This window comes from Carettochelys insculpta, chromosome 6 (genome assembly GCF_033958435.1).
Source record: "Carettochelys insculpta isolate YL-2023 chromosome 6, ASM3395843v1, whole genome shotgun sequence".
NCBI lineage: Eukaryota > Metazoa > Chordata > Testudines > Carettochelyidae > Carettochelys > Carettochelys insculpta.
In genome coordinates, this window is record NC_134142.1 from 59,177,083 (window position 1) to 59,420,875 (window position 243,793).

At 43.2% G+C, this 243,793-nt stretch overlaps 2 protein-coding genes across 2 annotated transcripts; one reads left to right on the plus strand and one right to left on the minus strand.

The window, feature by feature from the left end:
• Window positions 1–51,417: 51,417 nt before the first annotated feature.
• On the plus strand, window positions 51,418–73,140 carry THBS1 (thrombospondin 1). The gene is made up of 22 exons (XM_074996960.1): window positions 51,418–51,700; window positions 51,995–52,087; window positions 53,049–53,626; window positions 54,475–54,550; window positions 54,787–54,983; window positions 55,137–55,262; window positions 56,776–56,869; window positions 58,522–58,695; window positions 59,145–59,321; window positions 59,749–59,922; window positions 60,748–60,875; window positions 61,040–61,192; window positions 62,346–62,564; window positions 63,663–63,770; window positions 64,741–64,900; window positions 65,635–65,753; window positions 67,854–68,088; window positions 68,557–68,784; window positions 68,898–69,169; window positions 69,742–69,839; window positions 69,968–70,107; window positions 70,799–73,140. The coding sequence occupies exons 2-22, from the start codon at window positions 52,021–52,023 to the stop codon at window positions 70,804–70,806; spliced, it is 3,531 nt and encodes a 1,176-aa protein (XP_074853061.1). The 5' UTR covers window positions 51,418–51,700; window positions 51,995–52,020; the 3' UTR covers window positions 70,807–73,140.
• Window positions 73,141–94,993: 21,853 nt separating this feature from the next.
• Window positions 94,994–240,523, minus strand: FSIP1 (fibrous sheath interacting protein 1). The gene is made up of 12 exons (XM_074996964.1): window positions 240,388–240,523; window positions 236,702–236,833; window positions 233,918–234,086; window positions 230,924–231,096; window positions 227,782–227,875; window positions 223,559–223,657; window positions 217,681–217,793; window positions 216,771–216,881; window positions 209,493–209,657; window positions 183,017–183,154; window positions 99,463–100,009; window positions 94,994–95,163 (listed from the first exon to the last, which is right to left on the minus strand). Exons 1-12 carry the CDS (start codon window positions 240,415–240,417, stop codon window positions 95,129–95,131), a joined length of 1,806 nt encoding a protein of 601 aa, XP_074853065.1. The 5' UTR covers window positions 240,418–240,523; the 3' UTR covers window positions 94,994–95,128.
• Window positions 240,524–243,793: the final 3,270 nt, after the last annotated feature.

Below are 243,793 nucleotides of genomic sequence, written 5' to 3' on the forward strand. Positions count from 1 at the left end.
TACCATTTTTTCAAACAGCAAAATCCTGCATCTGAGGTGGTGACCCTCACTCCAACAGACTAGGCCTGTACATGATTTATTTGGTTCTTTGTACCATAGCTTTAATCATAACTATGGTACAAGTTCTGAAAATGGTTCTTGGAGAAAGCTGCTGAGAGCAGAATGGTCTGAACCAATTCCAAAGTTTAAAAGCTACCATTGATGTTCATGATTGAATCAGTTGTGCTCAAGTTACTACAGCAAAAACTGTTAATAAAAACCGTGTAATTCAACTGACAAAAATTGCTTCTATAGGTAACATTCAGCTGTACAGGAAGAGAGCCAAGGGAAGTACATTGCTTGTGGAATGAGAAATGTATACTTGCCCAGCTTCCAGTTCCCTCCCTGACTACACAGATTAGCCACAATGCCCACCTGCAACTGAAATAGCCTGCTGCTGTCACTGTCACCATTTTCTTCCAGTGTCCTACCATCCTCTCCCCTCTACCTATACAAGTTCTTCTCTCTCTCTCTCTCTCTCTCTCTCTCACGACAGCATGACAAGTCCCAAGAGCTGAGTGTTCATTAGGGGCCTATTGTGGCTTATTATCTCTAACTTTCAGATGCAGGACTGGGTAGTGCTCTGCTTCCCACACTGCCCACAAGTGTCAGGCAGGACAGAGAGTGGTGATACGAGAATTAATAGAGGAACAACACCAAGCCAGCAGCTTGTTAGTATGCAGAGGACTTACATCATGCCAGAGGGACTGGACCCCGTGAGTGAGTAAGTAGAAAGAAAGAAAGAAGTGGCAGGAAACACAAAGGAAAACAAAGCCTGTTTTCATAGGTCTGTGGTGTGGGATGATACACCCAAAGACATGAAAAACCAGAAGATCCATGGAAGCCAAACACCAGGCATCTGTAAAGGATGAGCCATCTTGGAAAGTATGCGAAGCAGAAAGCAGAGAATGCTCCAGCAGTGTGGCAAGTGTCTCACAAGCTGCACATGTGCACACCAGCCACATGAAAGAGGCTTGGGGCTCTCTGCAGGCCAAAATATAAATGTGAAGCAAACCCAGGACAAGCATGAGCAAGTCAGTGGCAATGAACACAAATTACAGATATGTGGGCGGCACGCAAATTTTGCAATTATGCAATACAAGTGGAAACTCAGTGCCAATGCAGAGGAGAACTGACTCCTAATACTGGTTGCATGCTACCCTGACCCAGAAGTGGCAAATGGTCACCTTCCTCTCCCAGGGGACCCTTACCATTTTCCCTGTGGAGGCGACAGATGACCCTCTTAGCATTTGCAGGAGCTAAGAACATTTGAATGGTAACCCAGGGCCTCCATGTCTTTCCCTTTGTCTGCATCTTTCCCTCCACAGCACAGCTTCCTCAGGAAGTACAATGCTGAGAGCCCCTTCCAGCAACTGCACTGAAACCTTCCTCTTAATCAGGGGACTGAAGCCATGCAAGAAAAACCACTGCTGATCAAGTCAGTAGAGCTTAGTATTTTCCTGCCAAAATTTGCTCCCCTGTCACTGCACTGCATTATTTTTTCTTTTCCTGTGTATACTCAGATAGATAGATAGATCTGTATTTCACCGTTACAATGCTAACTGAACAGTCCTTCATGTAGTGAGCTATCAGTAAACATTTTCTCCTGCCCTCAACAATAAAGTGAGAGACTATGCAGTGAAGAGATATCTAAAATGTTTTAGAACCATATTGACAGTTGAATTTAAAAAAAGATATTTTAACACTAAAAGCCACCTATCTTGGGTCCCAGTTGAGCCCCATATTTCTAGAGGTGCACAATTGAAGTCCATGGGACTACTCACATGATTCAGTATCTTCTGAAATGGAGCTACAGTGAAGGAGAAAGAACTTTTACATGGTTCACCTGGCATTGTAGGTCCAAATTATATCTTTTAACAAATCCCTTGTAAATAATTTTTCTTCCTAAACAGCTATTGAGTAAATTTAAGTGTTTAGTAGTTTTTCTGGTCTGGGATTCTCCTACTGCAAATACTGCCTATTAAAGAACTAAATATGGAAAGAATGGGCCAAATACAGACATTATGCCATACAGACTGTGTCTTAAGGCAGCCGTATGATTTCACTCTCCCCAACATGTCCTCTAATACAGCATATCATTTATTAGAGAAGATACACAGATTATATGCATGTTGATAGAGCTAGGGAGGAATCAAGATTTGTTGATACAGAGTAGCTATACAACTTTGGTCAAATTGCCTATAGCCTGATTTTCAGGAGATATGGAGCATCACACTCATTTAATTCAATTAGAGCTACAGGTGATCAATGCCTTTGTGAAATAGGTCATTTATCTCTATGCACCTCAGTTTTGAACCCAAAACAGGCCTGAGAACTTGAGAAACCATCTCCTTTAGCAACATAGGGCCTTTGGATATGGCTCTTCTGCTGAGTTAACTCAAGCTACTACCCTCACATGTATTCACTTGCTATGCTAGTATTCCCTGAAAAGGAGACATCAACCCACACTTTAGTTACTACATCTATACGAACCCTTGACTGAACCAAGTGAGGTACTGGGACTTGTGGTACTATATCCCTTGGTTCATAGTGCTACACTAATGAGAACTGATCTTTGAGATCTCTGAGTCAGACAACTCATTTTCCACCACTCGTAGTGTGCTTATAGCTTGTATTCCAGAATGAATCCAACTTAGAACAGTTACCTATAAACCAAACGCTGACATCAATGGAACTCTCATTTTGGGAACAGAAGGCAGATACAGTCCACAAGGTACAACATGAGGGAGTCTTTTGGCAGCAGCCTGTCACCCCCTGAAAGTGACAACAATCTTTCCTAAGGAGATCACATAGGCTGCACGAAGACACGGAACAATATGGAAAGCAGATGCAGGTTTTCATGGCTATGGAATCTGTCTATGCTGAGTGGTACGTGTGTCACAGCCACAAGAACAGAGTCACTGGGCTGCATTGTCATGTAGATCTGGGATGACTAGCAGCAGATGCAAAATTTCCTCACGGGAAATTCCTGGATCAGTGAGAGAACCTTGTCCCGGCCCTTTAATGCCAGCATACAAAATGAGACTGGCCATGCCAGTCCAGAAGAAGTTGTTATTGCCATCTGAGAGCTGACCACACCACCCTGCTAAACTTCAGTACCTAGTCAATTAGGTGTTGGAAAAGCAGCACTCAGTTCTGGGGTGATGGGGATTTGTATGGCATTCCTAAGTTCACTCATGGTAGTTCAGGTTGGAAATGTTCCTGTAATAACAGCAGACCTTGAATGAACAGGTTCCCTGCACTGCACCAGGCCCATTGATGGCAAACATGTGCCATAGGCTGCCCCTGACTCCCACGATGCATATGGTTGTGTGAAAAGAAAAAATACTAACCTCATGTTTTGATGGCCTTGGTCAACCACAGAGGATGATTAACAACCAGTTTTGTGAGCTGCACCAGGAGGGCACATGATCTTATGGTATGTCAGAGATCCAGAGACTTGTTTGCTTTTTTTTAACTTGGACAAGCTAAGTCATTATTCCTACTTGATTTTATGAATATCAGTGGCAAGTTTGTCCCAACTGTTATTATTTTGGGGAGGGAGGTGGGAGCTAGACTATCCTTCGATACCCTAGCTCATGAAGCTTTATCCATTATAGTTTTAAAAAGGAACAAGTTAGCTAGGGAAACTGTGGAATCTCTGTCATTTTCTAACATATGCTTAAAACTTCAGATATCTGTCAAGAAGAGTCTGGATTGATACTTAATCCTGCTTCAGTGCAGAGAACAGGACAAGATGACCTACCGAGGTCCCTTCCAGGACTAGAATTCTTTGATTCAGATAACTAACCACTCATTTGTAAATGCCTTAAGCATCATAATCTTTAACAAGATTAGACTACGTGCTACAACACACAAACATCTGGGGAATGAGCACCATCACCTAGACAGTCTCTCTTTTTCCCTACATCTGAAGCAGAAAGGAAATAATAGAAGTCCATTTTACTAGGATTCCTTGTTAAACCCCATCCAACTTTTACCTTGTCAAACTGTGGAAAAATTGAATGGACTTGAAAGTCCTTAGGTATCAAATCCCAAATTCTAGAAAGCAGTCCAATTCAGGTCAACACTTAAGCATATGTTATATCCTAGTATAGGAAACCAAGCATAGATCAGGCTCTGGCCCACTGTGAGATTTAAAATTATTACAGCGTACATTGGTCTTTTCAGCTAAAAAAGGCAGCAATGAAGAGGTTGTTTATTATAAGCTTCTGTAGATAAGAAAAAAGAAATGAGTCAGTGTGATACAACAGGATGGAATTTAATCCAGCTGTGCATGTTTCATCTGGCAACACCAGATAAGTAATATTGAGAAAGTGAGTTGGGAAAAACAGACAACACTAAATATCACTATCGTCAATACAAAACCAAACCTGGCAGTCCTTGGCGTACTTTGCCTCCTACCAAAGATCTGACACATGGCCATTATTTCGCAATGTTTGTAAGCATTCCGTTTGCACTTTGAAATGAAAAGTTAGACTAGGAGTGCTTGGTTTCATTGTTCAGTTACTCAAGATGCTATTGTCATGTTTTCCTGTATTTGTTCCCCCACATGAACTTGCGTAACATTTTATGTTTGCAGTTTACCTTAAACTAAACCCCTAAATCTCACGGCAGTCCAGTAGAATTTTCCTCTAAATAGCTCCTAGCATAAGAATTCCGTAGTTGTATAAACAGAAACTGGGCACGCCCACTGTGCAGCCCCATCGGACTGCAAACATTTTCACAAACTTTCCAACTCTGCTCTTCGAACATCAGTCTGAAGAAGAAAATTCACATAAAGATTATGTGCAAAACTGAGGATTATATTTGTTTGATGTGGAGCTAAGGAAAGCAACATATATTTGGGAAAAGAAGGTCACATTTAGTTAAATCAGTACTCAACTTTTAAAAAAATAGTACTCATTGAACATTTTTACAAAGGAAAAAACAAACAGCTTCCCCTAAATTCAGCACTGAAAATGACATTCTCATATGGAAAGAAAGGGATTTAACCCATTTATCTGGCATTGGGCATTGCTTCACTTATGTGATATTTAACCACTCATCATGTTAGCTGCAAGATCTAAAAGTTCAGCATATCTTCCTCTACATTTTTAAGTCTCCACTTCAGAAATATTTGTGTTTCTCACATTAGTAAGCTTAGAAGGAACGTCACCGCAATATAGGGGCTTTTAAGAATGTTCTCCATAGAGGAAATTTCAAAGTTCTCAGCCACTCCAACCATATATATTAATTTTCCCTGGTTGTCAGGTTAACAGGGAGTTTCAGCAAATTAGCTTTAAACTGACATTTCCCTATCCTTTAGATTTAGAGCCATCTGGGGTGCTGTGCAACAAAATACAAAACAAAAACAAGGTTGCATGTGAATAAAGACAATGTCATATTACTTATGCACAATGAGGCATTTTCACAAGCAACCTTTTTTCTGGCATTTCCTTACTTTCAGTGCTTTACTTTGTACCTGTAACACTTAAATAGTTGTTTTAGGTAATAAACATATTAGTGGAGAGAATTTATGGTTATGTCTAACCTGCAGCTGTGAGCTTGCCTCCCAAACCTGTAAGACAGACATGCTAGCTTTGCTTGAGCTAGTACACTAAAAAGATCTGCGTGGACCCTATGGCATATGTTGCAGCTTCAAAGTACAGTGACTTGGCCCCAACAGATCAGGCAGGCTCATATTTGAGCAACCCAGCCTGTGCTGCAGTGTCCACACTGTTACTTTTAGCACATTCCCAGCTGCCATATAGCCATACCTTGTATGTGCCATGACCTGCCATGCCTCCAACCCAGTTTCTCTCTGGAATAAATTCCTGAACAGGAGGACCATACCACAGCAATGAGGAGAGATGGCGGGGTAAGCATAAAAAAAATTCCCCTCATCCCTCCAGCAGCTACCAACATGTGCCCCTTCTGTGATAAGATCTGAGGCTCCAGAATCCGACTGATCAGCCATCCATGGACTCAGAAATAGGAGGGTGACATCAAGACATCCTACACGTTATCAAGTGACCACTGAGGGACAGAATCTCACAAATCAAACATCACAATTTTTCACTGTGTCAGCCACTTTTCAAACTTTGGCTCTCTCAATGTAATGAAAAGAATAAAAACTTTTTTCCAATACCTAAACAAAATTTAGAAGAATGGAACGTTAAATTATCTTACAGTCCCACACCATTCTCAGTCTGCGCATGGAGATTTCAATCAATGAAATAGAGGCAGAAAAGAACAGGTTTTCAAAACCAGATACCTGTTTTCGCAAGATTGAAAACACAGCTGAGCATTCTTTGTTTACAACTTATTTTGAATACAACAAGAAGTCCTTATTTTGAGTCTTTTAAGAACTTTTTTTGAATCTTACTTTTAAAAAGAACATATTTTGAGTCTTACTGAGGTATGCTCCACTTGACTAGCTTTTCTGAGGCACCTACAGAGATTTTGGTGATGTCTATTGTTTTTTAAAGGAGCACAGGCACGGACACAGTGGCTACGTCTACACTTGCCCACATCTTCAAAATGGTCATGCAAATGGCCATTTCAAAGATTACTAATGAGGCGCTGAAATGCATATTCGGCGCCTCATTAGCATGCCACCAGCCGTGGCTCTTCGAAATTGCCACTTTTCACTGCCTTGCAGCTCGTCCAGACAGGGCACTTTTCAAAGGCACCCCGGAAACTTCGAAATTGCCTTATTCCTATCACCAAATAGGAATAAGGGGATTTCAAAGTTGGTGGGGTCCTTTTGAAAAGCACCCCCGTTTAGACGAGCCGTGCGGCACTGAAGAGTGGTAATTTCGAAGAGCCATGGCCGGTGGCATGGTAATGAGGTGCTGAATATGTATTTCAGCGCCTCATTAGTAATCTTCGAAATGGCCATTTGCACGGCCATGTCGAACATTTGGGCTAGCGTAGACATGGCCAGTATCAGATATCTACACAGACACTGCCTTATTTCTTTGCTAAGGCTACGTCAACATTTACCAATAAAGATGTGCAAAATTTAAAATCTAAAAAGGTTCACCAGGTTTAAAATCTTTGATTGCAGATGTTTCATTGCTGAACAGAGTAACATCATCAGTGCCAAGTAAGAGATCTTCAAACTGTTGTTTATATAGTCCTTTCTCATAGATTTTCTCAGTAATTGGTTCTTAATTAGTTACTTGTGTCTTCTATTTAAGACCAATTGCGCCTGAGCATGCCCTCATTAGCAGTCCTTTGATTGTCTAAGTTCAAACACCGGGTCCGAATCAGTAACTAGATCTTTAATTAGTTACTTGTGTCTTCAGTCTGAGACCGGCTGCACACAATCCCACTCCTATTAGCTATTCTTCTATTACCTTTTAATCTCATGGGTTCAGACACCAGATCTAAATCACTATGCCGGTTAATTGCCTCCTTTCCAGAGAACCATGCTTCCAAGAAGTCTCTTCCCTGCCTAGATCTAGCCTGTCCTATTACCTTCACATTACTAAAATCAAACTTGTGGCCGGTCTTATCCTCATGCAATGAAATTAGTGATAAGGGATCATGCCGTTTAACAGCTAACTGGTGTTCATGTATACAGGTAATTAGCTTTCTTCCTGTTTGTCCTATAAAATACTTAGAACAATTTAAACATTGGATCTTCTAAATCACATTGCAAAATCCTTGTCTCTGAGGTCCGCAGTTGACCCCCTCCTCTCACAAGGAGTAAGGAGAAATGATCCTATCAGCCTCCCTCAGTGAGGACAGACTTTACAGTTGACTGTAGATAAGTAGATTCTAGCTACACAATTGCAGTACCTAGAATGGCATATCTCAGTCGACTGTAAGGTCTAGTGTAGACCAAGCCTAAGTTAGATTGCTGCCAGACATGTCAGATAAAACACAAAATGGTCAGTTAGAGCCAGGTCACTTTGGAAAAAGTGAAGTTAGCTGATGCCAGGAAGAAACTGTTCCAGTGTCTTTGAATTTGTATATGCATGGAATAACTCATGAAGGAAACAAAATTATTGAAAGACATTTTCTAAAGAACCAATTCTGCTTATACTTCAAAAATTCTCTGGGGAAGTTTTTCCATTTGTCACTTATTACTGAGATATTGACATGAGAAACAAGAGCTTTATAACTGTTTGCTTCTTTTTCCTCACACCTGAAATCCACCTTCTGCAGAAGTCCAAAGCAAGAAGAGCCACCATGCAAAACCCTTGAAATAGTGTGTAAGTGGATGGGTCTTGTACTGGTCCTAAATGTCTCCCTTCCAGTAAATCCAGGTCAGGATATAAGCACAATATGCTGGGCCAGATCTGCATTTGGCATAAATCAGTTTAGTTCTTTTGAAAGCAGTGGAGCTCTGCTACTTTATATTACAAATAAAAACTCAGTAGAAGGCAATATAGAACATTTATAACAAAGGACTACAACAAATAGTTCCTGTGCAGAAACATTAGCAAATTTTAAGTGAACAAAGACAATTTTCAGCTATTGTACTTCCTGTTATCACACTCAGGCTACGTCTACACATGCATCAAACTTCGAAATGGCCACGCAAATGGCCATTTCGAAGTTTACTAATGAAGCACTGAAACGCATATTCAGCGCTTCATTAGCATGCGGGCGGCCACGACACTTCGAAAATGACGCGCCTTGCCTCCGCGCGTCTCGTCCAGATGAGGCTCCTTTTCAAAAGGACCCCGCCTACTTCGAAGTCCCCTTATTCCCATCAGCTCATGGCAATAAGGGGACTTTGAAGTAGGCGGGGTCCTTTCGAAAAGGAGCCCCGTATGGACGAGCCGCGTGGCAGCAAGGCGCGTCAATTTCGAAGTGCCGCGGCCGCCCGCATGCTAATGAACCGCTGAATATGCATTTCAGTTCTTCATTAGTAAACTTCGAAATGGCCATTTGCGTGGCCATTTCGAAGTTTGGGGCACGTGTAGACATGGCCTCAGATGCAGAATTTTAAATGATCCTACATCACTCTTGTGAATCACACATGTTCTGTATTTGCTTATTTATGATTCTTGCCTTTTTAATTAAGAGTTAGTGTGGTACAGAATCTGTGCCACAAACATTTGGTCTAGACCCATAGCTAGTATAGCTGATCAAAGCCCCAGTGTAGCACATAGCAGAGATCCTCAGGTCTCAAAATTAGTAAGCAGGCAAGTTTTTATGCTTTCCATACATTAATGCTGTTTTTCTGCTATTCCTCTTTGGTTTTTTCTTGACCAGGCTACAACATTGACTTCAATTTACAGCAGCTGATTTCTTGGGTAGGTTACTGCAAATTAACCTCATAGTGGCAGTGTCTACACGTGCCCCAAACTTGAAAATGGCCATGCAAATGGCCATTTTGAAGTTTACTAATGAAGCACTGAAATGCATATTCAGCACTTCATTAGCATGCGGGCGGCCGCAGCACTTCGAAATTGACGCACCTCGCCGCCGCGCGTCTCGTCCAGACAGGGCTCCTTTTCGAAAGGACCCTGCCTACTTTGAAGTCCCCTTATTCCCATGAGCTCATGGCAATAAGGGGACTTCGAAGTAGGCGGCGTCCTTTCAAAAAGGAGCCCCGTGGGGACGAGCCACACGGCGGCGAGGAGCATCAATTTCGAAGTGCTGCAGCCACCCGCATGCTAAGGAAGCGCTGAATATGCATTTCAGTGCTTCATTAGTAAACTTCGAAATGGCCATTTGCGTGGCCATTTCGAAGTTTGGGGCACGTGTAGACGTAGCCAATAAGGGGAAGAGAGCATGAAGCCCTGGGGCTCCTTATAGACTAACAGATATTTTGGAGCATATGCTTTCGTGGACAAAGACCCGCTTCGTCAGATGCAATAAGGGGAAGATGTTCCTTGCAGTAGATGCAGCAGCTGACGGCCTCCTGAATGACCATGAAAGGCAAACTACAACATCCCTTTCAATAGCAGCATTGTACCAGAAGGTTGATGGATTACCCAGTGCTGTTGCTAGGTGACAAATGCATTCCTTAGCATTCTTCAGAGGCTGTTGTCACAGAAGGGGTTGTGACATCCCCTATCTTTATGCAGTGCTCTAGTAGCACATACCACTCTCCATCTGACTGAAAAGCCAAATCTGCACAAGAGCCATTCCTGAAACTTGGAAACTTAAAACAAAAAAAGAATGTTTCTGTTTCCTTAGACAGACATTTACAATTAGCATATTGAGATGCTTAAATCAGACTATTTTGTATGCTTTGGAATACTGTCCCTTTTGAAGGAAGGAAGTCTGGGATTTGGAAGAGGCAGTTTAGTGTGGTAAAGTTCACTGGGTGGAGGAGGTGCTTGCCTCTGTGCTTCCCCAAGCATTTCATGAGATTGCTCATGAATAACCACAAGTGCTTTGCCTTAACATCCATGACATCCTCACTCTTTAGGACGCTCCAAGTAATTGGCACACACCCAGTCACTGAGGTTTCTATGCAGAATGACCATTATAGTGACTTCCTCGTTATGGTGTTCTCACCATTATTTTCCAACTACAGGAAGAACTCTCAAAACTCCAAAAACCCAAAAATATGTAAAAAGAACAAATGCTGCATATTTGCTATATCATCTCTTAAAATCATAACAGCCAAAAAGATCCAGCTCTGAGTTTTCCCAAACACTAAGCGGATTCACATCCACTGTTCTCAGCTCAGTTCTGCTGAGAAAGAGAATAACTTAAACCGAACAGAAGAAAGTGAATGCAATTGACTCCAAATTGCATTACCTGAAATTTATTTCTAAACTCACAACAGATTTTAAGACATACAAAGGCCATTGTATTGTTGTACATGAATCTCTGAAATAAAAAAGGTGCGTTGGTTGAGCTTCAGCTACTATTCACCTACCATCTATTTTCTCACTTCCCCTACTGATCTATATGATCCTCCCCTCTCCACTGTTTTTCCCCATCATAGCTTTGTATTACTGATCTTCTGCTGTGGCTTTCCTGATTCAGCTATGGCTGCTAATGGTGGAACTCTTCCATCCTGTGATCATTGACCTTTCCATGACTCCAACTTTTCAGCAATTGGGAAAAGCATTTATATTTTGCTCCTTTGAGCTTATGAAAATCTGGAAGAAAAAGAGAATGTGCATTGGCTTATTCAGCCTGTTATCCTTAGAGATTCTTGCATCGGGGACTCACACATTTGCAATAATCCTGTGCAGTACAAAATTACAGCTCCTCAGGATAGGCCAAGAGTCCACTTCCAATTTGGGCCTAAGAAGCTTTCTTTAGAATGGAGACAGACTTATTCTGCCTTTTTGAAATCTTGGGAAGTCTCACTGGAAAGTGTCATGCGTAATGAAAGGACTATAAAATTCCTTTATATTAAACACTGCATGTGCTTATTAAGAGATTCCATGTATGAGATGCCCAAAGACTGTGTGGGAGAGAAGTTACTATTGTGGGAGACAGAGACCTGGCATTATAGCTTTCTTGTCTTCATGATTAACAGTATCACAGAAAATTGCTAGGACTGATTACTATATTGTGGGAGGAAAGAGAATGTGTTAGGATGGCTCAAGCAGATGATGATAGAATCTAGAGACTTACAGAATTGCTGGTGAAATGCCACCTATTCTGAAAGCAATTTTTTGTCCCCAGAGATGAATTCCATTCACTAATATTAAGCTCCTGGGGGGAAAAGAAATAAAAAACCACCTCTCATTTCTTGCAGAATTTTAATGATGAAAGACTGTAGATTATAGGGTCCAGACCACTTAAGACAAGCATTCAGTGGTCAGAATTTTTTTTCAGCAACCATTCACAATTCTAAAAACAAAATATTGGTTCCACTATTTTCTTGACCTTGCTGTGTCCTGCACAGCTGAGTTTTACTGACAGGAATAAAATGAAAACAAAGGTTTGGTTGTTCAATTGTTTGCTGAAAGCGTATTTGGACGTATACATCTAATGCCAAGCTGATAAAATCATAATGGATTTGTGACTTACAAGCCATTCAGTCTGGGAACACACGTGTTGTGTGGGTTACATGAGTAATCAATGAATAATCAATGCAGTGCAAATTATGACTATTCACCATGAGTAGAATTCACTCCACCCACATTAAGTCCCCTATAGACAAATCTGTTGAGGGAAGTTACTCTTCATAACATTGACAAGGTAAGCTTGCCCTTGGCTCTCAAGCCTATGGCTAAGGATGACTATATCCTTAACACTGAAGGTGTAGGAACCCAGAAACATACAAACTGGGTCTACACATGAGCACCCTTTCAAAAATGGCAAAAATTGACATTCAGAGTTCGAAATAGTGGCCGTCGAAAGGGAGCGACTGGATGCCATTAGCGGATCGACAGGTAGATCCACCTTTTCGCAGCACTGCCATGGTCTTTCGAAAGGGAGCATCCACAAAGCTCCAAGCTCTCTTTCAAAAGAAGAGAGGCAGGAAACGCCGTGGACAGGGTCCCATGACCGACAAGCCCTTCCGGGGCCACAGTCATCCACTCCCCTAAAGGGCCCCTCCCTCCACCCTTCATGAGCTGAGTGCTGCCCAGCTGTTCCCAGCCTGGCAAAGCCCACTCATACTCCAAGATGGAGGCAGAGCAGCAGCTCCTGCAGGAGGACACCCCCATCCTGGAGACCCTGCTCTCAGTGCTCTGCACTATCGCCACAGCTGCACTGGATCTACTTGCGTGGCTGGGTGGTCCCCCTGGGGCCGTGCCCCCCATTCCCTGCCCAGGGCACCGCCGGGTTCCCCCCTGGGTGCCCTGGTGCCTCTGGACCCATCCCAGCAGCACCAAGTGCTGGGAGCACCTGGTGCTGGGAGAGTGGGATGACAAACAATGGCTCAGGAACTTCTGCATGTCCAGGCAGACCTTCGACGAGATCTGCTACTGGCTCATCCCTGCACTCTGGCACTCCACCACCAGGACACCTGCACATGGCCCGCTCTCACCCTGGAGATATGGGTCGCAGTCACCATCTGGAAACTGGTCACCTCGGACTCTTACCGCTCTGGGCTGCACTTACGGAAGTAAGGTAGGGCGGGGTCACACATCCCCATGGGTGGGGAGGGGCTGGGGTGAGGGGAACCCCCCCACTGTAGGGGGCAGGATGGGAGGGGGCAGGGGTAGGGGCTTGTGGGTAGGGGACCGAACAGGGCTGAGCCAGGGAGTGGGTGGCAGGAGGCAGAAAGGGGCTGAGGTGGGGCAGGGGAGAGACAACCCACCACACCCACACTACAGCACGTGTCGCCCTCTCCCCCATGCAGGTCATCAGAGCCATCAACACGATGCTGCTGCACAGGGTCGTCCACCTGGGGGTTCTGGATACCACCGTCACGGGCTTCCAGGACCTAGGCTTCCCAAACTGTTTCAGCACTTTAGATGGCACGCACATCCCCGTCTGTGCTCCGCCACGCAGTGCCAGCCAGTACGTCAACAGGAAGGGCTACCATTCAGTGGTGCTCCAGGCACTGGCGGATGCTAGGGGCTGGTTCACGGACATCTACGTGGGCTTGGCCAGATGCACCCACGAACTTCCAGAACTCCAGGCTCTGTTGGTGCATGGGAGCATGCACGTTCGTCTCCTAGCAGGAGATCCCAGTCGGGGAGGATGTCACCATGCCACTCTGCATGGTGGCAGACGCGGCATACCCCCTGCAGCCGTGGCTCATGAGGATGTAGACGGGACACCTGGACCCCACCCAGGAGGCATTCAACCAGCGTCTCAACCACACCTGCAACATTGTGGAGCAGGCCTCGGGTGCCTAAATGGGTGGTGGAGGTGCCTCCACATGCAGCTGGAGGTCGGGGTCGTCAATGTGCCCCAAGTGAAGGGCGCCTCTTGTGTCCTCCACAATGTTGTGGAAGGAAAGGGGGATGCCTATGTCCCCAGGGGGGGCCTCCGGGTGGCTCTGGCTATGAGCAGCCAGGCACTGCCCCCATCTGCCAGACACACCAGGGCTACGTCTACACGTGAAGCCTACATCGAAATAGCTTATTTCGATGTAGCAACATCGAAATAGGCTATTTCGATGAATAACATCTACACGTCCTCCAGGGCCGGCAACGTCGATGTTCAACTTCGACGTTGCGCGGCACCACATCGAAATAGGCGCTGCGAGGGAACGTCTACATGCCAAAGTAGCACACATCGAAATAAGGGTGCCAGGCACAGCTGCAGACAAGGTCACAGGGCGGACTCAACAGCAAGCCGCTCCCTTAAAGGGCCCCTCCCAGACACAGTTGCACTAAACAACACAAAATACACAGAGCTGACAACTGGTTGCAGACCCTGTGCCTGCAGCATGGATCCCCAGCTGCCGCAGCAGCAGCCAAAAGCCCTGGGCTAAGGGCTGCTGCCCACGGTGACCATAGAGCCCCGCAGGGGCTCGAGAGAGAGCGTCTCTCAACCCCTCAGCTGATGGTCGCCATGGCGGACCCCGCTATTTCGAAGTTGCGGGACGCGCAACGACTACACGGTCCCTACTTCGACGTTGAACGTCGAAGTAGGGCGCTATTCCTATCCCCTCATGGGGTTAGCAACTTCGACGTCTCGCCGCCTAAAGTCGAAGTTAACTTCGAAATAGCGCCCGGTGCGTGTAGCCGTGACGGGCGCTATTTCAAAGTTAGTGCCGCTACTTCGAAGTAGCGTGCACGTGTAGACACGGCTCAGGACACCCACCGCATTAGGGAGACCCTCAGGCAGGCCTTTGCGGATGGCCACCTGTGACCCATACACACACCCACCCCCCCATGCACATCTGCCACACACCATCCTTGCTGCCACCCCCACCCCAAACAGCACTGCATCCACACACCCACCACCCCTCACTGAGGACCACAGCACAAGGAGGTATATGGTGAATAAACGTTTATCAAGAATCGGTGAGTATGGTGAACTATGTACAGGTGTGAGGATGAGGTGTGGAGGGGGGTTGGGGGCAGCTAACCTGAAGAGGGGGCTCATTCCAGGGGCAGGGTGGTGGGCCACGAGCCCCATCAGCCCCTGGAACCCTTGCCTCCCTGTTTGTGGGGTCCCCAGTGGGGAGGAGAGGATCCGGGGAGCACTGGCAGGTAAGCCCAGGGAGGGGGCTCAGTGGGGACCAGGGGAGGGGGCTTGGATGGGGGGAGCTCCTGGGGGGGGCCAGGAGGCGGGTGACATTGGCCATATGCTCCCGGAGCATCTGGCCAATGCCCTCCGGGGTGTGCAGCAGTCTCTCCCATGCCGCTCTATGCCACTCCATCTTGGCCTCTGCGAGCCACAGGTGCTGCTTGGCCACTTCAGCCTGGCACTGGCTGGCTAGCTGGCTGGCTCCTCCTTGGCCCAGCAGGGTGCCCTCTGGCTGTGGCCCCAATGGCATGTGCTGTGTGATGGTGCCCAGGCGCCTCCAACATCTGCTGGGGGACTCTCAGGGATGAGCAACAGTGCTGGGGTTTCCTGGCCCACGGATGGTGCAGCTATATGGAGAGGGGGACAGTATGTCAGTAATGTGCCACAGCCGGGGGTAGGTCTGGCCACAGCCCACTCCCCCGAGGCCGCCCTATGGGACCCCCACGGGGCACCAACCCCCCTTCCTGGGGCACCAACCCACTCCCCATGGGCTGGGCATCCCATCTAATGGAGATGCATCCAGGGGCCTCTGATGCAGGCAGCCCTTCCCAGCCTGCAGTGTGCAGTCCCCGGGTGCTGTCCAGCACTGACTGGCTGCTGCCCTGTGTGCAGCTTGTGGTGCTGTCCACTGGGGGCGGGTGTTGGGCATCGCTGGTGGGCTACTACGGGTTGCCACATACCTTGGTGGGCTGGTATGTGTGTGGCCTGGGATCATCACTCCTATGTGCAGCTGACTGGCCTGTGTGTCGCCCTCACCCTACGGAGCGGGTGCACGCCCTGCCATGTATGTACCAGAAGGTCCCTTGATGATGTCCAGGGATGCCCGGCTCCCAGTTGCATGGCTGGATGAGCAGGAGGAGATATAGATGGCGAGGTCCCCCTCCTCACTCAACCACTTGGTGGTTCCCTCGCCCTCCTGGGTCCCTGGTCCAGGCTGCTCCTCCGCCTCTGGCTGCAGCTCGTCAGCCAATGTGTCGAGGAGCGCTGGGGGTGGCGAGCTGTCCTGAGGCCCCAGGATGCCTGGAGCTCCCAGAAGTAGGGGCAGGCGGCTGGGTCTGACCTCCAGTGGCTGGCCTGGTCCCTGGCCCAGGCATAGCCCTGCCTCAGCTCCTTCACCTTGGAGCATACCTGTTCTGCGGTGTGCTCCGGGTGGCCTCTGGTGAGGAGGCCCTGAGCCAGGTGGCCAAATGCTGTGGCATTACGCTGCTTAACCCCATCTAATGGAGGACCTCCTCTTACTTCTAGAGACCCAGGAAGTCCCACAGCTCCCTCTCCATCCAGGAGGGGGCCCTTTTTTTTCTCCCCACCAGAACCCTGAGAGCCCTGCAGGGGCTCAGGGGGGCCATGGGGCTCATGGCGGGGGCTGCCCACTGGCCATGGTTGCAGTGCTAGGAGCGTGGGGCTGAAGCAGTTGCAGGAGATGCTTCTAGCACGCTCTCAGCTTCCTGCCATGGGGTTTCATGTGTGTGTGCTGCTTTAAGGTGGATGGATGCAGGGATCATAGATCCCTGCTGCTGCCAGCTGGAGCGGCCCTGTGCTCCAGCTGACTGGCACCACGGCAGACCAGTCTTTTGAAACAGCGAGATGTGGAGCATCTACACCTGTACTCTTTTGATTTAGTTTTTTGAAAGGGGACGATCTTCCAAATACAGGATTGGAGTTCAGATTTCGACATCTACACCCCGTTCCTTCAATTTTCTTTCTAAAGATGGTGTTGCACGTGTAGATGCTCCTCCCATTCTTTCGAAAGACAGCCACTTATTTCAATGTTTTGTGCATGTGTAGACACAGCTACACAGAGGGAAAAGGATGCCAACAAAACTGCAATACATCTTCCCTTCAGAGTGGGGCTCACTGAAAAATGATCCTTGTGAGATCCTAGAAGCTGGCTTAATGCATTTCACTGATAGCGAATATTATATACAGATAATTAGTTCATTTAATTGTTTGTAAATGCCTACGAGACAAATTCTGCCAACTGATGTGTGGCTACACCTGCCAAGTAGGTCAGCAGAAATTCCCTATCATACATACCATCCTGTGATGAAATGCAGTATCTTTAGTATTAATAAATGATGTGACAAAACCTCTGTCTGGTCATCTTTCCATCAGACATGGTTATGGCTAACACAGGTGCATCCCCAGCAAAGATTCACACAATGTATAAATTATTGTTAATCGTAGAACTTTTAGCATCATAATGACTTGAATACACAGGAATGTATTGAGATGGGAAAGTTTAGCATTTATGAAGGGGGGCTAATTACTGTAGGAACTTTCCATAGCTTTGGGTCCCAATTGTTCTTAAAGAAACCTTTATGGTAGTGCTATCCCTTTCTTGGTAACTTAAGCTGACATGCATGTTGGGATTGAAGTTACAAATGCCAGAGATGATCCTGGGAAATATTTGTGTGCCACATTTTTTAATAGCTAACAAATCCAGACCTTGTGACAGAAAAACAAACAGTTACTATGGTAACTGGAACAATCTTAAATGTGGAATTAGATTGTTTTTACCCTCTGCCCCACTGAACTAACAATGCTGTGATCTACCAAGACTGGAAATCAAACCCAGGTTTCCCACATGCTATGACAGGCCTGTAATGTGTTCCAGGCGATGAGACTAGCATAAGCTATACAAACACCCCAGTGACCTTACCATGTAAGGAATGGGATTCGACCCCCCAGATTTCACACACATCGCACTAATGACCAGCTTGTTGTTACATTAAGAACTCTGAGAATTCTGAATCATCCTGTTCTTTGCTTCTCTCCTCTTGCACACAATATCTAGTGTCAAGGGGACCATTTTTCTATGGAAAGCTGGATGAGTTAGGACAGTTTTCCTCCTGAGCCCATATAGCATTGTTAAATTTGCTACTAAATTGGCCAGAGGGCTTGCTTTAGACAGACAAGAGGCTGCGTGTACTGCCAGCCAGGAAGCAGAGTGTGTAATATCATTTCCCCCAACTCCTATAGGGCTAGATCAGCTGCTCACATTTGTTTTTCACTGGATAGCAAATTGTTATAGCACTTTGCAGGTGGAGGAATGTTAAGAAGGTAAATGAACTGATAACTTTCCCTTATTATGCTGTTTGGCCTTCAGGAGAAACCAAAACAAAATAGCCGCCTTTAGTTCCAAACATCTGACTTTTCCAATAGCATTTATGGTGCCAATTTCAGCAACTGTGCGCTAGTTCATTCTAACCTCAGCTCAGATTCTGGAGATGATCATAGCTCTTGGCTGAGTAGCCAGTAAAATGCACTCTCGGCCTTTCGTTTTTCCGAAAGAAATTATGTCAAATTAACTGTATATCTGTACCAGTGACTGACATTTATCTAAGTCCTTAAACGAACACAAAGCATTTTACAAACAAGCTGCTATATGAACTGTACAAGGATTATTTCATTAAACTGTGAAATGCAGTCTGTCATGGACCACCATGCTGTTGAATTGTGCATAGCAACAGCCTTCTCTAAAGTTTAGGTTACAAAGTGAAGAATAATTTATCCAACTGAAGTTCAGAATTTTTTTTCAGTAGGCAGTGCATATAATTAGCCATCATGAGCTTTGGACAGGATATGAGGATTAATAACCCTCTTCTTATGAACTGTAGCACAATTTATTCAATGACCATAAAAGTCTCTTACTACTTTTCTATCATATGGTTTTAACGCAGTCTCTCTACCGAACTACTGCTACATTTTCTGGATGTACCTATAGCTCCAAAGGTAACTTTGGTCATGCCTCTTCTGGTGCTGAAAGTGGTTTGATGATTGTTATAAGTAAGGTAAAACTATTTTCAGTTATTTGCAGCATCCATGATTGAGATCACATGCCACTATTTTGGAGGTGTTGATGGTACCTGTGCACTGTCATCCCCAAGAAGACAGCATGTCAACTTAAGTCTACACGTCATAAGCCAGTTGTTTTGTAAAGTCTGAATCTGTGTTATGAAAGTGACTATAAAGATGTATGACACTTCATTGGTTTTTGAAGCATTGTGTAACTGATTGGAAAACTGCTCCAAGAAGACAGTCATGTCATCCCCAAGAAGACAGCATGTCAACTTAAGTCTACACGTCATAAGCCAGTTGTTTTGTAAAGTCTGAATCTGTGTTATGAAAGTGACTATAAAGATGTATGACACTTCATTGGTTTTTGAAGCATTGTGTAACTGATTGGAAAACTGCTCCTGGAGAGCACTCATCAGTGGTTCACAATCAAGATGGAAGGCTATATCACGTAGGTGTCCTACAGTTCTGGGTCCGGTTCTGTTCAATAACTTCATCAGTGTTTTAGATAATGTTAGAGAGAATACATCTATAAAGTCTGCAGATGATACCAAGCTCAGAGAGGTTGCAAGTGATTTGGAGAATAGAATAAAGATTTAAAATAATCTTGAAAATTGGAGAAGTGACCAGAAGGAAAGAGGATGAAATTTAATCAGACAAATGCAAAGAACTCCGCTTAGCAAGAAACCATCAGCTGCACGCATACAAAATGGTAACTGACTGCATTAGACAGCATATTGTGAAACAGGTCATGGTGGATCACAAGCTAAATATGAATCAACCCTGTTGTCAAAAAAGAGAGGAGGAATCATTCTGGGAAGTATTAGCAGGAACATTGTAAGCAAGACACAAGAAGTAATCCTTCTGCTTTACTTCACACTAATTAGGCCTCAGCTGGAGTATTGCTTCCAGTTCTGGTTGCCACATTTCAGAAAAGATGTGGACAGATTGGAGAAAGTACAAAGGCACAAAAGCAACTAAAGATTTAGAAAACATGACCTATCAATGGAAGATTGAAAAAAATGGGTTTGTTTAGGGTGGAAAATAGAAGACCGAGAAGTGACATGATAATTTTCACATACATCAATGGTTGTTACAAGGAGGTGGAAGGTAAAGTGTTCTGAGTAAGCTCTGAGAATAGGATGAGCATCAATGGGTTTAAATTGTAGCAAGGATAATTTAAGTTGGACATCACAAAAATCTTTGAAATTGTCAGGGTAGTTAAGCACTAGAAAAGATTGCCTAGGAAGGATGTGGAATCTCTGTCACTGGAGATTTTTAAGAACTGGTTTGAGAAACATTTGTCAGGGATAGTCAGCATAGTCCTTCCATGAGCATAGGGAACTGGACTAGATGACTTCTTGAGGTCCCTTCCAGTCCTCTGAGTCTATGATTATAACATTATATGATGTCTCCAAGTAACCATGTGAGAAGGCCATGATTTTAAAAAGTCATGTATTTCATTTTCTGAAAAGTCTTCTAACTTTCACCACATTCATCCAAAATATCTTGAACCAGAAATGTTCCATTTGTTATGCAGCTCAGTGGTTAGAGCATTGGTCATTCAAACCCAGGGTTATGAGCTCAATCCTTTCAAGGGTCTGGGGAAGGTCAGATTAAGAAAAAAGAAATCTGTCACAAATGGCGATAGGTCCTGCGGTGAGTGCAGGGAACTGGGCTCTATGACTTCTTGAGGTCCCTTCCAGTTCTATGTGATATGTACAGTATGTGTATGAATGTTATATTCACTAAGCAATCTGGGAAACTAATCCCTCTCTGGGGGAGATGCAAATTACAGACTGAGAAGTATGCCCTGTGTCTACACGTGCCCCTTCCTTTCGAAAGGGGCATGTTAATGAGAGGGTTTGAAAGATGCTAATGAGGCGCTGCAATGAGTGAGGCTTTTCGAATCGCGCGCCGCCAATGGAGACGGGACCTTCCGAAAAGACCCACACCCGGTTTTCAAAAGCCCTTCTTCCAATCACCGGATAGGAAGAAGGGCTTTCAAAAACTGGGGGGGGGGTCCTTTCGGAAGGTCCCCATCTCCATGGGTGGCGCATGATTCGAAAAGCCACACTTTTGAACAGCCACGGCCGCCATTATGCTAATGAAGTGCTGCATGTTCATTGCAGTGCCTCATTAGCATCTTTCGAACCTGCTCATTAACATGCCCCTTTCGAAAGGAAGGGGCACATGTAGACCCAGCCGTGCAGTTTAGCTAATAAAAACAAAAAGAAAATTAGTTAAACTTTCTGGGAAAGAGCAGCATACGTGTATAATAAAATGATATCTATGCTGTGTTGAGGAGAGGGGTGATTGTCTACTGCCGGTTGGGGGATAAACTCGATGATCTAAGTCTTTACCCTATGTAACTATTATGACTATTTATTGTTGGGAGATTCATGTTTGCTATTTTACTGTCATACATAGGAAATTTAAACAAATAATTCGGGGGCTAAGGACTTGGAACTCTTGCTGAAGTCTTTCAGGAGCCTATTCAGGTCTCTTGCATGGCATGAGAGAAAGAGCTTTCTTCTTTTTAATGCATAAATTAGTGCTAATCAAACAGTACGGTTATGTACAAAGTAGAGCATTACTTATACACAAGAGTTGCACAGATGTCTTGTACTAGTGAAAGCAGTAAGTTTCTCCATTCTCAAATAAAAGATCTTTACTCAACTGATGTATAAATTAAACATTTGAACACAGAACTACAAGTAAAATACATATTTAGCTCATTTCTGCTTCAGATGGCCATTCATTTCAAAATGTTGATTGGCATGCACAGAGAAACCACAGAGCCTTCCAGAGTCTCTGTGATGAACAGCACCCATGCTGGATCCATGCTATGTTAAAAAGGCTAAATAGCTCTCTTGTTGGCTGGTGCTTTGAGTGATGCTGCTTAAAACATAATTCACGCTTGCACAATGAAAGTTATTAATTTCTGTAGGTTTGTCCAAATGGGAGTAATGCTTCTCAGTGGCGAGACATTGGTTCGACAGAAGGACAGAAGGAAAATAATCAAAGTGGGACAATGCAGATGGACTGTTTTCCTTCAAAATCTCTTTCATGTCAAAAGATTCATGGTTTGTGATTCCTGGGAGGTCGTAACTCTGGTATAGATGTATTTATGGGATGATAAGCATTATGCCGTAGGATGAAATAGGACCATTTGTATCGTTGATAGAGCCACTGTTATATAATTGAAGTATATCATAGAAGGTGTCAGTGAATGTTATGATTTTCTAAATAAGGTTGTTTTGTTCAAATCCATTTATCATCACTGTTTCTGAAGCTATGAATATTGGCTATGAACCTAGAGCTCAAATATCAAGGATAACACAGACAGGATAATTTACCTCCAGTCTCTCCAGCCCATTGTGAATGGACTGTTAAGGTTGATAGCAAATTAAGGACACCCTCACTCTCACAATGGAACACAGAAGAAACTCATCCCACCCAGTAAGTCTTCCTGGGGATGCCTCAGCACAGATATGGATCACGGCTGCTTCTGTGAGTCACCAGAGCATGTAAGGATGTGTGGTATACTCATGTGACCCTGGACTCTAATTTAGGCCTGTAACTTTCTACATAGGCTGTGAGCTGTGTCTGAGCCAGTAAATTTCCAGACACATGCTACCAGGTTATAAAAGACCCTGAGACACCTCCATGTTTTCTCTTTCTTGATCTGATTACGTGGACTGTGGATTTAAAACAAAAAGGATCATTCTGATTTATGGACTGTGGATCTTCCAACTTTTAGAAGTTACCAGATAGTACATCTGCTTGTAAAGTCTATTATTATCGCTGCTACAAACCTGATATAAGAACTTTGCAATTATTTGTATGTATGTGATCAATGATCCATTATTAACTTCTTCCTTTCCTAATAAACCTTTGTTTTTAGTGATGAAAGAATGGACAGTACTGTGATTATTGGATAAGATCTGAATGATATATTAACCTATGTGGCTGATCTCTTGGGATTAGAAGGACCCTATGGCATTGTCTACACTGAGCCCTGGTGCTGACAGTTTGATGCAAATAAGCAGTCTCGAAATTGCAAAATGGTAGCTCATTTGCATATTCACATGACTAATATGCATATCTTTGAGGCCAATTTGCACAAGCACAGGAGAAATTGAGCCGTGTAGACATGGTTCTGCTGGCGAAAAAAAAAAAAAACCCTTTGTCGGCAGCCCCTTTTGCCTGGAAAAAGTCAGGCATAAGGGGCTGCTGACAAAGGGATTTTTTGCTGGCAGAACCACATGTACACAGCTTGAGTTTTGCCATGGACATGCAAATTTGCCTCATGAATATGCATATTTTCATGTGAATATGCATTTTCAAGCCTGCTTATTTGTATCAAACTGTCGGCACTTGGGCTCAGTGTAGACACAGCCTATGGTTGATAAAATTGGTTTTCAATATCCACACCAGGGGTGGGCCATAAGCAGCATGTGGGCAAGATGTGGTTGGCCAGCATAAATCCCTGGCAGGCTGCTGGAAATTTTACTTACCTGCACCTCTGCAGGTTCAGCCACTGGCAGCTCCCGTTAACTACAGCTAGCTGCTGGAGATAAAAATGCTAATCCCATGGAGGGTAATGTCAAATAGGAAGATAATTGTACATAAGGTCATGAGAGTATAGGAGATCACTGAATTCAGATATTCTAAGTGTATAATACCAAAAAATTCTTGCTTTCTGACTCTATATGCTGTAACAGTCACTCAGAAAACATGGAGTGTAATCCTATATTTCTTGCAACTCTTTTTGGATTTATCTTACATAAACACATTAGCTGAAACCCATTATTTTGTAGTTGCCAGATACATGAAAGCTCCCAGCATGGAAGCTCATGCTTCCCGCTTCAGTTTGTTTAGCTTTTCACAAATGCTCAAAAACAAGACAGTGCTGGCAAACAAAGCACACTGCAAATGGAACGTGTTCACAAGCTCATGTTGTTAAGTGCTTCTTGTTTTGTGAAAGTGTGATTTTATGTTACTTCAGGAAAAGACCTGCACTCTCATTGCTTTCTAAGCTTCCCCAAAGGGGTAAACAACAGCATTATTACTCCATGTACATTGGCCAAACCAGATATTGTTTGGGACAATGGGCTTGGCCCAAAGCCCAGTTCAGACTACTCCTGAACTTTGGGAAACTTCAGATGTGGATCTGAACTTCATTGTTCAACCCTATTTCCCAAACAAATGGTTCCCTTAAGAATGTGTACACTCCAGCAAATGGATGAATGATTCCCAGCTACATAGCTGTGTTGTACCAGCTGAAACAAATGCTCAGTGCTTTTATCTTCCATCAGATTTGGAAGTAGGGAATCACTTGGGAAACTAACCCTGTGTCTACACAAACCCCTCCCTTTCGGAAGGGGCTTGTTAGTGAGCAGGTTCGAAAGATGCTAATCAGGCGCTGCCATGAATATGCAGCACCTCATTAGCATAATGGCGGTTGCGGCGATTCGAAAGCATGGCTTTCGAATCATGCGCCACCCATGGAGATGGCGACCTTTCAAAAGGACCCTACAGTTTTTGAAAGCCCTTCTTCCTATCCGGTGTTAGGAAGAAGTAGCTTTCGAAAACTGGAGGGTCCTTTCGAAAGGTCCCCACCTCCATGGGCGGTGTGCGATTCCAAATCACTGCAGCTGCCATTATGCTAATAAGGCACTGCATATTCATGTTAGTGCCTCATTAGCATCTTTTGAACCTGCCCAGAAAGGAAGGAGCTCGTGTAGACCCAGCCTAATAGAATAAAGGCCTGATTGAAAGCACATTGAAGTCAATCGGAGTTTTTCTGTTGTGTTCAGTGAACCTTGAATCGGGATGTAGATGAATAAATCCCCATTCTTAAGCAAGGCCTGCAAACATTATTCAAACTGCCATATGATTACTGAGATTCTCTGGAGAAGCCCGGTGTCTCCTGTACTGCTATTATGCTGCCAAACGTTCCAAGAATACCCAGTGCTCTTCCTATTCTTAGTAATAAACTTCTGCTTCTCAGCACTGTTTCTTTTACAGTTTAAGGCCTCTTTAAAACATGTTATTGGGCTTAAAAGATTGTAGAAGTGCAGTCATTTCACACTTGTAGGTTCTCCAGCATGCATACAATAATAAAATACATGCTCAAAGGGGAAAGTGGGACAAAGGGGAAAAACTGGGACAAAGAAATAAAGCCTACCATGCGATGATCACCAGAGTGAGATCACTGTCAACATAATTTTAAAAACAACTTGGTGAGCATTCATCAAATTGATCCTTTTAGCCAAAGCCCACTCACAATAGGAGAGTTTAGACACTTATTACAAACCACCCAAGGGTTTTGTGGCCAAGGTCACATCTACTATCCAGGAAACATTTGCACTGGGACAGATATGGCATATAGAATAGGGCTGACTTTAGTAAAATGTACAGATAAGGATGAAAATTAAGAGCATAAGTGAAACAGGTTTCAGCCTGATCACTGAGGGACTAGGATCACTCCACAGTCTGACAATGATGTGCAGAAATGCAGTGAAGCATTCTTACCTATGATTACCAGTTCAATACTTTAGAAGCAGGTCCTAGTTCTGAATTCAAAGGAATCGGACACTCCATTTCCTCATTATAACTCCCAGGGAAGCAATTTAACATCAGGGACCGAGAGGAGCAATGGAAAGGATCCTGGCCCTTACCTCCATTCCTTTGGCCTGGCTCTAGCAGTGCAAAGGGGATGGAGAACTGCACCATAACAGTCAGTGGCATTCTCCTGCCGCTAGGGGAGAATCCTTGGTGATTTAAATCCCCAGTGACACCCCCGAAGACATAAGGGTGGTAAGCAGGCACAAAGGGAGTAGTTTGCTGTCTCCTGCATAATTAAGAGTGGCACTAGGCTTTTCTAAATTTTGCCAGGATCTCTCCCACCCCTTAAGCAGCTCCAACATGTGGAGAGGTGGCTTAAGGCCTCATTTTCCTTTGCTCTGTGGGTCCTTCACCAAACACTGCCTGGACAGACACAGAAATTAGACCCAATGTCTTTACTTAATGGGGATGATTGATACATCAAATGGGATGTGAGATGGTGACCAAGGGGTGCTCAGGTGTCATCTGTGTTTCTCATTCTAGGTGGGTTCTGTCCATTTGCTCCTTTAGAGAAACAGCCCTCAGTCTGTTTCCCGCTCAGATACCTGCAATAAATGTTTCAACATTGCCTGTCCCTGGCTGTTTGTTTGACCTTTCATGCCAATGACAGAGTTTGGGCCTTCATGACTTGTTGCATGCATGCACCTGTGTTATTTGTTTGTCTTAAATGGGAATTCCACTTAGCAGGGACAAATGGCCACAAACCAGCATGACCACTTGACCAGGTAATCTTGCTGTATTGGTAGAACACTTTGCATTGACTTTCTAGAGAAACATAGGTCCTGGTTTTCAATCTGGTTGAGCTGTATTCAGCACAGACCTCTGATAGGATTAGGGAGATCATGAGTAGTTGAAGACACCATTCTGTATTCCAGTCACATGGCAGGTTGGGAATTAATGTGCCCTCCTGACACAGTCACCAGCTAGTTGCAGTCACCAACCAGTAATGACTCTTGAAGAGCCATGTGCCACGACAGTCAGTCCATGCCACTGACCTCCAAAATATCCGCAGTGCTGGAGAAATCTCAGCTCTCTACCACCCAAAAATTTATCCTCAACTGCTTGGTTCATTCAGCTCTGTGGCCTCTTTGTGCCATTGGAACCGTCCAAAGGGAATGGGACCGGGGTCACTGATCGGGCCTGTGGAATTGGGTCCCTCCTTCCAGCTCTGTATTTAGTGCTTACATCCTCCCAGGAAAGCCCAGAGATTCAATGTTTTATTGTACACTCATCCCTCGATATATGAGCACAATTGGTTCCCAAATTTCTGCTCGTAGGCAAAAACTCTTAAGAGTGACACTAAATTCCCATTAACATACATGTAAAACTCTCCAATTCATTCCAAGGGCTTGTAACTTGACATAAACCAGTTGAGTTTAGGTACTTTTTTGATGTATTTGAATAGTTTGGCACCAGAAATAGGATGTAGTGTACGTATGTAGAGCCAGGATTTCCAACCTATGGGTCAGGACCCAAACACGTGTCCCATTAGATATGTTAAAGGTAACCAGCTGGGCAGTTTCCAGCTGCATGTGGCTATTAAAGAAGCCTTTTGCAGTTTCTTAATACTGCTGCGTCAGGCAGATATCTATCAATGGCGATAGCTGTCACCTCCAGCAGTTATCTTCATCCCTAGAGATAGCAACTACCTTATGCCTAGGTGCTGAAACCTTAACACTTGAGTTAATTGCTGGGAGCAGGAGGGCTGGGGGAGCCACCCAGCCTAGCAGCCCCGGTGAAGAGGCTGCAGGAGGAGGAGGAGGAGTGTCTAAGGCTGGGGTTGTTGAGGGATGCAGGAGGGGTCTAAGAGTGGGGAAAGTTTGAGGCTGCAGGGAGAATCTAATGCTGGGGGTGGTTTGGGGCTGCTGGGTGGGGTGTAAGACTTGGGGCAGTTTGGGGCTGCTGGGCAGGTTTAAGGCTGGAGGAGGTCTGTGGCTGCTGGGGGATCTAAGGCTGAAGGCGTTTGGGACCGTGGGGGGCAGTTAAAACTTGGCCGAGATGAGGTTTGCGGGACGGGTGCGGGGGGTCTACTACAGTAAACCCTGGAGTTACCCAGTGGTTGTTCCTGCAACCTCTGCATAATTGGAATTTCCCTGCAAGGGGAGTGAAGCCAGAAACCACCAGGGCTGGTCAGTTTCCTGGTTCCCAGAGTGGCAGGAGCTAGGAACCAGGGATAGGCTGGTTCCAGTCTCCCCATGGCTTGCGGGGCGGGAAACTGATCATCTCATGGCTGGTCAGTTTCACTTTCCTTCCATTGCAGGGAAGGGAACCAGGCTAAGAGCCTTCTCCCTCTCCTTCCCCAGCCACAGGGCTGTCAGACAGCTGCATGTCTGAGGGAAGGGAGGGAGAAGGCTCCAGCTGCAGATCTCCCCGCCCCCAGCCAGATACCCCATGGCTGCAGCTGAACCAGCTGCAAGTCTCCCCACCTCCCAGCCAGGGACCCTGCTCATATAAGCAGGGGAAGTTCACTTCTATAGTGTATAAAGGTAGGTCTATATGTTCCTTGTTTTAGCAAGTACTCATAAGTAAAGTACTCATTAAATGAGGGATGAGTGTAGCTGGTGGAGGGTTTTGCCAAAACTCTTCAACATGAAAATTGTGTGTCATATGCCACTAAGGAGAAACCAAGCCCAGAAATCTCACCATGATGGCAGAAGAGTGACTAATCTGAAAGCCATATTCATTATGGAAACAGACAAAAACCGACACTGAGGAACTTTAACTTTCTTTGTAAAATGCTGCCCACAAAATCTCTGGCATCAGAACTAGCAAATCCCTCATCAATGCCTGACGTTTTAGGCACTTAATTATTTAACTGGATTTGAGCTAATGAAGAGATCTTGCATCATCGTCATTTTTGTGCCTCACTGGCAAATGCAAAGAAGATAGGACAATTCTTCTTCTGTTTAAGTACGGTTACCTTTAATAGAAATAGCAAAGTTTATCTTCCTGCCAATGGCAGAGTTTGTATCTAGCTTTCAGCTATGCAAAACACAAGCTTCCTAAGGATTCAGCAGTCAGGTAGGATCACAAAGCCAGCTTTTCTAAATTCCCTGGCAGCCAAGAATTAAAACATTCCCCTCATTTTGAGATGGAAGAGGCCCACAGAAGCTCTGCTACAACACAAAGATGTTTCTATGTGTGCAGGTTTATAAATAGACTTTTGCTGCAACCTATTGTGTCCATTGGCACTTAGTGTTTCAGTCAGAGGAAGAAACGGTTCATGACGTTGCTCTTTTATCAGAATTTAAATGGCCGTAAGGAGAATAATAGCAAGGTCCCACATTGTCTTTATCAGGTAAAAGGAATAATTTATAAAGCAAAAACTGTTTACTAAAATAATTTAAATCCTAGAGCTGCCTTTTTTTTTTTTTTTGAGATTTGATTTCAGGATTGTATTTGACAATACTGAAATCTAATGAACAGGAACCTTGATTTGAGGTTACTTTCTGCCACCCTTACTCAGAATGTAAAGTGTCTTCTACCATGAGGACTCCTAGTGGAAGCAACATGACTGCTCATTTATCATAAATTAGCAGAGTCTGGACTTCTGGATAAAGTTTTCAGAAGTGTCTGAGGGCTTGTCTTGAAATTGCTGCTTCAGTGCAGACACTACCTGTGCTGATGGGAGGGGTTCCCCTGTCAGCATAGGTAACCCACTTCCCAAAACAGATATTAGCTAGGTCACCTGAAGAATTCTTCTGTCAGTGTTGGGCTTTCTACATCAGGGATTAGGTTAACTTAACTACGTCATTCAGAAGTGTGGACTTTTCACACCATTAAGCAACGTAACTAGTTTGATTTTTAGTACAGACCAGACCTAATTTTGAGACTGTCCCATTTTCAAAAGTTAAGACACTCAGAACCTGAGGTATCATTGACAGTCAATGACACTTATGGTCAAATTTTCAGCATCTTTAGCATCTTGCCCATTTTTCATTATTATTTTTGCTTTTAAAATGACATTATGACCTAGCTGCAGTCTGAAATGATTTCTTATTTGGGAATAAACTATTTTGAAAATAGAGATCAAAACCCTATCTGTGCAAATGGAACAATGCCCAAATTAATATCAATATAACGTTATGGATCTTGCAGTGTTAGAATGTATGTGGGCCTACCTGTTAAGTCGTTTTATGGGGTGGGGGTACAAGAAGGAAGAGGAAAAGTAGAGGCTATATCTGACCTTCATGAAGATGGTCAGAGATGGTGCACTCTTCAGAATCTAAACTAAACCAAAAAACTGAAGGCAGAACAATATTCTGACCACATGCTGACATATGGGCAAATAGCAACTGTTTGCCCTTCATGCATTGTAGTACATGGTTAACCAGAGCAGAACACTGACCACCTTGGAGGTAAGAATGCTTAATCGCCTAAGGTTGCTGCACTCCTAAGTGCTGGGAGTTCTTTTCATTTCTTCTCCCCTTTTCCTTTTCAGTCCCTAGCTTCAAAATCTTAACACCATGACAACAAAAAAGATGGGAGAGAAGTGTTGACTCTTGCCCTTTCCATCAGTACTATTCTGTGCATTACCAGAGAGAAGGAGAGGGGGAAAATACTCCAGAGCCATGCAGTGAGCTATTTTTCCCCTTCAGTTAAACCAAGCAAGGGCTTGATCCAAAGTGATTCAAGGCAATGGAAAGATTCTTATTGATATCAGTAGACTTTAGATCAGACACCATCCTGTGAAAATCAACAGAAGAGGGAAGACTTAAGTTTGGATCCTAGTAAAACATGTGTTACCTGGCTGGAATTCTTTTTTGCCATATTATATGCTGTTTATATGCTTCACATCCTATCTCAATCTGTGCTCCATTTCACACAAGTCTTTGTAAATTAATGCTCATTCTCATTTTGCTCTTCTGCAGTGCAGCCTCACAGCTCATTTGTAAGGAGAGCATGTGGCTATTCTACGGGATGTATTCTTGTATGAATTATTTCTCGGTTAATCCACTTTCTTTCCCTCACATGACAGGATTAAGATTTTATGGGGCCCCATGTAAAAAATACTAATGCATTATTGTTGCTCAATTACACAGAAATTCAAGTCTCATCTTTTTTCCCTCTCTCCCTTTCCCTTTCCCCCAGACAGTTAATGCTCCCACATGTCCCTCAGTACCTAAATCTTACCCTCCGCTTGTATGCTAGAATGTAGGTTACGGCTGTTCAACAACCTGCCGTGAACTGCAGGCAGATCATGAAGTGGTATAAGAGGAAAAGCAACATTCTGAGGTCGGTCTCGTCAGATAGTGCTTATGGGCTGGCTGACAATGTCTTTTAAATTAATATCTGGTCCAGTGACAATTTAAAGAGCATTTGCAGCTCCTCTGCACTAAAACTCAGTGGAAGTGCTACTTGCGCAACAGCATTCTCAAACAACTCTCAGACCAGGCCTTTGTTTGTAACATGCATGAGGAAGGGTAAGAGGTCTTCAAAATTGTTTTCAAATTACTGGGGTGGGGGGAGAGAACTAATCCACTGATCAGGATTTTCTTTCCACTCTAGGTCTGAGCCAATCTTCAACATGATGTACAGAAAGAGCGAGAGTCACGGTCATTCTAAATAATTTATATTGTGCACATCTACTTGGCTTCACTGAAACCACTTCCTGTGCAGAACTGTCCACCTCATGAGCCATTCCCAGGACACAAGAAGATTTATTTTTTGTCTTCTTCTGTAAAAAAAAAAACTTCCTAATATTTTGACAGTGATCAATGGGCACCTAAAAGCATCCTTGTTTGAGAACTTATCTGAGCATCTTGAGTCCCCAAGTCTCAGGAATTCTGTTTTTAACAGCTGGGTTAGATAAAGCCAGGTATATAAACAGCTCTTGTGCTTCCTATTCTTGGCTACAGTCAAGAGAGGAGACCACACCCACTGGAGTTCCCACGCCAGAAAAGATAAACAGGTTAATTAGCTGTCTCTAACCGCGCCCAAAGTGTAATGATTCATTCACAGCAAACCACAAAATCCTCACTGTGTTTACTTGTGCAATGGGATATGATGGGGGCGGGAGTGGAAGACCAATAGTGCAGTGTCTCTTCCAGACACCCCTAATCATTCCCTGAGGTGGCACTGCAGCACCCATGTTCTCCTGTTCCAGGCCCCGTAACTCCAGAGTCTGACAGCTATGAGACTGAAGTCCCCTTCTGGGACCTTACTATATGAGAGGGGCCCATCCCAAACACAACACACCACCCTCTTCTGCCCAGATTCTAGGCACATCCACCTCTTCTCCCTGAGGGACTGCCTCTTGCTGCCATAGGAGCATATAGGGAAGACTCAAACCCTGCCCCAGCCTCTCTAACTCTTCATTCTGGAGTCAGGATCTCCCAGAGCTGAGCAATAAGCTATAACTAACAATGCCATTTACTTTTCCTGCTGGAGCCAGCCTTCATCCCTGTCGTATGCATCTGTAGCTACTTTTTCAGCTCACCTGCAACTTTCTAAACTTTTCTCCTGCCTGGCACTCTCAGCCTTTATGTGCCCACTCATGCTTCCTTCCCCACAGGCTACATCTTGGGGAACATCTCTGCACAAGAAGTCCAAGAGACCCCTACTTAAACTCAAAGTGTGAGAGGTTAAACTATACAAGCCTACTCCCAGCCCACTTACAGTAATTAGCAGCTAACTTTTCTTTATGTTACATATAGTATGTATCAGTAGAGTGAACCACCTGAGCCAGCAACATTATAGTATCTTTCCCTATTGACCTATTCCTCTCCCTATGGCTTTCCATGCTAAAGGGCTAATATACCATAAGTGATTAAAGCATTTCTACATCCACAGAAGTAGCCTAACTCTCTGGAAAGCTCCTATGTAAAGCCCAAAACTCTAACTACTAAGAAGCTGATTTTATATAGCATTCCCTGGCTCATTTGGGCCTTCATTGCCCCACACTGAACACCTGTGGTAGAGGTGAGGCAGGAGTTAAATCCTTGCTTGTGCTGCTCAGCTGGAACCTCTTTAGAACCTTAAAATTTACAACAATAGCTCAGCTGCAGGTGAGTAAGCTCTTTAGTTCATGGGTTGCTTACTAAAGTGCAATAGCTGAAGCTTTCTAGTACATTCAGTTGCTAGACCACAGCTGTGTACCACCTAATGATATTATTATTATTTTAAATACTTAGCATTCATATAGCCACTTCTATCTGATGTTCTCAATGCACTTTTGCAAGCGTTCAGTATTTTTCACACCAAAACTCAGTGAGATGAGTAGTATTACCCTTGTTAAATAGATGGGTATGCTGAGTCATGGATAGATAGCATATCCCGGGTCACACAGTAAGTCAGTAGCAGCACTGGGACCAGAATCTAGAAACCTAGACTCCCGGTTCTCTGCTCTGATGGCTAGATAATCCCCACTAGAACAGTCCTAGTCTCTCTCATTCCTACTAAAGTTCAAATATTGATTTTACTTCCTAATTGATTAAAAATGCTGCAGGTATTCATTTTACGCATAAGCCTTTGCATTTTTTTGTCTCTGTAAAAGTTTACACTTTAATTACTGTGTGGATAGCATTTCATTCACTACGAAAGTAAAGAAATAATTACAATAGCACACTGCAAACTCTGCAGTGGGAACAGTAATTCAGGAAGGAATTAGATGCTAGTATTTTCTGTGTAACTAACCCCCCTTGCATTATGAAACAACTGCAAGCTGATGTTTTCAAGCATCTTTTACAGACAGAAAGTACTAAAACACCATGACTTAAAAGCAAATCCACTACTGTGAATGAGTCATAATTTCATTTGAAAATGTATCAATGAGTACCTTATAAACACTGTCAAGTTTTCCTTTCGTGGATACCAGTGGCATGCAAATTAAAAAAACCCTCATTCTATAAATACATTTTGCTTAATAATTGCCAGTGCTTAAACACACAGAATTAATTTAATAAAATACTCATGATCTTGTTAACATGTAAATTTATTCAGGACACACACACACATAGGCAGAACTTCATATACTGATCTTCTAGCTAAATAACATCAATCTCTTCCTTTTTCTAGTAACGATGTTTATTAAAAAAAAAAAAGGTTGATTTAGTTGTCTAAGTACTGGACAAAAACTATGCCTGGTCATAACAATTAATGTTGGCTAGTTTACTTCAGGGTCAGTATAGACTCGCATTATAGTAAACCCTCGAGAAATGCAATTTTGATTTGCGCTTAACTCTCATTAACATGAGTTAAAAGTAAATGGAAACTGCCTCCCTCAGTCCACAACTCTCCCAGCTGGGAGAAGTCGGCAGACACGTAGCTGCCCCTCACCCTTCCCCCAGCTCAGGAAGCCCGTAGCTGGAGCCAGTGGCAGCATCGCTTCTCCCAGCCAGGAGAAGGAGGTGGCTGGAACAGCCGTGGAGAGCTGTTGCTCCCCACCTTGCGGGGAGCAGCAGAACTCTGCAGAGGCTCCAGCTGCCTGCTCCCCCAGCCAGGGGAATTCCAGTGATCTCCCCCACCCCCTCCCAAGTTATGTGAAATCTGATTTACGCAGAAGTTGCCCAGGATGCAATCTCCATGTAAATTGAGGTATTACTGTATAACCAAGCCATGGTCACAACAAATACTACAATATCGGATTAACATTATAACCCCATTTAGAGTCTAATTGGATGTGTGTGAGAATAGAAAAATAGATAAATATAGAATTCCATGTCTTCAGTTCAGCTCATACTAAGCTTGTAGTTAAATTCCATCCATTTAGATAGTCGCTTGCTTCCAAAATTTAGAGACACATATTGCTCAGAAAACTTCTGTACAAACATTCAGTTCCTTAAATATACCATGTGATAGTATCTTTCAGGTTAGTGGTCCTTTCCCCTTTGGCTTGCATGGTTTACCTGACCTCAAATAACATTTTCCAATAGAGTCAACAGGAGGAAGGAGGGGAAGGAAAAGAACTTCATTTTCTATGCAGCTCACACATTCCACTGCCCTTTTAATTTCTGTCTTCTGAAGTTTTAGATTAAACATGTTTTCATACTTGTTCTTGAAATGGTTGCTTTGTATAGAACATTCCCTGCTTAGGGATAAACATTTTGTCAGATACAAAGCAATACAGACTGATTTATTCACTGGAATTGTTTCTAGCGTGTGATGAGCTGAAAAAACTACACATTAATTTATTAATCCCAGAAATTAACAGTCTTCTTGAAGTAACATTATTTTTTCTGCTTTTTTTATCTAAAACCATAGTAAATATGCATCATATATATGTTTAAGTGTGCATGGGTGGGCTGGAGGATGTATGCATTGTATCTACAAAGTTACATCACCTTTGGTTTGGGTTATTAAGTTTTAGTAGCTCCAGTTTTATGTAACCTTTTAAAATATTAAGTAATATTTTCTCCTGTGTATGATGAAAGATTATGTGGTAACTGCAAAGGAGAGAGGGTTCCCTATCCTGGCAGAAACTACTTTCTACAAAGGTAGTCGGGAATATGGCATGTAGAATAAGTTATTAGGAAACACCATAAGCAGAAAGCATATACACTTGAAGGGACATTTTGGCTACGTCTACATGAGATGCTTTTCCTGGGCAAAACTGGGCTTTTCTTGTGAAAAACTACAGAGAGTCTACACACAAAATGTGCTTTGTCGACAGTTTGTTAACAAAACCCAGCACATCCACCAGCAGCATTATACCTCTCCCCATTCAGGTATAATGTCTTTGTCAGCAGTTTCATGTACACAAAAAAGCAGCTCCAGGGCCCTTTTGTCAACAGACAGGGCTTCTGGTTCCCCCAGCAGCTCTATTTTCAGAGCTTCCGGTCAGCCTTATTTTCAGGAGAGGGATGAGCAGTCTGGCCACTCTGTCAACAGAGCAGATCACTCTCTCTATCCGCTTTTATATATAGACACATTCTGTCGACAGAAGTTGTGCTGGGAATCCCTCCCAACAGTCACTTCTCTCAACAGATGCTTCTCGTTTAGATGTAGCCTTTGATTATTTTTCAGGAGAAGGAAATTCAGTGGCATGGTGAATAAAAGTAGGATTCAGAAGGCAGGCTTAAGAATAGCCAAAAAGCAGATACCTTAATTCAGTAGGAAGTTTTAAAAAAAGTTTTAGGCACAACAAATCCTGTATCTTGGCAGTGGGTTAGACAAGATGACCCTTCTAACTCTGTGGTTCTGGTGCATCTATTTGAACTTGAGCATCTGAGGAGAGGTATACACATGTGGATACTGGTGCTAGAAGAGTTCATTTGCATTCTGAAGAGCTGGCCAATTCTTTAACACCATGTTGGGCTTGTCTACACTACTCCCTACTTTGAAGGGAGGATAGTAAGTAGGGTGTCCTCAAAATTTTTAAAGTAAACGGACTTCAAAGTTGCCCAGACACTTCAAAGTACTGGCGGGTTAGCCGTGGCTACACTTGAGGTGGCATTTCGAAGTTTAATGCTTCAAAGTTGCCGCGGTGGAGCATTAGCTTAATGAAGTGGTGCATATGCACCGCGGCACTTCATTAATAATCTCCCAACACCTACTTACCATCCTCCCTTCGAAGTAGGGAGGTAGTGTAGGCACAGCCTCTATGTTTTTTGGTGGTCATTTACCTGAAGTTGCTGAAAAGGAAACTACATACTCAAGTAGTTGTGAAAGATGTCAGGCTGTCAGCATTCCATTTTGTAATTCCCTATTTAACCACAGAGTAGGTTCAGGACTGCACATACAAATGCCTGTGTAATTCTGGAGCCAGACTGGAAGTGCCAGGAGATTTGGATTCTATTCTGGACACTGCTATGCTCTTCTTGTGTGAGTGTGGACAGGTTACTTTGCCACAAACTTTCACAGCAGCCTTAAAAATGGAGACTCTGTAAAGCATCCAGTTTTATTACTTGTGTGTAGGCCCTGACTTTTAAAGGCACTGAGCACCTGCAACTCCTACTGAGTTCAATGGATTTGTGAAAGTGCAAAACTTCAGGAAATCAGGCTTCTTGGTAAACATAGATTTAGGAGCTTCACTTACGCCTCCACATTTAAAGACTTTGGTCTTTGTGTCTTAGTTTTTGGAAGTATGAAATTCACAGCATCCAAGTTGGAGGTCATTTTGCAAAATGTAGTCCTCGGTATCTCAGCACTTCAAATTGACCATATCTAAATGTGGACAATAAAGCTTCCCTATTTGAGTTTATTAGTGATGGAAAGGTTTACAGATATTTAAGTGATGAGTGGCCAAACAATGACTATTAATAACAAAATTAAAAATAAATATAAGCTTCCCCACTTTATTTCAAGGGCAGGTAAGCCTTGACTCCAGACCCTTTTACTTTAGCATCATAGAATGAGAAGGGATCTCAAGAGCTCATTGAGTCCAGACCCCTGCACGCACAGTAGGACCTAGCTCCATCTATATCATCCCTCACCAATGTTTATCTCACCTGTCCGTAGGTACTGGAAAGGTGTGATCACTAAATACAGTTGAGGCCCCCAACAGGGATTGGACTCAAAACCCCTTGTTTATAAGGCCAGCACTCTAACCACTGAGCTATTATTTACCAAACCACTTGTTATTTAGCGGTGTAGTTAACTAAAAACTGTTTACATTCACAAATCACATGGATCATAAATGTTTAATAATCAGTGAACCTTAACAGCATGCTGCTCTGTGGGAGACCTAATCTTCCACATGGTTCTGTTTCTGTAGGTGATTAAGTGTTATTTGTTGTGTTCCCAGGAACTTTAACTGTGGCAGCAAAACTGATAAATCCAGTCCTTCCTTTTCCCATAGTACTTCAGAATTAGACCTCCCACAAAGCACTTTACCACATATTGTGGGTGCCATTCTAGAGCTCGTCTGCAGTAGGGAATTTTCACTAAAAATTGCCACCCTAACTTAATTCCCACCCAGAACTATTGGGAGCCCTAATGTAAATCGATTTCTGGCCCTGCCAATACCCCGTTTTCTCATTTTTGCTCCAGAATCCAACTAAGTGAGTCTTACCCATGAAAGTTCATTACCTAATAAATAAAATGTTTAGTCTTTAAGGTGCTACAGCACTGCTTATTTTCAATGGGGTGTGGAGCAGATTTGGGCAAAACTCACACTGAGGTCAACAGGAGGTTTGCCTTATGAAATACTAAATAAAGTTGAAGGCTTTAGTCTCAAGAATCTTACTGGGAGTCATGAGGTGGCACCAACACAGATATCTTAACAAGCTCTGCTTAGCTGAATCCACAGACGGCTAGCCCTCTGAAGAAATGTTCTGTTCTTAGTTGCAATGCAGGGTTCTTTTCTGTCTCCTCTCTTCAACAACTACAGGAAAAATGCACACAACAAGGAAAGCTGTCATTAGCTGTGTCTACACGTGCACGCTACTTCGAAGTAGCGGCACTAACTTCGAAATAGCGCCCGTCACAGCTACACGCGCCGGGCGTTATTTCGAAGTTAACTTCGACGTCAGGCGGCGAGACGTCGAGGTCGTTAACCCCATGAGGAGATAGGAATAGCGCCCTACTTCGACGTTCAACGTCGAAGTAGGGACCGTGTAGTCGTTGCGCGTCCCGCAACTTTGAAATTGCCGGGTCCTCCATGGCGGCCATCAGCTGGGGGGTTGAGAGATGCTCTCTCTCCAGCCCCTGCGGGGCTCTATGGTCACTGTGGGCAGCAGCCCTTAGCCCAGGGCTTCTGGCTGCTGCTGCGGCAGCTGGGGATCCATGCTGCAGGCACAGGGTCTGCAACCAGTTGTCGGCTCTGTGGATCTTGTGTTGTTTAGTGCAACTGTGTCTGGGAGGGGCCCTTTAAGGGAGTGGCTTGCTGTTGAGTCCGCCCTGTGACCCTGTCTGCAGCTGCGCCTGGCACCCTTATTTCGATGTGTGCTACTTTGGTGTGTAGACGTTCCCTCGCAGCGCCTATTTCGATGTGGTGCCGCACAACGTCGAAGTTGAACATCGACGTTGCCAGCCCTGGAGGACGTGTAGACGTTATTCATCGAAATAGCCTATTTCGATGTTGCTACATCGAAATAAGCTATTTCGATGTAGGCATCACGTGTAGACGTAGCCATTCATAGCACTTGTGGACTTAACAAAGGCGTTTGACACAGTTAGTAGATCAGGACTACACTGAGTATTAACCAAGATTGGCTGCCCACAGACCCTACTCAAGCTCATAACATCTTTCACGAAAACATAAAAGCAACAGTGAAAGATGGTGGATCTACATTGGAACCATTTCCAATGAATAATGGAGTCAAACAAGGGTGTGTTGTTGCCCCTACCTTCTTCAGCATATTCTTCTCAGTTCTAGTAAATTGCGCGTTTCAAAACTCATGCAGTGATGTATTTCTCCACACAAGATTAGATGGCTCTCTCTACAACCAGGCAAGACTCAGTGCCAAAACTAAGGTCAAGAAAGTCCTCATTAGGGAACCCCTCTTTGCAGATGATGCAGCTCTTATTGCTCATAGTGATCCTAATTTACATGACTAAGGCAACAGGACTTCAGACATGAGTAAGGAGTACAGCAATGAGTTAAGATTTACAAGATTTGTCAGTGACTTTGTAGTATAGGAAAGACTGATAGTCTGAAGATGGAAAGAATGTGTGTGTTTTTATGTACGCTGTGAATGTGGTGTATGTGTACAATATCTGGCTGCAGGCTTGTGAGTTTCAAGTGGGTACATTTTTCTGTTGTCTCAAGGACTCAGAGACTTCATGGATCATTTGAGGTTCAAAGTAATCTGGCAAAATTTCTTTCTTGCTAGACTCCAAGAAATTGTTTGCAACAAAATCATGAAAATAACTATATGAGGTAATTGTTGTTTCGTCTCATCCCTCAGATTGAAACAAAATTATTTTTCTTTCTTCATAAATTTATCCACATCACTATGTGTGTGCATGTTGTGTAACAACTGCTACATTGAACCACTGCTGGTATCCTGCAGAATTACTAAAAACAACATTCAGGCAATTACTTTTTTGTTTTACAGCCCAGTAGTGCCATTCAATGCCTGATGTTGCCTCTGATCTAAAACAAATTCTTAACACAGGTAAGTTGTAACACAGACTGGTCCATCTACCCCTCAGTAAGAAGAAGTTAGCAAATACATTGTAATTTTCAAGTTCTCCTCCATGAGACACATATAATCACAATGTGCTCTATTAATTACTATGTTCCAACACCATTTTAAACACCAACAACTGAAAATGCAGTACCTGAAAGCCACAGACTTAACAATTTCTAACTCGCCTTTATTCTTTCTTCTCTTAAGTGCATTCTGTTTATTCATTGGTTACGTGGTTATCTTAGATACATATTTTTAAGATATGCAATGACAGCACAGAAATGTCACGTTTTGAGCATATACAGGTTGAACCTCTCTAATCTGCCACTCTCTAATCCAGCAACATCTATAGTTCAGCATAATTTTAGTTAGTCAAATGTCCACTTATCATGGCTGTGGCCAAGTTTCTTGTGGTCCCACAAAGTTATATTTACAGCCACCAGTCCTGGCTCTCAGTGTTCTGTGCTTTTAGGTAGCTCTAATTTAACCCTAAATGTCTTCAAAGAGCCCAGTAAGTAGTGGAAATGTTGCTAATGCTGTTAAACAATATTGACTTCCTGTGATTTGGCAAATTCTTGTTCAGCACCAGTCAGTGAAGTACAACCTGTATATAATCAACCTCCGAACATAGCAGCACCTACCTAGTTCTAGTCATTTCATAGTAATATGTGTGGTATAGATTTGCCTCCCAGTGCTCTTTTCACTGACAGTTAAAATAAAAAATGATGTAATCATATGGGATTTGTTGTTTTGTTTTTTTTCCGTTAAAATGTTATATTGTGGCAATAGTAGTTGCCCTTTTCTTTCTAATTAAACAAAAGTTGGAATGAATAGAAGGCTAGGTCCATATTTGACTATTACATTTTGCAATAAGGGCCACACGTGGTGGTAAATATATTTCTGTGCCTTCTCATTATAACTTAATCTTGACTCAACTGTCCAATATAAAGGAAATTTCCTACTGTATATGTGTCATTGAAAACAGAAAAATATCCTCATCTTCCTGTTGAAAGTGCAACAGAAAAGATTTGGCCAAATTCTGCTTGTGGATACTGATGAGTGTCTCCTATCAACTTCATTAGGACCAAGGGAAGCAAAACACTTAAGTGAATAATTCAGGTCATTCTTATTCAGCAAAGCTTTTAATCACGTGCTTAACATCAACACACATGTAACCCCAGGAGCACCAAGCAACACGTTCTGTGACTTTGTAGGGTTTTTTGTTTGTTTTGAATTTTTTAATCTAATCTTGAAGGGAGAGGATCATTGTGCTAACAGGTCCTTTTGATGTCCAGCTATAAGGCAAGCCACCCGAGAATTCTGAAGTCCAAGAGTCAGTATTTTGGGCTGTTTGTTCCTTCAAAAACAGCAAACTGGGGGGAAACAGCATTAAATGGTTGCTCTGATCATTTTTGTGCTACTGCTGCCAGTAGTTCAGTAGCATGTGCAGTTGACTATAAGCGAGTCATCTCACCACAATATTATTCCTTTAAAGCACATTCCTGGTATGAAACTGAACTGTCCTTTGCCGATACCAAAATCTCACAGTAAACAAACGCATCTGTGCTCATATTGTAATTCAATAAAACTCGGAGAGCTGCAAAGCTTTTCTCTTTAGTGGTTAGAACCCAATTCAATAAAATAACAGTTAAACAGTCACTGCAATTTCCCACAACATTTTTGACATAGGAGTAGGACCATATTTGATGCAAGAAATTCAAAGCCAACATTATCTAAAGTCTGAATTTTGGATGCAGCCAGCATGCAGCTTGGGTTTGAATGAGAAAGTACATACAAAGTATACTGACATGCAGACTACCCCAACACAAAGACATATTCTGGAAGGAGACATTATGCTTTTAAATGGAATTTGCATGGGCTGTCTTTCACTGATGTGCAAGACACGGGCCAATGGCCACATGATCAAGTACCATACACCAAGAGTACTGCCATACACACAAATCCACACTCCCAACACAATTCATCCACTTCCTTTCTACAGCTAACCATCAACTTCCTTTTTAAAAATATTATGTCTAAATAGTGTTCCCACAGCCTGTGTGCAGGGGTACTGGGAAAATGCACTGGGAGACACCAAGATGACAATGACAATGAGGCAGAAGAAGATAATGGCTGACACTCCAAAGAGATCTGAGTGATGCCAGTATGTCTGCAGTATCTCTCAGTCTGCTAATGTATTTCACTGTCTGTGGGATTGCTTATCTGTAGTACACGAAAGAAAGTCGCAAAAGGAAACAAAAAGAAAATTGTGGCTTGTGCACCATCAGAGTTCCTAAAAACGCTGCTAACTTGTCAAACAAAACAATTCCCATAGCTTCCTCAATGCTTACTACAATAGATGGTTGTTACAGTGAACAGGACAGACATTCTACAGCTTCTTTTGAGACTTACGGCAGCCAGTGTATGTTGGCATAGTCTCACTTACTTCAAAAGAGCTATGCCAATTTATAACAGCAGAAGATCTGGCCCACACATGTTACACTAACAACACTTTAGTGTAATTCATTTTGATTATATCCTGTGTACTGCAACTTTAATGCAATCATTCTGCCTTCCTGTGTGGTCAGAAGCAAGCATGCAAGTGAATTCAAGAGGGAAGGTCTTACCACGGAAGCAAGTCCCACTCTTCTTTCTTTTTTTATGGGTGTTTTCTGTTTTTGCTCTTTTCCCTTTAATTGTGCACATATAAAAGTGCCAAGATCAGTGCTGGAAATATAGATACACTTTGTATCTTGAAACCATAATGGACTGCCTTCTCCAAAACCCTATACTTGTGCAGTCATTTACACAGGTGCCAAATGATATGATTATGATCTGATAGTAGTTCATACCCCTTTTGCACTCAGGTTACACATTGCTGTAAGGGATGGCACGGGTGACAATGAATCGTGCCCGCCAAATATTAAGGACGAGCAGCAGAGTTCTGCCAACTTACACTAGCTGCAGATTCAGTTCTGTACTTTTAGTTCCCTGCCCAGGATTTTGGTGCTTAATAGTCTTACCTTTTAGAAACCTCACTGTAAAGAATTGTAGGTATCTTCCCCATGGCATTCTCAATGAGCCAATTAAGTTCATTTGGTAAAGCGACCATATGTAGGGAAGGTCTGTAAATGCTCTGGGATCCTTGGGTGAAAAGTGTTATCGACTGTTATTTAGAGGAACCATCTTTCACTACAGTAATTACAAAAGATGGCCCAAACTCATTCCAGGAACATAACCTCTGAATTGAATGACATTACAATGGAAATGAGTCTGTCCCAACATCTTTAACGATGTCATGAACATACTTATGAGCAACTACAGTAGAGTTATTCCAAGTTTACACAGGTACAGCTGAGATGAACATCTAACACTGTTAATGTAGATATTATTGAAAGCTTTATTGTACATTTCTAACTGCTAAATCCATTTAATGTGTAGTATCAACATATCATCACATTAGCAAACTCAGAGACTGGATTTTTTACTAAATCTGGACACAAACACAAAAAATTGAAAAGCTGAGTCTGAGAATTATATCATGGAAATCAGGAAAAAGATGTGGCCACAGGACTGTTGGACAGAGAGAGTAGAGTGGATACATCATATAAAACAAATGGGAGTCCAAGGTACTGCGAGGAGTGCTGGCTTTTTGATCCTGCTCCTGACTTCAGCACACCTGGAATTACTGAACACCTCTGAACAATTAACAATAAATGACAGTGAGGGTATTATTATTTCATGTGATACGGGTATTTGCATAAAATTAAAAGTAAATCCGCAAACCAATTAGACTTGTCCCATGGGGTAAAGACTATGTTCTAAATTCTGATCTCAGTTACGCTGATCAGAATTTGGTTTTAAGAATATTGGAGGGACTAAAAATAATGAACTAGACTCTGATGTCAATTCCTGCAGCGTATATCTACTGTAATTCTACTGTCTTCACTGGACTTTTTTCTAGCTCTGCACAGGTGTACGAATAGCATTTGATGCAAAGTTAATATCATTCACATTAGAACTCGGGCCAATCTACAAAGCATGGATCTCAATTTGAGTATTTTCCAAAATCTGGGAATATATATATTTTAGTTATTTAAAAGAGAAGAATTTTCAGAGTGATACTTCACAAGTACATGTGACTCCCACAGAAAATTCTGATTAAAAACACACACTTACTTTCTTTGGAGTGAAAGAAAGGACAGTGCTTGGTTTTGGTTTGTTTTCATTTCTAGCTGGATAATTTCACTGAGCTGTTTGTATGACATAAACATGTTTCTGAAGTTATCTCTATCTTTTAAATTGTTCCTCACTCTGACTTATTTCCCCATATATATGTATCAGGAAGAAAAGACAGATTATGCTATCGCTTATGCATAAGTTAGTTTACTCATATGAGTAGATCCTTTGACTACGTACCCAAGTAAACTTAGCAGCATGTCTAAGGGTTTGCAGGATTGGACCCTCTAGAATGTAGAATCTGTCATTAAACAATATCTGAACTGTTTAGGTAGGGTCAGTCAGTCCAGCTCTTTTCTCTCTCAGTCTGTCACTGATTTTCCTGACAGTGATATTTCCCTCTTTTGCCCCTTCTCTCAAGGGCTTTCAAGTTTTTTTCTCTGAGTGATTATATATTTTAAAAATGTTATCTTCAGACTATATATATACACTCTCTGAAATTAAGGGACAAAAGTCATTTTGGTTTTTAATGAATATACTCAACTCTATAGCTATCTCATTTCTTAAGAATTTCCCAAAGTATTTCCTGGCCCTTGCCTGATGTGTTTGACGCAGTTCCATTTAGTTTAGAATTTAATTCAATTTCTGCAGAGAGTTGCTAATCTCATTCCAGTTGCTCCCCATCACACATGCAATAATAATCTTCTCTTTTACTAATGCTCCAGATTTATTACTGAGAAAGTTCAAGTATGAAAAGGCCAAGATATCCAGAATGAATATTTACAAGTATTTCTGAATGTGGGGAAATAATGATTTCAAAGAAATTTTGGATTCACTTGAGCCATTTTTGCATTTGGTCACATGTAGTACATCAATTTAAACAGGAGATAACTTTTTAAAAAAATTCATTCTGGCAAAGTTGCAGTTAAATATAAATATATTATTCATTGCTTTTCCTTCTTAAGGACAGTCTATATTTTAGTACATTTATTGTCATGGGAAGAGACCTCATGTTTTCCCAGCCTATCTTTTTAAACCATTCACCTTTCCACACCACTTAAATATGGGTAATGAGGCAAATCCTTGTCTGATACAATTTGCCATAGCTGTACTGAATTCACTGAAGCTATAACAATTACACCAGTGGATGCTTTTCCCATTTCCATGTCTGTCCCTCTACGCAACCTCCACCAAGGGTCAAAGCTCTCTTAAAATATGTGCAAAAGGCTTGTTTCTCAACTCACATACCAAGAGCAGAGGGAACGTCTTTCTCATTTTTGCTCCTTCCTACAGAGAGTCTGGTTAAAGATTATCTCTCTTATGTAACAGGAAAAGTGCACGTTCACTACGAAATTTGTAATGTTTCTTTCTTGGGGCCAAATTAATCGGTGCTGTATATCAGAACATGTATTGTGGGAGGAGGCAGAAGAGAAATGTATTGTGTTTTTATACTTCAATCATGTAAGACAGCAGAACAAATTGCGCTCTGGCTTAAAAAAAAAACTATCAATATCAGGCTGAGACTAAACACGGGCAATTTCATTCCAAAACAAATTCTGAGGAAGTTCTGAGCAGTCAAAGAAGGGAAAATGTGGAGAGGTTAGAACTGAGGTGAAAAGTAAGACTCTCTATTGTAGCATGCATTGACTGCACACCCTACAGAAACAGTGTTATTATACGTTTTGGTGAATTTCTGTATTTTTGTTTCAAATAAATGGTTATTATAATCAGCACTTTGAGAAACGTATTTTAATCTTTAAAAAAATGGTATTGGCCACGATGGCTAACTTTTTTTTCTGTAAAAAGTTTTCTGCCATTGCTGTATTACTTGATTAGGTCTGGTCTACACTAGGAGATTAATTTAATTTAAGGGTTTAAGGTTGATTTTATAAACCATCAGTCCACACCACAGTGCTCAATAGGTTGAATTAAAGGGGCACTAACACTGACTTTTGTAATACTCAATTCCCCAGGAGTAACTCCTAAAAGTCAATTTTACAATGTTAAATTATCATAGAATAATAGGGCTGGAAGGGACCTCAGGAGGTCATCAAGTCCAGCCCCCTCCTTCAAGCAGGATCAACCCCCACTAAGTCATCCCAGCCAGGACTGTGTCAAGCCGCGACTTAAAATCCTTTAGGATGGAGAATCCACCACCTCTCTAAGCAACACATTCCAATGCTTCACCACCCTGCTAGTGAAGTAGTTTTTCCTAATATCTACCCCACACCTCTCCCTCTTCAACTTCAGACCATTACTTCTTGTTATGTCATCTGACACCACTGAGAATAGTTTCTCACCCTCCTCTTTAGAGCTCCCCTTCAGTAAGTTGAAGGCTGCTATTAAATCACCCCTAAGTCTTCTCTTCTGTAAACTAAACAAGTCTAAATCCCTCAGCCAATCCTCATAGGTCTTGTGCTCCAGACCCTTAATCATTTTTGTTGCCCTCCGCTGAACCTGCTCTAGTACATCCACATCCTTTCTATACTGGGGGGCCCAAAACTGGATACAATATTCCAGATGTGGCCTCACCAGTGCTGAATAGAGGGGAACAATTACTTCTCCAGATCTGCTCAAAATGCTCCTCCTAATGCACCCTAATATGCTGTTAGCCTTCTTGGCTACAAGGGCACACTGTTTACTCATATCCAGCCTTTCATCCACCATAACCCCTTGGTCCATTTCCGTCATACAGATGCTGAACCAGTCAGTCCCCAGCCTATAACAATGATTGGAATTCTTCTGCCCCAGGTGCAGGACTCTACACTTCTCCTTGTTGAACCGCATCAGATTTCTTTTGGCCCAGTCCTCCATTTATCCACGTATCTCTCGATTCTCTCTCTACCCTCCAGCATATCTACCTCTCCCCCTAGTTTTGTGTCATCTGCAAACTTGCTATGGGTGCAATCCAGTGCCTCATCCAGGTCATTAATAAAGATGTTGAACAACACCAGCCCCAGAACCAAGCCTTGTGGCACTCCACTTGAAACAGACCGCCATCCAGATATTGAGCCATTGACCGCTACCCGTTGGGCCCGACTGTCATGCCAGCTTTCTATCCATCTTATAGTCCAAGGATCAAATCCATATTTCCTTAGCTTATGGGCAAGAATGTTGTGGGAGACCATATAAAAAGCTTTGCTGAAATCAAGGTATATCACATCCACTGACTTCCCCATGTCCACAGAGCCTATTATCTCATCATAGAAGCTAATCAGATTGGTCAGGCAGGACTTGCCCCTGGTGAATCCATGTTGGCTACTTTTGACCACTTCCCCTCTTCCAAGTGCTCCAAAATGGATTCCTCGAGGATCCCCTCCATTAATTTCCCAGGGATTGAGATAAGGCTGACCAGTCTATAGTTCCCTGGATTGTCCTTCTTTCCTTTTTTAAAGATGGGCACTATGTTTGCCTTTTACCAGTAATCCAGTATCTCCCCTGATCTCCAAGAGTCTTCAAAGATAATGGCCAAAGGCTCAGCGATGACATCTGACAATTCCCTCAGTACCCATGGGTACATTAAATCCAGACCCATGGATTTGTGTACATCTAGTTTTTCTAGATAGCTCAGAACTTGTTCCTTCCCCACAGATGGCTGCCCTCCACCTCTCCATACTGCATTGTTTAGGACCGTCATGTGGGAGTTGACTTTGTCCGTGGAGACTGAGGCAAAAAAAACATTGCGTACTTCAGCTTTTCCTACATCATCTGTCACTAGGTTACCTCTCTCATCCAGTAACAGCCCCACACCTTCTCTGATAACCCATTTATTGTTCACGTCTGTAGAAACCCTTCCTGTTACTCTTCACTTCCCTTGCCAGCTGCAGTTCCAATTGTGTTTTCGCTTTCCTGATTACTCCCCGGCATTCTCCAGTCATATGTTTATACTCCTCCATAGTCAACTGTTCACGTTTCCATTTCTTGTATGCATCCTTTTGAGTTTAGGCTGACTAAGGATTTCCCTGTTAAGCCAAGCTGGTTGCCTACCCTGTTTGCATTTCTTACTATGCAGCAGGACGGTTTGTTCCTTTGCCTTCAGTAAGACTTCTTTTAAAATACTGCCAGTTTTCTTGAACTCTTTCCCCCTTCATCTTCATTTCCCAAGGGATCCTGCTCATCTGTTCTCTCAGGGAGTTGAAGTCTGCTCTTTTGAAATCAAGGGTCTGTATGTTACTGCTCACCCTTCTTCCTTTTGTCCAGATCCTGAAATCTACGCCCTCATGGGTGCTGGAGCCCAGGTTTCCACCCACTTCTATTTCTCCTACTAGTTCTTCCCTGTTTGTGAGCAGTTGTGCACGGCCCCTGGTCAGTTCCTTCAGCACTTGTACCGAGAAGTTATCCCCAACATTCTCGAAAAACTTCCTGAATTGTCTGTGTGCTGCTGTATTGGTCTCCCAACAAATGCCCGGACAATTAAAGTCTCCCATGAGAACCAGGGCTTGTGAATTGGAAGCTTCATTTAGCTGCCTGAAGAAAGCCTCATCTCCCTGATCTGGCAGTCTGTAGCAGACACCAAGTACAATATCACCCCTATGACTTCCACCTCTAAGCTTAACCCAAACACACTCAACTGGATTTTCTCCCTCCTTTTACTGGAGTGTTGAGCAATCATACTTCTCCCTCACATAGAGTGCAACTCCTCCTCCTTTTCTCCCATCTGTCCTTCTTCCTAAACTGTTTATAACCTTCCATGACCGTGTTCCAGTTATGAAAATCATCCCACCCTGTCTCTCTTATTCCAGTCACCTCACACTTCTTTGACTGTGTCAGGGTCTCTAATTCTTCCCATTTGTTCCCTAGACTTCTGGCATTAGTGTACAAGCATCTTTGAGAAGTAGCTGACTGGCCCAAGAAAGCTGTGTCTACACGTGCATGCTACTTCGAAGTAGCGGCACTAACTTCGAAATAGCGCCCGTCGTGGCTACACGCGTCGGGCGCTATTTCGAAGTTAACTTCGATGTTAGGTGGCGAGACGTCGAAGTCGCTAACATCATGAGGGGATCGGAATAGCGCCCTACTTCGACGTTCAACGTTGAAGTAGGGACCGTGTAGACGATCCGCGTCCCGCAACGTCGAAATTGTGGGGTCCTCCATGGCAGCCATCAGCTGGGGGGTTGAGAGACGCTGTCTCTCCAGCCCGTGCGGGGCTCTATGGTCACCGTGTGCAGCAGCCCTTAGCCCAGGGCTTCTGGCTGCTGCTGCTGCAGCGGGGGATTCATGCTGCATGCACAGGGTCTGCAACTCGTTGTCGGCTCTGTGGATCTTGTGCTGTTTAGTGCAAGTGTGTCTGGGAGGGGCCCTTTAAGGGAGCAGCTGGCTGTTGAGTCCGCCCTGTGACCCTGTCTGCAGCTGTGCCTGGCACCCTTATTTCGATGTGTGCTACTGTGGCGTGTAGACGTTCCCTCGCTGCGCCTATTTCGATGTGGTGCTGCGCAACGTCGACGTTGAACATCGACGTTGCTAGCCCTGGAGGACGTGTAGACGTTATTCATCGAAATAGCCTATTTCGATGTCGCCACTTCGAAATAGGCTACTTTGATGTAGGCTTCACGTGTAGACGTAGCCGAAGTGGCCACAAATTATACAAATACAGATGGCAGCATTATTAAAATTATTATTAGCTACCGAAACTGTTTCAATGCCCCTCGATGTGTCCTTTCTGGTCAAAGCTGTTCTCTGTATGATCCAGAAGTAGGTGACAGGAAGCAGTGGTCATCAGCCTGGAAATTTTGATTAGATTTCCCTTCCTCTCAGGCCAGCAAGGCAAGCAAACATGTGGATCAAATCTCTTCAGCATACCTTCCAGCCTTGAGTTCTCAGGACCACAAAAGAGTCACATGCAAAGGTGCTCTTTTCTAACAAAAAACTGTTTCCAAATGACAGAGGATTTCTGCAGCTGAGCACATGTAATGTATGCTCTGTAATTTCAGTAAACATTTTAAAACAAAATTGCATTTGCCATCTCGTTTTGAGTTTGATCCGAGACTCCACACTACATAGACTGCACTAACACATTTGCACACATACTACATACCTACAATTTGTGTGTAATGAGCAAATGTATATTACCTATTCTTGACTTATCTGAGCCTCATATACTATTCCTATGCACTACCCCACTATCTACTATACTATACTACACTCAGACTCAGTGTTGTTACTCACGTGCTATATATTGGGCACGTGCACATATGTGCTAAAGTCACACCTCTCCTACCCACTCCCACACACTACACTACAGCACATTCGCCCAGAATTTAAATGCTGTGATTAACCTGCTGAGACATGTGTCTGACTTCCTTTCAAGCTTGGGGTGGGGGGAGGCATGGGCACTTGTCCAGAGAAGTTTGGTCACCTGGGTCTCCTAGTAAAAATAACTAGACAGTACAGAAAGATGATGAGCTCATGCTTCTCATCCCACCCACTCCATTGCGTCAAAAGGCTGGGGCTGCTCTGTCTCAGGTCAGAGCCAGCACACATGAATGGGATTCCAGGCAGCTGGAGTAATGCTGGCAAGGGATAGGTTCTGGGTGCGCTGCACAGATAGCCCTGCCACCAGGAGTGTTTTGACAAATTAATCCCCGCTATCCAGGACAAAGATTGGCACAGCTCAGCGCACCCATTAAAGTCCATCTGCTCTAAGTACACAAGGGGAGCTAGAGAAGACAGGACTGAGATGGTCAGGCAGCAGAGAAAATAAAGGCCTGGCAACAGTTTTCCCTCTGGGAAGGAAGAGTGATCAAGGAGGAATTTGGTGGCATAGCCCCACAAGTGAGAGTGGCACATAATGTCCAGCGGGGGAGAGCTGGCTGAGAGGGGCGCGGGGCGGGGGGTCGTTGCCAGATGCAACTTCATTTTCTATAAAAGGGAAAAATGCACTTTCCTCTCTAGGAATGATTAACTTGAGAACCATCTCCTCTCGCGCCGGGGCCCATAAGAGTTCGCAGGGCGCCCCCACGCGGGCTGCTCGGCTTTTAACGCTGCCAACGGGAAAGGGACCTTCAGGCGCTTTGAAAGCGTGCCAGCCGTCCGAGCAATGAACGCATCCAGCCCGAAGCCCCCGAAGGGCCAGGTATATTTCACACCTCCCCAGGTCCGCTGTGCAAACAGGCCAGCAGGGAAATGCAGCAGCAAACACGACCTGTTACCTGCAAAAAGAAAAGTCAGCGGCTTCCTGCCGTGCCCATGAACACGTGTTCTTCCAGCACCCGCTTCTGCAAGAGGGGTGGGGAAACCAGCCCAGGAAAAGCATCGCTCTCCCCCAGGCCGCCCAGTGTCGGACAGTGAGGTCTCAGACCGGGCGTGCTCCCAGGAAGTGCCCGCACCCGCCGCATTGGGGTGGCGCAAATCAGCCCCCTTGGCGGGTCTGTCCCAGTGGCGCGCGCGGGGCCAGGCGCTGCGCGCAGAGACCGCAGGGTGAGAGTGTGCGCGCCGCGCCGCGCCGCCCAGCCCTGCCCTGCCCCCGCCACTTTTTTTTTTCTTTCTTTCTTAAGCGAGGTTTGTTTCTCGCCTGTTGTGAGGTAACTGGATAAACACCAGCCCGCTTCCTGCCCGGCTGCTGCTGCTGATTGGCCCGCGGGACTTTCAGGAATGTGAGCGACCCCTTAAAGGCGAGAGCAGCTCCTCCAGCCACTTCAGTGCACTGGCCAGGGGCTAAGCGCCAAGGGAAACCTGCGGGAGCTGCAAGCAGCTACCGAGCCGCTTCGCCAGCTGGGAGGCGCTGCTACCCTCGGACTGCTCCAAGAACGCTGGACCCAGCTGCAAAGGAACACAGGCGCTGCTGGTCAGGGGCTTTGCTGAGCGCGTGCACAGCGTTAGACGCAGCTACTCACCTCAGAGTCATTAGCAGAATCCAGGAGCTCCGGAAGGATATTGATCGCTCTTTACGCAGGGGCTGCAAAAGACATTTCCTCTCCTGGGTTCTCTCTAGAGTCTCGTCGTCTTTCCCTGTACAGGTAAGTGCTGAAGCAACACTTCTCTTTTCCCCTCCGATTTAAAGTAATTTCTGAGACAAATCAAAGTGGTGGCGGGGGAACAACTGAAATGCCTAGGGAGTGGGGGTTGGATCTGCATGTGTCTATCTACACATGTATTTCTCCATTGACTTCTTTTCCCCAGCAACTTAGCTCTTTCCTTTATGATGCTTTCCATCTTCAGGGCACTTGACAAAGATATCGATTGCCAGTGCCTCCCCAAAATTACTTTTCTGACTGTATGACTATGAGACTTCCTTTTGCTGTTGTTCCAAGGTTTGTCTGCAAGACTGATCTCTGCCATGGAGCTATCAGGAGGACTCTTTCTCCTCCTAATGCTAGGTGTCTACGGAACAAACCAGATCCCAGGTAAGAAAGTTACTTCCTTCTGCATCTGGCAATGATAAAGAAATGTATTAGGTAAATGTTAATGGTCAGAATTCTCTAAAAGGATTCTGGTGACTTTGGTGTTGACCTGGAAGGAATGAAACCTTAAACTGTGATGAAGAGCTGCTTTGATATTTCTAGCCCACAAAAATGTATTAGTCTGGGGAATATTCAGATTAGTGGTTATGAACAGCAAATTACTTCCTCCTGTGCAGAATTTATGTAACCTTCAAACAAGGAAGAATTGAGCACTCAGCAACTTCAAAGCAAGGTTTACCCACCTTTCCACACTATGCAGAGGGAAAATGTGGCTGAGGAGCTAAAAGAAGCAATCTGGCATTGTCTTCTGTTTTGTGCATTATTTCCCAGCCAAGACAATGGGGACCATATAGAGACATTAGATAGGTACTAAGATCTAGTTAAAAAACAAACAAACAAATACAAAGCAGCCCTGTAAAGCTCCGGAGTAACAGGGCTACCACCTCTCTAAGATCTCGGTACGTGACCAGGCAACTCTCACCTTAGATTTTTAAGATGGAATCTGACAAGTATGGGCCCTCTATTCTCCTTCCCTTGTGGTTACTGATACGCTTTCCCTTCTCTATTAGACCTCAAAACTCCACTCACTGTCCTGCTACCTTTGTGCACAAGTCAGGGTGTACCCAACACTCATATGCCTACTGGCATCCCTACAGGAACACACCGTGCCCCTCTGCACAGCAGCCCCCTTAACAGGACTGTACAGGCTTTGCAGCTGACTGCACTTACGCTCTCTCTTCCCCATCAGGTCCCCACCCCACTGGACCAATCTTCAACTCCCATTTAAAGCTTCCACTCTGTCTCCCAATGGGACAGAGCTACTTCCTGATTGTGCCCCACCACCCCAGGGGTACTCAGCCCCTTTCTATCCTTGTTCACAAAGCTTGCTCTGGTCTCTCCACAGAGTCTGGAGGAGATGATAACAGCGTATTTGATCTCTTTGAACTCATTGGCTTCACTCGCAAGGGAGGCGGACGCCGGGCAACAGGAGTCCACTTGGTGAAGGGACCTGAGCCGTCCAGTCCAGCTTACCGCATTGAGGATGCCAGCCGCATCCCTGCCGTGCCTGATGACAAGTTCCAAGATTTGCTGGATGCCATCTATGCTGAGAAGGGCTTCATCTTGCTGGCTACTCTCCGGCAAGCCAAGAAGAGCCGGGGCACACTGCTGGCTGTGGAGCGTAAACATAGCTCAGGCCATATCTTCAACCTGGTGTCTAATGGCAAGGCAGGCACCCTGGACCTGAGCCTGTCCGGTGACGGGAAGCAGCAGGTCGTGTCAGTGGAGGACGCCTTGCTAGCCACTGGGCACTGGAAGAACATCACCCTGTTTGTGCAGGAGGACCGGGCTCAGCTGTATGTAGGGTGTGAGAAAATGGAGAATGCTGAACTGGACATCCCCATCCAAAACATCTTCACCAGGGACTTGGCCAGCAGTGCCAAGCTCCGCATTGCCAAGGGTGGTGTCAATGACAACTTCCAGGTAAGGTTCCTTCTCTCAATTATGGGAGGCCCATAAAGCTGCTAATGAGAGAAACCCTAAAGGCACAAGCCACATCTAGACATGTCATAGACAGAGTAGTAATGAGAACAGGAGGGGTGTAGCTGCTGAGCAGCTTGTGAAGAAAAACTCTTCACGTCCAATATAAATAGTTTCCATAATCTATTTGCATTTTTGCATGTTAATAGTGGGTTTTAGAAAATCCTCTTCAAATCCTAAACTCAGGTAAGCTCTAGACATATTTGGATTTGAGTTAGTGAACTTCCGAAGACTACAAGAAGAACTTAAAGTTTTTGACCAGATAAATATTTGTGGAGCAAATTTAAGCCAACAAAAATAATGCCCAGCGTATAGAGGGGAAAAGGAAGGATACTGCATCTCTGGAGTTGTTAGAACAAGCCCTATGTCTGAATACTCTCTTCTCATCTCTAAGGCTATGTCCACATGGCAAAATTTGTTTTGAAATGCCTTGTTCTGAACTTGGTGCTGTCCAAATGGCCTCAAATTTGAGACTAAGGGGCTCTTCCAAACATTCCGTTACTCCTTGTATGACAAGGGGTACTGGAGCTGGAATAGCATGCCTGAAATAACAGTGCTATTTCAGGTGCTGTGAAAAACTGCAGCATTCCTATTTTGGGGTGTCTTTGTATCCCAAAATATCACCCACTGTGTAGATGTAGCCTAAGTGCTCATCACCAAGTAAAATGGGTAGTGAAGCATTCTGGACTCATGCCTCACCCTATTGCCTTTGAAACTGGCTTTCTGTGAAAGATTATACTCATTTCCCTTGTAGCTGCTAGAAAAAGTTATTGCTTTTCCTCTGCCCACAGGGAGTGCTGCAGAATGTGCGGTTTGTCTTTGGAACAACCTTGGAAGCCATCCTGAGGAATAAAGGTTGCTCCAGCTGTAAGTCTACAACTTTTTCTGAATCCATAGTCCTACTGAACATAGGATTGTTCCACATGCTAGGAAGACAAGTTGAGAGTATTGGAAGTGTGCTGAAATGCAAATAATTATTGTATAAGAAAAGACATGACTTTTTCAGGCTTATAGACAAATGGACTTGGTAATAGCTATGTTAGCTGTGTTATTCACCCTTTGAATGATGACTTTTTCACTTGTAATCTATTCTTTCTTCTTAGCTACTAATGCAATTATTACACTGGACAATGCCATCAATGGCTCTAGCCCAGCTATCCGCACTAATTACATTGGCCACAAAACAAAGGATATCCAGGCAGTCTGCGGCTTCTCCTGTGAAGAACTTACAAATATGTTTGTGGAAATGCAAGGGTTGCGGTCCATGGTTACAACACTTCAAGACAGAGTGCGCAAAGTGGTGAGTGCCAAGAAATCAAAAATAGTTTTTTATTAGTCAGTATTTGACGGTGGAATGTAACTTTCTTCTAATACCTGTAGGTTAATCTATATGTTGAGGCAAAGCTTAGTACAGAAGACACCTGTAATGCTTTTACTTTTCTGTTTCATTAAGACTGAAGAAAATGAATTGATTGCCAGAGTGGTGCAGATCACTCCTGGAGTGTGTATTCACAATGGAATTCTGCACAAAAACAAAGAAGAGTGGACTATCGATAGCTGCACTGAATGTACTTGCCAGGTAAAGACTTCTTACAGTTTTCAACATGCCAACATTGCTATAGGTAAACACATGTATTGGCATTACCAACTGCTGCCTAAATGGTAGTCATTATGTAGAAAAATGAATCCTATGCAAAATTAGGCAAACTTTAACTGTAAACTCTATCATCCTTTGAAAGACCCATGTAGCACCAATGATGTGGTAGATCCTGCTGTAAACACAGCTTTCATATGATGTTACTGAAAGAGCACTGTAGAAGGGAATAGACTAAAATCATGCAATTAATATACTAGCCAGCGTATTTTAGCAATCTGGGGAAAGCCTTTGTTTAGCTTACACAAACCAAAAAGTAAACTAATTCTTTTTTTCCCAACACTCCAATAATTTTATCTTCATACTAGCCAGTGGGCTTCCTCTCTGAAATACTTGGGGTCCAAATTAGGCACTCATTTGCACCTTTTACTGAATTAAATGGATAAGAATGAATTCTTACAGTTCTCCAGATTAACTAAAGCATAGAATTGGGATTCTTTTTTATAATGAAACTGTTCATGCCATTGAGTTTGCAGACATTTTGCAGTCTGGAAGGAAGAACTGGTTCATAAAGTTCATAACTGCCAGCCAAAACGACCACAGACCTGTACAAGGAATTCATTCTTTAATATGTTCTGTTTTCTGTGGAATGCTATAAAATATCCTGAAATACTGAATGTCGTAATCTCTAATTCCACAGCCACCTTTTTATTTAAATTCCTTGTATAGCCTTCCTCAAATCCTAATAGATCTTCTTAGAACACTTATGAATACAGATCTACAAAGCCTAATTCAACTTGGAAACTAAAGGATAAGTGTTAGATACAAATGGAATACTTGTAGTTTTTCATATTCTTTTTAACTAATTATATTTGTGATTTTCTTTTTTTGAATACTGGTAGCTGTCACAATAATTTGCAGCACTATTTTCTAAGACTACAGGAATCAGATGGCTTGTTCTCCTCCTAAAAGAAACAAGTGACCAAAGTATAAACAGCATTTTAGTTCTCATTCAGTCTTCTGGTGGAGTGTATTTTGTTTTGATTTTTTTTTTTTGGCTCAAGGTTCAAAGACACATGTAACTATAAATTATGAATTGCTGGGTTTTGAGCCAGGTCCACTCAACTCTCTATCTAATCGGTTTTTTTTTTTAAAGTCAGATTAACACATGACAAAGCTGGCTTCAATTTCTTTGTTAGCTCCTTCAAAGTTTGACACATTTAGGATATTATGTAGCACAGAGCCTGACGCACAGATTTGGCGGTTTCTCTTGCTTAACTTCTACAAATGCTGAAACACTTCCACCCTTGGTTGAAAAGTAACTAAAAATAACTGAGAACTGCTCTACAAATGATTGGAACCACTACTATTGTGTCACCTCTAAGGACAATAAGGAATCAAGCAGTAAACTTAACACAATCTCTTTATCATTTGACCTCTTTCAGCTAGTTTCATCTTAAACTTCTTTCTACTTAGCTGTGATTCTCCTTCTTTGTAGAATTCTGCCACCATATGCAGGAAAGTGTCTTGCCCTCTCATGCCTTGTTCTAATGCTACTGTTCCCGATGGTGAATGCTGCCCACGATGCTGGCGTAAGTAGTTACATTTTGGGTGGGGGGGGGGCAGGGGGATTTCTGCCATAATCTGCTCTGCTATCTCACTTAGGCTACGTCTACATGTGAAGCCTACATCGAAGTAGCCTATTTCGATGTCGCCACATCGAAATAGGCTATTTCGATGAAAAACGTCTACACGTCCTCCAGGGCTGGCAACGTCGATGTTCAACATCGACGTTGTGCAGCACCACATCGAAATAGGCGCTGCGAGGGAACGTCTACACGCCAAAGTAGCACACATCGAAATAAGGGTGCCAGGCACAGCTGCAGACAGGGTCACAGGGCGGACTCAACAGCAAGCCGCTCCCTTAAAGGGCCCCTCCCAGACAGTTGCACTATACAACACAAGATCCACAGAGCCGACAACTGGTTGCAGACCCTGTGCATGCAGCATGGATCCCCAGCTGCCGCAGCAGCACCACAAGCCCTGGGCGAAGGGCTGCTGCACACGGTGACCATAGAGCCCCGCAGGGGCTGGAGAGAGACCGTCTCTCAACCCCTCAGCTGATGGCCGCCATGGCGGACCCCGCTATTTCGATGTTGCGGGACACGCAACGACTACACGGTCCCTACTTCAACGTTCAACTTCGAAGTAGGGCGCTATTCCATCCCCTCATGGGGTTAGCGGCTTCGACGTCTCGCCGCCTGACGCATGTAGCCATGACGGGCGCTATTTCGAAGTTAGTGCCACTACTTCAAAGTAGCGTGCACATGTAGACATGGCTTTAGTGAAATATACTCTACTAAAATGTATACACACAGGTGGGTATAGGATTAGAAGACCCGAGAACCATTAGCCTTAGTTTGCATAAACTAAATTCTGAGATCACTAAATGATCACGCAGTTCTAGTCTAAATAGACTAGTATACAAATTAGCTACATTAAATTCTAATGCTTCTTCTGAAAGTAATTGCCACTGTGATCCTGGAAATGTGACAATAAATAAGACCGATCAGACATCAACCTCCATGCATCTTTGCAAAGAGGGTTTGGACATGTCAGATATGGTGACGTGCTTTTGAACTTCCTCTTTATGACATTGATCCAAAGAAACATACCTCAAAAGTTTGACTGTCCCTCAAAAACCCACATTAAAAAGTAACTTCGACAAATCTAGTCTGATGCAATCAGTTTTGAAACTGGAATGCTCTAATAGCCATCAAACCTAAATCTTCCTTTTAAATTATCTGAATTTGGAACTTTTCTCCAGGCTTTTAATTCAAAAGGAAGCATTGGCAGAATCAACCTGATTTTGCGAAGCATTTCGATTCTGACGAATTACATTTTCTGACAGAAAATGGTTCTGTTTATGGCCTAATGGTGCCCGACAAGCAACAACAGAACATACATGCAGCCCTTTCCTAACGCTAAGCTGGTCCTCCAAACAGTGAACTGAGCTCTTACAAGAGGAAAGAACAGCACTAAACTAGCTGTATTGCCCTTAACGTCTCTGCTGTCCGTCACTGAATTCAGCACCAAGAGACTTTTAAATTTATGCTGAAATGTTTAAGAGGAAGTCAAATGACATAACTGTAAGCATTGATTTCTTGGTGGGAAATGGATTTAAACATCGTATATAAAATGTGTTTTTATTCACATTTTAAGCAGAAATGTACTTCTTTTGTAGCCAGTGACTATGCAGAGGATGGCTGGTCCCCTTGGTCAGAGTGGACTTCATGCTCTGTGACCTGTGGGAATGGGGTTCAGCAGAGAGGTCGTTCTTGTGACAGTCTCAATAATCGCTGTGAAGGTTCCTCTGTACAGACTCGGACCTGCCACATTCAGGAGTGTGATAAGAGATGTAAGTACTTCATATCCTTGGATAATTCATAAAATGCTACCTGAGCTTCTCCTTGGCTTCTACAGCTGAAAATAAATGTTAATCTAACCAAGTCAGTTATGATTTTAAACCACAGTAAGCTGCCTATAGCTGGCACAAAGCACTGACTTCTATCTCTAGAAGTTCTGAGATTTTTTTGCCTGAAACTCCTATCAAAATTGAAGCATATGCAGTGGAAGCAGACATGATTTGTTTGGTTTTTGCAACTGAGCCTAAACTAAATATAGCAAAAATCTCAGGCCAGCATGTGCTTCTTTTTTTAAATCTCTAGCCAGGGCAGTGGTATAGTAAAACTGTAGTTAAATATTGGCATTCACACAGTGCCCTAAGTCTTCTCAGAGCTATGCAGACATGCCTCAAAGAGGTGACAAATATCAGAGATGGTAACGGGTGCCTTGTCTTTTCTGAAGTCAAACAGGATGGTGGTTGGAGCCACTGGTCACCATGGTCATCATGTTCTGTTACCTGTGGCACTGGTATGATCACTAGAATCCGTCTCTGCAACTCTCCAGTCCCACAGTTGAATGGCAAACCATGTGAGGGTGAAGCAAGGGAAACCAAATCGTGCCAGAAAGACCCTTGCCCAAGTAAGTATGCTGATCAAATAGACTCTTACATTGCTTAGCTTAACAATTTCCAGATTGAGGCTTTTTGTTTATATAATCTCTTCCTGGCAACTGTCTCCTGTTAAATCAACTGCTAGGTGAAATACATTTAACAACTGATGAAGCGAGTCTGTGCTCACGAAAACTCATGTTCAAAACTTTTATTAGTCTATAAGTTGCTGTATTTAAAAACTAGCTTGCTAAAAATAAGACTGAGTGTTATTCAAACTCAGAAATGAAAAATTTAGGGCTGCCATTCTGTCCTTTGTTCTTTTGTGGTATCTAAGTATAGCAATGATCACGACACATTATGTATCAATACTGGGGTAAATGCAGCTAGTAGTATCTTGCTGAATTTACAATGTTTACATGAATGTTTACATCTTTTTCCATGGATTTTTCTCTGTAGTAAATGGAAACTGGGGACCCTGGTCACCATGGGACATATGTACCGTCACCTGTGGCGGAGGCATTCAAAAACATGGACGTCTTTGCAATGACCCTGAGCCTCAGTACGGTGGAAAGGACTGTATAGGTGATGCTACAGGGGTGCGGGTTTGCAACAAGCAGGACTGTCCTATTGGTGAGTAACTCTCTAGTTTTAAAAAAATCTCTTTGCAGCACTTCCATACGCTTACTACTTCTAACATTTGTACAAAAATTACAGCCCATCTGTAGCTCCATTGAACTGACAGAATTTGAAAATTTAGTTTTCCCTACCTTCCATTACAGTGCTACAAATCCAGAGTACCATATATGATTTCAGTGCCACTACTTTGGATTCTGCTTTTATAACTGGAGGCAGATTGTGACCAGAATAGCTGGATAACTTTGTCAAGACAAAACAAAACAGTAGAAATGTAGCACTTTAAAGATTAACAAAATGATTTATTCAGTGAGCTTTCTTGGGACAGAGCCACTTCATCAGGTCCAGGTGGGTCTGTCCCAGGAAAGCTTGTCACAAAATAAATCATTTTGTTAGTCTTTAAAGTGCTACATTTCTGCTGTTGTTTTGTTGGAGTACAGACTAACATGGCTACCGCTGTTACTATTTGTCAAGACAAGACAACAGAACAAGTTTGTGGCAAAGCTGAGATTAGATCTGAAGGAGTTCTTTTGACTACTAGGCCCATGATCAATCCAGGAGACAACACTTGCTTTCTGTAGCTAAAAATGCAACTGAATCAAATTACTTCTTTCTTTGGCATTCTAATGTCCCTGCTCTGTAGAATGTTATCTTTAATAATTTCCCTTGGTTAGCAAAGCTTTTCAAAGTCTAAAGTGCTGCCATACCTCTCTAAATGTATTCCAAAGAGTTTGTTTAAATTCACATGTTGGCCATAGCCAGCACCTTAACAGACTACTAAAATTTATTGGTTTATCATGATCTAATCTCTTTTTGTTTCAGATGGATGTCTGTCTAATCCCTGCTTTGCGGGAACAACATGCACCAGCTCCCCTGATGGTTCCTGGAAGTGTGGTGCCTGCCCTACTGGTTACCAGGGCAATGGTGTTCAGTGCAAAGATATTGATGAGGTCAGAAGGCTTGAGGCTTTTTCTTTTTTTGGCCCCTCCATTCCCCCCCCCCTTTAAAAAAATATATATATAAAATAAGGACAATAACGCTAAACCATGAGTTTAAAAAAATGTTCTAAAAATCCTCTAACTTTTCCCTCCTACCCCAATATTTCTCACTTTAGTGTCAAGAGGTTCCTGATACCTGCTTTGTCCTCGGTGGACTACATAGGTGTGAGAACACTGAACCTGGGTACAATTGCTTGCCTTGCCCACCACGTTTCACTGGAACACAGCCTTTTGGCCGAGGCATTGAGGATGCCACAGCTAACAAACAGGTACTGCCAAGTTGAAAATTTTCCTGGTTTATAATCTCCAACCTGCCTTATGGCTACGTCTACACGTGAAGCCTACATCGAAATAGCTTATTTCGATGTAGCAACATCGAAATAGGCTATTTCAATGAATAACGTCTACACGTTCTCCAGGGCTGGCAACGTCGATGTTCAACTTCGACGTTGCGCGGCACCACATCGAAATAGGCGCTGCGAGAGAATGTCTACATGCCAAAGTAGCACACATCAAAATAAGGGTGCCAGGCACAGCTGCAGACAGGGTCACAGGGCGGACTCAACAGCAAGCTGCTCCCTTAAAGGGCCCCTCCCAGACACAGTTGCACTAAACAACACAAAATACACAGAGCTGACAACTGGTTGCAGACCCTGTGCCTGCAGCATGGATCCCCAGCTGCCGCAGCAGCAGCCAGAAGCCCTGGGCTAAGGGCTGCTGCCCACAGTGACCATAGAGCCCCGCAGGGGCTCGAGAGAGAGCGTCTCTCAACCCCTCAGCTGATGGCTGCCATGGCGGACCCCACTATTTTGAAGTTGCGGGACGCGCAACGACTACACGGTCCCTACTTCGACGTTGAACGTCGAAGTAGGGCGCTATTCCTATCCCCTCATGGGGTTAGCGACTTCGACGTCTCGCCGCCTAACGTCGAAGTAACTTCGAAATAGCGCCCGGCGTGTGTAGCCGTGACAGGCGCTATTTTGAAGTTAGTGCTGCTACTTCGAAGTAGCGTGCACGTGTAGACACGGCTTATATATTCTAAAGCACCTTCAGAAAACATCTGAGTTTTCAGAAAAAGCAAGTTCTTTACTAGCCTTTGTAGTCTTGGAAGTTAAAGATTATTGGGAAAGACACTGCATAGTATAAGCATGTAATCTGGTTCACTAAAATGAGTTTTAGAAGCAGTTGCTTTCTCAGCATTTAAAAGACTGTGTGGGGAAGGTACTTATGCCACTAGTTTGGGGGAATGAACAGTTTTTGAAATGTTGCCAATTCAGAAATGAAGTTCTTATTTAACAGGTAACTTTATACCTGTACATGAACACCAATAAATTCTTCTTGTCTTAATTGTCTGTCCAGGAAGCATGGAGGGTAGACGCTTTTGCAGTGAATTTATTGTCATTTATGTATGTGGTCTCTTAGGTCTGCAAGCCACGTAATCCATGCACAGATGGAACTCACGACTGCAACAAGAATGCCAAGTGCAATTACCTTGGCCATTTCAGTGACCCCATGTACCGCTGTGAGTGTAAACCAGGCTATGCTGGCAATGGTATAATCTGTGGTGAAGATACAGATTTAGATGGATGGCCAAATGAGGACCTTGTCTGTGTTGCCAATGCTACTTACCACTGCAAAAAAGTAAGCAAATTCTCCTGTTCTCCCACTTACTTTTTTAAGGAATTTGCCTTCATATATATCTGTGGAATGTGTTAAGCCTTTAAAATATTGAGCATTAATGAGACAGCCTCTGACAAATCACAGGTATGAAACACCTATAGTGCAAGATAGAACTATAACCCTTCAGACTTGCTATCCAAATCTGAAAAAACAGGTTCTCTGATGTAGTTAAGTCATGCCTACAACATTCATGTGGTATTTTTGTAATTTTTTTTCTTTTTTTGGACCTCCTATTTATAAATGCCAGTCTCCCTTGGAAATGGGATTGATCTATTGATCTGATGACGTGGGTCTGTCCCATGAAATCTCATCACCAAATAAATCATCCTGTTAGTCTTTAAAGTGCTACATTTCTGCTGGTTTGTTTTTGTCCAGAATTCCTGTAAATTCCTGCAATCCTATTTTTGGCCACCCATAAACATTCTCAAATGTTAGAGTAAAGCTTCAGAAAAAGAGAGATTTTTCAGAAGTTCCTAGGTCCCAACTTCAAAACTAACATGCAATTAGGCTTCTCTGGGTATGTTTACACTTCATAGCTTTTAATAAGATGCCTTTGTCGACTCAACCTTGTCGCTAAAAGTCTGGCATTGTGGACAATTTGTGTTTACAACACTTGTGCAGACAACAGTTTTACCCTTGATGAGCAGTGGTGTTTGCTTTGGCACTATTGCACTGTTTACACTTTTTTGTTATTCAGGGATGAGGGTGTATGAAACACCTGTGAATTACAAAAGCTTTGTTGGTCATGCCAGTGTAGACAAAGCCTAAATGACTTTTTTGACAATGTTTATCTGCAACTGTTAATAATTCTGACTGGGTGAACTCAATGGAACTACACCGAGGTAATACCAAAACACAAAAGCAGTCATGTAGCACTTTAAAGACTAACAAAATAAATTTATTAGGTGACAAGCTTTTGTGGGACAGACCCACTTCTTTAGGGCAAATGACATCAGAATTATGCTGCATATCTCTAGCTGTTCACTCGCATTTCAAAAATAAATAAAACATGGTATTTGTACCTAGGATGACAATATTTCTGCACTTTATCCTTCCTAGGATAACTGTCCCAATCTTCCCAATTCTGGCCAAGAAGACTATGATAAGGATGGAATTGGTGATGCCTGTGATAGTGATGATGATAATGATAACATTCCAGATGACAGGGTAAGGCAACACAAAAGGATCATGCCTTTCCTAGTGTTTCTCTTTCTTCACTCCAAACAGTCAATTCCTGGCCTCTGAATTTAACCTGCCCTTCAATTTCCTACAACCTTCTGTTAAGATTTTTCTATTGAAAAAAGATGCCCCACTCTAATTGCATCTTCAGTAGTTGCAGGAATTAGGTACAGTTGGCTGAGTTTCAGAAAGAGATTGACTTAACTTCATGTGTTTAGTCATTCATAGTCTCACGCACACAAAAAGACACTATATGGGTTTTAGCAAGTAAACACTAAAGCTACATCTACCCTGAGTTTTGTAGACAAAACTCAGAGTGTCTACACGCAAAATGCATTTTGTAGACAGAAACTGTTGACAAAAAAGCTGTGTAGATACTCCAGGGGGCCCTTTTGTCAACAGAGCGGATCAAAAGATAGAACTTCAGTAGACAGATCCATCGGAACATCTCTTCTGACAGTAACTTCTGTAGATGGATGCTTCTAGTATAGACATAGCCTAACATTCCAGCATGCAAGTAACTTTCACAAACCAACAATTCTCAGTGTTGCGTTTAATGGCAGCCTAACCAAGGTTCTCAGAATGTCACTATAATCCACTACTGCTGCAAGTGAGACACTTCTGCTATTTTCAGCAGTGGTGAATTTGGATGAGATGTAAAGGGCTTTGAAATACTGACCAACATTCTGCATGGTTGTTTGTTGGTTTGGTTTCAAATTCTAGATTGTAATGGATCCAAAGTGATGTGAGGAAGAAGTAAAATAAAACAGTCTCTGAGTGGTGGTAAATGTAGTTCTGATCTGCCCACTGAATAGGGTTTAACTAACTTGAATTTCCAAGCATTTTCTTACCTTGCATTAAACCTTTCTAAGTGGAATGTCATACATTTGAATTGTGTTAGTAAAGCATCAAAATAGTTTTTTTTGTAATAGTGGTTTGGGATATCTCCTCCTTGCAGGACAACTGCCCATTTATTTACAACCCACAGCAGTATGACTATGATAGGGATGATGTTGGTGACCGCTGTGATAACTGCCCCTATGATCATAACCCTGATCAGACGGACACTGATAACAATGGAGAAGGAGATGCATGTGCTGTGGATATTGATGGAGATGGTAAGGTGTTCTGATGCTATTTGTACCCCCTACACATGTGCAGATAGTTCAGTATTGCTTAGATGTCAGTTATATGTTGCCTCTGTTTGCTATCACTGTCCTGTACTGGACAGAAAGTCAGTTACATGATCAAGTTACTTAGACTGCAAGTCATGCCTGCAGCTCACCGAGGTTATAAGCACTAATGCTATCACAGCCAAAAGAATTTTGGTTTTGGAATTTAAATTGGTGTGTTAACATATCATACTTGTATAGTGTAATTTTACTCTTGGCTTAATTTTCAGCCTTATTTACTTTTTGCAAAGTACAGTAAACCCTCGATATAACGGACTAATGGTGGGGACAGGTGCCTGTTAAAATAGAAAGTCCACTACATCAGAGAGTTTACTCTGAGAGTGGCAGCTTCTCCAGCTCAGAGCGTCCCGTACTCTGCACAGAGCACAGCGGGGCTCGTCCTGGCTCTGAGCCACCTGTGCTCAGGGCAGAGCACGGGGGCTCCTCAGGCTCCAGTCTCAGCTGCGGGGGGTGGTGGGAAGACCTCCCAGCTGCGTCCAGGGATCCCACAGCTGCAGCAATCCTATTTTCTTTGGGGGGATGATAGCGGATGTCTGTTTATTAACAATGTCCAGTAAAACTGGGTCTGCTATATGGACAATTTACTGTATAGTATTTGGATGGTAGAGGTTATGGTTTATTCAAGCCACTTAAATTCATATGTGCTCTATTCCTTTTAGGCATTCTTAATGAACAGGATAATTGTCAATACATCTACAATGTAGACCAGAGAGACACAGATTTGGATGGTGTTGGAGATCAGTGTGACAACTGCCCTATGGCACACAATCCAGACCAGGTAGGTTTTTGTACTCTGATCTCTCCCAGTACCCAATATTCAAATCTATCTTACCATTTAATTTTTACCCTTCTTATACACATTATTCTGACATGACAAATGATGACAAGGTTTTTTTGTCCCCTGGGGAAAAAAATGTTGCCAGGTGCTAGACATTAATGTAGGGTGTATGCTGAATATAACAGTGTACTAGGAACAGATGTAGATCTTAGGCATGGCCAGGCAGAGGCTTAACTAGTGCAGTACATTACAATTTTGTATAGACTCCCATTGCGGTTTGTGTTTTTTTTTTTTTGTTTGTTTTTTTTTTTTGAGGGCAAAGGTTAAAAGAGTACAAAACAACCACATTTCAAAAGACTTCATTGCTCAATACAAGAGTAATTCTGCCTGCTCTGCCCTCTTTATGGGAAAGGCTCAAAGACCTAGTCCAACATTCATAAACATTATGAAAAACAAATCTGTACAAGCTTAAATGGGGGCAAGGGAGTTTCCAGCCCCTCCCACTTAATTTGCTGATTCTGAGACTCTTTGGGAGCAGTGGGTAAAGCATGTACAATCCTGTAAAGTAAAACGTAGTAATATTAATAGCTTCAGGGGCACAACTGGAATGGTTCCAGAAAGCTGTTGCGAATCAGTGGAATCTAGTATAGGACTGTAGATCCCCCCAGGTAGTGTTGAGGCAAGGATTTAAATTATGCTTATAAAATTCGGTAGCTTACATTTGCCCTTTACATTCTAATAGGTGGAGGTGACGTGGGGGAAAGCACAGTGTTTTGTTTAGTTTTGGGTTTTTTCTTTCCCGCCCCCCCGTCCCCACATGACCTTCAATGGAGTGTTCTCATGGTTAGCTGTGTTAAACTAACCCAGAAATTCTCACCTGGAAGTATTCCTGTAGGATAGAATATTTAAGAAGAAAATCATTTAAGTCAAGCACTTGTAGCAATTCAGAAAGTGTAAGTTGAAATGTCAGGGTCATTTTAATAATTCTTCGGTCTGAGGAGTCTCTCCAAGAATACAACACAGGCTAACTTTTGATGGCATCTAGCATATTTTTTAGAGCAATGTGATCATATTACAGAAACCAGAATCTCATTGTCTGCTTAGCCAAAGTATAGGCAAACTGTAGCCCACTACTAAGGGAAGCAACACTCTCCTTACAATACAATTGGTCTTTATGGCTACGTCTACACAACAGCAATATGCCAGCAGAAGTTACTGTCAGAAGATCTTACAGCAACACCTCTGACAGAGCACATAATCACAAAAGTGGATTGAAAGAGCAATCCACTTTGACCAGAGTGGCCAGACTGCCCGGCCACTCTCTTGTTAGAAGGGCCAACCAGAAGCTCAGCAAACAGGGCTACCCACGGAACTGGAAGCCCTATCTGACACAAGGGTCTCTGGAACATCTACAGGGCTATTTTGTTGACGTGGAACTGTCAACAAAGGCGTTATTCCTGAATACAGAGAGGACAATGCTGTCAGCAGATGTGCTGGGTTTTGTCAACAGTCTGTCAACAAAGCGCCTTTTGTGTTTAGATGATCCATGGATTTTTTTTTCCAACAAAACCCTGGTTTTGTCAGGAAAACCCTCTTGTGCAGATGTAGCCTATTTCTGTTAAGAAAATTATAGAGCAGAAGCCATGCAAAAATCTGTCAATCTTCCGATGAGAGTGATCTTACAGTGAGACCCTATAAAACTGATTTTGGTAGGTACCTGGAACAGAAAGATACAAGAGAGGGTGAATTGACACTAGATCTCCATAGATTTTTGTGACGTGAATAGAGACTAGCCTACAGTGGCAGAAACATTACAGCATAACTGTGCACATCCTAGGGAAAATGCTGAAAACTACACTACTCACTGAGACCCAGGAATTCAGATAAAAAGTAAGTCTGAAGCAATTGGTTAGTGAAATTAGCACAGCTGGTCTTATCTGAATTGCAAAATGAGTGTAAGAAATTAATATGGGTCCTTTTTTAAATGAATAGCCATCCTAAATTCTTAGCCTTCAAGGTCTGTATTTGTCTGTCTTCCCAGCATCTACAAGAAGTGGTATGTAAAAGCTTGTTCTTCAAGCTTGTTCTCTTATTCAACAGGAGGATTCTGACTCTGATCGCATAGGTGATGAATGTGACAACAATCAGGACATAGATGAAGACGGCCATCAAAATAACCTAGATAACTGCCCCTATGTGCCCAATGCTAATCAAGCTGACCATGACAAGGATGGTAAAGGTGATGCCTGTGACCATGATGATGACAATGATGGTATCCCTGATGACAAAGATAACTGCAGACTAGTTGCCAACCCAGACCAGACTGACACTGATGGTAAGCAAGATGAACATTATAGTAATTAAACCAGTAATTTCCCCCATAGGCTTTCATGGCATTACAGACTGCTTGTTTAAAAAATCTGTTTATTAAAAAGAAAAAAGTTAGTCATAGGAGACCAAGTGTGTACAATTTGCCTTGGCATTCATTTTTACTGCAGCTCCTATGATGATTCCCAGACTCTTAATGAGTCTGGGAATATGCCAAAATGGAAGAACTAATGGAATAGGGAGAAGGTGTATGAGCATATTAGTTGATCGTATTTATTGGAAATTAATGAATACCTAAGTCAGTGCTTAAAAAACTTCTTGACACCAAGATGCCAGGTGAATATCTGAAGCAAACCTAAGCTTCCTACAAGAATCTGCCTTGTAGTAGTAGGACAGACACACTGCAAGAGATTTGTCTCAGGTATCATGTATGACTTTGAGGCAGCTACAGTAATAGAGCTATATATTTTCATAGGTGATGGACGGGGAGATGCTTGCAAAGATGACTTTGACCACGACAGTGTGCCAGATATTGATGACATCTGTCCTGAGAATGTTGACATCAGCGAGACAGATTTCCGTCGATTTCAGATGGTTCCCCTGGATCCTAAGGGAACATCACAAAATGATCCTAACTGGGTAGTTCGTCACCAGGGCAAAGAGCTGGTTCAAACTGTAAATTGTGATCCTGGACTTGCAGTGGGTGAGTAGAACATTTTGGATCCACTGTCTTCATAGTATCCTAAAGTCTAGAAATTTTAACTTTGGCGTAAGGCAACAGAGGTTTCAAAGTTGGTTTGCGTGTTCTTCATCCAGGATTCGATGAATTCAATGCTGTGGACTTCAGTGGCACATTCTTCATCAATACAGAAAGGGATGATGACTATGCTGGCTTTGTGTTTGGTTATCAGTCTAGCAGCCGTTTCTATGTAGTCATGTGGAAGCAGATCACTCAGTCCTATTGGGACTCAACACCAACCAAAGCTCAGGGATACTCTGGTCTTTCTATCAAAGTTGTGAACTCCACCACAGGTCCTGGAGAGCACCTTCGAAATGCTCTGTGGCACACAGGAAACACTGCTGGGCAGGTAAGAACTTCATTTGAAGCTGTTAATTTTTTTTGCACCTGAAGCCAGGGTTTGTTCTGGGGAGTTGGGGCATCCCATTAGTGTAGGAAGAGGCTCTTAGAAAAACTAATAGCCTTGTAATTTTACTTAGCCATTTATATTGAGTAGAAACTTGTTCAAAGCATATGTTCTGCATAGCTTTCTTTTGGAATTAAGGGATTCTACTACATTTAAAACAAGTAAGGACTCATTACTTCTGGTGGCCTGAAATGTTCAACAGCCAGCATAAGACTGATTTGAATACTTAAATAGAAACCCTTCTAGGAGTAGAGTTACATCAGATGGGTTTCAAAAGATTCCATTCATGTGAGCATGCTCAGTACAAACCAAGTAGGAAATTGGTGAGGGGGAGGGAATGTGACTCCACATGCTGCCTCCCATCACTTCTAATTCAGAGCCTATCTTTTGGATACACAATCCAGCTGTAGGTCCTTAGTTTGAATATAAAAATCTTCTCAGGATGTGATCCTGGTGTCAAAATATTTGATAAATAATTGATTCCTCCGTTATTTATACTGTTAACCTTTTTTTAGGTACGGACCTTGTGGCATGACCCTCGTCACATAGGCTGGAAAGACTTTACTGCCTACAGATGGCGTCTTAGCCACAGACCAAAGACAGGATACATTAGGTAACCATTCCATTATTGTGACATATCTGAAGGGAATTGAGGGCAATGACCTGGTATGGTTAGTCTTATACTACAGACAAATATATACACAACTGGCAAGGATGACTTATTCTTGCTTTTCTTTGCAGAGTTGTGATGTACGAAGGGAAGAAAATTATGGCTGATTCAGGGCCTATCTACGACAAAACCTATGCTGGTGGTCGGTTAGGATTATTTGTCTTCTCTCAAGAAATGGTGTTCTTCTCGGATCTTAAATATGAATGCAGAGGTGAGGATGGTGTCTTGTTGGCATGACCTTTTTACAGGAGTACATAGAAATAAAAATTGCTATTTCAGAGGCAACTTCCTTTAAAACAAATTTATAGATGAAATGTAGAATCTTAAATTGTGCAATTATACAACCCTTAGATATTTTATACTGTTCTTGAACCACATACAGGATTTCCTTTAAAGAGCCATGAGAACTGTGCAGAGATGGGTTGAATAATCCTGTTAATGAATTTTGCAGAGTTGAAAGTTACCATTCGCATAATGTGAAATATATTTAATTCAGGGCATAATGTTTTAAGAGGAATATAAAATATTTGCTTTATAGCTTAAACTATACCTAATGGATTTCTTTAACACCTGGATAGATTGTGTAAATGCATGGGTATAAACTCCAATGTGGGAAAAATCCTTGTTTTCATATGACTGTGCCCATATGCACATGCAAACAACTCTCAATTGGTTTAAATCCATGCAAAATGTATGCCCAGCTCATTGTGCACACACACTTGAAAACCTAGTTGATCCCATCTCCACTCTTCATTTCATTCCGATTATTTCATACACAAGTCTGGCTCAAAAAAAGCTACTAAAGGGGCAAAGAACAACTTTTCAGATTTGTCCTTAACTAGAACTAATACAGCAATTTTAATTCATTTCTTTTTTCTGCCTCCCTCCCTCTTCCTCTACAGATCCATAATCATGAGATTATTGATCCAGAGACTGTTTAAAAATGCTGGTATTGCACCTTCTGAAACATGTAATTTTTCTTTTTACAAACCCTGGGACCACGGTATTCTTCCTTCCTTTCTTCTGCCTGCACAAATGTGTACTCAAAACACATGACCTGCCTCAAGAATGCTTCTGAAAGAATGAAACAAAGTGCTCAACATATGACCTCAACTAAAATGGGAAAGAAACAAATGTATTTTTCATGAATGAGAATTTTTTCATCTAAAAAGCACACATTTACTTCGCTAAGAAGGACATTTTGCTTTGTTCTTTATCACAGTGCAATGTCACTGCCTCTTAATTGGTGGTCCCACCAAGTAGCATTTTTTTGTAATAAGAACATCTTTGGATGTGCTGTGGACTACTTAAAAACTAAAGACATTTCAGTATGTGGGGGGAAGGGGATTGTGGGTGGGAGGGCAAACTTGTAAAAGTTAAACAGAAAATGGCCATGTTTGCCTAAAAGGTGACTATGCTTTGCGGGGTTTATATCCAGGGAACGTGGAGAAACTGTTACACTTTTTGAGTAAATATCTTTCAGGTGATAAAAATATACTCCTGGATTTCATAGTTTAGAGTATCTGTATTAGTGAGTTAATAAAATATAATTTGGAAACTGTAAAACTGATCCGCACTGGGGGCAAAAAATTGACACAGAATTTCATTAGCTTGCTGAGAACTGGGATTCACAATTACAATCCAGTGAGTGCCATTGCCTGATTTAAATAGAGATTTATTCTTTTTCCACATGTAGAAAGTGCACTTGTAGAGAGAACTTTAAAAAGAATGCTGGAAACTATACCATCTCAATTAGCACCTGTACGGGCCTTCCAGGAATAAGAATCTGTGCTTTGCTTTGTTTTATGGTTAAAAAGGCACAACAAATGATAATAGTAACATTCCTTTTTCTACAAATTTCATGGACTCTTTTAACCCCTCGCTTTTGGGAGGAAGAAGAAAGCTGTAGATAAATCTTAATGTAAAATATTTATTTTTTACCTATCCTGGATGTCTTAATGACTGAAGGACAAAATAAAGTGCGTCAAGACTATCCATGTAATCATTGTTACAAGTCTTCAAGACTGTACAATTGTAAATATAGATTATTTATTAATTCTGTTCTATATTGAACGTAGATTCTTAGTTTAGAAAGCTTTTTGTTTGGAGCAGATAGCAGAAATTTATTAATTACAGAACAACAATTTTCCCGTAAAGAATGTGGAGCACAGGGAACAGCAGCAGGATGGGAATGGAATGTTTTTCCCCTCAGTCAGCATTCTGTGTATTGGCTTTTTTTTGTTTTTTAATCTATTTTATGCAAGGGAATTCAGGGCCTGGCAGGCTTCCTTTTTTGCTTTAAGAAACTACAAATCTTACTTAGATGCTGTCAGGTCCTATCTCTTGTACCTTTTACCAGAGACTGGACCACATTTGTTATTAGGTAATCATTTACATAGTGCCGTTTAGTTGTACATGGAGTGTTACCATTGGTCAAAAGTATGCCAGACAAAGAACCGAATCCCTACCCTGACAACTTTGCAAATGGCAATTTGCCTGTATGGCATTGGATTTTAGCCATTTATGAAGTTGCAGGTGGTGCATTGGAATGATGCATGTGCAGTGGTTAAAGTAGTAGCATTTCACAGACCATGGTGGGATTTTAGGAGCTCATGAGAAGGGGAAGAGATAGCAAGATGTATATTAACTGAAGCTGTTCCAGGTGTAAAGGGCAGCATGATTATACTTATAAACCATTCTTTAAAAAAATTAAGGTGAAACTTTTTTATGTACAAATATTACCTCATTGTGTGACTGAGAAAAAATATCTTTGGGTTAAGCAGAGTTTAAATGTCAAACTTTAAAGCTACTGTAGAACTTTAAAAAAATTTAAATGCTGTACATAGTCCAATTCTCTTTGCAGAAAAGTATCTTCCCAATAGGAAAATGGCATTGAAATAATGCCAAATGCTATTTCAAATGTTGTTGTATTATCTTGTATACCATTGCTTGTATTTTTTATAAATTATTTTTCTCATTGCCATTGTAACAGTTAATCTCATAATTGTGTAGATATGCTATTTAAGTAATTTATCAGGAAGTGCTACCTGTAGAGTTAGTATTTCTATTTTTTATAAATGTTTGCACACTGAATTCAAGATTTTTTTCTCTCCTTCCCATGATTTTTGCTATTAGAATAATTTTCTAAGAATGTGCTTTTTTTGTACACCTTTTAAACTGTTTTACATTTTAAAGCTGTAAGATATAAAATAAAATTTCTTACATACAAGGAACAATAAACCAATTACAGACATTTATATTAACATTTTTATCTGGTTTCATTTCTTCTCACTATGATTCTATTGGCCACTCAAATTATGGGTCAGTTTTACATTGACTCGATTGTGAAGGCTCAGCTCAGGCTAGCAAACATACAGTAATCACACATTCAATCTGAAATAAGCATAGGCATGATCTGAAAATGAAGATTTTCCTAGAAACAGTAAACTCTTCCATATCCAGCATCCCCCAGGATTGAGAGGTTGCCAGACATTCAAATATTCTGGATAATAGAGAGGTATGCCTAGGAATGCATAACACTAGAGACAAACAATTAGCTGTTAAGAAACAAAAAGGTATGCAGAGTGATTTAGTTACCAAAAACAATAGTACTGTACTTACTTTCACTATACTGTACTTATGAAAAACATAACTAAAATTTACTTATGTTTAAAATTGCTGGTTATTTGAGAGTTCCAAATGATGGAATGCTGGATATGCAAGAGTTTACTGAATATAGAACAGGCCAGGATTGAAGTCAACAGCTAGCCAAGCCTATCGCTCACATAGTAAGCAGAGGATGAAAGAATGAAGCAGACATGGGTGTGTTCCATACTGAGGGCATGCTCTATGAAGGCATGGCTGTCACTATGCACTAGGGTATGTCAATGATAGCCACTGATCTACTGCTAGAATAACACACTGTGGAGTCTTACTAGCTATAGCTGCCTCCTAGGAGAACTTAAAGCTGTCACCCATTGTCAGGGCAAAAGAAGGGTGAGGGAAAAATTTTTAATTGAACCAATAGAAGTTCTGGATTGTCCCATCCCACCCACACCACTGATGGTGTGAAAGAGGAGCTCTGGAGCCCAATGGCCCACTCCCAGAGTGAAGCTGCATGGCCTACCATCGATGAACATGTGGTACTGGTCTGATAACAGATACTTCACCCTCCTCACTAGTCTAATGTGCAGGGACCAACATGGTTACAACACCACTGCAAACATCTACTGTCAGATCCTTAAAGTAGGGCAGTGGTAAGAAAAACTCCCCACCTCCAAAAGCAGGTGTGGAGACTGGGGCAAGGAAAATAATTCTGCAGAGTGCAGCACCCACAGCAAGATCCAGTTTTCATTCCCCATGCACCAGCTGGGGGTTACCATGACCTTTTCTTTAACAACAGGTATGGGAGCAACTCCAAATAAATGTAGCATACCCATATGTTCTGGATTTAAAGAGTCTGTGCTGTGCCCTGGCCTCTCCCTTTAGTGTGTCAGACTGCCATATGTTCACTCTGTTCCCCAAGGGTAGGCCATGCAGTTTCACTCTAGGAGTGGACCATTGAGTTTGTTTCACATCATCAGTGGCGTGAGTGGAATGGGGCAATGCAGAATGTCATACCAACAAGTTAGGTCTAGTCAACATGGCAATACTGGAAAGACTCCCTGCTGGTCATCACCAGCCCTTCCTCTGAGCTGCCCCATCTGTGTACAGAGCAGGCTGGGAGTGCTATGGCAGCTGGGCTTGCTGCCAACATTCAGCTCCTTTCTCTGCTTTCCCTCCCAGTAGGGAAGGAGCAGCCAGTCTTGCCCCGCAGTCTTATGCACTGGAATGAATCAGCTCTGTGGAGGGAGAGGGCTGGAAGTTCTGCTCCTTTCCCTGCTGGGAGGAGCAGTGGGAAAAGGAGCAGAACTCCCGGTCCTGCTCTCAGCCTCTCCATGGAGCTCCCACCCTCTGGGGAGTAGAGGTAGCAGTTCTGCTCTTTTCTCTGCTGTGGAAAGGAGCAGAACTGTGAGCAACTAGTCTAGCTGCTGTACCATTCCCAGAACCTCCTCGTCCCCCACTCCCAGGTGATGTAGAGTCACGTGGAGCAGGACCATGTGGCACCCAGCAGCTGGTGTGCCCTCCACTCCCATTCCGGCAAGAAATGTTATTTACTTGCATCACTGCACACCATTAACTTACCCCTTTCAGAGATCAATCCATGTCAGTCCATGGCTACGTCTACACGTGCACCCAACTTCGAAATAGCTTATTTCGATGTTGCGACATCGAAATAGGCTATTTCGATGAATAACGTCTACACGTCCTCCAGGGCTGGCAACGTCGATGTTCAACTTCGACGTTGCTCAGCCCAACATCGAAATAGGCACAGCGAGGGAACGTCTACACGCCAAAGTAGCACACATCGAAATAAGGGAGCCAGGCACAGCTGCAGACAGGGTCACGGGGCGGACTCAACAGCAAGTCGCTCCCTTAAAGGGCCCCTCCCAGACACACTTTCATTAAACAGTGCAAGATACACAGAGCCAACAACTAGTTGCAGACCCTGTATATGCAGCACGGACCCCCAGCTGCAGCAGCAGCAGCCAGAAGCCCTGGGCTAAGGGCTGCTGCCCACGGTGACCACAGAGCCCCGCAAGGGCTGGAGAGAGAGTATCTCTCAACCCCCCAGCTGATGGCCGCCATGGAGGACCCCGCTATTTCGATGTTGCGGGACGCGGATCGTCTACACGTCCCTACTTCGATGTTGAACGTCGAAGTAGGGCGCTATTCCCATCCGCTCATGGGGTTAGCGACTTCGACGTCTCGCCGCCTAACGTCGATTTCAACTTCGAAATAGCGCCCAACACGTGTAGACGTGACGGGCGCTATTTCGAAGTTACTGCCGCTACTTCGAAGTAGTGTGCACGTGTAGACGCAGCCCATATGTGGAGCAACACCAGGCAACCTTCTCAAAGCTAGGTTGGTTTCAGCAATCAACTGGGATACAGTGTTTGTGAAGACCTCAGGTTAGTAGAGGGAAGCAAAGGGTGAGACAAATTTCATGGTGGCCAAAGCCAGAGCTCCATCAAACCATGCTGCTGTAGAATCCATCTGGCCTCTCCCTCTCCATCCCAAAGGACCTGCTGTATGCCTGAGAACCCAGTTCTTAACACAGGTCCTGTAACCAGTCATCTTTGTTTTCGCAACATCACCACACTGTGTTTGCATGTTCAATTACTTTTGCAGCTTGGTATTGCTCTTTGAGGTTTCCATTGTCCCTATGGAGCCTTTCCATTCAAATATATGTACTATAACCATTGCCATTTCATTCCCTCCCCTGCCTCCCAAGACAGATATGCAACTTATCTTACAGCTTGTCTCTTCTAGGAGAAATATCTGAACCTTACTGTACCCACTGGATAGCAGTATCAAGCCAAATGGATCCATCAATATGCATATTCATAAAAATACTACAGAAATTTCCCACTTCCAGCACAGCAGATACTTCAGACAAACTGTCAACAGCATACTCACGGCTGAAAAGTAATGAGGCCGAAATCCCTATGTTCAGGAATTACACAGTTGTTTCAATAGCAAATCTTGGAAAATATGCAAAAATCTTATGATCGTACCCCAATCCCTGCTACTTTTCAACAGTTAACTGGTGTTGCTCTAACTTCAGTGGAGCTATGCCAATTTACCACTAGTTGAATATTTGTCCTAATATTCCCCTTTTCTTTCCCCACAGCTAAAAGATTTTTCAAGCTACCCAGAGGCAGACAGACACCAGTGCTAGCACCTGCTGCCTGCTCTTGCTGCCTTCAGCTGGCTATTTTTAAACAATTTCTTCACTGGAAAAACAGGAAAGGTTAATGGATAGTTTTTGGTGCTTAAATGTTCATTTCTTTCTTCATGGCATTACTTACAGATGCCAAGGTGGGTATGCACACACAGTGGCTAGTTATGTTTGTAAATGACAAGGTAACGATAAAAATATCTACTGTGCTAAATAAGAATCATTTCCAAAAATATTTTGAAGGGATACCTCATACTTTTCCCCTCCACAGTCTGGATCTCTGATGTATTCAAGATGTGGCATTAGACTGTCATCAAACTATTTCTGCAACACTAATCATTTAAATGGAGAGGGAACAAGAACATGCAAAGAACATGGGCTCTTGGCTTGTGATACAAGCAAAAAGTACAGTTTTGTACCTCTTGCTCTTCTCTTTGCAATAGTCTGAACTACACTCTGTTTGCCACAAGCATTTTAGCATATCTAGATTCTAAGTGACACACAAAGGCTACGTCTACACGTGAAGCCTACATCGAAGTAGCCCATTTCGATGTTGCGACATCGAAATAGGCTATTTCGATGAATAGCATCTACACGTCCTCCAGGGCCGGCAACGTCGATGTTCAACTTCGACGTTGCGCAGCCCAACATCGAAATAGGCGCAGCGAGGGAACGTCTACACGCCAAAGTAGCACACATCGAAATAGGGATGCCAGGCACAGCTGCACACAGGGTCACAGGGCGGACTAGCGCTTCCGGGGCAACAGCTAGCCGCTCCCTTAAAGGGCCCCTCCCAGACACACTCAGCCTGCACAGCACGCGGTCTGAGGAGCCATAGGCACACAGACCCCGGGTGCCGCAGTCATGGACCCGCAGCAGCAGCAGCAGCAGCTAGAGGTCCACCCAGCCCTCCCGGCAGGAGCAGGGCTTGCCCTGACCCATGCCATGTGGGAGGCAGCTGAGCACCTCCTTGCCCCAGGGGAGGAGATGCCCCCAGGGCAGCAGGGCTCAACCCCTACACCTGCAGCACCCCCCGGCCTCACACTCCGGCGGCTGTGGAGCTACCCCACCAGCACCGACTGGTGGGAGCAGCTGGTGCTTGGGGAGTGGGACGATGACCACTGGCTCAGGAACTTCAGGATGACCTGGCAGACATTCCTGGAGCTGTGCCAGTGGCTCACCCCCGCACTCAGGCACCAGGACACTGCCATGCGGCGTGCCCTCACAGTGCAGAAACGGGTCGGCATCGCTGTCTGGAAGCTCGCCACTCCGGACAGCTACCGATCCGTGGGCCAGCAGTTTGGTGTCGGAAAGGCCACCGTCGGGGCTGTCTTCATGGAGGTAAGCGAACCCACGGGGGGAGGCCAGGGCAGGGGGGCCAGGGCAGGGAGGCCAGAGCAGGGCAGGGCAGGGCAGGGCAGGGCCACGCACATCCTGCTCACCCCTCATTGGTGCCGTCCCATGTGCTTTCTCTGCAGGTTGTGCGTGCCATCAACGCCATGCTCCTGCACAGGCTCGTGAGGCTGGGGGACCCAGATGCCACCATCGCCGCCTTTGCCACCCTGGGCTTCCCCAACTGCTTCGGGGCTTTGGATGGGACTCACATCCCCATCCGCGCCCCGCATCACAGTGGCGGACGATACCTCAATCGCAAGGGCTACCATTCTGTCGTCCTGCAGGCCTTGGTGGACAGCCGGGGACGTTTCCAGGACATTTACGTGGGCTGGCCTGGCAGCACCCACGACGCCCGGGTTTTCCGGAACTCGGGCCTGTGCCGCCGGCTGGAGGCAGGGACCTACATCCCCCAGCGGGAGATCCCTCTGGGGGACACCACCATGCCCTTCTGCGTCATCGCAGATGCGGCCTACCCCCTCCGGCCGTGGCTCATGCACCCCTACACGGGCCATCTCTCCGCTAGCCAGGAGCGCTTCAACAAGCGCCTGAACTGTGCGCGCCAGGTGGTGGAGCGCTCATTTGGCTGCCTCAAGGGACACTGGAGATGTCTCCTGACCCGCCTGGATGCGGGCCCCAACAACATCCCCCAGATTGTGGGTGCCTGCTGCGCCCTGCACAATTTGGTCGAGAGCAAGGGGGAGACCTTTCTCCAGGGCTGGGCTGCGGAGGCCGGCAGGGCACACGTCCAGCCACCTGCTATCCCCAGTCAGCAGGTGGACCCCGAGGGGACCTGGGTCCGGGAGGCCCTGCGGGCCCACTTCGACGAACAGGCCACGGGGTGAACTCTGCCCAGGCCCCCTACTGCCCACCCCTTCCTCCCCCACACTCCTGCCCCAACGCCCACACCATGGAGCACCCCACCGCCCCCCCCCCCCACTTGTCCTGGACAAATGACAGCACGCACTTGTGGCTGAACGTAAATTTTTTTTTTCTTTCCGAACCTTTTTTTTTTTGGATGTAAATAAATATGTGAACCACAAACAGAAAACTAGGTACAAACGTTCAACAAAAGCAATATGTACAAAAATAAAACAATCCAAAGAAACAACTGTGTGCCATAAATAATAAAAAGAAAACCAGGGAGGATAAAGGGGAGAACTATTTACATGGGGGGGACGGGGCAAACGGTGGGACCAAAAAAACAGGGTCCAACTATATACAAGGGGGGGGGCCACGTCCCGGGCCCCTCGCCCCTATAGCCCAGCACTGGGCGTGGCCGGCCGGGAGCCCCGCCGTGCTTGCAGCCTGGTCCGTGGCTGGGTGGGAGCGGGCTGGACCGGAAGGTATGGGGGCCGGCGAGTGTCAGGTGGCTCCAGGGGTCCCTCGGCGCTCTGGCCCTCGCGGGTGGGTGGCGGGGCGACGGCGGACGGGCCGGCGACGGGCGGAGCAGCTGGTGGTGGGGCTGCAGGAGCGGGCAGGGCGGGCGATGGTTCGGCCGGCACGGCATGGGTGGCCAGGTAGTCCACCAGGGGGTTAAATGTCTGCATGTAGGCCCCCCATGCCTCCTGGCGCCAGGCCAGCGCCCGCTCCTGCAGCTGCAGGTGCTGCTCCGTGACCTCCAGCTGCCGACGGAGGATGGCCAGCAGCTGGGGGTCTGTCGCCAGCGGCGGTTGTAGGTGCGGGGTCCGCCGTCTAGCCCGCCACGGGGCCGGTCGGTCCTCGGCCGAGGGGCTGCCCTGGAGCGATGGTCCCGGAGGGCTCTCCGGGACGACTGACGCCTCGCCGGCGCTCTCTTCCGGTCCTTCTGATGGTGCAGGTGCAGGACACAGGAGAGGAAGGGGGGAAGAAGAATGGAGACAGGCATTAGTGTGGGCCCCGAGCCGTGGCCTTTGTTCCCCCAGCCCTGTGCTGCAGGTTCCCCATCCCCGTCCCCGGGAGATGCTGCTGTGATGGATGGGGTTCAGGGGTCCCCCTGCCCTGCACCCCGTCCCCTGGTGGGAGCGACTCTCACTTCACCCCGCAGGGTCTGGGAGCAGGAGAGCTTTCTTAGGCCACAGATGGCCAGTTTCTGGCAGGAGTGACAGCACCAGCTGTCGGAAGAGACAGTCCTTCCAACCCGTCGTGGGGAGAAGACCCCAAGGGGTGCCCCTCTGGGATGCAGCTTTCCCCCTCCTCAGGCTGGCTGCCTACCAGCTCTCCCTTCCCCTAGCCTCTACCTGTGGCCCCCGCCCTCGCCCCCCAATTCCAAGCCAGCTCGGCTCCTCCCTCCTGTTTGTTCAGGGCAGAGGTGTCACCTGCCAGCTGTAGCGCCAGGATCCTCCTTTGGCCCTGGGAGCTATTCGGCTCTTGTGGCTCATATGTAGCCTGAGTCTCCCTTTGGCACTCCCCCCACTCCATCACATGCTGCTGCTGCGGGGTGTCCCACCCCCTCCTCCCAGGGACCCCTCGAGGTTCCGCTCCCCCCTGGCCCAGGGATGGGGCATGGCACTGTCATGCAGGGTGGGGGCGGGCACGGGCTGATGGCTGCAGTGCTGTGAGGGCCATGGCCCTGGTATCCTTGGGGCCATGGCCATGTGAGCATGTGGGGGGCCCAGGACACATATCTCTTACCCCCGCCCCTCAAGCCCAGGGGTGTCCACCAGAGAGGGGTACCTACCTGTTGGTCTGCTCCCACGGTCCGGAGATCCCCGGGGGTCGGAGGCCCTGCTGCTGCTCCGGGATGGCAGGAGGAGGATCTGCAGGCTGGATTCTGCAGAGGAGGAGCCCCCCCCCTCCTCCTCCTCCTGCCGCGATGTCCCGGGGGTGGTCTCCGCGGGGGGCCCCCAGGGTGTGGGGCTTGCCTCCAGGGTGGACTCCGGCTGCAGGGCCTGCTGGGGCTCGTCAGCCGAGGTGTCAAGGGTGGCCGGAGGGGAGGAGGTGTGCCGGGAGCCCAGGATGTCCCTGAGCTCCCTGTAAAAGGGGCAAGTGATGGGGGCGGCCCCAGATCGGCTGGCCGCATCCCGGGCCCGGGAGTAACCCTGCCACAGCTCCTTGACCTTACTCCTAACGTGGTCAGGAGTGCGGGCAGGGTGACCCCGGGCAGCCAGGCCGTCGGCCAGCCGAGCGAACACATCTGCGTTCCGCCTCTTGCTCCCCATTACCTGGAGCACCTCCTCCTCGCTCCAGAGCCCCAGCAGGTCCCACAGCTCGGCCTCCGTCCAGGAGGGGCCCCGCTGCCGCTTCCCAGCCTGGCTGCCCTGGCTCCCCTTGGGGGGGGTCCCCTGGGGGCGCTGCGGGGGCTGCCGGGCGGCCATCGCAGCTCTGTGGGGCTGAGGGTGGTGCAGGCTGGCCGCGTGTGCAGGCTGCAGCCTGCACGTTCCCTCAGCTTCCTGCAGAGGCAGGGAGGGGGAGGGGACCTTTTAGGGGCCGCTCCACGCGGCCACCAGTGAGCTGAGGGGCTGGAGAGAGCGTCTCTCAACCCCCCAGCTGATGGCCGCCATGGAGGACCCAGCAATTTCGACGTTGCGGGACGCGGATCGTCTACACTGTCCCTACTTCGACGTTGAACGTCGAAGTAGGGCGCTATTTCTATCCCCTCATGGGGTTAGCGACTTTGACGTCTCGCCGCCTAACGTCGAAGTTAACTTCGAAATAGTGCCTGACGCGTGTAGCCGCGACGGGCGCTATTTCGAAGTTAGTGCCGCTACTTCGAAGTAGCGTGCACGTGTAGACACAGCTAAAGAATGATAGATACAGTTGAGTGGGGGTAGGCAGAAAGCTGCTTTTTTGCATTTCTTCTAGGGGCATCTTCTACACTGGTGCACCCCAGTATAGTTCACAGCAGCCTGACAACTTTGTGTTCTTTCCACTCAACCAGCAGCTCAGGGATTGAGATGTGATGGCTGGGAATAAGAGGTAAAATTTATTTTACCTATGTGTAGTTTTGCCTTCCCCAAAGTGTGCACCTTTTCTCCATGTTCTGTTACAATGGGGTTATTCTTCTTCTTCCATCAAACAGCTGCTTTTTTTTCATTTTTTTTCCTTTAATTTCAACCTCTCTAGCTAACTTTAAGACTCTAGGTGGAGCTGTTCACAGAACTGGTTGTCTAGTAGTCCAGCCAACCGATGTAGAAGCAAATTATACATTCAGACTAATAAACATTATGAAAAATTAGCTATATCCAGGCAGAATGCTTTATCTTTTGTCTACTTACTCATTTACTATACAAAAATGGGAATGAAGACATACAGAAAACAAGATCCCAATATGAAGAAATCCCAATTTCTTCATCTCTCCCTGCAGGAATGTTCGATGAGGGAAAAAGAATAGATATCATCCCTCCAACTAGATGTTAATGCAAATTAGGTAATGGGGGTCGCCATGTGTCCTCTTCTGAGAAGAAAATTGCAGGCAGGTAAAACTTAATTTTCTCCTTAATAGACACTCAGTGATCCATTCTGAACTGGAAGTAGCCATCAATAAAGCAATCAATACAAATGGAAAGGAAGCTTAAAATGTCAACAAAACTGAACCCTGAGGAAAATCTCTTATGTAAGGACAATGAGGAGTCCTGTGGCACCTTAAAGACTAACAGATTATTTGGGCATACGCTTTCATAGATAAAGAACAATCGGATGGAGTGGAAATCAAAGTGGAAGGGGCATATACACATATGAGAGAACCTTAGTTATCCAACCATCACTTAACTAACGCTCTGTGCTCTGTATGATTTGACATAAGAGTTGCAGGTGATGGCATGTATGTGGAATTGGAGATGTGGCATGTTTACATGTTAGCAGGACAGCAGGTGTCCTGTTTTTTCATAAAGGGTGTGTCTACATGAGCCCCCTCCTTTCGAAAGGGGCATGTTTATGAGAGAGTTCAGAAGATGCTAATGAGGCCCTGCCATGAATGTGCAGTGCCTCATTAGCACAATGGCAGCCACAACGATTGGAAAGTGCCACTTTCAAATCGCATGCCACCGGTGTAGCCAGTGGCCTTTCAAAACAACCCCCAGGACTTCAAAAGCCCCTTATTCCCATTTGTTTTGGGAAGAAGGGGCTTTCAAAGATTGGGGGAGTCTTTTCAAAAGGCCCCCAGCTACACAGGCAGCACGCAATTCGAAAGTGGCACTTTTGAATTGCCACAGCCACCATTATACTATATTCATGCCAGTGCCTTTTTAGCATCTTCTGAACTCCCTCATTAACATGCCCCTCCCGAAAGGAGGGGGCTCATGTAGACACACCCGTAAAGTACTGTAAATTTTTTATCAGTAAGTCTCGTGAAAAGAGAAAGTGTATGTTTACAAAAACTTGAAGCCTTACAAAGGCTAGATAAAAGTGACTGTGCAAAAAGTGATGGCAGAATATGGCATGGGGCGTGTTCCTGTTGGTGACTGAAAGAGAAACAGACATGAAATTGAAAAGTGGTGCTCAGCTACAGCTTCAAATGATGGTCAGAAAAAAAGAGAGATGAAAACAAGCAAATATGAAAAGCTGAGCGAAGCTTTATTTTTGTGGTTCACACAACGAGAGAAAGGCAGGCCAATAAGTCAACCACTTTTAAAAGAAAAAGCACTGGGTTTTCACAAGCAATTTAATGAAGGACGATCTGGTTTTACTGCTAGTTCAGGCTGGCTAGATCACTGGAAAAGCTGTTATGGAGAGAGGCAGCTCTACATCTGTGGGGAAAAATTATCAGCAGATTCAGAATCATTTATAAATTCAGAGAACAATTCAGACTCATAAAAAATGAAGGGTTATCAGATGAACAGATAGGCTACATCTAGATTAGAGCAAGTTGTCGGCATCCAGACCCGACCACTCTCTTGACAAAACAGCGACCTGGAACACTGTCAGACAGGGTTACAGGGCACCGTGGCTTTCTGGGAGCCATGGCAAGATGCCCATGTTGAGGTGTGCCTACCTCCACGAGAGAGCAGAGCCACTAGAGCAGGGCTTCAACTCTTCCTAGGAGACACAGTTCAGTCCAAGGAGCCAGGGTGCCAGAGCAGCCCATGGCTGTGTGCTGGCCCCACACAGAGGTGCTTCAGCACCTGCTGCAGTTCCTGATGGCCATCCTCCTCTTCTTCTCTAAGTGTGAGCCCAAGACCACCTTCAAAGAACTTGCCATGGCTGCAGGACCGTCATGCCCACCCCCACATGCACAGTTCAGCCTTGTGGGACCAGCTGGTCACAGGGCAGTGGGACAACCAGCAGTATCTCCAGAACTTCCGAATGTGGAAGGAAACCTTCCTTGAGCTCTGTGCCTGGCTCACCCCACCCTCTGGACGCAGGACACTCGGCTGCAGCCCACCATCCCCATGGAGAAGCAGGTGGCAATCATCCTCTGGAAGTTCGCCACCCCTGACAGCTACCACTCAGTAGGCAGCCAGTTTGATATGGGGAAGTCCACCATAATGGCCCTCCTCATAGAGGTAATGCACTCTCAGGCTGCAGTACCCACATGGCGGGAAGTGTCCCACCCAAGGGGAACCCTTGGGAAGCAAGGTCTGGGGTGCGAAGGGTGGGGTTGGGGTGGAAGAAGAAGCCCCATCCCTGGGGAACCACGCTGTCCCACTCTCACATAGCCCTGCTGCTAGGGGGCCGCCTCATGGGGGGGGACTCCCAGAGAGCTCAGGGGGGACCCCTGGGGCCCAGAAATTCCCTCCCTCAGTTCCTGACATGTGCGTTTGCTCCCCTCCCTCTGCAGGTTGTGATGGCCATCAACAACATCCTGCTGCGGAGGATCATCTGTCTGGCAGACATGGACTCACTTGTGGCAGGATTCACCACCCACATCCCAATCTGCACCCTGGAGCATAGCGTAGCCAAGTATATCAACAGCAAAGGGTGCTTCTCCATGGTGCTGCAGGCCCTGGTCGACTATCTTGGCACTTCACAGACATTTACATTGGGTGGTTAAGCCAGGCGCATGACACCTGCATGTTCTGCAACTCCAGCCTGTGCTGGAAAATAGAGGCAAGAACATGTGTCCCCTGCCATACACTGCAGTATTTTCACCTCAAATACAAGCTTTCTGCAGCATCCTGTTCTCATAACTTCTTTGCCTGACATGGAGGATATCAAGAAGAAGAAACTGAAAATGTAAAATGTTAAAAGCTACTGGCTGGAGACAGAGGAAAGCAGAGGAAGACATTGGGGAATTAGAAAGGCAATCAACGCCTGAACAGCTCCATGTGCCACTGCTACACTGCGCATTAGACAGAAGAATTTTTAAAATATGAAATGAAACAGAGCCTCCATGTTTCATGAATAAAGGCGAATAGTCCGGTTGTAATGGGTCCTGAAGCTCCACAATAACTTTAGGTTACAGCTTTAAAAGGATACTTACCTTTTTTTCCAATACGTAAATCAGTATAAAATGTAAAGATTTTTTTTAAATAAAGAACTCTGGTCAGATTTCAAGATTATTTCAAAATGCTCCATGCCTTTTTTTCTAGACTTTAGAAAATTTTCTAACTTACCACCCACCTGTGAATCTGCCAATGTATCTTGTCTTGAATATTTTTGTCTTTTAATGTGTAATAAAAGACTCACAGAATAGGAATTGTCTTTATATCTGTGTCCTGTGCAGCTCGGAACACATTTTCAAAATGTAAATAATAAAATAATTAATTATATAAAATAATAAAAATAAAAATAATTAATTATATATATATAAACTGAAAATGAGGAATCTAATTTAAAAATATTTTTCAAAACTAATTCTTAAGCCAGGAAGTTTCAGGGAGTGTAGCTCTATCATATATTTTGAATTTCATCTGAAAAGCTTCCCCAAAGGAAAGAAAATCTGAAAATTTAGACAAAGCATTAATGAATTTGCAGAAATCCATAATAATCTTTCTGTTGACCATCCTTGATTGTAGTGTGACTCTATCCTTCCTAGCATACATTCTCTGCTGATCTTTTTTACTTCCAGTATTTTCCATACAGTATTGAATTCCTAACAAACATGATGTAGTAATACCTACTTTTATTGTAAAGCAAACTTTCCCTTTTTAATCTGTGTAATAGATAGCTCTAGGCTGGTCTTGGCCTGGTACTCTGATTTTCCATTGATTCCACAGGAGTACTGCATGGGAAATTAGAGCAAAATATGTACCAGAGAGGCACAGAGGAATAAGTTAACAGCTATGGTCCAGCTCAAAAAAAAAAAAAAGACAATCATCATGTTTTCTTCTTGTTATAACACATTTTGGGTATTTATTCTTCCCTTGAAATATGTATATAGTTTTTATAGGCCTAATGGAAGCTTTTATGCCCATCAAGAATAAAAGACTCTATTATCTACAATTTTACTCTTTTGCTTATAAATATCTATAGGCCTCAAATGATTTTAATCAGGAAATAGAGACATAGGCAGACAGACTTCAATGGAGCTATGACAATTTACATCAGCTCATGATGGGTCCCAGTAAATTTACGTTTATGTCCTACACTGAAATTAACAGCAAGTTCCTTGAGTCATCATATCTGAATGGGTATTGCATGGCTTTTCCACAAATCACATAAGTATGAGGTATCATTTCTATTTTAAACATGTTTATAGAAGGCTATAAAAGAGGTCTCAGACAGGCATGCTCGTATCAATTGTCTATTTGAACAAAAACCACTGTGAAGTTTATCATTAAAAGGAAGCCAATCATGCAAAACTGACACATATAATGACTGAAGTTATTCATTATCAACACTTGAGCATTTCCCAATAAAGAACAATAGTGCTACATACAATATACATTACTCAGAGTTTCACTGACAATGGCAGAATGGATTGCTCATTTTCTGCTCAGAAAACAGTTGTCATGTAAAAATCTTCTATTATCAGATGATGAAGTGTTTGCATAAAATACTTTTCTTGAACAATCAGGTTACTGACTTGGTAAATTGGATACCTTTCTTTTAATAGAAAGAATTTTTAGAGCAGAATTATTTGCTACCTGAAGGAAGACTCATACTGAGAAATAGGACAAGATGCATAAAGCGATATAAAGTTCAACACATTCCAACTTTCATTTTGCACAAAGAGAAAAGGTCTAGCAAAGCTTGTGGGACAACTTTAAATGCAATATCCTTTGCTCAGCTATGTGAGGATATAAGCAAAGAGATGAGAAAGTCTTAAAAAGCCTTGCTAAAAACTATTTTATTGCAAATAGTTCTACTGTTCCTTTTGTTCACCATGGGCCTTACTAGTGAATTGCTCAAACCTCAGGAAGCCACCTAGTATTTGTGCTCAATGCACTTAGTCATTGGTGGAATAGATGAGTGTGGGGTGGGGAGAGGAAGTGCCACAGTAACCTGATGGCCTGCATTATCACCTCACTTATAGAAAGGTTTACCTTCCCTGCAACAGCCAAGTGGCCATCTTTGGCTTTGTCTACGTGAGAACATTCAGAATGTTATAGCAAATCAATCACAGTAGATCCCCAACTTACGCAGGGATTGTGTTCTCGCAACCCCCTGCATAAGTCAAATTTCCACACAACTCAGGGGAGCCAGTAAACTGATGAGGGCACCAGCCCTGGGTCCTAGGAGTGGAGGGAAGTCAGGGTGCTGGCTCCCTTCAGCTTACAGAGCTGGGAAACTAACCAGGGCTGGTGCCCTCATTAATTTCCCCGCTCCTGTCAAGGGCAGCAGCTGAGAGCCTGACTCTCAGCTGCCACCTGTGACAGGAGCAGCTGCCATCCCTGACAGGAGTGGGGAACACTCTCCTGTCAGGGGTGGAAGCCTAGTCGCTGCAGCCACTGACAGGAGTGCGTTCTCTGCTCCTAACAGGGCGGCATCTGGCTGCCACCCCTGACAGGGGCAAGGAAAGCTCTCCTGTCTGTAGCGGCAGCCCAGTCACTGCTGGGTTTCCCTGCTTCTGTTGGGGCAGCAGTCATGTTAACCCAAGACGCGCACAACTCAGTTGTCTACTGTACACGTATGAGTCAACGCACAAAAGTTAAAGCAAGTTCAACATCTATGTGGATGCTCTCATTCAAAAGTAAAGTGGGATGTAGAGGCCATTTCTAAATAAGAACATCCACATAAAATTCAAGGCACTTTAATTTAGAAGCTTTAAAGTCAAACCCTTCATTCATTCCTTTTACCTTTCCAGAGTGTCCTTGTATGGACAAGCTCTCAGAAGTGTTACCTATCTGGTTTCTCATCTAACTCAAACCTTCATCTGAGGGGAATCTTCATTGCTGCAACTGGATCCTCACCAGGGAACTTAGTATTCCCTTCGCAGAAAAAATCAACTGAGACAACTCAATGTAAAGGTATTGTGGAGAAGCTTATTATAAACCTGCTAGAGCAGGATGTAGCAACAAACAGCTGTTGGCAGGAGTAGCAGAAGAGCTCATGGCACAAAGACAGCGGGGAAGGTGCCCACCACAGAGCTGCACATGCCCTAAGCACACAAACAGGAGCTGGCTGTAGCAACAGGATGAACAGTGAGATATGCAGGAGCAGTGGCACACTATTACTTATATGTCTGGGAAGCTGGCAGGATGGAAACAGCACTGAGATGACTCTCCCCATTAGCATGTAGCAGTTGAAATTACTAGCAGCTGAAATTACAGAAGTCCAGAGAATAGGACAGACGGAATTCTGGGTAGGGAGGCTTATTTGCCCAGCTAGAGCTGGGGCTCTAGACTGCTGCAAAGTGACTAGATGTCCTGATTTTATAGGAACTGTCCTGATAATTGGGACTTTTTCTTATATAGGCACCTCTTGCCTCCCCACCCACATTCCAATTTTTTACACTTACTATCTGGTCACCTTAGACTGCTGAGGCACCTGCAGGCCCTGATTAAAGGCTTCTTCTCTGTCTGTCTCTGTCTCATTCTCTCTCTGCCAGAGTTCAAAGATTTCCACCCCTCAACCCATCACCACCACACAAACACTTTTTTCCCTTTTTCTTCTTAACCTTTTCATCTCATAATTTCCTGTAAGAAGTGAAAGTTCTGGAAATGGTTCAGCAAACTCCACACTTCGAGGATGATGGGAATGTGAGGGAGACAGAGAGGTAATAAAGCTTAGTAATGATATTTTTATTCATACATGAAAAGAGAGTCATATGACAAACAGAAGGGAAACATGCTTCTGCAAAAACAGCCTGAGTGAGAACCTATGGCAAACCCAGAATTTGAAATAAAGTCTACAATTCAGAAATAATAACAGAGGTAGCCGTGTTAGTCTGTAGTCCAACAAAACAAAGCAGCAGAAATGTAGCACTTTAAAGACTATCAAAAGGATTTATTCAGTGATGACCTTTCGTGGGACACTCATCACCAAATATATTATTTTGTTAGTCTTTAAAGTGCTACCTTTTTACTGATTTGTTTAATTCAGAAATAAGAAATTTACCAGAAATACAACATTGGTTTCTACCTATATTCAACTTTAAGGCTACGTCTACACGTGCCCCAAACTTCGAAATGGCCATGCAAATGGCCATTTCGAAGTTTACTAATGAAGCGCTGAAATGCATATTCAGCGCTTCATTAGCATGCGGGCGGCAGCGGTGCTTCGAAATTGACAAGACTTGCCGTCACGCGGCGCGTCCAGACGGGGCTCCTTTTCGAAAGGACGCCACCTTCTTCGAAGTCCCCTTATTCCCATGAGCTCACGGGAATAAGGGGACTTCGAAGTAGGTGGCGTGCTTTCGAAAAGGAGCCCCGTCTGGACGCGCCGCGCGGCGGCAAGGCACGTCAATTTCGAAGCGCTGCTGCCACCCGCATGCTGATGAAGCGCTGAATATGCATTTCAGCGCTTCATTAGTAAACTTCGAAATGGCCATTTGCATGGCCATTTCGAAGTTTGGGGCACGTGTAGACACAGCCTAAATGATGTAACAAGAGATGGCTGCTGAAAGAGCTACATTCTAGTAAATCAACTCTTCATATGCTTTTTAACTGAGAAACTTAGAACCTTATCCAAATGCTTCTAAAGTCAATGGGAGCCTTTCCACAAACTCGAATGAGTCACGTCAAGTGCTCACAGAACATAGCTTCGGAATCCATGAGATGAGATCCTCACTACTGATCTGGTCTCTTTAAGCCACACAAAACGGTCAGGATAGCTAGAAGGAGCCATAAAAGTACTATATCCTGCTATGGAAGGATTCCCCAAAGATAGGCACCATGCAGAGGGCAGGGCTGGGACAAGAAACTATGTGATGGAGAAGAAGTATCACACAGAGCACTGAGCAAATTCTGAAGCCCACAGCCATACCTTAAACAAACCCCAGGATCATCTCCAATCCCCAGAACAGCCCAGGATCAGGAAGACACAAAGGTGGCTTAAAATTGCTGTACTGTGAGTTCTGTTCTGCATCTCTTGGAGTGTGTCTACACTTGCGTTCCTCTTTCGAAAGAGGTATGCAAATAAGGTAAATAAAAATGCAAATTAGGTATAATATTGCATATTCAACACCTCATTTGCATATTCTAATTTCGAAACAGCTTCTTTCGAAAGAAGAAAGCCAGTGTAGATGCTGCTCTTTCAAAAGTACACCCCATCTTCAAAAGAATCCTTCTTCCCATTAAATAAAGAGAAGAAGGATTCTTTCGAAAATGGGTTTACTTTTGAAAGAGCAGCATCTACACTGGCTTTCTTCTTTTGAAAGAAGCTGTTTTGAAAGTAGAATATGTAAATGAGGTGCTGAGTATGCAAGTTTATACCTCATTTGCATTTTCAATTTACCTCCTTTGCATGCCTCTTTCGAAAGAGAAATGCAAGTGTAGACACACCCTTGGAGTTGCAACACAGAATCTCATCCTTGGAGATTAGGAAACATAGAACAAAGTAAGGCTAGTAAAATGGATAGAGAGAAGATTCTGAGATTTTTACCTATTTTTGATCAAAGAAACTGACAACATCTTGGGTCTGAAATTATTGTTATATTTTATACACATTTTAAATATAGTTGTGACTTGAATAAAGATTGCTGGTATGTTATTGTGACAGATCATCTGTCCCTTAAGAAAATATCAAGAGAGAGGAAAGGGGTCCCAGGCAACACGAAGAAGGGTCAGAAGTGTTCCCTCCTTTTCCACAGCAGGGTAGGCACATGTGAAAGGACCCACCTAGGGAGCAGCCAGCTGAAGCTCTGAAGATGGCCTGAACCAAACCTCCCAGTAAAAGAGCTGTTGGAAACATCTACATTAAGGAGGAAAACTATAAAGGATAGTTTACACGACAGCCCCATGTTTGCCAGAGATGCTGAGAAGCAGGACTGTCTAATTCATATTCTCCTTTTGAGGTTAAAAACCTAGATACAGGAAGACCTAATTCAATCCGATACCCCACTGAATTTATTTAGGAGACTGAGACAGACACACAAATCATAGAATACTAGGACCGGAAGGGATCTCGAGAGGCCATCAAGTCCAGCCCCCTTTCCCAATGGCAGGACCAAGTACTCTTTCAACCATCCCTGATAGACATCTATCTAACCTGTTCTTAACTATCTTCAGCGATGGAGATTCCACAACCTCTCTTGGCAATTTATTCCACTGTTTGACCACCCTGACAATCAGGAACCTTTTCCTAATGTCTAACCAAAACCTCTCTTGCTGCAGTTTAAGTCCATTGCCCCTTGTTCTATCCTCAAAGGCCAAAAAGAACAAGTTTTCTCCCTCCTCCTCATGACACCCTTTTAGATACCTGAAAACCGCTATCATGTCTCCCCTCAATCTTCTCTTTTCCAAACTAAACAAGCCCAATTCTTTCAGCCTTTCTTCATAGGTCACATTCTGTAGACCTTTCATCATTCTTGTCACTATTTTCTGGACCCTCTCTAATTTCTCCACATCTTTCTTGAGCTGCAGTGCCCAGAACTGGACACAATACTCCAGCTGAGGCCTAACCAGCACAGCGTAGAGCAGAAGAATGACTTCTCGTGTCTTGTTCACAACACACTTGTTAATGCATCCCAGAATCATGTTTGCTTTTTTTACAACAGCATCACACTGTTGACTCATATTTAGCTTGTGGTCTACTATAACCCCTAGATCCCTTTCTGCTGTACTCACTCCTAGACAGTCTCTCCCCATTCTGTATGTGTGAAACTGACTGTTCCTTCCCAAGTGGAGCACTTTGCATTTGTCCTTATTAAACTTCATCCTGTTTACCTCAGACCATTTATCCAATTTATCCAGATCATTTTGAATTATGACCCTATTCTCCAAAACAGTTGCAACCCCTCCCAGCTTGATATCATCTGCAAACTTAATAAGCATACTTTCTATGCCAATGTCTAAATCGTCAATGAAGACACTGAACAGAACCGGTCCTAACACAGACCCCTGCGGAACCCCACTTGTTATACTTTTCCAGCAGGATTGAGAACCATTAAGAACTACTCTCTGAGTACAGTTATCCAGCCAGTTATGCACCCACCTTATAGTCGCCTCATCTAAATTGTATTTGCCTAGTTTTTCTGTAAGAATATCATGTGAGACCGTATTAAATGCTTTACTAAAGTCTAGGTATACCACACCTACTGCTTCTCCCCTATCCACAAGGCTCGTTATCCTTTCAAAAAAAGCTATCAGATTGGTTTGATATGATTTTTCTTTACAAATCCATGCTCGCTGTTCCCTATCACCTTACCACCTTCCAAGTGCTTGCAGATGATTTCTTTAATTACCTGCTCCTTTATCTTTCCTGACACAGAAATTAAGCTGACTGGCCTGTAGTTTGCTGGGTTATTCTTATTCCCCTTTTTATAGATGGGCACTATATTTGCATGTGGCACAGCGCTAGGCTGTCAGGGGATGCTGACCCAGGGGACACACCATCCACTACAATTTATTGAGGGCACCCACTCTATTTATTGAGTCTTTGTTTATCTCACAGATATTTTGCAACTATGAGGCAATATTTTGATTTAGTTTTTATGCTCTTCAAAAAAGTTCCTAGACTGCTAGTCCCCATGACAATCTCACTGTTAGGTTTTCACTTTCTGATTTAATATATAAATCATTCACCCTTGGGACCTGAGTGGTTCCAGATAAGGGAATGTGCCTAGCCAGGGGAGGTCAAGCCTCCAGGCTCGCCTGAATGGGCCATCAACCTGATGGCTGGGCTCCCCTCCTGGCTGCCCCACCCTCCATCACCATGCTGTGTGGGGGGCACTCCCTACTCCTGGACCAGTTCCCTGCCATTGCGGGGCTGTCAGCAGCACTCCCTGACCCCAGGCAGGCTCCCTGCAGTGGGACTGCCAATGGGGCTCCCCAGCTGGTTTCCCCATGGGACCCCCTGACCCTCACCGAGCTCCACACAGTTGGACTGTCAGAGGGGCTCCCTGCCAGAAGCAGGTCTCCACTCTTGGCCCACCAGCCAGACTTGCTCCAGGCAGCTGGGGCTAACTGGTCCAGGCGCTCTCTGGTCCAGCAGGACCACAAATGTTGCCCCAGATCAGAGAATGTCAGACCAGAGAGTTTCAAACTGATCTGGATGGCTGTGGATATTGTTCCTGAGCAAAGCATATATTAAACTGCTAAAGGGACAAGTGGCACTTGATTATGGAAATTACAATGCATCAGCTATCTAAGTTCATAAAAGCAAACACCCTGGACCTGTTTCTGATCTGTTACATGCACGTAACTCTCAAGTAAATCAGTGCTGTAACTCCACTTGGATTGATACTGTCACAGATTAGACTTTGAATAGATACTTTGAGTTCAGATTAAATCATGTATGACCTTCACCATTACTGACTTTGTATCAGCTCAAAAAGAATTTTCTTCTCACTGAGTGGTGGATAGCCAGTACAACAGCTAAGAGAAAACTTATGCTTTTGGCTTTATGTTAACTGAAAACTCACCAATATGATGTAGGTGGACTTCATATTACATTAGATTTCTCTGATGTAACTACCACATTATCTTTGTTAGAATGACTATTTTTCCACAGTGTCTTTTTAAAAAGTCACTGAAAATAACTTCTTTTATTCTCATATAATGGTGCACAAGATGAAAAGGAGACTGCCTCTTTAAGAAAGCAAAAAATTCAAGGTACAGAGAGCAGTGAGGGAGGGAGTGGGGACAAAGTAAATTTTTAATGTTATTTCCAACTCAAAACAGCTGCTGTTTTTTCCTCCTGCTGCTAGACATTACCAGAAGGTTTCAAATTCCAATATTATCATTCCAGGCCTTGCATACCTTCTGTTAGGTCCAATTTCTAAATTCCATCTTCAGTTCTTATTCAGACAAAACTGCTATTAAGGATTGTAGATCAAACTTTTAGTTACATTGTTACGTTCCTCTGTTCTGTCCAACTGGTGTAAAGAAGTTTAGTGCACCTAAGAAGCAGATCCGAAGAAAGGACTACGGTAACTGACTCATCACTGTGAAAATCAGTTATGTATCTTAACTAGAATCTAAGGCTACTTGCCACGTGCTTAAATTCTTATCTTCAACTATTGCTTAAACCTGAAAAGTGATGAGCACTCTAGCTCTAATCCAGCAAAGTACTTATGCAAATACTTAACTATATGAACAGGAGTAGTCCTGTTGATGTCACTTATTACTTAAAAATTAAGCAAATTATTAGGTACTGTGTGAAATCAGATGCAGAGTGCTCACCACTTTACAGAAAGCAGTCCATACTGCAGACAAAAATAGCTGGTCAGATTTTAGCCTTTTTAATTCAAAATGGAGACACATATACAGAAAAGAGGAAAAAATACCAGAGTATTAGAATTAACATTTTTTTTTACAAAGTTCATACTCAGTTTTACTAAATTCAATGCAAGATTGTGAATTTATCTACTACTGAACGCTGAAAAAATGTGCATTCCTTGTAAAACAGCGAAGAATGTTATATAAAATATTTGGTAGAAATTCAATGCAGCAGAATACTTTAATTTAGCAGTCAAACTGCGATGCATGACAATAACAACTTTCTCTGTAAGAAGAAACTATTTCACAGCAATAATTAAGATATGCAATATACACATGCATGATGATTTCACTGTATCCACAGTCTGAAATAAATGAAAAATACTGAAGAATACTTTACCAATGCTTTACAAAAATGGCTATAAGTAGGAGTATGTATATTACTCTGCTGTTACATCTTCAACCTTCAGATCATCTGCACAAAAGAAGAAATCATACATTAATTGATTGAAGGCCAATAATACGCACAAGTATACATGAAAAAGTAGTAACTGTTTGTGATACATAATCTTCCTGAATATTAATAAGACCAAGGAAATCTGGGAAAAAGAGCAGCCACTCATTCATATCTACTGATTAGACTCTCAAAATTGAGAAATATCGAGTTTTGATGTACATACTTGCATATGTCGATAAGTTTGGCTTCCATTTATCCCAAGAGGTATCACTTGCGCATACAAGGGTATTTGACTGTCTGCCATTAGGAGCTCTTGAGATGAAGTAGTGACTTCAGGTCCGTTCAGGAATAACTGTAATCACTGGTCTTTTAAGATAAGTACTTTTTTAGCTTTGAAAGTAATTTTGTATCATAGACCGCAATGTTATGATGTATTTGAAATTAAAATGGAGGCTGCTTTGGTAAAGGAACAACTAGCTTTATATTTCTGAATTATTTGAAAGTGTAATTAAACAACTACTTAAACAACTATATAGGATGTCCAAGTTCATGAGCTAGAGGTCTGAAATTTCAAGGAATAAAATAAGTTAAGTGATAGAGCTCCAACAGCAGAGTTTTCTGGTGAAAAGCTCTCTCAGGAAATAGGCATCCACAAGATAATTAATACAAAGAGTCTGAGCAGGTTAGCTGATCATAGATGCATTTTAATAATTTTATTAGAAGATTTATTGTACAAAAAGATTATACTATTTAATGATGCAGACTCCCTCTGCAAAAGATTAATAATATAAAGAGAAATGATTCTTGTATTACATGGCTGTGATCAGTGTTAGGTGTCTTCTTTTTAATGAATTTATGAAAGTACTGTATCTGTGTACTTATTTAGGATGTCAGTGTGTTTGATCACATGATCCTAGCAAACAACACGCCACCTCCCAGGTCCACCATTTCCCTGAACTCACTGACTTTAATGGAGTTACTGTCAAGTCATCTGGGGTGAAGGCAAGTCTCGTCTAGTGGTGGGAGCAAGCACTGGGAACCAAGGACTAAGATCAGATACAGAGTCAGTAGTCAGAAGCCAGAGCCAATGGTTAAACCGGTAGTCAAGAGCAAGCAGAGTAGGAGGCAAGAAGGGAGTCCAAATAGGGGCAGGACAGAAGCAAGGCTAATGCAAGGCAGGGGCAGCAGGAGCAAAATTACACAGACACAATGATGAACATGAGCACTGAAAGTCAATATCCTGCTGCTGGCTTAAGAGCCAACATGCAAGCTCCTGCAGCACATCAGGTGGTGCGTCTAATCAGGCAGTTTACAGGCCAAATATGTGGATGAGGCTGCCTGGAGTCTAGCTCTGCTGCAGTAACTCAGAATTTACACGGTCATATGAGAAAGCAGAATTGAGCCCACTGAGTTAACTTTGAACTCTCCTGCAGATCTAAAGGCAACATTCTCTTTTTCATCAATTCTAGCAGCAGGAGCCCTATGCATAAGGAAGAAGTCAAATTTACCAGTACCAGTTACCTGCCTCTTTTCATGACTTCCAAAATGTATTTTGGAACTTTAAGTTCTACATGTATTTTAATGCCAGAATGGCATATCTGAAAAACCCCTGTACTGACTTTAATTTACGGGGAACAGAAAAATGGCTGTCAGTTATGAAACTGACATTATAAATATGTTGAATTCCATTGTTATACTTCCTTTAAATCTGCCCTGCAGAGCATCAGCTTTTCATGAGCCATATCCACTTGTATCAGTTACCTGATGTGAGGAGTCAAAGACTCATGGAACAGCGGGTAAATGTGAAGAGGCTTTTCATTATGAAATAATGAACCACAAATGTTTGGCAGCAAAGTCTCTGCTATTTACCCATTTTCTTTCAAAGTAATTCATAAAACAGGTTAGCAAATAACTATGTACATTAAAACTTTACATATCTGAAAGAATATATAAATTCATATTTTGCCACCACACTGTTTACCTCTCCTTCCAGATCATTTATGACTATGTTAAATAGCACTGGTCCCTGTACAAATCCCTGGGGGAAATGATTATTTACCACCTTCCAGTCTGAAAAGTGACTATTGGGTCCTGCCTTTCAATTTTATTCTTGTCTTTGTTTCATTACCAATCTGTGAGAGCACCTATCTTCTTTGTCCCACGACTGTTTACTCTGCTTAAGAGCCTTTAGTGATGGACTTCTAAAAGTCCAGGAACACTACAGTAAGTTCTTTTTTAGCTGATATTTGAGTAACTGGAATATGCAGATAACTGGCATAGCTCACAACTGAAGCTCTGGGCAGTGGACTCCAGCTGTGAGCATGGAGAAGCAGCATTATGGCTGGGGTTTGCAAATTAAGGATCGCCTGAGCAACACCAGGCTCCTTGGGGCCAGCCCACTCAGCATCCGCCCTGGTCCCTCTGTGCTGCTTGTGTGTGCATCTGAAGGGCTCCTCCTCTCTCCTGCCCAGTGTCCACCACCCAGAGTGGCTCCCCGCACAGCAAGCCACCCATCGCCATCTTCAAGTGGCTCCATGCTGTCACCACCAACAAAGTAGGGACAGCAGTTGAGCAAAAGCCAGTGCTGGAGTGCATGCGGGGGAACTGAACTTGATTATTGGTGGGGGTCACTGAAAGGACTGGTTTAGTTTTCCAGGGCTTCGGATTGGAGTACATCCAAGAGGATCCTTGGACCCTTTCCTTTGTGTTTTGTTGGAGGGGTTTTTGGTCAGAGTCAGGCAGAGCAGAAGGCTCAGGAGACTTGCCATTTTATTATTTTTATTTCTCTGTTGCCACTTCTTTAACATGGCAGCATATAGAACTCCATCCCATTTGTCCATGTTCTCCTCCTGGCTCATCAACCACTTCCAGAAAGCTTTATGAGTGGACACCTTACAGTTGGTTCCTGCAGCAGTTATCCTTTCCTGAGCTGCCCTTCCTCAGGTCCTACTGCTGCTCAAGTGCTCCATGGAACAAGAACTACCATGCTATATTATCAACAGTCCATGGAATCCATAACCTCAGTCACAGATAGCACCTCCAACATTACCTGTGGCGTTACTGGCTGTATTGGGGTATACCAGCCTCTGTATAACTCGAAATTAAGTTATTCATGTCACAAGTGGGGCCACCAACTTTACCTTTCAATTCAATATTCAGTCCCAAAAAAGGAACTGGACATAATGGTTATATTTATGCCCAATCAGTACACCAAAATGTGAGAATGCTGTTGTAATGCCACTGCAGTTACTGCTCAGGATACAATTTATGCTAAACCAAGGGTCTGGGCCATATCCAAGACCATTCATTTTTTATCCTTGTTAACTGTATAACCTCCATGTGCCCTCAAGGGCATATCACTTCTACGGATCTGGCCCAACTACAGCAGTCATTAATACTTATGGTTCAGTCTTTTTTAAGGAACAACAAGCTTTTGTTACCACTGTGCATCATTCCAGTCAGATAAGTTCAAAAGTTCACCAGCCATACAACCGTTAGCCACATAAAGGGTAAACAGCATGGCCGTGTCTACACTGAAACAAAACTTCAAAATGGCCATGCAAATGGACATTCTGAAGATTACTAATGAGGCACTCAAATGCATAAGTGCCTCATTAGCATGCCACTGGCCACGGCTCTTCAAAATTGCTGTGTTTTGCTGCTGCATGGCTCATCCAGACGGGGTCCTTTCGAAAAGGACCTCCATCTGGACAAACTGTGCAGGAGCAAAACATGGCAATTTCGAAGTGCTGCGGCTGGCGGCATGGTAATGAGGCACTGAATATGCATTTCAGTGCCTCATTAATAATCTTTGAAATGGCTATTTGCATGGCCATTTCAAAGTTTTGTTTCAGTGTAGATGTAGCCCTTATGTTCCCATGTATTTAGCATTATTTTCCAATTGACAGTATTAGTCACAACCAATACCATCAATATAATAAGATACCAAAAACATCTATAAGCATGACTAAGGGCTCTTTTTTTCAGAATATAATCAGGCTGAGTCCTCACTGGGTTTGCAATCTTTTAACATCCAGTTTTTAAGTTCTTACCCTTTTGACTTTATGAATGCTATGACAGCATGAGCTTTCAGCTACCAGTATTTCATAAGACTATTCATTTGGGGGGAAATTACATCACAGCAAGCATTTTGAAAAAATGTTTGTGTGTGTTATTTTTGGAATAGTTTTATTTCTAAATGTACATGGTGCCCCACCACTGTAATTGTACTGCATTAGTGAATACCTTTGGAGAGAACCTGCTTCTTTTGTTCATCTTAATCAAAAGCCTATTCTAAATTATTGTTAAGAGCCTCACCTCCTCTGGTCTGCAATGGTATGCTGGGAATGTCAGCGTCTGTGGATAGCTCATTGTTCATGCTGATGCAGTAAAATAGTTCATACAAGAAAGAGGGTTTTTTCAATCTTTTTGCATTGAGTGCTCTTGACATAAAGTAACCTTCAGTATTACTCTTATTCTCCATGTCCTGTGAACTTTCTAGGTCATCAGATTCTTCTGTTTGGGCCACAGAGTCCTTTGATAAATGACTAACGGCCAATGCTTTACTGAGATAGTAGCCACAGGTTTCACTCTCTGAGCTTTCCTGTACACTTTCATCTTTGATATCAGCCCTCTCCTGAGCTGTTAACATCCCCACACCACAAGCTTCATCTAACAGTTTGGAAAGAGTAGACTTGGAGAGCATGTTGGAGTCTTGAGTTGTGTAACAAGAGGCACTTATTCCATCAGAAAGAGATTCCTGTAATTCTGGCGTGGTAATATTGCTTATTGTTCTTTGGAACTGCTTACACTCTTCCAGAAGAGTCACAAGCTGCCGTTCAGAGAGACAAGGTAGTTCTTCAGGCTGGAAAAATAAGCAAGAATTTCTTTTTGTCAAATTAGATCTATTAATAAAACCATCGCCAAAAAGTTTAAAGGACACAAAAGAAGGAATAGGAATCTTGAACTTTAATGCCAGTGTTTTGTGGGTCTACTGAGTTTAAATATGTTTGCATGCAAATATACTACTTGTTAAACCTTTTCACAAAGAGTGAGATAGATCATACTCTGAAACTTATTTAGAAGGCTTGATGTACACCAGCCACTGAATAGAAGGACCTTTTTCAGCTACAATCTCACACAAGACTACATTCAACAATTAAAGATAAAAGCATAGTTGTTTATTGAGTAAGTTAAACAGTTTAGTGACTTTCTAAATATATAATATTTCTGTTTTGATCCCTGGGCTCTAGTTTCCTTCAGTTACCAAGAGAAACAAAATACATAGCCGAAAGATCCATGGTAATGGGAGTGATATATTTGGAGCTCTTACACCCATGTAACCCTTTTTAGTCAGTATGTTAGACAGGGATATGATGTGAAAGTAGCTTCAGTCATAACAACCTTTGAACATGCCTCTATTACAGAGTAGAGCAACACCACAGAATGGTGTAAGACAGGTAATGAAGAAGACTGACTTTTCCTGATGAAACTACACAGAGTTTATCAGGTAGCCAAATGTAGATATTGCAAGAGTTTGGTGAGAGTATCGGGGTAACAATGTAACTTTTACAGAAGGTATAAGGTGTTGTTTTATTTTGTTTTGTTTTGTATTAAGATTACAATTGATAAGGGCCTCATTTTTACCTGACATCCAAATGTTATGGGCTCAGTGATCAGCTGATGATTTCAATACAGCTACACTAATTTATACAACCTGGAGTTCTGGCCCATCACAAAACCTCCAACATGAACCATGCAGGAGCATCAATCCAGTATTAACTCAGAGAACAGTGCCGCCCATTAGCATTAGCACCATTTCCTGTAGTATCAGACTTTTTTCAGAAAGACTTATATCCAAGTACTGAGCTAACATGACACTGCTTACTTTATGTGATGTGATGAGCTATAGCCCAAAGGGGCACAGTTGCATGTATTACATGTTAAAACTGCTCAGTCATGTTTATGAGCTGGAACAGCTTTTAGTCAAGAAGAAATGAACACATCTTTGTTAATATATTTCAGGTATTAAAAGTTTCGAGTTGACTTTATAAGATCATTCAGTTAGAGACTAGAGTTACTTCCAGTCATCACTCTACAGTGAGTGAGTTTTCAAATCTTACTGTCCTTTGAATCTTAGTGTCCTTTGAAATATCAGATAGATAAAAAGGATATGAAAAAGCCTGCATTATCAAGTCACCATCAGCTACTGAATAATTGGCAGCATGAGCTCATTTCATTTGCAGTGGTCCACATAATGAACAAAAAGATGATGCCTCTGAAAATGCTTTTGAAAAAAAAAGGGTCATCTAAAATCGCACATCAATAACAGAAGTAAAAAATCTTTATAGTTAATCTAAAAGTTAAAAATCAAACATGAAAAAAATCAAGAAACTGAATATGTAAAGCTGTGTGGCAATCTAATCACGTAAAAAATACTATTGATAGTAACAGTCACTCAACTTCAGTAACAATTAGTACATACAGATTACCACTATATTAACATGCTAACAAGAACATAAAAATTACACAGTATTTTAGAACTAATCTAGAATATTAATACTTGTAAAGATTTATTTATAGATCTTCTGGGTGCTAATGCATAGCAATTATGAATAAGCCTAGTAAAGAGAATGATAAATACTCTAATAACTAAACTATAATTCCATTACATATAATTTAACAATATGCCCTCATCTAGAATACTGTGTTCAGTTGGCCCCATTTCTGAAAGGAATGAGTAGAATGAGAAGGGACTCATGGATAGATGACAAGGATAAACATGGGAAAACTCTCGTCTAATGAGAAATTGAAAAGTCTGAAATTTTAGCCCAACACAGGGGAAAATTAAGAGTGAATGTTATTGAGAAGTCAGATCAAGAACATCTGTTCACCCCATCTCATAATTCAATAAATAGGGAACACTTAATTAAAATGAAAAGTGACAATGTCAATACCAATAACAGAAACAATAATCTTTTTACACAGATATTCGATCAAGTCCATTGCCACAGAATATCTTTGAGACCATTCAAGGATTCAAGGAAGGATCAAACACTCACATCCCCAACAAAACCTATATTAAACTAAAGTTTGAGCTAAGTAAGCATCAGCAGTTACATGGTTAAATATTACAAATGGCAATTAGGTGCCTAGATACCACTGAAGATCTGGATCTGCAAGCACATTTTCCACTTTCCTGTTGTGTACTTTTTCACTGCCTATGTAACTATCCTGTCTACATGTAAAATGGCATTTGTAGTATGGGTGTCTATAGTTATTGTTGTGTGCCATTATCTGATTTAAATAGACCAAAATATTCCAATGTCAGTTAAATTGTTAATGCATATTTCCCTTTGCACGTTGGTTTCTAGATTTTGAAGATTTCAGCCTAAAGTGCTATCTTCATTTAACCTAATATTATTTATATATTTCTATTCAGAGTAAATTATTTTTGTTGAAAGACTGACAAATTCAGTTTCTGTGGTGTTAAATCTTCTATAAAAGAAATTGTTCGTGGACAAAGAAGAAAAAAGCTTGCAGGTAGCATGCCCAAATAATAACAACATGAACACTCAAAGTCCAGGACCATGTATTAGAGGGTGGAAATATCTGAGTAGTGGGTTGGCTTGGATCAGAATGAAAAAGAGGGAAGGATTGGTGTCAGTCCATGAGTGCAAGGAAATGATTGTGAAATTACCTGCATTGTACAATTTTATCATTTGAGTATTCCGAGGTACATAAAAATAAAGTTGTGGCCTAATAAAAACTACATTCAGCCCCCTGTGCTTCTTTCGGCATAACCGGACAATGACTCTGTGTCATCTACTCACAATCTAGGGCAGGAAGTCAGTACTGAAATGAGAGAAAAGATGCTGTTCTCAGTGTCCATTCAAGCACTAGCTTTGGAAATTCCATTTAGAGAAATCTGAATAACTGGGGAAAATTACAGGAATATACTTACATTACATTTATTGTATATATGAAACTACACAACACCCAGAATTATATAGAAAGTTGATACAATATAATTGTGCCTTTTCTGTAAAAAAGAAAAAAAAAGAGAAAAGAATAAAGGAGGCAGTACTCAGCCAGCTCCCTGCCAGCTCCCTTCGCTCAGTCCTGCAGCTAGGGATGCCAAAGTGTCAATACTTAGTACTGGCAAATACTGGCACAAAAAACCCACTGCAATATAATATTTGTGTATGTCAAACAAAATACAGTAAATCCTCAATTTAATGGACTAATGGCGGGAAGTTGTGTCCATTAATGTTGAAAGTCCGTTATATCCGAATGATTATACTGTATGATGATGCACTGACCTTCCCAGCCTTATCACTCGCTCCTGTCCTCTCCCCACCATCTTCCCTTCCCCTGTCCTGCCCCATTCTTCCCCTCACACCCCCATCTCCCTCTCCCAATTACCAGGAGAGGAGCTGAATGCCTGCCTGGCTCCTTCCACCTCCTGCAGCTCTCAGCACCGTGACTCCTCCAGCCCCCGGCTCCGAGCCACCCGCATGAAAGGAGAGCATGGCTACCTCCAACATGTCAGTGGGCAGCAGCCTCCAGCACCATGGCTGCTGCTCAGAGCCATTGCAGGCAGCAGTGGACGGGTGCCAAAGCACATGAGGCTGGGGGAGGAGAGCTCTTGCACTCTGCCACAGGCCCCCTGACTCCTCTGGCCTCGGTGGTCCCAGCCGCTGCAATGGCCCCCTCCAGCCCCGGCAGCCCCAGCTGCTCCGGCAGCCCTGCCAGCCCCAGCAGCCCTAGCCACTCCAGCAGCTCCTCCAGGCCCAGTGGCCCCAGCCACTACAGCAGCTCCACAAGCCCCAGTGGCAGCTCTGGTAAGTCTCCAGCATCTATTTAGGAGGAAGGGCCGGGGGGATGGGGGTCTGGCAGACAGCATCTGTTATTTCCAAAGTGTATTATATCAGGGTCCATGAAATTGAAGGTATACTGCACCAACTATGTACTTTTAGAAGGGTGGGTACTTGGAATCAACAGTAAATTCTTAGGATGATGCTAAATTCTGGCTCCCCTAAGACTCCATTTTCCTCATTGTAAAGTACATACAAAACCTCATTAAACAGGCAAAACATTTACATAGATACTCTTTTAATAACGTATAAATGCATCATATTCATATGATTCAGAACAAAAAAACCACATATGAGAGAAGAGAAAATGATCTATGAAGTCTGGTCCCTATAATTGGAAAAGGTCCAATTGTTTTTGCTAATTTTTAATATGGCTCTGAATCCCATTCAATTGCTAGGCTTTTTACTGCTAATGGTCCAAGAAACTAATTCCTAGCCTGCAGTCCTGGATGCCGGTTAATGACCTTTCCAGCAGGAATGTATTTATGTGTGCACCTAGTTCGCCTGACCCCCCAAGTGCCTTTCTCTACCTGAGGGTCTTTGTGTTTAGCTGAATTCCTCAGTAGCATGGGTCTATAGGATACTTACTTCATGTGGTAGGAATGCACACTTCTTCTTATTTTGAGTACAGACCTGCTGTGACTCTGGGCTTACAAGTTCAAATCATTAGGAATGTTTTCAATTTCTATATCATAATGGAAACAGACTTCTAAATGCATACTCTATACTAGGAAAAAGACACAAAGGAATATTTAAGTCTTTGTGTTTTGTGATATATTTTTGTTGTTCACTTTGGTTGTTGGTGATGAATTTTAACTGTAATGCATGTCGAATAAGTGTTTTGTAATCTGTTCTGAAATACTCTTCTCCCATCCTGCTGAAAGGAATCCATTACAGGAATGCAATAACCTGTTGAAACAACAATTTGGCTTTTGACATCAGCACAGGTATCATTTGGAAGTTTTAAGTAGTTATTTACTAAATGATAAATAGCACTTTAAGTGCATACCTCTACTGTATCACTGACAAGGCAATCCTTGCCCTGTACCTTTCTATTTAGTATCTCACACCAACATGCCCTTTCAACAGCCAGGCAATGCTATCCATCACACATATTTGTCAGTCGACACCACTCATTAAGATATTTGTTTAATCTAATACATTGCTTACAAAAATAAATGAAGACCCTTTTTTATTGAATGTGAATGATTTGCCTGACATTTTCCAAAACACATTAAGGCCCAGATCCTGTAAATACTTACACACATATTTAACTTTGGGCAAGAAAGTAACATTTCTGAAGTTAGCACAAGACGGGTTTAAAAAACTTAAAAATTGGTTTTACGTTTCTGGTCTCATGTTGGTCAGAGCCATATGTTAAATTTACGTGCAATTGCCAGATGACCATCATGTCTTTCTATATTTTTAAGAAACACTAAGATCAGAAAAAAAGATTAAAGAAAACAATTAGTCTGACAGCTATGAGATTAATGTCTAGAGAAGAGGTAATGAAGACTCATACTGAGTGCCAGCACCTCGGGACTGGCTGAGGGGTGGGGGGCAGGGAGCCACCTGAATACCGGCTTCTCTTTTTTTCCAAAAAAAGAAGAAAGAAAGAAAAGCACTGAAGACAACAATTAAAACATCATGTCATACATCATAAGGAAATTAAATAAAAGATCACCAAGTCCAATTACAAAGATATATTTATATCTGAAATTATAGTTACACAAAGGTTTGCATTTGTCCATGTAAATCACAGCTTTTAGCATTATATCAGTCATGAAGAGCCAAAATAATGGAGTAGCAAGTGCACCTTGTCTTGTTTTAACCTGGAAAACAAAACAAAAACAAAACAGGACACTAAGCTTCCAGAGGCAGAGCGAGTACCCCCAAATTAGCTAGAAACAAACAAACAAACAAACAAAACAACCAATTTCCTTCACACTATTTGAAACAAATGATTTAGAAAAAAGACAAAATAATAAGTTGGGATATAAGGATCCCAGGTAATATAAACCATCATTCACCACCCAGAGGTATCATCAAGCCATTAGGAATGGATGGAAGTACAGCGGGGATTTTTGTATAACATTTTCCAGAGAAAAATGAAAGAGCCCCTGGATAAAAAGGAAAGTTGTGCATAAAGGGGAATACTTATTCATGTAGGAATTTTTCCAATATATGTTCTGTCTCTCTGGCCATCAGTTATCCTCCTTCCCATATGAGTCCTTTCTCCCTTTCTAATTTCTGCATTGGTTTCTTTATGCTGCTTTACTTGTGCCATTTGCAGCAGAGTGAACGTGTCTAATATCCCATTCTCCAAAGATGGTTCTGGCAGCAGAAGAGCAGCAGAAAAACAGTGGAGGTTATGAGAAAATTGAAGGGAGAAGGGGAAACAAGAATGACACAAAAAGAAAAACAAGAGGTTTAGCAGTGATATTAAAACACTAAAGCTACTTCTATACTACCGCAATTTGTCAACAAAAGTTACTGTCGGAAGATATCTTCCGACAATACTTCTGTCCACAGATTGCGGCCACACACAAAAGTGGATCGCTCTGTCAACCCACTCTGTCGACAGAGAGCAGCCAAACTGCCAGGCCACTCTCTCAACAGAACAGCCAACCAGAAGCACAGCAGACAGGGCTGTGTGGTGTCAAGGAAGCCCTGTCTTGTGACAGAGGGCCCCTCAGAGTGTCCACAGGGTTTTTTGACAACAAATTGTGTTGAGAGAGGTGTTCTGCCTCACAGGGGAGAGGCAAAAGTCTGTTGACAAAAGTGCCGAGTTCTGTTGACACTTTGTCAACAGAATGCATTTTTAGTGTGGACACGCTGGGGTTTTATTGACAAAACTCTCTAGCGGACATGCAGTCTCTTGGTATAAAGGGGAATGTCATTGCATGGTGTCCTATTTTCATAGGCTCAATATCAGCAAGACGATCAGCAGCATTCAGAAGCACAGCAAAGTGAGTGAGGAAGGATAGGTGGCTAATGGAAGAGGCAAAGGCTTCCCCTGGGAGAACAAGCTTAGAAACACAGTCACAAATTAAGAAGTGAAAACAGCCTAAAAGCTTAATTTTATTAGTATTTTTGGAAGTGCAGAGGAAAATAACTACAGTACAAGCTTTATTATCTAGCAACCTGGGGGAACAGTGGGCAGTCAGCCCTGCACTGCCACCTCAGCAGGGCAGCAAACATCTGGCCCCACTCTGTTGGTCCAGCTGTGCAACTGGCCTACTCTGCCAGCCCTGTTGGGTACCCAGCCCCATGGCAGCTAGCCTCGGCCAAATAACTGAGCTTGGGGCAGCCAGCCCAGACTGGGTAACCAGCCCCAGCTTATCAGCCAGCCCCATGGCAGCTGACACTGGCCAGGTAACGGACACCACAGCACCCTTGGCAGCTGGACTCACCCAGTCAGCTGTCCCCATGCCACCTATCCCAGCTGATCAGCTGGTCTGCAGCATGCCAGTTTACTGAACATGCCCATTATCCATATGCCAGATAACAAAGCTTTTACTGTACATGAAGTTAGAACAGAGGACACAAATCATCTCTTTCCCTTCTCTCTGTCCACAACTTCTATAATGACAAGGAAAGGCACAGTGGAATTAATCAGGTGTTCTGGATGAATGGCATCTATTCGCTAAGATTGCAAAAGCCTGTGGTGAGAGACATTTTGTTTTGAATTCACTCAGCCTATTGAATTAGATATTAACTGCATTTTGCCTTTTATTTTCTAGGAACCAAACTGTGATTTTTATGTCCCCTTGCTTGTGATGTAGGAGAGGAAGACAGCTCAGAGGTTTGAGCACTGGTCTGCTAAACCCAGAGTTGTGAGCTCAGTCCTTGAAGAGGCCATTTAGGGATCTGGTCAAATCAATTTTTTTTTTTAAAAAAAGAGAGATGGTGCTTCATCCTACCAAGAGGGTAGGGGACTGGACTCAATGACCTCCCAAGGCCCCTTCCACTTCTATAAGATGTGTATCTCCATTTTTTAAATACTTTAATCACTCAAAAACTTTATTTCTAGAGTTAATAAAGTTGTTTTATTGTTTTATCTGAACTAATGTATTCAGCCTGAAGAGTTTTGGAAACTCCATTTGAGATATAGTAAACCCTCGATTTAACAGACCCCAATTTAACAGACTTCAGAAATAACGAACACTGTCCGCCAGGCCCTCCTCCAAAAATAAATGCCAGTGAGTCACCAGAGCTGCTGCCACCACTGGTGCTGCCAGTGCAGCTGGGGCAGCTGCTGTGGCTAGGGCCAGCAGGGCCAGAGGAACCACTGGGCCACTGCAGCAGCTGGAGTCACTTGGCCTGCTGAGGTCAGAGGAGATGCTGGGGCCAGAGGAACCGCAAGGGCTGCTGCCACTGGAGCTGCTGCACACTCATCCCACCACGGGTAGGGTGCATGCGTGAGCAGGCAGTAGGTGCTGACATGCTGCAGGTTTGACTTTAACAGACTTTTGGCATTAACAGACACCCATTCCCTCCTATTACTCCATTAAATTGAGGATTTACTGTAATAGGTTCTGCGTTCTTAATAAACTGACAATTTCTATGGGCTTTTATTATACAGAAGAGTAAAGGGCAATACATGATGCTCACTTCTGGTGACAAGTCAGGGACCAGAAATTTACTGGTGTCACTCTACAGTACAATTTAGGAGGGACTGGCTAGAGCACTCATATAAAACAGCTGGAAGCATTTTACACGCTGGAGGCTGTATGGAGGCTGAATAAGAGTGGTTGTTTTCAAAGCACAGCAGTGTAAAAGACACGCCAGGCTGGAGAATTAAGGTGAAACAGCTGTTCAACAGTACAGATTGTACCATGTGTAATTTCATAATAACTGATCGTACTTTATCTTCCTCTAAACCCACAAATTTGTTTGAGTTGCCAAGCAATGAAAACGTGCATTTGATCATCTGTAGCCTCACTCTGCAGTTATAAGAAGGGGTTAACAGGTGGCAGCACACAGTGATGCCACAAAAGGAAAATAAAGAGTAAACTAATGTGTTTTTAAAAATTGTTTCCTATAATTTGGAAGCATAGACACTAAAATAACAATCATACTGTATTACTGTGCGTCAGAGTTAAGGTTGTTTGGGCCTTATCTGTGCATTTCAAACTTTACTGTATTTGGATTTGTTTTAAATGTAACCTTAACTTTAAATTTCCTGGGTCTTTAAATGCTTTGTCTTGGAATAGTTACAGCATCACCGTAATGTTTTTCCATTAAGTTAGTGATGCACACTCTCAACCTCACCTACTGCCCAATATTGTTTTTTATCTGGAAATTGTGTACTATAAATGACCACATACTATTAGCCAAAATTTTCAGATGTGCTTGACTAAATGTGTATGTATCAGATTTAGGTGGCTAACCTCAGGCACACAGGTTTAAAAATGCTGTTCCCTAGTCTCCCACCATTTCTTTATCTACTGATCAAGTAACTTCCATTCTTACAAATTCTTCAACAAACTATTTTTCACCACTTTTTACAGCAGAATGAGTTGCAATATTTCTTTACATTGGAGATGTTTTATTTTCACTAACTGAACCAAGTGTAATATTTGTGACCTTCAAAACAAAAAAGCAGCCAAGTAGCACTTTAAAGACAAGCAAAATAATTAATTTATTTATTTAATAATGTATAAATTATTTTGCTCGTCTTTAAAGTGCTACTTGACTGCTTTTTTGTTTTGATAGTATATAGAGTAACACAGCTCCTTCTCTGTTACTATTTGTGACCTTGTGGATCCCCAATATACTTTTTTGAAAGATTGAAATCAAACCTGAATTGTTAAAATATTACACATAGTTTATATACTTTTTCCACCTTGGATCCTTTTTTTTTTTTCATTTTGAGAGATAAACTAACAAATTCTTCAATACATTCTCTTCTTGTGTGCTTTGAAACCGAGATGAAAAGAATATTGTTTTATAATCCCAATACAAATGACTATACACGTAAGTGGTTTATACGCTTTTGTAGGCAAAGACCTGCTTCAGCAGATGCATGAGTGGGGAGGGGGAGTGGGGCCAGAGGAGAATTTAAAGAGTGGGGTCCCAGTAAAAGGGAGGGTCAGAGCTGACAATGTTTATTCAGTCAGGGGGAAATGGCCCATTATCAGTAGTATAGATCAAGAGAGGAGAAAAAACAAGTCAGATCATTCAGGGAGGGATGTGACCCACTGTCAGACTCTAATGTGGAGGTGTTACCATCACAGAGAAACTGTGCAAGGGGCCAGCCGCTCCCAGTCTCTGTGTAATCGTTGGTTGATGGAGTCAAAGTTGCAAATGAATTGCAGCTCAGAGATTTCTCTCTCCATTTGATTTTTGAAATTTTTTGTTGTAGGACTGCTACTTTTAAATTTGTCACTGAGGGTCCGGGGAGACTGAAATGTTTTCCTACAGGTTTGTATATGTTGCTGTTCCTGATGTCTGATTTATGTCCATTTATTCTTTTATGGAGAGACCGTCCAGTTTGGACAATGTAAATTGCAGTGGGGCATTGCCAGCACACGATGGCATATATTATATTAGTAGATGTGCAGGTAAAGGAGCCCCGATGGTATGGTTGATGTTAGGTCCTGTAATGATATCGCTGGTGTAGGTATGTGACCAGAGTTGGCAGCAAGGTTTGTTGGAGAGATTGGTTCCAGGTTTAGAGTTACTGTGTTGTGGTCTATAGTTGATGGTGAGAATTTTGTAAAGATTATGAGCAGGCTTTGTACTGCTCAGGTACGACCACGCTCATGACAAACAGGCGTATCGTGTGCTCACCTCATCTGTGTGATTAAATAAGAGGGTTACTGGTTTTGTGTGGGCATGAGGGACAGAGATCACCTAAATTAATCACAAGTTTACCTCAGAAATTATCTTAAAAATCATGTATAATCATTTCCCCATAAGACTCCATTAACGCCTATTGGCAATTGCCATAACTGCCACTCTGTGTGTAAAAATTCAAAACCTGGTGTAGTCTTCTATCAGGTCCACTGTACCTGAGGAGACCTGGCCTTACCATATATGGTCATCCTTCTGGAACTTTCTGAATAATAATGAGGACTGCCTATATAAGATTGCACCTCAGCAGCACACTCACTCATTCTTTCTTGAGAACTCTTGAGAGCCAGAGAGCTGAAGTCACTTATGCTGCTGACATTTTGAGCTGCAGCCGCTACCTGAAATCACTTTCCTGTTGGAGGAGCCTCGACTGCTGTTGCGCCACTTGCCATCCTGAGAGCCCAGCATTCCAGGGAAAGCTATGGAGTCAGCAACCGCTGCTTCGGCGCACCCAACACTGCAGCGCGCCCCCCACCTCCCGGCACTCACTGGCGTCTTCGGCCGGCGTCGCCTGGACCTGCTGCCTACAAGTGCCATTGCTTCTATAGAAGGCCTTGCCTGACGTGGCGCCCTGCGCCAGTGCAGCAGGCTTCTCAACTATTGGCTGTACAATAAAGGCCTCGTGCCCTGATTCCAGGCTTTTTAAAGCTGAAGACTAGATCCTTTTAAATATTATTTATTATAATTGTTATTTAATTGTTTATTATAATGTCTAGTTGTTAGTATTAGTATAGGTAGGCTAACTAGTCTCAATTAGGTACAAATAGGTATAGAAATAAAATAAGTAGTATTTATGTAATTATTATGCCGGATAACTACCTGGTGTCAGGCATTCCTGCACTATATATCCCAGCAGTGGCATAGCACACCACTGCCTGTGGATAGGCTCTGGTCTAGCAAACCAGAAAGCCTAAAATTCCTCTGGCCTATAGAGCCTGATACAACCCAGCAGTGGTTCAGCACACCATTGACTAAGGACAGGCCCTGGCCTAACAAGCCAGGAAGCCTAAATACAGCTCATACAGAGCTTTAGGGCATTTTAGCCCAATACATTAAAGGCTCTTAGCCTGTCTAGGGTAACCAATCCCTATATACCTCTGGTGGGTACAAGGCACTCTAGCCTGTCTCAACTGGATACATATTAACTAATTTTTCAGTTATTCCCGACAGCTGATTACTGTAACCTCTGGCAACCAGATTGTCAACTATGTTGCTGATAGTAAGTTACCAACGATGAGTCTTAGATCCTGCATTTGTTGTTGTCTTTTTGTATTCTGTTGTGGCATGTAAAATAAACCGCTTTGATTCGTTCCAGTTTAACATTGATCTTGCACTCCTCAGTGTTATCTCAATCCCTGGGCATAGGTACGAACTGAATTAGTGTCTGTCTGCACTTATCCTCACGTTACATCTGGGCTATTCCAGTCAGGCCAAGGCTAGCTGAGCCCACTCCTGTAGAATATCCCTACGAGGCATTTAATTCAGCCACCAATTTCTCACTTTTCCTTTCCCATCGATTGCCTCGACAAATTTATTTAATGTTGGCAGGCTGTCTGTAGGCAAGGACAGGACTGCCTGCTAAGGTCTGTGAGAGTGAAGGATCATTGTCCAGGATGGGTTGCAGACCCCTGATGATGCATTGGAGAGGCTTTAGCTGGGGGCTGTATGTGGTGTTTTCATGTTTTCCTTGTGAGGTCTATCTTGTAGCAGGTGGCTTTTGGGTAGCCATGTGGCTCTGTCAATCTGTTTCATCAATTCTATAGGTGGGTATTGTATACACTCCTCTGAACCGCCCCCTCCCACCCCCCCCCATGACCGCTCATGCATCTGATAAAGCGGGTCTTTGCCCACGAAAGCTTATGCTCCAAAATGTCTGCTAGTCTATAAGGTGCCACAGGACTTCTTGTTGTTCTTGAAAATACAGACTAACACAGCTACCTCTGTGATACATAAGTGGTATAAGCCACAGCTGATTTCCTTCAGTAAGACATGAACCAATGTAAATGGAAGTATTTCAATGGCAAGATACACAGTTTTTAAGATGTAGAACATCTTAGCTAGGAAGCACTAGTCTGGGGAGAATTCAGCACTTCTAAACTCAAATAAGATGAATGTTCAACATGCACAGTGCAGTAATTTGTAAATATAAAATATGCACTTTAGAGAAGGCAACTTCATAGGCCTTCTTTAACATCTAAAAACCTGCTTAGGTTAAAAAAACCTAAACCAGACACATAAAAAAACCCAAATTTTTTGCCTGAACATCTATTTAGTGTGTCCAAAAACAGAAGATAAGCATTTTCACTTTTAAAAAAAGATATCAGTATGTATAAATGTAGACTATGCTGATTAAAACTTTCATCATCTAGGCTCTATAATAGTTTGGAATTGTTACTTGGGAATTCAAGCTGTTTGCCATGTATGCATCCATCTCATGTCTTCAGTTGTTCTTAAACTGTCATCAGCTCTCATTTGATGAAAATACACTGAATTCAATTCACTGAATATAATTGAATTGTGGCTTTGAATTTTAACAACACCAGCCAGGTAGACAAAAAATGGTCAGATGTGGTTTTGGTTGTTTTCTGTTACAAAACGTCCAAGTTCTTTTGTAGTTTTTTTTTTTCCTGTTTGCTTTTGTTTTCTAGGCAGTTAGTTTTGAAATGGCAAAAGGTGGCTACAGTACCCTTTATTTCAATGTATAAACTCTTGTACAAACTACTGAAAAATAATATGAAAACTCAGGTGTCAAACAGATCCCTTTCCTCGCCCAAGGATCCAAAGATGTCTGAACAAATCCAAGGGCATGGCAACATCCAGAAAGCTCCTAACAGTGCTTGTCAAATGACAGAATTAATAAACTTCCATCTAGCCAACAATAATGCAAAACAGAAGCAGCAAATGCAGGATCCAGATGGCAGATCTAATTCAGTGGCTAAACGTGCCACCACAAAAGAACTACTTTGAGAACAAGAATTGGCTATATAAGCAAAAACCCATTAATGGTATGTCTACACTCAATCAAATCCCAAAATTAATGGGATTTGAGTCAGCTGACCAGTATTAGGAAATTCTAGGCTTGAGTGCCTACACTGTTTTAAACCCTACAGTCAGTCTTTTCAAACCCATGCTCAAATCTGGACTTCTGGCATTCACACTGCAGTGTACAGACCCAAGTCAAATCAACCATTCCCCAGAGCCCATAGTACCTTCCTCAAATGTGGCCACTCTAGCCCTATGACCACGATGCACTCTAAGAAAACTATACCCCGTGTCATACATATTACAGTAAATTTGAACAGCCAACCAACACAACCTGCCATGCAGGAGGTGCCATTTGAAGAACTTATCTTCTTTATCCCTTCACTCCCGTGTCAGGACACTGGGAGATCATCCTTGAGGTGCTGATGGATATTTCACTGGTATTTTCTGTCCCACCGAAGTACCTGATGGATTTCCTGTTGCAGCAGAAAAGGAGGAGGCAGAGCAGGAGTATCCTGTCATAGCAGACTCAAATTGGCAGATGGCTGCTCAGTACAATTGGCATGGCTAATGATGCCCCTTGTGTAGACCAGTGCTTCTGGTGCAGGTCCACAAGCACAGCAGATCTGGGATGCAGGTAATCAAGCAGACCTAGCTGAGTCAAAAGATGGTCCAGAACTTTTGCATGAAGAAAGCAAATCCGGAGGGTTTTTTTTTAGTAGCATGCCACCACGGGCCAATATAAAGAGACACAACAGAGATCACCCTTGCAAGTCCAGAATCAGGTTACTATAACCATCCAGATCTGGTGACCCAGGCTGCTACAGGCCCCTTGCTGGACAACTGTGGGTAAAGTGATTCCAGAGGTTTCTGAGACAATCGGGCATGTGGCTACCCTAATGTAGTTGGCATTAATGATATTACCTTTGAAAAAATGGGGATTCCTAACTGTGCTACAGTTGTTGATGGGACTTGTGCCCACAGTTTGCCCTCCACAAGGAACACATGAATATTACACCTACTTGTGGACAAACACTTCTGTCAATAAATCCCTGTAATCTAGACATAGCCTTAGAGATTACTCATTTACTCAACATCCTTAGCACAGCAGTGAGCAGATTTTGAAATGTGTCTGTGCTTACCACCTAAGACTGTGTATTCTGTGGTAGATTTAAAACATTAATGCGCTTGATCCTTGTCTAGCTTGTATGCACTATTATGTTGCAAACCCCTTTAATAAGACTGTAACCATAGTAAATGAAAGTAACTGTGACATTTATGGGCAATTGATTCAGCTGAAAAAAGTGGGTGTGCCATTGAATTGTTTGTCTCATTGAAATGTGCCATGTTAGTGAAAAGGTTGGGAACCACTGCTATAGTTAACTGGTTGCTGTCCTTAATTTACAACAAACTAACCTCCACATAAGAGCAAGGTTTGAAGACTCCTGGACGTTTACATAATTTTACACATTTAAATGGACTGCTGGTGAGTATTACCCTCCTGCATCGCAAAGTGCACTCTCATGATAAACTTAATTTTGACATGCATATCCCTGTCACAGATAGTATGTGCTTGTATGTGCATATGTTATTATGGAGGGGTTGCAGCCATTCCACAATGAAGGCTGCTATTGTCTTCTCATTATAAGCTTGTTAATATGCAACCACCCTAAAGTCATACTCATCATATCTTTTATTTTATATATACACTTTGCATATGTCACAAAACAATTCCTTCATGATTGTCCTATAGAGATTTCTTAAAATGCGTTTCGTAATTTTTTTTCCAAATCCTTCTGCCAGTAACTAGACCCTGAACCAAAATTTACTGAAGTCAAAGGGATTCTTTCCTTTTTAATCAGTTGCCTTTGGATCCAACCCCTAATTATCATGAGTCCAATTAAAAACTTCTAAAAATGACCCAATAAAAATGTTCTAATTATAAACATATAAGCCGCGTCTACGCTAGCCGGCTATTTCGAAGTAGCCGTGCCAACTTCGAAATAGTGTCCACCGCATCTACACGCACCGACCGCTATTTCAAAGTTGAAATCGACGTAAGGCAGCAAGATGTTGAAGTTGCTATCCTCATGAGGAGATGGGAATAGCGCCCTACTTCGACGTTGAACATTGAAGTAGGGCACGTGTAGATGATCCACATCCCGCAACATCGAAATAGCGGGGTCCTCCATGGCGGCCATCAGCTGAGGGGTTGAGAGACGCTCTCTCCAACCCCTGAGCTCTATGGTTGCCGCGTGCAGCAGCCCCTTAAAGCTCCCCACCCCCTTATTTCCTGTGCAGGAAGCTGAGAGCTCATGCAGGCAGCAGTACAGCCACGTGCCCAGCCTCCACGTCCCTCGGCAGCCCCAACCCACCACCCTGCACCCCATGGCATCCAGCCAGCCCCCCAGGCGCCCCCAGGGCACCCCCCAGGGGACCAGGGCTCCCAGCCTGCCAGCCAGCAGGAGAAGAGGCAGCGGGGCCCCTCCTGGACGGAGACTGAGATCCGGGACCTGCTGGGGCTCTGGGGCGAGGACGAGGTGCTCCAGGTAATGGGGAGCAAGAGGCGGAACGCGGATGCGTTCGCTCGGCTGGCCGAGGGCCTGGCTGCGCAGGGTCACCCTACCCGCACTCCTGACCATGTCAGGAATAAGGTAAAAGAGCTGCGGCAGGGTTACGCCTGGGCCCGGGACATGGCCAGCTGATTTGGGGCCGCCGCCGCTGCTTGCCCCTTTCACAGGGAGCTCAGGGCCATCCTGGGCCCCCGGTACACCTCCTCCCCCCCGGCCACTCTTGACACATCGGCCGACGAGCCCTAGAAGGCCCAGGAGACGGAATCTGCCCCGGAGGCCAGCCCTGCACCCCAGGGGCCCCCCCAGGAGCCCACCCCTGGGACACTGGAGGAGGAGGAGGAGGGGGCCTCCAGCAACGGGGGGCTCCAGATCGACCTCCCCTCCCGCAGCTCCAGCAGGGCGTCCTCCCGATGGGTGTCCCCCGACCGTGGGAGCGGGGCGTCAGGTATGTACCCCCTGGTGCACACCCCTGCAGTTAAGGGGCGGGGACAAGAGACATGACCAGGGCCCTCCACATGCCCAGATGACCATGGCCCCAAGGACAGCAGTGGCATGTCCGTCAGAAGAGTCCATTAGTCCCTGCCTCCACCAGGACACTGCCATGCCCCATCCCTGGGGATGGGGGGAGCGGAACCTAGGGTCCCCCGGATGGGGGGGGTTGGACACCCATCATCATCAGCAGCAGCAGCATCTCCAGGAGACAGGGATGGGGAACCAGCAGCAGAGGGGTGGGGGGACAAGGGCCACGGGTCAGGGCCCAGACTAACGGCTGTCTCCACTCTTCTTCCTGCCTCTGTTCCGCAGCTGCACCATCGGAGGGCCCGGAGAGCACCGGCGCGCCATCTGTGGTCCCGGAGAGCCCACCAGGGCCATCCCACCAGGCCAGCCCCTCAGCGGAGCACGGACCAGCCCCAGGACGAGCCCAACAGTGGCGGAGCCATCTGCAGGCGTCCACGGACCCCCAGCTGCTCACCACCCTCCAGCATCAGCTGGAGGTGTCCGAGTGGCGCCTGCAGGTGGAGGAGCAGCGGCTCCATCTCCAGGAGCGAGCGCTGGCCTGGCACCAGGAGGCTTGAAGGGCCTTCATGCGCACCTTCGATGCCATCGCGTGGCACTTGGCGCCCTCCCCCCCCGCCCGGCCGCTCCACCCGCCACTCCGCCTGCTGTCCCTCCACCATCGGCCATCCTGGGGCCTGCCACCGAGGGGGACCATGGGCCTCCGGACTCCGCCCGGCCCTATCTGCCGGTTCTCCCGGCCCCCACGCAGCCTCGACCAGGCCTGCGGCCAAGACGTGGGTCACGCCCCCCAACACCAGGCGCAGGACAATAGGGGTGCGTGGCCGAGGATGTTGCCCCCCAAGGCCCCCTCCTTTGGACTTATTCCCCCCATCTTTGTAAATAGTTTTTGTTCTACCCCTATTTTGTACCTGCCCCCCCATGTACATAGTTCCCCCCTTCTTCTTCTGTTTTAATAACAAGGTTGCAGGATTTTGTTTAAAAAAATTCCATTTTATTGCACAGAAGTGTTGGGGGGGGGTGCTCTCAGGTTCTCTGTGGTGTGGGCATGGGGGCAGGGAGTGTTGTGGAGGATGGGGGGGTGCAATGGGTGGCTCACCCGCAGCTGGCCCTGCCACAGTTCACCCCGCAGCCTGGTCAAAATGGGCCCACAGGGCCTCCCGGACCCGGATCTCCTCAGGGTCGACCTGGCAACTGGGGGCAGCGGGTGGCTGGATGTCGGCCCTGCCAGCCTCCACAGCCCAGCCCTGGAAGAAGGCCTCTCCTTTGTTCTCCACTAGGTTGTGGAGTGTGCTGCATGCGCCCACAACCTGGGGGATGTTGGTGAGGCCTGCATCCAGGCGGGTGAGGAGACACCTCCAGCACCCTTTGAGGCGGCCGAAAGTGCGCTCGACCACCTGGCACGCATGGTTCAAGCGCGTGCTGAACCGCTCCTGGCTGGCTGTGACATGGCCCGTGTGAGGGTGCATGAGCCAGGGCCGGAGGGGGTACGCCATGTCTGCGACAACGCAAAGGGGCATGGTGGTGTCCCCCACAGGGATCTCCCGCTGGGGGATGTAGGTCTCCGCCTCCAGCCGGCAGCACAGGCCCGAATTTCTGAACACCCGGGCGTCGTGGGTGCTGCCAGGCCAGCCAACATATATGTACAAGAGGCAGTCCCAGCTGTCCACCAAGGCCTGCAGGACCACGGAATGGTATCCCTTCCTATTGAGGAAGCGTCCTCCGCTGTGCTCCGGGGCACGGATGGGGATATGGGTCCCATCCAGAGCCCCAAAGCAATTTGGGAAGCCCAGGCTGGCAAACCCCGCAATGGCAGCATCTGGGTTCCCAAGCCGCACGAGCCTGTGGAGGAGCAGAGCATTGATTGTGCGGACGACCTGCAGGGGAAGGACATGAGAGAGCACTGGTGAGGGGTGTGCAGGGTGTGTCTGGCCCTCCCCCCCTCCCCCCCCCCGGGTCCTCTTACCTCCATGAGGACAGCCCCGACGGTGGCCTTGCCCACGCCGAACTGCTGCCCTACAGGTCGGTAGCTGTCTGGAGTGGCCAGCTTCCAGACAGTGATGCTGACCCATTTCTCTACGGTGAGGGCACGTCGCATGGGGGTGTCCTGGTGCCGTAAGGCAGGGGTGAGCCACTGGCAGTGCTCCAGGAATGTCTGCCGGCTCATTCGGAAGTTCCAGAGCCAGCGGTCATTGTCCCACTCACCGAGCACCAGCCACTCCCACCAGTCCGTGCTTGTGGGGTATCTCCACAGCTGGCAGCGTGTGCGGGGGGGGGAGGGGCAGGGCTGGGAGGGCAGCAAGGTCTGGGGCTGCTTCCTCATCCCCCGAGGACAGCTCATCTTCCTCAAATAAAAGATGGTCAGCTGCCTCCTGCATGGCACTGAGCAGGGCAACCACTGCTCCTCCAGGGGCGGGTGTGTGGGCCTCTGGCTGCTGCTGCTGCTGCTGGGGGTTCATGCTGCTTACACGGGGTGTGCGTGCTTGTGGCTCTGCAGACAGCGGGCTGTGCAGGCTGAGTGTGTCTGGGAGGGGCCCTTTAAGGGAGCAGCTTGCTGTTGCCCCGGAAGTGCTAGTCTGCCCTGTGACCCTGTCTGCAGCTGTTCCTGGCACCCTTATTTCGATTTGGGCCGCTTTGGTGTGTAGACGCTCCCCTGCAGCGCCTACTTCGATGTAGTGCCATCCAACATCGACGTTCAACATCAACGGCACCAGCCCTGGAGGATGTGTAGACACTATTCGTCAAAATAGCTTATTTCGATTTTGCTACATCGAAATAAGCTATTTCGATGTAGCATCCCAGTGTAGATGTAGCTATAATGACTTTAATGCAGCAAGATATATGCAGACCTTCCTTGAACATTCCAAATAAATGCTCATTTGAAATCTTCTTACATATTAGCATAAAGCTTTCACTATCAATTACCTATATCTTTATATACACCTACAGTCAAAACACATAATCTGCCATTGGGGAAGGATCAACTTCACTGGTAGTCATGCATGTCCACTGTATGATACAGACAAAAGCCCAAAAAAGACTAACTTCAAGAAAAATCAATAGGAATTTTAAGAAAAACAATTGTGTTGATTAAACATCAAATCTTACCTTTGTTTTAGAAATCTTTGTCCCCCTTTACATGGTCCACTGAAGTTTAACTAATTTGTGACTACAGAAGAAATAATGATTTCATGTTGAATTTCTAAGTGTTTTGTAAAAAAATATCTGACAGATGTAATCAGAATGTTTGCTGATTTACTAATGCTGTTGTTTATCTGAATCTTGTTTCTGATTTTCATTTTTCTTATTTTTACATGACATGAAATCATGTGCAACCTAGTATTTTTGGCTAAATTCATGTTCTTGCACTTAATAAAATAAATATTTTCTTTGCTCAGAAACTGGAACCAGCTTAAAACAAGTTTAAAAACCCAAAGAAAATATTTCCCATAGTGTTAATCATGTTCTTCCATAGGTAGGGTGACCATTCATCCAGTATTAGGTGGGATGGTCCCATATTTGGGACGCCAAAAAGGCATCTCGACTTATTTTTTAAAAAGGATGAACTGTCCCATATTTGAGCCTTCCCCCTCTGGCCTTTTCCACCAGTAGCTGTGCCTGCACAGCTGCTGGCAGGAGTCACTTCCCCGAGCCTTGGGGAAGCGGGGGAGTGCGGGCAGCTGCCACGTCCCTGCTGCTTCCCCGGGACTTGGGGAGCGCCAGTGGCTGTCACATCTCTGGGGCTCCTGGGGAATGCTGGCAGCCACCGCTTCCCCAGGACAGGCCAGTGGCTGCTGCTTTTCCAGAGCTCCCAGGGAGGGCTGGTGGCTGCTGGCTCTTTCCCGGCTCCCCAGGGGTTGGTGGAGCTGGGAGGAGCCACCCCTCCCCCACATATCCCCCTGTCCTGTATTTGGGACAGGGAGATATGGTCACCCTATCCATAGGGCTCCTGTGTTTGTTTTATGTGGAAAAAGAAAAGATAGATGTATGTAGAGCCTTCAAAAGACACTGCCACTATTTTAGAATGAAATGGAGTAGTCAGGAATTTCTATACTCTTTTATTTTCTGTATTTTTTCAGGGGCTCATAAAAATTACCAATATGTTAGTGAGCACTGCTGCAATAAGAGATTCCCAAAGTACCTTACCAATTCCTCACCCATAGCCTGAAAAATCCTACTTCCACTGAATCTGTGAAAGAAATCAAATTCATTGATGTCTCAAATCTTGACAACTCTTGTGCTAAAATTATCCTAATCCCACCTAGGTACATATACAATTATATGTATGCACTAAATTCAAAAAACAGAACCAAAAAAGTGCAACCGTAGCTCAATAACAAAGTTAAAAAAGCTGTTAGAGGCAAAAAGGCACCCTTTAAAAAGTGAAAGTTAAATCAAAGTGAGGAAAATAGAAAAGAACGTAAATTCTGGCAAATGAAATGTAAAATATAATCGGGACAGCCAAAAATGACTTGAAAAATAACATGTCAAAGAATCAAAAAAAAATAGCAAAAAAAAATTAAATAGCTCACAAGTAGGATGTCTAATAAACAATGAGTAGGGACATTGGACAATCAAGATGCTAAACAGGCACTCAAGAACAGACCATTGCAGAAAACTAAAAGAAGTTTTTGCATAAGTCTTCACAGCCAAGGATGTGAAGGAAATTCCCAAATATGAGCCTTTCTTTTAAATTTTTTTTAATTTTAGGTGACAAAATCTGAGGGACTGTTGCAGATTGAGGTGCTCATTACAGGAGGTTTTGGAACAAACTAATAAATTAAACAGGAAAAAGGACCAGATATTATTCATCCAAGAGGTACGAAGGAAATCAAACATAAAATTGAAGAACTGCTAACTGCAGTTTGTAACTTATCATCTAAATCAGCTTATGTACCAAATAACTGATAGCTAATGTGATGCCAATTTTTAAAAAAATGCTCCAGAGGCAATCCCAGGAATTACTGGCCAGTAAGCCTCGACTTCAATACTGGGAAAATTGGTTGAAGCTAAAGTAAAGAACAAATTGTCAAACACATATATTAACATAGTTTATTGGGGAAATTTTAACATGGTTTTTATAAAAGAAAATCACAATTCACCAACTAATAGAATTTTTAGAGGGGGTCAACAAGCATGTGGACAGGAGCGATACAGTGGATATAGTGTGCTTCATTTTTCCTCATCAAAGCTCTTATGCAAAGTAAGTTGTCATGGGATAATTGGGAAGGGCCTCTCTCAGATTGGAAACTACAGGTTGAACCTCTCTTGTCTGGCATCCCTGGGACCTGACTGTTGCCAGATGAGAGAATTTGCCGGACAACGGAAGGTCAATATTTCCTAGCAGATTAACAACACTTCCACTGCTTACTGGGCTCTTAGAAGACATTTAGGGGTAAATTACATCTAAACAACAGTACACAACGCTGAGATACAGGACTGGAGGCTGTAAACAAACTTTATAGGACCATGGGAAACTTGGACACACCCATGATAAGTTGTCATCTGTCTAACGAAAATCATGCCAGACTACGGAGCTTCCTAGACAAGAGAGTTCTGGATTAGAGATGTTGGGATTAGAGCGATTCAACCTGTAGTTAAAAGGTAAATAGTGGTGTTCTGTAGTGGGTTGTGCTGGGATCAGTCCTATTCAACATATTCATAAATGATCTGGGAAAGGAGTTAAATTGTGAGGTGGCAAAATTTGCAGATGATTAAAAAAAAACTACTCCAGATAGTTGAGTCCCAAGCAGACTATAAACTATGGCAACTAGACAGCAAAATTGCAGATGAAATTTAATGCTGATAAATGCAAAGTAATGCTCACTGGAACTATACTTAAAAATTATGGAATCTAAATTAGCTATTACCACTTGAGAAAGAGATCTTGGAATCACTATAGATAGTTCTCTGAAAACATTCACCATAGCCATGGCCACACCAGCCTCTCCGTTCAGAAGGGCTACGGTAATGTGGCACTTCAGAATATGCTAATAAGGAGTCACCATGAATATGTGGCATCTAATTAGCATAATGGCAGCTGCACAGGCTTCAAAACTGCTGGTTTCGCAACTCACACCATCTGTGTAGCTGGGGGCCTTTCAAAATGACCCCCTGATTTCAAAAGCCCCTTCTTCCAATCTGATAAGAAGACAGAAAATATCTTATTGTCTGTATATAGTATGCTCACATCTTGAATACTGCATGCATATGTGGCTGTCCCACCACAAAACAGATATACTGAAATTGGAAATGTTCCAAAAAAGGTGACAAAAGTCAACAAGTGTATGGAATGGCTTCCCTATGAGGAGAATTTAATAACACTGGGACTTTTCATTTTGGAAAAGAGATGACTAAGGGAGGATATGACAGAGGTCACTGTATCAGAAAGTAAACTGGGACACATTATTTACTCGTTTCATAACACAAAAACTAAGGGCCGCCAAAGGACATTAATAATCAGTTTTAAAAAAAAAGGAAGACTGTTTTTGTTTTTTTGTTTGTTTTTTCCACAAAACACTAAGTCAACCTCTGAAACTCCTTGTTAGAGGATGTTGTGAAGGCAAAGACATCAAGGTTCAAAAAAGAACTAGAAAACAAAAGAAATTCCTGAATGATAGGTCCAGCAACCACTATTATCCAGGATGGGCAGGAATGGTGACCTAGCCTCCATTTGCCAGAAGCTGGGAATGGCCAAAAGGGGATGGATTACTTGATAATTACGTGTTCTGTTCATTCATTCTGGGATATCTGGCATTGTCCATTATCTGAAGGTAGGATACTTCACTACGTGGATCTGTATGGTTATTCTTACATTCAAAACTTTTGAAAAGACAAAAAACGAAACTTCATATTTTTTGCTAAGTATTTTCTTCAGTGGATCATCAATAAACATCATCATCAAAACATCTATTTATTGCAAAGTCAAGGGCTACACGTTTCATGAACTGAATGAATATTTATCTCTCTTGTTTTCCTATTTGAAGTCCCATCTGTGTAACTAGGGAGAGACTTGCTGAAGCCAAGGTTGTAATACACACACTCATACATTATTACACATTTTCAAAATTTTATCAGAGGTCTTGAAATATCTAAATTTTTCTTAAAGCCACAGCTCTTGAGGTCAAGCAATTAAGTAAAGGCCTCAGCTTTCACAAATTTTTGAAAACTAAGTTCTCACGGTTGAAGAATCTTGAAATTGTGACCAGAGTACAGCATAAATGCTCAAGAAAAAGATGGCAAATATAAATAACTCCAAATCTACTATATTTCAGGATTTTTGGATATTTGGGTTTGGAAATATTGCACACAGAGATTTTATTTGCTCTTTAGATGAACCACAAATACAGAACAATAAAGGCTGAGAGAGTAAAGACTGAAAACGCAAAAGAGTAACTTTTATAGGGACCCTACAAAAAGGTCACTCTTTTTGATTTGCACACTGTCCTTTAAGGTCCATGTTGGAAAAGAGGGGAATCATTTTATTTTACCTTTGATTGTCATGCACTCCCCATAAGCTCCTTGTTGTAGCAATTTCCCATTAATCAATAGTGGGACATGATTCCTGCTGGGCCCAATTAATACCATCCTCAAATACATCAGAGATGGTCCACAATATAACAACACAAATATCCACTTCCCCTGAAGTTCTTCCCACTATATTGCCTCAGTGAACTCACAAATAGTAGTCTAAGGCTACATCTACACTTACCAAAAACTTCGAAATGGCCATGCTAATGGCCAGATCAAAGAATACTAATGCGGCGCTGAATATGCATTTCTGCGCCTCATAAGGTTTCTTCAAGCTGGCCATTATCATGGCCATTTTGAAGTTTTTTGGTGAGTGTAGACACAGCCTAAGAGAGATAACCATGTTAGTCTGTATCTTCTGCATTGTCTGTATCAAAAGCAGTCCTGTACCACATTATAAGCTAACAATATAATTTATTAGGTGATGAGCTCTTGTGGGACAGTCCCACTTCTTCAAATCTGAAGAAGTGGGTCTCTCTCAAGAGAGCTCATCACCTAATAAATTATATTGTTAGTCTTTAAGGAGCTACAGGACTGCTTTTTTGTTTTGTCACACATAGTATTTACTTTAATTTTTAAAAAGGAATTAGATTCCTTGTTTACTAATTAAAATATGATTAAATATAAACCTTTGTGTGAACGTTGTGTTAAAGCAGCATCAAGAAGGATGCAGTGTTTTGATTCCTGTTTGACAGATGTCTTATGAGTTTCACATATTTGCTTTTTCTTCAATAGACATTTGGAGGTCTGATTTTGCAAAGAGTAGCAATTCAAACATTTACTTTTTGCACTGCTGACAGATACTCTAAAAAGCATTGTATAGGACCTTGATTAGCCAGCCAAATTCCTGTATAAAACCTTTATTTTCTTCCATAAAAAAAGTTACTGTTCCTGTCATTGCCATTATTTTAGTTTTCATTTTTTACCTTAATTCTCTGCGCCTCAGAAATAAGAGCCATTTTCAAGGTCTTTTCATTGTTTTTCTCACTGATAAGCTCTTTTTCAAGTGCTTGAACACCAGACAGTTGAAAAAGTACATTCATTAAAATTCTTGCAATTCCTAGTTCTCTATCAACGTATCTACTGTAGCTAATCAGTAAGGGTATCTTTCTTTAATAAGCAAAGGAAGGCTGTAGGTTTTGTAACTGGAAGCAGACCTATGAAAACAATGCAGCTGTATACAAACACCAAAATCACCAATTGCAATGTCTCAAGCATCATGACAGCTGCATAAGAATCTACATGGAACCCTGCATATCTTATTTTGTACAAAGTCCCTCTAAAGGCTGGCACCCACAATCATCCCTTTTGACTCCTTCCCAAAGGGTCAATGTGGATATTCTTGCTCCTTTTTGTCCACTGGCATCTTTCAATGAATGTGAAACACATAAAAATATGATCAGAAGGGTAGCAGTGTTAGTCTGTAGTTTTATAAACAACAAGAAGTCCTGTAGCACCATAAAGGTTGACAAATTTATTTATTAGGTAATGAGTTTTTATGGGTAAGAAGTGGGTCTATTGAGAAAGATTCTGAAAGAATAATTCTTAATTTTCACCAAATGAAATAATTATGTGAACTTTCCCCCTCTCTAGACGTATGACTCAAGCTCTGTTATAGTCACAGGGTCAAGAATCAGCTCATAAAAATGTGTCACAGAGGCTGCATCTACACTACATTCCTCTTTCGGAGGAGGAATGCAAATGACTCTTACTGCTACTACTACTTAACCCTTATAGATGACCTATGCTCCACACGGAGTACAAGTCTCCACTTCACTCTGTCTTGGGACAAAACTTCTAGCTGGCTCCACGAAATGCAAGTGCAAATGAAGCACCGATTTACAAATCTCACAACTCATTTGCATAATCTCTTCTGATCACATTTCTGGAAGAGACTTTAGCGAAAGCAAAAACAGCCCTTCTTTCTGAAACAAAATAATAAGAAGGGTTCTTTTGAAAACAGGGTATTTTTTCCCTTGAAGAAACCTTGTCTACACGGTTGTTTTGCTTTCAGAAAAATCTCTTCTGGAAACACGATCAGAAGAAATTATGCAAATGAGGCACTAGAGCGGTAAATCAGCACTTCCTTTGCATTCCTCCACCAAAAAGAAAATGCAGTATAGATGCAGCCAGACACTTTTAATCATTGACCTTCAAATTTCTTGTCATACAAATATGGCAAAAAAGTGAAAATGTGAGAGCTTTCACCATTAAGAAAATCTATGCAAGTATCATTTCCCAAATTCTCTTTATGCACAAAGCTTTCTGCAAAATTAATTACAAGTGAAAATAATATAACAATGCAGCACAAAATGGCATGCTATATGCTTTTGCATTACAATTACTTAGGCTGAATATCTTCCACTTACACAAAGTAACTAGTGAGCAGTCTCACACCAGGGATTTTGCTAGACCAGGGGAGGTCAATTCTGACTCCTACTGGCCTTCAGCCCCTACTCCTGGACTCCCCTCCCCACTGTCACCTGCAGCTCCCCAACTCTCCCTGCCTCCTCACAGGCTCCCTGGCTCTCACCTCCCAGGCCCAGCTTCTGCCTGGCCCCAGATGCAGCTTCCTGGGTCCACGGCTTCCTGCCCAGCCTCTGCTGCACCTTCCCAGGGATGTGACATCCTGCCTGGCCCCAGGGATGAGCTCCGCGAGCCGCTGCTCATTGGGCCTGACACTTTCCATACAGCGCCAGCCATGACTTCCTGGGGCTGCATCTTCTGCTCGGCCAGCCCGGGCACTGTTCCCAGTCTGGGGCAAGGATCTTTCGATGCAGCTCAAAGGCCCAGGATTCCTGGATGCTGCTGTCTCCCGCCTCCCCTTACCACCAGACCAGCTCTGGCTGCCCTGCCCTGGACTCCTGCCACTGGTCTGGCTGGCCCCTTTTCCTCCCAGCCCTTGGACACTCTGGCCGTGTCTACACTAGCCCCAAACTTTGAAATGGCCACGCAAATAGCTATTTCAAAGTTTACTAATGAAGCGCTGAAATGCATATTCAGTGCTTCATTAGCATGCGGGCGGCCGCCGCACTTCGAAATTGATGCATCTCGCTGCCGCGCAGCTTGTCCCAACAGGGCTCCTTTTCGAAAGGACCCCGCCTACTTCAAAGTCCCCTTATTCCCATCAGCTCATGGGAATAAGGGGACTTCGAAGTAGGCGGGGTCCTTTCGAAAAGGAGCCCTGTCAGGACAAGCCGCGCGGTGGCGAGGTGCGGCAATTTTGAAGTGCGGTGGCCGCCCGCATGCTAATGAAGCACTGACTATGCATTTCAGCGCTTCATTAGTAAACTTCGAAATGGCTATCTGCATGGCCATTTCGAAGTTTGGGGCTAGTGTAGACGTAGCCTCTGGTCTGGCAAAATCTGTGAGCCTGCTAGACAACAGATTTGCTGGATGAAAGGATGCTGGATTTGTGCGTTTCAACCTATACTTTACATTTATCAACATTAAATTTCATTTGCCATTTTGTTGCCCAATCACTTAGTTTTGTGAGACCTTTTTGAAGCTCTTCACAGTCTGCTTTGTTCTTAACTATCTTGAGCAGTTTAGTATCTGTAAATTTTGCCACCTCACTATTCTCCCCTTTCTTCAGATCATTTACAAATAGGTTGATTAGAATTGGTCCCATTAGACTCATGGGGAACACCACTAGTTACCACTCTTCATTCTGAAAAGTTGCCATTTATTCCTACTCTTCGTTTCCTGTCTTTTAACCAGTTTTCAAAGAGTGAGAAGACCTTCCCTCTTACCCCATGACAACAGACTTTACTTAAGAGCCTTTGGTGAGGGACCTGGTCAAAGGCTTTCTGGAAACCTAAGTACACTAGACCCATTGGATCCCCCTTGTCCACGTGCTTATTGACCCCCTCAAAGAACTGTAATGGATTAGTGGAGCATGAGTTCCCTTTACAGATACCATGTTGACTTTCTCCCACAAATATGTTCATCTAAGTGCCTGATAATTTTATTCTTTACTAAAGTTCCAATTAACTTGCTTAGTACTGGCATTAGACTTAACTGTCTGTAATTGCCAGAATCACCTCTAGAGCCCTTTTTAAATACTGGCATCATATTAGCTATCTTTCAGTGATTAGGTACAGAAACTGATTTAAAGGATAGGCTACAAACCACAGTTAATAGTTCCACAATTTCACATTTGAATTCTTTCAGAACTCTTGGGCAAATGCCATCTGGTCCATGTAACTTGTTACTACTAAGTTTATCAATTTGTTCCAAAAACTCCTCTAATGACACCCCATCCTGGGACAATTCCTCAGATTTGTCACCTATAAAGAATGGCTCAGGTTTTGAAATCTCTCTAACATCCTCAGTCTTGAATACCAAAGCAAAGAATTCATTTAGTTTCTTCACAATGGTCTTCTCATCTTTGAATGCTCCTTTAGCATCTTTTTCATCAAGTGGCCCCACTGTTTAGCAGGCTCCCTGCTTCTGATGTACTTAAAAACATTTTGCTATTACTTTCCGAGTTTATGACCCTCTGTTCTTCAAAATCCTTTTTGATTTTTCTTATTATGTTTTTACACTTGACAGAGTTTATGCTCCTTTCTATTTTCCCCATTTGGATTTAACTTCCACTTTTTACACAATGTCTTTTTTTCTCTCTCACTCCTTCTTCTACCTGGTTGTTATTTGGTTTCCTACTGTGTTTTCTCAGTTTGGGATATACATTTAATTTAGGCCTCTGTTATGGTGTCATTGAAAAGATTCCATGCAGCTTTCAGGGATTTTACTTTTGGCAATGTGCCTTTTAATTTCTGTTCAACCAGCCTCCCCATTTTTGTGTGGTTCCTCTTTCTGAATGTAAATGCCACAGTGTTGGGCTGCTGAGGTGGTTTTCCCATCACAGGGATATTAAATTTTATTACATTATGGTCACTATTTCCAAGTGGTCCAGTTATATTTACATGGTATTTACCGATATATATTTACCTATATTCACCAAATCCTGTGTTCCACTTAGCACTAAATCAAGAATTGTCTCACCCCTTGTGGGTTCCAGAAACAGCTGCTGCAAGAAGCAGTCATTTAAGGTATCAAGAAATTTTATCTCTGCATTCCATCCTGTCATCATGTGTACCCAGTCGACATGAAAATAGCTGAAATCATCCATTATTATTGGGATTTTTTATTTTGGTAGCTTCTCTACTCTCGCTTAGCAATTCATAGTCACTATCGTAGTCAGGTGGTCAATAATATATTCCTAGTGCTATATTCTTATTATTAGAGCATGGAACTACTATCCATAGAGATTCTATGGAACACTTGGATTCTATGGAACATTTAAGATTTTTACTTTATTCGACTCTACATTTTCATTCACATATAGTGCCACTCTCTCACCAGCATGACTTGTTCTGTCCTTTTGGTATATTTTATACCCTGGTATGACTGTGTCCAATTGATTGTCCTCATTCCACCAAGTTTCTGTGATGTCTATTATATCTTCCTTTAATAGGAAGCACTCCAGTTCACCTACCTTAGGCTGTGGCCACCCTTGGCCAAACCTTCGAAATGGCTGTGCAAATAGCCAAATCGAAGAATGCTAATGAGGCATTGAATTGAATATTCAGTGCCTCATTAGCATTCGCGCACTTCCGGCCGCAGCATTTCAAAAGCGCCGCTTTTGAATGCACGTGGCTTGGCTCGGCTACACGGGGGTCCTTTTTGAAAGGACTCCATGCATTTCAAAATCCCCTTATTCCTCTCAGCTGAGGGGAATAAGGGGATTTTGAAATGTGCAGGGTCCTTTCAAAAAGGACCCCTGTGTAGCTGCACCGAGCCGGGTGCATTCGAAAGCAGAGCTTTTGAAGCGCCGCTGCCAGAAGCATGCAAATGCTAATGAGGCACTGAATATTCAATTCAGCACCTCATTAGTATTCTTTGATTTGGCCACTTGCATGGCCATTTTGAAGGTTTGGCCAAGTGTGGCCACAGCCTTATCATTTAGACCACTAGGCTACAGTTACACTGGCAAGTTTTGCCAACAAAACCCCATTTTCGCTGACAAACTTGGTGGAACATCCACACACAAAATGCATTTGTCAACAGTTTGTCAACAAAAAAGCACTTTTGCTGGCAGCATTCTGCCTCTCAGCCTTGAGGCATAATGCTGCTGTCAACAGATTCTGTTGACAAAAAACCTGGGTGAACTGCTGGGGGGGCGCGGGCCCTTCTATCAACATAGAGGGCATGCAGAACAATGGGCAATCCTGTTTGCTGTGCTTCCGGGTGCCTGTTTTATTGAGAGAGCATGCTCGCTGTCTGGCCACTCTGTAGAGAAAGCCGAGTGCTCTTTCAGTTGGCTTTTGTGCTTGGCCACACACTGACAGAATTTTTGTTGGCAAATCTCTTCTGATTGTGACTTCTGTCGACAGAGCACTGTAGCGTAACCGTAGCCATAGTGTTTGTGTAAAAGCACTTTAAAAAATTTGTCACTGTTTTTGTCTGCCATTTCCTGATGTATTATAATCTTTTCCATTTGATTGTTTCTCATCTGATCTTACTCGTATTTTACCATCTTTGACCCTCTCCACCTTACAAGAAAAGAGAGAATCTCTATTAATAGACAATCTCCTAAGAAACATTTCTACCCAATCCAGGTGCTTCTCTGCACTCATCAGCTTCCCGCCAGCCCTTAGTTTAAAAACTGCTCTACAACATTTTTAATATTAAGTGCCAGCAATCTGGTTCCATTTTGGTGTCAGTGGAGCCCATCCTTTCTTTATAGGTGACCCCTTTCCGAAAAGTTTCCCCAGTTACTAATGCATCTACACCCTTCCTCCCTACTCCGTCATCTCATCCACGCCTTGAGTTCTGCTTCCCTACCTGGCCCTGAATATGGAACTGAAAGCATTTCAGAAAACACTACCGTAGAGGTCCTGGATTTCAATATCTTTCCTAGCAGCTTAAATTTGGCCTCCAAAACCTCTCTCCTACCCTTCCCTATGTCACTGGTACTTACATGCACCACGGCCACCAGCTCCTCCCCAGTGCTACACATAAGTTTATCTAGATGCCTTGCGGGATCTCCAACCTTCACACAAGGCAGGCAAGTCACCATACAGTTCTCCCAGTCATCCCAAACCCCGCTGTCCATGTTTCTACTGATCAAATCCCCCATTACTAACACCTGTCTTTTCCTAATGATTGAAGTTCCCTCACCCAGAGTGGCATCCTCAGTGCGACAGGATACCACATCATCATCTGGAAGGAGGGTCCCAACTATGGGATGGTTTCCCTCTGTTCAAATTGAATATTCGCCTTCCCTGAGTTTTTTACTCTCTTCAACAGCACAGGGGCTGAATGGCAGTGGGATGGTTCTACAGTGCCCCAGAAAGCATCATCTATCTGTCTCTCTGCTTCCCTTAGCTCGTCCAAATCAGCCACCCTGGCCTCCAAACCCCATACATGGTCTCTGAGGACCAGGAGCTCCTTGCACTGAATGCAAACATAGGCTACCCATCCACAGGTCAGGTAATCATGCATTCTGCACTGGTTGCAATAAACAGGATAACCCCCACTCTGGCACTGGGCTTCTACCTGCACTCTCTCCCATAGATAAAAACTATATAAAATCTAACTATTTAAATCAAGTAGTTTTGGTTTTAGTTTAGTTGAAAAGAAATTTTAAAGAATGCCAAGTGTATCTAGTCATGTTAAAACTCCCCATCTAAACTCTCACATGGAACTCCCAGTTAGCTGATCCAGTTCACTAAGTTTACTTTCTGTAGTTTAATAATACCATTTCTTAAGTCCACCTACCTTTCCAAAGATTTCAATGATATTTACACAAAATGTGTAAGTGGCATCCTAAATAAGAATGTTCTTAAGAACATGCTTCAAGGTTGGAGACAAAAATTAAATAATTAAGGTTTTGCAATAAAGTTTTAAAAATCTCTGTGACAAAAGTTCTTTCCAATTAAGTATTAAATTTCAACAATGTAGGAAGGTTTAGTCAATGTAATTTAATTTTTGATCTATTTTGTGCAGAATATCCTGAATAACATTAATTTTGGACAGTAAGCCAAATATTAATTTTAACCATTTTTGCTTTCAGGAAAGCAAAGCTTTTCTGAAGACATAGAACAAAAAGGCTCAAATGCTTTTATATTCCTAGCAAGAGTAAAGCATTTCAGGTGCAGTTATATGTGTGGTTCACAAGAAAGTTTATACAGCCCTGGCAGTGGAAGGATTATTTCTATGGTAATTAAAATATAGTATACATTTTACATTAGCACTTTGGTGATTATGATAATTTCATTTACACCATTTTCACTAAATGTACCTACACTGACAGTTGAATTATTCTTGATTTATACCAACATGAAAGTAAAATTAAGATAAAAACTTCTCTTGCTAAAGAAAAAACACCAACACACAAAACTCTTGAGATTATTTAAATAGAGAAAGAAAAATATCTAAGGTAAAATGATCACGATTTCACTAGAGCTAACTAAATTATGTCTTATTGCTTTTGAGGCCAAAGTTCATGTATCACTGATAAAATCTGAAAGATTAATTTACAAGCAATCTGCATGATCCCATTACAAGGTTAATGGTAGAAATGCAAAATTCTCTGTATCCAGCAGTTTAATAATTTCTTTTCTGCATATTGGAATTCTTTTACCCAGCTACATTAGAAAAAGCCAGCTAACATTCACAACTGTATTTCTGATCTGAATTAATTTTGACAAGGGTTGGTTTAAGAAGATATTGCACAGCTCATATTTATAAGGAATTTTTATTATAGCTATTATCAGCAGGCAATACTACAGTCAAAAATTTCATGTATATCTTCAAGACATTTAACAATAGGCTGCTTTGTTTAACAACACTAATTCAGACAGAGTGTTCTTATGGAAACTATAGAAAATTGTTTTTTTTTTCCTAAACAGAATCGTAGCATCTTAGGATGGATGAAATCAATTTAAATGACATAACTCATTTTGCCAAGGGAACCGCTGAATTTAATGTAATTTTATTGGCATTTGAGCACTTAAATGGTTTCAGGATGGTCAAACTATTCAAGTTACATGTATTGGAGTTCTGATTTAGTCATAGGTATCCATGAAAAGATTTGTGTGACTCTAAACATGCATTTTCTTCATCTGAATAATCAGTTTCACTGAACACAAAATGTATGCATGAAAGCTAAAGGTCTAGTAGTCTGAAGAGTTTATGTTAACTACAGATTATCCTATTTCACATATTTGGTAGGTATGCCTGTGTATATTTGCATATTTTAGTTTATATAATAATAAAAGGGACAGAAAGTAAAGGCACTTTGGACCTCTCCCTGTGCACAGGGGCCAGCCTATTCAAATTCCACAGACATAAAGAACAAAAGCTAAATTAGCCATGTAAAGAATGCATTTCCAAAGGAGAATTAAAAGCACTGAACCATCTTTCACAGACCACAACTTATTTCCTAATTTAAATTATTTTATTTCATAGAGTTATGTGCGGAAAAGAGAAAGTTAAATGTGATATGCATATAGTTTTAAGGATACAATCACTGAGTAAAGGCAAGAAATTTTTCACAATCATATAACAATGGTAAAATGATTACAAGTGGATAGCAAATCTGGTAGAGAGAGAAAAAACTTCAGTGTGACACAATCGGTGATGGATGAACTGGTTAAAAACAGTAAAGTTAGGAGGTTTGGTCAGCTGAGCCTCAAAATCAGAAACATGGAGTCTAATTGCAAAATATTAGTAATTTTGATCATGTTTCATACAATAGGCTTTTCCATTACCTAAATGTCCTATTTAACTCATTGTTATAGGCACCCATGTGATTTGATTGCAGTGCTCTACCACCCTTTTACAGGTTAGTCATGTGAACCCATGCATTCATGTGCGTGAGTTTTCTTTCACCTGGTCACGCATTCCTACATCTATATAAAAAGCATCTTAGAAACTCTCTGAACAAAGAAGGCTATGTGTGGTTAAAAATAGGCCCAAGAATAAAGGCTTGATTGAGTTTAGCTGTACATTGACCCCTATGAGTTTTATATTACATCCCTGTGCAATAATACTAGATCACCACACTACAAAGAGAAAGATTCAGTGCATCTGCATTACTGAAACAACTGGGCTCAACAGCCTTGAACTCATTTTATGTTTTAAATGCCTTGTAATTTCAAACCTTTTACTCCAGGGCTAGGGGTTAAGGTAAAAGTACTTCTTAGATACCTCCCATAGGACTTTCTTTACGGTGTCTTGAAGAATCAATTTGTGCATCTTTAATGTGCATTTCCATATTTGTTAACATGCTTTATTCAAAAATTTTCCATATATTCAATATTTCACATTTCTTTAATCTCCTTGAATGAAAAATGAATTTATGTTTTTCTTTGGCTACAGCTACACTAGCAAGTTTTGCCAGCAGGACCCCCGTTTTGTTGACAACACTCATGGAGCATACGTACACACAATGGGATCTGTTGACAGTATCTCAACAAAACACAGCGCTTTCACTGGTAGCATTCTGCAACAAAGATTCTATCGACAAAAAACTTGTGTAGATGTTCTGGGGGGCACCTTCTCTAAACAGACAGGGTATCCAGAACAACGGGCAGCCATGTCTGCTGTGCTTCCAGGTCCCTGTTTTGTCAGGAGAGCATCCGGACAGTCCGGCTGCTCTGTCAACAGAGCAGAGCACTCTCCCAACTGGCTTTGGTGTGTTGCTGCACTCTAGCAACAGAAGTTTTGTCTGGAAATCTCTTCTGAAAGTGACTTTCGTCGACAGAATGCTATAGTGTAACCATAGCCAACGTCAAAGCAAAGGAACAAAAGTCATTTAGCAAAACCTTAGGAAAATAACTATCAAGCCATCTATGGTACCTCTGTTGCCTCCATCTCTGAAGTATCTGAGCGCCTCACAATCTTTAATGTATTTTTAATATATTTCTCCTAACAATGTTCCTGAAAAAGCACTGCTATCTTTCCATTTTATGGATGGGGAACAGGAGAAAAAATGACTGTGATTTGTCATGGGTCACATACGAAGTGTCTCTCACAGCAAAAATTTGATCCAGGTCTCCCCTAAGCCATATTAATACTCTAAGCCTTGGACCATCTTTCCTCTCAAAGATGCTCCAAGAGTTTATTTGGTCTAAATTCATATAATGAGGATTTCACTGAAAAAATGTGTCACTCTTAATGAGAAAATGGACAATTTAAATTTCCATATTTTTAAGATATACTATTTGCCCTTTAAAATTAATTCCAATCCTTCATTGCAAAAGCAGAAAAACACCAGAACAGACACAGGAGGGGAAAATGCATGCACTAACAATATAATAAAAAAATACTATATTGTGAACTACAGAAATAATGTAAATGTGTATGAAATCATTCCCTACTCTGCAATGAAAGCAGACATTTATATAATAAAAACATCTTTGGTATTTGACCCTTTAGACATACACATAAACTTGGGTCACCGTGTACTCAAAAACACAGTTAACCCATACGTTCATGGAAATAAGCTACATGTATAAAATCCATCTTAAAAAAGAATAATAGATGGAATGACAAAATCATTTTATTTAATCATGTAAACAAGAAAAGACATTATTTGCATTATGAATTAGAGAAAATTTATGCTGTAAGACATCTTAACAAAACAACTTGGACAATATGTACAGCTGAGATATAAACAGGATAACTATCATTTAGATCTAAGGGATCATATACTCTATGCACCAGAACTGCCCTCACTGTGAGGCCTGAGCAGCTGAACAATTGCACTCAAAGCTTTCTGATAGTGATGTGGAGCTGAGGTCCTGATTTGACCAAAGACCATGAATCTTAGTTTCCTAAGGTCACAAAGGGCAAAATTGGTGCAAAGGAAACTCTACTGAATACACCAGTAGAAACCATCCACCATCCTGGGAAGACAAGATAGTTGCAATTATGTGAGTCAAAAACTGTCCACCAAATGATCAAAGGGATGGTAGACAGATTTTGACTACCTTTATTGTGATTCTGAGGTGAGGTTTGGCATGCAGAGATACATATGTGCAAGCTACCACGTGACCTAAAAGTTTTGGGCAATTCCTCACTGTTGTATGGAAATACACCTTGTATTCTTTGTATAGGTTGAATTTTACTTGAAACCTGGCTTGCAAATATGTTCTCATGATGTCAAGTCCAGAACCACTACTATAAATTGAATCCTCTGTATGGGGAGAACTGATTTGTCAGTCTTAGGCAACAGGTCCAACAAATGAAAGAGGGACTGGATCTTTTTGATGACATTCTCCATTTGCTTATCTGTACTGACCTTGCACCAGCCAATTGTCCAGATATGTATGTACCTGGATCCCCTCCTGTTGAAGATGTGCTGTCACCACAGCCATGCAATTTGTGAAGATACAGGGAGCTGAGGAAAATTGAGGGCAGCAACCCAGTCATTGTGAAAAAGGAAAGCAAGAATAGAATTTAGATTAACCACAAAAAATTATTATGTATTTGTTGAGGTTTTGCATGTTTAAAATAGATTTAAGACCTTCTTTGTACTTTGGAATGAGAAAACAGCAGGAATTACTGAGAAGGCACTTCCTTTACAGCTGCAAACAGCAACAAAGACTGAACTTCTTCAATTATAGCAGTCTTATGAGAGTGACCCCCTGAAAAGAGATATGGAAAGAGGCTGGAAGAGGGAAAAGAGGTCATATGCAGTGTATGTACCAATTCTACCATGTTTAGAGTCCATCAGTCCAATGTAATGGAGAAATTTGGAAAGTGTGTTTTCAAAGGGAAAGAAAACCACAGAGCGATTCACTGATCTTGAATAAGAAATTAAATAGACGGTATGGAAGTGGAAGGATGACTGGAAGTAGCAGAAGGAGGTGAGAGAGGAGGCAGTCTCTTCTTTGTAGATTTATGGTGTCTCCTGGATTGACCAGGCTGTCTCAAGGGATAAAAGAGATTCTTTACTGAATGGAATGTGGAGGTTCATCTCTTCCCAAAACAAGGGCTGGTCCTCAAAAGGCAAGTGCCTGATTGATGCAGGTATGCCTGATGACAGCAGCCAAGATGCATAACACAAGGTAACTGCTGTCACCATCACATCTGATCTGAAGGATCCTACTTTTGAATTGGAAGAGAAGTTGACACTGGAATGTCACAATGTTGCAGTACTGGACAAAGGAGTTGGCATCTGAATCAGGACTAACGGCATCTGACTCAGGACTAACAAGAAGTAGGCAAGCCTGAAATAGGCAAGCCTACCTGTTGTGATCTTGTCAGACCAACAAAGAAGGTCCTGTGACTCCAGGAAGGATAGGGACTGTAAATTTGTCTTCAATTCTTTGAGATCTTTAGGTTATCTAGCCTTGTGGACCCATAGGAAGCTATTCTGAGAAACAGCAGCATAGCATTCTGGGGTTCAAGATTTACCACTGGGCTATGTATCAAAACTTGATGAAGAAGGTGGGCCTGTTCCCCTGCAGATGTGCGAACTACAGAATTCTATCCATGATGCAGGGAATCTAATTTAGGGACTAGCCTAATATAAAAGGGTCAGACAGCAAGAACCGAACACAAGTGGAAGCCCAGGATCCCTCAGATAACCCAGGAGACTACCCCATTGTTAGACTCTTCATATACACCTCCCAAGGGTGGGCTTGAATGTGTGACCTGGCTTGAGGGTTCAGTCACTAACGAGACAGATCTGTGCATGTATAGAGAAGCCGTGAAAAAGGGAGCACCCAGGGGAAAAAAGCCTAACATCTGACCACTGAGCAGCAGTGCCGGCAAGTCTTCCCCTTCACAGATGCAAGTAAAATGTGATAATATGGGTGACAAAATCCAGAAAGCGTGACTTGGCAGTTTTGGACACATGCAGAGCATAAATGAAGGAGATATGGTAAAGAAAGCGTAACAAGACAGAGTGACAAGAAAGATACCCCAAGGAAAACCAAGAGGGTGATAGGTGGATTGCATAAAGGAAGATGGAGAGCAAGTGGACCTTAGTGCTACTTTAGACAGATAAAGATGGTGGATTTTCCATGACAACCTAATCCCAGCTGATGTGATAAGGAGAAGAAGACAAACACCATTTGAAACCCAGGAACTTTAGCATGGCTTGGTAGGGAATCAACAGTCAAAGAAAAAATTAAACTACAAAATACTCATCTGAAACCTAAAATGAGTATCATCATCTAAACTACAATTACAAGTCTTCCAAACTAACTATTTACAAGAAAAGGACTTTAGAAAAATGTTTTCTAGGGAAAAAATATGGGGAAAATGTATGAAGCTCACATATGCTCTCTTTGCCTGCTGACCATGGGTCAATGTGAAGGAAATGGGGGAGGTTGGTTGGCTCTGCCTCTTTATATTCTCACTTAGCAGCATGAGCACCTGGAAGGTGCACGTGCCACCTACATGGGTACCATTATGGGAAATCATTTCAGGCTTCAGTGCACTAGTGTGCAGACACCTGAAATGGAATGGACATGTGCAAGTATTGAAAGAACTATGGTTAAAAGCAGCACATCCAAACACATACGTTTTTCATACACCTTCTGAAACGTGGTGTGATTAAGTGAATGAGAATTCATCATCATCATCATCAATAAACATGGGCTCAGTGCCCGTTGGTGTCTGATGTCTCTCTCACTATTTCCTTCCATCTTTCCCTATCCAGTGCAAAGTGGCTTAGTTTCTGTAGACTAGCTCTGCACCAATCTACTACATCATCTATCCATTCTCTGTGGGGTCTGCCTCTCCTATTGGAATCATCCATTATGCTGAATACCAGGGTCTTGATTGCTGTATTAGAAAACTGAATCCTGGCCTCAGTAACATCAATAGCAAAACTTCCATTGACATCAGTAGGGCCAGCATTTCACCTCTGAGGTCCACATTGTCAAGCTTGCTCTTGGGAATAGTGGAAGACCTCATTTTACTTTACATCTGATTTGAAAACTGCACATAAATTATATTCGTGACCAGAGCTCTTTAGGTCAAGGAGATATTTATGTCTAGACTAGACTTCATACTTGTGATTTTCTCACCTGTTCCCTGTCCTGACTTTGCCAAAAGGTGACAACATTCACAGATTATTGTTATCAGGAGGGAGCTCATATGAGGTAATTTGTAAAATATAAAAGATGTGATGAAATATATTGGCCATGTGCAAGTTAAACAAAATGCCTCTTATATTCATGATCTTAAAGTATTTCTATCTGTCTTGATAAATGTAAAGTATGCTTGACTTGTCTGTTTTTAATCAGTAGGTTACAAGCAACTGTCACAGCATGTCTTTCCAAATATCCAACAAAATGAGACAATAATGCAAGAAAGAGCCAGAGAAACATAAAAGGTAAGGAAGTGACATTTTTGGTTCAAAAACATTAATGTGAACACCTTGGCAAAATGACTTAGATAATTTACCATGTGAACATTTTATATCTCACAGGAAACCAAATGCTTCCACATAAGAATTCAGAAGTTTGTTTTTATTTGTACAGTCAAAGAATGGTTTCACTATATGAGTATCTGTGGACCAGATTCTGATCTTGTTTAAGCTGTGGTAAAATTGAAGTAGTTCTAGTGAACTATTTAGCATTACTGCACATTTTATACTGATGTAATTGAAACAAGAACCAAGCTCCCTTGCACTGACATTTCATATGATTTGCAAACTATTCTGTGACAGACATAGCCGTGTTAGTCTGTATTCTATCAAAACAAAAAAGATGTTAAAGACTTTAACAAGAAGTCTTGTGGCACCTTATAGACTAAGAGATATTTTAGAGCATAAGCTTTCATGGGCAAAGACACACTTCATCAGATGCATGAGTAGGGGGTTAGTTTCAGAGGGGTATTTAAAGAGTGGGGTCCCAGTGAGAGGGAGAGCCAGAGCTGACAAGGTCTATTCAGCAAGGTGGAAATGGCCCAGTATCAACCGTACTTATCAAAAGGGAAAAAAACAAGTCAGATCAGATGGGGATGTGAGCCTTTGTCAGAGTCTAATGGGGAGATAGCACCGACAGCAGAGAAACTGCCTTTGTAAGCTGCGAGCCACTCCCAGTCTCTGTTTAATCCATAGTTAATGGAGTCAAATTTGCAAATAAATTGCAGCTCAGAGATTTCTCTCTCCATTTGATTTTTGAAATTTTTTTGTTTCAGAACTGTCACCCTTAAATCTGCCACTGAGTGTCCAGGGAGACTGAAGTGTTCCCCCACAGGCTTCTGTGGATTACCGTTCCTGATGTCTGATTTATGTCCATTTATTCTTTTACAGAGAGACTGTCCAGTTTGGCCAATGTAAATTGCAGTGGGGCATTTCTAGCACATGTTGGCACATATTATATTAGTAGATGTGTAGGTAAAGTTCGTGTGTAGGTAAAGTTCATGAGTTCGTGTACCTAGGCTTGACGATCTTGGACAACTTGTCACTTGATAGCAAGATCAACAAGCGCATTGGAAAAGCCGCCACAATGTTCTCCAGGCTGATGAAGAGAGTATGGGCTAACAATAAGCTCACTGTACACACCAAGGTGCAGGTCTACACAGCCTGTGTTTTGAGCACACTGCTGTGTGCCAGTGAAACATGGACTTTGCGCTCAACACAAGAGCAGCGGCTCAACACATTCCACATGCGCTGCCTTAGGCGCATACTCGGTATCTCATGGCAGGACAAGGTCCCCAACAGCGCAGTGCTTGAGAGGGCAGGCACCGCCTCCATATTCACCCTTCTCAAACAGAGGCGTATGTGCTGGCTGGGCCATGTCTCACGCACGACAGATGGCCGAATATCGAAGGACCTCCTCTTCAGCAAACTGGCGTCTGGAAAGAGGCCGAAAGGGCAACCTAAATTGCACTACAAGGACACGTGCAAGCGTGACCTCAGCGCTCTCTCTATCAGTGTGAACACCTGGCATTCGCTTGCCTTACACAGGCATGCCTGGAAACAGGGAGTGAAGGAAGCTCTTGATATGTATGAAACTACCTTGGTGAAGGAAGCGGAAGACAGGAGAGCCCTCAGAAAGATCCGTGCCCGTGATACCAGAGTGACATCTGCCTACTGCTGCTCACAGTGCGGAAAGGACTGCCGCTCCCGGATTGGATTGCACAGCCACAGAAGACGCTGCTCAAATCAGTCCAACTGGGCTCAAACCCATGATCCCTTGGGATCAAAGGATGCCTACTACTAGGTAAAGGAGGCCCTGATGGTATAGTTGGTGTTAGGTCCTGTGATAATGTCACCGGTGTAGATATGTGAGCAGAGTTGGCAGTGAGGACTGTTGCAGGGGCTGGTTCCAGGCCTAGAGTCACTGGTTTGTGATTTGTAGTGGCTGGTGAGGATTTGTTTAAGGTTGGCAGCCTATCTATAGGTGAGGATAGGCCTGCCTCCCAAGGTCTGTTAGAGTGAAAGATCATTGCTCAGGATGGGTTGCAGATCACTGATGATGCGTTGGAGAGGCCTTAGGTGGGGGCTGTATGTGATGGTCAGAGGTGTTCTCTTGTTTTCCTTGCGAGGCCTATCTTGTAGCAGGTGGCTTCTGGGTACCCCTCTGGCTCTATCAATCTGTTTCCTCACTTCCTTAGGTGGGTATTGTAATTTGAGTAAAGCTTGGTGAAGCTTACCAAAGGTTTACCTTTACCAGCCTGCACCTGTATGTTACCTGCCTCCCCATTCCCAGCCCACTCCTGCACCCTATCTCCTGTTCGGACCCCGCAACCCTCCCAAGTCTGCTTCGCAGCAGCCCCCTTCTGCATGTTGAACCCCTCATTTGGGCCTCACACAAGAGCCGGAGAGGGGCATAATATCTAATAATCCCAGGCCCCTTGAACAGTTAACCTTGCCATGGGAAGAAGCCCTGAGACTTGGCAGCCCTCCTCCTCAACAGCCCTCCTCCTCGCCCTGTGGGGCTGGAGTGTGAAGGGAACCCTTGTGCCCTGAGTTGTATGACTGCCTTGAGTATCTTTTTTTTTTTTCCAGCTTCTCAGTTGGGAGACTATCAGTGAGCGTTTTTTGGCAGGAGGTGGGTGTTTTTGTTTGTTTGTCTTTTTTTAACCCTCCCTCTAACTTGGGGACTAGGCCCGTGAGGGTTGGGGATTTTTTCTTTTGCTTCTGACTTGTGTGTGGCCTCCAACCCAGAACAGGTTCCACACCCCTGCTATAAATGAATATTCGCTTTATGGACCTGTTCTTCCTCCAAAGATCATGAAGATGGAGAGCCACTCTCTCTGCTGAAGTTGCCAATGCTTGTGTCATGAAGACTGAATCTACCAAAATGAGTTTATTTTTGGCAATGAGAGACTGAATGAGTGGATGTTCCTTTGTAGAACATGTAATATAAAAATACTATACTTGCACAATAAACCTAACAGTCTGAAAAAACAAAAACTACTTAATACACAGGGAAACACACTATCTGTGGCAATCTTTAGTTATTTTGTACCTTATTCTTGCTACACAATATTAGAATCTTCACACTATGCAATGACTTCTGAAGAAAGTTGTTACTAACTACACTGCAAACATAGCATGCCCATCAGTATTACATACCTACATAAACTCTTACCTCTATCAAGAACATCTGCAGAGCCCCAGCATTCCTCAGCAACTACTTACTGAGACATAAATGGGGCAAGTATTCAAACATACCTAAAACCCTTTCCTTGCATAAAAGAGATGGAAATATTACTAGTAAACATATCTTCTCAAAATTAAGGTGCAGAATTTTGCATTGTGACCTGAATAAGAGAAGAGGAATTTCTGGAAGAAATACAATAGCTGCAAATGAACTATTGCCTATTACTGTCCATGTGCTGAAATACAGGTATAACCCATAAATAAGCCTTCCAGAAAAAGAGGTAAACTTCTGCTAAACTGAATTAGCAAATTAACCCCTGAAGCAGCATCTGCCATTAAGGCTGTAACAAGGACTATCAATTTTTTTAATCAAACCATGGAGTAGGCAAACTATTTAGACAAATAATTTTTTAGAGAATTAACTAATATATAATACTTGATGCACTATATGGCATTTATCACAGAACAACCTGAACTTCTAAGCATTTTACATTATACTAGAAGATTTACCCAGTATTGCTAGGGCCCTTAACTCAATTAATTTGTTTAATTTAACTCAATTCATTTAAATTATTGCTCTGGGGTAGAACTTGGCATGAGGAGTACAATACACAGGCTGCCTGAGGAAGAGAAGACTACCCCAGTCCTCTCTCACTGCAGCACCACAGGGCCAGGTTAGAATCACTTCTCTATGACTGCTGCAGGTCACAATGTTAAAAGAGGAGAGTATCGTCAGTACCTCCTCATTTAAAAGCAAATACCCCTTGCTGTGCTCCATTCATGACCCACTTGCTGGTCACAGGGATGAGCTTACTATAATAAGGGTGTGACTGTTGTCTGAGTTAGTCTAATCTTCTGAGGTTCAAGTTGCTCCATGGCATGGTCTTGCATTTATACTCTAAACACAACAGTTATAGGCCAAAATAAGCTGTAGTAGCTCCTTACAATGCATATGCTCCTTGTACTCCTTATTCCTACCGTTTCCCTTTGGAAGCACAGTATGACAAAAAGGATTTATTCCTATTCATGCACATGCTCCTCAGAATAGCGCAGGAACACCCTTACTTTTGCCAGCAACTCCAAGGCATCATTACTTTCCATGATAGCACTCCTGTTGGCCAAGAACATTATGAAGGTCCAAGAGCAGACAGTCACCCCACAGAGAGGACGAATTTTCAAAGATACAGCAACATCTCCCAGCAGCTTGCCTTTAAAGCATCCAAAAAGAAATTTCTCAGATTCCCTGCTGTGCATCCAAACTGCTCCCACAGTAAATTCTCCAGCACTAGACTATTCGAAGTTCACAGTGAGTCAGAGTGCATCTTACTCTGGATTATGGGGCTTTGGCTGCAGGACTGAACCCTGTAAGATTAGATATTCAGGGGCAGAATGGAAACTGGCCTCTGAGACCTGAGAAGGGGGAAGGTCTCAATGCTCAAGCTACAACTTGAGTACAAACAGCTACACTGCAATTGTTAACCCCACAACCCACATCCCATGAGCCCAAGTCAGCTAACCTGGTCTCTGACACTCAGTGTCATGGTTTCTTTATTGCAATGTAGACCTACCCACGGTGATAGAACCAGCAAAAGAGCCCATGTACCCTGACTACCAGACCTGTGATTTAATCATTAGGAAACACTTCTTGTCTATTGATTTTTTTTACCTGTCACAATTCTTGAAGTGAGAAAATAAAGTACTTTGAAATTGACTTTTCTTACTCTATTCTGCCTCTTAGAAGAGAGAAGCAAATTGTACTTTATAATTACCATAAGAAAAATTTAGCTCACCCAAGCATAAATGCCAACTGCCTTGCCTTTAAACCCATTCTGCAAAATAAATTTGCTGAGCTGCAACCCATCGAAACAAGCACCGTGACAAAATAAAATCCACACAAGTTTCCTAGACTCCTGGGAAGAGTTGCCCTAAAACATCTCTAATTAAAACTAAATTGTTTTTAATTTTCTTTTTCTGTTACAAAATGATGGAATTTCATGCACTGACTAAAGCTTCTAAACATTGTTTAAACCAGTACTGAATATTGTAACAAAAGAAGCTGAAGTTATATGCCTACTGGCTGGCTGGATTTCTTCCACTCCTGCTTACTATATAATACAATACCATTAACTGATGTCACAGTAGAGGAATTTTCCTCCCCTGGAGTCACATAGTCTAGAAGCGTTAACATTCAGGACAAATATGCCAGGTTCAATATCCAATGTCAAATTCATGCTTATGGTTGAAGAGAAGGGAAGGAAAATACACACTTAGGCCATGGCCATACCTGTAGCTATATTCATAACCTCAAAAAAGTTTTTCTTTGCACTCACAATACTTCCAAATAATATGAAGTAAGGAATGACAATGGACTATGGCATTCTCTTTGAGGGGAACTTGGGCAGAAGTAACAATGGGTGGTGAATTGAAAGGAATAATGTAAGAAATAACAGGGGCTGAAGGATTAAAACAGTCTGAATTTAGATAGTAAAGAAACAAAGGTCCCAAAAGAATAACTTTGGGAAATTTTTAATGTTTCTGAAAGCATTAATCAGTGATCTACTGTGCTCTAGTTAAGTGCCATTCTATGGGAAAAAAAGAATCACATTAGGGTAGGTATTTTGAAGTTGAATTCAACATAGTATTGTCCAGAGACATTGTCTATTCATCTCTGCCACCTGGTTTTGAATCCAGCCTCATTTATGGCAACTAAAAGCTTCTTGAATTGAAAAGCTTTAGGAAATTGCATGTGAAATAAACAGAGTGACTCAGTATAGTGTTAAGCAAACATGAATTTATACATGCTTTAAAGAGTATGGAGTGTAGTATGCTTGGACTGACATGAAAAAACAAAGATTTCTTTAATTTAATTAACTGCACAAGGGAAAAATCTACTATAATCCTTGGAAAGCTATAACTGAAGCAAACAACTGCAGCAATGCCATAATGTATAGTAGAAGAAAAGGAAGCAATAATGGTTAAATAATTATAACTTGTATTTTCTTTTCAAACACTGATTATTAGTTTCTAACCTCTTCAATGACTCACCTCTAACTTCCTTCACCATTTTAACACATCCCACAATTTTGACAGATGCTAACACTAAAATCTTTAAATTTCAATTACATTGAAAATCTTCCATTTTAGCTTCTGCAAGAAATTGGAAATACAGCACTATTAGAAATTATCACTATTCAAACAGCTGTTTTGCTAAGAAAGGCACTATCCACTTGCACCCAATTTGTAGTAAGGTACATACATTCCCATCTTTCACATTAAAATTTAATTTCCATAAATTCTGCCATCAATGCCCTTTTCAGTTTCAGAAAAGATGCTCAGATTTTCTAATAACAAGCAGTCCTGTAAAACCTTAAAGACAAACATGGTTATTAGCTTTCATGGGTAAGACCCATTTCTTCAGATTACTGGAGCAGTTTGGTCTTAGAATCATAGCTTTAGAAGAGACCACAAGGGTCATCTAGTCTCACCCCCTACATATGGCTATCCAAACTGCTTCTGAGAGCCTCCAGCAAAGGAGTTTCCACGGCCTCTCTAGAAAGTCTCTTTCATTGTCCAATAGATAGGAACTTTTTCCTGAGATTTAACCTAAATCTGCTATGATGTAGTTTGAACCCATTGCCTCTTGTCCTGTCCTCTGTGGCAAGAGGGAACTATTCTCCATCTTTTTATGGCAGACTTTCAAATATTAAAGATCATTATCATGTGCTCCCCCTTCATCTCTTCTTTTCCAAACAAAACATATAATTTCTTCTGCTTTTACTTGTACAGCTTACATTCCATCCTTTGATCATCTTTATCACTCTCCTCTGGATCACCTCCTGTTTTACCACTTCATTTTTATACATTGGTGACTCCATTTGAGGCCTAACCAGTACCAATAAGTAGAACTCCCACCTACCATGACTTGCATCCTATGTTTCTGTTAATGCACCCTAAAAATGTATTCACTTTTCTTGCTATAGCATCACACTGTTGACTCATGTTGAGACTGTGATCTACCACAATTCCCAGATGCTTCTCAGCAAGCCTCCAGGCACCCAATGTGGCTCAGCGGGCTGGAAGGCAGAGGTGGAGTGCCACACAGTGACTGCGGAGATCGGGGAGGAAGGCAATCCCCTGCTGCTACCACCACCTGCCCACCCCCTACTCTGGTATTCCCCAGCCAGGCTGGTCAGGGTGGGGGCAGAGCAGGGAAGAGGCAGGGCAGCCCACTAGTGGGGGGGTGCATTCACAGCCTTCACACACACAGACTCTGCGTACAGACCTGGTTCCATTAGGTTCCCAGATATCAAAGTCAGGCCAACTGATCTATAGTTCATTTGTAGCTTATTACGCCATACTTTGGTTTTCTCCATCTGGGGAAGAAAAAGAGCTTCCCTCACTCTCTCTACAGGAAGCAAAAGAGAAGCTGTTAGTCTGAAATCTCTCCCTATATGCACAGGGAAAGGAAAGTGCTGATTCAGGAGATCCTGTTATATGTTTACATGCTCTGCTGCACTGCTACTCAGCACCTTCTCATGCAGAGCTGCCAAACTGGCTTAGCTTCCTGTTTCTATAGTAACAAGAAGTTCCTAAAGAAAGTGTGTCAGAGAAGCATATCACAGTCAGAAGCTGGCAGAGATCAAGGATGCAGAGAATGTGACCCATTGGCACATAGCTATTTTCCTTCCTTGAATGTAGGACAGTGAGGGGAAGTTGGGGCAGACTGTGACTATAGGAGGAATAATAATGGAATGATGAAGCCAGGAATAGACTGGGAAAGATCATGATAATTAATTCCAAGATAAAGGAGCAGAACAGAGATAGGGACCACAATGGAGAGGTGAGAAAAACAAAACAGAAAGGCCGCCCATCTACACTAGCAAGTCCTTTCAGAAAAATCAGGCCATCTTCTGAAAGAACAAGCAGAATGTCCACATACAAAATGTGCTCTTTCAAATTCCTTTCAAAAGAATATGGTGCTTCTTTCAGAGACCCTCTTCCTCTTCCAAATGAGGAAGAGCATCTTCTTCCACAAGATTCTTTTGGGAAAAAAAAGTGTGTGTGTGTGTGTGTGTGTGTGTGTGTGTGTGTTAGATTCTTTTGGGAAAAAAAAGTGTGTGTGTGTGTGTGTGTGTGTGTGTGTGTGTGTGTGTGTGTGTGTGTTAGGAGCTGTGTGGACACTCTTTCGAAAGAGCAGATCCCTCTTTTGATCAGCTTTTTTGTGTGTCGACGTGCCCTTTCGAAAGATCACTATAGTGTAGATGCAGCTAAAGAGACACAAAAGCTAACAGTTGCTCTGGTGCAAAACCACTTTTACAAGGAGATACATGACCCCTCAAAAAGTTTAGAGGGGGAGCTTAGAGGGAGCTTAAAGGGAGCTAAGGGACCCGCTGCAGCATGAGGAGCAGTGGGGGCGAGATCAAGGGATGTCAGTGGTGGGCAAGTGGTTTGGGGGCGTCTGGTATGGCTGTGAGGATGGCAGCACCCACGGATGCTGCTTGCAGCGTGCTGGCTCAGACTGCATGGCTTCCAGGCCCAGTCCTGTGCTCCCTGCATGCACGCGCCGCACCAGATCTGTGGGGCTCCAGGGACAGCCGTAGCCAGATGAAGAGTTGGTAGCTTTGGCTGGGACCCAGGGTGCAGCTGGGCTGCGAGATCAGTGTCTTCCTGGAGGACGTGGGGCTGCAGCAGCGTGTGGCCAGGTGCGGAGAGGCCATGGGAAGGGGGACCTGGGGGCAACAAGAACTGATAGAGGGCAGTGTGGTGCAGTCGGGAGACATGGGAGTGGATGGGGGAAAAGGGGACTGGGAGGGAGGATCTGGGGGTAATGGTAGCCCATGAGAGGCAGAAGGGTGGGGAGGAGGGTCCTGGGGAGGCGAGGAGGTCGTCACGGGGAGCTTTGGGGACATGTGGCGCCAGGGAGGTGCAAGAAGTAGTGGGACCGTACCCACGTTCTCCATACCCCACTGCCTTGTGGGTTATCCTGGAAAGGAGCAAGGCTAAGGGAGTAAACCCTGACAGAAAATCCAGTGGGGAGTCCTAAGGCAGTTCTGTGCCAACTTCTGGCAGTGACCTGGCAACTCCTGCAGCTGAGCTGGTACCAGACGAAGAGGTTATCTTCTCCTTTGGACTATACCAGTAAAGCCGAGAGGGGAACGCTGGTGTCTGGGCAGCCCAGGGTCCCAATAATCGCCCCAGCTTGCGCCTGGAGACATACTCCAGCATCGCTAACAGCGTTGAACCAATACGGGAGGTCACAGATACCGGTTATAAGCTCTTGCTCGATTGGCATAGAGAACGAGCGCCAGTGGTTGCCTCCGACGGTGGGAAAGATCATCGCATCTCACTGAACAGTCACCACCTGCCTCAAGCTGGGCAGCCCCCGGCCAATAGCGTACTGTCCCGCCACAGTTCACCTGCCTCACTGGGTGCATGAGGCTTAAGGTTCCCAAACCTGACAAGTGACCTGAAATCTGAGCACCAGGCAAACCAATAAGAAAATCAACAAGAAAAGGAAACCATCAAAGTTTTAAGCTTGCTTGCTGGAATGTGCAGACCATGCTGACAGGTCTGACTGAAGATCTTCAGGACATCAGCGACACCTGAAAGACCGCTGTCATTGATGAGGAACTGAAGAGGCTCCAAGTTGACATTGCTGATCTGCAAAAGACACATCTCGCAGATTCAGGATCTCCAAAGGAAAAGGACTACACCTTTTTCTGGCAGGGTAAAGCCCAAGAAGAACCCAGGGAGCATGGTGTTGGATTCGCCATCAGAAACACCCTTCTACAAATGGTGGAATTAGTCAAGGGTGGATCAGAAAGACTCTTTCAGGTCATACTGCAAACTCGTGCCGGTCCTGTCCACCTGATCAGCGCTTACGCCCCAACCCTGTACGCCGCACCGGAAGTAAAAGACAAGTTTTATGACATGCTTAGTGCTGCCACAGCGCAAATACCTGCTTGTGAGCAACAGTACATTCTGGAGCTACGTCTACACGTGAAGCCTACATCGAAGTAGCTTATTTCGATGTAGCGACATCGAAATAGGCTATTTCGATGAATAACGTCTACACGTCCTCCAGGGCTGGCAACGTCGACGTTCAACATTGACGTTGCGCAGCACCACATCGAAATAGGCGCTGCGAGGGAACGTCTACACACCAAAGTAGCACACATCGAAATAAGGGTGCCAGGCACAGCTGCAGACAGGGTCACAGAGCAGACTCAACAGCAAGCCACTCCCTTAAAGGGCCCCTCCCAGACACAGTTGCACTAAACAACACAAGATCCACAGAGCCAACAACTGGTTGCAGACCCTGTGCATGCAGCATGGATCCCCAGCTGCAGCAGCAGCAGCCAGAAGCCCTGGGCTAAGGGCTGCTGCACACGGTGACCATAGAGCCCCGCAGGGGCTGGAGAGAGAGCGTCTCTCAACCCCTAAGCTGATGGCCACCATGGCGGACCCCGCTATTTCGATGTTGCAGGACGCGGATCGTCTACACGTGCCCTACTTCGACGTTCAACTTCAAAGTAGGGCGCTATTCCCATCCCCTCATGGGGTTAGCGGCTTCGACGTCTCACCGCCTAACATCGATGTTAACATCGAAATAGCGCCCAACACGTGTAGCTGTGACGGGCGCTATTTCGAAGTTAGTGCCGCTACTTCGAAGTAGCGTGCATGTGTAGACACGGCTTGGGTGACTTCAATGCGAGAGTTGGAGCCGATCGTGATTCATGGCCTTCCTGCTTAGGCCACTTCGGTGTGGGAAAAATGAATGAAAATGGTCAGCGTCTTCTCGAACTTTGCACGTACCACAATCTGTGCATCACAAACACATTTTTCCAAACCAAGCCACAGCACAGACTGTCATGGAGACACCCATGCTCAAAACACTGGCATCAACTAGACGTGGTCATTGCTAGACGTGATAACCTCAAAGACGTCCTTCTGACACACAGCCATCATAGTGCTGACTGCGATACAGATCACTCGTTAGTTTGCTCCAAACTCAAGGTGATTCCCAAGAAGCTGCACCGCTCTAAACCAACTGGAAGGCCCCGCATCGATGCCAGAAAGACGGCTAACTCAGAGAGAGCTGAAAAGTTCAGAGCAACCCTCGAGGAGAATCTGTGCAGCAACCCTGAGGGTGCCGATGTGACATCCAGATGGCAGAATCTGAGGGATACAATGTACAACACGGCCTTGTCTGTGTTTGGAAGAAGAGCTAGAAATGCAAATGACTGGTTCGAAGCTAACTCCGATGAGATGATTCCAGCCATTGAAAAAAAAAAGCACTGCACTCCTGGAGTACAAACGCTCACCGAGCCAGAATACCCTGCAAGCGCTCAGAGCAGCCAGAAAAACAGCACAGCAGACAGCCAGGTGCTGTGCCAGCAACTACTGGCTCAAGCTATGCAGCAGCACCCAGACCAGTGCTGACTTTGGTAAACTCAGGGGAATGTACGAGAGCATCAAGAAGGCATTACGACCCACCCAGAACAAGATGGCACCTCTGAAATCCAAATCTGGTGATGTCATCACTGACAAAGCCAAACAGATGGAGTGCTGTGTCGAGCACTACTCCGAGCTATACTCACTCAAGAACATTGTGGTCGACTCAGCCCTCGATGCCGTCAAACTCCTACCAGTAATGGACGAACTGGATCAGGAACCAACTGTGGATGAACTGAAGAAAGCCATTGACAACATTGCAGGAGGAAAGGCCCCGGGCCAGGATGGTATACCACCAGAGGTAATCAAGTGTGCCACAGACACTCTCCTGGAACCCCTACATGAGCTACTGTGCCTGTGCTGGAGAGAGGAAGAGGTTCCACAGGACACGTGCGACGCTAACATCATAACCTTGTATAAGAACAAAGGAGACAAAAGCGACTGCAACAATTACCGTGGAATCTCCCTCCTAAGCAACACTGGTAAACTGTTCACTTGCGTCATCCTCAACAGACTCCAGAAGATTGCTGAGAAGGGTGTCTCCTGAATCACAGTGTGGATTCCGCACAGAGAGATCTACCGTCGACATGGTCTTCTGTCTGAGGCAGCTGCAGGAGAAATGCAGGGAGCAGAGGAAGCCACTCTATATTGCCTTCATCGACCTAACCAGGGCCTTCGACTTGGTCAGCAGGGATGGACTGTTCAAACTGCTCCACAAGATAGGTTGTCCGCCACAGTTACTCAAGATGATCCAGCCATTCCATGAAGACATGAGAGGAACCGTCCAATATGATGGAACATTATCGGATGCTTTCAGCATCAGGAGCAGTGTCAAACAAGGATGCATCCTTGCTCTGACATTGTTCGGGATCTTCTTCGCACTCCTCCTTAAACACGCCTTTGGATCTTCAACAGAGGGCATCTGTTTGCACACAAGATCTGACGAGAAACTGTTTAATCTTGCAAGGCTGAAAGCTAAATCTAAGGTGCAGGAAGTCCTCATCAGAGATATGCTGTTTGCAGATGACGCTGCTGTTGTGTCACACACAGAAGACCAGCTTCAGAAGCTGCTGGATCGGTTCTCCAAAGCATGCAAGGACTTTGGGCTCTCCATCAGCCTAAAGAAGACAAATGTACTTGCTCAGGACGTTGCTGATTCTCCATCAATCAGCATTGACAACTATACGTTAGAGGTAGTCCACGAGCTCGTTTACCTCGGGTCCACCATCACTGACACCCTGTCCTTGGAGACTGAACTAAATAGGAGGATCGGTAAAGCAGCCACAACTCTGTCAAGACTCAGCGAGAGAGTGTGGAATTACAACAAGCTGTACACTCACACCAAAATGCAAGTCTACAGAGCCTGCATCCTCAGCACCCTCCTTTACGGCAGCGAGACTCAGACCCTGTACGCCCGCCAGGAAAAGAGGCTGAACGTCTTCTACTTGCGCTGCCTCACGTGCATCCTTGGAATATCGTGGAGGGACAGAGTGTCCAACACTACCGTTCTTGAGCAAGCTGGAATCCCAACTATGCACACCCTCCTCAGGCAGCGACAGCTCCGCTGGCTTGGCCATGTCCACAGGATGAATGATGGAAGGATCCCAAAAGACATCCTGTATGGCGAGCTAGCCTCTGGCAAAAGACCTCCCAGACGCCCCCAGCTGCGCTACAAAGATGTTTGCAAGAGAGGCCTCAGGGAAGTAGACATCAAGCCAGACAGCTGGGAGGAGCTGGCAGACGATCACAGCAGATGGAGGCAGGAACTATACAAGGGCCTTCAGAAGGGTGAGTTGAGGATCAGACAGCTAGCAAAGGAGAAGCGAGCCCACAGAAAGCACAGCAAGGACCTGCCAGACACCCATTACATATGCAACAGATGCAGCAAGGACTGTCACTCTCATGTGGGTCTTCACAGTCACAGCCGACGCTGCAAATGAGGATGCCAAACAGAACTACAAAGGGCGCGATCCATAGTCTACGTAGACTGAAGGATGCTACTACTACTACTACTACATGACCCCAAAGTCCAAGTGGATGCTGCATACCACCAGAGTGATCCCTGAAGAGGTGGTGTTGGATAAGGAAGGGGAGGAGGAGAATACAGGACTAAGGCTACACTACCGTTTCTATTTTGGGGTACATTTGTATCCCAAAATAGAAATCATGCAGCCAAACAATGGTTCTGAGTAGCAAGACTATTTTGAGCATGGTATTTCATTCCCAGTAACTCACGTCACACGAGGGCTACCAGAAAGCTTGAAATAGCCCCTTATTTTGATCCCTGGTGCAGTGAATAGCCTGCAAATTGCATAAATTATTTCAAGCTGGGGCTGTAGTGTAGCTGTAGCCTAGGACAGGCAACTGGAAGATTCCAGAGCATAGTGAACAAGGAATTCTTTTTGATTCCAGAGTAGTTGAGCCAGTCCTACAGTCCAGCACAAAAAAGCCTGATGCAGGGGTAGGAACTTCTGGTAAGTATGGTAAATCCTCGCTATAGCGAACCCTGTTTTACTGGATACCTGTAATAAGGGACGTCAACTAGTCTCTCCCACAAAGAAAGTCGAGTAAAGTACTGTACTCTACAGTACTGTAAATAATTACTCACCAGAGATGTCACCGGTCCCCCCGCAGCTGATACCGCAGCAGCCACAGGGTCCCTGGTTGCAGCTGAGACCGCCGGAGCTGCAGGGTCCTTGGCTGGGACTTGAAGAGCTGCTTCCGCTGTGTCTCCCATTCCCCCGCCCCAATGGCTGAGATCCACAGCTGCGATCCCTGCTGCATCGGGGGTACACAGTGGCAGTGGTGGCTCAGTGCCAGAGGAGCCACTACACTCTGCCCTGAGCATGGGCAGCTTGGAGCCTAAGGAGCCACCTCACTCAAGGCAGGGCTTGGGCAGCTGGGAGCTGGAAGAGTAAACCCTTAGAGTAAACCCTTTAATATAACGGATTTTTGGTTTTAATGGACACCCCTCCCCCTATTAGTCTGTTATATCGAGAGTTTACCATATGCAATTTGCTTTGATATTGCCAGGACTCGTATGTTCACTTACTCTTAATAGTGCTACAAGAGATAGTGGGGAAAAAAAAACCAGAAGGAGCTGCTATCTGCTTCTCTTTCCCTCTCTTCCCCTTTCATAAGAGGGGATGCTGCAGAACAGTTTGCTGATGCGCACCAGGATGTCACTCCAATAAACCCTCCACAGAGACCTTCAGAAACCTTTACTGGAAGTTATCTGCAAGCCTCTTCCAAAGATTTCTAGTGAGAGGTATTCTTATTTCTTCCACCACAGTAGAACACTTTCCATATCACTCAGCAATTTTTTCAGGAGACATCATTGAAGCACATAAGCTAGCCACATACAGACCCAGTCTGCAGTCAGACATGTAAGAGCTGTTCCCTTCGGTCTCCATAACTCTCAAGAGTGAGATATCCGCAAAAATGAACATTGTCTGTGGAAAATGCAGCCAATATTTAGTTCAATGGCTCTATTCATGTGTCCCATTCACCTCATTATGCCATCCTACCTGCTCCCTTGGCCATATTCACCACACATGGAACTCTAGGAATCCCAAGTTGAAATGAGACCATACTGCTTATAACTTGTGTAGGTCAAAGAGAGTGAATACTCTCACAATGATACCTCTGTACCTTTTAGTTTTTGCACCTGGAAATGTGGCCTTGAAGGTCTCTCCATCAAAATCAGTGGAGCAACTCAGCCAGATAAGGAGAAGGAAGAGGATGCAGGATGCTGCAGCTAACAAGCAGAGGGCTAACAGGATCACACTTATGGACAGAGAGAGTGCAGAGAGGAGAACAGCAGGAGAAAAGGAGAGTGACATGCAGCAGGAGGTAACAGCACTTCTGACGAGGCAAACAGACATGCTAGAGAGTCTTTGAACTTCAGGCTCAACAGATCCTTGCTCACCTCCCTCTGCCATAAAGAACGGCATTCCAGGATCTTCTTATACATACTCCCAACATCCCATGTGGTATCTGAGGCCACTGCACTATGCCTATCATTCCACACGTGGGGGAGAGTGCAGACAATCACAGCCACACATACTATGACCTGTAAGAGACAAGGTTGGTGGCTGTGTCTGAAATGAATATGACTGGTTTTGCTCCATCAAAGATTTTTTTTCCATGTATTTATAAATTTTAATTCAGTTATAAAGATTTCTACTTGTACATGTTTGGAATAAAACATCTTTTTATGGAAACAATTCATCTTTATTAGTTCATAACATATGCTGGCTTGGGTTGACATTATTCACAGATAATAGAAATAGGTGCATTTATGGTGTTGTATTACCATACACAGGCTACGTCTACACTTTGGAGGTCTTTCGAAAGAAGTTCTTCTGGAAGATCTCTTCTGAAAGAGCTTCTTTCAAAAGACAGCATCCACACACACACAAGAGCAGATCAAAAGAGCGATCTGCTCTTTTGAAAGAGCTCGCTCACACAGCCCCCATTCTTTTGAAAGAACCGGACAGAGATTGAAAATGAAGACTGTTCCTTCGAAAGAAGGGCACTGGGGAGTATCTACACATTTTCTTTTGAAAGAAGCTTTTGAAAGGGGGCGGTCTTCCTGAAACAGGAAAAGAAGAGTGATTTTGAAAGAGCACCACATTCTTTTGATTTATTTTCAAAAGAATGCTTTTTGTGTGTAGACGCTCCATAGGCTCTTTCAAAAGAGCTCCCTTCTTTCGAAAAATCTTTTGAAAGAACTTACTACTGTAGATGCAGCCACACAGTGCTCACTGCAAATTTAATAGTGGGATGCAAACAAAAAAAAAAAAGTTAGGCACACCACACAACATCAGCATATGTTATTGTAGCTCATTATTCACATGGCATTTTAAAACCTCCATAAACCATACTGCAACTTTTTGAGCTCTCCTTATAGCCTTGGTATCTAGCTACTCAAAATCAGCAGATGGCAATTTCACCCTCAACCTTCAATCCCAGCAGAAACCTCTCTCGCACCTAGAAAGTGGCTATAACCATAGGGATTTTTTTCAGTGACATCTAAACTCATTAATAGACAGTAGTAGACAGTGCCATCAGCCTTTCAAGTGGCCAAGGGCATATTCTATTGTCATTCTGCACCTGATGAGCCTATGGTTGAATGGGTCCTTGCTGCTGTCAAGGTAAGCAGGCTATGGCTTCATGAGTCACAACAGTAAGAGGTAGGCTGTGTTTCCCAGGCTGCTTCAACACCTCCAAGCATAATCCTCTAACTTGTAAAGAGAGTCCTTGATTGACAGGCCTGTGTTCTTAAAGATGATGATTGGTCATGCACCTTCCCTGACCACCCTGCGTTGAGATCAGCAAAACATCCCAGTGTAATGCCAAAAAAAAGTATCCCTTTCTGTAGCATGTTGGTCTGGTGCCAAAATACAAATATATGTGCTATCTATCTCCTCACTGCAGTTTGGGAAGCTCATTCCTGCAAAACCATCCACTATGGCCTGCACATTGCCCTAAGTTACAATCCTCCATAGCTGGGTACAACTAACGGCCCTGCACATCTGCATCAAAACAATCCCCACGCTCCTGTGGGATTTCCCAACTCCGAATTAATTTCCAACTGTTTGGTAGCAATCTGGAATTGCACGCTTCCACACAGTGATCACCACTCACATGTCTATCATCAGTGCAGCTCTAGTTTTGGTTTTGCTGAGCTTGAGGGCTGGGAAAAGCTCTGCACATAGTGCCAGGAACATAGCATTCAGCATTTGAAAGCGCTTGTTTCTAGGGCCTAGAACTGGCAGCTGCTCCATGTCCACCAACATCCACGTTGGATTATTTCTTTCCGTGGTACACAGCAAGCTAGCCTGCACGGCATCAACATATTCCATGAGACCCCTCTTGTAGCTATAGAAATACTGCAAAATTAGGCATGTTGTGTTCACAAGTTTCCTCACAATAGTGCTGAGTGTGCAGGATCCTTGCTTCTCACAATGATGGCAAACATGTAGGTTTGTGGGACTTCAGAAAGCAGCAAGAAACATTCAGATAAAATTATGGGATGGAGAAAACTGCATCATAGGATGTTGACAGCATGATCCCAGTCAGCCTGCAACTTGTTTTCTCCCATGCGGCATTGCAAACCCTTCCCAAACACTCTGCATTAGATGGTGGGTGAACTGCAAAGCAGGATATCTGTCCAGGATGTATTGTCCACAGTGATGCAAGCACGACTAGCGAGGACGTACATCAATGACACAAGGCGTGTAGTGTGGACATACCACATGTTAATGTTAACAACATCGACTACCTCACAGATTACAAGGACTGCTTGTCTTCCTTTGATGCTCATAATTATCTCAGACAAAACAATATCCCCCACCTCTCACTTCCTTCCTTTTATCCTGTTTGATTTGTCTGTTTTTATTGCCTTTTTTTCTTTTTGGTCCTCTGTACTTATAAATGTCAGTCTGTATTGGAAATGAAATTGATCTGAAGAAGTGGGTCTGTCCCACAAAACCTCAATCATTGAATAAATCATTTTGTTAGTCCTTAAAGTGCTACATTTCTGCTGCTTTGTTTTGTTAAGGTAGCAGCGTAGACTTCCTTACTGTTAAACACTGGATGGCATATATGTTTTAGCATGAGTAAGTAACACGTTTCAAGGGACAGTTCAAATTGAAATTGCCTATTAACATTACTTCAGTCATAGCGAAGAAGCAAGTGGCGGAAGCATTTGGGGAGGGAGATTGTTAGTGGATTACAAATTGCTGTAATAAGTCATAAATCAAGTGTTTCTATTCAGTCCATAAGTTTCTGTGTCTAAAGTTATGAATTTAAAGGTCCCAGACCCATTTTGAAGGTGTTGTGTAGGTTTCCTTAGAGGATAAGGGTTAAGAGATTAGATATGGAATGATGGCTTTGTCAAAACTGTTTACCCAAAGTTTGTATTTTTTATCATTTTTCTGTGTCAGTTCATTTGAGAGCTTAGTGATTTGTCCGGTTTCATGCACATAGTTGCTATTGGGACATTAAATGCACTGGATGAGCAACACCACTTGTTGTCATAGGCATGTGTAGAACCCATGGATCCTGAAAGGTGTTTTGTGGGGAATGATGATCATTGTATGAGTGGAGATATACGTGGAGGTTTTGCAACTCTTGCTCTGGCGGGCTCTGGGGATGCTTTGAGTTTGTGCATCCTGGTCTGTAGGAAGTTAGGTCAAAGCTGAGTGCTTTTGAAAATTCCACCCATAATTTTTGTGAAAGTTTCAAATAAGAATTTTATGTTGAGTATTTATTTGGAGAGTTCTGATGAATTTTTTGGATATTAATCTGTTATTATGGGTCAGAATTTAAGTCATGGTTGTGTCAGAAAATGTAATTTTTTTTTGCACTTCATACAAATAAAATATGTTTATCATGTGTGCCAGGTAGAATTTAATGTGGTCTTTACTATGCATTTAGAGAGCAGTTTTATTAAGTGCAGAGACTCTTCAAAAGAAGTCAAAGCTGCTCACAATTGGAAGACCAAGGATTTCCTTGATATTGAGTGCCTGGATTTTGTAGACAGTCTGATAGGTAAGCTACTTCTAAGGAATCCTTTTAAATACAGACACTATAAAATATACAAAACTAAACAGACTAACATGAAAAGATAAATTACTCTGGTTTATGAACTAGATTTCTTTCTTTTAAATATATTTCCAAGAATAAAAGATTAAATTTCACCTGTTGATATTAATCTTGTTGCCAAATATCCTTTTCATAGCTACCTAATTTAAGAAATATTAAACTTTGGCAGTAAATCACCTTTAATTTTTCAAATACCTTTGGTATTGAATTCTAGGTATGCAGCTAGAAGAAAAAGAGGAAAAAAAGACAAGTGTATTACTATTACACAGCAGGATTCAGATTCCTTGTTCTAAGTAGAATTCCAGACATTCCATCTGTTTCCCATTAAAAAACAGAAAATAGGCAGCATGAAAATGGATCAGAAGCCGTACACCCCCACAGTTAAAAATATCAGGAAAAAAGCTAGCCAAAGCAACAAAACTATTGCAAGAATATTTATGTTTAATAGTCAGCAAAAACTGTTGTAACCCATGCACTTCAGGTCATTGTTTAAACTTTAAATTAGTTTAAAAAAATTGTCCAAAGCATTTGAAGCCACTTCACTAGCAAGTAGATAAAGTCAGCTTTGGGTCAGATTTGTAAACCACGAGGTTGGAAGCAGACAGAAAGGGAAATTTGTTTTTTCCTTTCACTTCCACAATCTCTTTGGTGTCTACCAACAGTAAAGCTGCTGGTCTCTTACGATATTACATCTGGTTGCTCACAGTTTTTCCCACAATGGAACTATGAATATATCCGATCATCTATGCTGACTGTGCATACTCATTATAAAAGCAAATCCATATATTTGCATATGTAAATCAGTGATTTCATATGCAAATAAGTATTTGATGGTATGTTGATTATACACACCTTGCCAGCTGGATAGGACTCTGAAAATTTGACCTTTGTCTCTGTTGCCTGACTGGCCAAGATAACATATGAAAAAAAATTATGTTAGTTGTGAGTTTTAATGTTAATGTTAGTTTTGAGATTTAATATCACAAAATGTTCACAAATAAGCCTTCCACCATAACTTTATTTCTATCCCTTTCTCTCTGGCTGTGTCTCCATGTGCTGCTTCTTCCAGCAGTGGCATGTTAATGAGCTAACCGGAAGATGCTAATGAGGCATGGATGCAAATTTTCCATGCCTCATTAGCATATCAGCATGTGGTTTGGAGTCCGGAAGAAGCTCTTCCCTGCAGGCCGCGCGTCTCCACGTGTGCTTTGGAGTCCAGAAGAGCTTCTTCCAGACTCCGAACCATGTGCCAATATGCTGATGAGGCACGGAAAGTCTGCATCTGTGCCTCATAAGCATCTTCCGATTAGATCATTAATGTGCTGCTTCCAGCAGAAGCGGCACATGGAGACTCGGCCTACACGTATTATAAAACATGCTCAATACTAAGTACATATCAAATTGGAGATTTAAAATTAAAGATGCATTTCACTTATTCTGTCCAGGTAAAAACAATACATCTAAAGTTTATTTTTAAAAATCAAACATGTATTTTTGTCATCTTCATATAACTCATAAGTAGATAATGGATTTTTATGAAACTTTCCATAGTAGTTTACTTCCTGGCTTAGTCCAAGATCACCAGGTAAGATTTTATTTTGTCACTCACAGATTTCTAAACATACATATTATAGAAGCAATTCTGCTCAAGTAAAGCCCTGAGAATTTTCACTTGCAGGAGGACTTGTAGAATCTGATTAACACCAGTATAAAAAAATCTAATAATTTAAACAAGATATGGAATTGTTAACATGCATAAAGACTTCTTTCGGTATTAGGCCCCAATCCTGGAAACAAGTAAGCACATGCCCAGCCTTACAGACATGAATACAGTACAAGCTTTATTATCTGACATTGAGGGAACCAGGGATGGTGGATATTAAAATGGCCACATATTCACGCTGAGGCCACCAGTTACCCCACTCTGCCGACTGACCCCAACCAGGCAGCCAGGCAGCCCCAATCTGCCCGAGTAGGCCGGCCTCACTTCATCAGCCCTGGCTGGACAGCCAGACCCACAGCAGCTGGCCCCAAGTGCCAGATAACACTGTTTTTACTGTGGTTCAACAGGTTTCACTAGGAATACTTGTGAAGTACATACTTATATTTTTGCAAGATCAGAACTTTTATTTGTATAAAGGGTGAACAGATGACCTGATTTTATAGGGACTGTCCTGATATTTGGGGCTTTTTCTTATATGGGTGCCTATTACTCTCCCCCCAGATACAATTTTTCATGCTTTCTATCTGGTAACCCTATTTGTATGGTAAGTCAGAAACAGTAGAAATTTGTTAGTCATCTTAATCAAGTCTGTTCTGGATTCAACAGCATGTCAAACACCCACCATCTCTACTTTTGAAACCTTTCATAGCACTCCTCAGGTAGACGAGTATTGAAGAAGTAAAGAGTCTTATTCCACATCAATCCTGCTTCCACAGATAAATTAGTTGTACTACTTAATTATATTACCACTATTTATTTTATTTCTGATCGCCTAAATTCATATTTCTTTATTTTCATCAAAATGTCTCAAATTTAGCATTCTTAACTTTAAATTAAATGTCTTTTATTACTGTTCCAATTTAGAATTCACCAAGTTTTTACAGTGGGCTTAGTCAACTGTGAATTCGCCTGCTTAGATTTACACTAAGACAACAAAACTTAACAAAACAATATATATTATATTTTGTTTGTAGAAATACCCTACTATGGCTTGTGAAACACACACAGAAAGCATTAATGATTTTCTGAACTTATGTAATAGATACCCCTCAAGAATTTTCAATTTTTATGCACAGCTAAAACCCAGCAGTTAGCCTTGCTCTTATGTGGATGAAACACCCTAGGAGAAAGAGCACTATTTTCCTGACTGGTTCTGCTGTTCAGTTCAAGGTCAATAAATAGGACTCTAAATGAAGTGATATTGAAGGCTACAATGATGAACCACCAATATTTTAGACAACCTAAGCCAAATTATTCTCCTCTTTCATGAACCCTTTCAGAACTAGAATGTTAAACAAGCAAAAAAAACTGTCTGAAGTGAAAGATGCATGGGTGTATTTGTAAAATCGCCACCTCCTTGCCATCTAATTAGCATTCCAGATACCCCATCACTCTTGTTTTGTTACATATGTGGCCTTGATGTGACTCTTCGAGTGTGGGGGAATCCATTTATTGTTAATATCCAAGTCAAATAATCCCTTAATAATTTTATCAGTGATATTCTCTCCTTCCAAGAAAAAGAATTGCTGATGTCATTAGCTTTTAAAAAGGAAATTGAAAATTATATGCCTAGAACATAAACTGTTAAACAGTAACGTTACATGTACCAGCTTTGTCTCGTTCAAGTTAGTGCCAGAACCATTCAACTTTAACGGGGGGTTCTCACTTCTTAATTGCTTCTGGGAAAAGAGCTACTATATATCACTTGAGTCCAAACAACACATTAATTTATGATAAAATTCATATTACTTATTTGGTAAGTAACCTAGATCTTAAAAAGTTACTTTTACAAAAAGACAACATCTTGAGTCAAATTTTAAAATTGTGGGACATCTGTTTGTGTTTGAAAAAAAATCATTTCACACCTAGATACTAGTTTGCATGCACAACTCAGTTTGCATATGCAGATACAGATTTACTGAAGATCTCTCTTTTTGTGGTATTACAAACACTGTATGAATACAACTCCTTGTGCCAGATCCACATCTATTATAAACCAGTTAAATCCTGCTGCTTTTACATGAGCTGCGGATCTAGCTTTTTATGCATTGAACTAAAATATCACTGATGTTTAGCTCAAATGAGTTACACAAATAAATGACAGGCAAGTCCATTAGAAGCTCACTGTCTAGAGCAATGTGACTTACATGACTATTTCTAGTTACAAGGCCATTTCACCACCAAAGGTTATTGTGATGACTACTGGACTCAAACCTTTCTAGAAACAGAACAAGATGTGCAGACGCGCACACACACTGGCATGCCACTCTACTAACCACAATCCTCACTGATGAATTCTAAGTGAATTATTTCAATCTTTGTTCTTTAAAGAGTAAGTCAACTTTCATATACTGGGATAATAATTTTGATTGCAAAATAACAGCTTTTTAAGAAAATTATGAAGAGAGGAAGTTTTTTAAAAGTAAAAGATCTTTAAGTGATCAGTTCAGAAACATACAGTACCAAATAATGTTCTGGGATGTACCTGAGATTTTAAATGGGAGTTGCATATATGTACAGTCACTAAAGGAACTAGAGATCTGAACTCTGTGATTTGGAAGATTTATGATCAGTGCTTTTGTGGGCTTGTACTGAATATCGGCATCTCAGCAGCCCCAGCCACGGGACTGGCTGGGGGATGGGGTGGGGAGCTGGCTGAATACCAGCTCTTCCCCCTCCTCCAAAAAACACTTTATGATTAATTATGCTTCAAAATCCAAATACAGTTTGATACTTGAGCCAGGCCTGCTGACACAGGGGGCAATTCCCTGGGGCCTGGCAATTCAAAAGTGCCATAGCTCCTGGGCCCTGTTGCAGCTACTGAAGCTGCAAAGTCCCAGGCTCTCTAAATCACCACTGGAGCTTTGGGCAGTATCTCCCCTGGGCCACTGTGGTGTGTCTGGTATAGGGCCACATGAGCTACAGGTGCAGTGGGTACGCAGCATCTGCTACGATGCAGGGGGCATTGTGATGTCCCCAAGCAGGAGCTCCCACAGGGGGACATACATGCCCTCCTGCATCCGGCATCCCAGCCAGGAATTACAGAACACCTGGGCATCTTGTCCCTGCCTGGCCATCCCACGTACATGTCCAGGAAACTGCTCCTTGTGTCCACCAGGGCCTAGAGTACCACCGAGTAGTACCCCTTCCTGTTGATGTAGGTGCCCGAACTGTGGTTCAGAGTCCAGATCTCCATATGCATCCTGTCCAGAGCTCCAAAACAATTGGGAACGCCCAGGTTCACAAACCCAGCAAGGGCAGCGTCCAGGTCCCCCAGGGGCATGACTCGTGGCAGGAGCACCCTGTTGATAGCTCAGACGACCTGCAGGGTGGGGGAGCAAGAAGGAAGACACATCCATGAACGCCTGACTGGGAGGCTCCCGCCTCACCAGGGGCCCCCTGTCCCCAGCCCAATAGCACCCTTCCCAGGCTGGGTCCATGTTGGGGGCCGGGTTTACCCCAATCATCACCACTCCGACAGCAGCCTTGCTGACTCCAAATTGGTGGCCGACGGACTAGAGGCTGTTGGAGGTGGCCAGCCTCCATAATGTGATGGCCACCCTCTTCCACATGGAGACTGCTGGCTGCATCCAGGTGTCACAGAGCTGGAGGACTGAAGCGAGCCAGTGGCAGAGATCTTTGAATGTCTGGTGGGTCATCCCAAAGTTCCTCAGCCACCGCTCGTCATCCCAGTTCTCCAGCACCAGCCAGACCCACCATTTGGTGCTGGTGGTGAAGGCTCACCAGCGCCAGATTGGAGGTGGGGGTGGTCGGGGAGGGGCAGAAGTGCTGTGGCCAGGGCCTGCAGGCTGGGTCCCATGTGGGTGAGTTGGCCACGCCACTGGAAGAGAAGGGCAACCAGCATGGCCAGCAGGCTGGCCAGGGTGGAGAGGACCTCATATTAGGAGGGGGTGGGAGTGGGCATGATGCATGGCTCTTCTCCACAGCATGTGCTCTGCTGCTGTGCACAGCTTAGCAGTCTTAAGCACATGCAGCGTGGGGGTGTTGGGAGAGGCCCTCTAAGGGGTCGGCTGGCTGCAAGCCCAGAAGGGCTTGTCAGCCATGCGACCCCATGCCTGCATCATCGCCTGGCCCCTTACTTCAAAGCAGGGGCTAACTGTGTGTAGACGTTTAAAATTTGAAGTAGGAGGAAGCCTACTTCAAGGTAAGGGATGGTGCATTTTGTGTGTAGACGCTCTACTTCAAAGCTGCTTACTTCAAAGTAAGCAACTTTGAAGTTATTTTGTAGTGTAGACACAGCCTTAGAATATCAGTAATTTACATGACAAAAGAAAATACTTAAAGCAAAAAATTCAGTAATTAATTCTATACAGGTTGAATCTCTCTAGTCCAGCACTCTCTCATCTGGCAACATCCATAAAAATATGGCATGATTTTACCTAGCCAGACAACAATTTGGGTGTGTTGCCAAGTTTCCCATGGTCCCATAAAATTCGTTTATAGACACCAGATCTGGCTCTCAGTGTTCTGTGCTATTATTTAGCTGTAATTTATCCCTAAATGTCTTCCAAGAGCCCAGTAAGCAGTGGAAGTGTTGATAATACCGCGAGACAATGTTGACCTCCTGTGGTCTGGCAAATTCTCTCATTCAGCACCAGTCAAGTCTTAACGGTGCTGGACTAGAGAGGTTCAGCCTGTGTAAGGTCCAGCTGAAGTGGACAGTAGGAAATGAAAAGATATGCTTTTGTCCAGCTTACCACAAATATCAACAGAAACAAAAAAGGGAGCTCTGAGAAAAATACTGGCCAGATTTCCTGTTGTAGACATATCTTGCTATACTTAAGTTTATTGCAGTATCTCATTAAAACATTCCATTCTTCTACTTAGGGAAGCCATTAGAATATTTTCATAAACGTGGGAATGCCTGCAAATGCCTTAGGGCACTGAGATCATTTAAAGATGCTTATCAGTCTAATAGCTCATTCCCCCATTTGATATACAGTACACGTGGATGAAGGACAGACATGCAATTTATTGAATTAATAATATTAAAAAAAGAAAGAGGGTAACATGGGGTCTTACCACAACTCATACATATTCTTTCAACAAACTGGATTGCACAAATGTAAATGAGGGCAAATTTGTCTAATCTGATCAAACAAGGGATTTTTTTCCATAAAGTTCATTTTTGCCATAATTTTTTTCCACCACATGAGATTACAAGGAGCTCAACCAAGGAAGTACAAGCAAAATTTAACTAAGTCATTCTGCACCTGGCTAACATCCAAATACCAGGTCAGATGAGGTAATATACTCAGCAGTTTTGAGATTAATTTTTTACTTATTTGCATGCAAAGTAGGTTCAGTGAAGTGTCAAACTTTAATTGAGACATTATTCTAATGCTTAACCACCGTCCTTCTTTCCCACATTTTTAAGATTATTTAGTTGTTAATATCCATGCACAACAATGGGAGTTCATTCATAATTGTTTAAAAGCTGTGTTCTCAAAGCACAGTAATTCTTCTCGTGAAAGTCTGTCCAAAAACTGATGCCTTGCTGATTCGGCTTATGAATATGAAACTATGTACGGACTGGAGGGCTCCATCTCCCAAATTAAGTGATAATTTAGGCACCAATCCTTCAAATGTTTCTGCATTAACAGACACCTTCACCACTCAGTGACATGTGCATAGGGTATGGGGTCATCCCAAACTGGAATTAGTTGCAGAACTGCATCCTTAAGTTTAAGTCCTTAAAAGGAATGTAAAATTTGATTCAGAACAATTCTAACAAGCAGGCTAGAAGACTGAAGGTATAAGAATACACTAAAATACAGATGGAAACCTAATTTAAAGATTACATGACCTGTCCCACTCTCTCTTCTCCACACAATGGATTGTGGAAAAAATAAAAGCAGGGATGAGGGGGAGAAAATTTTCCAGAATGGAAGACAAGCCTTGTTGGACTCTGCTGTTCATTGGAAATGTTCCGATGTAGATCCATCATGTTCCACTGTTGCTTTCATGTTTTCATGAAAGGATGTTATGAGCTTGAGTAGGGTCAGTGGGCAGCCAATTTTGGTTAATACTCTGTATAGTCCTGATCTATTAGCTGTGTCAAATGCCTTTGTTAAGTCCACAAATGCTACGATTAACGGCTTTCCTTATTCTCCGCATTTTTCCTGTAGTTGTCGAAGTGAGAAAATCACGTCCATTGTTGACCTGCCAGCTCTGAAGCCACATTGTGTTTCTGGATAGACTCAATCTGTGAGTATCTGCAGGTGTTTGAGAATGACACTGGCAAATGCTTTGCCTGTGATGCTCAGTAACAAGATGCCTCTGTAGTTGTTGCAGTCACCCTTATCACCTTTGTTTTTATAGAGAGTGGTGATGTTTGCATCCTTTGTCATCTGGGACATCTGCTCTTCAACATTTTAGGAGTAAATCACAGAGGAAGGGGAAGAGCACAGCCTTGGTTGCCTTCGGGACTTCAGCTGGAATTCTGTCATTTCCTGGTGCTTTTCCATTGGAGAGAGTATCAAGAACTTGAGAAAGTTCCTCCTCCGCAGGTGCTGCATCTAGCTCAGACATTTCTGGAAGAGTTGGGATGAGGTTGTTAATTTAAGGTTGTACTGTATGCTCGTGGGAATAAAGACTTGAGTAGGGTTCCACCCATCTGGACATCTGCAGCTTTTTGTTTGTGATCACTTGTCCATTTAAATGCTTCAGTGGGATGACTTTGATAATGTTTGGTCCAGGAGCTTTCTTCTACCCATCACACATGGTTTTCAGGTTAACCAAATCAGATGCCTTTTGAATATTAGAACATAGATCAGTCCAGTACTTGTTTGCACACCACCTGGATTCTCTCTGAAGAACAGATCTTGCATGTTGTAGTTGATCTCTTGTGCTTTCAGATGGATTCTTTATGTTATTCAGATGTGCTTTGTGTTGTTCTTCAAGAAGAGGCCTAAGAACATCAGAATTTTCATTGCTCCAGTTTTTGTTAAAAAATTTACAAGTTCCAAAGCCAGATTTGGCACATTCGTATATTGCATCTCTCAGCATGGACCATGTTTCAGCAACAGTTTGTTGGTCAGGTTTGTGTACCCTTTTGCGAGTGAGATCATCTGTAAAGACAGAGCATTTCAGCGCATCTCACTGATCTTAAATGACTGCAAGTAGTTATGACTTCAGTTTTATGTTTCATTCATCAGACTGCCATCACCCTGGGAAATGTGCTGCAAAGCTTACTTCTGATAAAGAGAAACTGAAGTGAGTTCAATCTCTCCAACTAAAGAAAACCATCAAGCAACAGGAGAAAGGTTTTATTCAAGATCCTTCTTCGTAATTAAAGAGACAAGGGCACCACTGTATCCTGAGTCTCAGGGACCAGAATCAGTATATCTACAAAGAAAAGGCAGCATTATCATCCTAGGAATCAGTGTGCCTCTCCTAAAACAAGGCAGTACCTATGTGATCTTGTTCATCTGGACATTTACACAGTGCACTTTGATCTGGCAGTGGCTGCCCTGAACATGTCAAAGGCCATTCAGATCAACACAGGGCAACCTATGAGGCCATGTCAGACATATGCAAGACAGCTACGTGGTTCTTAGTCCATATAAAAATGATCTTGCTTGGATTCTGACTCTAGGTGGGATGTTTATTTGGTTTCCTGAGTACTGCAGAACTTATTTCAGAAGTAAAGGAGCAGGAAATCTCCCAAGAACTGGAAATTTTGTTTATTGATAGAGACCTTTATTTTTGAGATGTCCAATATAAGTCCAATATAAGTTTTGAGATGTCCAATATAAGTTTTGTAATTTGGATGCATTCCCAAGCCGTCTAAAACTTAAACCTGATACTCACCACTTTTCTATTTAAAAAGACTATATATTGTGGGTATTGGCCTAGTGTACATTGCTGGCTGCAATAGTCGCTGTTACTCCTTTTTCTTTAGTGACATCTCTCGAGCAAGTTATTCTCCAGGAGTGAATCTCCTGTCCACATGGTATCAACAAAGCAGGGAACACTGCATGCCTTTTCACTATACTTCTCTGAAGATCTTGCTCCAGCTGTGTTCTCACCCACCTGATGACCTCCCCTCAGATGCTGGAGAGGAACCTGTTACTGAAGAGATGATTTTCTCTAATATTTCTGTGGCATTTTGAGACACTTTTTTTCAATCTTTATCATGATCTTTCTTTCAGAATCTTAATTTTCTGCTTAAACAGCAATGGCCTGGAAGGTTTCAAGGATGGCAGTTAAAAGTCCAGGCTGGCTTAAGAATCACATGCTGAACCACCACTGCAGCTCTAAAGACTACAAATATTCAGGAAGTATAGGAATTCCTATATGTGAACAAAATTGATATTTCCATTGTAATCCCCTTTTCTAATAGTAGAGCAGTGCAGCTCCCTTTGAAGCTTCCTTAGAGATGCTGAAATTGTTTCACAATTTAATTACAGAGAAAATATTCCCATAGAGTGTAAACAATTATTTAATGTGATTTGATTATAGCTGCATAAATAGGAGGAATTACAGAAGCCAACAAAGGTAAAGCAGGACAGTTTGAATCAAACCCCCAAATTATACTTATTAGCTTTGCTACACTGGACAAATCACTTAATTTTTTTAGTATTTCAGTTGCTCCCATTGTAATATATCTACCTCTGTGAAGTATTTTAAGATCATAGTATGAAACATGAAATGTAAATATAAAATATTAGGCCTGTTAACATATTATATGACTTTTTTTCTTTTGCACATTTTTATTTTCAGTAACATTTTTAAGATATGAGAAATCATTAACATGGGGTCAGTACACATCATCCTTAAATTCCCTTATGCTGCTCTTTGTTCATATGTATGTTTATGATTTGCATGGGAATGTCTACTTTATTATAATCATCTAAGATTAAAAGTCATTGATAATTTTCAAGGTTCCTAATTTTATGTAAATTTTATCAAATCTACTGAAAAGATCAGAATCGAACTGTGTTAAAAATGCACAACAAAAAGGAACACATCCATCATCCATTTCAGTTCAGTGCCCTAGAGTTTCTATTTTAGTTTAATCCCATCATCTCTCAGAGCAAAGCCTGTTACTCTATAAAAGGAAAGTGCAAAGCTCGCAATTTGAGGACTAGTTACAATCTATTAAAGTGAGGACACATATAATATGAAGCATTAGAATGTACGCTAAAATATAATGAGTGGCTATGAATCAATCCCGCATAGATTAAACTAATTCCTGGAATGCTATTATGGAAAATACCTTGTGCAGAAAGAATGATCCTTCTGTTTGTACAGCAGCTAAACAGCTTCAATTTACTTTTAATCAATTTGAAAAGAGATAAAGGCCCAGCATTTCAAAATGTGGCCTTCTGAACATAATCAGCCTGAATTATGCCTGTTTCACACTGCAGTACTTGCAACCTGGTTACAAGAAGAAGGGATAAGGCTGCACTCAGTTTATTTCACTGCTTAATTTATATGGTAATTACAAGACCGTAGCCAGAATGGAGAGCATCTGCCAAAACTGAATGCGCCACAACAATAAAACTGACATGTGCTGTGATATTGTTAAAATGATGACTAGAAATTTCTTTTATCTCCTCTTGAAGCCATAAAATGTTATGCCTGTTATTACTAGCAGGGAATTTTAACCGTTTTGCATTGACAGCAATTATGTAACACATGCATAAAACAATAGAGTTTCACATCACTTAATAAATTCATGAGCTCTCTTAGTGCCAGCTCTCTTGCTGGCTGGATTTTATGGTCTGGTAAATCCATCTGACTTCCAGAATACTGGAGAAAACAAATCACAACAGCAGTAGAGAATGATTAGAAATAATTGGCTTTTGTCTCAATTTGGATCGATTTAATAAATGGGACCTGATGCATAATCATGGGTTAAACAAACAGATTTGCTTCTTCCCTTTATTTTCGGTAACTAAATTTTCTTCTGAACCTCTGGAAAGAAATCAAGATATACATGGATTTACTCACTTAAAAGAACATCCTTTATCAAGCATGCATCCTGTAGTAGAAAAATGTCAGTTCCTGATCCATATCATATAAAAGAAATGTCAAGATTTTTTATTGAAATTTTGTCTTAAACCAACTTCTTTAGAATTTCCCTATATATAGAGAATCTAAATCTGCATAATCACCAGCAATTGTGCACTTGGAATCATCAGTCCAGCACTCCTAATAGTAAATTCTAATGCATTTGTATTATTATTTGGCATATAAAAGTATTGGAAGGTGGAACAAAACATAGTGGACAAGTTCTTATTATTAAGGGTAAAGAGAACAAAGAGAATGTTGAGAATTGATTAGAGTACAGTCTTTAAGTATCTGCATGGGAAACAAATATCTAGAAGAGAAAGGTATAACATGATCCCACGGCTCAAAGCTGAAGCTAGACAAATTAAGACTGGAAATAAGATGTAATTTTATGAAAGTGAAAGTAACTAACAGTGGAATATTTTACCAAGAATAGTGGTGGACCCCTCATCACTGGGTTTTTTAACTCAAAAATGGATGTTCTTTGAAAGCTATGTTCTTGAGAAGTTCTCTAGTCCGGGTTGTGTCGGAGGTCAGACTAAACCGTCCCTTCTGACCTTGTATCTATGACTTTATGAAAAAAAATATCTGTCAAAAAATATCCGTTTGGCTGACTGGAACAGATGAGTTCAGAGAAAAGTAAATAAGTTGTAAATGTAATGTGGACTTTGTACAAATATAGCTAAAGGGAAAAGTGAACTACCAATGGACAAATCCTTCCCTCTCCTTCCTTATGCCAACCATCCTGAATACTAAGATCAACTACACAGGGTAATGGCAAATGATTATTAATGTAAAAGTTTATTCCTTTATGTAAATCCTAAACTCTGCCTCAAAACCTTATAGTGGCAAGGTCAACAAGATTATCAGACACTGCAAAAAAAAACAAACAAAAAAAAAAAAACCAACAACTTTTTTTTCCCCTATTTCTTGCCCTTAAATGTCATTGGTGTCCTCTAAGTCTTGTATAATTAGACATGGGAGGGACTAGAGGAAGTACATAATCATCTATATGTATTTAAAGGAAGAAAATACATCAAGGACAAAAAGGAATTGTTTAAATAGATCATTACATTCTTTGAATCCTATTTTATGTAAAAAAAAAAAAAAAAATGTAGCTTGAGCAATAAAAATCCTTCTCAGAGGCCGTTTCTACACATGCCACTTTCTCCAAAAGCAGCATGCTAATAAACAGCCCAAAATATACTAATGAGGCGTGGATGTAAATGCCCGGCACATCATTAGCACAAGGTCACACGATTTGGAGTCCATAAGAAGCTCCTCCGGACTCCAAAACAGCGTGTAGAAGCGCGGCCCTGGGGGATCTTCTGGAAGGAAGTGTTCCTTCCAGAGGCCCCTTCTTCCTGAAAATTTTTGGGAAGAAGGGGCCCCTGGAAGGAGGAGTTCCTTCCGGAAGATGCCCAAGGGGCCATGCTTCTACACACTGTTTTGGAGTCCCAAAGAGCTTCGTCCAGACTCCAGATCATGTGACCTCATGCTAATGAGGTGCCATGAATTTACATCCACGCCTCATTAGTATATTTAGGACTGTTTATTAGCATGCCACTTCTGGGGAAACAGCCAGAGTGATTTATTAGATTTTGAAATAATATTCCAAAGCAAATCGCAGAAGACCCATGTCCCCAGGGCTTGAACAAACCAAGCTAGGACAAAGCTTTTAAAAATGCAATGTAGAGAATAACCTTGCACTGACAGGTGCAGTAACCATGTGATCTAACAACTCTGTACCTTATCCTCCTCCTATCTGACCACGTTTCTTAACAAGTTACGTGCAGGACAGTAGGCATTTACAATTATCTATTTAAGCAGTGAGCCACAAGGACAGACAGATGAGTGAATATCTCAAAAATATGGCTACGAATAAAAATTCAGTGTTACCTTCATTATGTTTGCAACCCATTTGGACTTACTTTCTGGAAAATAATACAGAAATTGAGCTTACTTGCAAAATATTTATAAGAAAATTAATTTTAAGTGACTTTCAGAGCCTATCTGCAGAAAGGAAATTCTGAAAGTAAGCATGAGCATGTGTAATGGAAATCCATCACTGAGGTTACGTCTAAACAAGAGAGTTTTGTCGACAAAACCTGCAGTGCATCCAGATTCCCAAGGTGTTCTATTGATAGTAAATTGACAGAACGCAGCACTTTTACTGTCAATCTTATCCCGCTCCCCACAAGGCACACCACCTCTCTCGACAGATCACTGTCAACAGAAAGCTGGTCTGGATGTTCCAGGGGACCCTCTGCCAACAGACAGGGCTTCCAGGACACAGGGCATCCCTGTCTGCTGTGCTTCTGGTTGTTCATTTTCTTGTTAGAGCAGCTGGGAAGTTCAGCTGCTCTCTGTTGACAGGGTGGATTGCTCTTGTGATCTGCTTGACTGTCCGGCCGCAAACTGTCGACAGAAGTTTTGTCAAAAGATATCTTCCGACTAAAGCTTCTGTTGACAAATCCCTGTAATCTACACATAGCCTAAGGGTTAAGTTCTTTCACACAGGAATAAGAGAAAAGTAAATTGCAAAATGGGATTACCTGTAGAAGTACAGCAGGAAAAAGCTATGTAGTTAAAAGATCAAAACGGCTGGATCCCACCAAAAAGTCAAAGCCAACTGCCTTATACTTCCGAAAAGGATGTGACCTAGAGGAAAATACTGGAGAGAATTGCGATCTTAGAAAAGAGGTGGCCTGTTAATTGGAGCACAAAATTTTTGGACTAGTAAAATTATATGGATTTTTTTTAAATTTGAACTGCCATATTGTAGCCAGACATGAACCCCCCATTTGGCCTTTTCTTCTTCTCCCCCCACTGGGAGAGAGAGAGAGAAATAAGCAGGGGAGACAGGTAGCCTTTGATGTCCTGGGAACACAGGTGTGCTGTCTCGCCCAGCCTCTCTACTATACACAAAAACCAGACAGTGAATGGGCTAGCTAATGGCCGCCCTTCTGGCTGATCTCAGTAATTGACACGCCTTGATCACTTCCCCAGCTTTGATCACTTCCCCAGGAAGATTGGGGAGCCCCCGCCCATCACCTCCAAAGGTGCCCAATTGTTCTCACAATTCACAGGTGCAAATTGAGCCTTGCATCTTCCCTGGGAAACCTGGGGTTCAAAACATTCCTCCCAACTGGCCACTTAAGACCAGGAAGAAGCGTACGTGACAAAAGCAGTATAAAGGGGCTTGGCAGACCACCCCCCTTTGAGTTTCAATCACCTACACCTGCTGGCCAGGTCTGGAATTAACTCCCGAGACTGGGGACGCCTGGTTCGTATCTACTTCTTCCCGAGGGATTGAGAGAATTTGGGTCACACTGGATCTAGGAGGCAGGGGTAAGAATTACACCTGTATTGCACTTCTTTCCTATAGGAATTGAGGGAAAGACTGGTTCCACCAGGTCTAAGATGCAGGGGTGAAAATCACACCTGCAACTTGCCTTTCTTGTGTACACATTACTAGTATTAGTTTAAGCTAGCTGGTTTGTCTAAAACTTTTCTTAAGTTAAAGTGTGGTTTCCCCTTTAAAAACTGCGAGTACTAACTTGTACTTTAATCATTTGTCTTAGTTAAATTGTTTCTATCTTTGTATAAATAAAAGTAACTGTTAAAGCCTCTCTAAGAGTAATTTTCCTCTTGCTGCTGTACCCGAACTAAACACAAACCAAAGAACCCAGCCTGCCCTGGCTGCTTAGCATAGCTGATGGTGTAGCATCACCCCCCCATTTTTGCCTCACCAGACCTTTAGCTGGCACCTGGGCATCGGCTCACACATATGTATGCTGGTCGTATAGTACTATTAGCAGAACTGCTGTTTATACCATTGATGGAAAGCCATTTACTTCAACTTTGCACCCAGAAAGAGGGGGGGTTTAGTGACGAATACATCATTAACTTTAATGCAGCCAAAAATGCTCAGCTAATTCTATAAGCAGCAGCTCAAATAAACCTTTCTGCTCCTAAGTACACACAACCAGCTAGGAGGGAGACATAACATCTGAGTTTAAAGGTTTGGAAATGGAAACAATCTTTTCTACTGCACTGTACACATACATAAACTTTTCAACTGACCAGTATGAATCTAACATTATGCACAAATAGGGATGTCTCCTTTAGCATTATCTGTATCCATGATACCAAATGAGTTGAATGGTTACAGAAGAAGTTCTCTCTTAGAGTACAATGCAGTGTAACTAAAAATCTGTTGTATGATTAGATTCTTTGGATTCATAAGAATTTGCAGAATTTTTCCAAAAGCAAAATGCCTCTGAGAAAGAAACAAAAGCATTGCAGCTGGAAATAAAAGAGTAGGCATGAGAGAGAACAGCAGAAGAAATGGGATGGGATTACTCAGACAAGTGGGAAAGTTACAGAAGGAGAGCAAATGAGAAACTTCTCCGTATCTGTGACAGTGAAGGAAGAAGAGAGCTAGAGAATTATTAATGGAATCAGAATTGCTCCAGGGTATGTTGTAGACTGTATATCAAAAAAACATCAACAGGTTCTCCTTTACTACAAATAGTAGCAATCTCTGCTTTGGAAGCAGGAGCGTCTGGGTTATCTCCCTGCTGACAGGCAGTCCAGGACCACCAGCATGTAACAACAAGGTGAGAAATGAGAAGTCATACATAGTCATAGCTCTGTGACACTGTTTCCAAACATGAGCAAAAAATATTTAAAAAGTAAAAAATGTAAGAAATGTCACAGAAAAATATGTAAAAAGTAGGAAAAGTTGAAAAGAGTAAGGAAAAAGCTGAATAAATAAGTGGGAGTCTGAGGCTCCTTTTAATCCCATTTTGCTACCAATCTGCAATTTTTGAGGAGTCACAAACTCTGTTTCTCCCATCTTTATACTCATATGTACTTGCTTCAGAGGAGTCTGGTGAAGCTTAAGATGCCAAACCTTTACTTACTAGTTTGTGGAGAGGCTGTTGTGCCCCTCACAAAGCACCAATTAATTCATTAGCGCTCTCTGTGGGCACTGAAGTCCAGCCACATTGCGAAGTCATTTAAGATCCTGGGATGCCAAGTAGAAAGCAAGTTTGCAATGTTACTTGACTACTACAAATGCTTTCAAATTAATTGATGTCAATGTTAAAGGAAACTATTTGTATGTGTTAAATTACTTAGGGTTCATAAGCATCTCATTTTTACAATTACTCTTGAAAGCAATTATCACTTTTGAAAATGGAGTAAGCCATATGAAGAGAATTCTAGCTAAGTGATCATCTGCCTCTTGTCATCTACAGTACTATGAAAAATGATTAATATGAAGAACATTGTAGTAATTTCTGGTTTCAAAGGTCTGAACAAAATAGTTCCACAGAAATTAATTGGTTTCCCTGTTGCATTTTGTTTGTGGCAGTACTTTCTTTTATCATTTTTGTTTATACAGTGTTATGTGCAGAACATATGGTCTTCATGCAAATAATTACTTCCCGGAGGAAGGTGCTACCATTTTTCATTCTGAAATAGTTCTGTAAAACCTTATGAATAGAACACATACTGCAAACTTACATAAGCAAAATATGATTTAAAGTTATTTAACAAAGCTGCAGTACCTGCTGGCTAATAGTGCTTTGCTGAAGTGAAGTCATCACAGTAACAGAATAAAAGCCTTCATTAAGACATATGGTGTGCATTTTTCTTTTCAGTTTATGCAGTGAAGCATTAAACAGAAAATCACTATGATAAATATTGTACTTTTAAGCATAAACACATTTATCAAAAACAGATGTTGAAGATATTGTGTAAACTAATATATATTTTTTTCTAAATATTTGTTACTTATGTGTAGGCTTGGGAGGATTAGATTTTTTTATTGGTAAATACTGATAAACATACACAAACCACTGAAAAACTATTTCCATCAGTAATATCCCAAATTTACAGATAAAATAAAACAAAAAACTGCTAGAGACTCATCAGAGTTTAATTTAAGGCAATTTATTTTGTACGTTTTGATATCTGAGGCTGACAATTTGGGTTTTAGTGGTAATAAAGCTTTAATTTTTTACATCTCACCATCAACTAACTGTCAAATAATTACCACCTGACCTTCCATAATTTACCACAGTGAAAATTTAAACTGATAAAATGGAAGAAATGTTTAAAATATGTTATGCTCTTTTCAAGATGTTACTTAATACAGTAGAATCATGGGGGAAAAAAACTGTTTAGAAAGTGAGTGCAAGCTTACTAGTTAGATACCCATATTGCAGATTTGACAAAACTAGAGATATGTAATAGCCTTTTCTAATGCTTTTGGGATGGGTGATTGCTGCTATTTTGTTTGTACTTAGTACTTCACTCCTGTTGAATTCAGCTTGAATTTTGCCTATATGCAAACTGCTGGATTAGGCCCACAGAGTTAAATTAGTAACAGTGCACAAGATGTATTACTTTAGCCTCAACTAAAGTATCAACACAGGATTTAAATGGCACGCGAGGCTTTGTTCAGCACTAAAATTAATTTTACCCTGTGACTTTTTCCACAGGTCTGTATTCCACATCATTACTAGATACTGTACCATCAAGGATATAAAGAGACACTTCTAGCCAATGTTTTCTGAAGACATCAGAGTGTGCTAACATTTTCTAGCTTTCACATATCTGTTTAATTCTTTCTCTGCCCTCCCTATAGTAAAATGCTGACTTCCTCATGAGGGCTGAAAATTATTTTGATATTATGTATATATTTTCCCACATTAACATTTACATTTTATACAAGACAGAATACAAAAAATAAACACACCATACTAAAATCACAGTTGAGAATTTATAACCACATTTTATGTTCAGCTGTTGGATGACCTGCCAGGTCAGAATGTTCACTAACAAACTTTCCACAACTGTGCTGACAACCCTGAAAACAGAGAATCTCAAATTAAACAAAATTGTGTTTGGCTTGTGTTCCTTAAGAAAGATGGGTATTGCCGATATTACTAATGGAAAAGGATATGTGAGAAGTTTACTGGTACTAAATACTGTGAAGCTGAAATAAGGAGAATCTAAAATAGTTTAAAACAAATTGATCAAGTCCGAGCCCACCTGTTATTCTAATTTACTTTGAAAATACCAAAACAATTACAAATATGTAAGGCCACTGTAACCTTAGAGCACTGGGAATTCAGATTATTTCTGTAGCTTCACAGAAAAGAAAATATGGGACCCAGAGGAGTTTCTTTTTAATAGCTTGTCTAGATGTAGGATCAAAATCCATCACCTTTGACACTACAGAAACCCCATATCTTCTGAGTAAGGGTCCCACTCATTACGAACAGCTAAGTAATGGAAGCCGTAATTCAAAATGTTTTAAAAAAAAAAACCCCAACCCCACTAGATTTGTTAACCCTTCTAGACAACATTCTTTTTATCAATGCTCAGCAACAAGTCTTTGGAGGCTGAACGTTTCTGAAGCAGTAACAACAATGCAATTGACTAAACAAAGCTAAGCTCAATCGTTTCCAGGAAACTGAAAGATGAAAGAATGTGGAAAGACACTGCCATCGCATCAAATGAAGAACAAGTGAACTTAGGTCATATGGAAAACCAAAAAGAATTCAAAAAGGGCCTAGAAACCATGGTCAGATAAATTTTGGTTGGATTAAAACCTCAAAATGCAATTTAACAATGCATACACTACATTCCCTGGTATCTTACTTTATAAGGATATTTTTAAGACATTACGAGGAGGTCACATTGCAGAGCCCCTAATTATTCCCACTTACTTAGAGCATAACAGTACAACTGATTTACTTCTATGTTTAAATACTAAAATTGTGAATTAACATTAAGAGACATGTGTTGCTTCTCTTTGTGGGTTCAGCAGTTACCAGCAGAACCATGGGTATTGGCAGAAAATTCCACTGCATGTGCATACCAGGACAGAACTTTTGGAAGTTGTAAGGATTTTAGGAGATAACATCGTGGTGACTACCTAGTACTAGATGTCATGGACCCCAGCTCCACTGGACTTCCCTGTACTCTCTCACACAGACACAGGTAAAGAGAGGTGAATGAATCCGGCAGCTTCAGCTTCTTACTGAAGAGGGCTATAGATCTTACTGCAAATTGTGCCACCTGGAACAAAAGTTACTTTCCTCTGCCCTCATAGACACTAAAGTTGCCTAATGTTTTGTGAAAATAGCTTAGAATAGTCTCATCCCACAAAAGATACATTTCAGAATGAATAGGACTCGAAACAACACAGCTCAGACCTGAGAAAACAGGTTAAGCATACTGCTTTATATGTCATTGTTCCTGCAGCCATGTTGGTCCCACAATATTAAAAAGACCTGGTGGGCAAGGCCATTTCTTTTATAGTACTAAATTCTGTGGGTTAGAGATTCACGCTTTCAAGCTTACATAGAGCTCTTCTGTCTAAAATTGGAAGCTTGAGTCTCTCATCAGCAGAATTTAGCCCAATCAAAAATATTACCTCATCCAACTTGTCTCTCTAATTATTTTTATAACTGTGGCAAACCATTTGCTAACACAGTGACGGACTCTGCATATTCCTACCACCTGAATCATCAATTACTTTTAGTCCAGGCATATATCAAACAGGAATTGTATTTACTTGAGAATTTAACTTGTTATTATGCAAAAAGATGTAATACCTTAATAATGAAATCAGCAATAATAATATACATTTATACAAGCACCATTCATCCAGGAACAACTTCACATATAAGCATCAGATCTCCTATTGCTGAAATGCAGCCTTTAGTCTATAGTGGAACGTAGCTGTTCTTTTCAAAACAAAGCTATATTATGGAACAATTTAGGGTACAGTGAAGGAGAATCCCTTACGTAAGTACAGCATGAATTTTAAACAGAATATAATTACCCAGACTGAAATTTGACTCACTCCTAATGTGTGAGAAGTGCTCTCACAGAGAAGAGCTCTGCCATAGTAAAAGTGGTCATGATCAATGAATACCTTTAGCGCTGGGAATCACAGCCCAGCTTGAGTAGACATGCTCATGTTAGTCCCAATCAACCCAGTGCGCTAAAAATAAAATACAGCCATGGAAGCACAAATTGTTGGACGGGCTACCCTTTCCAAACATATGCCTATGGTCTTGGGTGAATACATATTCAGGATAGCTAGCTTGTCCAACCGGCTTGCACTGCATCTTTATGATACTAGCATGATGACAACTGGTGTAAGTATGTCTAGTCAATCTTGTAATCATACCCACAGCTCCAAGTGTACATGTACCCTCAATCTTACATAAATCTGAAAGCACTTGCGTAGGCACTGCTTACTGATTAGAGGAAAGAGTGCCACCTACTGAATGATGAACATTTCCGGGAAAAAAATGAGCTTTCAGGGAGAAGTCTGCCATTAAATATTGCAAGGCCCAAGCAGTCAGTATTGCCATGAAACTACCTGATGAAAAGTTAAGAGATGCTTCCATAATTTAGGAATTCTTCTGCTATTCAAACTATGTCCAAAATTTTCAACTTGGGTGCATGGGCAACTAAGTAAATGTCATCTGATTTTCAGAGACACTGATTGAAAAGATAGGCCACTTACATTTAGCTTCCTTTATATACAGACTGGATACCTAAGTATAGTCATCCAAGTTTGAAATTTTTGGCCTTTAATGTCGATTTACTGCAGATGACATTCTATGAAGTTATAAGAACGCAATAATGTTTATTAATAAAGAGGTCTAAAATTAGAAATTCACTGATAATCCAAAAACTAGTAATTAACATATAATCTTAATCCTTTTAGTAGTGGATTCCCCCAGTAAATATAAAGACTGGGAAGTAGCCAGTTTTTGCACGTCACTATGATATAGTGTATTTGAGGAAGAGACATAACCAATTGGTCCAGTGCTGTGATGTTATTCCAAGAAGTTTCGCTTCTAAATGTTGTTTCCTAGAATGCCATTCGTAATGACAAGATAAATGAAACATTATCTTCTGAAAGTTTACGTACTTCTACAGAAGACGTATACTATTTTATTTCTATCATTTGGATTACTGGGAGGGAAACCCCATCTTAATTTACATTTGGATGCGTCCATATTCTATAAAGACAACACAAGTATCCCAGAGAATTTATAAAAATAAGATACATCCATATAATTTTGAACTGTATGTCATAATTTTACTTTTATGCTACCAGCAACATATAAAATGCAGTATTTCTTTCTGAAGTAGTTTTATGCACTGAATGTTCTGAATTATTTCTCATACTACAAAGTGAAGCTACATAGATGTAGCACATACATCGATAACATCTGATAGACATATAAGGTTCTATACACACACAAAACCAGTCGAAGAAACATGTTTGGCCTGCTTCGGGAGTTTGTATGCCATGGCAGATTCCAAGAAAATACTGTCTTGTGTCAATCAAGCCTTGAAAGTGTGCTATTAACATTCATAACTTCTCAATGACTCAGTAGCCCATTACATTCCAAAGCCCAGTAATAGCCTGTTGTGGACCACCACACAGAGCTACAGATACACTGCCTGGGATTACATTTGCCTCATTAGCCAAGATCTATGACAAGAGAGAGTAATGCATGGGTAGTGACTGGAATGGATGACATGGCATGGATTTATTTTATCAGTTTAACAGCAAATCTATTCAGTTAAATTGAAAATTCACATGATTGTCTTAAATTATTAATCTAATTATTTACATGCTAACTACAACATACTAAGGTTGAGGTCAACCACTGTTTAGAAATTGAAAAGATGAGGAGCTGAATATGTTGTCCTGCTGAAGTGGCACATACTTGGATACGGTCTTTGGATTTCTCATTGTTTCTTTAGGTCTGATCCTGTACTAGTTACGTAGGTAAAACTCAGTGAAGTCAGTTGGAAAAAAAGAGTCAATTAGTCACTCTGCAAAGCCTACTGCTCCAAGATCCAGTTTCTTCAGAGCCCTGACTAATTCTGGCTCTCTCCATTTGATTCTGTTCTACGTTACACGCCACACCTTCTGTTTTCCAGAGATGCCAATCTCATCCAACCATTTGGCAGCTTCTAACAAACATGTCTGTGCTGCCTTCTACAGTGCCCCTACAGCATAGAACATTTTTCTTTAAACCATTTGCAAGGACCTACTCCTTCCATCATCCAGCTCTCCTGAAGGCCACCTCTGCCTTTTTGCCTTTGGGAAACTTGCTTACAATAACGAGACAGAAATAATTTGGACTAGTTTACCTGTTCTAATTAATAATATCATTTATTTTTAACTGAACTTCACAATATACACTTCTCCTACTGCAATGAGGTGAAAACGTCTCCTTCAGAGACAGAGGCAAAAGAATCACTCTCTGTCCCCAAGTGGGCAGAGCCTGGCCTACTTTACCCCACCCACCCGCAGTACATAACTGGGACAAGAATTCTAAAAGGTCAAGACCTCCTGCTCAGTTGGGGCTGACACACCAAAGAAGGCAAAAGGATCCTGCTTGTTCCTGCTCAATGCTGCTGAACCCACAGGCACCCTGCCTGCCAGAAACTTGCTTCTGCCACTGACCTGCTGGGACTGCCATTGGTCACCTACACAGAAGAAATGTATGATGCCCCACTGAACCAGGTACACTTTGAGAGGAGGGGAAAAGTGGCTTGGAGCAGCTGACCCCAGTCTGTCTACAGTTCTGTCTGTGGTATGGTTGGCATGTTCTGACTGGATCCCTGCTGGGTAAAGTGGCCCAGGGTGAGGTCACTACATTGGGGCAGGGGCAAGAGCCCCACCAGCTGCTCCTTGTCCTCTTAGGGACCCTGGGCCAGAGTCCAGGATAGAGAATGGGTCTGGACTCCTCCCACCCTTCCCCAAAGGGCTACCTTGCTGGAGCAAACAAAGGCCTGCAAGGGGGCCTGCTTTACCACCATTCCAGACTTGCCAATGATGAGAATGGCTCACTAAGCGGAGACCCCTGCCTCTGGAAAGACCTGGGCAGCTAACAGGCCACCATGAGTCTCTGAGGCACAACAGGGAACAGCCAGGAAGTGCAGGGACCCACAGGGCGCTGACAGGGAAAACTGTCACACATGTATATCAAATATTTCTTCTTGTGGGGTTAATTTTATAATCATGAGTAATTATAAACTCCAGCACAGCTTTCAAGCTTAAACTTACAAGATTTCCCTCCAGGTTTTTCAGCTGTTGATTAATCTCTTTAAGTCTGCTTTGTTGCTCACGTTGCTCACGTGTGTCTCGCAGGGCCTTCTCACCTGGAACTACTTCCAAACTTCTGTTTGCATAAGCCAGAGATTCCTGACAAAAGAGTAGACACAACTAAATAATCTTACAAATTCATGCCTTAAAGTGGCAAAAAGCTAATTACACCTTTACAGAAAAAAAAAGTAAGAGAACACAAATATTTATTGGTTACTTTTACATTTGGGTCAATGTGTGTTAATAGTATTTAAATATCAAACAGGATTTTTTCCTACAAAGTATTAATTAACTATGTTCTTCTCCACTACAATTTGGAACAAAAAATATATAGTCAAGATTTCCATTCCAAGAGTTTTTCTTCAAAAATATTTAACAGTGGAGAGAGGCCTTTTCTACATCTTTTCAATTTCAACAATTTCTCTCTGAAAAAGCCTTTGTATAGTGAATCTATGTGGGGACGTAAGAGACAACAACCTTCCTCTAACCACTAGTCAATCCATGCAGCACACATACAGATGGATGGCAGCTATTACTACAGAAGAGAGCTAAATTATTTTACAATTATTCTGCAGTCTGGAACCAGACTCTACTGTTCTTTTGCACAGTGATTATTACCTCACTTCCTGAAATCAGCTGGACTGTACAGAATTAACATAATATTCAACGTGAGACCAAAATGGACTCTAGCTTACTGGAAATGTTAAATACTGGCAAATTGCAAAACTATTTGCAAATGACAAAAACAGTTTGCCTTTGGTAATTAAGGACCCAATACAAGAATCCAAGTCACAAAATAGTCAAAGAAATTGCAAAAAAATTGTCAAAACCTAAGTATCTTTAACCCAAGAAATTATTTCCAACTATTTTAATGAAATCCTAGTCTAATTAATCACTCTTATTTTCAAAAGCAACTCATCCATTCCTGATTAACACACATCTCTGAGTAACGGAAACTAACTACCATACCTAACTAGAAATAAGGACAGTTTTCTAGGTTTAATAATCCATATGAAAACTTTTCAGCATACAGGCTAATGGTTCTAAAAAGTGATGCAGAGCTTTACCATTTAGGTGATTTGTAGGATTAGTTGGTCTTTTGTTAATCCACAGGCAGCATGGTTTTGAGCAAGCTACCAGGTGCATAGGGAGAAGCATCGGGGCTTAGCCTGCACCTCATATGCTGATGAAAATCGGCTTGTGTGCCACCCTTGGCACCCATGCCGGACGCTGCTGACCCTTGGTATAGTTGTTATTAGGCAACTCGTGCTGAAACAATCAGAGTTAATTCAGATGCCTTTGGCACAAGTCATGTTCGGAAAAACCACATGATGCTGCACCTGATATGAGGATCCAACTCTTCAGCATGGTTCTTACTATTAAGCGGACATGTGATCAAAAGATGCAAAAACACTCTTTCCACTTAAAAAGCTGTCAAATGTTAATTATTTTTATTTTTCATTAGTTTTCTGTAAATAACAAATATATAAAAACAAAATTTAAAAGTATTTTTCCACACCTAGTTTGTTTTGCATTTGTTTTTCATAAAAATGTTTTTTTAAGCCTTAAGGAAGGACAGGACTTTTTAGAACAATATTATCCTTTCTATTTATGCACAAAAGAACAACACTAACCATCCTCTTTTTAGCTGTCATACTGAGGTTTGATTTTGGGTTTGTAATTAATTTTTATACTTAATTATAGGGTTGCTAACTGTCCATCAAAGAGAAGAACATTAGTTGTACATTGAGATGATTTTCTCTTGTTGCTTTTTGGTCTTTGTAAAATAAGACATCTAAAAAACCTCTTTTAAATCAACTTTTGAGAATTATATGCGGCAATATTTCGGCATAGAACCCTCCACCCCAACCCACCCCCACCCCCCCATTCACCCCTAAACCAGCATGTACATGTTCCGTCAATATACTCCAAGCCCAAAAGCGTTCCGTGGCCAAATTAGTTTGGGAAACACTTTTATTATATTTCCTGTTCATTTTGCTTTACTGTTATTTTATATTGGGCTTTGAGTACATGAGTCTCTGGTGAATATTTTTATATGAACTTAAACTACAATGAACAGAGCTCAAATTGCTTGTAAAGCCACTAAAAATATTTTTTATCTCAATATAGCATAGCTTCAGCTATGAGAAGTCATTCAGCTCAAAAGGTACTGGCTCCAAGTTCTTTATTTTCCCCCGGCACATTATCCAGAACAAGACCTTTTTACAGGCGCCCAGGACATGCAAACACAGAGCCGACATCTACACTAGAGAATTTTCTTGACAAAACCAGAGGAACAGCCACACACAAAATCATAGAATCATAGGCCTGGAAGGGACCTCAGAAGGTCATCTAGTCCAGCCTCCTGCTTCAAGAAGGATCAACCCCAACTAAGTCATCCCAGCCAGGACCTTGTCAAGCCAGGACTTAAAAACCTCGAGGGATGGAGAATACACCACCTCTTAAGGCAACGCATTCCAATGCTTCACCACCCTCCTGGTGAAGTAGTTTTTCCTAATATCTAACTTACATCTCACCCTCTTCAACTTCAGACCTTTACTCCTTGTTCTGCCGTCTGACACCACTGAGAACAGTTTCTCACCATCCTCTTTAGAGCCACCCATCAGAAAATTGAAGACTGCTATTAAATCACCCCTCAGCCTTCTCTTCTGTAAACTAAACAAGCCCAAATCCCTCTGCCTCTCCTTATAGGTCATGTGCTCCAGTCCCTTAATCATTTTTGTTGCTCTCCGCTGAGCCTGCTGCAGCACATCCATATCTTTTTTATACTGGGGGGCCCAAAACTGGACACAATATTCCAGATGTGGCCTCACCAGTGCCGAATGGAGGGGAACAACTACTTTCTAGATCTCCTCGAAATGCTCCTCCTAATGCACCCTCGTATGCCATTAGCCTTCTTGGCTACAAGGGCACACTGTTTACTTATATCCAGCCTTTCATCCACCATAACCCCTAGAGCCCTTTCAGCTGTACTACTGCTTAGCCAGTCGGTCCACAGCCTATAACAATGCTTGGGATTCTTCCACCCAGGTGCAGGACTTTACACTTCTCCCTGTTGAACCGCATCAGATTTCTTTTGGCCCAGTCCTCCCGTTTATCCAGGTCACTCTGGATTCTCCCTCTACCCTCCAATGTATCTACCTCTCCCCCTAGCTTTGTGTCATCCGCAAACTTGCTGAGGGTGTAATCCAGTCCCTCATCCAGGTCATTAACACAGATGCTGAACAACACCAGCCCTGGAACCGAGCCTTGCGTCACTCCGCTTGAAACCAACCACCATCCAGATATTGAGCCACTGACCACTGCATGTTGGTCCCGACCATCAAGCCAGCTTTCTATTCATTTTATAGTCCAAGCATCAAATCCATATTTCCTTAACTTATGGAAAAGAATGTTGTGGGAGACTGTATCAAACGCTTTGCTGAAGTCTAGGTGTATCACATCCGCTGACTTCCCCAGGTCCACAGAGCCTGTTACCTCATCATAGAAGCTAATCAGATTGGTCAGACAGGACTTGCCCCTGGTGAATCCATGTTGGCTACTGTGGATCACTTTCCCCTCTTCCAAGTGCTCCAAAATGGATTCCTTGAGTATCCCCTCCATTATTTTCCCAGGGATTGAGATAAGGCTGACGGCTCTATAGTTCCCTGGATAGTCCTTCTTTCCTTTTTTTAAAGATGGGCACTATGTTTGCCTTTTTCCCAGTCATCCAGGATCTCTCCCAATCTAAAAGAGTCTTCAAAGATAATGGCCAAAGGTTCAGCAATGACATCTGCCAATTCCCTCAGTACCCTTGGCTGCATTAAATCCAGGCCCATGGATTTGTGTATATCTAGTTTTTCCATATAGCTCAAAACTTATTCCTTCCCCACAGATGGCTGCCCTCCACCTTCCCATACTGCATTGTCTAGGACCGTCGTGTGGGAGTTGACTTTGTCTGTGAAGACTGAGGCAAAAAAAGCAGTGACTACTTCAGCTTTTCCACCATCATCTGTCACTAGGTTACCTCTCTCATCCAGTAACTGCCCCACGCCTTCTCTGATAACCCGTTTGTTGTTAACATGCCTGTAGAAACCCTTCTTGTTACTCTTCACATCCCTTGCCAACTGCAGTTCCAATTGTGCTTTCACTTCCCTGATTACTCCCCAGCATTCTCCAGCCATATGTTTATACTCCTCCTTCGTCAACTGTCCACATTTCCATTTCTTGTATGCATCCTTTTTGAGTTTAAGCTGACTAAGGGTTTCCCTGTTAAGCCAAGCTGGTTGCCTACCCTGTTTGCATTTTTCACTATGCAGTGAGATGGTTTGTTCCTGTGCCTTCAGTAAGACATCTTTAAAATATTGCCAGTGCTCTTGAACTCTTTTCCCCTTCATCTTCATTTCCCAAGGGATCCTGCTCATCAGTTCTCTCAGGGAGTCTAAGTCTGCTCTTCTGAAGTTAAGGGTCTGTATGTTACTGCTCACCCTTCTTCCTTTTGTCCAGATCCTGAAATCTACGCTCTCATGGGTGCTGCAGCCCAGGTTTCCACCACTTCTAATTCTCCTACTAGTGCTTCCTTATTTGTGAGCAGCAGGTCAAGTTGTGCATGGCCCCTGTTTGGTTCCTTCAGCACTTGTACCAAGAAATTATCCCCAACATTCTCCAAAAACTTCCTGGATTGTTTGTGTGCTGCTGTATTGGTCTTCAGACAAATGTCCGGATGATTAAAGTCTCCCATGAGAACCAGGGCCTGTGATTTGGAAGCTTCACCTACCTGACTGAAAATATCCTCATCTACCTCATTCCCTGATCTGGCAGTCTATAGCAGACACCAACTACAACATCACCTCTGTTACTTCTGCCTCTAAGCTTAACCCAAAGACACTCAACTGAATTTTCTCCCTCCTTATACTGAAGCTCTGAGCAATCATACTTCTCCCTCACATACAGCACAACTCCTCCTCCTTGTCTCCCGTCTGTCCTTCCTAAACAGTTTATAACCTTCCATGACCGTACTCCAGTTATGCGACTCGTCCCACCACGTCTCTGTTATTCCAACCACCTCATACTTCTTTGACTGTGCTAGGGCCTCTAATTCTTTCTGTTTGTTCCCTAGGCTTCTGGCATTTGTGTACCAGCATCTTAGAGAAGTGGCTGATTGGCCTTTCTCCTCTTTACCCAGGAAACCTGTTTGATTGTTCCCTCCTCCTTCCCCACTTACCTCAGGTCTTGTCACCATCCCCCAACGAACCTAGTTTAAAGCCGTGCTCACTAGGTTTGCAAGCCTGCCCACAAAGGTGCTCTTTCCTCTCTTCATTAGATGGATTCCATCTCTTCCCAGCATCTCTTCCCATGCATTTTGTTGACAGCCTTCTTCCTCTCCCCCACGAGGCAGAATGCCTTTCTCAACAAAAAAGCCACACGGATGCTCCAGGGGCCCTCTGTCAACATACAGGACTTGTGGGTGACCAAGCAGCCCTGTCTGTTCTGCTTCCTTTTGGCCGTTCTGTAGAGAGGGGCCAGGCAGACCAGTCACTCTCTGTCAACAGAGCGGATCATGTTTTTGATCTGCTGTTGCGTGTGGCCACACTCTGTCAATGGAAATTTTGTCAGAATATCTCTTCTGACAGTGACTTCTGTTGACAGACCACTGTAGTGTAGACATAACCTTAGATGCATGCTTTACTTCATGCTAATGAGATGTGTCCCATGCATAAGCACTTGGAAGATAAATAACTGATGCGAAAGGCAACTGTGTCGTATTTCCATCTCCCCCAACCCCTACCTTTCACACCATTAGTCACTCAATGGCTATGTCTACACTAGCTCCAAACTTCAAAATGACCATGCAAATGGCCATTCGAAGTTTACTAATGAAGCGCTGAAATGCATAGTCAGCGCTTCATTAGCATGAGGACGGCCACGGCGGTTCGAAATTGACGTGGCTCACTGCCGCGCGGCTCATCCCGACGGGGCTCTTTTTCGAAAGAACCCCGCCTACTTCGAAGTCCCATTATTCCCATCTGCTCATGGGAATAATGGGACTTCGAAGTAGGCGGGGTCCTTTCGAAAAGGAGCCCCGTCGGGACGAGCTGCGCCATGGCGAGCCGCATCAATTTCGAAGCGCCGCGGCCATCCGCATGCTAATGAAGCGCTGAATATGCATTTCAGCGCTTCATTGGTAAACTTCGAATGGCCATTTGCATGGCCATTTCGAAGTCTGGGGCTAGTGTAGACACGGCCAACATGTTTAAGTCTTACTGCTTCTCTGGTATATGACATATGGTACTAGGAGGAAGAAGGTATATTGGGGTATACTTGAAGCTAATACTTGATCCTCCTCCAAACAGCTGCTGTAATGCCTACCAACCCCTGCTAGCTGACATTCATTAGGAAGATAGTGAGTTACAAGTCTACGACTACTGTTTAACATTTCAAAACTGCTTATTTCAATGTTTGCTCGTGAGACCCTGTGCCATAGATCCCAAATCAGTTTGTTCTAGCCATTTGTTGTTTATTCGTATATGCTGAGCTCATAAGTCTTTTTACTTCATTTTTGAAAAACTAGCACAATATGGTCTGAATTCTCAAACAGGACCCCTGGGAACTATCATAACACAAATAGCTATAATAATGATAAAATAGTAATAAGTTATTTCAAAGCAGTGCATTTTATTGGAGTCATTTTGGCTACATCTACACTACAGTGATCTTTCGAAATAAGTTCTTCTGGAAGATCTCTTCCAAAAAATCTTTTTGAAAGAGCACTTCCAAACACAAAAAAGTAGAATGAAAGATCAATCTGCTCTTTCAATAGAGAGCATCCACTCAGCCCCTAGCACTTTTGAAAGAATGGGCCAGGGATCAAAAAAAATGGTGCCATGAGGCTTCTCTTTTGAAAAAAGAGCCCTGGAGCTTCTACACACACTTCTTTTCAATAGAATCTTTCAGAAAAAGCTGCTGTTCCTTATCTGGGAGCCCAAGAGGGCTCCACACGTTCTTTTGAAAACGGGCCAGATTTTCCAAAGGAATTTGATAGCGTAAACGCAGCCTCTAAGAAGAAAGATTAAAAAGTCTCACTCTACATATCTCAGTGATTACAGCACTCAGCAAAGAGGTGGGAGATGCATGTTTAAGTCCTTCCTCTGGGTCAGGCAAAGGGAGGATTTGAACCTGGGTCTCCTCCATGTTGGGTGAGTGCTCTAAGCACTGGACATTAGACATAAAAGGAAGGGAGTACAACCTCCTCCTCCTTCTCCTGTCGAGGCTTATGCATACTCAGGGCATATATACACACCCACTTAAACAAACATAACAGGGAAACCATGAGTTACTGTTGCATTAGCAAATCTGACATATAATTTACCAATCAACTTACATATATTAAAAACAGATTTTTTTTCCCACTGGGCACCACCGAAATCCCATCATAAATATGCTACACTTACAGTGCCATAAAAATGAATTCATGGTCTAGTCCCATAGTGTACAACAAACTAGCCACTTGTGGCTATTTGGATGATTGAGTGTGGTTGGTTGGCTTCAATAATAATGTGGCCAGTTCACTATAACAGTAGACACTATAGGGGCTACTGCTTCAGAATTGGTTGGATGCCATGGATCTCGTGTATCCATTCTAACAACTAGGTCTTCATGAAAGTTCTGGGCTTTCAATTTCTGTTTCTCAGCAGACTAAAAAGTAATGTGCAAATACATAAGCTGGATAGGACTGTTTCTGTTCTGTGTTTATGTAGTGGTGGAGTTTGGCCATGACCAGAAGAGGAGTTAGTTAAAACATTGTCTTAAAGACAGAAATAGAATATATTTGAAAGGACGAAGGCAGCATAGAAAGGAACAATGGAGTGGACTGAAAAAGAAAAAAAGAAAGACATTATTCAGCACATACACAGCTTCCTATACTCCTCCACTCTTTTGCCACAGGAAAACTGTCATGGCTTTTGAGTGTAAGACTGACCCTATCAGGGAATATTTTGAAGAAATTCATTTCTCGGGTACAAAAGGAAAATGTCAAGTTTAAGCAAGTGCAAGAAGATAATGCAGTGCCTAATTGCAAAATGAAACAGTATAGCTACATCTACACGTGAAGCCTACTTCGAAGTAGCCTATTTCGATGTGGCGACATCGAAATAGGCTATTTCGATGAATAACGTCTACATGTCCTCCAGGGCTGGCAACGTCGATGTTCAACATCGATGTTGCGCAGCACCACATTGAAATAGGCGCAGCGAGGGAACGTCTACACGCCAAAGTAGCACACATCGAAATAGGGATGCCAGGCACAGCTGCAGACAGGGTCACAGGGCGGACTAGCGCTTCTGGGGCAACAGCTAGCCGCTCCCTTAAAGGGCCCCTCCCAGACACACACAGCCTGCACAGAACGCGGTCTGAGGAGCCATAGGCACACAGACCTCGGACGATGCAGTCATGGACCCCCAGCAGCAGCAGCAGCAGCAGCCGCCGCCGCCAGAGGTCCACCCAGCCCTCCCTGCAAGAGCAGTACTCGCCCTGATCCATGCCATGCGGGAGGCAGCTGAGCACCTCCTTGCCACACCGGAGGAGGAGCGGCCCCCAGGGGAGCAGGGCTCAACCCCCAACACAGCAGCACCCCGACCCCCCACCGCCTCACACGCCGCCGCCTGTGGAGCTACCCCACCAGCACCGACTGGTGGGAGCAGCTGGTGCTTGAGGAGTGGGACAACGACCGCTGGCTCAGGAACTTCAGGATGAGCCAGCAGACATTTATGGAGCTGTGCCAGTGGCTCACCCCCGCACTCAGGCACCAGGACACTGCCATGCAGCGTGCCCTCCCACTAGAGCAACGGGTCGGCATTGCTGTCTGGAAGCTGGCCACTCCAGACAGCTACTGATCCGTGGGACAGCAGTTTGGCTTCGGCAAGGCCACCGTCGGGGCGGTCCTTATGGAGGTAAAAGGACCCACGGGGGCCCTGGCAGGGCAGGGGAGGGCAGGGCAGGGCCACGCACACCCTGCACACCCCTCATTGGTGCTCTCCCATGTGCTTTCCCTGCAGGTCATGCATGCCATCAACGCCATGCTCCTCCACAGGCTCGTGAGGCTGGGGGACCCAGATGCCACCATCGCGGGCTTTGCCACGCTGGGCTTCCCCAATTGTTCGGGGCTCTGGATGGGAGTCACATCCCCATCCGCGCCCCGCAACACAGTGGAGGACGGTACATCAACAGCAAGGGCTACCACTTAGTGGTCCTCCAGGCCTTGGTGGACAACCGGGGCCGTTTCCAGGACGTTTATGTGGGCTGGCCTGGCAGCACCCACGACGCCCGGGTTTTCCGGAACTCGGGCCTGTGCCGCTGGCTGGAGGCGGGGACCTACATCCCCAAGCGGGAGAGCCCTGTGGGGGACACCACCATGCCCCTCTGCGTCGTCGCAGATGCGTCATACCCCCTCCAGCCCTGGCTCATGCACCCGTACACGGGCCATCTCTCTGCCAGCCAGGAGCGCTTCAACCAGCACCTGAACCACGCGCGCCAGGTGGTGGAGCGCTCATTTGGCCGCCTCAAAGGGCGCTGGAGATGTCTCCTGACCCGCCTGGATGCGGGCCCCAACAACATCCCCCAGATTGTGGGTGCCTGCTGCACCCTACACAATTTGGTGGAGAGCAAGGGGGAGGCCTTTTTTCACAGCTGGGCTGTGGAAGCCAGCAGGGGCGACGTGCAGCCACCCGCTGCCCCCAGTCGCCAGGTGGACCCTGAAGGGACCCGGGTCCGGGAGGCCCTGCGGGCCCACTTCGAGGAGGCCGTGGGGTGAACTCTGCCAGGCCCCCCACTGCACCCCCCTCTTCCTCCACAACACGCCCTGCCCCTACACCCACACCACGGAGCACCCAACAGCACACCCCCCCCACTTCTCCTGGACAAATAAAAGCACGCACTCGTTGGTAAAATGAAACTGGTTTTCTTTTTTCAACTGGTTTTTGAACTAATAATGACAAAACTATGTACAAGACCTACTAACTAAAGCATAACATAAGTGAATAATAAAAAAGTTTCCATATATTTACATGTAACAAAAAACAGAAAACCAGGGATTGCAAGGACGGGGAGAACTATTTACATGGGGAGGGACTGGGCAAACAGGGGGCACAAAAACATAAGTCCAACTACATACAAGGGGGGGGGGGCATGTCCTGGGCCCCACGCCCCTATAGTCTGGCACTGGGGGTGGGCGGCCGGGAGCCCTGCCTCGGCCGCAGCCCTGTCCGGGGCTGGCTGGGGGCCGGGCGGACCGGAAGATACGTTCAGCGAGTCTCAGCTGGCCCCAGGTGTCCCTCGGCGGTCCGGCCCTCGGTGGCGGGTGGCGGGGCAACGGCAGACGGCGCGGCGACGAGCGGAGCAGCAGGTGGCGCAATGGGTGGAGCGGGCAGGGCGGGCACTGCGGCGGCCGGCGCGGCACGGGGGGCCAGGTAGTCCACAAGACAGTTGAATGTCTCCATGTAGGCCCCCCATGCCTCTTGGTGCCAGGCCAGCGCCCGCTCCTGCAGGTGGAGGCGGCGTTGCTCCACCCACAGACGCTGCTCCGCGACCTCCAGCTGCCGACGATGGATGGCCAGCAGCTGGGGGTCTGTCGCCGCCGTGTGGTGTTGCAGGGTCTGCTGTCTTGCCCACCGTGGGACCGGTCGGTCCTCCGCCGAGGGGCTGGCCTGGAGCGATGGCCCCGGAGGGGATTCTGGGACCACTGAAGCCTTGCTGGCGCTCTCCGGTCCTTCCGATGGTGCAGCTGCGGAACACAGGAGGGGGGGAAGAAGAGTGGAGACAGGCGTTAGTGTGGGCCCCGAGCCGTGGCCCTTGTCCCCCTCCACCCGTGCTGCAGGTTCCCCATCCCCGTCCCCGGGAGATGCTGCTGTGATGGGGTTCACGGGTCCCCCTGCACTGCACCCCGTCCCCTGGCGGGAGTGACTCTCACTTCACTCAGCAGGGTCTGACGGGAGAGGTTTCTTAGGCCACAGATGCCCAGTTTCTCCCAGGAGTGACAGTACAGCAGTCAGAGACAGTCCTTCCAACCCGTCCTGGGGAGAAGACCCCAAGGGGTGCCCCTCTGGGGTGTAGCTTTCCCCCTCCTCAGGCTGGCTGCCTTCAAGCTCTCCCTTCCCCTAGCCTCTACCTGCGCCCCCCCCCCGATTCAATGCCAGCTCGGCTCCTCCCCCGTCTTTGTTCAGGGCAGGGGTGTCACCTGCCAGTTGTAGCCCCAGGATCATCCTTTGCCCCTGGGAACTATTCAGCTTGCTGCTCATATCTAGCCTGAGTCTCGCATTTGCACTCCCCCCACTCTATCACATGCTGCTGCGGCTGCTGCTGCTGCGGGGTGTCCCACCCCCGCCTCCCGGGGGACCCTAGAGGTTCCGCTCCCCCCTGCCCCGGGGATGGGGCATGGCACTGTTGTGTTGTGGGGGGGAAGGGGCTGATGCCCTCCTGTGAGGGACATTGCACTGCTGTCCTTGGGGCCATGGCCATCTGGGCATGTGGAGGGCCCTGGCCACATATCTATTATCCCCGCCCCTCAACCCCGGGGGTGTACACAGGGGGGGTACATACCTGTAGGTCCACTCCCATGGTCCGGGGACACCCGGGGGGCGGACGCCCGGCTGGTGCTCCAGGAGGGGAGGACGATGTGCAGCCCCGTCTCAGCGGAGGAGGAGTCCCCCTCCTCCTCCTGCTCCTCCTGCTGCTGCGATGCCCCAGGGGTGGGCTCCAGGGGGGGCCCCCGGTGTGCGGGGCTTACCTCCGGGGCGGACTCCAGCTACGGGGCCTGCTGGGGCTCCTCAGCCGAGGTGTCAAGAGTGGCCGGAGGGGAGGAGGTGTGCCGGGGGCCCAGGATGTCCCTGAGCTCCCTGTAAAAGGGGCAAGTGACGGGGGCGGCCCCAGATCGGCCGGCCACATCCCGGGCCCAGGCGTAACCCTGCCACAGCTCTTTCACTTTACTCCGGACATGGTCCAGAGTGTGGGCAGGGTGACCCCGGGCGGCCAGGCCCTTGGCCAGCCGAGCAAACGCATCCGCATTCCGCCTCTTGCTCCCCATTACTTGGAGCACCTCCTCCTCACTCCAGAGCCCCAGCAGGTCCCGGAGCTCGGCCTCCGTCCAGGAGGGGCCCCGCTGCCGCTTGCTGCCCTGGCTCCCCTTGGGGGGGGGTCCCCTGGGGGCGCTGGGGGGGCTGCCGTGCGGCCATGAGGTTGGTTGGGGGTTGTTGGGGCTGCTCAAGAGCGTGCAGGCTGGCCGCATGTCTGGGCTGCCGCCTGCACGCTCTCTCAGCTTCCTGCACAGAAAGGGAGGGGGAGGGGACCTTTAAGGGGCTGCTCCACGCAGCCACCATTGAGCTGAGGGGCTGGAGAGAGCGTCTCTCAACCCCCCAGCTGATGGCCGCCATGGAGGACTCCGCAATTTCGATGTTGTGGGACGCGCAACGACTACACGGTCCCTACTTTGACGTTGAACGTCGAAGTAGGGCGCTATTCCCATCCCCTCATGGGGTTAGCGGCTTCGACGTCTCACCGCCTAATGTCGATGTTAACATCGAAATAGCACCCAACACGTGTAGCCATGACGGGCGCTATTTCGAAGTTAGTGCCGCTACTTCGAAGTAGCGTGCACGTGTAGACACGGCTTATAAGAAGAAGTGCTAATTGGGATAAAATGATGTGGCTGAAGATGTAGATATGGCTGAGTTCCTCAACTGGTTAGTAACAAATAATTCACTTTGTAATGCATCATTTTTCAAGACTCTCTATGCCTTTTAGTATAAATGTGATTTGACAAGTAAATTCCCAAGCTGTTTGCCGTGTTAGATGCTGACAGAAAAAAACATATAGCTTGGCTAATTCTGATGGCTTGTTTAAATAGTTAACTACATTTAGAATCTATCATTCAACTATACAATATAGAAAGCTGGAGTAAGTGAAATCTAGAGTTGCCAGTTGCCACAGAGTGTCATTTTCTTAGTTTAATTTAAATAATACATTCCCTATATTTTGGGGCTTTGTGGCCACAGATCATAATGGCAATGTCATGATTCTGTTCCGTATTTTATTCAACATCACTCACCTTTTCCAAGGAAACCCCATTCTGTACTTGTTTTTGCAAAAACCAGAAGTGCCAGTGATTTTAATCAGGCTTACTCCAAAATTAAGTGTACTCCACGTGCAGGCAGTCTTAGCTATTTGGGTAACTTGATTTAAATCAATTATTTTTGGTGAATTAAATCCTGATTTAAATCAATATTTAAATTGCCTTGGTGTGAATCAATCCACATGATCCAAACTATCAAATGTATTCAAAGAGCATTCAGATGATTACTGAAATGCTTACTAATTTGAAGGCTTGACATTTTGAATATTTTAAACAATGGTAAGGGAGTTAAATGTGTATAAATGTGAGAAGCTATCAGGTAGAGGTAGAACTTATTATCTAGTCAGTATATTAGTGAGACAGATTAAATGGACTGCATGATTGGCTATTGCAGCTTCCTCAAAAAAAGAATATAAATGCTAAAACTATTTCTCTTTAGAATTACTGCTGTGCAGCAGCAGCACACATGCAACAGAGAATTAAACCAAGTTAAAAGCTTGATCATTTCCCCCACTTAAATCAGTGGCAAAACTGCCATTGTCTTCCATGAGAGCTAAACTTAACCCCAAGACAAACCACGCAACATAAAAAGTGCAAAGAAGACCAGGCAACAATGTGGGTACTCAACAACACAGCTGGAGAGATTGGAGTTTGCCACATCAGAATGAAAAGGGCATTTGAGACAAAGAAGGCACCACAATGGAAGGAAACAAAAATGCAAATGAAAGTTTCAGAAAGAACTCAGCAGAAGTGAGTGATGAGACTGAAGATATTGGCAGGAGCAGACTTGTGCATCAGTGTGAACGTAAAAGCAATCATTTTATAATTTGTCAGAAGGGAGACAAAGCCAAAGGAGGATCTGAGGAGAAAGTGATGTAATAAAATAAGTGGCTAAGCAAAAAAATCTCAGCAAGAACTGTTTAGACAGGCTGCAGAGGTATAAAATGGAAGTCAAAAAAGGAGAACATACAATCATCTGAATTATAGATCAATAAAGCCTCAATAGGGATTTTAACTTTAGAGATGAAGCAATTACAGATTTTGGATTTGGTATAAGAGATAAAGTATCTGGCCATGTCTACATGGGCAGCTTCTGTTGACAAAACTGAACTTTTGCAGGCAAAACTTGCTAAGCATCTACACGGTTAAAGTGCTCTGGTCGAAAGTTTGTTGACAAAATTCAGCCATTTAGCTGGCAACGTTATAGCTCTCCTCGGTCAGCTTTAATGCCTCTGTTGACAGTGTTTTGTCAACAGAGTGCCATGTAGACACTTCTGGTTCCTCAGACAGCCCTGTTTGCAGAGCTTCCGGTCAGCCGTTCTGTCTAGAGAGAGCAGGGCAGTTTGGCTGTTCTCTGTCGAAAGAGCAGTTTGCTCTTCTGTGACACTTCTACGTGCACATGCGATCTGTCAACAGTGGTACCGACGAGGTTTCGCTGTTGACAGTGACCTCTGTCAACAGAGGCTGCCCGTGTAGACATAGTTTCTGGCAAGGGTATTCATATAAAATGGTGGACTAGAGGAAAGTGAGGAAGAGGAGAAAAAGAATGTTAATAAAAAGTAATGAGCCATAAAAGTGAATATGGAAAAGATGATACCCAAGATGACTATCATTTCCCAACTTTTGTACTCTTTACACAGACAAAAATGCCATTTTAAAGACATCTGATAAAATGTATTTGTGCCCTACAATTTTATTCAGTCACAAACAAGCTCTTTGATTGCCAGTCCCATTGCTCTATCAATGCTGCTAAAATGCTTCTAAACAGGGTTCATTACATTGTGTATAGGCACCTACACATCTAATCCAGAGGTTCGCAAAGTGGGGGGCATGCCCACCAGAGGGGGCACGACATTTTGTAAGGGGAGAGCAGCATGATCAGCTTCCCTCCCCACGGCTTTCACTGCCTCCCCAGCCCTCTGCACTGTCCCCCACAGCCTCTGATGCTGCACTGACAAGGGAATGCGCACACACACACACACCACCACTGGGCCAGTCGGAACGTACAGAAGCCCTGAGTCAATCGGTGGGCCCAAGTCAGCAAACTCCTGGCTTGGTAAGGCAGCCTCGTTGGTCCCTGCAGCCCGTGTCCTGCTGTCTCCCAGGAATCCCCCAAAATGCCGGTGTGGAGTAACAGTGCTACCTGTGGGGGTGCATGGCTCCCTTCAGCCTGGTGCCACCACTGCTCATCACACAGTGAAGCTATGAGTCCCCCACATACCCTACTGGGGTCCTCCCCCAAGCACCCTTCCCTCTTCAGGGCATCCCGTGGAGCCCCCCTCCAGCACCCTCTTCCTGAGCATCCCACCCCCTTCCTGAGTACCCCATCCTCCACACGCATCTCTTCCTGTGGTACTCCCACAGGTTGAGAGGGCCCTGGCTAATTGCAGAGCCAAAAAGTGGAGCCTGACAAAAAAAGGTGCTCACCCCAACCTAATCCATCATGATGGCATGAATGTAAGGAGCCAAAGGGTTCCTTAATGAAGACAATTCCCTTATGGAGGGAATTGGCAGACTCATTGCTGAGACTTTGGCCATTCTCTCTGAAGTCTCTTTGGAGATTGGGAGAGATCCTGGATGACTGGAAAAAGGGAAACATGGTGCCCATCTTTAAAAAAGGAAAGAAGGACAATCCAGAGAACTATAGAGCCATCAGCCTTACCTAAGTCCCTGGGAAAATAATGGAGGGGATCCTCAAAGAATCCATTTTGGAGCACTTGGAAGAGGGAAAAGTGATCAAAAGTAGTCAACATGGATTCATCAAGGCCAAGTCCTGTCTGACCAATCTGATTAGCTTCTATGATAAGATAACAGGCTCTGTGGACATGGGGAAGTCAGTGGATGTGATATATCTTGACTTCAGCAAAGCTTTTGATACAGTCTCGCACAGCATACTTGCCCATAAGTTAAGGAAGTATGGATGGGATCCATGGACTATAAAATGGATAGAAAGCTTGCTTTACAGTTGGGCCCAACACATAGTGGTCAATGGCTCAATATCTGGATGGCAGCTGGTTTCAAGTGGAGTGCTGCAAGGCTCGGTTCTAGGGCTGGTGTTGTTCAACATCTTTATTAATGACCTGGATGAGGGACTGGATTGCACCCTCAGCAAGTTTACGGATGACACAAAGCTAGGGGGAGAGGTAGATATGTTGGAGGCTAGAGATAGGATCCAGAGTGACCTGGATAAATTAGAGGATTGGGCCAAAAGAAAGCTGATGCGGTTCAACAAGGAGAAATGTAAAGTCCTACACTTGGAGAGGAAGAATCCCGAGCATTGTTATAGGCTGTGGACTGACTGGCTAACTAGCAGTACAGCAGAAAGGGCCCCAGGGGTTATGGTGGATGAAAGGCTGGATATGAATAAACAGTGTGCCCTTGTAGCCAAGAATGCTAATGGCATACGAGGGTGCATGAGGAGGAGCATTTTGAGGAGATCTAGAAAGCAGTTGTTCCCCTCCATTTGGCACTGGTGAGGCCACATCTGGAATATTGTGTCCAGTTTGGGGCTCCCCAGTATAAAAAAAGATATGGATGTGCTGGAGCAGGCTCAGCGGAGAGCAACAAAAATGATTAAGGGACTGGAGCACATGACCTATAAGGAGAGGCAGAGGGATTTGGGCTTGTTTAGTATACAGAAGAGAAGGCTGAGGGGTGATTTGATAGCAGCCTTCAACTTCCTGAAGGGGAGCTCTAAAGAGGAGGGTAAGAAACTGTTCTCAGTGGTGTCAGATGGCAGAACAAGGAGTAATGGTCTGAAGCTGAAGAGGGTGAGGTGTAGGTTAGATATTAGGAAAGACTACTTCACCAAGAGGGTGGTGAAGCATGGGAATGCGTTGCCTAGAGAGGTGGTGTATTCTCCATTCCTCAAGGTTTTTAAGTCCTGGCTTGACAAGGTCCTGGCTGGGATGACTTAGTGGGGGTTGATCCTTCCTGAAGCAGGGGCTGGACTAGATGACCTTCTGAGGTCCCTTCCAGCCCTATGATTCTATGACATGAGCTTCTTAAGCAAATTTCTGCTCTTTTGACAAGTCACTTATTTAATTCATCTGGTTAGCACAGCTGACTCCTGTGACTAAGATGTCCAATTTGTCTAATGAAATAAGCCCCATCTAAGATAAATGGAGTGCCAATAGGTTTATTGTGATTGATATCACAAGCAATTATGCAGATATTCTGAGGCTCTCATTGTTCATTGATTCTGGGTTTATTCTATTCCTAGAGAAGTTTTTTATTTCTTCAAGTTGGCATTTGTAGTCACCACATCCACTGTGTATCCTCTTCCATCAGTTCAGTGAATTAAGGTAATTTCTTCTCTCACATCTCATTCTCTCTCAATGAGGCAAAACACAACTGGGGACAAGCCAAACTGTAAGAATAGGCAACAGTGTCTTCAGTTAACAAGGTCAGACAATTGATTCTACTACACAAATTTCAGGTGTCTCATCCCATTTTTCAAATTGTATTCAACTGAATCACAGAATCACAGGGCTGGAAGGGACCTCAGGAGGTCATCTAGTCCAGTCCCCTGCTTCAAGCAGGATCAACCCCCACTAAGTCATACCAGCCAGGACCTTGTCAAGCTGGGACTTTAACACCTCGAGGGATGACGAATCCACCACCTCTCTAGGCAATGCATTCCAATGCTTCACCACCCTCCTGGTGAAGTAGTTTTTCCTAATAACTAACCTACACCTCTCCCTCTTTAACTTCAGACCATAACTCCTCATTCTGCCATCTGACACCACTGAGAACAGTTTCTCACCCTCCTCTTTAGAGCTCCTCTTGAGGAAGTTGAAGGCTGCTATTATATCATCCCTTAGTCTTCTCTTCTGTAAACTAAACAAGCCCAAATCCCTCAGCCTATCCTCATCTGAACCAATACTCTTAAGAAAGACAAAACTAATTAAGAAACAGGCAATAGTAAAACATTTAATCAAGATGGCATAAGGAGAAATGCTTCAGATAGAAATAAGGTTTTTCATGAGAACCTTTTCTCGTAAAAAAAGAAAACCTTTACTAAGTAAAAACAAAGTAAAATACTAGCCAACATTCTGGATCCATCTGGACTGACTGCAAAGAGATGGGTAAGGTATATCTCCATAATACCCCAACAGCAACACTGTAGGCTTATGGCTAGTTGTGATAGATTTCAGAAACAAAGCCATACCATGGTTCCTAGTACCTGAAAATATAATTAGAAGTGGCAAGAAGCAGATATCTCCAAAAGCCTATAGTAATTAAATATTTGTACATAATACACTTTTATTTTAATGATCTTCTTCAAAAGTACTCTCAAAAACAATTCTCCTCAGGAAAAAAAATATACAAATTTATTACATACACTGGTGGCTAAAATTTATTAATTTAGTGATAGGATTCTAAATGGAAACGAAAACAGATGATTTTCAAACAATAGGAAAGTTCTTTTCGCTATTCAATATTATGCCTACACTATTATTTCTTCAGAGACTATGATACCACACCAAGTTGCAGAGGCCCAGATGCACCAGTGTCTCTCCATTACTCTAGGGCATGCTACAGAAGCCAACCATTCTCATGAAGCTCACTCAGCCCTTTATAGGAATCCCCCGAACCCTTCCCAGCTGGGTCTGATAACTGAATGTGACTAGGTATCCAGCCCTTAAAGCAGCAAATTACCTTATTACCCAATTATAACTTCCCATTTTATTTAAAGATGGTGTCGGAAGCTAAAAAGATAGTGTAGCCTTTTTCAAAGTGCCATGGAACTATGTTAACAGTTACATATAATGAAATTCATGCTGCACAGGAAAGATAACTACATAGAAATAGCTTGTTGTTCAACTATAAAGTACACTTTTGGGGTAAGTTAAATCAAACAGCAGATATTTGAAAATATTCCAAATTATCACACATATTAGCCACAACATTATTTCACCAGAATGCTTGGTACAAGATGAACTGTTTCCAAATAAGAAAGTATTTATGCTAGTTTTAGGTTTATGGAAATAAATAAAATAAGGAATTTATGTTGTTAGAAAAACAGGAAATGCCATGAAAAAAAAAGATATTAGAGGACACTCCAATTTGTTCAGAAGAAGGATCAGTTGCACTGTTGATGCTTTAGTTATTTTGTTTTAGGAGCTCACAGAAACCTTAAAAGCACAGATGTTCCTTCTTCGTACCCATAGTGATTAAAAATATATCAATATAGACAAAAAGAGAAGTAAGTGCAACAGAGAGAACTAGATTAATATAGCTATATTTTTATATTAAATGAAAATATCTGATAAGGTGCATCCTTTATACTGACATCCTGCATACTGAAACCATATGTAAGTTCTACCAACAAAATATACCTTTTGTTCAAAAATGACACAGTAGCATATGGGACAGTCTTCAGTTACAGGAAACTTACACTTTTACGGGAGATTGTCCACCTGAAAATCTAACTTATCAAAAGAGAATCATCTCAAAATGTTCTACTTGGTGTTTTAAAAACAAAACCAACACTATTGTGCTCCATGCGTCATTCTGAAGTGGTCACACAAAAACGAACCTCTAGCTGGGACAAAGACAAAATGGATCTTTCCCTGCCCTTCAGCAACACACTTAAGGAATAGGTTGGATTGTCTACATTTACCATGAGATCGTCCCATTCAGGGTAAATCTTCTGGAGTTCGATTTTGCACATCTGGTAAAGATGCACAAACTTGATCTCTGTGGGGTCAGCAGTCAACCCCCTGTATGCCTCCTATTATAAGCAATAAGGAAGGTCGATGGGAGAAACACTCCCGTTGACCTCCCTCATTGAGGACAGACCTTACAGTCGACTGCAGATATGTTGATTCTAGCTACACAATTGCCACAGCTAGAAATGTGCATCTCCCAGTCAAGTGTAAGGTTTAGTGTAGCCTGAGCTGTAGACTCAATACCTCTATTCACTTGTGGTAATAATTTAGTGGTATTTTTAGTAAAATAGTGTTGTGTCCTTATCAGTCCTCATTACTGAAGCAGACCTTTATCCTCCTTCATGAGGTGGGAGACTAATATCCCACACCCCTCATTTTTACAGAAAAAAGTAATAGGAAGATTAAACAAGGTGGTTTCTGGCTGAATGGGGAGTAGAATCTCTGGGCTCACTGAAGTAAATGCAAGCTTTGACAGAAACACAGGTGGATGTAAGATTCACTTTATAAACTGAAGATGATAAGATAAATTCCATTTGAGTATTCCAACTGCACTCTAACACATATTCCTCTCTTCCAGCATTTATTCTAACATTTTAAAAGATGTAAGTCATTTCACTTTTAAATAGTCTGATAGAAAAAGCATAACTTCTCTTTCTTCAAAAATGTGAAGTTCTTTCATACACATTGCACTTACCAAAAATCCAGGCGGGGCACTATTCAGTCCTGGGCCACTGAACATTTTAAAAATCTACAATCCCACTTCTCTAATCGTACAGCTTAGCTGGACTTTACACTGCAAACAGTAAAAGCAGAGTCTGGTATTCCTGATTATAGATGAGGTTGGTTGCACCGCAGGGGAGGGCAATAATTTTCGCAGCGGGGCCACTCCACCAATTTTGGAAGTGGTCTGGCTGGCTCTCGGCAACTCTGAAGAGGCAGGACCTCGGGAAGAAGTGGTGGGGATAGGAGTTACAGAGAGAGACAAGAGAGTATGTGACTGTGAAAGAGAAACACTAGAGCTGGGTCTACGCTACAGAGTTCTGTAGACTGAAGAGGCCTTCTGTCGACAAAATTAGGAAGCATCCACACTACAAATCTGTTCTGTCGAGAATCTGTCTACAGAATGCAGCAGTTTTCTTGAAAGAGTTCTGTTTTGACAGTATGGCTGTGTCTACACTAGCCCCAAACTTCAAAATGGCCACGCAAATGGCCATTTTGAAGTTTACTAATGAAGCGCTGAAATGCATATTCAGCGCTTCATTAGCATGCAGGCGGCCACCGCACTTCGAAATTGACGCGCCTCGCCGCCGCGTGGCTCGTCCCCACAGAGCTCCTTTTCGAAAGGACCCTGCCTACTTCGAAGTCCCCTTATTCCCATCAGCTCATGGGAATAAGGGGACTTCGAAGTAGGCGGGGTCCTTTCGAAAAGGAGCCCCGTTGGGACGAGCCGCGCGGCGGCGAGGTGCGTCAATTTCGAAGTGCTGCGGCCACCCACATGCTAATGAAGCGCTGAATATGCATTTCAGCGCTTCATTAGTAAACTTCGAAATGGCCATTTGCGTGGTCATTTTGAAGTTTGGGACTAGTGTAGACGTAGCCTATGAGGCATAGCGCCTCTGTTGACAAATTCTGTTGACAAACATATAGGCTACATCTGCACTAGCACAAATCTTCGAAATGGCCATGCAAATGGCCGTTTCAAAGATTACTAATGAGGTGCTGAAATGAATAAGGGGATAGGAATAAGGGGATTTCAAAGTTCCTGGGGTCCTTTCGAAAAAGAGCCCCATCTGGACGAACCGCAGAGCAGCAAAACACGGCAATTTTGAAAAGCCGCAGCCGTCGGCATGCTAATGAGGTGCTGAATATGCATTTCGGCACCTCATTAGCAATCTTTGAAATGGCCATTTGCATGGACATTTTGAAGAGCATTGAAGTTAGACTGGTTATACAGAAGACAGACACAACTGAGCCAGGGACAGAGGGGAGTAAATGAGGTGGAAGAGGAACAGGAAGAAGGATCTTATAGAACACTCCCATGCAGCACTTGAAAAGGTTTCTTGAGTCTTGCCATTCCCCCTGCTATTTGTAAGCATCTGTGAAATCGTCTGGCAAAGTACATCTCACCTCCTTGTACTGCTTCTCCTACTTAAAAAATGCAGTTGTCTACTACCATCACCAGCAGCACCAGTTCTCCCTTAGTTCCAGTGGTCAATGTCTGTCCAGTGGATATAAATGTTCTGACCCTGCTGATTAACTATATGGATATCAATATGAAGTGACAGGATCAAAGCAAGGTGGGTTTTTTGAGTTTGCTTTTTCAATAAATCTTGGAAGTCTCTCTCTCTCTCTCTCTCTCTCTCTCTCTCTCTCACACACACACACAAGCAAACTACAGTAAAAGGCTGCCTGTGCAACCTTGATTCTGCTCCCTTATGCATATTCATTATCACACAGGTTATAATTTAATTTCAAGATCACATATTATTTCTTTCCACAGTACCCCTGCCTCATTCAGTGCACAGGTTGGAAAGTGCTCATTTGATAAGCAGCTATGCAGTATTTTGTTTCAACCTCATTTAAGTGTGTGGTGCCATACCTTATTTATTGCACACTATCAAAACCCTGTAATATAAACATACTTATTACTTTTCTCCTGGGTTCTCTATGTTGCACATCTCTATAGTAACAGAGTACTTCACAAACATTAATTTTCAAACCATACTTGCAAGGCAAAGGAGGTATGAGAAACTGAGGCTCAGAGAGATTAAGTTAATCAATTCCCACTAATTTTAGGTGCCCAACCGGAGATACGTAGGTTGTGTGTTTTCAGAATACTTAACATCATACATCACTTTATACATTCAAAGTACAGTTCCCTCTGACTTCAGCTGTCATTTGTGAGTACTCGGCAGGTTTGTAAATTAGATCCCAAGGTCTCACTTTGGGCTCCCATATAAGGAACACACAGTGATCATCTGTTGAAATAAGTGTGGTTTATGTGATTTCCCTGCCATCACACAAGGTGCAAAGGTAGTGATAAAATCGAAATCTCTAGGGCTATATCTACACTATAGTGCACTCCAAAAGATTCTTGCAAAAGAACTTGCTAGTGTAGATGTGGCCTTGGGTAGTATTCAGCTGCTTTAATCATGATACTATCAATTCTCTCCCAGAATCCTATGCCTCCTTCATTCAACAACTAACTGCTGCAACAAATGAGGCAGGGGTTCTACAAACAATTGGACACCTTCAACATACAACTCAGTCATCCCTGAGCAGGTACATCCCATACAGTAATGGAGGCAAGCATTTTGTGGAAAACACAGCATGCAGTAACGTCATTAAAGACATAATGCAGAGATACACAAGGAGGATGAATTTAAATTACATAGGCAACTTCAGTTCTAGCATTTCCTAACTTTTTGAATGTTTGACTTTAGAACCTTCATGTTATTCTACCATTCTTTTTGTGTTTCTAATATTAATATAATATGAAAGCTTATTTTGAGTGATTACTACTAAATGTAGCTCATCTACTAAATGAGAGTGAGTGAAAGGCAAGTGCTAAAGAAGATATGTTCTTTCTTCTGGTTTCTCTCTTAATTTGTTCCCTCTTTTGGTAACCTTTTCTTAGGCACTTATTATTTGTTTAGCCTTTGGCTGTATGATAAAGCATGCAAAACACCATAGCTCCATGCCCTTGTATGTATTATTGGTTACCTAACCTCAGAGAATATCTGTATTGCTCATACTCTTCTAAATCTTCAGCAGAACAATCTGTAAAAGAGATGATTTTATTTTGGAGCATGTTATATCTGATGTGGAGCAGATCTGTCACAGTTGAGGTTTATAAATCAAGTTATTCATTCTAAAAGTTCAACACTGTAAATGCAGGAAAGTGAAAATCCCCAGATCATTCAACAAGAAATATTTGAAGTAAATGCTCTCTTCTTAAACTCCAATAACTATTATTATTTTTCAATCGCTGAGAAATGTGTGAGGTGCCTTACAAAGCAACTACAAGGCAGGATCCTAGAGTATACAACCTGAATAAACTGTGACAACACATATGAGCTAATAGACAAAGCAGGCCTACCAACTGGGAGGCAGGAGGGAAGGAGGAAATGGCTCCTAGGCTCAGCATTTCAAAGGAGCCAGGAGCTCCGACTGCTGCCGTGGCCGAAGCTCTGGGCTCCTTTGAAAAGCACAGAGCATGTGCACCACTCCACAAGCAACTCAGAGGGAACACAGGGGGGACCAGCACTGACTGTCCCATGCCCTGCTTCTTTCGTCCTTGGCCCTACCTCTTTCAGGAGCAGAGAGCTGGGCCCCCCTCGCACCTTGCCCCTGGAAAAAGAGAAGAAGGGAAAGGAAAAGCAAGGATGGACAAGGGTAATAAATTCTCTATCCTCTATTGTTTAGTTTGGTCAGCTTTCTTCTGTCTCACTTCTGTAGGAAATATGGCAAAAATGAGTTTTTAATGAAGGATTTCAATGAGATCGGGGTGTTGGTTGATGAACCGGAGAAAGAATTTCAAGAATAAGGAACAGGAGGGAGGCTCTGTGACAAAACTGAATAAAAGAGACAGGCAGAAATCACCGACGGAGCAGAAGAAGCTGAGGAAAAGCAAATGACTGACTCAGTGATGTAAAGAGGGATTATGGGGTAAATCCTCGAATGCAAAAGCAAGAAGTTTAAATTGCAGTGGAGTGACTCAGAAAAGACAACTTGAAGCAGCAGACAAGAAAGGCTTTTGGCAGCAACAATTTGATTGAACAGGGAGAGCAGAAGTTAGCACTGAAACATCCAAGAGAAAGAGACTGCAGTAATTGAGGCAGGAAATGATGAGGCTTTGGACAAATCAAAAAGAGTGGATATTTCAGAACTGGAGCAGAAGAAAAAAGTTTCAAGATCTTGCTCGTGTTACAGAATTTTGGGGAGAGAAGGAGAGATAAGACAAAAGCTTTCTCACAGTTTTGGTTTTCTACATAGAATACTCCCAGGTCAGCTTTATCCCCACAGAGTCTACAGGCTATCTGAGCGGGCGGACTTCAGAGGAATGCTTCCATCCAGCTTCCCTCCATGGCCTGCAGGATGTCCGAGTAGGCCAGGCTCTGGGGGCTGCCCACTCTCTAACTGTCCCCCCACCTAGCAGCCCCCCTGCAGCCTACAGGCTGTTGGGGTAGGACCATGTTCTGGGGGATGCCCCCAGCCTCCAGCACCCCCTCATGTAGTCTGCAGGCTGCCTCTTCTCCAGATGTCACTGAAAACAGTATGTACATTTTTCATTTTCAAAAAATTACTTCAATTTAAGAGCTAAGCAAAGCGAGTTACATCATCTGCCAGTTAACTATATTTATGAATGTGATTAAATTAACAACCAGAAGTCATCAGTACCATGAAGAACTTGCTCCTGCACTCACACAGCTGGAGGAACATTTCTATTACACAAAATGTCAGGAACGGGATGCCATAAAGGAGAAAAGAAAAATTTACTCCTCTTTAGCTAAAAGAGATTTTTGGGTTTTTGATAAAAAGATGACTGAGAACTCATGGTTTTGCAAATGTATGGCTCTGTAAAATCATCTATCCCAACAACATGGTAGATGCAGTACCAGAGAACAAATCTGTGTAAAGAGACACAAAAATAGAGATATGTCTCTGCATTACTTTTGTTTACAAGCATGAATACTGTACTATGCATTTTTAGTCAATAGTTTCAAATATACAGACCAGTACTTTGCTTTAGTCAACCCAAACTTTCTGTCCATAATTTCAAAGTACACTCTGGGTGCATCTACACTACAGTGATCTTTCAAAAGATGATCCCATCTACATGCAAAAAAGCAGATGGAAAGAGCAATCCACTCTTTCAAAAGAGACCGTCCCCATAGCCCCAGCTCTTTCAAAATAATGGGCTAGGGGTTGAAAAATCGGGCACCATGAAGACTGCTCTTTCAAAAAAGGGCCCACGGAGCATCTACATTTGCTTTTTCCCAAAAGAATCTTTCAGAAAAATGCGCTCTTCCTGATCTGGGAACGGAAGATGGCTTCCAAAAGAAGAGCCGTGTTCTTTCGATTTAGGATCAAAAGAGCATATTTTGTGTGGAGATGCTCCATGGGATCTTTCAGAAGAGCCCCTTCTTTCAAAAAATCTTTTGAAAGAACTTGGTAGCCTATGTTACTGGAAGACAAAAATGAGAATTTAGACTCCTCCATGCACAAAATGTAAACAATGCTTTTTTCCAAGTAAAAGAACTTTAAGGCCTTTTACTGCTACTAATACCCAAAGGGGGATTATTTTCACTACATTTGTTACTGTTTCTCAATGCACATGCTTCAACAATGGCTCATGGAAAACCATCCAAATCTTCAAAAACAAAAGAGGAAACTCAGTTTTAGTCCCCCAAAAGACAGAATTGTTAGCATCTATGTTAACATCATATTATCAAAGAGCAACTGAAGTCCATTTTGTGTTTCATAACATTCAAGTTGCAGTATTCAGACTTTGCATGTGAAACTTCCTGATAATATATTTCAGTGCAGAGTGCAGTTCTCTACCCGTTTATTTTCATTAAACATCAACACATAGTCCCAAAAAGAAATCTATAAAATTCATAAGTATTGTGCACCACTGTACCTCATAAATTTGGCTTGGGACTTTTGAATAGGAGCTGTGACTTGCAGAGAAATCTTCATTAGAGAGTACTGCTTGGAGCTTAGCATCTATTTCATTTAGGTGATGATATTCCATTGGTTCAGGTGTGTAGCCTTCTCCTGGTATTAGCAAACTAGATACATCTTTCTATAAAAAGTAAAAGGGAATGATTATTTCATATGACCAGATAAAATGTCAGTTTAAGGCAGTCAACAGCAATATGTATTACTTCTCAAAGAAATGTTATTTTCTGCACTCATATACAGAGAACTCTCAGCCACAGCAGCGTATACCTGAGCTCCCCTGAAATTAATGAGGTTCCCACTAGAGAACAAAATCCCAACAAATAATTGTACCCATACATTTTACATTTTTCTTAAATATAACTAATTTATAATTTAAAGTGTATGCAAATCTCCATTATTAAAACGCTCCATCCTTCAAAGATAAGCATTTATACCATTGTATTTCCATGACTCATTAAAATTTAACAGAAAATATACTGCACATATAACAGTAAAGTTTTGCAATACAGCACTTACAGTTTCTTCCTTTCAAACCAAAGGTTTTTTTAACAAGAGAAACATGTCCTCATTAAAGTTAGAAATCTTCTAATGAAGACAGGTACCAGAAAGGAAAACAAAAACAAAACTTCAGACTTCTTGACATGTAAAAATAATCTCAGAAACAGCAATCAAATGGAACTCTGCCAACAAACAGGTCATTACATAATAAACAAAAGAAATTTTAAGTCAAGAGACAATTTTTAGATTTTTCAAATGCTTAAAAACATGGGCTCTGAATAAAGGTTTCCCCTCAAACATAAGTAAAACCTCATTAATGTAATGTATATGTGAGTTCACGGATGGGCGTAAGCTTCAAAATTATAACTTCTCCCCCAAGAAATCAGATGCCACAGCTAGCAAACCAGTATAACCTGGTAATCAAAGTAGGAATATGACAAAAGTAAGAAGAATCGAGACAAAAGACTAGTTGAAGAGAGAACATTCATGAGAGCCTGCTTTTGTGAATGTTAGGCATATGACTACATACACGAACATGAATTTGGTATCTGAACCCTTCCCACATTTAGAGAGCATCATTTAGGACATAAACAATGCTTCATCATCTCTACCGCGCTTCTTGTTCAAACTGCTACCTTGCTCTGTTTCTATTAGACTATGTCTAGATTACATCACAAAGTCAATTTTAAGGCAGTTAGTTCAATTTTACAATGTCCCTGTCTTTGCTGTAAATACCATTATGTTAATTTCAGGGAGCACTAAGGCTGATATTATTACAGGTACAAAGCAAGTCTGTGTAGCACCAAGTTCAAATTTAGAAGTCCAATTTAATGCTAGTGTGGAAACACCATGTCTTTAAATCAACTTTACTAGCCACCAGAGGTGTCCCGTATGTACTGTATCCTGCAATGCCCCACAGTTGTCCACTCTGGCTGCTTCCATCTCCGCTGGACTCCAGGTGTGAAGGAAGTCAGTAACAGAAAGTCTGCGAATTTGAATTCATCACCAGGAAGCCTGAGAAATTTAAGGGTCACCGGGAAACCTGAATTTCTTTCTATCCATCACATTGGTAGCCACTGCCTCAGTAGGTCACAAGAGAGCTCCAGCATGGTCCCATAATGAGATCATGCATCTCCTTGCTGTTTGGGAAGAGGAGTCAGTGGCGGACAGACTTTGAGTGTGCAAGCAAAATGCGGACATAAATGAAAAGATTTCACGTGGAATGACCAACAGAGGTTACTCCTCCCAGGACAATCAGCAATGCTGGGTGAAGGTGAAAGAACTCTGGCAGGATTATCATAAAGTCCGGGAAGGAAACGGGCTATCCAGGTCATCTCCCAAAACATGCCGGTATTATGAACAGCTGGACACCATTCTTGGGAGGAACTTGATGATGGGGCCCAATCTTAATTTGGACTTTTCAGGAGGCTGTTCTGTGGAGTCCAGGAGTAGCCGCAAGGAGCTGAGCCTAGCGAGGGGGCAGGAGAAAGAGGCCAATGGAGAGGAGGATGGGGCAACCAGCAAGCACCCAAGGAGCCATTCCGAACAGCCTGGAGCTCTTCACCCTTGACCTCAAGCTGGTCCACTCTATGCCGGCACCAGAACCACCAGGGCCCAGCTGTTCTGGTGAATATTTTTTTCTAGAATGCTACAAGAGGGTTGCGGCTGGGTTAAGGGATAGGTTTTCAGTGGATCTATGCCCCTCAGAAGAGTGTGCTAATATTTCTGGGGATGGAGCACTTATTCTTTTCGGAGATCTCCAGGAAGGTCTCATCTAGGTACTCTTGTATTTTTTCCACAAGTTTTTTGGGCAGGCCTGACTTATTGCGGCTTGCACAATAGCATACCCAGCTTTGTACTTTACACAGATCCCTCCCCACCCACCCAGCCATGCAACTGGAATCAAAACCTTCCCCCTTGCCACATGGCCACTGGACTTTGCAGATCCTGCTCCCAGACACCAGCCAGATTCCCCTGCTTTAAATACTACCCCCACCCTGCCACACCTAGTAAAGTCAGCAATAGCTTATCATGTCCACAATGAAATGGTCTGGATAAATGCAATACAGTGTTTGTGCAATACAGAGTTCAATTCCTTGTTACCCTTAAGAAGCCAAAAGTGGCCTTGAGAAAAGAAAGTTTCACTGACTGTAAAGACAGAGACCCATTCCTTCTATGTGTAAGCACTTTGTATCTCAGTTCTGACCTTCACTTTTCAGCAAGCATCCTCAGCATGGGAGACAGGATGAGGAAGCACAAAAGGTCCAGGCAGAACCTTATCCTGCAGCAGCTGGAGCAGGCTGACTTAAGCCATTGCCAGCCAGAGAGCCACGGAACAGTGGCAGCAGAGTGTCCTGGAGTTCAGGAGAGAGGAATCAGTGCACCTGAGAGAGGACTTGGCAGAGCTCCTCATAGCTGTAAGAGAGCAAACTAAGGTCCCGCACTGCATGCTGGAGCTGCAAAGGGACTCCCTACACAGTATTCAGTTTGCAGGCTCCACTCCCTGCTGCTTGGGCTCCCCTGAATCCATGTCACCCACCCCACTCGTTGCAGTCCTCAAATGCAGGGACAGAGGGCAAGGACAGTCTGTCACTCCACCCCCAAGAACTCTTTCTACTGCAAAAGGTTATTCTACCACCCTTAACACCCCTTCTTTCCCTGCTGCTTAACCCTCTCCCCCACGCCCACCAATAAACGTATTCTTTTTACAACAACCACAGACCAATTTCTTGATTCACATGTATGGTGGGGTGGGGTGGGGTGCACAAATCACTGCAGGGAGTTTGGCAAAGGGACCTGGGCAGGGATGGAGAGGGCTGATAGCACAGCTGCCTGCCGCTACATAAAGGTCCACAGAGAACTCATGCCAGAGGGTCCGGGGTGGTGGCAGGGGTTACCAAAGCATGTGTGCACCCCTGTTTAAAAAAAGAACACAACACCACCGTTAGCCTTCCCCTCAAAATACAAACATTCTTTTTCTGAAAATAACCATCCCTTTACATTCCTCCTTTTCCCTGCACCTTAACCCTCACTCCCACCCCCACCCAAAATAAAAGTATTCTTTTTGTGAAAGCTATGGTCTGATTTATTGGTTCACATGTAGTGAGGTGTACAAATCATTGTGGGGAGTGGGAGTGGTACCACAACAATCAAATACAGCAGAATCATATGGCTGCCAATTATCCATAAAGCTATATTTCAAGCCTCCCTGACTGCCACTGCCTCTGAGTTTGCATTGGTGAATGCCCTTGTGGGCAGCTGCACATAAACCCTGCTCACGACATCTGCCTCTGCACTCCCTAGCTGTCATGAAATTCCCCCACCTGGATTCACAAAGGTTATGCAAAATATGGCACGCTGCAACCACGGTGGGGACATTAGTTTTGGAAAGGTCCAAACAGGTCAGTAGGCACCTGAATCGGTTTTAAACAGCCAAAGACGCATTCCACCACCATTCAGTAGTTGAAGTACTCCTTGCTGCAATCCAGGCTGCCTGTATATGGCTTCCTGAAGCAAGGAAACAGAGGGTAAGCAGGATCACCCAGTATTACTATAGGCATCTTGATTGCCAATCTTGATTTTCTGGTCTGGGAGAAAAGCCACATCCAGGAGCTTTCTGTACAGACCAGAATTTCTGAAGATGCATACATCATGAAGCAAGGAAACAGAGGGTAAAGCAGGGTCATCCAGTATTATTTTAGGCATCACCATGTCGCCAATCTTGATTTTCTGGTCTGAGAGAAAAGTCACATCCAGGAGCTTTCTGTACAGACTAGAATTTCTGAAGATGCGTGCATCATGAACCTTTCCTGACCATCCCACGTTGATGTCACTGAAACAACCTTAGTGATCTTACCACTGCTTGCAACATTATTAAAAAGTATCCCTTTTGGTTTATATACTCTGAGGCCAATTGGCCTGGGACCATGATGTGGAAGTGCATGCCATCTATTGGCCCACCACTATTAGGAAACCCGATGGCAGCAAAGCCATCCACTATGTGCTGAACATCTCCCAGGGTCACAGTGTTCCTCATGAGATGCCACCAGATTGCATTGGCTACCTGCATTGTAATGACCCCCACTGTTGATCTACCCACCCCAAATAGATATGCCACTGACCGGTAACTGTTGGGCATTGCAAACTTACACAGAGTAATTGCAACTTGATTGTGAACCATGAAAGCCAGTCTCATTCTTGTATTGCTGTGCTTCAGGATGGGGACCAGCTAGTCACAAAGTTCCATTGAAGTGGACTTGCGCATACAAAAGTTCTATACCCACTGCTGGTCATCCCAGGCCTCCAAAACAATGTGGTTCCACCAGTGTGTACGGGTTTCAAGAGTCCAAAAACAACATTCCATTGTAACCAATGCATCCAGGGCAGCCAGCATTCTAAGTTCCTCGTCTGCAGCTCATCAGTTTCATCTCCATCATCCACAGCCACAACCATCATCTCAGCCCACTGCCTTCATCCAAGCAAACATTGTGCGACATTCCAGGAAGTGTCCATAATGACCTATGTAATGATTTGAAGCATCTGAGGATCCATTCTAGCGCTAGCGCTATGCCAGAGAAAATGGCACGATCTCCCATTCATTTTCACACAGTTAGTGGGGGCTCTGAATACTGGAACAGTGTTTTGTATTCTGGGATAGTGACATCAAACACGCACAAGCAACTGAGGCAATTTTTTTTTCCACAACCCAATGGTACAAAACCCCAGAACGCAACAGGGCTAAGGCACTGTGGGATAGATATCCACAATGCATTGCTCATGCAGTTAAACTTGGTAAGGCAATGGAGATGCGATAAATTAACATGGAGAAAATGTAAGTCAACTTTCCGGAACAGTGGTGGACAAATTGACTTTGAGTTTATAAGATCAATATGAAAAAAAGTCAAGACACAGCTTAAGGTAATGTTTTATAAGGATACGGTGAACTCTCCCAGGGCAAAAGGAATCCAGGTAGGCCTCACAAGAGATATAAAGACTGCGTGAAAGCCAACATTGCTCATGCTGGTTTAAAACCAGATCAGCTACAGCAGCATGCAAAAGACCGAACAGGCAGGCGTGCTCTCATAAGACATGCGTATGACAACTTTGAAGATCAGTGATGTGTACGCCTCATTGATGGTCGTGAGAGGAAGAAAGCAACAGCACAAGCTGCACCAACAGAAGCAGGACAATTCCCTTGCCCCCACTGGGAACGCCCATGCCGTTCAAAGCTTGGATTCCTCAGTCACATGCAAGTCCACAACCAAAGAGCCTGTGCAAGCTCAAGACGTCATCATTGGACACGACGGACTACCCACACACCATATAAAGATAGTTTCCTGGCCTGTCACTAAACCTCCTTTAATCTGGTCCCTATGCTTTAAGCTTGGGTGGCTCTACCAGTGGTTAGAACCTCTGGCACAGCTGTGTCAAGGTACAGTTCCCAGAGAAGGACACATGTCAAGTAACACTTTAAACTTGCCATTTAGGCACTCAGTTGCATACCTTCAGCAAATTTCCACTCTAACACTGATGTAAGATGGGGTGGGGAACCTCTGGACTCTGGTCAGAATCCTATCTGAACCACTATGCTCAGGGCTTCACTTCCCAGCATCTGACCCGTGGTGGGGTTGCCCTCCTCCATACTTTTTCCAATTCTAATACCTCTTTTTTGAGATCACTCAACCAGAACTAGATGCAGTTACTTAAGGAGTGGGCATACAAAGGATTTAGATAGTGGCATTATGATATTTTCTGTCTTTTAGCTATTCCTTTCCTAATAGTCCTAACACTGTTAAGGTTTTGGTTTTTTTTGACTGCCACTGCACATTGAGTAGATGTTGTTATAGAACTATCTACAATGACTCCAAGATTTTTCTTGAGGGATAACTGCTAATGTAGACTTCATGACTTTGTACATTCAGGTGGGATAATGTATTCCAATGTGTATTTCTTTGTACTTACGTATGCACAATGTATGGAGCCCTCCCCACACACACTTTGGAGAAGCTAGCCCCCTGAGCCACTCCTTTTACCCGATCCCTCCCCCTGTGGCCAGAGCCCCAAGACCTCCTACTCCTTCCCTTGGCCAGAGGAGCCTCCTCCCCACACCCCCTCCACCTTTGTCTGCAGGAGATGTGTTCCCCCCACCCCACCACCAACACACACCTTCCCAGAGGAGCGCTGGTCCACCTTTAGCTGCACCTCTCCTCCCCTGACCCATGCTGCTCCTAGTAAAAGCATCTATTCAAAGATGCTTTTGATATGCCCTGTGTAGGTACTAGGGTAGCTGAGGCAGCAGTATGTGGTACTCAGTTTCCTGGGTTCCTCAGTAATTTCCCACAGGAACCCAGGAAACTGAGTAGCACATACAGTTTCTTCAACTGCCCTAGAACCTGCATGAGGCATAATAAAGTAAAAACTTCACTGCAAAACCTTGCGATGAGGGCAGAGGGTGTCCCATGAATGTGGCAGCACCAGTGGAGGCACACTCTCCCCTGGTCTGTTATATCTGCAGCCCATATACTTACCAACACTGAAATTCATCTGCCATTTTATTGACCCATTCACCCTGTTTTCTGAGACCCTTTTTTAACTCTTTGTAGTGTACTTTGGACTAACTTGAGTAATTTTGTATCATCTGCAATCTTTGCCACTTTAGCATTTACCTTTTTTCCACATCTTAAATATCTGTGAAAATCCACTCGTGAGTCAGTGAAAGTAGAAAAAAAAATGGTACCTCAGTGCCTTGAATTTCATTGCCATCATCTTCTATATCTTTCAACAGTTCGACCAATCTTTTCTTTTCTTCCTCTAGCATAATCACTTGGCTCCCTGAATCCTTTGCCAGCTAAAGTATTTATGGACACAAAGTATAAAAAATAAAACTCTAAAAGTGGGTTTTCTCAGAATACTGCCAATGGAAAACAGGTTTTCATTTCCGTGCTAACTAGTTAAAACCCAAAACCTAGCTCATCACAATCACTCAAAAATATGGTGGCCTGTAGGAAGTAAATTTGTATTCTTATTTCTATTCATGGCACAGAAGTGTGTCCACATCAAAAAACCTCTTCCATACATGGCAACCTTATTGCAGAGAATCTTAGCAGATGGGCCAAGAACTAACTGATGTTTGTAAAGTGAACTACTTTCTAATAGCAATAAATTGCTCCTCTCCATCAGGGTTGAAAAATACTGACTGCAAAGAAAAGGGCACATTGCGGCATCATTCAGTGTCCACCAATTACCTTTTAAAAAACACCAAGATTTCCTTTTTCATTTTTTTAGAGAAAGATGATAAAGTCCTTGTCTACAAAATGCTTAGGCTATGGCCAGGCACAGACTGGAAAATATAAACTGTCTCACTGTCACTGACCATCTAAAAGCAAATGGGGACCTAACTTGCAAATTTGGGCACACAGGGAAAGATGAATACTCAACAGTACTTTGCAAGGAGCAACAAATGTTTGTAGTAAAATGTTGTTCATTCAACCTGGATTAACTTTTCCAGAGCTGTTAATGGAATATGTTTTGATCAAGACACCAACCTATTTGTAGAAATGTCTACACACTGTCATATTTTTGGCAATGTATTTAGTACTCATCAGTAACACTCTAATCCTTTAGTAATATTAGACTTTAACGCATACCTCAATGTTCTTTTTAATAAAATCTTGAGTATTTTTACTTCTGGTTTCAGTTTTTCTGTGTGTTTTTCCTGTTACTTTCACTGAGCTGCTTGTTTCAGTTTCATTTACATGGTCTGAAGTTCAGAAAAAATAATTACACAAATGTGACTGCTGTCTCTCCAAAAGACAAAAATCAGTAATTCATATTTTCACTATTATTTATTGTGTTTATAATATTGAAAATACATCATACATTTACCATGAAAACTGTTATAATCACTTCAACAGTTAAATGAGGCAAATGTGAGTTTTTCAGGGTATCCATTTAGCAAAGTTATTTCTTAAGTAAGATTACAGTTTTGTGAAGGCCAAAATAGTTTTATAGGAGATGTGACTCAAAAATGTTAGACACATTGCCACGATGAGTGCTGCCAGGGCCCCCGGGGCAATGTGGGAAAAGGGCCTGGCTCCACACTCCAGAAGAGGCAGGGCCAATGGCAGAAGGTACAGGGCCTAAGGCATTCAGCGCTCAACACTACTGGGATCACGATGCTGAGCCTTCCCATTTCTGCATTCTCCCAGCTGCTGCGGCAATTCAAAGAGGCCCAGAGCTCCAGCTGCCACTGCTGGTACTTTGGCTGTGGCAGTAGTTGGAGCTCCAGGACTCTTTGAAAGGCCAGGCCTGGAGGCAACTGCCCTCTTTGCCCCCATCCACACCCTCTCACTCCCTGTTGGCAGGCCTGAACATTCTCTAAGGTCAAACAAACTCTGTCTGTGCACTTAACAATGAAGGAGGTAAAGTCGCAAGTGGAGGGCCTCCCCGTTGGAAGAGAAACCTGCTTCCAACCCTCCAGAGATCAACTCTAGGGCCTCTTAGGAAAAAAGTGTCCCAAACTATATTAATTGTTATCACAAAGCACAGGAGAGACACTGCCTTTAAGCAAGCCAGAACCAGAGTATGCAGGCCTTTCTAGATAAAAATGACCATTTTGCATTGCACACTGAAGCCAGTGCACTCGACAAGCACATGTGTAATAAGTATTTAACACCACTTTCTGTGCAAGCCAAACTCTTGATGGTTTTCAAAGGTAGAACCACTTAGAATATCTAATGCAGAAGTGACAGAGACATAACTAACTGTGGCAAGGAATGCACCAAAGAAATATTGCAATCTAATGTCTAGAATAGAGGACAGAGATGCTGGCCCCACTCCAACAGAGAATGTGAATGGATTAAATGTAATATTAAGCACACAAATAGTTCCACTAAGTGGGATTACTCAAGTACTTATAGTCAAGCACAGCCTTCACCGCTTTGCTGGCTCAGGGCCTATCTTGCCAGTTGCTCCTATCTGGGAACCCAAGAGTAGCCAAAAATGCAACAGACATCAAAATTACAACCATGTCCACAATACCAAGAAGACTGAGTATACACAGCAAGTATCACCTCCTCCTTAGCCCACTTCCCACACACATGGGCAACCTACCTCTCCTGTTGTGAATAATCTATAGCAAATCCCTCTCATCCAACCTTCCATCTTGGTCAATCAACAAGAAACCAAATTATTATGAACCATTTAAAATGCTGTGAGATCTGAGAATCCTTCGCATACTGGTGACTATGTCAACTTAAATATTTTACTACTCCTCAGTGATCAGGTACACAGGCTGAAAATAACCATTTGATTCAATGAGCAACTGCCCAATGCCATCCTTTGGAATCTGATAGAGAGGGAAGAATACAAGCACTGAAGCACAATTCAATATGATATCTGCCAAAATACAGTCAACTCTTTCATATCTGGCAACCCCAGGACTGGGAGGTTGCCAGACAGTCAAATGTTATGGATAACAGAGAGACATACCTGGCAATGCATAAGACTAAAGAAAAACAAGATTAGATATTAAGAAACAAACAAAAATGTATGCAGAGTACTTTATTTACCAACAACAGTAGTATTGCATGCTGTAAACTTATAGGTTAAATCTACACAAGCAGTCACTTTTGACAGAGAAACCTCGGCAATACCTCTGTAGACAGATTGGATCTACAGTAAGGTCTCAGAGTACACGAGGGTTCCGTTCCATGCACCCTTATGTAAACCCCGATTTCATGCAAGTTGGGGTCTGGCTTTTTCCCCGGCAAAACACATGGTCTGCAGCCGGGGAAACAGCAGAAAGGTAAGTCCTGGGGTGGGGGCGCAGTTGGGGAGGGTTAAGCCTGGCGGTGGGTTGGGGCTATGGGAGGCGGGCGGGGGGGAGGTGAGCTAAGCATGGGGTGAGGGGTGGAGTTGAGCACAGGTGGTGAGCTGGGCTGCGGGGGGTGGGGAGTTGAGCCGGAACCAGAGCTGTGCCTGGGTAGTGAGCTGGCAGGGGGGTTGCACTGGAGCAGCGCGGAGCAGGGGGGACGGCTGGGTGGGCAGCTTGTAAGCAGCGCAGGGTGGTCACACCAGAGACACGTGGGGTGGGGGGAGGGCAGGCGGGCAGGTTGGCAGCTTGTGAGCCAGCAGGGGGTTCACGCTGGAGTCATGCAGAGCGGGCAGCATGTGAGCCAGCAGGGAGGGGTCGCACTGGAGCCGTGCAGGGTGGGCAGCTTGCGAGCTGGCAGGGGGGAGAGTCGCACCAGAGCTGCACAGGGTGAGGGGGGTGGCTTGTGAGCTGGCATGGGGGTCATGCTGGAGCCACATGGGGTGGATAGGTGGGCAGCTTGTGAGCTGGTAAGAGGATCGTGCTGGAGTTGCACAGGGAAGGGGAGGGTGGCTTGTGTGCTGGCAGCAGGGGCAGCTTGAACCAGCCACCTGCAGGTGATTTAAATGGGGCGGATGGATCAGGGTCAGACATGTAAGAGTAGGGTCACGAACTCTGAGTTCACGTACTCTGAGACCTTACTGTACACATAAAAGCAGATCAAAAGAGCAATCCCTTCTGTCAACAGAGAGCATCCACACTGCCCTGCCCTCTCTTGACAGAGCGAGCAACCGGAAGCTCTGCAAACAGGGCTGCCTGGGGAGACAGAAGCCTTCCCTATCAAGAGAACTGTCTGTGATGGGGTTCAGGGGTCCCCCTGCACTGCACCCCGTCCGCTGGCAGGAGTGACTCTCACTCAGCAGGTACAACAGAAGGTTTATTAGACAACAGAAGCCCAGTTTCTCACAGAAGCGACAGCACAGCAGCCAGAGACAGTCCTTCCAACCTGTCCTGGGGAGAAGACCCCAAGGGGTGCCCCTCTGGGGTGTAGCTTTCCCCCTCCTCAGGCTGGCTGCCTTCCAGCTCTCCCTTTTCCTAGCCTCTAACTGCCGCCCCCGATTCAAAACCCAGCTCAGCTCCTTCCTGCTCTTTGTTCAGGCAGAGGTGTTACCTGCCAGTTGTAGCCCCAGGGTCATCCTTAGCCACTGGGAGCTGCTGCTTGCCTCGGACATCCAGCCTGACTCACACACGCACTCCCCGCACTCCATTACACTGTCTACAAGGTAACTCATGCTATTCCTGATTGGGAACAGAGATAACACTGCTGACTGAACAGCTAAGTTTTGTTGACAAACTGTCAACAGAGCGCTTTAGCTGTATAGACACTTCGCGAGTTTTGTCAACAAAAAGGCTGTTCTGTTGACAGAAGCTCCCTGTGTAGATGCGGCCATACTGTATTTGCTGTATTTATTTGTATTTACTTTCACTATACTGTACTTATGGAAAATGTAACTAAAATTTATTTATGGCTAAAATGCTGGTTATCTGAGAGTTCTGGATGATAGAATGCCAGATATGAAAAAGTTTACTGTAGCATCTCACAAGCAATAGCATCAAAACAACAGAAATACCTCAAAAAATAGCAGAGATGTCAGATGTTGGTTAGCAGATCCTCAAATATCAAGAAAAGTTCAATCTGTACCATAAATAATATTGAAAAACCCTAAACTTGAAGAAGATTAAGGAAGTCTGAAGACACTAAATAGGGCCCACGAATCTTGATTCAAAGTAGAAACATTAGAGACTGGGTAATACTCAACTTTGCATCAACTGTCAAACTTTAGAGATGGTTTCTAGAGCATAAGTCTAATAATTGTATACCTAAGGTGATGTCTTATATTAAGCATATGACCCAGTCGGGAACACTTTAATTACCTGAAATCTAGCAGGGAATCATACAAAAAAGTGGAAACATAGGTAAATGTAAGGATGAATACCAAAACGCAGCACAAGCATATAGGGATAAAATCAAAAAGGCTAAGGCACAAAATGACAAATCTAGCAAGAGAAGTAAAATGCAATGAGAACAAGTTCTTTATATGTATATAAAGGAGCACAAGACAGACACTGGAAAGTATAGGTCCTCTGCTTATCAAGGAAAGAGAGCTAATAACTGGTCACATCAAGGCGGCTCAGTTTTGCTTCAGTCCCCATTAAAAAGTCAAGGGTGTCTCAACAATAAGGGGGAAGGCACACAAGCCAAAACAGGGAAACAACTGGTCAAAGAATATTTACCTAAATTAGATGTATTCAAGATGGCAGGGACTGATTAAATCATTTTAGGGTACTTAAATAACTAGATGAAGCAATCTCAGAAGCATTAGCTTTTATCTTTGAGAACTCATAGAGGACAGGTGAGATGCCAGAAGACCAGAGAGGGATGAACTGAGTAACTGTCTTTCAAAAGGGAAACAAAGAGGATCCAGAGAATTACAGAGCAGTCAAATAAATTTCAGGCCTGGAAATATACTGAAACAAATTATTAAACTATCAATTTGTAACAGAGGATAACAGGATTACAAGTAATAGTCACCATGGACTGGACAAGAACAAATCATGCTGGACCAACTAATTTTCCTCTTTGACAGAGTTTTTGACCTAATGAACAGGGAAGAAGCAGTAGAGGTAATGTATTTTGACTTCAGTAAGGCTTTTGAAGTAGTCCCACGTGACATTCTCATAATCAGACTAGAGAAATATGGTCTAGATGAAATTACTATTAAGTGGATACACAATTAGTTGAAAGACCATATTAAAAAAATATGATTATCAATGTTTTGGTCAAACTGGGTGGCATATAGTATTTAGTGGGATTCCACAGGGGTGATTGCTAGGTCCGATACCATTCAATATTTTCATTTATGATTTAGATAATGAAGTGAAAACTGTACTTGTAAAAATTGCAGATGATACCAAGTTTAGAGGGGTTGTGAGCATTTTGGAGGGTTGAATTAGAATCCAAAATTACTTTGAAAAAATACAGAACTGGTCTGAATTCAACAAAATTAAATTCAATAAAGATAAGTGAAATACAAAATTGACGGCTATCAGACAAGAGGACAGAAGACGAGCCAATAAATGTCTTCAGAATATTAGAGTTGTTATAAAATGATGATGATCAATTGTTCTGTATGCCCACTGGAATTAGGACAAAAATTAAAGGTGTTACTCTACAGCAAGGGAGATGTATGTTAGATATTACAACTCTGAAATTGACTTTCATGAAGATTCTCAACTCCCAAGAAATAGAAGTTTTAAGACCAAGCTGGACACCTGCCACAGATGATCTGGGTTTTAATTGGTTGTACCTCAATACAGGGCCTGGACTTGATACTTCTAGAGGTCCCTTTAAACTCTGCATTTCTATGGACCTATTATTATCACTAGTAGATTAACAGATTAATAGATTAGACAAATTTTTTCACAATTTCCAGAAAGAACCACATTGTTGATAAACTCGTACATTTTTGCAGTCAGAGGTGTAAGTTTACATTACCTATGAATATTATATATATTATGGGAATGTTATTTTTTCCAACATCTACTTGGCACAGATGCTTTCTTTTCAGCCTTGTTTTTTGGAACATTTTACTCATTCAAATACAAAACACAAAAGCTCATTACATGATTATAAAACTGTATTAAGGGCTTACCCTGTACAGCTTGTTTTTCATGGTGGTTATAATCTTCTGAATTAATTTGTGTGTGAAATACTGAAATAAATATTTCATCTTCTTCAGAATGGGAAGGCTCTGTTAATAAGAAGTATATTGAATAACTGTTGAATACATATTTAAATCAGATTTTGTGACTTAATAGTGTGATTTACATAAATTTCTTCAAGTATGACATACTCCAGTCACAGAGGCTTATTATATGTTTTCTTCAAGTAGTTGCAACAATAAAACATGAAATAGAATAGCTGAGAGAGGAAGAGAGGTTATGTGGGAGAAGGGAGGTAAGTAAGGGAGTCCATATGCAAGTAAAAGAATCGTTATGAACAGGGCATGTAGATTGACGGAAAATATCAAAATGTATTATACTGCTTTTGATGTACCTGTGAAATTTGAAAGAGATTTTGAGTAAGTGGGATTACATTTTTTTTCTTTTTATGCTGCTGGATTTTCAAGCCTCTGAAGACCTGAAAATTGTATATGGGGACACAGCCTATGGCTAAATTATTCAGAAGTGTCAGTGGACATGAATAGCCATTTGGGTAGTCATCTAGAGGTTCACTTGAAAGTTAAGCATCCAAGGAATTTTCATAGTGGGTATACTAGCTGTACTCAAGTTCTCAGAAATCCAACTAGCCGCAGTCAATAGTGTGACCTGGGAGAAAAGGGTCCAAACATCCCAGTCTTAAGAACTGCTTCAAGTACTCAAAGTGCCCATCATGCTCTTGAAAAGAATTAGCTGAGGAGTGCTGGTTAAGAAACCCCTCACAGTCTCCTCTGCAATCTGTGCACACTGAAAGAGCACACACTGTAATGAAGCACATACATTTGAGAGATATAATATCAAATACACAACAAACAGCTTGTAATAATATTATCCTTCTCAACTGAAAGCATGATGAAGATTGTAGTTTAGTAGTAACTGAATGTGAGTTTTATAGCTTCAGAGCCTAATTTCTGCCACTACTAGGCCACATATGTTTCTGCTGCTAGTTAGGATGAAGCACAAGTGGCTGAATACAAGTGACTTTGTAGATGTAGCGGGCATTTGATACCATAATCGTGCTAATAACTATTTTCAAAACAGCCTCCTTTGCATCATTTGTTGTTGTCAAATAAAATAAAAGCTAAATATTCAAGCATTACGACACAAGTCAATTATGTTCGGTTATTTATTTTCAATCAGACCAATTTCCTGTGATGCCAAGCATGCAGTATTGACTTGCTCAATGAAAAGAATTATCATGCTACATAAAACTTGGAGGCAAGAAAGACTGTAGAAAAATCTGAACTATGAACAGCTCTCCTGGTGCCATGTACCAAAATCCACATGACCAATATAGCAGTAATTGGCTTTGAAAAGAAAAAAAGGAAATGCTATGTGAGGTTTGTTAATAATAAACAATTTTTCTCTTCGTGTTTTAAAGGCTAAGAGATGCAGTAAAGCACGTTCTTTTTATTAGATGCTGACACCTAGTGGACAAATCTGAATTGTTGTAAAGCTGATATGTAAAGCTTCAAACACAATGAGGAGGCCTGTGGCACCTTAAAGGCTAATGCTACAGCTACACTAGAGAGTATGTCAACAAAATGCCAGTTTTGTAGACAAAATTCAGGGAACATCCACAATAAAAATGTGTTCTGTTGACAGTAAACAGAATGAGGCACTTTTGTTGACAGCCTTCTGCCTCTCCCCCACAAGGCAGAATGCCTTTCTCAACAGAATCTGTTGATAAAAACGCTGCTTAGATGCTCCGGGCACCCCTCTGTAGACAGACAGCGCTTCTGGGTCACTGGGAAGCCCTGTCTGCTGTGCTTCTAGTTGGCCGTTCTGTCGAGAGAACAGATGGGCAGTCTGGCCACTTTGTCAACAGAGCGGATAGCTTTTTCAATCCACTTTGCTGTCTGCCCACAATCGTTCGAAAGAAATTTTGTCAGAAGATACCTTCTGACAGTAACTTCTGTTGACACATCACTGTAGCGTAGATGTAGACCAACAGATTTATTAGGGCATAAGCTGCTGTGAAGTAAAACCCACCTAGTTTTGTGATTTTGCCCATGAAAGCTTATTCTGTAATAAATCTGTTAGTCTTCATGATGCTACAGGACTTCTTATTGTTTTTGCAGATACAGACTAACAGAGCTACCCTTCTGAGACTATGTAAATCTTCTGGTTTTTGCCCCTTAACAATAAATTAAATAAACATAATGCAGTAATTGATGTAAAAATCATCTTCTCCTATGCATTCATCTTTACCGGTTTCAAGAACTCCACTACAAAACTGCATAATTCAGCTATAAAACTACATAACGTCCCTATAGGTCTAATATAAGTGGTCAGGCAACTACTCTGAAAAACCATTCTGACAGAAAAACAATTGTAATCCAAGATTATTCCAAGTAAAGATTCTCTCATTAAATTTTATAACAGCCAGTAATATAACATTTTTAAGTTTGGGATGCATGAGATGGTGAGAATCAAGATTCTATAGTGCAAGTAGGCTACCAAAAGACAACTTTTGGTAATGTTTGCATTTAAGAGTTTAAAATATTTTGAAGATTGAAGAGTTCAAAAACAATAACAACAACCCATTCCGCAACCAAAAAACAAAAACAAAAAAACCCAACAACTGTGTTTAAGAGCTGGGAAAAACAATAAATAATTTTGGAAGCAGTATAAGAATTGCCAAGATAATCCAGTGCAAAGCATGATCAAAATCAAAGGTGACAAGATCAAAGCAGGTGTATTTCCTGCATTTTAAATGGAAAAGAGTTACTGTTAAATTATCCCTTGTAACAATGCTGCAGAGACAATTACCCCCACTGAATGCTGTATGTGACTTCAAACAGCTACCTGGCCCTGGATTTAATAACCAGAATGTTAAAATACATTAAGGTATATTTTTGAAACTCTGAATCTGACTACTGTTGTAACCAGAAGTTCACTTAGCATGAATTCCAGTCCACTTGAAATGTTGAAGTGTAGGCCATGTAAAGAATGTTATAGGCTGCAGATTAAATATCCTTGGTTTAGATACAGCAGCAGAGTTATTTTCTGGATTTCTTTCCACAGTAATTTAAAGTTATTCCATTTGAGAAGCAGCAGCATTCACAGCATTTGTTGGTCCAGCCTCCCTTTTCATTAGGATAGTTACGGCCACAGCCTCACACCACAGGAGACCATATATCTGCTCTGCTGGACAGGGCCTTTTAAAAATGTTTAGCTTTGCTGATGAATATCCAGATAAGGCTGAATGGCTGGGATCAAAGGTCAAAATGTAAATGTGAGAGATAAAAATGCCATTAGTTGGATTCTGAAGACATATATAGGGGTCTGTATTGATTATAATAAAATGGGGTTAGCCAACTCAGTATATAAGGCATCTTAGAATTTTTTTGCCTAGCATTAGCCCTGACTCATCTATTGCAGACATAAGGTATTCATATTTCTCCTTTCTTGCTTCTACTTTAACTTTCAAGTTTACTCAGTCATTTTAAATCATGCAGAATTATTATAAACTAATCGTAAAGCAATACTATCTTGTGAAGGCAGGTGCAGCAGAAAAAAATTCTTTTTTACTCAGTTGCTAAATCAACACAGGCAGCCTCTGCCGACAGAAGTCACTGTCAACAGAGAAGCCTTGGCAGTACCTCTGTTGACAGTGGCATGTACACATAAAAGCAGATCAAAAGAGCAATCCGCCCTGTTGACAGAGAGCAGCCACACTGTCCCGCCTTCTCTCTACAGAATGACTGACCAGAAGCTCTTCAAACAGGGCTGCCCGGGGAACCAGACGTCCTCTCTGTTGACAGAATTGTCTACATGGTAACTCAAGGCGCTACTCCTGATTGGGAACAAGGATAACGCTGCTGAGTGAACAGCTGAGTTTTGTTGACAAACTCTCGACAGAGCACTTCAGCTGTGTAGCTACTCCGTGAGCTTTGTTGACAAAAAGGCTGTTCCATCAACAGAAGCTGCCCGTGTAGACACAGTCCATCTGAGATTTGAAAAAACTGTCTTTACAAATTCTGACAAGCAAGAACTATTTTATTAATAAAATTATAAAACTCCACCTGTTATGTAAAATATGTTATTCTATTCTAATACTAGTGATGTCCTAAAACTTACAGACATATAGCTATAATCAAAATTTAAATTAAGCTATTTTAAACCCTATCTTTTTCCTGTTTTACCAACTTACCAAGAATTCCCTGCAGTGAGGAAGTCAAAGCTAAAAATTTGTTTGTATTCTCTATTTCCTCTTGAGTTCCTGAAGCACTTAATGATGTTACAGACTAGTTAAAAGAGGGAAACATAAATATAAGAAGGCAGCAAATATATGAACAGATTGAAATTACAGTAAAATACTTTTTCTGATGATCTGTCAGAGCTCCAAGCCTAGAAAACTTCAGATCACAGACCAAAAACCTTTTTGTCAATCAAAGTTTTTGGGCAAACATTATTTTCTTACTGTTTTTTCCTTAGTTTTTAGATGATCTGAATGACTTACGCACGATGGCTGTGACTACACTAGCACCCCCTTTCGAAAGAGGGATGCTAATGAGCCACTTTGGCAGATGCTGATGAGGTGCTGCCATGCACATGCAGTGCCTCATTGGCATAATTGCAGCCACATGCATTTCAAAAGTGCTGCTTTCAAAACGCAGGCCACCGGTATAGACAGGGGCCTTGTGAAAGGACCCCCGGACATTGAAAGCCCCTTCTTCCCATTTGGTTTAGGAAAGAAGGGGCTTTCAAAGTCCAGGAGATCCTTTCAAAAGGCCCCATCTACACTGGAAGCCTGTGTTTCAAAAGCGGCACTTTTGAAACGCGCAGAGCCGCCATTATGCTAATGAGGAGCTGCATATGCATGGCAACACCTCATTAGCATCTGCCAAAGTGGCTCATTAGCATCCCCCTTTCGAAAAGGAGGGCTAGTGTAGCCACAGCCTATAAGCATTTATGGAAATGACATAAAATTTTAAACTGTATATACTCTTATAATGACCCTACATGATTATAGGTATAAATATATTATAGCAACCATATCGTTTGATACATACATAAATTTGAATCTTGATAGACCTGAAGTATGATCTATATTGCATATAAGCCATACGTACACTAGCCCCTTTCTTCAAAGAGGACATGGAAATAACATGGATCGAGGAATATCAATGAGGCACTGCCATGCATATGCAGTGCCTCATTAGCAAAATAGTGGCCATGCAAATTTCAAAGCTGCTAACTTTGAAGTGCTGACAGGCAGTCTAGACACGGGTGCTTTGAAATACACTCCCAACTTCAAAATTCCCTTACTCCCAAAACAAAAGGGGGCTAGTGTAGACACAGACACACTTACTGCTTTACGACTTTAAATCTAATTTTATACATGTTATAAGCATGACTGGCAGCACTGCCTATTATTGACATTACGTGACACGTCCCAATATGACTATTTTCATCTACTCATTACCATGCCTAAATATAATTGATTGATCTGAAATATCCCAGACCTCAAACAGATTTTCTGGAAAGTTTCAGCCAAAACAGCTCAGCTATTTCTGAGAATGAAGTTCAGGAAATTATGTTCCACAATGTTAAAAAAATGCAGATGACCCTTTTTGATGAGAAACTCTAATATTCAATCCAATCCATACATTGGAGCAGGAACTTGAAAGAGTGACCTCTTTGTCAGGAATGCACTTTTTATGGTTCCTTTGCAAATTCGGCCAAGTTATGAGTCTGAAAAATTTCAGTCCACCACATGCTCAGAGACTTCTTAGGAGTTTGCAACTAGAATTGTCAAAGATTCTGTGGGCACTTATTCCTTCACAGCTCCTAAATGTGACAAAACTGTGTACAGAACAAATAAACATACTCCACACCAGGAAACAGTGTGGGACACGAATCATGGTGAGATTTGGGACCATCTGGACAAAAACACCAATAATCTGTTATCTAGCAGAGTCCTCCCAGTTCCCAGACACATCTGCTCTGTGCTGGAGAACCCAGGCAGCAGCTGAGGAAACCGAACATTCTTGTCAGTTTTGCCACTATTATGGCAAAACTAAAAAACATGTTAATTTCATACATTTCCTTTTAAGAACACCATATATCGGTGCTTCTAAAAGTAAATTTTAGGTGGTCTTTATTTTGAAAGATTTCAGTAAAATCTGATTCAATCTCTGAATCAGACCAAAAGCAAATTGCAAAATGCTCCCCAAAATTTAGCCAGCTCTATCAGACATCCTCCTATGATGTGTGATTTCTCTGCCAACAAAAATTGTTGCTGTTTTCACAGAGTGCATGGTAATGAAAAAAGCTGCACCAGGGGCTTTGAATGCCCTTTGTTACAATCACCTCTGTCCCTGTGAAGGTTCTATTCACATGTAACTTATATACATCTACTTCCTTTGGATGTTTGGATGCATCCAAAAAGGTCGACAATACAACTTCGTATCATATGAGGAAAATTATGGTGACCTTAGGGTCGGAGGTCTGCTTTGGTCACAGAACTACCACCTTTGACAGAATGTGTAATTGAGCTTTCACTGAGAGCATGCTACATATTGAAACCCACTTGGACAAGGTGATGAGACTGCAAGATACTTTCAGTGAGAAGAGGAAGAAACGTACCAACCATGAAGCTGCAAAGTAGCTTTGTGATGACTTGCAGATCCTACACACAGATCAAATTAATTATAGGAATCTGCATATTGCCAAAGTTCTGATAAGAGTGGTGGGTCATCAGGAATCAATATGTAATAGTAAATACATATTCTCATGAATTTCTTCCATTGTAACATATCTAAAGCTGCTGACAGGTTTTCCCAAAGTGTGTTAGTGCGAGCCTCACAATCAGAGCATACTAAAGAGCACCCTTTGTTTCAGATGACAGATTTTGCTCTGATGTGTGTCCCTTGCAACACCAATACCTAAACCTCAAGACACACATAACATCATATGAGATGCTAAAACATTGTTTATCACCATATTTTTTTTAGAACATTTGTCGTTCCTTTCTCTCAGATTCCCGGACACATTTTAGACAATATTGGACTCTGGTACAGGATAGCTCCCTGTTACACTGCACTTTGTGTGTGCACACAGAGTCTCAGGGGAGGTTCCAGTTGCAACTAAAGAAAATTTGAGAACCAAGACCTGAGGAAGTTTATAAGGTGATTGTAATCATGTACTTTTCTTTCTGCTCGATTCTGTGTTAGTGTCCTTCACCAGTCAAAAAGCATGTTCTTGAAACTAAACCACGACTTTCCACAACAGCATTCTGAAATACTATTTTATTAGTATAAATTAAAAAAAGAAAATCACAAATTTCTAACCTGAAGCTCTTTCCAAAGGTTTGCCCTCACTTCTCTGCCCTGCTGTTTAATTTCTCTTTCTCTAGATTGTTTCTTTGCCAGGATTTTATCCAACTTATTCATCTTCTTTATTGCTTCTTGAATCTGAGGATCTACATCTTTCTGTTCCGTATTTTCTAGATTCATAGAATTAGCTGTAGATTAGATATAAAATAAGATGTGAACTTCAAGCATTTAATCAAAACAAAATCACAAACCGATATGAATTATTTGGCAAGCAGCATGAAATAGGACCATGCACTCAGAAGTACTGCTTTCTATTGATTGGGAGCAGCAGGAAAGAAATATATAGATCTTCTAGAAGCTACCAGAATTGTTCCTTAAGCTGAAGTACTAGATGCTTGTATTTCTGGACACACAGGACCAGAGTTCTTGTTTGGCAGCTATGTAATATTTATTTTGAGGAGCTGATGACCCCTCTGCTCACCCCCTCCAGCAGAACACCTCTGCCAGCCTTCCTGCCACTGGACGCACGTGGGCGCCTGGTGTAGGCTCCTCACCATTCAAGCACTCCCATCACCCTTGGCTATGCTGGGAGGGCTGGAGCCAGCTGCATTGTGCCCCTCCTAGCTGTAACTTGGGCAAGGGGCTGTTTTTGCGCTGGTTGCACAAGTTCTCTCTGCCCTGTGCTTTCAGCACAGTCCCAGGGAACCAGCTTTACCCCCCTGTGCAATGTGACCCCCTTCCCACACAGAGGGGGGCTCCCCAACCCTGCTGGCTGAAGCAGGACCTGGGGTTAGAAGCATTCACTCCCTTGGGGGCTCTGCTGTCCTGCCTGCCGTCTGGCCACGCTGCAGTATCCAATTAGCTGACAATAAATAAAGCCAGCACCATGGATGGATTAGTCCCACAGCCTAGTTTGAAGCTGAGGTGGGTTAATCCTGGGGGTGTGGGAGGCAGGTCAGGGGCTGAGAGGCACTAAGCCTGGAGATGGGGGAGCAGGGTTGGGGGCTGATGGCGTAAAGCTTGGGAATGGAGCAGGCGTGGAGGGTTGATGTGAACATTGCACATTCCTGCTTCAGGGCCAGTCCCCTAAAGTGAAGTCTTGTACTCATTTGCTATCCAATCCAGGAGTGAATGTAACTTAAACTTTCTAACTGGTACAAGTCATTGTGTGCACACTGTTCTCAAAATAGGAGTTACAAAAAGTATGGTTTGACGTTATTTATTAAGGACTGTATTCACATGCATTGCTGCTCCTGAAGTATTGATTTTGTAACTGAATTTGAAAAAAAAAAAAAAAAAAGGCCCTTTTCGCTATTTTGCTTGCACACGCCTGCACTAGATCATAATGCCTCTCCTAAAAATTACTTAACAATTCTGGGCCATATTCTCAGTTGGTATAAACCAGTATGGAACCATAAAAGTCAATGATATATTTTTATATGAATTGCTTCATAAGTAATCCATTTTTAAATTCCTAAAAAGTTATTGACCTCAGTGATGTGGAAAAGTGCTATTATAATACTTTTTAATTTTCAGACATTTGGAACCAGATTCACCTTTACAGGATCACCACACCATCAAGCGTGGGGCTGCCTGTGCTGGGTGGAGGAATTAATCGCAAGGGAGGGTACTAGTAGTCCTCCCAGGTCCACGTTTAATTCAGCTTGGTACATGTTTAAGAGTGACTCTCCCACCTGGCCCAGACATGTAAGATTATTGAACCAATCCAAACCACTCTGGGGTCCTCATCAGACCATTCCCGATATAGTGGAATGGCAATGGTACGAGTTGCCTAACACTGCCCTAGACAAACTTAACCACCACTGGGCTCTGCAGACATGTGACTATTATATGTCACTATTGAATGAAAACCTAGATAGAATCAAACCAACAAACTGAAACTCTTGACCTTTGTACTATATGGACAGTTATTTTCCTTTCCTCTTCTTTTATCTAATTAAAGGACTTAAATAAAAAACATCTCTCCTATACCCACATTAATTCTCTTCTTAAAATATTATCATTGCATACTTTGTTTGCCCCCTAGGCCCCCTCCACACTCCTCCTTCACCCTTTCCAAGAATTTGTTTTTACTGCTGTGTTAACTCAATGCATCTAAAAAATAATTCATTCTTTCAAATTAGTTTTCGCTGAGATGTTTTATTGAATTTAGAACCTTGAGTTTCAGCACTTGAATCTTCAGAGCCTGAGCTAGAAATATAATCTGAAAAACAAAAGCCATAAAAAGACCATCACAAAAATATAAATTACTTCAAATAACATAAAAATATTTGATTTCAATGTTAAATGTCAAACAAACAAATTGCAATTGTCCCATCTGTCATCAAATAGCATGTCCAAAGGACCACAGCAGATTACCATCCAGAAAAGGCACATCCCAGAACATTATGGTATTGTGGTTGAAACACAGGACTGCAAATTAAGCAATTTGCTTTATTTCTCATCCTACCACAGCATCTTGGTGTGACCTGGAACAAGTCATTTAAGCTTTCTCTGCCTGTATCTCCCAATTTGTATGTCAGTACATACTTACTCATCTTTTAGGGAGTAGGAAGTAGTGGGAAGCTTTATTTCATTATTATCCATGAAGTGTATTAACACCTTCCACCTGAAAATCTCCTTTAAGTACCAAGTATTATTATTAGAAAATGCAACACTGTACTTCGTTTTATTCAAAATATTTCTTTTTCAGAAGTATATTGTACAATTGCCATTGGTAGGCTGGTAAAACTGAGATAAATGACAAATACCAGGGCACCTGTCATCCATGACTTTTTTCCCTTCTCCAAGTTAATTTATATAAATAAAAATACGAAATACTAAGATCAAAGTCCTGCTCTCATAGCCACTCAGTGAACTTTGACCCATCCTTCTGTTCTTACAGACACAGACCACCCCATTTGCAGATCCAAAAGTAGAATTTCATCCAAGCTATCTAATAGCAGTTGGCACGGCGGACCAACAAGGTAAATTTTGTCATTTTCATACCTGGAAACTCATTTGCACTTTGCATCTGCTGCTGGAAAATGCAGTTATTTTCTCCCTCAGAAGTCTGTGGAGATGTTCTCATTTTCTTCATTTCATTCTTCACACTATCATCATCTTCATCTTCCTCTAATCTGCTGTTGTCTTCTTTATGATCAAATGGTGAAGAAACCTAAAAATTATGTAAATTCACAATTTCCACAGAAGTATAAATCTTTTAAAAACAGTTTGTTTTCTTTCATATGAGCACTAACAATAGTAACATCAAACCAGATTTTGCAGTTTGGCAAATGCTTCTTTCTAAGGAACACCAAGCAGTTTCCAAAAAAACCCAAAAGCTTATAACACCTCTGAAATGTACACAGATATTATCCTCATTTTACAGATGTGTGAATTGAGACACAAAGTGGTAAATGAGTTGCTCAAAACATCACAGTGCAATAATTGAACTCTGGCATCTTTATTCCCAGACCCTAATATAAAACCATACCACACTCCTTGCCATGAAATTAAAAGTTGCTTTCAAACAAATAGGCTGCGTCTGCACTACAGTTCTGTTTCGAAAGAATGTCTTTCAAAAAGAGAACATCGAAAGATGGTCTTTCAAAACGGAGCATCCACACACACCAGCGGGGACCGAAGGTTCGGTCCGCTCTTCCAAAAGGCCTCCAGCACAATTTCGAAGAGAGCATCCACACATACCAGGGCTCTCTTTCGAAAGAGCAGGGGCAGGAAGTGCCATGGGCAGGGTCGCATGGCGGACGAGCCCGTCTGGGGCCGCTGTCCGCGGTCCCCTTAAAGCCTGCCCCCACCCCTGAACCTCAGCCTGCACACTCCGAGGGCCAGCAACCCTGTCCCCAGGCAGAGCAAAAGTGAGCATGACAGCGGAGGTGGCATACCGGGCCCCTACGGAACCCAAGCAGCACCCCCCCCATCGCAGCTGTCACCAGTGCCCTGGCCATGGTCCTGGTCCCTGTGCTGCAGTGGCTCCGGGTGGCCAGCACAATAGCCACCCTTCTGGACTCCATCCTCAGGGCACAATGTCCCCAGCTGGTCCCCTGGGACATCCACCACCTGTGGAGCTTCCCCACAAGCAGCAACTGGTGGGACCGGCTGGTGCTGGAGGACTGGGCCAATGACTGGTGGCTACAGAACTTCAGGATGACCAAGGAGACATTCCTGGAGCTGTGCCGCTGGCTCGCCCCAGTCCTCCAGCACCGGGACACACACCTGAGGCCAGCACTCCCCCTGCACAAAAGGGTGGCCATTGCCCTATGGAAGCTGGCCACCTTGGACAGTTACCGACCCATCAGCCACCACCTCAGGGTGGGCAAAGCCACCATCAGGGCCATCCTCATTGAGGTAAGCTGTGCCCAGCTCACATTTAGACTGCATGTGGGGGCAGGGGGCAGCCTGGTGAGGGGCATCGTCAGGAGAAGGGTGGGCACCCCAGGGACAGGGGCGGGGATGGGGACGGGCACGGGCGGGCAAGCCGCACCTCATCCCACGCTCACGAGCACACACCTCCTATGCCCTGCAGGTTGTCCAGGCAATCAATCAATGAGGTGCTCCTGAGGCAGCTGGTTTGCATTGGGGACCTGAACGATGCCATCCGGGGTTTCCAGGAGCTGAGCTTCCCCAACTGCTTCAGGACCCTGGAGCAGCCGCGGGGCCTACGTGAAATGCAAGGGCTACCACTCAGTGGTCCTGCAGGCCCTGGTCAATGCCAACGGCCAGTTCCAGGACATCTACGTGGGCTGCTCCAGCTGCACCCACGACGCAAGGGTCTTCCAGAACTCAGGGCTGGGACGTTGTATGGCTGAGGGGACCTTCGTCCACTGGCTCCCCACAGGGGACACAACGATGCCGCCCTGCATCATGGCGGACGCGGCCTACCCCCTGCAGGCCTGGATGATGCGGCCATACACCAGGCACACCCAGCCGAGCCAGGACCTTTTTAATGAGTGGCTGAAGCGTGCCCAGAACACCATGGAGCAGGCGTTGGGCCGCCTCCAAGGGTGTTTTAGATGCCTCTGCACCAGGCTGGAGGTGGGCCTCCCCAACGTCCTGGCGGCGGTCGGGGCCTGCTGCACCCTCCATAACTGGTGGAGGCAAAACACGAGCTCCAAATGCAGGGGTGAGCCATCGAGGCGAGGCACGAGTACGAACAGCCCCCTGCCATATTATTTGGTGTTACATGGTCTCAAAAAGTGTAAGAAACACTGGCCTAGAGGACACTGGACAGCTTGCGGGCTGGTGGCATCAAGGAGCTAACATCCATTTAGGCGTAAAAAGTCTCCCTCACACTGGAGTTGGAAGTTTGGGGTGGGGAGGATGGGGGAGGACAAGGTGATTCACAATCCTTGGTACCCTATGAATTGTCAAACTGTCAGTCACAAGTTACATTTGTGCAGACCTTTTGTCATCAGTGGGATAGTGATGGTTTACCTTATGGCAGAATTTAGTTAACAAGTTGCTTAGTGGTGTATAAAGCAGAATAGGTTCTTGACTAACACAGAAAAAAAGTAATACAGGTAGTCATTAAAACAAGCAGATATTTACTCTAAATACACATAAAGAATTAACCTGTGTAGACAGTCACTCTTGAAACTAGAACTGCATTTAAAGTTATCTTCTTTCCATGATAATACTCCCTAGCATTTACATATCAATTTTCTTCCACAAAGTACTTTATAAATGTTTCACAAAAAGTCTATTCTTTTCCTTTGACAGATGAGGGAAATGAGATACACAGAGGTTGTTATCTGCCAAACTCATAGTAATTACCTCTGATAAGCAGGGCTCTGGCGATAGAACCTCCAACGATGCACTTAAAGCTCTGCTTACAGGATGAGCTCTTGAGCTAGACGCAGGCCTTGAAATTTCATCTAAATTTCCCCTCGTAATATCCATTGTGCTCTAAAATGGACAGAGAACAAATGCTACCACTTATCAATAGCTTACTTATTAATGAAAAAAAAAATCCCACAAGGCTTAAGTAACAAATTAAAACTGGAAGTTTTACCCTTACCAAATGATACAGCCTTTACGTGGTCCCAGACCCAGCCAACATTTAAATAGCTTGATGGCAGGCATACACAGTATGTTCAATCCCTAAAAATGGTCTCACCAAAATGAAATACCAAAACAAAACATTATAAACTTTATCTCAACAGCAAGATATACGTATTTAGTGGACATACAGAAAACATCTCAATAAAGTGATATCAAATGCACACTACATTTTGATTTCTCAAATGGCCGTGGGTGATATGACTTTCATTTCAATGTAAGGTGTACCATATTATTAATTGTTATTATTTAAAATCATATATACAGAACAGTATGCTTATGGGGCATGTTACAAACACAGAAACAGCGCAAGTATGGCATAAAGGAGAACATTACAGTACTTGTTATTTATTCTGCTTTGCGAAGCTTTTAAAACATTCAATCAACAGCCTCCTCAACCTCTATCTTGGCTGCAGCACTTCAAATTAACATTCATATTAAAACATTTTATATAATTATAAAGTAATAAAATTATTTATGGGAAGTTGTGAAAGTTCATGATGTATTTTTCATCTGTCCTCCATGTTCACTACTTTAGTGTTCAATTTGACTTTTCTCTTTTTTTCCTTTCCTTTGTACATTCTCTTGCTCAGTCCTATCTTTTCTTACTCTTTAAAATAATCCTTCTTTTACTTGAGATCCCTATTGACTAAACTCAGTATTTTTGAACTAGTTTTGTCTTGTCTACACTTACTTTCTATTTGCTTTGTAAGGCTGTTTGTTTATCTCACACATTTGGGGAGTATGGTGTCTGAAGCTTTGGGAAAGTTATCTGGGCTTAGAGTGTGCCATTGCTCATCCTTCCATAACTAAATAAGATCAACGTACCATGTTACTCTGTTGTGATCTTTCAGATATACTGTCCTGAAATAGTTAACATGAAAAATATATTTTAATTTTATTTCTCTTTATAGCTGGATTTCTGAGGTGTTCAAATATTCTCAAACTTAGTCCAAAAATGGCCACTTTGGGCATAGTTGTTTTTTAAAAATCCATTTTTTCCCACTAAAACAAAAATTTGGTCTTACATTTTTAAATTTCTTTCCTTCGTTTATCTGTTTCCAATAGAAAAAAAGGGAGAGGGGGAGGAAGAGGGGTAGAGAAAGAACACCTACCTCAAAAAGTGAAAAAAAAATTAAAACTAAACTTCATAGATATTTTTGCAAAACATTTTAATGAAAATTGTTCTTTTTCAAGAAGTGTAAAAAAATATGACCAAAATTCCACATAAGGCTAAGTGCAAGCTATTCACCCAAAATTAGATCACAAGTCCATGTGAAATAAGGTATTTCAGTCTATTGTACATATTTCTTAGGGTTGCTAACAAAACATGCTAATAACAAATGTGAAAGAGAAAACATAAACACAGAGACATAGGATACTAGAACTGGAAGGAACCTCAAGAGCTCAAGTCCAGTCCTCTGCACTCATAGCAGAATCAAGCACTATGTAGACCAGGGGTGGCCAATAATTTTCACAGCAGGGCCACTCCACAAATTTTAGTACTGGTTGCAAGTCCAAAAGAAGGGGCGGGACCTCAGGCTAAAGTGATAGGGCTACTGAAAAAGACAGAGTGTGAGTGTGAAAGAGAAACACTGTGTGTGAAAGAGAGACAGACTTTGTGTCAGATTGTGTGTGTGCTGCAGTGTATATGTGAGAGTGACTGAGTGTGTGGCACAGACTGGAGATGCGTAACAACTGACACAGAATGTGTGTGCTGGCTATTGGTGGGTAAATTTCTGACAGAAGCCACCCTCTGTCTCTTTAAGAGAAATCCATCCGGCTCTGCTGTCCCCCGCTGGGTCCCCTGCTCTGCACTCCTGAATAACTTACCTTCCACACCTCAGATTGGAGCAGCTCCACTGTGTGTCTCTCTCTCTTTCCCCAATCCCTGCTCAACAGAGATGGGAGACAGAGCCTGACTTCACACTATCCTCTCCCCTCCGTGCTCTCCCAGTCGGCACAGCTAGCAGGAGAATCTTAAGAGCAGCTTGGCTGCAGAAAGAACAAAGTTGGTGGAGGTGCAGCTGAACACATGCTGCTGGCTGTAAGCATGCATGCTCTGCTAATCAGCTGAGCAGAGGGCAGAGAAAAGCTTGGAGGCCCAGCCCCCAGGGCATGATTTTGTCCACCCCAATCTAGACCATCCCTAACAGGTTTGTCTCATCTGTGCTTTCAAATCTGCAATCACAGAAATTCCACACCCTCCCTAGGCAATTTATTCCAGCATTTAACCATCCTGACAATTAGCAAGTTTTTCTTCATGGCCATCTTAAATCTCCCTTACTGCAATTTAAGCCCATTGCTTCTTGTCCTATCCTCACAGGTTAAGAATAATTATCTCCCTGCACCCTGCAACAACCTTTTAAGTACTTGAAAGTTGTTTACACCTCCACCCTCAATCTTCTCTTTTCTAGACTACACTACCCCAATTTGCTAACCAAACATATGGCAATATCTTCTATTGCACCAGCTTCTGGTGATGTAAGAGACCAGCTCTTGAGCTACACAGCACTCTTCTTCAGGTGCAGGAAAGGTATGCTTTTAACAATTGTTTTTAAAAAGATTACCTTTCCCAAGCCTGAAGAAGAACTCTGTATAGGTCTAAAGTTCACTACCAGAAACTGAGCCATAAAAGATGTTGAGCCTGACCCAGCTAGTCACTTTCATCTGTCATGCTTCCCTCAAAGTGCTAGTGATAAGTAGTGCCGCCAGACACCACTAACCACTGCATGGCCACCTTCAGCGCCCTGTCCCCTGTGCGTGGGTGCATCAGGAGCAGTGCAAATGCAGGCAGCAGAGGTCGCTGCTCTGGCCCAGCAGCATGGAGCCCCTCTTGCTGAGGCAACCAGCGGCATGTGCAGCCCTGGCTGCTCTACGCGCTGTTTGAAGGGAGCTCTTCAGGTGACACGCTGCCTTCGTGACAGGCGACTCAGCGAGGGCACAGTCCTGGGGGCGGACTCCACCCCAGACCCTCAAGTCGCAGACCTACCGAGGACAACAGACAGGAGGCCACAATTAAAAGCCCCACAACGTGCGCAGCTCCCTGACAGCACCCGACCCGACCCGACCCGGCCCCTACACTCACTTTGAGCGAGCACAGCTGGACTCGGACACAACGGCTCAGCACGAGGCCGTGCGCCCCACTCTGCTGCCCTCCCTGAGCCTCCGGCCGCACCCAGCCCCTTCCCAAACGCGCCGCACTCGGAGGCACCGCACAGCACCTACGGCCCCTGTGAACGCCGTTTCCATGCCAACCAACAACACTATGGTCCCCACTTCCTCGTTTACGTCTCGCGAGAACTGTATCCCCGCGCTCTTTACGGCCTGTGCTGTCGTCAGAGAGTGGGTAGTTCCATTCGCGGGGAATGGGGTAGGAAGCTCTGTCCAGAGCAGGTTACCTGTGTGCGCTTCGTTGAGGGAGGATTCATCTTCCTCTCACCCGTTCACGGAATGGGGGCTCCGCGTCTCTCAGGACGATGTGAGCATGCGCAGCACCACTCGTTTCCTCGGGACCCGCCAGTTTAATTGACAGTGTTCTGCTCGGGCGGCTCCGACTGGCGCCGTCTACTCCCGCCTCAGGTTTAGCCCTGACCCCGTGGTGGCGGAAGGTGACACCCGGCTTCGCGCGAACAGTATCTTCGCCACCCACATACCCGCCCCTGGCTGCTCCTCATGTCAGCTGCGCGTCGGGGAAGCGCAGGTTTGGAGCCGGGGGCAGCAGCCCGGGGCAGGACGCTGCACCGGTTTCATTTAAAGCGGCAGTCCCTTCTTGCAAAAGCTCGGGTGTGAAGCGGCACGAGGCACTGGGGCTGCCAGGCGGTTTCTGCCCAGGTTCCCCCGGGGGGCCCCGAAAGCGCTCCCCCTGCACCGAGGGCGAGGACAGGTGAGAGCCGTTTCTGGGAGACTTCCTGTCAGGAGTGGCTCTCCTAGGGTGGGTTCCTGAATTGTTTCCAGGCCCTCAAAGGAAGGAGCTTATCAAACAAATAAATCCTTCACAGCAGTTTCTGCCGAGCCTAGATGGTAGGCTGGCTAAGGCATGAGACTCTCGCCGTGCAGCTGCTTGAAGACGACTGATTTCAAGTTCATCTACATACTTAACAAAAATGGAGTTGGTGTGGGGCTTGCCCTGCCACCTTTTCTCATGTTTCACACCTAGTGCTACAAATTCTTTCATTGATAGTAAAATAAAAAAAGCAGTAAAATAGTATGTTAAAGACTAACAAAATAATTTATTAGGTGAGCTTTCGTGGGACAGACCCACTTCTTCAGACCATAGTCATACCAGAAGAAACTCAATATGGCTATGGTCTGAAGAAGTGGGTCTGTCCCATGAAAGCTCACCTAATAAATTATTTTGTTAGTCTTTAAAGTGCTACTTTACTGCTTTTCTGTTTTGATAATCTATAGACTAGCACGGCTTTCTCTCTTTTACTAACTGATATTAAAGATTTTGTTTGGAAAAAATGTAATCAAGTAGGAAAATTGGGACCAAGGAAAACACAGTATTCATGGTATTGTAATCTAGCCTTGCTGTATGCTCAGTCTGAGGTCATTTTCTCTACATTACAAACTTTGGCTGGCTATGGTGGGCATAAGGTGTGACCTGCGACCTACATAGCTGGGCCAGCAAACTCTCCTGTAAATTCCATTATATAGGCAATGCTGTGTGTTAGTACACTTTACCTCTCTTGAGGGAATGGGAATAGGCTGCACCAGCAAAAATACAGTTTTGCCCCTATAAAATGTCCTTGTGAGGCACGCTTTATTACATTTTCATACCAGCAAATCATTCCTAATGTAGACAAGTCTGGCCTAATTCTCTGCAATGATTCCCATCTCAGGCTGCCTTTCAGCTGCGACAAAGTGTGGGAATACCAGCAACTTTAAAATTCCTGCTGAAGCTAAACCCTCTATCACTGGCTAGAAAACCTACACTGAAACTCCCAAGACCTTTCTCTATTGTCCAAACTAGGAGAATGCAAAACTGTGAAATGTATCAGAGGGGTAGTTGTGTTAGTCTGTATCCACAAAAGAATTAGAAGTCCTGTGACACCTTTATAGACTAATGAATATTTTGGAGCATAGCCTTTCTTGGGCAAAGACCCTCTTTGTCAGATGCAATGTCATAAATCTATCAGTGCCACAGGATTCTTGTGTTTTACTAAGTGAAATGTAAGTTTAAGATGTTATTAGTAAATTAGGTGATGAAATAATTTTAAAATAATTTGTTAAATATTCTTGATGAAAAACTAATGTAATTCATAGAATCCCTTTTCATCCACTAGATGGTGTAGCAAATTTGGGGTTGTTTTTTAATTTTGTCACATTGTATCCAAGGTCCATGAAGCTCCAGATGCTACTCAGTGTAATAAAGTTTTGTGAGTTTTAACTCTTTTAACATGTTTTCTAGAATTGAATGTGAATTACCATTACTTTAGATGGTAACTTGCTAAGACAGGAGAATGTAGTCCTGGGTTGCAATAGTCTTCCTGATAACATAACTCATAAGAGGATTCCTGTTATTTTCCAGATTAAAAGTGGATGTATTGTTAAAGTGTTGAATTGGTCTAGCACAGTCTAGATACCAGTTCAAATTGGTTTTAAGTCTTTAGGGCATTTGTGACACATTTATTTTTTGCATGGAGACATCAAGCCCTGAGAGTCACCAAAGCAAATTTTCCATCCAAGAACTGATATTAAAGAAAAGAGGATGTTAAGAGAATCTCTCTTTCCATACTCTGCTTCTTGACGGCAGGTGCATGCTGAATTAAGGCAATCAGGAATCTAGGCACAGTATGGAGTGAGGTCGCTCAAGCTTCCCCCATCCAGCATCACAGGGCTCCTCCCACCTTAGTAAGGTACAGGTGAAAACAAAAAAGCAGTCCAGTGGCACTTTGAAGAAGGTGTCTTACTCTTCCCCAAGTAGCAGAGATAGAAGTTCCTTTTCCTTTCTGTATAGTGTCAAGGAGATCAGCAGCCCTCTTTCCCCTCAAGTGCAGCAGAAAGTCATCCTTCCCATGGGGAGTAGCAGGGGTCCCTTCTCTGGGAGTGGCAGGGAGGCAGTGGGAAGGAGTTCTCCCAGAACATATTCTGCAGCAGTAGCCTACCTCTGGGGTGGGTGGACCAGGCTTGCTGTGACTCTCCTTTCACATTTGGAGTTCTCTGCTGGGAAGGTGTTATCACCTCATTGAGTTACCTGGGGCAGTTTATATGTCACACTTCAAGTTCTGTACAAATGCGAATAGACCATGTTGGGTCAGTTACATGTGGCTCACTTTCTATTTTCAAGAAAAGGAGGTCTAGAAACTGACTTTTTTTTAAGTGAAAGCTTCTGAAAGTTACATGTTCCTGAAGCCTATGCTATAATCTGACCCTGAGCAGTTTAATGTGTTGATAACTTCTGGCTCTTTACTACACTTTCTTCATAGCTGTTTCATTCATTTGTTTGCAGGTAGTTGCTTCATCCCTCAGTATGACTTTCCATCTGTAACTGTTCTAGAAAAGTTTCCGTAGAGAGAGAGTGTGTGATTATTGGACCCACAAATATACTCCATGATAGGTCCTCAGTTTTACTGTCTGCTTTGTCCTCATTTTTGTAATGTCTGACATGTCACATCACAACACACACTTCCAGATACTGAAGTGCAATCACTTAAATCCAACTTTTTATATTTAAAACAATTTTATTATCAAGCCCAGTGTAAACAATTGTTACCTTATGAAGGAGCATCCACTGTGCATATCTCCCTTGCACTGTAAAGGGGTGGAGGGGAGTCCCTACAAGTTTTCTCTGTGTAAAACTTA

Excerpts from the sequence above, each read along its gene's own strand:
- THBS1 (XM_074996960.1), top strand. The coding sequence starts at position 52,021 with ATGGAGCTATCAGGAGGACTCTTTCTCCTCCTAATGCTAGGTGTCTAC. Across the intron at positions 52,088-53,048 it reads CGGAACAAACCAGATCCCAG|AGTCTGGAGGAGATGATAAC; the intron begins GTAAGAAAGTTA and ends GTCTCTCCACAG. Across the intron at positions 63,771-64,740 it reads ATAACATTCCAGATGACAGG|GACAACTGCCCATTTATTTA; the intron begins GTAAGGCAACAC and ends TCCTCCTTGCAG.
- FSIP1 (XM_074996964.1), bottom strand. The coding sequence starts at position 240,417 with ATGAATCCTCCCTCAACGAAGCGCACACAG. Across the intron at positions 100,010-183,016 it reads AAAACCTGGAGGGAAATCTT|CCTGAAGAACTACCTTGTCT; the intron begins GTAAGTTTAAGC and ends TTATTTTTCCAG. Across the intron at positions 95,164-99,462 it reads ACCATTGCAGACCAGAGGAG|ATGATCTGAAGGTTGAAGAT; the intron begins GTGAGGCTCTTA and ends TCTTTTGTGCAG.